General features: G+C 37.4%; 6 protein-coding genes across 6 annotated transcripts; 3 read left to right on the forward strand and 3 right to left on the reverse strand.

Annotated features, from left to right (window-relative positions):
* Positions 1–9,642: 9,642 nt before the first annotated feature.
* Positions 9,643–20,158, forward strand: si:ch211-222f23.6 (uncharacterized protein LOC100141493 homolog). Its single transcript, XM_058785975.1, has 6 exons — positions 9,643–9,775; positions 10,062–10,400; positions 10,940–11,242; positions 11,633–11,738; positions 15,319–15,458; positions 16,093–20,158. The coding sequence occupies exons 1-6, from the start codon at positions 9,646–9,648 to the stop codon at positions 16,212–16,214; spliced, it is 1,140 nt and encodes a 379-aa protein (XP_058641958.1). The 5' UTR covers positions 9,643–9,645; the 3' UTR covers positions 16,215–20,158.
* A 709-nt stretch (positions 20,159–20,867) lies between these two features.
* On the forward strand, positions 20,868–32,537 carry rbm45 (RNA binding motif protein 45). The gene is made up of 10 exons (XM_058788099.1): positions 20,868–21,277; positions 21,381–21,503; positions 22,289–22,415; positions 22,509–22,628; positions 22,742–22,918; positions 24,646–24,775; positions 25,124–25,220; positions 26,045–26,208; positions 27,053–27,269; positions 30,578–32,537. Exons 1-9 carry the CDS (start codon positions 21,008–21,010, stop codon positions 27,243–27,245), a joined length of 1,401 nt encoding a protein of 466 aa, XP_058644082.1. The 5' UTR covers positions 20,868–21,007; the 3' UTR covers positions 27,246–27,269; positions 30,578–32,537.
* A 20,067-nt stretch (positions 32,538–52,604) lies between these two features.
* Positions 52,605–145,925, forward strand: osbpl6 (oxysterol binding protein-like 6). The gene is made up of 23 exons (XM_058787167.1): positions 52,605–52,910; positions 80,366–80,643; positions 89,096–89,218; positions 90,161–90,214; positions 90,777–90,890; positions 91,141–91,311; positions 91,616–91,724; positions 92,025–92,128; positions 92,738–92,830; positions 100,702–100,870; positions 101,165–101,295; positions 102,143–102,250; positions 102,826–102,963; positions 104,085–104,172; positions 106,541–106,794; positions 109,159–109,296; positions 116,468–116,531; positions 116,641–116,719; positions 116,818–116,962; positions 121,020–121,164; positions 122,885–123,011; positions 128,062–128,184; positions 142,510–145,925. The coding sequence occupies exons 2-23, from the start codon at positions 80,497–80,499 to the stop codon at positions 142,616–142,618; spliced, it is 2,733 nt and encodes a 910-aa protein (XP_058643150.1). The 5' UTR covers positions 52,605–52,910; positions 80,366–80,496; the 3' UTR covers positions 142,619–145,925.
* Positions 145,926–146,655: 730 nt separating this feature from the next.
* prkra (protein kinase, interferon-inducible double stranded RNA dependent activator) lies at positions 146,656–155,890 on the reverse strand. Its single transcript, XM_058787332.1, has 8 exons — positions 155,749–155,890; positions 155,264–155,433; positions 155,075–155,156; positions 154,930–154,993; positions 153,246–153,363; positions 153,058–153,152; positions 152,327–152,489; positions 146,656–151,879 (listed from the first exon to the last, which is right to left on the reverse strand). The coding sequence occupies exons 1-8, from the start codon at positions 155,760–155,762 to the stop codon at positions 151,722–151,724; spliced, it is 864 nt and encodes a 287-aa protein (XP_058643315.1). The 5' UTR covers positions 155,763–155,890; the 3' UTR covers positions 146,656–151,721.
* An 803-nt stretch (positions 155,891–156,693) lies between these two features.
* On the reverse strand, positions 156,694–181,709 carry casp10 (caspase 10, apoptosis-related cysteine peptidase). Its single transcript, XM_058787331.1, has 11 exons — positions 181,516–181,709; positions 176,073–176,380; positions 175,091–175,196; positions 174,865–175,006; positions 174,599–174,663; positions 174,086–174,113; positions 172,963–173,028; positions 172,817–172,881; positions 168,916–169,027; positions 161,940–162,438; positions 156,694–158,338 (listed from the first exon to the last, which is right to left on the reverse strand). Exons 1-11 carry the CDS (start codon positions 181,531–181,533, stop codon positions 158,182–158,184), a joined length of 1,566 nt encoding a protein of 521 aa, XP_058643314.1. The 5' UTR covers positions 181,534–181,709; the 3' UTR covers positions 156,694–158,181.
* A 5,334-nt stretch (positions 181,710–187,043) lies between these two features.
* LOC131547300 (disintegrin and metalloproteinase domain-containing protein 23) lies at positions 187,044–243,288 on the reverse strand. Its single transcript, XM_058787782.1, has 26 exons — positions 243,084–243,288; positions 239,740–239,951; positions 238,166–238,242; positions 231,716–231,779; positions 230,017–230,099; positions 229,789–229,852; positions 228,509–228,581; positions 227,168–227,214; positions 225,736–225,801; positions 225,300–225,368; positions 218,500–218,666; positions 218,319–218,403; positions 216,940–217,027; positions 216,756–216,807; positions 215,852–215,951; positions 210,198–210,269; positions 210,004–210,090; positions 209,418–209,498; positions 209,267–209,317; positions 208,779–208,842; positions 206,146–206,251; positions 202,096–202,215; positions 201,824–201,992; positions 201,583–201,694; positions 197,868–197,958; positions 187,044–190,597 (listed from the first exon to the last, which is right to left on the reverse strand). The coding sequence occupies exons 1-26, from the start codon at positions 243,163–243,165 to the stop codon at positions 190,552–190,554; spliced, it is 2,328 nt and encodes a 775-aa protein (XP_058643765.1). The 5' UTR covers positions 243,166–243,288; the 3' UTR covers positions 187,044–190,551.
* Between the last annotated feature and the right edge of the window lie 505 nt (positions 243,289–243,793).

Raw genomic sequence — 243,793 nt, forward strand, 5'->3', positions numbered from 1 at the left:
ATATTTTTAAAAATCCCAAGGATTTACAATGAAAGAAGGACCCAAGCCAAATGCAATCCCTAGAATATGGAGGCTTACAATACAGATACATGAGAACAGTTTTTTGAGGTGGGCGATATGGCAAAAATATCATAACGAATTTATTTTCAGAAATGCCATGATTTTATCACAATTCTTTGTCATGTTGGTTTTAGTATTTTGCAAGTTGTCTGAGCAGTACAGCCAAACTAATTTCCCTATTTTAAAAACAAAGCCTTGCAAGGTAATAAAATAAAAAATAATGGCAGACATTTAGGCCAAACTGGTCAAAGATAAAATTCTTTGTCATTATTTTATCTTTGTTATTAAAAAAAATAAGAACAAAGATGGGCTACATGTTACAAATACACATAATATACAAATAAAACAAACAGTGCTTTATTTTTTCAGGTACAGTATGTATTTAGCCGTAGCATTCAAGAAATTGAATTAACAAAAATAAAACACTATATACACTATATACATAAATTATATATTGACTCTTATTAAAGCAACTGTATTAAAGTTGTTCAGTCAAGAGCAGTGAGTTTCTCTTTGTGTTTTGTTTTATTACCATAACCCAAAAATGACAATTATGTCATCATTTACTCACTCAAGGTTTTTTTAACCCGAATGAGTTTCTTTCTTCTGTTAAACATAAAACTTATTTTGAAGAATGTGGGTAACCAAACAGTTGCTGGTCCCCAGTTACTTCCACAGAATTTCAGAATATCAAAGTCAGTGGGGAAAAGTCACATTCTTCACAATATGTTCTTTTGTGTTCAGCACAAGAAAGAAATTAATACATGTTTGGGATAACGTAAGTGAGTAAATAATGACAGAAATGTAATTTTTGGGTGAACTGTCCCTTTAATGACAATGTTTAGTACTGTTGATTTAAGAGCTGCAAGCATAGGCCTATACTGTACAGGCATTCATCAGTTTTTCTCTCAGCTGTTTACTTTCTCTTTAGACATAACCAACTGTCTTTATATGTAATCCTTGTGTGTTTTTGACAATATTAGCTCAATCAGACGCAAAACATAACTTAGTCCAGTATAGGTGCTGATTGATAGGCTTTTTTCTAGTGTGTGTGCGCTTCAGGTGTACACACTCAGAAAAAGAGCACATCAGAACAACACAGGAATGAAATGTTTAACTGGCAAGGCTTTACAGCAAATATGCAAATATTGCAAATGCAAATAATGCACTTTTGTGACTGCGAATAAGTGCAGTGTCCAGTGAGTGTAATTCTACCGCTGAGATAACATTTGATGTGAATGTATGTCGTGTTGTACAGTATATTTCGATGGCGGCGCACTGTAGCACGATATTATTGTAAGAATCGAAATGGGAAGGTTTAAATAAAATAGCCTTTCGCAAGGTGGTTTGGCGCCACAGCATTTTTGTTTCCAGGTGGAACGTTAAAGAATGCGACACACACATCTCCCGGAAATCCTGTATAATTCAACCAATCCGATGACGACTTCGAAACTCCTGAAGTGTTTCCAGATAAGTGTGTCATATGCATCAGTCGTTTAGCCAACGATCCGTGGGTGTGAGGTATAAGGCGGAGACTAATCCTCGGTAAGCATGGACTTTCCAAGGCCCACCAAAACGGAGTATTACACTGGTTGCAGCGCTGGTTGGCTATTTATCCTTTTGTTTTCTGTATGGACGTTTTCTGCTTGACTCTGCACAACGTAAAATAGCCACATCAACTTGCTGGCACGTTTATATTGATCATAATATTTTATGAGCTATTTTTTTTTTGCAAGTTTGGACTAAGTGCTATTTTTTTTTTTTTTTACTCCTCTCGCCGTTGCTCGCACACGCAATGTCTGTGGATGACAATCATATCGTGGAGCTGCCGCAACCACATAACGCTGTGCCTGCTGTAAATTCACATGTTCCTTTCAGAACTGATCTTCCTTCCCCTTTTTTTCCGGGTGATAACGCTGAACAATTCGGCTCATGGATACAGAGATTTGAAATGGCATTGAATTTCTCTGCCACACCACCTGATGAAGCTACACTTACTACACCACCTGCTAAGCTCACGGGACCCGCATTTGCATAGTGGCAGTCTCTTTCACCTGCTGTTATGGCAGACTATGAGCTGACTAAGGCCAGTTTAAGTGCTGTTTTTGAACATGCAACATTTCTGGCCACATTCCAAACGTATTTAAAGCAGGCCAGTATCAGAGATAGATTCTCAGCACCAGGCTACGTTGGCAGACTGCCTTTGGGAACCGACAGGCAGAGAGTCTCAGGCTGGTAGTGCAGGACTGGAGGGGACACACAGCACAAACACACAACAAGACAGCACTCAAAACCACACAACAGCAACGCTACTCAGCAACACGAGATGAAACAACATGTAATAAACGATAAAAAAATAAGAAAATAAAAAGAAACAAAAAAAACAAAGTAAAAGAAATATCTAAATTTGTACTAATGAAAAAACTAAAGTATAAAATCCAAGAAGTTCAAAACTAGAAACAACACTGAAGATGATATAACTAGTAAAAATAAGCAAGATTACTGAGAAACAAAACCAAAAATCAGAAGACAGAAAATCAAGAGCAAAAACTGCAGCAAGGATACACAATAACAGAGCAAGACTGGAATATAGAGCAGCAAGTCAATAACTGTCTCTATAGCACAAGACAAACCCACAAATACAAGTGGAAAAACAGCACAATATAAAGGGAGGAAAGTACACAAGGGCCAGGTGAGCACAGTTAAGGAAACGAGGACAAGATAAGGGCTAAACAAGAGGGCGTGACCAAGGGAAACAAGGAGGTGGGATCACAGGAACACATGGTAGACACAAACAAAGACAAAGCAACGTGTTAAGACACAATACAAACAATGAAACATTAAACAAAGACAATACAGACAAAGTTGCCAGGGCAGAGCCCTGAGAGTACCCCCTCCCAATGGACGCCTCCTTGCATCCAAACCCGTCCAGGGAGGTGGTGACACAACAGGGAACCAAGGGGGTACCAACTGGGCAGGCCTGAAGGGAGAAGGCATAGCAGAGCCATAGCAGCCATGCAACACAGGAGAGGGGGTGGGGAGGGTGGGAATAAATCTTGTGTTGTAGCCTGTCAGGGCAGAGTGGAAGGCTGCCGGTGGGTTGGGAAAACCGCAAGTGTTTTGTTGCATTGAAGGCAGAGTTGGAGAAACATAAGTGGCGTATCTGGGGGTATTGACTGACTTGTATAATGATGGCTTGAAAATGGTAGAGTAGGGCAGGGTGCTGTCTGCTGTTTGGGGAGCAGGAATGGCCTTAGCATTGGAAACAGGCTCTGGGCTGAGAATGGGTTTAGGAGTCCGAGGCCATAACGCCACTGATAGAAAAGGTGGGGAGTTCTGATGATTTTGGAGCAAGGCAGAGGGCAGCCTCCCTGCCTATGACAAGGCTAACAGAGAGAGTGGAGGATTCTGATGGGTCATGGGTTGGGATTGGTTCTGGAGCAGATTCTGGAGCTAGGACTGTCTCAGGAGCAAACTCTGAGACTGGCCCCTGGACTGGGATTGGCTCTGAAACAGACTCTGGGAGTGGCTCTCTGGCTGCTTCTGGACTGGGACTGGCTCTGGAACAGACTCTGGGACAGGTTCTGGAATGGCTTCTGGCTGTTTCTGGACTGGGACTTGCTCTGTAGTGAACTCTTGAGTAGACTCCGAGATGGACTTGAGTGGCTCCAGGGCTGGGGCTAACTCCAGTGTAAACTCTGGGAGAGGAGCCAAGTCTGGAATTGAAGCACACTCCAGGGCAGACTCCAAGGACTCTGGGACTGGAGCAGAGTCTCAGACTAGAAACAAATCTGGGGTGAATCTTGAGGGTAGAGTTGGGTCTGGGACTGATGCTGACTCAAAGACTGAGTCTAAAGTCTGGAGGATTGGAGCAGATTCTGAGCCTGTGGCAGTGAGAGCTGGCTGCTCAGGAATGGCCTCTGTGTGAAAGACAATAAGAGTGGTCTGCTTGAAATTGTGGATAGGGTCTTTAAAACAGCTCTATTCATTTATACTATATCAGCACATATTGAAGTAGACTCGTCTCTTGTCTCTGAGATAATATGCGCTGTTAATGCAGCATTAGAAAACTCCGTCAGTTTTTTTACTTTCACTTTCTGTATGACTGAAGTTAAGACCTTCACCGGCATAACTATTGCGCAAAGTTTGCACGTTGCTTGTGTGATATCCATTGGCTCGCCTTCTACTGTATAAACTACATGAATACATGAAAGAGGAATCAATTCGGTATGCCGCGTCTCTTGTGCGCGCTTCGGGTGTGTGCGAGTACAGCGCGCAAGTAACGAATTGAGTTCTGTTTCGTTTCTTCTTGTGGTTTTAAATAGATTGAAAGTGTAAATTGGCAAATTAATCTGCGAATCACATGCCGAACGGTGGGGTCTGGACCTGGTCCGTACATCCAGGGCTGTAGCTAGAGGATTGGGGGCCCCCGGAAAAAATATTGATGTGGGCCCCCCCCACACACACATATCATATACTGTACAATATACAAGCATGGGTGGCCCACATATATCCTAATAGGTGTTTCTTACAAAATAACAAAACAGTTAACAAATAAATGCATATAAAGGTTTTTTACTAAACCTAATGCCTAAAGCCTTTGCGCCTGAGTAGTGAGCCAGACTACAACCATCTGACCAAGTTTCAGCTCTCTAACTCTTACGATTTGGGCTCCACGGTCAGTTTTATTCTGACTGCATAGGTTTAGCTTATGAGGCTGTCACGTGATGAACGAACGACTCAAACCCGAAGACTTGTCAGATAGAGGTGAGCTAATAATAGAAGACCCAGGTAAACAATGAATTAATCTTTTCTGTTTCTTATAGCATTAGTTTTGTACTGTTTGTAGTGTGATCAACATTTGCATAAGTAGTAGATGTGTTAGGGAAGTAGCACGTAACATTTTAATTATATTTTGCTAATATTCTTTAGAATTAAACGTTTGTTGGCATTTGGAAGTGTGTAGGCCTTCTTGCATTATTATGCTGTTACATTATGATTATATATTCAGTGACATAAAATGGTCTTTAAAATGACAATAATATCGCTTATCGCAATTATTTCTGGGGCAATATATCGCACAACAAAAAGTTGTTATCGTGACAGGCCTAGGTAGAGGAGCAGATATTAGAAAATTTATTTAACCCAATTGCATGCTTTTTTGTGATTTTCATAATATCTCAGTATATATTCTAATACAAAATATTAGAATTATTCACAGAACATGGGCCTATATAGTATAATTCCTGGATTTTGTGGGGCCCCCTTGTCACCACCTTTCACCCCACTAGCTACGGCCCTGCGTATATCAACTGCGATCCGTTTAAGCCCTATGACAGATCAGAGCAATCTTTTATTTACTAATTTAACCATCGTCAAATTGCTACTCGATATCAATCGCATACAACGAAAATAAAGAGTAATTAGAAAAATCATTTACGCACAATAAATAACAGAGCGTCATATCTATACACATTTTCCCCAGAACTTTCTCGCGACCCGGTAGGAATTCTTCCACGGCCCGGTGGTTGGGGACCTCTGGTGTAAATTACTCTGGAATTACCTCTGTGGTTGTGTCAAGTCTAACAGGAACCGCCTCTTGGACTGGAACCAAGTCTAGAAAAGGCTTCAGTGCCCTCAGAGACAACTGAAATGCCCTCTGGGGCTGCAAGTGTCACGGTGCACACAGCAGGAAGGAACGAGGAACACGGAGATGAGGAGTAACTTCAAAATAATAGTCTTTAATGCAGACAAGGCAGAGCAAGACAAGGCAGAGCAAGACAAGGCAGAGCAAGACAAGGCAGAGCAAGACAAGGCAGAGCAAGACAAGGCAGAGCAAGACACACAGGAACACCGGGGAGTAACGAGTAGACCAGGCGAAAACTAACTGAACAGGCAGGAACTAAATACACAGGATAATTACTGATAATTAGACAAACACAGCTGGACAAGACTTAACTAATAAATCACACTGAACAAGGACAGGAACATGACCAAATAAGGACACAAGAGGCGGGAACACAAGACACACACGACAGAGGACTGACAGCAAGAATAGACTCAGGAGCTGACCCTGGAACGCCCTCGGGGGCAGCAGAAATAACAGTTGACTGTAAAACACGAACCTTGTTCCTCCTCCGCTTACGAGTTAGCTCTGGGATGAGCTATGGGGCTGGGGCTGACATTGGAGCGGACTCAAGGACTGGCGCATACTCTGACATCTCTGCAATGACTGCCTCAAACTCAACTGCTTGTGGGATGACTGTAGCATTCTCAACCGGCTCAGGGATGAGTGGAGTTAATTTGCCCACCTCTGCAGTGACTGCGGTCGACTCAGCTGACACAGTGATGGCTACAGCATTCCGGGCAGGGGCAATTCTAGGATTTTTTTTAATGGGGTGGCACAGGGGGGACCAAGAACCAGTAGGGGGGTCCCATGGGAAGTGGGATGACATAATAATGGCATTGCACAAGTGCCTGGACAACGCATCCATCTTTTTATAAATAAAAACCAACAGACAATAATTGTTATCAACTTCTTTTATTGTCCAAACAGACTGTGTGTGTGTGTGTGTGTGTGTGTGTGTCTTTGTCTTTGTGTATCTCTGTGTGTGTGCCCTTTTCATTTTTCCCCACAAAATTCTGTCTAAAAATAAACAAACCTCTAACTTATTCATCAATATAACACAAATAGTATATTTAATAGCCATGTTCTCATCTGATTAAAGACTAAATCATTTAAATGCTGTTCTTGGACATTGCAAACGAAAATAATACAAGAATACCATGCAAAAATGTTTATTCAATACAAACAGGTGCTTACTATTCTACATCTTAAAATTCCAAGTGTCAGAACGCTAACATTATTAAAACCCCACATTTTAGCGTTTACCACGTTACTACAGACTATTTTGGAAAGTTAGTGTGCTTTTAACCTTTTTATACAACAGGAAGAAACACAACATAATGATTTTTATTTTAATTATTTAATGCCTATAATTATATTTTAATACTTGCAATGAACTGAGACGTGGTCTGCAGCCTGCGAAATCGCGCTTCTCCTGTTTGAGCTGTGAAATTGACAGCACTCTAATCCAATGGTGTGGTAAATATTCAGGAAATAATCGGCAGTGAACCAGACAGTGAGTAGGTGTGTTTTACTTCAAGCGGCGCTATGCTGCTGATTAGCGTATGACAAGAGCGGCAGCGCATGAGATTTTAAATGCAGCCGAATTGCTCCCGCGCCGCATGTTATACTCTGATCAGTCTGCACTGTTGGGGGGCCAAGCATATTTTGGGGGGGCCGGTGCCACCCCTTTAGACATGCCCCTGATTCCGGGCAGCCCTCCTCCTTCTCAGCTGGTGCTTTAATGTGGGAGACAAAAGAGGGACATGATCTTGAGTCGATGAAGGAGGGACGCTGGGGTGGTCAGTGCAGGTGGACTTTTCCAATCTTTGCGATGATGCACATAGTTGGAGAAGTTACAGAAGTCCAAAATCCTCAGTTGTTCCATCTCCCACTGTGGCAGGGGGTCATCCAAACAAAGGTTGAAGGCATCTTTAAGGGCCGCATCATAGTACTCCAAGCCCCTGACCATAGTCCAAAAGAACTGGGCAAAGGACTGCACCTCTTGGAATTGCTGGCGGAGTGATACTAAACCCTGCTAAAGTGCCAGCCTCTCTTGAGCAGTTGCAGGAGGAATCACTTTAATACTCATATTGCTGGGTCCTATGGTGGCGGGTTTGTAATGTCAAGGTCAGCAGGAAGGGACCCAAATGCAGAGTGAGTGAATCAAATATTTATTGAAAGCACAAGTTCAGAGGTGAACAATCTTGAGACAACTCAAACCAGCGGGAAGAGAACTATGCCTCCAGAGGTAGACGATCTGGAGAGCAGTCCCAGTCAGTGGCCAAACCAGGCAGAAGAATGGGGAAAAGGCCAGAGCAGAGAACAGTAGAGCTTGCAATTAGAGTCAAGGGACTTATCAGAGATAGATTCTCAGCACCAGGCTAGGTTGGCAGACTGCCTTGGGGAACCAACAGGCAGGGAGTCTCAGGCTGGTAGAGCAGGACTGGAGGGAACACACAGCACAAACACACAACAAGACCAAACAAGACAGCACTCAAAACCACACAACAACAACACTACACAGCAACACAAGGAGAAATAACATGTAATAAAAGGGAAAAATACCAAGAAAATAAAAAGTAATACAAAATAAAAAAAAGAATGATCTACAACAAAATAGAACGAGTTTTGGTGATAACTAAACGAAGATTTAATTACTATAATACTAATTTCTCGCTAGAAATAACATCAAAAGTACAAAAAGTTCATCAGAAATATACATTTACATACAAATTAACCACCAAACGCAACTTTCAGATGCCATCTTTATTTTTTAGCTCAACCGTCACGGAATGGAACGCACAGGATTGTGGGATATCAAAGGCAGTGAAGGATACAGCTATGCTGCCTTCAAAAATCTATCAGATGAAGGTATTTCATGAGACAGGAAGTGAAGCTAACTTTGGATTTGAACGTGCCTTGAAGCCTTCCTACTTTGCAATGTGTCCTCCAAAGGCAGCATTTTTCAGTTTTCGGATGCAGCCCGCATAAAGGGAGGAAAGTACACGAGGGCCATGTGAGCACAGTTAAGGAAACGAGGACAAGACAATGGCTAAACAAGAGGGCATGACCAAGGGAAGAAAGGAGGTGGGATCAGGAACACATGGTAGACACAAACAAAGACAAAGCAATGTGTTAATGCTGCCTTCGCGTGCTATCAGAAATTTCCTATTTCCCACTTACGACGAGCTTGTCGTATTCAAGTGCTTTAATGTCACAGAAAGAATAAAATGTAGCATCCCATTGGTTGACAATCATATAAACATTCACCGCGCTGTACTGTACATACAGTTTGCTGACAACTCTGGAATTTCTGTCAAATACATGCTTATTTCACTGCTTATAAAACATACAATATGCTTCGATTCATATCTAGCCTATAAATACACTACTTTAGCGACAAGACAAAGGGATGTAGTTGTTGTGAGAACAGCTTTGACTGCAGCAATGGTTGTGCCCTCCACCATGTTTAAAGTTTATGACCCGCCAAAGTTTATAAACTCTGGTATCAAAATTATTTCCGAATTTCCCAGTAGTAAATACGACTTGAGAGGCCGTTCACGTCCAATTTCCGATAGCATGTGAAGGCAGCATAAGACACAAGAAAAACAAGAAACATTAAACAAAGACAACACAGAAAAAGCTGCCAGTGTAGAGCCCTGACACATTTCCTTGTGTGTCGTACACGCTATTGTGCAACTTCACTCAATTACAGACACCAAACGGCTTTATAACACTAACAACACTTTTCACCCACAAACAAATATTTGTGGGTTTTTGTTTATGGTCCTCACTCCTCTTGCTCTCCCCTCCCTTCTGCTCATCCAGTCAACGATCAACGGTCCACAGATTGTTCAGCCTTTTTCAAATCTGAGGTGCAACCCCTCAAAGCAAACTTGTTTTCTAATGTGAGTCAGCAACAGCTGCTTTACATTTAGCAGACTGAAGCGAGAGACATGAGAGTAGTTCAGGAGAAGTGGTTTTTAACAACTTTGGACAACATCCATCTTCTACTTTGGAGAATAAATTTTTTTTACTTATTCTTCGGTCTGTTTTTGATTTATCTCAAATGCAGCAGCATAACAGGTACGTTGCATTTCTTTCTTTATTTACTATATGCTAACTTAACTATGTATGATTTGAGTTTAAGATTTTGGGGTTTAGTGATTTTAGAGTTACTGAGTGATAACCTAATATCATCTTTTCAGTAAATTAAGATTAAATCAAATTAATTTGGGTCATTTCTGTTGTCATGCTAAAAATTTAACAAAGCACTAATCAACATTGATTCAGTTTTGATTCGTGAGCACAGCTCACTTATTTTCCAGAAGATATTATGTTTACTCATTTTTCTTTTTTATGTATTTTGCAGGTGTTAAGATTATTGGTCATGATGCATCAGTCAAAAAAGGAGGAAATATCACTTTGTTTTGTCATCTGACTGAGACGGAGGACAATTTAACTCATATTGTCTGGCAGAAACAGACAAGAGAAAACCCTAAATGGGAAACCTTCTTAATCATTGACAAATATGGTAAAACTGAACACAAAAACGATTTACTGGACAAGGTCAAATTTATTGGGAATATTAAAGAGAAGAATGGATCGGTTCAGCTCCTGGGAATGACACTGCTGGATGATGGGATCTATACTTGTATCTTCATATTTCCTAATGGACAAAATCAGATGAACATCAATGTCACTGTACTTGGTAAGACTGTGAATGTTATTCTCTGATTTAAAGCTGCTTTAAAAGACAAACTTGCTTTGTAAATGCTTAAAGGATGCACCCGAAAAGTACCCATGTTGTTCCAACTCTGTGCAACTAAATTTCTTTCGCTGAACACAGAAGACATTGTCTCAAGCATCAAAATTGAACAGCACATAATGGACAGAATTTTCCATTTTAAATGATTCATCATTTCCTCTTGCAGACATGGTGTGTTTAAAACAAAACTTGTAAAAGAGAAATGGTAGTGCTTGTATGCACAATATCAATAACATAACAATTATTATCTATTTTGTTTTCCAACGGTCAATGTATTTGACATAAAAATTTAAAATTTTATTTAAGTATTAAGTATTTCATTTTTATATACTGCAATTTATCAATAATTAACCATAGCATGAAAAAATTATTAGCTATTTGGTAGAATTTCAAAACTCTACTTTTAGTAAAAATCCAAACCAAAGCTGAACTATTTCGTCATGTTCATGTTGTTGACATAAATCATCTATTGTCATTTGTAGTTCCTCCGGTGGGAAATGTTACAGGGAAGACACATGTTTCAGGTCATCTCAACATTATTTTGGCATCGTGTGTCGCTTTCAATGGCTGGCCTGCAGCCAAGGTGTTTTGGAGATTAGGAGCTCTGAATGACTCACTGAGGGCAGAAACCAGCTACTCAGAGCACACAGATGGAAGCGTCACGGCTGTGTCCCACATACTTGGTGCACCATCTAAAAATTTAAACCAGAAGAAGATCCAGTGTGTGGTAAAACACAGCACACTGACAAAGGAGCTAGAGCTTGACTACGTAATAAACGTCCACTGTAAGTAACAAATGCATTTACACTGTATATGTAAACACTGTCAAAATTCATAAACTAGCTTAGTGCAAAAAGAATAACAACGGCTACTGGTAAAGGCTGAGTGACTATTGCCAGATTTACAGTGACTGTGAGTTGTGCTGGGCCTCTATATCTGGAATCTGTTGGTTGGTGGAGCTAGAATGCAAGGTAATTTTCATTCCTTTAGAAGAAGAAAATTCAGCTTTTCCTGGCCCATATAATGGTTATATCCGTCCAGATGTGAAAGCTGATCAGCACATATTCCCTCCTGTAAATGAGGCATCCCTAGATTCAAAACTACATGAACTATGTGTATGGTAAGTCATATATTATTATTATTAAAGTATTATTATTATATTTTGCAACTCTTAGATCCTCCAGAATTGGTGCTGATATCTCCTGATGATCCAACACAGACTCAAGAATATCTTTGTTCAGTGGACTGTAACCCAACACCAACCAGCTACATCTGGATCAAGTAATGAAATCATGGGTTTTTAGTACTTTAATTGCTACACATTTCAGACACATTTAGAGTTGTATGGCAGAGTTGCTTGTTAATTTTTAGGCATAGCTGTTTTGTTGCTGTAAATATTTAATTTATAATATTATAATACATTTTTTTACTCAGTTTGGATGAAGGAAACCGATATGTGTATGTGTAATATCTGGAAATATTGTATTACTCAAGACTTGGGAACATTTGGATTCAGAAAACAAGAAGTGTGGAATCGGACACGTAAAATAAGTAGGATATAAAATATAAAAATTATAAAATATAATATAAAATAAGATGACTAATTAAATATCATCATTATTCATCGTTGTTATGTGTTATGTTATGCTGTTTAACGTTTTCAAGTTTGTGTTTTGCTTTTACTGTTTTACATTATCACTTGCCACAAAACCAGTCATAAGGGTCACATTTTTTGAAATTGAGATTTATACTCAAAATCTGAAACAAAGCTGAATAAATAAGCTTTCCGTTGATGTTCAGTTTGTTATGATAGGACAATATTTGGCCAAGATACAACTAAGGGAGGAAAATTGCCTTTAAAGTTGTCCAAATGAAGTCCTTAGCAATGCATATTACTAATCAAAAATTACGTTTTTGTCACGGCCCTGCTGGTGTGCCCTGGTTGGCCACCAGATGTCACTGTGTGTGTTAGCACATGGCTTGTTGTTTGTTGTTGGTGCCATGTGCTCTCCTGTCTATTGTCTGACCCCGCCCTCCTTGTTATCTCATTATTATTTCAGTTACTTCACCGGTGTCCTCCTCGTTTGGCTCCCCATATAGTCTCCTGGTGTATGCAGTGCTGTGCTGTTACGTTGTTTAATGTTGGATGTTTCATGTCGTGTGTGGGTTTGTTTACTTGTGCTGTGGTTTTCTGCCTGCCTGTTTTTCCCCTTCGGGGTGGTTTTTGTTCATTTTTTGTTGCGCTTTATTATTAAAAGACCCACTTTCTCCTGCACTTGAGTCCTCGCCTCATCTCTTGACCATCCCGTGACAGAATGTAACAGCCAAATGAGGACTCAGCGGAGAATGGGCTCACACCATCCACCAGCCTCTAACGTCAGCAGCCCCCTCTACCAACGCATCCTCCAGTTCCAGGCCCTGAGCTCCCTCCGTCAGCAGGGCACTGACGTGAGGAAGTTTGCCCTGAGGTTCTGTGGTGCAGCAGAGGGTTTGGGGTACAATGATGCGGCCCTAAAGGACCTTTTCAATAGTGCCCTTGAGGAGCCCCTCAAATGGTGGAGGATGAGGGGGCTGGACCACCTGACGTTTGGGGAATTTGTGGAGTTCCTGGCACGTTCCCCAGCTAGGGTGGCTGGAGTGCCTCAGGCAGTGCTCGCCGAAGCTGCAGCGCCTCCAATGGTGGCCGACAAGGCTGCAGAAGCCGCAGTGCCCCCAGTGGCGGCCGACGAAGCTGCAGTGCCCCCAGCGGCAATCAAAGGGGCGTCAGAGGCCTTGTCTGCCGCACCCAGTCCCAGAGCGTCCCGGGCTGATACAGGCGTGCAGGAACCCCCACTGATGTCATTGCGAGTGGCGTGGTCTGCTCGCGGTCCTCCCAAGACAGCGATTCCCGCTCACAAAGCTCCCGAAGTAGCGGCGCCCGCTCACAAAGCTCCCGAGTCGGCAGAGGCCGCTCACGAGGTTCTTGAAGTGGCGGTGGCCGCTCACGAGGTTCCCGAGGCGGCGGTGCCCGCACACGTTCCTCCCGAGGCGGCGGTGCCCGCACACGTTCCTCCCGAGGCGGCGGTGCCCGCACACGTTCCTCCCGAGGCGGCGGTGCCCGCACACGTTCCTCCCGCGGCGGCGGTGTCCGCACACGTTCCTCCCGCCTCGCACACGTTCCTCCCGAGGCGGCGGTGCCCGCTCACGTTCCTCCCGAGGCGGCAGCTCACGAGGTTCTCGAAGTGGCGGTGGCCGCTCACGATCTTCACGAAACAGCGGTGTCTGCACACAAGGCTCCCAAGGTGGCGGTGTCCGCTCACGATCCTCCCGAATTCCCTGAAGCGGCGCCCACTCAAAGCTCCCGAAGCGGCGGCTTCCGCTCACAAGGTTCCTGAGGCGCCGGTGCCCGCGCACGTTCCTCCCGAGGCTGCGGTGCCGGCTCACGACCCTCCCGAAACGGCGGTGTCCGCTCACAGAGCTCCCGAGGCGGCGGTGTCCGCTCACAGAGCTCCCGAGGCGGCGGTGTCCGCTCACAGAGCTCCAGGCGGTGTCCGCTCACAGAGCTCCAGCGGCGGTGTCCGCTCACAGAAACTCCAGGCGGCGGTGTCCGCTCACAGAGCTCCAGGCGGCGGTGTCCGCTCACAAAGCTCCAGGCGGCGGTGTCCGCTCACAGAGCTCCAGGCGGCGGTGTCCGCTCACGAGTTCCAGGCGGCGGTGCCGCTCACGTTCCTCCCAATTCCCAGGCGGCAGTTCCGCTCACGTTCCTCCCGAATTCCCGAGGCGGCAGTTCCGCTCTCAAAGCTCCCGAGGCGGCGGTGCCGCTCACGTTCCTCCCGGCGGCAGTTCCGCTCACAAAGCTCCCGAGGCGGCAGCTTCCGCTCACAAATCGCCCAAGGCGGCGACGTCCGCTCACGATTTTCCCGAAGCGGCGCCGTTCGCTCACAAGGTTCCCGTTCGCAGTTCTCCCGAGGCAGAGGTGTCCGCTCACAAGTCTCCCGAAACGGCAGAGCCTGTCATTGCCCGTTCCCAGGTGGCAGCTCCACACACACCGCTGTGGTGGCCGCGGGTTCTGCCCTGGGTCCCCATCCCGCCGGCGCTGCCTCAGTCCCCAGGTCCCCCTCTGCCGCTACATGGGCCTGGCCCACCATCTCTCCCCCTGATCCGCCTCCGGCCCACCTCTCTCCTAGACATTTTGATTTCAGTTTTAGTGTGTGGAGCGTCTGGAATCCGCTCCTTAAAGGGGGGGTTGTGTCACGGCCCTGCTGGTGTGCCCTGGTTGGCCACCAGATGTCACTGTGTGTGTTAGCACATGGCTTGTTGTTGGTGCCATGTGCTCTCCTGTCTATTGTCTGACCCCGCCTTCCTTGTTATCTCATTATTATTTCAGTTACTTCACCGGTGTCCTCCTCGTTTGGCTCCCCATATAGTCTCCTGGTGTATGCAGTCCTGTGCTGTTACGTTGTTTAATGTCGGATGTTTCATGTCGTGTGTGGGTTTGTTTACTTGTGCTGTGGTTTTCTGCCTGCCTGCCTGTTTTTCCCCTTCGGGGTGGTTTTTGTTCATTTTTTTGTTGCTCTTTATTATTAAAAGACCCACTTTCTCCTGCACTTGAGTCCTCGCCTCATCTCTTGACCATCCCGTGACAGTTTTGATAAATTTACGGTAGGAAATGTACAAAATATCTTCATGTAACATGATCTTTACTTAATATCCTAATGATTTTTGGCATAAAAGAAAAATCAATTTTGACCTACAATGTATTGTTGGCTATTGCTACAAATAAACCCGTGCAACTTATGACTGGTTTTGTACTCCAGGGTCACATATGTCCATGCATCACATGTCGGATTCACTAGTCTCTCTAATGTGTCTTTATTAACAGAGTGAATGGAAGTACTCCTCGTTCTGACAGCAACAAGCTTTTCGTCCCAAAATCGTCCTCTGATTTTAATGGTGTATACATCTGTACAGCATCAAACCAGTATGGAAGTGCTTCAGGTGTCCTCTATGTGAATAACACTGGTGAGTCGCTTAATCTTTATATTTTAGAATGATTTTCAATAGTTTTTTTATGCAGAGTTTATAGTGGTAAATGTTTGTAAAAGAGGTGTTTCTTAAGCTGCTTCTTTTTTTGCAGCTATGTCTTGTTTTTAAAACATTGCATAGTTGGCATCAGCAACAACACAACAAAAAATGTATTTCAGGTTTTGATGCATTACAGAAAATCTGTACAATCCTATAGATGGGAAACCGTCATTAAGTAAATGTAAAATGTGAGGATTAAGGCCTGCTCAGACAGAGAATAATAGCTATAAAAATAACTTTAAGGATAATGATATTAGCATCCACTCCAACACGCAATAACTTTCTGTTTATTATAAGTGTGTGCTACAGTTATTTCATCTGCTGCTTTAAATACTCAAGCTTTTTAAAGTCAAGTGGATTCGGATTGAATGTTTTCATCGTTTATCAGCTGGAAAAAATCATTCTGATTCCAATGATATTGCTCCTCTGTGTCATTATTACAGTTGTGATGTGATCTTCACTATTTTCATAGAATTAGAATGATTTTTAAAATGAATTGAACTGGCCTTTATTCTTGTTATCATGGAAGATGTAAGCCGACTGCTCTCCACTCTTGTTCTATGTTTTGTAGGATCCACTGATGACTGTTGGCTTCTTCTTGGTTTGGTCTTCAGCTGTGCCGTGCTGTGGATTTCTCTGGCCTACATATTGAGTAGTGGTGGAAAAAACGCCTCATGTTCCACACTCGAGTAAAAGTACAGTAAAAGTAAACACTTTAAATTAGGCATCATCGTATGTAAACTCATGCTAAATGTCAGTCGCAGCCAGACTGCGGTGCCGAGCAGTGCTGGGGAAGTTTACTTTTATATTTATCCATTTAGCAAAGTTTTTATCCCAAAAATATTCTTAGTACACAGTGCCAGGTGTATTAGATAACTATATTAAGAAACCAGCTAGAGAAGAGCAGAGAAGAATGTATTTTTTTGTGAGAGTGAGTAAGTGTCTTCAGCTGCTTCTTGAAGGATGTGATGGTCTTAGCAGTTCAGGTTCTCTTTGGCTGATTGAAGACCAGACATGCTGCCACATTCTGGATCATCTGCAGAGGTTTAGTCACCCTGGTTGGAAGACCTAGACTTGAAATTGCAAAATTACAAGTTGTGCTGCATATTTGTGACCCTAGACCACAAAACCAGTCTTAAGTCGCACAGGTATATTTGTAGCAATAGCCAACAATACATTGTATGGGTCAAAATTATCCATTTTTCTTTTATGCCAAAAATCATTAGGACATTAAGTAAAGATCATGTTCCATGAAGATATTTTGTAAATTTCCTTCTGTAAATATACCAAAACTTAATTTTTAATTAGTAATATGCATTGCTAAGAACTTCATTTGGACAACTTTAAAGGCGATTTTCTCAATATTAAATTTTTTTTTGCACCCTCAGATTCCAGATTTCCAAATAGTTGTATCTCGGCCAAATATTGTCCGATCCTAACAAACCATACAGCAATGGAAAGATTATTTATTCAGCTTCAAAACCTTGACCCTTATGACTGGTGTTGTTGTCCAGGGTCACATTTGTGCTGCAAATGTGAACCTGCACGATCGGGATGTTGTGACGTGGGTAGGAAAGCAGAAGCTAATCATCAAACACTATGCTTAGGTTCTCAGCTGTCCTGGTTGGTGTTGTTATGGTCACAACTGACAGCGATTACCAGAATCTCTTTTTTTTTTTTTTTTTGCATGGTTGGACTTGTAGATGAGCTGTAGAAATATAATTGACTGGAGTTTCAGAATAATTTGCAAGCTGAATATCTATAACCAGTTTAGAATGTTACCAATGAATGGGACGCTACATCTTATTCAAAACCTGTTGGATATTAAGTATCTTGGCTTTAATTAGATTTCCCCAAGAAACAGGCAAGAATGAACTCATGAATGGACCGTCCACCATGATTTCTGTACTGTTTGACAACAAAGCATCCTGGAGTCTGCATAAATGACTTATTGAGCTTCTATTGGTGGAAAGTTCTGTTGTGCTTTATTAAAACACCATGTCTACACAACAAACAAGCATCCAAAACTAGATCAGTTTGATTCATAACAGCGATCCACATTTCTATAATTGCTGATTTATTGAGCAATCGCTTTTCTATAATTGCTGTACACAAGCCTGCTGGAGATATAAGCGATGCACATACACAGGTGCTCTGTGGATACGGCTGTAATTTCTTACATTTTAATTTAAAAACCTGGAAAATACAATCAATTTCAGCACTAGATTGTCAGTTCAAATAGCAATAACTGGAGGGGCTCATTTGAGCGTAATGTTTATTGATTACGGTGATGTTCATGAATCGAAGTCAAGAGTAAATTATGTTTTCTGATTATTTGTTTGGACCATTTGTTATTTGTTTGGTATGTAAAACACCTATCACTGCACATTTTGAACTATATAAATAATCCTGCCCTGTCTTGGTGCAAAAGTACAAAAATGGTTTGATTGATGACCTCCAAAAGAATGACTGACTGTTGTGCTCTGAACTATTTTATTTTCCAGTGTTGTTGAGATCTGACGCTACATTTGCATTGTCTGCTTAAGTCATATCTGTCAACATTTGGGTACCACAATTTAACTACCAAATGTAAATATAGCCTAAGATGAAGAGGAAAAAAAAACTGTAACCTCCCTTTTTTCATTGCATCACACACACACAAACAAAAACAAATCTCTGCTCTACTGTAGATATGCTTATTGAATATACACCAAAGGTTTGGGATAGCTATCATTTCATTTATTTATTTTAAGTAAATTGCTACTTTTATTCACCAAGGATGCATTAAATTCATGTCTAACCTAATTCTGTGTTATATGTGTTCAACTGTCCTGCTGCTGTATCGCAGTGAATTCCATTGTAATGTGAGCAGGGATGCCTGTAAACTTTAAGTGTCTTATGGACTTTTCCACAGATGTATGTACAATAATTGTTCATGATTAATAGAACATGAAAAACATTGTCTAAACCCTTTCCAATTTGGATTTTACAAAATCCTGAATGTAAAAGTAGCCTGAAATTGGTTTACTCCCAAACCCAAAGCATAACAAGTCCTGGAAAAAGTATGTATTTTAGTGAGATGATGCCAAAATGGAAAATAGGTGCTTGGATGTGTGGTAGAAATTCCCCTACAGACCCAAATTAAGTTAAACCGCTTTTATATGATTGGTTCTTCATATTCATTTCATATGCATCCATTATTGCAACACACTTACTAACTCAAGTGTTGGGGACATTTAGTACACAAAAGCATACAAATGTTAGTCATGATTAATCGCTACACTAGGCTAGGTTGGAACTGCAGCCATTTTGGATTCTGCTGTCTTTGTATTTATCTGTGGGCTCTAAGAGTCAGATTTGCATCCCTCAGCCGTCCTTTTCCTCAGCTCTACCCTGGTTTTTCCTCATCCTTCCTCAATGATTGTTGTTCACTTTATAGTGCGAGGCGCCAACAGGGAGGGGAATGTAATACACAGGTTTACACAAGTTTTTCTTGTTACTCACCGTTCGTTTTTCATGTTTTTTTATGTTGCTGCCATATTTTAAACTGCTTTAAATTACTTTTTTTCCACATCAATCAACACTCCATTCACCATATTGACAAATAAAAAACAGAATTGTCACAACTTTGTAAATTTATTAAAAATAAAAAAACTGAAATGAGTGCATTGCATAAGTATCCATACCCTTAACTAAATATTTAGCTGAAGCACCTTTTTTTTTCAGCCTCAAGCCTTTTTTGTTTGATGTGACAAGCTTTTATCATCATCATATGGCAATTATCTGCCATATGATTACTCTGTCAGGTTTGATGGGGGCAGATGCACATTTTCAGGTTTCTCCAGAAATATTTGACTGGGTTCAAGCTCAGGCTGTGGCTGGGTCACTCAAGGACATTCACAGAGTTGTCTATAAGCCACTCTTGCTGTGTGCTTAGGGTCATTGTCCTGTTGAAAGGTAAACCTTCTGCCCAGTCTGAGGTTCTGAATGCTCTGGATATATTTTGATCTCAATATTTTGGTACACTGAGCTTTCCTTCTACTCTGATGAGTCCCTCAGTCCCTGCTGCTGAAAAACAGCCCCACAGCATGAGGCTGCTACCAGCACACTTTACTTTTGGGATGAGCTGTGCCTGGTTTCCTTCAAACATGATGCTTGGAATTGAGGTTCATCCGACCAGAGAATCTTGTTTCTCACAGCCTGAGGGTCCTTTAGGTGCTTTTTTTGCAAATTCCAAGTGTGTTTTCATATGATGAGCTCCCTCTGCTGGCCTCTCTTCCAGCAACACTCCCATCAGCCACTGTAAATGTTACACACTCCTAACTAATTTTTTTTCTGACTTCTGTAAACTCTGTAAAAAATAATAATAAATACAGGATGTGAAATTTGTAATCACCACCATGCTGTCCTTTACAAGTTGTTCTTTATCAATTACAGTGTGCATAAAAGCAGCATCCTGCATGGTCAGTTTGTGTTTTTACCATAGGTTTTTACGGATATTACCAATTTTAAGTTCTTCAATTTTTTGTTTTAAATTAATTTTATTAATTAACAAAAGTGCTTAAATCAAGATAACATGAGATCCATTCAGCTTCAATTCTGTGAGTTTATTATGTCATTAATACATTATTAATGTGCTTAGTAAATTTGTTTTACAATGTTAGGACATCATTTCAAGGAAAGTCTTCATTATTTTCTACATGTGTTTGATTTTTCAGATTAAAAAAAACAGGTTTATATCATTAATGTAAACAAAGGGAATTTATTTATTCATTGTTTATATTGGCCATTGGCCACTTGCTGTAAACATTTGCGTTTAAAAAGTGTGTTTTTAATATCTCTAGGCAAAGGTAGCCTGTACTCAGAAAGTTATTCAATGGGAAAAGGTCTCACCAGAAAAGCTTTTAGAATTTTTGTCAAATTTTGAATTTTATTTATTTATTTAAGTGCTGTAAGAGTTTGGTTAATGCTTGTCATTGTACTTAATCTGTCCTGGGACCTGTTTTATAAAAAAGGTTACCAAATAAACCAGGTTTATTTCAGTTAATCTGACTTATTTTGAACCAAATCAACTGACAATAAATCAGACTAACTGAAATAAACCTGGCTTATTTGGTAAACTTGTTTTATGAAACAGGCTCCTGATGTCCTGGAACGATATGCTATTTATTTACAATTTTACAATACAATTTATAAAAGATATACTTGATTCGAATACATGGAAAGTCTAAAAGACGGCTGTAATGAACAGAAAGAAACTTGTTAATGTTTAATAAAAAAAATAAACCCCGTCATGTGCAACGGCTTCTGCTGTGACTTTTATTATGAAATGCGTTTCTGCGCGTTTATTCGGTTGCTGTGTTGTTCACGTGAGTTGTTGTATAGATATCAATATGGTATTTTGACCATAACGTCAGTTCCATACAGGTGTTAGCTGGTTAAACGCCTAATAATTAATAAAATAAATTTGATCTATTACTGTTACTATGGACGAATCTAACCGAGCTTCTTCTTATCTGGACGAGCCACCAAACAGTCGGCTGTTTCTCGTGACCAGTAAATCCATCACAGAGGAGATTATAAGGGAACATTTCACAGCTTTTGGGGAGATTCAGGACATATGGGTGGTGAAAGACAAGCAGACGAAAGAGTCGAAAGGAGTGTCGTTTGTCAAATTCGCCAAATCCTCGCAAGCCTGTACTGCGATGGAGGAGATGCATGGCAGATGCCTGACTGAAGGAACCAAGCCTATAAAGGTAAAGTAACGTTATTTTAATGCAACGCCTGGCTCATCTTTAATCACAGCATTAGTTCTCAGCTCAGTGCTGGAGGTAACTGAAGCCTTTCTTGCTTGTCTAGGTCTTCATTGCTCAGTCCAGATCTTCTGGCAGTCACAGAGATGTGGAGGACGAGGAGCTCACCAGAATATTTGTCATGATCCCCAAATCCTTCACTGAGGAAGATTTAAAAGAGATATTTAAGGTATTTTCTGATGGAAAAGCATGCGAATATGTAAACGTATAATGTTCCCCTAAAGTTAAAAGGAAATACATTTTGTATAAAGGGGACGAAATGTATTTCTTGGACCAATATATGATGTTTTTCCCCACAATAATATAATGGCTGATATGTGTAAATACAGTTTGGAGGTATTTGAGGCATTTTCCGGTGGACAGTTTGAAAGCATGTCTTAAAAGGCCAAAGAATAAAAACTCGACAAACTTTACTCCAAAATTGAAAGGAAACAAATCAAGAAAATGTAAATGTGCAATAATAACTGTAATATAATATAATGTAATATAAACAAAATAGCTCATTTAGAAGAAAATTTTTTTAATTTTGAGGTAGTGGAGCTCACAGAACTTTCCCAAAATCCTTCACTAAGGAAGATTTTATTTATTTATTTTTAACTTGTAGATATTTTCTGAGAGACAGCTTGAAAACATTTTTTCAGCATATTTCACCCCAAAATCAAAAGGATAGCTAAAGAAGTAATTTTTTAGCACCGATTTTGCATGCATTAACAGTAATAGGTCTATAATGTAATAGAATCAGTAATTGGAGAGACAATTTGATTATGTCATGAAATAAGGCACGGTCCTAAAAACAGGTTAAGTCAGTGTTTCCCAATTCCAGTCCTATTGCTTCCCCCCCCCCACTCCCCTCCCCCGTATGTATCTCTTATCACGTACGTTTGTTCTACTTGAACGTAAGTGTGACCATGATGTTTTTTGACAGGTTCTCTCTCTTTGCTGTCTTTTCCACAGGCATATGGAGATATAGAGTATGCTATTATTATAAGGAATAAGACCACAGGTGAAAGTAAAGGTCTGGGTTACGTCAGATTCCACAAACCTTCGCAAGCCGCCAAAGCCATAGAAAACTGTGACAAAAGTGTGTCATTTTCCTTACTTTATTATTGTTGTTGTGGTTTTCATGTGTATTTATTAGTATTAGTATTAAGTATGAAGTTGTCTGTCTCTGCAGCTTTTAGAGCTATTTTAGCTGAGCCCAGAACCAAAAATGCATCAGCAGACAATGACTATTTCAGCAACCCCAGATCGGAGCACTCTGGTAATGATCCAGGCTCTAACTCGTACACTTTTGGTAAGTGTCAAGCCACTTCAAGTTTGGTTTGCATCCATGCTTTTGTTTGAAAATGACAGTGCAGTTTTTGGATGCCTGAGGGTTTAGCTTGTCCATGGTGTGGTTTCCTGCAGCACACGAGTCCAGCAGCTACGCCACGGGGGACACATGGAGCTCTGACACTATCACCCGGTGCCTGCTGGTGTCGTCACGGGTTGCGGTCACACAGGAGCAGATCTGCGGTCTGTTTGACCTTATCCCGGGGATGGACTTCTGTGAGATGCAGAGAGATCAATACGGCTTCAGCAAAGGTTAAACACCTCTATGCACAACCTTACTAAACTGTTTTAAAGGGTTGTTTTTCCCAAAATTACAATTTTATCATTGTTTATTCACCATAAAAATATCATGCGACATGTGAGTTATACACTACCGTTGAAAAATTTGGGCTCAGTTTTGTTTAAAATAAATGAATATTCATACTCGGTGGGGATGCATTATATTGATAAACGGTAAAGACGTTTGCAATCTTTCAAAATATTACTGGCACAAATAAATGCTTTTTTGCACTTTCTAATCTAAGCAACCCTCTATAGCAGGGGTGTCAAACTCAGTTCCTGGAGGGCCGCAGCCCTGCAGAGTTTAGTTCCAACCCTACTCCAACACATAAACCATTACATAGAATTTAGGATGGATAGTATGCACATTGGGACGCAGGGCATGTAGTTTTCAAATAAGCCTGAAGGATCTTGATTAGCTGGATCAGGTGTGTTTAATTAGGGTTGCATCTAAACTCTGCAGGGCTCCGGCCCTCCAGGAACTGAGTTTGACACCCCTGATCTATACTGACCCACTGGCAAAAGAATTCGCATTAGCTAGTAAATCTTTTTATTTTACTCAACAGCCCTTTTTTCATCTACATGCAAATATATATAGTTATATATTATATTTATTTTTCAATCATATATTGTATGATTGGTAATAATATAGCATAATGAAAGAAGCAATTTTTTGTAGACTAGTCATTTTTGACCAGGAACACCTGAAATAAAAATTTTTGGGGTGGTTTTTATATACCCTGTGTGAGCAAAGTCAGTAGTTTTTAGTCATAACATTAACAAGCATTTTAGAGAAAAAGGATATTGTCTTCATGTCAAAATGACTGGAACACAACATGAGGCTAAAGAACGTATTTTACGTCTTGTTTTACTCCATTTTTCATACTTTCCCCTACTTGCTGCAGCAGGATGCTTTGTTTTCGGCAGGACAGTCACGTCACTGCATACCCTCTATAGAGAAACTCAATCCACGCCCTGATTAATGAACATTCTTTGCTGTCAAGCGCTCATTCAGAGTCTTCCTTCGTAAAAAAAAAAATGCGGTCAGAGGACATAACACGCAGTAAAAATACACCTTGTTTTTCCTTGGCCTCTAACTCAATCACTGGCAGCTGAAATCTAACCATTTATCAGTCAGTGGCTAATGACAGACATTTTGTCACCTGGTGTAACATTTGATCACACATGTGAGTGATTTACTCCCAAAGTAGTGGGTTTAAAAATACTCCTGAAAAAATGTATAAGCATATTAGAATGATTTACGAAGGATCATGTGACACTGAATTCTGGAGTAATGATGCTGAAAATTCAGCTTTGCATCAAGGCAATAAATTCTATTTTAAAATATATTAACTAGAAGTCAGTTATTTTAAATTGTAATAATATTTCACAATATTACTGTTTTTTTTTTACTGTATTTTTTTATCAAATAAATGCAGCCTTGGTGAGCATAAGAGAATTCTTTCAAAATCATTAAAAAATCTTACTGACCCCAAACTGATGTTTATATTATATATATATATATATATATTAGAAGCTAAGTTTGTACCTCAAACAAAGCCATCATATGACTTCAGAATGACTTCAGACAGATGAAAGGGAGTCTTTTTAATGGCATGATCAAAAGCAGTAAATGAGTAAACTTTTAAAATGTTTGCTCAATGGTCTCCTTCAGTTGACAGTATGTGTGTGCTCTACAGGTCAGGTGGTGGTGCGGTATAATAACCTGGGCTCTGCGGTTTATGCTAAAGAGAAGCTGAATGGGTTTGAGTATCCACCTGGTAACCGTCTCTCGGTATCTTACATAGACGATGGGGAGGACAGGACGAGGTAGAGTCTGCTTTACATTCAACTCATTCTGTCTCAAAATTATGTTTGTACTTCTGGAGATGGGAAAGTACATGCTGCTTCATTAAAAAAGAATTTAGCATTCACTTGTTCTAATTATCTTGATGAATTCATCATTCCTTAACCTGCCTCTTCTGTTGCATAAGGGGTTGTGGGGAATATAGCCAAAAACTTTGAAAATCCGGAGGAAATAGTACACCTTCTGAGCACCTTTAGGTTGATGTTTTTAACATACTTTCATTTGGATTGAAGTATTATTTTGTTACGGACTGTTATAGCTCAGAAGTATTAAATACTTCAGATTTTGTGTGTTGTGTTGTCTGTGTTCAGTCCTGTGGGAAAGATGGCGATGCAGCTTGTGGCCGCTCAGATGATGTCTATGGTGTGGAACGGCCCTTCTGGTGCACAGCTAATGAAGACTAGCGCGGTGGGTAATGTTCATTCAATGAGAAATTTCTCAAGATTTCTTAGTCAATTCTGCCATGTCTCTAAATTAGTAATTTGTTCAGAAATTCTACTTTTGTTTTCCATGGAAGACAGAAAGTCATACAGTTTTTGAACAAAGAAGAATTTTCATTGTTGGGTCAACTACATCTGTTTTCAACACTGATAATGAGAAATGTTTCTTGAGCAGCAGATCAGCATATTAGAATTAATTCTGGAGGATCATGTGACACTGAAGACTGGAGTAATGATGCTGAAAACTCAGCTTTGAAATTTTTTATAAACAAATCCAAAAAAATCTTACTAACTCCAAACTTTTGAATGGTGGTGTACAGTTTGCTGCTTATTGCTAAAACATCCTTTTCATTATACAAAGTGATAGTTTCCCCCAAAATGTTGGCATAATTTACTTGTCCTCATCTGTCCATTTTTTCTTCTTCTATGGTATACATTTTTAACATATTTTAGCTATTAATATGGTTATTTTTGTGGGGGGGTTTTGTCCAATAAAATGTTTTAAAATAAGAATGTCCATCAACATAATACCCTGGGACAGTGATGACACCTTTTCCTGCAACATGATAATGTAGTGATACATTAAACAACATTGTTGCTTTACACTCCTTTTGGGTTGATTTTGGTTTGTCATGCATCTTTGTTGTTAAAAAGCACAGTGTCATTGATGTACTATGTGCTTGTCTTCCATTTACATTGGCTTGAGAGACATGATGAAAACATGATGTTGTTGAAGATCAGAAGTCATCAAACTGTTAATTGACAAGTGTTTATTGTATCCTGTTCCTGTAGGGCTATACAGCACCTCCTGTACCTCAGAAAGCACGTGTGCAGACAGATGTAGCTCTGCCTCCTCTAAAGAAACTGGTGGCGTCTGACAGCGTGGTGAAGGAGAGGCTGTTTGTCATCTTCAACCCCTCACCTCTGCCTGTGGATGTGCTAGAGGACGTTTTCTGGTGTGTGTGTGTGTGTCTTCATGATTGATTTACACACAGCCTCTGATAGTGTTGTAGTGTATCGTGTCTGAGTGACTGTCTGACTGAACTACTAACATTAACACATTTTATAGACTGGGTGATGAGATTTTTTATATATATATATATATATATATATATAGCACACGTCAATAGGTTTGGAATAATTAAGATTTTTGAATGTTTCTTATGCTCACCAAGGTTGCATTTATTTGAATAAAAATACAGTAAAATTGTAATATTGCAAAATATTACCATTTAACTGTTTTCTATGTTAATATATTTTAGAATATAATTTATTCCTGTCATCAAAGCTGAATTTTCAGCATCATTACTCCAGTCCTCAGTGTCACATGATCCTTCAGAAATCATTCTAATATGCCGATGATTCTTTCTTTCTTAAATCTTACTTGCCTAAATCTATCGAATCTTAATATATCATGGTTTCCACAAAAATATTAAGCAGCAAAAACTGTTATCAACCTTGACATTGATTAGGAATTATTCCTGTGACACTGAAGATTGGAGTAATGATACTGAAAATTCAGCTTAGATCGCAGGAATAAATTACATTTTACAAGATATTTAAATGGAAAACAGTTTTAAATTGTACTAATTTCAGTATGAATCACAATTCTTCCTTGTCTCAAATCTGCAGTATTTTGTTATTTGTTAAAGAGTTGTTATAAACGCTAAGTTTGATTCATTTCTTGAACCAATTGAAAACAATTAATTTGTGTCATTGCTCACAATGTTTTACAAACAGACTTATTTTCTGTAGTATTTAACTGTGTGTGTGTGTGTGTGTGTGTGTGTGTCCATACAGTCGTTTCGGTTCCCTGATGGAGGTTTACTTGGTTCCCGGCCGGAATGTGGGATATATAAAGTATGCAGACCGGAAACCTGCTCATGACGCCATAGCACTGCTGCACGGTAAAGTGATTAACGGCATCAAGATGAAGGTCATGCTGGCAGACCCGCCCAAAGAGGAATCACACAAACGCCAGAGAACTTACTGACCTTTGACCTTACGACAGGCACAGGTAAGTAAGCTCAGTAGGTAAGACAGACAAACTGTTCACATATTTGTAAATCCACCACAACATTGTTATATCTGCTATGAGTACAAGAATAAAGAAAATCCAAAAACAAGGTGAAAGTCATTCCAGAATCTTTTAGATCATTTGTTGTCGAGTGTGAACTTGCTCCAGAATAAGTTGATGACTTGAGGCGTGATGTAGCATTGACAGCTGAAGTGGCCACTCATATACTGTTTGAGAACCAATCCTTCTTAGAAATGTATCGTTTGGACTAATTGCATGAAAGGATTTGTTTGTCTTTCTATACCAGTCAGACAACATAATTTCACATCAGTCAAACAGAAACAGTCATTCAAGCAAAGCATGCAGTGCTTTTAACGTCCTATCTGTCTTCTATCATTCATTTGAGGACATAAAATTATTCTGTGGCATTTGTAATCATTTTTAATTTCACTCGCACTAGAGGCAGAAAATGGAATTACACTTATTCTTTCAGCAGCCTGACATATTTTTTTTGAAACGTTGATTAAAAGAAGTCTCAGCAAGCCTACACTTATTTAATCAGTAATATGATAAAACAGTATTATTGAGAATTATCATAACAATTTAAAGTAACCGTGTTGTGTTTTAATGTTTTAAAATGTAATTTATTCCTGTGATGGCAAAGCTGATTTTCAGCAGCCATTATTCAGTGATCGTTCAGAAACTATTTAGTCATTTTTCCAACAAAATGAAGAGTACAAGATGCTTGTTAGGAGTGTAATTGATGCTTTATTTGTGTATTTTATCATTCATGTGCTGCCACCGAAAATCATGGGATGTTTGTTTATAGCCGTCATCCCATAAACTGGTTAAATAAATGTTGAAGTTTTGTAGTTAGTCTTCATCAAAAGCATAACAAATTTGTACAAAATAATTTTAAATTACATTTACAATTAAAACAATTATGGTCAATATCAATAGGCTTCTTCCATACGTGAATGCCAAATCATGTACTTGTGCACTATTCTGTGACATTTTGTAGTATAAATAGTGCGAGTAGTGTGTTCAAAATTCCAAAAAGAAAAGTGTGCTTTAAATACCCGGAAAATTTAAAAAAAAGAAAAAAATGAAGTTTGGAATGTTGCCTCTCTGCTGTTACAGCTTTAATTACAGAGCAAAGAGGGAGGGGCTATCATACTCCGATTGTTAATGACAAAACCTTAACACGGTTGAGAACATGAGTACATAAGTGCGTAGTGTATAGTGCGTAATTTGGTTCAAACTCATGAAACAATTTTCACCCAAAAATTGCTAGTAAATTTTAGTTATAGAGTAACACATTACATTTTGAAGTAGCAAGACTAAAATAGTATTATATTGTAAAACATACAGAAGATGGCACACCACTGTGGCATATGTCTTTGTTTTCTCCTCTTTAGAACGCTGCTTTTCATATTTATTACTCTAGTACTTCTGCTTCAGAAAATCTGTGGCATTTTATCTTTTTATTGTATATTATTTATATTTATTGTCTTTTTTTTTGTCTGCTCCGCTTCTGTCCCGTTTTTCTTGTAAGGAGATAAAAGATTTCATTGCACCTAGTACATCTGTCAATAAAGAATCAAATAGTAAACCTAGCTATGTTTACCATTTGTTGCAGTGGGGGAGTGTTTGGAAACATTGTCTGATATATTTTTGTAATTCCATTTGGTGCTACTAGTGGTGCAGAAATTACATGCTTCAATTTTAAAGTTGGCATGAACTCAAAATAGAAAACAATGGAAGCCTGTTTCCGCCACCGAATAAAAAAGGTAATTGCAACTCTCTCACAACTGTTTTATTTTTCAATAGCGTAATACAAACAATTCTGACCTTTTTTCTCAGAATCGTCATAAAGTCCAATTTTGAGGGGGAAAAAGACTGACATGTTATCAGAGTTTACATCTCACAATTCTGACTTAATATCTCACAATTGCGTGTTATAAAGTCAGAATCGCAACAAAATATATATATGATATAGTGTCGCAATTCTGAGAAAAAGAATAGTTTATATCTTGCAATTCTGACTTTATTTAATCAGATTTGCGAGTTTATATCTTGCAATTCTGACTTTATTTAATCAGATTTGCGAGTTTAAATCTTGCAATACTGACTTTATAACTCGAAACTGCAAGCTTATCTAAATTTGCAATTGTGAGAGAAAGTCGAAATGACCTTTTTTATTTTTTATTCAGTGGTGGAAACGGGCTTCCATAGAAAACTGAAACTTCTATTTTCCTAATGCATAATAACTAACTGTGAAGGGTTCAGTCTGAATCTATTTTATTATTTATATTTTTGACATCCTAATCTTTTATAAACATCTCATCTTATAAACTCACTTGACGTTTATTCTTCAGTTAAGTTGCATTCAGATGAAAAATATTGGAAAAAAGTCCCATACTTTCTATCGCAAATAGCCGTTTTAAGGTGTGGTCACATTTACTGTTATACAGGGAAATTTAACAGGCAAAATTGAGTCATTTCAATAGGAATCCACTAGGGGTGTAACGATAAATCGATTAATGGATCGATTCTGTGATTTTCCTAATGCATCGCGATTCTCTCTTGAATCGATTCTGAACTTAGTTTTTAAAAGCAGATGCCGCTCTAGGCTAGTTTTTAACTGCACACTCAAATGCTCACGAAGAAAACCGCTTGTGCGTTCAACTGAGTGGTTAAATGTACTTGCACCTCTGCTTTTATGACACAAGATTAATGTAAACACAACCCACTGTGAACACTCTTGTAATTCGCTTCAACCTTTTTGAACTTTATGAATGATTATTTTAAGTTCAAGTGGTGTGTGTGTAAGGAACTGAAAGCAAGCCGTTTCTAAAGCATGCAGTGTCATCTGCTGTTAAAACTAAGCTCAGAATCGATTTCAGAGAGAATTGCGATGCATTAGATGAATCGATTTATCGTTATACCCCTAGAATCCACACAAGGCACATCTGAGTCAAACAATTTAATATCAGATTCAGCACGTTTAGCAATATAAAGCTGCTGAGTTTGTGACCTGTCAGTAAGTGCTGCTTCATGCCACTGTTGACAGTGGACAATGAAACAATTGTTTAAACTTTTTAAAATTTTGTCAAAGTTTCACTAATGTAGCTCCACCATTATTCTGAAACATGATAGAATACTGTAGTTAAGTTGCTCGCAAATTCCTTTTTGTACAAATTTTTGGTTGTGAGACCTAAATGGACCCGTCAATCAAAATAATTTTCAGCAGTTTCTCCAGATTGTGGACTTAAATAACTGTGACTATGCTGTGTTTGTTCTTACAGAGGTTTAGATGACATGACGCATGACCCCGACATGACGGCTATTTATGATGACACGACCTCATAGCGACGGACACTGACTGCCAGACTGCTGTTTCAGTTCTTTAATAACAGAGAAAGTGTTTTTACTTTCTTTTCTTGTTTTCTGTTAGACAACTGCCCGCAATTGAGACACTTGAACACTTAATATTTTCATCTTATATAATTCTGTTGACACATTGTACAGACTTCTTTTGTGTTCCGCATAGTCATACAGGTTTGGAACAACAAAAGGTTGAGTAAATGATGACAGAATTGTTACATGTGAACTATCCCAGTTAACAAAGGTGACAGACAAAGCTTCAGAAGAGTTTGAGCTCATGCATGGCCTCTGTATGTATCTGATGTGTATGGAATTAGCAAATAAAAAGAGTTTGACAAATGAAGCCTGTTTATTTCTTATTGATAGTAAATTACTGGTGCTCTGTCAGCGTTTTAAGTGAGAGGGGATAGTTTAAACATGGAGTGTATTTATGTGTAATATCTTATACAGGTAGGGTTGGGTACCGAACTCGGTACTTTTAAGGGTACGGACCGAATTGCGTCGGTACTACCGAGTATCGATTCTCATTAAATCATTCGGTACCAAATTTCGGTACCTGATAACGCATTTGGGCGCATACGAGAGAGAGAGAGAGACCCTGTGACTTGTCACACCTGCAACTCTTTAAAACACAACACACAGGGCAAACCGAAATGTTCTGAAGTGTGCTTACATTTCTAGGGTCATATGACGCGGAGTCCATTCATATAAACGGAATTTACTCTATAGCGCGGAATGCCACGGAATTCATAATTTTTGGATGAATAAAAGAATGTCTGTCACTTAATTCGAATCGCGATATGAACTAGTGTATGTGAATATTAAAACGCAAAAAAACGGTTTAAATATGAATCCTGCATGTTGCGTTAGCCTCGGTATGTATGAACGGCGGAGACGCGGTTTTGTTTACTACACAAATACTGAAGCACACGTGAACTCGCGGTGATTTTCGGACTCTGCATCTCACAACATGAACTTATAGGCTGTGAGTCACTTCATGAGAATTTTACCGTTTCATTTGAGAAAACCAGCATCATATCATACTGTATACACAGAAACTTCACGGCAACCTGTCAAAATAAAAGTGCGGTGTAACAGAAATATATTACTCTTGTATTACTTTTGTACAGTATAATGTACGTCTTTATACATTCCATTTACTGACAAATTTAAATAAAACAATTAAATGATAAAAATAATTGGTAACACTTTAGAATAGGGAACACTTATTCACTATTAACTATGACTTTTCCCTCAATAAATTCCTAATTGGCTGCTTATTAATAGTCAGTAAGGTAGTTGTTAAGTTTAGTTATTGGGTAGGATTAGGGATGTAGAATAAGGTCATGTAGAATAAGACATTAATATGTGCTTAATTAGTACTAATAAATGGCTAATATTGTAGTAATATGCATGCTAATAAGCAACTAGCTAAGAGTCCCTAAAATAAAGTGTTACCAAATAATTATTACAACCACATTAACCACTTAATTGTAGAAAAAATACAATTATTATTAACTTTTTTAAAGGAATATTCACACAATTTTTCTACCATGTATTAATATTAACAGTAAACCTCTGTTTGTTTGCCAAAAAATAAAAGGGTTTAATTTTCATTTGATTAAAAATAAATGTTTCATGCCTTCATTTGATTATCAGAAAAAATAAAACAAGAATTTCTGGAAGAAATTGTAGGGCCTTATTGTTCAAAATGTTGAAATTGAGAGTTTTGGACTTATTTTTTCACTGAAATAAATGTTTTTGTTATTACACAGAGAGTAAAGTACCGAAAAAAGGTACCGTTGGGTACCGGTACCGAATTTCAGGTACCGATACCGGCACCGTACCGGTTCAAATGTGAACGGTACCCAACCCTATATACAGGTACCTGCTCTTTCCATGCTTTCCTGTAGCTCAAATAGTAGAGCATGGCGCTAGCAACGCCAAGATCATGGGTTCGATTCCCAGGGAAAGCAAGAGCTGATAAAATGTAAAAACTGTAACTTGAATGCAATGTAAGTCGCTTTGGATAAAAGCGTCTGCTAAATGCATAAATGTAAATGCTCTCCTCCTCAGACAGGCTGTGTTTGCCTGGGCTGCCTAATTTAGAGAAGTGGGACCCACTTTCCTCTTCCGGTTCTGAAGTCATCAGGGATGTCAACAACATCATCATCAGAAAGTTGCTCGATGTGCACAGCGCTGGACACGAGGCTGGGTCAAGGAGACCAATGTGGTGTCTGAAGTCACATTAGAGGAGGGCACTTTGGAAAGTGTGTCTAATTTGGACTCAAATTCAGACACAAGGGGGGAAAAAATGACTATTAGTACCACTGATAAATGGATGCTTACTGAAAGAAACTCTTTAAGCTCAGTTTATTTTAATACAATGTTCAAAAAAATTCATTTTGCGTAAAATGAGGTATCAACATGTCTTAAAAGTTCTGAATTTATATTCATATTGATATTGTTGATCAGGCTTGTTGAAAAACATAGGAGTAGGAAATCCTATTAAACAATCTGCTATACTGCTCAATAGTATGGGGTCAGCACATTTAAAAAAAAATAATAATAATAATACTTTCATTCAGCAAGGACACTAAGTTAATCCAAAGTGATAGTAAATACATTTATAATTATACAAAAGATTTTTTTTTTTTTTGTTAAATAAATGCTGTTCTCTTAAACTTTATATTCTAAGAATCCTGAAAAGAATTCTAGTTTTCAAAAAAATGTTAAGCACAACTGTTTTTAACATTGATAATTTATTCTTTATATACTATTATTAATTGTTATTTATCACTAAAACAAGAAGTGATAGTTTTGTCAGATTCAGTCAAATCAGTCAAGTCATAATGGTATATCCAACAGGAAGTCATTTTATTGTCATGTGACAGAAAGGCCATAATTCTAGACCCACAATAAGTCTCTTAAAATATATATTATCAAAAATATCATACAGTATATCATACCATGCAAAATTAGTTCAGGTTGTCAACTTTTCAGTGGTATGACCCCAAAAATTAAGAACAAATGAAGAGGTGGCAATATAACTTAAGATCTAAAGAAAATATATATTATTTCTAAAAACATAATTAAATGAACAATCCAATAAATAATTTTTGAATTTAGATTTTAAAAATACACCCTTGAATGTCTATATTTATAATTATTTTCTTATTTAAGTAAAAGGTATCTACTACTACTAGCTGTTTTAGTGTCATGCTGGTAAATGGACCTCACATCATATATAAATACTAAAGAACTTGCATTTCTAATTTTGTTAGATAATGAATGTATCCAGGCTGAACCACCACCATATGCAATACAAGCAGAGAAGACTTATAGGGTTATTCCACCTCATCCTTAAAAACAAAAAATATTATGCTTTACAAATGACAAAATTGAGGCGAGTTATAATACTGTAAATTTTATTTAAGTCCAAACAGAAAGAAAATTGAAATGCAAGAATAATTGCTAAAGACTGAATATTGCAAGACATACACTACATAACTTCGAGAGCCTACTTTTTAGCCTCAAGTTTCAAAAACTGGGCATTAACTGTCTTACACAACCTTACTATTAAGTCTTTGTTTAGCCTGAGAAGCAGCTGATTTTCAAAGTTCTTGGAATCCACACGTGCTCTTTTGAACAAATTTCGGAAAATATATTTATAAACTTGTGTTTATGTAAAAATTCGTTGACATTAAATGTAGTATCTGAACATATTTTCCCACTCCTTTGCAAATTTGAAGTTAAATGTTATATTATACTTCTATCATTAAAGCAGAAACGTTTGACATTTGAATTTGATTCTTCATTCGCATTTTGTGAACATAATGGAAACTTGTCATTGACATTTTTGAGCTCGGCAATATCAAATTGGGGTTTCTTTGCAGATTAGCAAAAAAAATTTTATTGAGATGCAGGGCTGTGTAACATCCCTTTCTCTCTGAGGTCATAATTTGACTATTTTTCGCCTGACAGGTGTTTTTTGCTTCAAGTCTTCGATGTAAACGCCTCTTCACGTGTGGAATGAGAAACGGGTTTCTGCCCGCTTCAGTGCAGTTTTGTTTTTTTGGTGTAAAAATCAGTCCTGTACGGTGGCTGAGAAGTGCAAAACAAATCACAATTCTGAAATCAAAATAAATTACAAACGCAAATCTAAAAAAAACAAAATAACAAATCAGAAAACACAACAGTTCCGAAAACATAAGTCAGAAAATACAGACAAATCCGAATACAAAATAATATTTTTATTTTGTTTTCAGAATTATGATTTGTTTTGCACTTCTCGGCAAAGGTGTAAAAAACCTGGAGGAAATTTCAATCTGCTGAAGCTTTCTCTTTTGAAGGGTAACTGTAGGCAGGGTTTAAATTTGTTGACAGTATAAGGTTGCGCTGCTGAGGCGAGGTTCATGCAGCCTCTCGAGGAGAAATCAAAACGCGTAACACTAAGAAACTCAGCATACTGAGGTAAAAATTCAAAATGGAAAGTTTTTATATTTAAAATACAGTTAGTTAGGCAACATCACTCAACGTTTTCACCATTACGACTGTTTACTAGTTCTATAAACAGTTCAATGAGCAAATACTATAATATTAGGTCACTTACATTTTACCACAGCGCATCTCAAAGCAACCATCCGATTCATTGCTGAATGATTCAGTGTTTTGAACGAATCGGTTGAGTCAAAGTTTCATTAGCTCATGTATAAATATCTGATGAATCTGCCGTATGAACGTCAATGACTATGACTCACTCATTAAACGCTCACTACTGGCACCTACTGGCGTTCAATTTCGTTGAAAAGTATAATTTCCACCATCATTTCGTTTGTATATTCAAAACAATTTTTTTAAAAAGAATCTCATAATTTAATGTAGTTGTATTTTTCAGTGTAAATGATTTAATTTGATAACGTATAGATAATAACAATCACATTGTTATAATTGAATTTATAGAATGTAAGAATTTGAAATGAAAGTTAATGAGATTAGTGGGAAAATGCCTTCCAAGGTAAAAAAAAAAAAAGCCCTTGGATAAAATATAAAAAACAGGCAGATTTCACAGCTGATAGAAAACCGATGAGAATATTGCATTAGAATAAATCATCTTTGCAAAAAAAACAACACACACACACACACATAATACATATATATTTATATTGTCCTCATTTGTAAGTCGCTTTGGATAAAAGGGTCTGCTAACTTACTAAATGTAAATCCTAACCCTGAATATATAGTAAGTACATGTAGTTAATTAATGTTAAGCAGTACTTAAATGTATAATTACACTGCAACAAGGACACCTTAAAATAAAGTGTAACCAAAAATATACATACACACATATATATATATATATATATATACATATAAGCTCGATACCATAGAGCCCCCCCACATAACAAATCCCAATTTAACCCCTGACTGTAGGTAATGTGTACATTGGTCTCTCCTTGAAAAACATCAAGTGCTTTTGCAAATGGGCTCATTGACTTTGCATATTCTTCCAGAAATGCAATCTCAGCATAAGTGAACCTGTCAAAAAAATAAATAAATAAAAGACTTGTCATGTGTTGTTGCAAGTGAGAACAAATGACAGATTTTGTTTTGTAATGTTAATGAGTAGTACTGTATCATTTATAATGTGTGAATGTGAGCAACAGATTAATGATTAATATATTTCATATATAAACTTTTCATACACAGTAGAAATGTAATATTATATTGTTTATTATTTTAGAAATTAATTTAACTTTGTCATTCTTGTTCAACTTGTTTTTTAACCTCGAGAGCTGGAGTTTGCAGTTTTCTTTGATTATCTCAGCAGCTGTTGTGGATCTTGCACTTTTGTTCCACAGACTTGAGCACTTGGAAAAGTTTTGCTTGTAAGCTGAATTGAATTGTGAATTTCATTCAAGGAACCTGTGCGTGCAAAAAAAGAATGTGTGCCTTTTAGTTGTTTACATGCTAAGGCAGTATAACATCTCTGTAGAGTTTCAGGATCTATCCAGTGTGCCGTGACACCTATGAAGCTCCATCGATGTGCTGTCCAGCAGTCAGTGGTGGTCGCTCTTCGTTTTCTGTTGCCTTTTCAACTCTGTTTTTTAGAGTACCATGAGACATTACCACAACACTTGGTTGAAGGGGATGCACAAGGGTTTTAAAACCTTCCTGTTCAACAACACTTAGCGGTTGTAGACATGAATGACAAAGTTAACAATAGCTTCATCTACGCTGTGCTGTGAGAGACCCTCTTGGGGCCTTCATCTGATGATCTTCTTTTCAGTGCAGTTGAAGTGAGCTGGGTACATCTCTCCATATTTCTCTAGAAGTGACAAGTACCTTCAAGAAACAGACAGACGCACGACATAGAAAAGTATATCAACTACCAGAATTATGTTACGGTTCCTTAAAAATAAACATTATGCACCCAGAGGTGATTTAGATTATGGTCTTCTGATGGGCATTTAACTGTTCATAAGGTGGATTTCCTGGGGGAAGAACTGTTCTTGTGCCTGGCTGTCCTGGTAATTGGGGCTCTGTAGTGCCGGCCATATGGCAAAAGTTCAAAAAAGGGATGACTTGGATGTGAGGAATCCAGAGTGATTTTCTGAGCCCTTTTCCTCACTCTGGATGTATACAGTTCTTGAAGGGTGGGCAGGGGGGCACCGATAATCCGTTCAGCAGTCCGAACCGTTCTCTGTAGTCTTCTGATCCCTGATTTTGTAGCTGAGCCAAACCAGACACTTATTGAAGTGCACAGGACAGACTCAATGACGGCTGAGTAGAACTGTTTCAGCAGCTCCTGTGGCAGGTTAAACTTCCTCAGCTGGCGAAGGAAGTACAACCTTTGTTGGGCTTTTTTTTACAATGGAGTTGATTTGAGTGTCCCAATTCAGGTCCTGAGAGATGATGGATCCCAGGAACTTGAATGTCTCCACTGCAGTCACAGTGCTGTTCATGATGGTGAGTGGGGGGAGTGCAGGGGGGTTTCTCCTGAAATCCACGATCATCTCCACAGTTTTGAACGTGTTGAGCTCCAGGTTGTTTAGACTGCACCAGACAGCCAGCTCTTTAACCTCCTGTCTGTAAGCAGACTCATCATCGTCCTGAATGAGGCCGATGAGTGTGGTGTTGTCTGCAAACTTCAGGAGCTTGACAGAGGGGTCTTTAGAGGTGCAGTCGTTGGTGTACAGGGAGAAGAGCAGTGGGGAGAGAACACATCCCTGAGGGGCACCAGTGTTGGTGGAGCGGCTGTTTGACATGAATTTCCCCAGTCTCACTAGCTGCTACCTATCTGTCAGAAAGCTGGTGATCCGCTGACAGATAGAGCTAGGGACAATAATTAATAAATAATTAATAAAGTTTTCATCTCTTCAAGAGTGAGTGCTGCACCTTTTTCAATTGATAAAAGTAAAAAGTTGTCAGAAAAATAAATAGTGAATTAAAGTACTGATAGTATTTGTACTTCGTTACTTCCCAACTCTGATTTTCATATAGTAATGTGGGAATGGGCTAAAGTCTTACCTTATTTTTGAAGTACTGCCTAGCATAGCCCTTCACGATGCCGATTAGTTTGGCAATCTTTGTCCACCTGCGGTCAAACTGCGCCTAGAAAAAAAAACAAAATACAATTTAATACCTTTTATGGTAGAGAGAGCACTGTTTCCTTTGTCTTCAGAAATCTTTCTCCTCTTCAACCCAATGAGTTTGTGCTCCAGAACCCTTCACCCAAAGTCCTGAATTACTGTACTGGATATATATATACAGTCATGGCCAAAAATATCGGCACCCTTGGTAAATATGATCAAAGAAGGTTGTGAAAATTAATCAGCATTGTTAATCCTTTTGATCTTTTATTAAAAAAATTTACAAAAATCTAACCTTTCATTGGATAATAAGAATTTAAAATGGGGGGAAATATCATTATGAAATAAATGTTTTTTCTCAAATACACGTTGGACACAACGGATTATTGGCACCCCCAGAAATTCTTATGAGTAAAATATCTCTGAAGTATATTCCCATTCGTATTCACAGTTTTGAGCACTCCAGGGTGATTAAGAACATGAAATTATCCAGCCATGGCTTCCTGTTTCACAGAAATATAAATAGGAGGAAAAACAAAGCCCAAATTCCCTTAATCATCCATCACAATGAGAAAAACCAAAGAATATATTTCTGATGTGCAGCAACAGATAATTGAGCTTCACAAATTAGTGAAGTGGCTTTAAGAAAAGAGCTAGAGCTTCCACCATCAGGACAATAATTAAGAATTTCCATTCAACATAAAATGTTACGAAACTGCCTGGAAGAGGACATGTGTCTATATCGTCCTAATGCACGGTGAGAAGGAGAGTTTGAGTGGCTAAAGACTCTCCAAGGACCACAGCTGGAGAATTGCAGAAAATAGTTGAGTCTCGGGGTCCAGGGTTTCTGCAGGATTTTTAAGCTCAAATTTAAGACTTTTTAAGACCTTTTTTAAGACCTGCACAAATAAAATTAATACCATATGAGCAGGGTAGGGCAATGTCTATGGTAAACTATTAAACTGTAAAATGACTGTAAAAAGCATGATTTACAGTTCAGATACAAGTTTTCAGAAAAACAAAAAGTTTTATAAAATTATACACTTTACATTTGAGTCAAAAATATTAATTACATTAATTTAAACAATTATCATCAATAAATTATTATATTAATTAAATTACATACAGACACATTTTACTGTTTAGATTTTTATAATGAATTATCTTCTTATTGACCCACCAGTTCACATTTACAGCTCTGCGTGTTAAAACATGGTAAAAGCAAGGTAAAAACATGGGTTGATTTTCACATTGGTCTGAACAAAAAAACCTAATGTTCCTGCAATACCAGAGGCTGCAGTTCTAGGACCCTATTTTTTGGGACAACGCTATCTACTCCAACAGAGGAGACCTAATTCAAACATTAAACAAACAGATGCAAAGACTAGATCCTTGGAAACTATTAATTTTTTCCCTCTTATTTTTAATGTAAGAGCTAGCGTGAACTGTTTGAGGGGGAGTCAGCAATCTCCATTTAGCCTTTTTAGCTGTGCAAAACAGTTCATTGTGATGCTGGCTGTTGTAAATTAGTATTTGTATTCAAATTATTTTACATTTATTGAAGTACTAATAATCACACCAATTTGTACCGCAAGTGTTTTACCATTTACTGCACTTTAAGTTTGTCACACATCAGACGTGAAGCGCTGCGGCTATTGAAATGAAGTCTGTCACAGACACAAGTCTTTCTTTCCAAGAAAACTGAATTTAAAACCAGAATATATAGAATATATTGAAATAAATTAGGTTAAATATTTCAAGAGGGTTACCAACGGGTATGTTTAGGGTTAGGAGTTGGTTAGGACAATAATTAAGTGTATACAATTAAACTACATAATTCCTTAAAAAATAATAATATACAGAATTGAATAGCAAGTGCTATAAAATAGTATGAGCCACTAATATTTGGTCATTTAGCAGATGCTTTTATCCAAAGCGACTTACAAATGAGGACAATGGAAGCAATCAAAATCAACAAAAGAGCAATGATATGCAAGTGCTATAACAAGTCTCAGTTACCTTAATGCAGTACACATAGCAAGGTTTTTTTTTTTTTTTTAAAGAATAGAATTAGAATAGAGAGTGCTAGAGTTAGAGGGTCAAATAAAGATGGAAGAGATGTGTTTTTAGCCGATTCTTGAAGATGGCTAAGGACTCAGCTGCTGGGATTGAGTCTAATTTGAGATTAATTTAGGTAAAGTGGTGCAGAGCCAGTGGTCGTAGCTATTGGTAGCCAGTGCAAATTGATAAACAGAGGTGTGATGTTCTTCATTCTTTCTTACATTATTTTTGGCTCATTAAAAATTAATCTTGCTGCACGTTCTGGATTAATTGTAAAGGTTTGATAGAACTGGCTGGAAGACCTGACATAATAAATACATACAAAAAATAAATAAATAAAATAATAAAAAAAACAAAAACTATAGGGTCCTAGAAATCCGGTTCTGAAACTACAGCCTCCGGTATTGCATGAATACACTACTCACAACAGCCTTATTGAACATGCACATTCATTCTCTGCCAGCAGGAGGCGCTTTCGAACGGTTTCCGCGGTAACAGCAGAACACAAAGCAGCTTTGCTGACTTTGAAACGTGCTGCGCTCATATTTAATCGTCACATTAAGCTGCATCGTGATTCTGGTCTGTACCCAAATTAAATGCATTAAATGCTAGAATGAGACGGTCTAGTAAGTGCAGGGGCACCATAATGGGCGGAAAGTTTGGACGATTCCAAGGGCCCAGCGAGGGAAAAGGTGCCCGGAACGCGATTTTTACAGAGGGGGGCACCTCTATGCCTACTAAGTATCCTTCACATTGAGACGTTCTTTGATGGAGCTTGATGACATGGCAGCTTAAAACTACAGCCTTATAAGGAAGCATCCTTTCATTTTGGAAGCACCCATTGTCTGGTCACCCTTATGGAACCTCTCCTTGTACCTGTAAATGATCCTCAAGTGATTTTACCTTCATCAAAATCTTACCTGTTCCATTCCAAGTCTCCAACAATCTCTTAAGCCGCTTTTCCACCATCGCGCTGAACGGTTCTCTTTGCATAACCGTGCCGATCCGACCCGGCCAGTACAGTTATGGTTTCGTTTTCCACTGTGGGGCTGATTACAGATCTCTTTGGAATGCAATTCAAATGCGTCAGTCATTGCCATGTTAACACAAGTGTTTACATATGATATGAGGTGTAAATAGCCACCGTGTTATGGAGGATGATCAGAAATTTCGGTAACACTTTACTTGAAGGGGTGTGCATAAGACTGACATGACACATGTCATGAATATGAAGGTTTTATGCATGTTTATGACAACTGTCATTAAGTGTCATTCGCTCAGTTATGTCATTTTTAATGCAAAGATGACATTATTTGACCTAACCCTACCTCTAACCCATAAAGACATCTCAAACAATGTCATCTTTGCATTAACTGAGCGAATGACACTTAATGACAGTTGTCATAAACATGCATAAAAACCCTTCATATTCATGAAGTGTCATGTCATGATTATGAAGGTGTCATGTCAGTCTTAAGCCCAATTTATACTTCTGCGTCGAACCTACGCCGTAGCCTACGCAGAGATGCACAGGCCTGCACCGTAACCTCCTATACTCACCTCTGAGTCTCCAGTGATCTCCTATACTTTCCTTCAAGTCTCCACCGATCTCATACACTCTCCTTCAAGTCTCCACCGATCTCATACACTCTCCTTCAAGTCTCCACCGATCTCATACACTCCCCTTCAAGTCTCCACCGATCTCATACACTCCCCTTCAAGTCTCCACCGATCTCATACACTCTCCTTCAAGTCTCCAGCGATCTCCTATACTCCCCCTCAAGTCTCCAGCGATCTCCTATACTCTCCTTTAAGTCTCCAGCGATCTCCTATACTCAACTCTGAGTCTTCAGCAATCTTCTGTACTCACCGCTGAGTCTCCAGCGATCTCCTGTACTCACTGCTGAGTCTCCAGCGATCTCCTGTACTCACTGCTGAGTCTCCAGCGATCTCCTGTACTCACTGCTGAGTCTCCAGCGATCTCCTATACTCAATGCTGAGTCTCCAGCGATCTCCTGTACTCTCCTTTAATTCTCCAGCGATCTCCTATACTCACCACTGAATCTCCAGCGATCTCCTGTACTCACTGCTGAGTCTCCAGCGATCTCCTATACTCAGCTGAGTCTCCAGTGATCTCTATACTCACCTCTGAGTCTCCAGCGATCTCCTGTACTCACCTGCTGAGTCTCCAGCGATCTCCTGTACTCACTGCTGAGTCTCCAGCGATCTCCTGTACTCTCCTTTAATTCTCCAGCGATCTCCTATACTCACCTCTGAGTCTCCAGCGATCTCATATACTCACCTCTGAGTCTTCAGTGATCTCCTATACTCAGCGCTGAGTCTCCAGCAACCTCCTATACTCACCTCTGAGTCTCCAGCGATCTCCTATACTCACCTCTGAGTCTCCAGCGATCTCCTATACTCACCGCTGAGTCTTCAGTGATCTCCTATACTCAGTGCTGAGTCTCCAGCAACCTCCTATACTCACCTCTGAGTCTCCAGCGATCTCCTATACTCACCGCTGAGTCTCCAGTGATCTCCTATACTTTCCTTCAAGTCTCCACCGATCTCCTACACTCCCCTTCAAGTCTCCAGCGATCTCCTATACTCACTGCTGAGTCTCCAGCGATCTCCTATACTCTCCTTTAAGTTTCCAGCAATCTCCTATACTCTCCTTTAAGTCTCCAGCGACCTCCTATACTCACCTCTGAGTCTCCAGCGATCTCCTGTACTCACCGCTAAGTCTCCAGTGATCTCCTATACTCACCTCTGAGTCTCCAGCGATCTCCTGTACTCACCGCTGAGTCTCCAGCGATCTTCTACACTCCCCTTCAAGTCTCCAGTGATCTCTTATACTCACCGCTAAGTCTCCAGCGATCTCTTATACTCACTGCTGAGTCTCCAGCGATCTCTGTCTCTTCTGCTCACTACTGCACTGAACTGTTTATTTGAGCACTTCACAGTCACACTTCACAAAGGTTTGTGCATGTTAATATTAATTATATTTTAATATTACTATTTTTTTTATTATTATTATACATATAATTATATAACTTTATTAGGTAATTATTATTATTTACATGTTGTCAGGGACAGCAGAAAGGGACACAATAGATGCTATTTACACTAAGTGAAAATAGCAGTATTTTTTAGAGATATGCTATTTACACTATGTTGAAATAGCAGGATTTTCTGCTATTTATACTACTTATTGCAAATAGTGGCAATTATCTGCACCTCAGTATTGTAATACATTATAAAACAGTATGCAGTAATAACTTATTGAGTGTAAATTTTTATTTTAATTCAAATTATTAAATGGATGCCACCTTATTGGGACAAAAGCCCTCCCTACACCTACCCTAACCCTACCCGATACTTTATTTTCAACTTTTTGATTATTTCCTTCATTTTTATTAAAAATTAATGCTTTTCTAATGTAATTTCAAATTTGAAAAGGGGAAAAAAAAGTTTGCCAAAAGGTGGATTTGAAACCCGGTCGATCGCGTCAAAAGGAGTATGACACACACTTTTCCATCTGCGCCAGCTGACGACTGACAACCGTCTTTTTTAATGTTGACTAGCCCAATCACACATTGGTGGGCGGAGTTAGTATAAATAGCCTCTGCCAACAAGGCGGGCTATTTGCACTTAATGTAAATAGACACTCCGTTTTTTCTACACAGAGTCTTATTTTTGCTGTGCTGCATGTGCTGAATTAAAGTGACAGTGCACTGTTTGCGGTAAAAATGAACATGGCTTGACACGGAAGTGTTGTAACTTCACAATGAATATATATAATTAAAGTCTACTGTGTTTCACAGTCAACACGTGGCTTTTTGGCTAGGTTTAAAACAAGGAAAAGTGCATTTTAGATAAACAAGGCAACATAATAGATGCACTTGTGGAGGTAGAAAAACTAAGTTCTTTGAGACACGCAGAATTGCTTGAAATAAAGATTTAAATGTAAAGGAAATGCATGAGAGCCATCCGTTTCTGTCAGTTGTAATTAAAATATTTGTGATAGCCTACTTTTAACGTAAGAAAAGTAGGCTATATGCTGTTTATAAATGTGTTGCCACTTGCTTCAGCAACTTAATATCTAAAGCAACACAAATCTAAAGTCAAATGCATTGAATAATACATTGTTTATTTTTATTGAGTTTAAACGTGAATATGTCTATGAAAGATTGTATTACTGTACTGTGATAAAAGAGGATCAAAATGCTGAAAAAGTATTTTCAGTAACAACTTTTGGATTTGAAATCAAAATAGATAAATGTTGTTTGTGTGAAAGCAAAATGAGTCTGTGCTGCTTCTGCACCGCATACGTAACGCACATGGACTGCAGACGCACTGCAAATGGCGTATGTGTGAAACAAGCGTCAGGCTGATACAGCAGAACTGGAGGGAACACACAGCACAAACACACAACAAGACACCACTCAAAACAACACTACTCAGCACAACACAAGGAGAAACAACATGATGTAATAAAACGGAAAAAAACGTAAGAAAAAGAAAAACTAAATTTAAACAAACAAGTAAAGGAAATATCTAAGTCTAAATAACAGCATCAAATCCAAGCAATAACGACAATACAAGACTAGAAACGAGACTGATGAACAACTAAAGAAATCATTACAAATAGAAGCAAGATAACTGAAGATCAAACCAAAAAAACAAAAGAGAGAAATCAAGAGCAAAAACTACAAGCAAGGACACACAATCACAGCAAATAACAGAGCAAGCCTGGAATACAGAGCAGCAAGTCAGTAACTGTCTCTATGGCACAAGACGAACCAGCCAACACAAGAGGAAAAAACAGCACAAAATAAAAGGAGGAAAGTACAGGAAGGCCAGGTGAGCACAATTTATGAAACGAGGACAAGACAAGGGTTAAACAAGAGGGCGTGACCAAGGGAAGAAAGGAGGTGGGACCAAAGGAACACATGGCAGACACAAACAAAGACAAAGCAATGTGTTAAAGACACAAGACAAACAAGGAAACATTGAACAAAGACAACACAGACAAAGCTGCCAGAACAGAACCCTGACACATCTACTATTTACTACTACTAGGGCTGTGCGATATGACGATATATATCGGATGGACGAAATAAAAAGTCTATCGTTTCATATTATGTTCTATCGTTTATTTCGTGGTGTTGCAAAATACATTGTTTACGGTAATACTTTTTAATCATTTGGATGACTGAGATCTGTACAGGCCACCCACGGAGCGTGAAGGGGAGACAGAACCAGGTGGAGAACGCCCAGAACAAAACGAGGAGCTCGTTCCTAAATGAGGGACTACACCTGTAGCATGGACACGCGTTTTTAAGCACTGCAGTTTTAAAACAACCGATTTTAAGCCGTTGAAACACAAACAACAGAGCTATATGCGTGCACCGTCTCTGTTTCTGTGTGAGAGGACCGCGCATTTTTTTTTTTTTTTGCCGCTTTATTGACTTTGAACGATTACATAAACACACTTACATGATTCAGAATCCCCGTCTTGGCAAGTATCCTCATAAAGACAGCGATTTAGGTCTTAAGAGAGAGGAAACAGCAAAAAGAGAAAACTTATGTAACAGTATATTGGATCCGGACTTCGGTCTTAAAGGGGAAGCTGTCCAATATTCGTTCTGTCTGCCATTCATATTAATCATAGCACATTGCTAGAAAATCTCTCACTGCTCTTGACTAAATCACTTTTGTAACTTTAATAAGAAATAATAATAAAAAAATAATGATATATTTATATATATATGTATAGAATCTATACATAATACACATGTTAATTATATCTATCATAGATAGATAGATACAATTAACACAGTGAAGACTAATTAATTTACACAATGTATGTAGCGTTTCTTATTTATTGTAGTTTTTTGTCCTATTGCTTGCAATTAGTTTCTTATACTTATTTAATCACTGACTGTTTATTTATTTTCAGTGAGCTTGAGTTTTTTTTTTTTTTTGTCTTTTTAGGCTTGTATTAGTTTGATATTGACATTGGTGAAAAGGATTATGAAAATTCTATGGTATCAAAGATTTTAATATCATAAAAACCTTTTTAAAAGAAAAAAAATTACTATACCGTGATATATATATATATCATTATCGTGATATAAAATTTGTCATATCGTGATATAAGATTCTGGTCATATCGCCCACCCCTAACTACTACTACTATTAAATTATTCATAATTTTTTTTAGTTTTCTCTATTCTTATTCTTTATTAGCTCTTGGCGGACCACTTTCTTTTCACCCATTGGTAGTCACTGCATCACAGTTTATTTGCAAATATATTATTATTGTTGTTGTTATTTCTCATTTCTCAGCACAACACCTAACAAACTTGTGTCAGTCTCCCGCGAGAAGCTGAACTGGACCCTAACCGTCACCCACTGAGCGAGGCATCAGTATTGATCTTCACTGTCAGTGAGTGATATAAAGCAGGGATTCGCTATGGTAAGAGTGACTCAGCTGAGCAAGGGTGAGTGAGAGCGTCACACCACCTGACGCCCCGATTCCTTCCCATTCATATGGTGTGGAGGGACACCACTCAACATCACCATCCAAGACAGCGATCCGGCGGGAAACTGAACACAGAGGCCCATCGGTCACCCACTGAGGCGCTTCATTAAGCTCTTTGATGAGTGAAGCTGTGATACACAGACTACCAATTCTCTGAGATGTTGGCTTCTGATAGGACGTCCTGCTTTTGTATGATTATAAATTTTCCTATTAATAAGTCACCGAAGACTATTGAGTCTGGAGTATTTCTACTAGGGCTGTCAATTGTAAATTTTTTTTACCTAATTAATTACACAGCGTGGCAATTAATTAATGTAATTAATCACATATCAACCAAATTTGGCTGAGAAATTACCCACAAAAAATTATTTAAAGCCATTATTGTGTTAAAGAAAAACATGAAATCGATATTACAAAAATGTGAAAATATTTTAAAAATTTTTGGATGAATTATCCCTTTAATTAGTTTTTATTAATATATATATATATATATATATATATATATATATATATAATATATTAGTATGTCAATATGATTTTTAAAATGAATTTATACTCTAAAAAAGAAACTAAAACCGCCAGTAGGTGGCATTAAAATGTCTTAATGAATAAGTCATTTATTCATTCATTCCATTCGTTCAAACGGCTGATTCATTCAGGAATGAAGTAAATCCTTCAGAAATCTTGTGTTTTTGTGTGCTTGGAGACGCACAACACTTGTGATGTGATGTGGTTTTAATAGGTAATATTTTCTTTGGCAAACTGAGCAAAAACAGACAATATTGAGTTTAAAATATAACACAATATTAAATTAACTTCTGTATGTGAAATCACTTTTGTTATTGGGAACAAAAACTGCACTCGTGTAATATGATATAAATATGAGACAAAAATTCACACAGTGTCATTTTTTTGGCCTAATATCTTGAATTTTGGGGGGCACATCGGACTAACCTTACATAGTTGTCCTGCATTACCTTTGTCAACATGTAATATAAGATGACATACAGGTCTAGGGGCGGGGCGATGCGGTGCCTTAACATATTTTAATCGTTATTTTTCCATAACTAATTAATTAAATTAAGGTTGTTACAGTTCTTGCTGTGATCAGCCTAGACATACAGAGGATTTAGAAGGCGTCAAAAGCTTCTCATTTAATATTCTAAAATGGTCTGCCTCTCTTGCAATGATGATTGGTTGATGAGAATCGCATCTTTTAAACTGCCATGACTCCGATTTATTTTTAATAGCTTACATTCCTTGTGGTTCACTTTGAGGTTAACAAAACAATCATGATTATTTTCAACCTTCATCTGACCCTCTGTCAGAAATGATCAGTTTTTAAGATGTGGCTCCAGTAAAAGGCCACTTTTATAATTGTCTAACGTCATCCGAAAGGAAAAAGTATCATCCACTATATAAATGTAATATGAGCTCTCTGGTAGATCAGTTGTACCAAAGCCCCTTGATGTGTAAAACCGTCATTTACAGACAAAGCATAATGAAATTGTTTACTTACAGGTTTGCGATGGCTGCTGTCAGATTCAATACAGTGCTTCATCTTTCACTCTCCATTACACTGTACCTGTTTACAAAACAATCTGCAGTCAAATGACCCGAACAAATTCATGATGCTAACCGAGATAGCCCGAGGCAATTAAAACTAAACCATCCATTGTTTCCCGATACTGGAATCCTTCCGAAGTCTGTACAGAAACCCAAATGAGATGTAGCTACTATGCAAGAGTAACGTGACTAAACGCAAGTGGGCGTGGCCTATGGTGGGACAATGTGATAAAAGGTGTGTTCGACTTCATGCGGCGCCATGAAAACCGATCGGCGGCTGACTTGAAGAAGTGCATGCCGGTTAGAAAATTTGTCTGACTTGAACCGGCGCCGATGCCACGTCACTGTCACGTGTGGCATCAAAGTACCGCGAGAGCGTTTCGAGAGCAGCCGGCTGACCAGAGCTACTGCAGGAGTGCTGATGACCACACAGCTGTTTCACGATTGGCCAAATTCACCACGTGACAACAATGACGTGTGTTTCTAACATCTTCAATTCCAATACAGCTCACACATATTATTTTACTATGAAAAAAATATATTTCTCGCCGATAGGTCTGTGCGGCGCTGCATGAAGTCGAACACACCTAATATGATTGGTCATGCCTTGTCATGCCCAAGTCAAGTAGTGGCTAATGATGGTGATGCCCTCGGTTAGTTTTATAATTTTGTTTCAATTTTAAGTTAACAGATAGACGCTACTTAATTGTTCTAATTGGCCTATTGACCAAACACTGGGTGAGATGACATAAAACAAGCAATAGCATATATATTAATATAAGAAGGACTCTTCATATTTAATGATATTTAATTATTTGTATATTTCATTCAATAGGTTACACTTTCTATAAAACTTTTGTTTTATAATAGTTGTTATAATAACCATATTGGAGAATATTATAACCCGCGCTTTGACTGTGTTTACGTTGCATCTAAGCAGTTTTGACCAGCGGGTGTCGCCATTGTTTCAAGCGCTTTGAAAGAGTGAATCATTTTGTGAAGCAATTGGTTCAATTGATTCGGACTTCCGAAGCTTCATCACTATTCAGATCAGCTTGACATGATCTTGATATGATGATTGTTTTGTTTGGTAGGGTTGAATGATGCTGCAACCAATTGTAGAAGGGTTATAATAGTTTTTCTTTTATAAAAGCACAGTAATATAGGATGTTTTCCATCTTCATGTGACCCTCTAACTCGAGCACTCTCTATTCTAATTCTATTGAATCTATTTGTTTTTTTATTTGTTTTATATAAAAAACACTTGACCCTCTAACACTTGCACTCTCTTTAAAAAAAAAGCCTAACACTAGTTTTCTCTATTCTTTTTCTATACTATATTCTTGTTTTCTTTTAATGTGTGTGTGTGTGTATATATATATATATATATATATATATATAAACCTTTCTACATGTACTGCGTTCGGCTAACCGAGACTTGTCATTGCTTATTATTGTTCTTTTGTTGGTTTTGATTGCTTCTATATTGTCCTCATTTGCAAGTCACTTTGGATAAAAGCATCTGCTAAATGACTAAATCTAAATGTTTGGCTAATGAGTTTTAGTATGTACAAACTTGAATACAACTAGCATAACACTAGCTGTACAAAGGTAGACTGCAATAAACACTAAATAGACAACTTATATATTTTATATTTACACATAAACCTGGTCACAGCAGTTAGGCCGTTTTCTGTGCTTTCCTCCACTTCCATTTCAAACATCCATAAGGTGACATGAACTACGCATCTTTCAGTAATAATAAAGATGCCAAACATTTTGAATCATTGATATTTTATTATGTTTCTCCTCAGAGGGTCAGTCAGGTATCTGAGCCTGTCTCTTAAAGGAATGAGAAATGTTTTTCTTTAATATCTTTTCTCTCACACATCTACCCACAGCACATACACACCTTAGTAAACCGGTAATGTGATGTGTATATACGCCTTGTGCGACAGTTACACTTGATTATGGTGATCACATGAACATCTAGTGTGTTTTTTTTAAAGTTACAGTTAGTGTGGCATAGACATCACAATTAGTTTGGCATGGCAGCAGGATTTGAGCAGGCAGGAACCTGTGCGCTCTCTCTCTCTCCAAGCAGATTAGCAAGCACTCGTGACATTCACAACAACTGCAAAACAGCCACAAGTTACAGGCAATATCAGACAGTGGAAGTCTCAGGTCAGATGTGTGAGAGATACGCTGACATTGTTTACCTGCTCTGTCTCACTGGCAGAATTTGATCTCGGCGTCCACACAGTCGAAGAACAGATCCCTGAGCTCCTGGCCCTGCATTTCCCCCCTAAGCATGACCTCGATCTCCTCAAGACACTGAGACTCCAGGTATCTCATAGTCTCCTGTAGAGACTCCAGCATCCTGACACACACAGACACACAGGGTTGTTAAAGGAATATTGAAGATTCAGTGTAAATTAAGCCCAGTGAGAGCACTTGTGGCATAATATTTGATAACTACAAAAATAATTTCCAATTGTTCCCCCTTTTTAACATCAGTTGTGTTTTATTCACGATAAAGCACAGCTATGACCGCTTCATTGAGGCTCTTATACAGAGCCATAAAGCAACAGATCTGAGTAGAAGTACAGGGTACATGTCCCTTGTGGGTGCAAAACTGAAAGTCAACCTGTTTATTTCATAATGTGATTTATGTCAGTGGGAGATGCGACATTCAAACAAGCAAGGGGAAAATGTGCAGTGGGACTTTATGGAGGTAACAAAAAGTTGACCCAAAAAATAAAGTCATTGCAGCAGCATCTGCATTTTGTAAATCCTGCAGTCATCTTCACTATCCAGCAGGTGGAGGCATTCTGATGGTTTGATTAAAGCTTCAATAATTAGCCTTCAGGTAATTTTGAAAAAAGAAAATCAGATCAAATGTGCTGTATTGTTGTTGTAATGTATTGTCGTGTATTGTTATTACCATTTTGCATTAAAATTTAATAATGATATTAGATTATAAATCATAAAATGATTATGCAATTCATTTGAGTTTCCATTTATTTACTTTTTGGCTATTTGGTTGGACTGCCGAAAATTAACATGTTATTACACAAAATATAAAAAGAAAACATGGTATTTATTTCTGAAACTATAGCCGAGGGGTCATGTGACCACAATGCACACTGTTGTTTGAAACTTAATCATTGAATATTGCATCCTGTTTCATATATATTACTATTTTCTTTTTAAATGTTGCATCGCACTGCAACGAATGCAGGAAAATAATATTCAGCTCAAGATGGCCACACATATTTATTTTAATAATTTATTAGGTTCAAATAGGCTATTCAAGTTTCAGGTCTTATTAGATGTTTATAATAAATAAGTTTATAACGCTTTGTTAACAATATTCTTTATAATGTATTAAAACATAAAAAAAAAAAAAACTTTTTAACTTTAAAAAAAAAAAATAGGCTAGACCCATTTAATCTCACTGGTCACAATAGTGACTGTAAAGTGGTTTTCATTTATAAAGCTCTAAAAATGTTACTGACTGGTGTTTTAGTGCATTTTCTGAAAATATGGAAAAAATAAATGGTCTCAATTAAATATGTGCAGTTTCACATGTTTAGTGCAATTTGTCACATGACCAGAGTAGTTTACATCCTGTTTGCATCATGAGATGATGATGGCTGCAGCAAAGCTCCAAAACAAAAGGCTAGTAATGTATGTTAACAAAGATATGACAAAGATTTTTGATACACATTATCTTTGAGGTGTCTGGTATTAATATATGAATTCACAATTATTTAGTTTTGTTAAGTGTGGACATGAGTAAACATGTTTATGGCAACAATATTGACCGGTGGGATTTTTTTTTTTTTTTTTGTATCTTAGTATACCTATTCAGTTTTGTATAATGGTTTTTAGTAACCATAGAATGTGATGAAACAGTTTAAAATGGGTTAATAACTGGGCTGAGATATGTAAGAATTTATACACATTACCCCACAGTATAGGCTATAGGCCTACTCATTATCCCATCGGTCACTATTGTGACCAACCATACAACACACTTTTCCATAAAACTTAAAAAAAAAAAAAAATTATTATTATTTTTTTATTATTATTCAAGGGGTTACTAAAGGGGTTCTAAATAGTTTATTCCTAAACACATAAGAAACTCATACGGGATCCATCACAGAGTCCAGGCTCCTTGTTTTGCGTCTCACCAGCTTCAAGTTTTTCGGGAAGAGATCCAGTCCGGATTTTACCGCAGACCTCAGTCACCGTTACCGCAGCATCCGTCTGAACTGCCTTCAAATCCAGCCGTACACAGCACTTTTCCTCAGTTTCTTCACCTAATACACCAAACCTTGACATTCACCTGCTATATATCAGTAATTATCTGCGGGGACCGACCGCTGACCGAGCGGGATAAAACCCTTTAACCGCGACTAACAGCTTCGCTAATCTCAGCATCGGGTTTCTGCGCCAAGAAATGATGTGGACACCGAACCGCTGGTACGTACCGCTTCCGTTTCGTGGTTTTTACATTTTATTTTTCACCCTCCAACGGCTAATTTCCTTCGTTAACGAGAGATCTCGTCGCCGGTGTCCTTTGGATATTGATAAGCTGATTAAAATGGATGAATGGCAGCCACGCATCTTTGCAGATGGGAAAGTCTCCTCTAGAGTTATTCCACAGCTTATTACTGTGTAACACTCATATATACGAAGCCTGTAGGTATTATGATATATTTTGAGCCTCATATGCTGTGTTTCCTCTAGAACCGGAGCTCATCGATCCGAAACACAAAACCCTTGTTTATCTGTTCGTGCTGTACTGAAATGCTGTTCTGCTGCTCGTGATAAACACCTGTCTGCTTGAGTTTCAATGATCAGGCTTTAGTACGGGAGAACAGCGGCTGGTAATGATACCTGATTAGGTGGGATGATGATGGGCGTCTGGCCCGGTGAACGTCCGCGGGAAACCGGACCCTGGTGACTTTTTTTGGGATCAGAAAACCAAGGTCAGGCGGTGACATTGCGGTGTGTCTTATGGAGGAACTAGTATTTCCTTAAATTAATTTGTTGTGATAAAACTGACTATTTTGAGCAGTTGCTAAGTTATTTCTAAGATGGCTAGTTTGACTTTATAGTCAGTATGGTTTGGTGAGTCCTCTAGTTTAACTCTCTGTGATCCACAGTACAGCCAAAACTCAACACACCTGCTCTTTTAACAGAGTCTCTGTTTGTTTATTCGGTAATTAGTACTTGTGTCCTGATATTTAAAAACTGTAATCATACACTCAACCTCATGGATTTCCAAACCAGGATGTTTCTTCTGTGCAACACAAAAGAAGACATTTATTATAATGTCCAGGCTGCTCTGCACATAAATGGGGGCTCCAAAAATATCATAAAAGCACAATTAAAAATTAGTCATGCACAGCTTCAGTGGGACCACAGTTAACGTTAAACAGTATTTCCAGTCTTCGCTTTCTTGTATTTTACATGCAGTGGCATTTTATTATTTATACACTATTGTATTACTCATATTTTAAATTAGCTCTTATTTTTATATTTTCATTTTAAATTTTGTATTTTGATGTGCTTATTTTTTCATATTTCTATTTAGCTTAAATTCTAATTTGACTTCAGTTTTAGTTAATTAATTTGAGTACTTATTTTGTTTTATTATTTATTTTTAGTACTTATGTTAGTTACCAAGTTTATAATTTTCATTTCAGTTTAATTTTTTTTTTTTCATATTTATATTTTATTTTAGCTTTATTTCAGTTACCGAAAATTATTTTTATATAATAGTTCATCTCAGTTTGATAACAAGGCAGTGGTGTAAAACAGTAAAACCTGTGGTCAGGTTACATTGCAAGTTGTTACAATATTGTTAGTTGATTAGTTTACTTTCTGCAAATATTTTATTTCATAAGTGCATTATGTTAATATAATTATGTGCTTAAGACTCATTTTGGACCTCACAGCTCAGTCATCTGCACTAGTAGAGATGTGTCGACGTTGTGCTGCTAGACAATTAAAAGACCCTCTAACGGTTGTAAACTGACCCAGTGGCTGATTCTGCCAATTACAGACTCCTTTAATTATGCAGGATGCTGGAAAGGAATGTTATCGTCATGGACACAGTCTGTGTTGCCAGTCACTACAAGAGTTTATAGGGTCAGCACCTGTAATGATGACGGTGCAAAGTGTGGAGAGTTGTAATTCTAATCTTTTGGAGAAGTAAACGCACATCACATGATTTCAGGAATCATTTATGTATCAATCAGTGCAGGATAAATTATGCACCAAAGATGCCATTCAGTGACTTGCTTCTTCCTTATGTTTTCATAGTTGCTCATAGTTTTATATTCTTGCTTCTCATTTTCATAACTTTCCCTCTGTTACTATATCTAATATATTTTAATATTGTACCTGGTATAGTTTTATATTTTTGATTCTCATGTTCATAATTTTCTCTCTGTTACTTTCTCATCTAACCTTACAGTGTTTATCTTATAAATCCATGGTATTTGGCAATAAATGTGATTCTGATTCTGGAATACAAAAGAGGATATTTAGAAAAATGTGTGTATAATGAAAGTCAAAGGGGTCCAAAACAAAATTAGAACACACTGACTTAAAAAAGAAAAAGAAAAAAATAACACTTTTTAGAAATATTTTCTTCTGGGTTCCACAATATTTTGAAACACCTCTTTATTTGAATTTTAGTGTAAGTTTTAGTATTTTATGTGCTTCTGTCTTTTTTAGTTTTAATTAATTTTTACATAAGTGTTAGTTGTAGTAATTCTAGTACTTCAACTTAAACTTTGAATTTAAGTTAGGACAAGAGAGTAAACTTGCGGTCACATTTAGCATTTGTCTGCAAATTTTCATGGGTGAAATTTTGTTTGTGTCAAGTTGGTCACACCAGATCACTAGACTGTTTAACAGAAAGTTGCTTCGGTTTGAAAGTTCCTTCTGTGCGATCTGGGCTTCATTATGCTGTTGACAACAGACAGTGGCCCTTTTTTTTTCTATGAATTTCAATAAAATTTCAGAATTGTAATTTTTGGCTAATGTAACTATTCATTCAGGGATCGAACAAAAATGTACATTTTTGGGTGAACTTTGCCTTTAATACTTATGGTTAGGGGGGTTCGACACTCCCCTACACGTATATTAGCAATAAGAACAGAAACTGTTGTCTTAGCAAACAGCACTAATTAGTGTGCTGTGTCGTGCGTGTTTTCGAGCTGAGCAGCAGTGGTTTTCGTAAGTGGGCTACAGTATTACTCTGGCCATCCCACACTCAATGTTGAGGTGGGGGTGTTCCACTTATAAGAACAAAAGCTATATCCTGATCAATAAAAGTAATGAGTATTATCTCCAGTGCGCTGTGTGCTCGTCTGAGTGTGTGTGTGTCATGTGCTGCCTCGCTCTAATCCAGAGTTTTCATAGAAGTGCTTGATTCTTCCTGTATCTTGGCTGGTGTCTTTCACGGGACATTATCCTGCTTTACAGAGGGCTGGACTGAGCCGGGTTCAGCAGGTTGATTAGTGTGTCCATCTGTTCACTGTCTGCCTTTGTGTTTACTGGAGTTTTTACGTGCTCTGCTGTGAATTCCTCAGGCAGGTTAAAGCAGTACGATAAGAAAAGCTCTGTACTCTCTGCCCACTTGTTGTTTATTGGGGAAAATATGGAAAGCAAAAAAAAGAAAGAAGAAGCAAATGCTGTTTGTTACTCTCATTTTAGTTTCTACTTCTAGTTCTTACAATAGTTACAATATTTGGGACAATTTTGTTGCTACTGTCTGACAGTACTGTCTGTCTCACTGTAAAAGTTTTTGCAATTTGAGAGGCCCTGAAAAGATGCTATTATTCTAGTATCCAGTATCATATTTTGAGAAGTAGGTATGAAAGGTGAAACATGAAAGATGGATTTCATAATGCGGGTTACATTGTCTGTGGTGCTTAAAATAAAAACTCCCAAAAGAACTGATGCTCTGCATGTAATTACAATTCTTTCTTTTTCTTTTTTTTTGTCAAATGGGGTTAGTAGGAATGGATCTGTTGACCTCTATTGTTCCTAATAACCCCGCTAAACTCAGAACCCAGTGAACCTCATATAAAACAGCATTAACTTCATTGTGCTCAGAACACAATTTTTATGAATGAACGTCAACCACTTTTTATTGGGCATGTAAACTGGGCATGCTGAGCAAATAAAAAATAAAATAAAAATTATGCAGTACAACAGACTATTGTATAGGTCTAAAAAGTCTCACTGGCTTGCTGCTTTGACATAAACATTTTTTACCAACTTTTTTTTCCCTTTCTATTGTTTTTTAACCAACTTTTAATGTTTTTTTTTTTTGTCGACTTACAACCTCATAATTTAGTTTTTCAAAATAATTTTCCATTGCCATCCAGAAATCACAGCACTTTGCTGCACTTAAGGTGCGCTCACATTTACAGTTGTTCTGTGAATTGACCGTTCGCAAAGACACCTTTGTTACTGTTGCTACATCTGTTAAGCCATGCCGCTCTCACGCCACACATCATGTTCTCACGCAGTGAAAAATAAGCTACGTCGTGGAGCAAAGAGGAAGCTGACATCATGCTGACAGACAAGACAGCGCATACTTTATGCATCAGCTTTAAAATGTCATTTTATAAGAAATTCCAACAATAAATACTATTTTGTGGCTTTTTAATGAGTGGTGACAGATCACTAGCGCCTCATTTCAAGCGGCACATTAACCGATCATCTCTTCCTCTGTACTAGTTATAGCATGAAATAAACATTAGTTTATTAAACATTAATCAGATTCTAGTCAAATTGTTTCTGCAGCTCAGTGTTATTTGTGGACTTTGGAGTATGTTTTGTTTTCTTAAAGTTACAGTATGTTTAACTGAATGATAAAAGCAAATTCATGATATCAGGAATGCATTATTTTTAATCTAATTTGGTGACCTTCTCCGGGTGGCACCTCATACATCATCCATGGTATGTTGCTCCTTCCTGTTTAATCTATTTCTCTTTGTTAATCTGCTTCTCAAGAGAACAACATCTAAACATCAGGTATAAAATGCCATCTGAAGCGTTTCCTAATCTGTCCCTGCCATGAGATTCAGTAGGCAACCTGATAAAGGGCACAACTGTTTCATTGCTAGCAGATGAAGCAGCAGGAGATCGGTGGCCCTGCTGCACCTCTGGTGGTGGAGATTTTACACGCCTCTCATGGGAACTTACCTCCCAAATCTTTGTGTAACAAACCGGATAAAAACCTGCTACTGATCAAAACAAGCAAGAACCTTTCCATTTCTTCTATCCTCATTTTCACAGAGGCTTAGTTGTGTGAAACAGATCCTAACAGTGTGCACCAATTTCACAGGGTTAACTAGATTTTTATATTTTTAAATATTTTTAAAATGTCTTTTATTTTGGTTAGTATCTTCATTCTGCCTGAAGCGTGTGTGGGAGAGGCTTGCTGAGAAGATAATCAGTGAATCCAAAGGCCTCCCAACTCATAATTATGGGAGATCGGAAGAAAGTGAAAGCAATAATGTTCCACTAGAGAAGACAAAACGTAGACTGCATATATTCTCATGCATCCTTGTGGGACCCCACTGGGCCAGAGCATTTAATCTCATTCAAACATACAGAAATGAACATGTACCACATCAGTACAAAAAACCTGCTACCACTTCACAGACTGATGTCATGCGTTTTTGAGAGAACAGCTGCATTCCCAAAAGAGAACCAGGTTGGATACAACATGATGAATCTTTCGTCTGGCCTGGGACGAACACTCTTGAGCTTCAGGAATGACAAATGTATCTTAAAGGAGAAGTTCACTTCCAGAATGAAAATTTCCTCACCCCCACGTCATCCAAGATGTTCATGTCTTTCTTTCTTCAGTCGCAAAGGAGTTAAGGTTTTTGAGGAAAATATTCCAGGATTTTTCTCCATTGTGGACTTTTAACAGGGACCAGTGGGTTGAAGGTCCAAATTGCAGTTTTAATGCAGCTTCAAAGGGCTCTACGCAATCCCAAACGAGGAATAAGGGTCTTATAGCCAAATGATTTATAGCCCAGTCATTTTCTAAAAAAAAAAAAAAAAAAAATTAATTTTATCTACTTTTTGACCACAAATGCTCATCTTACACTAGCTCTGCAATGCGTGCCCACGACCTCACGCGTCGTGACGTAGTCAGTACCGACTTGGTGTTTACAAAGCAAATGTGCAAAGAAAGTCGAACGGCCTTACAAAAAAAAGGTAAAACAATGATGTCGGATGATTTTGAAGTTGCAGGAGAAAATGAGAGGGAGTTTTTTGCCTTTCCCTACCTTTTCAAACCAGAGCACACAGTCGAAAAACTATCTGTGCGTGATCTTTCCAGTGTGACTGAGTGAAGTCGCGGACGCACATGGCAGAGCTAGTGCAAGATGATCATTTGTGGTTAAAAAGTATATTTATTTTTTAGAAAATGGCCGAAGTCCCTTATTCCTCGGCTGGGATCGTGTGGATGCCTTTGAAGCTGCACTGAAACTAATTTGGACCTTCAACCCGTTGAACCCCACTAAAGTCCACTGTATGGAGAAAAAACCTGGAATGTTTTCCTCAAAAAACTTAATTTCTTTGCAGCTGAAGAAAGAAAGACATGAACATCTTGGATGACATGGAGGTAAGTAAATAATCAGGAAAGGGAGGGAGATTGCTATACAGAGTGCTGCAGGCATTACATATTTTTGTAGGCCAAAAACATTAGCATTTTAGATCTTATTGGGTTTTTGGTGAGGAAACCAGGGTGATGTGAATTTACGCATTGGCCTACAAAAATATGTCACTGCAGCACTCTATTCCAAGTGTTCTTAAAGTCCCCATGAAATCAAAATTGAAGTTTTTTGGCTTTTAGTATGAATATGTTAGCCTTAAGGTTATCTATTAGCAAGTGTGCTCCAAAACAATTACAAAATTCACATTTAGAAGATATAGGCATTTAAAATGTACAGTCTATGACTTCTGCCAGTGTGAATGAGCGATTTTGATGACATCACCTATGGCACTTCTCATCAGCGTTTCATAAGATTTTCTGTCCAATCAAATGCTTTCTAAAATATGAAGTGTCCCACCCCACTCTGAAGCTGCGGCTGAAATCGGTCACTTGTTCACAGAAACATTGTTCACAAAACATATCAGACCCATTTTAACCGATGCCATTCACCAGTATATTACACACTTTTCAAACTACACATCCTCAGCAAAATGATGCTCACTGTTTTGCTTTAGTAAGTTTCATATTGAATCTAGTAGACTGTGGCTGTCATAAGCTATCGAATGCGGCTTTACCGAGCTCAATGGCTCGGCCTGAGCTGATATAAATGAAATGCTATTTAAGAAAGGGGACGCAGCTGCTCGATATGTCCTGCGCTGTCTTCCTGTTTCATTTTAAAATTAGGGTAAACGTACCTATTAAGCTCACCAAAATCTACATTGAGTCATTTTTAGAAGTTATGTTAAAATAAAATATTAATCTCTCACACAAAAATATTTAATTTTATTTTAAATGACAAAAGCATTTCAATTAAGATGTACATCATTAAGTGCAAAAAGTCTGGCTGTGCTTAATGGGTACATTTTTGTACCCTTTAAGCACACCCCTGTTCCCATTAAGCTCAAATCATGTTTTATTTAAAATGATTGTTTATTTTAAACAGCCTTTTTAAAGAATGTTTGAAAAAATGTTTTATTTGAAGGTACAAAGTCAGTCACAAAAAAACAAAATCAAGCAACAAGGCACTCAATTTGATCAGTTATATATTCATAATGAAGTGTCATTTAAGTACATTGCAACATCTAGACTAGTCCACGTTCAGCGAAGTAACACATATTAAAAAAAACGAACTATTTACAAAGTCGGTACGTGTATGAAGCCTAGTGTTTTAAAAATCTGTTCACATTTTAAAAGTCGTGTAGCATATTCCAATCTTTAGTTGCTTTTTTCCTGGACAGATACGACAGGTTTCTGTTGGCTACTTATTTGAATGGACGACATGCCTCTTTCATCTTTGGGCATAAACTATAATTTTATCTCGATTTTGTCATCTTAAAGCTGTTAAAATAAGTTATTAATCATTTTATAAAGATTAACTTAAAGTGATGACTGGTAGTTAATATTTGAAGTCTGTTTATGAAGTATTTACATAGACGTTCAATGAGCACACTGAGCTTAATTGGAGAAGTAACCGTTTTTAATAAATTTCATGTAATATTTATTAAAACGAAAAGATTTTGCTAAATAAATAATCTAGGTCATGTATTAAGTTCACACATATTTTAATATGAACAACTATTATTAACAATAACAATGAAATTATACTTTTTCTTATTGATGTCACACTGAAGCTGTGTGATTTTCATAGTAGTGCACCCTTTAAGCTCACCTTAAAATAATATGAAGTCTTTAAAAATAACAGTAGTGTAAAACCACGGACCAACAATAAAATGTCAATTTATAATATTGTGGATTAAAAAGTACAAGCCAGTAATGCCTGTGAAGTAATATATTAGCGTAGCACACAATCTTATACAGCTAGTCAGCTAACTGTGTTCTGTAGCATCTGCGCTATGTTGCTAAAACTATCTTTTGGATCTAACTGTAATTAAAAACATCCCACATCTAAGTTCCATGTTATAATATGCAAAAGTCTGAACATTAATCTCTTAATTTTACAGTAAGTAGTGAAACTTACTGAAAATAAAGGCTTAAACATCTAAAAAAATGCACATTTAAGGGGCTCCTCTTTTGGTGAAAGTTTTTAGGCAGCTTTTAAAATGGCCACCAGACAGTGTGAACACATGGAGACCCATATCTCAGTGTGCAATGATCTGATTGACTTGAAATTACAGGAGGTATGTAGTAACAAACATGTCAATTGGTTAAGACATCAAGTAGGATAATAAATTATTTTTTCTTTTTATAATCTGAGTTAATATGGAAGTTTGCTTAATGGGTACGTGTGCCTAATAGGTACGTTTACCCTACGTCACCACATAGAATAAAGCTGTGCGTTTCAAGACACTTCAGTGGACCTTAAGTCAAATGACAGCTATTTGTGTGAAACAGAATGAAATTTCTGTCAGATTCTCATGCAGAGCTATCTTTGTTATGAAGTTTTATGGGCCTCTTTTATGACACTATTTTTCATATTTGGAGCTTGTGTAGGTGACTATATGAAGACAGAATTTTCATTTTAGGGTGAACTAACCCTTTAAACAATTCTGGAGGACTCCTAGCTTCTCAAGCAGTCAGCTAAGTACAAACTGAAGATGGGAATCATAGCCATTTTCAGCTAATAACCCTTAGAGGACCACAGAGCTCTCTACTGCTTGAGAACAGACTTCCTAACTGACAGGAAACCGCGTGAGGCTGAGATGGCACACGACATAAATGACTGCACCTCGGTTGACCCCTCTGTAAAGCTTGTGAAGTTTGCAGATGACACAATGCTGATTGGCCTCATAAACTACGGTGACTAATCTGCTTGCAGACAGGAGGTGGAACAGCTGGTGAGCTAAAGCAAACATAACAGCCTGGAACTGATCAAAATATGGTGGAGATAATAGACTTTAGAAGGCGCTTAAACCCACATCTCCCTTCAACATCATCAACTTCAGTGGAACATTTCTTAGGAACACAAGTGGAAGGGGACAATTAAGATATAATTGATCAAAAATGAAAATGTACTCACCCGCATGTCATTGCAATGACTTTGTATTAGGGGTGGCTCGCTACCACTTTTTCAGAACCGATCCCGATCCGATACCAAAAATTCTGAGTATCTGCCGATACCGATATTGATCCGATACCAGGGCAGTTTTTTTTTTTAAATCAGTGTTGAATTTTTATACCTCAATGTGTGTTGACCAGATCATGACTTTTGTGTTACACACAATCTACTAAATATAGACAACTTTATTGTAAAGAAAAACAACAAATGAATGCATATATAATTATAATCTATAACAAAAATACTATTATAAACAAGGTTAGTGGATAATTCAGTAGCAAAATTTCCCTGCTGTAAAAAAACAATAGAACAATCACAGAAAATTCTAATGGTTTCCACTACAAATACCCTTACAAACATTACAAACCATCGACTTTTAACCATTAAAACCATTACAAATGGTTTTCCGTTGTGGGACATATTCCATTAGGATTTATTGGTTTTAACAAGCCACCAATAGAAGGTGACCGATTACCAGTAGAGACCCACATGGTTCAATACAGTTTCCATTAAAACCAATACAAGACCCATTATAACCAGTAAATCCATTACAAATGTTGTGGTGGTGTCTATTGTTTTTTTCAGCAGGAAAGTGAACAATAGACTCAGTTACTGTGCTCGTTAAGAACATAGTGTTCTCTAGTCCAGTGTTGTGATCTAACAGACACCCGGTAGAAAGTAACACGATTTTAAAAACAGCACGAAGATAAAGTCCTGCAAGATAAAGTCCTTTCATGCAAAACCATTGTCTTCATTTACAGATCAAGTGTAATATTAGGAACATTTAATAATCTTGCAGAGAGTTTTATCGTCTTGACTCGTAACCGAACACAACACGCAGTTTGAATGTTGAATGGAGGATGACAGACAGACGCAGCGGAGAGAAGAGTTTACATCAACTTGACTTAAATATTCATCTGTACCAGTATTATATATAGAATGCCAGTATTGAAACGATACCAATACTGAATATCGGATCGGCGCGCCCCTACTTTGTATGATATTCTTTCATCTGGGGAACACAAAAGAAGATGTTTAGCAGAATTATCACACTGTTGTTTCCCATATGGTGAAAAGTACAAAGTGACCTCAAACTGACAGACTCCAGAAAGTACAAGAAAGCACAATGAAAGAATTATATAAGTGGTCCATAAATTGTGCACTATATTTAAAGCTGTAAAGTCTGATGAACAGAATGATGTTTGGTTGTTATTCACTGAAAATGTTCACATTCGTGCTTCCATATACTGAAAACCTTGAGCCGGAACGGCTTCCTCATACGACAGATAGCGGAAGTGATAGAAAAGTGTTTATTACATTTGAAATATGGATATTTTTCTTACAAAAACGCATGGATTCGCTACAGGTGGTCTTTATTCACCCCTGGAGCTGTATGAGGCACGTTTTATTATGGATGCGTGCGCTTTATTTGACGTGTTTTGGACTGTTAAACAGTAACACCCACCCACTGTAATGATAGAGCTTAGAAGTGCAAGGACAATTTTTAATATAACTCAGATTGGATTCGTCTGAAAGAAGAAAGTCATATACAACTAGGATGGCTTGAGGGTGAGTAAATAACAGGCTAATTTAAATTTTTGAGTGAACTAACCCTTTAAGGAAAAATATAGGAACAGCTGAAAGCACACGTATGCAAAAATCACACTCTGGCCGGTCTTAATAATCTATATGATCTATATATAAACTATATATATAATGTATGTTTCATTATACACATTATATATGTTAATGTATGTATGTACGCGGCGAGTCATTTAGAATACTCCAAATTCACTAGCATTAGGATGAGGTTAAGAACAAATTCATGTGCATACGCACGTGTTGTGAATTAGGCGGAAAGTTTTCATGAGAAGTTCAAATGTGCGTATAAATACGAATAATCTACGCAATTATTAGTGAATGAGACCCAAAGTCTTCTTAATGAGCAAGACATCTATTTTCTTTCAAGGAAAAAAGTCATACAGGTGACATTAGGAAATGATGTAGAGATTTTTTGTGTGTATGTGTACCTTTCCTTCAACAAGCTTTATTATTTGTTGAAAAGGAAACAGTCATTGGCTGCAGTCTATGGTTTTCCAGGTCTTCACCCTGCAAGAAGCAATTTAGAACAGTAAAAAAAGAGGCAGGCACAAAAACAGATTTGTCCCCAGGCAGTGGCCCCTGTGAACCACTGAACTACATATCTGCTTAAGAACAACTTTAATCATTAGAAATATGCTGTTGACATTCAGCATCTGAAACAAATGCCACTCAGTGTAGGCTAATTATTTTAATGATTTAAAATATTGGGGAATACAGTCACAACTGACGGAGTACAGGTGGAAAAATACCATTTATATATTTATTTATTTATTTATTATGGGGACATGAGACATTTTTGTACAATACTTTATACAAGCCACATGTGACTTAATCTTTAAAAGACTGACTTTAATACTCAAAGTACCAACGAACTACACTATCCATAATCCTGAGGAGAAATTCACCAATCATTGATTCTATTGAAATGAAAACCGAAACATTCCCTACCTGTGAATCCATTAAAATAAATGGGGTCACACTTTAGTTTAGGGACCAGTTCTCACTATTGACTAACTATTAACTACAGTGTTTGCCTCAATAAACTCAGAACTTGCTGCTTATTAATAGTTAGTAAGGTAGTTGTTAAGTTTAGGTATATCGTCAAAGAATAGCCTATGGTCATGCAGAATAAGGCATTAATATGTGCATTATGAGTACTAATAAACAACCAATATGCTAGGAATATGCATGCTAACAAGCAACTTGTTAGTGAGATTTGGTTACCAAATATATTATTTTCATTCGGTAAGTAGTTGCTTATTAGCATGCATATTACTAGCATAATGGTTGTTTATTAGTATTTATAAAGCACATATTAATGCCTAATTCTGCATAACCATTTTCTAGATCGCTTAAGCTACCCAATACCTCAACTTAACAACTACAACAACTACCTTACTATCAGTACGCAGCAAATTAGGAGTTTATTGATGGAAAACTCTTGTGAATATATGTTCCCTAATCTAAAGTGTTACCCAAATTTTGTTATCATTAACTATAAAATATCAGTAGTTTAAGTAAATAGTTTTGCATTGCACCATTGTTTTTGAATCTATTCCGTCAAATCAAGTTTTTCAGTCTGCACACAATCAATACATTTGCATAATAGTCGTTGCATCTTTACCTTTTTATATAATGTTGAAATAATGTTGTGATTCATCTTGGAGCTATTGGTTTTGATTTATGGCGTAGAATATTGATTCTGTTTTTATTTATTTTATTCCATTGAACTGGAAATAGAAGCTTGCGACTGGCATGCGTATTGAGTCCTGTACTGTTGATTGTCGCCAGCGCTGACTCACAGTAACATTTATGAGGTCTTAAATGACTGGAACTTGCAGTGAAGCTGATCTGTGAACAGTATGGGGGCACGTGGGCCCCTCACAGACCTCACACCAAATGTGACCTAGTCATTGTGTGGAGGTTTGCTCAGTACAATAATCTAGCAGACACGGTTGAGTACAACAACATTCTCTAAAAGTCTTCATCAGTCTCCGTTGTTGCTGAGGGATAGTTTACAGAAAACCCATAGGCTAACATGTGAGATGAATGCAAGAATGAACCCATTTCCGTTAGCAGTGTCAGTCAGATGGGGGAAGGTTTTCCCGTTATTCCAAGCTGGGAGGATTGTGCTGAGTCAAGGGAAATCTATATCAGATGCTCTGAAAAACTTTATAGCTAAATGTTACCAATGCATTGAATGAAAAAGGGAATATTAAGACATTTTCATTTTTGGAATGGGTTGGAGATTGAGTAATTCTAGTAATTATACCAATCAAAAATTGATACCAATACATTTTTTTTCAACATAAAATGTGTTTCATATCCATAAAGTAGGTGTATCATTAGATGTCACCCTTAAAAATGTGATTGCTGGACAAAAGGGATCTAATTTTACTTTAATGGCTCAGGATATGTTCTCCATGTGGTTAAGTGACTATAATATATTTATAAGCTAAACTTTATTTTATTTTAATTAAATAAGTAGCATATATAGTCTGACACTTCTGCTTCTTTCAGAGACAATTGCAGTAAATTCACAGTAAACACCGTAAATGCAACAAACACAGCTCGGGTATGCATTATTTTCGAAGAATGCAACGGCCGTCGTCAATTATTCCTTACTTATCTTTTTTGAAAACCCAGATATATTTTTTATTTTGAATGCTTTGGACTCTCAAGATGTATTTTTGTTTGTTTTTTGCAAAGTTAGTGACACACTCGATATTGTCAGCTCGCAACTCATTAAAACAACATAAAAGATAAATATCACACATCCATACTCCCTGCAGTTTCCCACCAAAATAAAACCTTGGTTTAACCTTTGCAAGTGAAGAAATTAAGTCACAAGTATTGCAATTTTACTACTATAAAGTAAAATAATAATACACTTCAGTGTTTCCCATACGTTGACTTATTATGAAATGAAATAACCTTTTTATTTTATGCGCAGTTGTATAACAATGTTAATATGACTCTGTCTTATAATAATTTAAAATAATTTTTCTTATTATTATTTAATCCCACTCACAACTGTCAGGACCAAGGAATCCCGAGCAGCAGGGATGTTGGGGAAATTCGTTCCTGTGGGAATGAAAATGACAACAGCATTCATGACACTTCCAGTTCAAAGTTACCACTTGTTTTTACATGCTTAAATGTATTCAGAACTAGTTCCAGTCCGATTCGCAAATTAATGTCATGTGAGCTGATTCATTTTAGCAGATCAGTCCAAACCACTCAATCTCAAAGTCTCAGACTCATCAGTTACAAATGGCTCACAGTCGGAGCTCTCATTGAATTAACATCTGACTCCCTCAGTAAACTGTCATTACCTTCGATCATATCCGATCTGAAACCAAGAGCCATTACTGTGTAATGTTGTAAAGGATTGTGAAATTTAAATCCATCTTATTACAGACTGAGAAACAAGTGGAAATGAAACGCTTCTGAATGGCGTACCTGATAAAAACCAAACTCACGAAGCAGCTCCTGAGGAGTGACCGAAGATGAAATACTTCTGGAGTGCTTGGTGAGAGAAGCTCCTGAGGAGGATTTCATTTCAAAAGGCCCTGAAAATAATCATTACTGCAGAACCTGGTTGGGACGCAGGAATACTAACAGCGAATCTCACAGGATACGTTCCTGAATTACACCATGCCTAATTCACAGGACAGTCCTGTATTAATATTTAACGTTTACTGATAATCCAGTGTGAGCTACTAGCTACCTGTGCTACTCTCGGTAACTTATATTTAGATAAGACACCAAATATTGAGGGTTTATCTTGGGTTAATTTCATAAAGACATGTTATAGACTATCAAGGGCTTCTGTTTAGTGGGTAATTACCACTTATGTTGCACTGTTGCATTAATTATAGGTTAGATGGCTGTCTTCTTGTGGAGAGGGGCTGTATCAGATGTAATTGAATACTTGTATTTTTAAGAAGGAGCTTTGTGTTGGATCAGTTTGATGGACAGGTCAATTAGGCCTGTTTCTCACAAATACTATGTAAATGCCACAATCCTCTTCCTAAAAAGTACATGTAGAGGGCTGAGAGATCTTTTCCCCTTTTTGTAAATGTAAATGCGTGTGCAGTCAGTGTTGTGAATGGGCGGTGGGATCTGTGTGGTGGTGCTGAGCTCAGTTACAGTAGGGTCTGATAGGCTTGACTGTTCTGTCCCGGGCCTCAGGTAACCACACCATGCATTGCAATGAGACACTATCACCTAAACACTTTCAAGCATTTATTTTAAACATTCATGAATAAAATACATGGAGCTCAGTCATATGGAAGCAGATAACCGCAATATTCACTTCTGTAAGTTGTGTTGAATTTGGTGCTTAAATATGAATTAATGAGTTTGCTTAGTGGTAATTTTAGACTTAGGGCCAGTTTTACTAAACAGGGCAAATTAGCGCGAGAACGCAATTCCAAAAGAGTGCCGATGGGCGTGGAAATTTCTGCGGGTGATTTACTAACAACACGCAAATTAAAGAACACAGCTGCGACATCTCATTTACATATCGACCAACGCAATCTACCACGCGCAGCGCAAATTAATGTGGTCGCAAATAAAGAATAAACAAATGAAGAAGCCACAGTATGTTGAAAAGAACCGTAGGCCAAAAAATTAAGGTTTGCTAGAAGTTTTGATAGACCTGGTATTGCGTGACTCCTAGTTGTCTTTTATTTCCTGAAGCAAATTAAAAATAGCATGGCTTGGCAAACGATATGTTTGGACAATGTGTTCTTCTTAATAAATTAATACATGTGGAAAAAATCCTCTCCCTTCTACCACACGCTCTCTGTTCCCTGTGGTGCCTCCTCCTAGCAACAATTACAGTCATTTCAAGAGCAAAATAGTTTAAGACATGCTTTATTTGGGCGTTAAAAAATGGCGCAAATACAAGTATTTTGACGAGCGCAAACTTTAGTAAAACGCGTTGCGTGATTCATTTTAATACTCTCCTACCATAAATTTTGCATCTGAAAGTGAAACTCCTACAATGCATGTTCAATAAGGTCAGGCGCAAAAATAACTGTGTCCACTCCTTTTCAGTGCTGATTCTTCACTGCGCGTCTTTAGTAAAACATGATAGTACTATTTTAATGCCAAAAGACGGTTTGCGCTGGCGCAAGCTGTTAGTAAAACTGGCCCTTAATCTCTAAAAAAATGTAAATTAATTTATTTTAAAGTGCATATCACATTATATTATCAAAGTTAAAATCATCAAAACATTGTCAAAAAGTTGATGTACAAATGGCAGAAATGTACAGTAAAAATCAGTTAATGACATAATCAAACAGACAATGAACACTATTAACAGTAATGATTACATGTTGCAATCAAACTTATACAGACTTATACTTAACTTTAGGGTTGGGAATCGAAATTGCAATTCCAAAATCGGATACTTGTAGTCAGATTAAAATTTTGATTCCGCCTATCGATTCCTATGCGCTTTATTTCTTCATCTGTGAGGACCCTACCTAGAGATCTGCCAGGACCTTGCTCGGTAATCTAAGCACTCCAAAGTTTGGCTACATTTGCGATCAGAAGCCAAAAAAGCTAAGTATAATATCTGTGATAGCTAAACATGTTGCAAGAGAGGTGTCACCACCAACATGACAAAGCATTTTAATTTAATAGATCTTTAAAAATCGTGAACACGATTCAAACACCAACGTGATTCTATTCCTAAATTACAATGATTCGTCTGTTTCATTCCTCAACCTTTGACGTGTGTGATCACAATGTTGTGATCACTTGGTTCGTCCATGCAGCGTACTATCACACCAGTGTGATTTGAACATTTAAATCTGCGTTCATGCTGCCGCTGACCTAAAGAGAGCAGCTGTCATGTGTCATGAATGAAACAGCTTCAGTCTTTTCAACCACACAGTACCATTATTTCTGTGTTACAAACATTCAAATCACAGAAGAACTGGGATAAAAGTTTATAGTTCAGATATAAACTCTGATGTGGACGGTAGCAATTAAAATAGAGTAAATCACCTTTTGAAAGTAATTTGACACTTCAAATGAAGGTTTATCGATTACATTGTTAAGCCAGTAGGTGGCAAAAAGGGGCTGTTAAAATGTATTTGTCTTTGAATCATACAAGAGATTCGTTCAAGAACGCCGATTCATCCAGTAATGAAACAAGTACATCTTGTCCATGAGTCATTGAATCATTCATTCATAAATTACGTGATTTTGTTTAGTTGTCTAATGTTTTATCTTCAGAATCATTAGAGAACCACAAATTCCATTGGGGAAAAACCCCCCCCAAAAAAACTCAATTTATCCAGAATCATGCAGTTCTATTTTGCACACAAACAGCTCATAAAGAGTCCAGTTTTTATGTAGCCTGTTGATTTTTGTTCATGGTATTCAGCTGCAACTAAATGGTTTGAAAAAAAGAGACACAGGATAAATGTTTGATATCATTATGTAATCACATTGGAATCGAAACTGGGAATCAAAAAGAATCGGAATCGATAAGCAGAATCGGAATCGAAATTGATAAAATTCAAACGATACCCAACTTAACTTATACAAACAAAATACAGTCATAAAAATGTAGTTAACGTGGTGACACAATGTCTGATAAAATAAAACATTTCATATGGCCCTGTTATTGTAAAAATGATTACATTGTTACATTTTTAAAAATTGAATTGATTGAACATGCTTTTTGATCATTTAAAATTTTAATTAAACCATTAAAATGGAATCCAAAAAATTTTTTTAATTAAAAACAGAAATTTGGGGAGAAAAAAAGATTTCATAAGTCACCAAAATTTTTATTTTTGTTTAACTTTTAATAAATTATTGTTAAATTGTGTCAAGTTTCGTGATTTTGATTATAATTGTTTAGAAATGCCTTTTCATTACTAAAATTTGATAAAAACCATTAACCGGAAAAATTATACCGATTATACAGCCGATAAAGCAATGTGGGTGAGAGAAGGGCGACGCTATTGGTTTTAGTTAGAATAGTTTGCAAGAGAGCGATTATAAACTCAACAAGGCTGTGAAAGTGACAAAGTAATTAGATGAGTTCCCTATCGAACGGTCTCTCCTGTTGAGTCACTGACTGTATAGGGTAAACCCGTTTACTCTAACACTGAAGCCTGATCTGATAACATTTGTGTAGCTGCACAAACCAATGGCACTTTCGCCTGCCAAAAGGGGAGGAGCAGATGGCTATATAAGCCGGCTCAGAGCGTCATATCATCAGAATCATCATTCGCGTGCAACTTATAGCATGGCAATCTACGCAACACTCGTTCCTTTATCTCAGGGAACCAAGGTTACATTAGTAACCGGAGTGTTCCCTATCAAACAGTCTCTCCTGTTGCGTCGCTGACGCTATGGGGAACGCATCCAACATCGCCATGCTGTACGCAGATGCAGAATAAAGCCTTCTTGCAAAAGCGGGGACATCCAAATTGTAAAATCAACTAAAAGTGAACAGCGATGACCAGCCAGCGGCTGCACAAGTCTCACCAATAGCAATCCCACTGGACCACGCCCAGGAGGAGGCCATTCCTCTGGTGGAATGGGCCCTCACACCAAAGACTATAGAAATACAAAGACTGTTCACTCCTATACTGATGAATGGGAGAAACTGCAGCGCGCAATATGCCAAAATAGTCCCGCCTTCTAAATGAAAGAGCCAATCGCTGATTGGTAAAGTCATTGCGTCACTGCAGCGGCCATTAGAATCTCCGGTTACCACAGAAACCTGAGGCTAGAACATCCAAGCACACGCACACCTATGGGACAACGTAAGCCAGCCACAGCATAAGCCAGGGCGATAGCATCTACTATCCAGGGAGTCTCTGCTTCTTCTGCTTTTGAGCAGCCTCCAAAGCATACAAAGAGCTGCTCTGACTGTCTGAACAGATCAGTGCACTCAACGTACACCCTGAGTGACCTAACGAGGGCACAGTAGGTTGGGACCCTGTTCACCATCCGTCATGGGGAGTGCTAACAGGGTAATGACCTGGGCTCTGAACGGAGTTGAGAGCTCCTTAGGTACATAACCACATCTCGTTTTGAGTACGACTTTACAGTCATTGGGCCCAAACTCCAGACATGCTAACAGAGAGTGCTTGCAAGTCACCAACCTGTTTGACCGATGCTAAGGCCAACAAGAGGGCGGTCTTGAGTGACATGGGCCGTAGGTCAGCCGTTTGAAGCGGTTAGGTTAGTAACCAGAGTGTTTACCTGTTCAGTGTGATGTGATGTTTAATGTCCTCAACAACATCTGTAGTCCCATTTCACTTGCCTTTTTCAAGACAAGTGAAATGTTTAAAAAAATCATAAGTGAGTATTACTGAGGTATTTTATGTTGTAGAATAAAACATGAAAATATCTTGAGCTCATGTTAAACACATACCTTATTTCAGGCATTTCAGGCACCAAAAGGATGTTAAAGACTTAAGGATGTTGGAGCCAGAAGTGTTAAAATGCTTACTCATTTCCAGGTTTTGGCCTGTAAAATATCCTTACATAGGACCCTATGAAATCCGTTTTATTTTTTCCCAAATTCCATTTTTTTCCATTTTAATTTTTCTGGACTCCTTTTTAAAGGGTTAGTTCACCCAAAAATGTTTTACTCACCCTTAAAGCATTCTGGGTGTATATGACTTTCTTCTTTCATATGAATTCAATCTGAGTTTTATTAAAAATTTTCCTTGCTCTTCCAAGCGCTAGAATGGGAGTAGGTGGGTGTTTTTGATCAACAGTCCAAAAGTAGTAAAATAAAGTGCACGCATCCATAATAAAACGTGCCTCACACGGCTCTGGGGTGAATAAAGGCCTCCTCCTGTAGCGAATCAATGTGTTTTTGTAAGAAAAATATCCATATTTAAAATGTTATAAATACTTTTTTCTCACTTTTGCTGACTGTCATACGAGCAAACCATTCCAGGTGGATGACGTAGGATGTATGCGTCGCACGCGCCTCTGAGATATGCTAGTCTTGTGAGTTTGTTTACAGGAGCAAAGGAAGCAAAGTTTCCTTATTTTACCAAAGGAAAACCAGTCTCCTCTCTGCTTATATCGAAATCCTCCAACATTGTTCTTTACAAATCCTTGTTTTGTGCTTCTAATTCGTGACTGCTGTTTTGTTTTGCTGTCTCTCCTCCGTGCTTCCATGTTCATCACTAATCACCACCGTGTATGCGACGAGTACGTCCTACGTCAGGGGTGTCAAACTCAGTTCCTGGAGGGCTGCAGTCCTGCAGAGTTTTGTTCCAACCCTACTCCAACACACATACTATACAGTTTTCAATTAAGCCTGAAGGACTTGATTAGTTGGATCAGGTGTGTTTAATTAGGGTTGCATGATCTAAACTCTACAGGGCTTCCAGGAATTGAGTTTGACACCCCTGTCCTACGTCATCCGCCTGGAGCGGCTTGCACGTATATGACAGTCAGTGGAAGTGAGAAAAAAGTACTGTGTTGTTTATTTACATTTTTCTGGTTATCAAATGAAGACATGAAAATGAAAAAAATATATATATATTTTGGGGCAATAAATGGGATTTTCTAGTCAAATTAAAACATGGAAGAAATATTGTGTGATTATTCCTTAAAAATAAAGTTTTGTTAATTTTTCAACAGTAGTAGTAGCCCAGCTGTATTACTTGCATTCTACTGAATGATAGTAATATATTTCTGCCACAATGTCTTCAAGCTAAATCGAACCTCTATTTTGACGGGTTACCGTACATACACATGACACTAGTTTTACTCAAATGAAAGGGTAAAATGCTCATGGATTGACTCTCAGCGCAGTTCTGGGGATGTTGTTCATGTATTTATGATCTCATTTAGTGAGAAGGCAGACACTGAAATCACCGCGAGCGTCATGCACACTTCAGTATGTGTGTAGTAAACAGTATCTGCGCCATTCTTCCACACAGAGACATGCAGAAAATGAACGATGCATATTTAAAAGGCTTTTTTATTTTTTATTTCAGGGTGTAAGACGCCTAGCCAATAGAAAACATTCAGGAAACCTGTTTGCAAACAGTCATTGTTTTTGCAATTCATGGTTACGATAGTGGTGAATTACACACTACAAATGTTTATTTCTGTAAGTGTACCAGATACCGACTAATTTTAAATATAAATGGACCACTTCTCTTTTTTCTCTTCCACTTTCCATACTACTGCCTACAGTACTCATCTCCGTTTCTTCCTCTTTGTGTTTTTGTGTGGCTTTATCAGGAGCCCCTGTGAAGAGGATCTAAGTATTTTGTGCTGTGCTAATGTACAGTGACAGAGCTGGAGCTTTGTATGAGTGACTTCTTCATTTGTCATCGGCTGCTGGAAAGATGACATTGTTCTGGGCTAATGTGCATTGTGTCCTTGTTTAGCATAATCTACTTCATAAAAAACATTCCTGCTGGCCTCCATCGCTCACTTCTCTTCTGATTCACAGTGGAATATTCCAGTGGTACAGGCTGGTCCTCTCTGAGATAATGGAGCATTCTGGCCTTAGATCTAGTGTTTGCTGCTTTGACCTGCTTGACCTGCATATGCTACTCAGATCCAGAGCAACTAAATAGCACCAAAGTGTCAAATACTTGCTTTTTTTGATTATCCATTTTATAAAAAATGAAGATAAAAAATGATAGTTCATTATATTGACAGTTTTTTTTTATTGGAATTGAAGTTTGTACAGATGTGTGGTTAATCTAAAGTCTTGATGTTTCACATTTTAAATGGAGATAGTTGTTTACATTTTAATAGTTCAAATAATAGTTTTGCACTGTAATGATGAATAAACAAGCAAAACTGACACGACTGTGCTTTGAGTGAAAGAGACTTTGATATTATTTTGCTGGTTATTTAAAAAAAATTGAAAATTGTGAATAGCATTATGATTTTATTGCCTTTTTTATTTGTTCATAAAGTTCCCTGAACACCATGCCTGTAGGCCAGTTCAGAGCATCTCCGATTTAAAGACATTTATTCATTCAGTTCTTTCAAGCTATCCATTTCAGTGAAACAGTTTAAAGCAAAGATCCATTTGCTTCATCTTTTATAAATATTCATAAGAAATGCTGTGTAGCATTTTTCTTTAAAACGTTTTACTAAAATATATATAGGTAACAGTTTTATTCTTTATATTTAATGTTTTTTTTGTTTTGTTTTTTAAATAATTTTTAAAATAATAATTTAGTGAAAACAGCATTGAAATTGATTTTCACTGTAAAAAACATTTAAAAAAACATATTTGGTTGAAAAGATGGTTCCAGTATTTAACTAAAACATGTGGACAAAGAAATAAAACATTGCTGTGATTAAGTAAGTCATTAGGGAACAAATTAGGGTTAAAAAATAAGTACAAATAATTATTATCTCTATCTAATTTTCCTTGCATGCAAAGTAGTGATGGACCAAGATATCAGCAACTTAAAATTTTGAATAGATTTTTTAGGGCCGAACTCATTGACCAAGTGATGTTTAATTTTGTGATGTTCAGTGTCATTGTTTCTCCGATGGTGCATTTTGATTGTGCCACTGTCTATTTTGTGCTGACAACGTGGATAAACGTGACATGACGGCTCATTCAGTTCAGGCAGCACATGAACTGATCATCTTTTTGATCCTAGTTACAGCTCAACATAAACATGAATGAACATCAGAAGGCATATTAAAAGAAACAGAAACTTATTGAAATGAATCATGTCTTATGTAATCTCTCAATCGATGTCAAGACAAAGACATCAATATAATAGCATGTAAACAATATGTCACATAATGTTGCATTTCATAATGTCCATAAACTCGTTAGTCAGCTAAAAAAGCAGTATTTTAAATAATTTTACACTATTTGACATATTTTATGTATTTTTACTTAATGTGTCTTCATTATTTAATGTAGCCTATGTTTGAATAAAAACAAGTGAATAGTTCATTTGCAAAAACAGATCACTCAATCATTCAAAAATGATGTTTTTTTTTGTTTGTTTGTTTTTTAAATCCAGCATTCCAATTAATATCAATCAAACTGCAGTTGGGTTGTTTTGTAAATACAGCTGACTAACACAATAAAAAAACATGATTTATGAAAATGAATAAAAACAGAGTTATCTGTTTTTGCAAATAAACTCCAGTATTTCCCCTACCATTATTTTAGGGGGGCGGCACCCCCCACCCCCCTTGAAAGTCAAGTTAATTTTATTTTCTCTATAGCGCCAGACCACAAAAGAAGTCATTCAATGTTACCTTCCCTATAGAACAGGTCTATACCTTGTTGTTTTATTAAACAAGCTAAATAGCCTTATGTTATTTATCTTATTTACACAACAGTATGTCATTTCTGTCTCTACGTTACATGGTCGCGCTCTCTGCACAGCGGAGTTCCGCCCCGGTTCGCGCGCACACACGTAAGCGCACACACAAGTGAGCACACTCTCACTCCTATTTGTAAATATTAAGCCGCAAAACAACTATTTAAATATGACTTCTGCCTGTCTCTGTGTTAATGTATGGCGCAGACGTGCGGGTTTGTTCACTACTCATACAGAAGCCCGCGTGACGCTTGTGGCGATATTAACGTCTGCCGCCTCACTAAATGAGGACATAAATACATGAACAACATCTCCAGAACTGCTCTGAGAGTCACTTCATGAGCGTTTGACCATTTCATTTGAGAAAAACTATCCTCATCATATACACACAGAAATGTAAAGGTATTCATGGCAACCCGTAAAAATAAAAGTTCGGTTTCACTTGAAGACATTGGGCAGAACGCAATAGACTACTACTACTAAAACTATTAAAACCTTATCTTTAAGGAATAATCATACAATGTCTTCAATGTTATTATCAATATTAGATCCCCTTTATTTTCCAAAGAATAAGATTTGTTTAATTTTTATTCATTAAAACAATAAATTAAAGGAATGTTTTTATGTCGGGGAAAAAACGCCATTCATTATATTCATATTTACATATTCATTTGTATGCCAAGTGTTTGTCATGTTTTGACTATAAAGAATAGTTTAAAACCACAGTTAACTGGCTGGTTTCTACAGCTTTTACTCAGGAGCAAAAATCTGCCTTTAAACTTAATAAATAAAGATTATGACATTTATCATGATAATTATCAATGTTGACTGAACAATTCTATTGTGATCATTCCCAGCCTTAGAACAAATTCTTAATTTGTGGTCACAATATATATTTTGTTTTCTGCATGTCATGCGTGGGACCTTGTGTATTTGAGAACAAATAGATATCAATATTGATGCATTGTTTGTACATCATAAATATAACTTTTTCACCTTCACTCTCAATCTTGGATTGATATGTATATTGTATGTGATTTTCAGGGCTGATGCTGATACCGATTATTATAGATCAAGTAGACCGATAACCGATATTTTGAACCAGTATATACTTCTGGTGTAAAAATGTCATTAATAATGTAATTAATGTCAAAATTAAGAATAACAAGGGCTCTGACAAAAACTTTCTTTAAATGCTTTTAAATTATTTTATCTGCAAATCGGTTTTGAAAATGACTCAATCATAAAAATGCTTAATATCGTTGCGGATAATCGGCCAGGCCGATAACAGTTGACCCCTATAGAGGTGTTAGAGCTGAGAAGGTGAGTAAGGGTAAAAATAAACACTGAGACCTGCTTCATTAACTGCAGACAACCTTACTGGACCGTCTCCAGAGAGTCTGCTGCTGCTATTATATCAGCTGTGTTTCACACGTTCACACTGACTGTGTGTGTGTGTCGCTGATGGAGAATTTTCTTCTCACTTGTGTAAACTGTGACAAGACCTAAAAGCAGAGAGAAAAACAGATCAATAAACGAGTTTTGCTTTCAATTCGGTATATCAGTCAACTCATTGAGATGTTATTTGAGCTCAGTGCAGGTTTCATTTATCAGAGTATGAAGCTGTTGTGGAGGGAAAATGGCGAATAAATTGCTGATGGAAACATTAACACTTCACGTGGCGATTCAAGCTTCTGATGCGTGTTTCCCCATGTCTCCCCCGGGCTCCCACTGCTTGGTTAATGTGCTGGAGGAAGGGTGGAAGCCCTTCAATTATAGATGTGTGTGTTCATGCAGTGTTTGTGTTTTCCCCAGAGTGCTTGCTAAGCATGTTTGTGTTGGGAAGGCCGGTACAGATGTATCCTGTTATCTCGCTTGTTACTGTGCCCACTCTTGAAGCAGCTTTTCTTAAACTGTCTCATACAACTGTAGCGCTGGACCATCAGGATGTGTGTGTGTGTGTGTGTGTGTGTGTGTGTGTGTGTGTGTGTGTGTTCCTTTGGGTCTAATTAAGCTGGTCAGAGTCTCTCCATAATGCATGACTAATCAATACTGCTGCAGGAAGACACATGCACAGACTGTAACGCATACAGTAGGACACACATTCACACTTATGGTTACTCATAACTCACTGTACTCACAGGATGTCCAAAACAACATACATTATACTTCCCTCCTCAAAAGAAAAACACTTGCACATTTGAACAGTGCATTTCATGTATAGCACACACAAGCTTAGGGTTGCCAGTTCCAATTATAACAACTGAAACACTTCTTCCAGGAGCACTTGACTAACTATCCTTGTAACAAGTATGCTTCATTGTATGTACACTTGTTGTGTACTTCAAATTCTAAATACATATTTAAATAAAAAAAACTGTACTTAGATAATATCAATGAAATAAAAGGCCACCGAAGTGTACTTAAAGAAAGCACACTTTCATGACTGTTTCTTAAAATATTTAAGTAAACTTTTAAGTAATAATGTGAAATTAAAAGTTTTACTTGAAATTAAGTGCTAAATCGATGTATTTTCATAATTTTTGTTGTGCTTTAAGGTACACTTATTTTTGATGTGTTGACTAACATACTAAAGCACATGTAAAGTACTTGATTATAATTTTAATTATAGTGTGTTATTCAGAATGAAATGTAAAGTTACGGTAATTTACTTTAATTGCACTAAACTGCAACTTCATCATTACAAATGTGTAATTAATTACATTTAAATACATGACATACAAGTTTCAGTAGAAATTACATCAAGGTATATTTTAGTTTACCGTAAATGTTTGTCAGTACATTTGGCAGCACACTTTAACCAAAAGTGTGTCAACAACAACAAATCTCAAACTGCATTTATAGATTTTAACATTTCATTTCATTTTAACATTCAGTTAAGTGTCCAAAAGCATTACATTCAGTATGTTCTTAAAGTGTGTTATTTCTCTAATGGGTATAATTAATGTTCAGAAAAAATGTTTTGCACTTATATTCTGTCATTGGAATTTGGTCTGTTAAGAACACTCATATTTTTATTTATAAGTCAATTTGGACTACAGTATCTGCTAAAATATTATTTCTGGCATATATTATTGCTTTTTAGTGATGACGCTATACTTTTGTATTATGTTGCATCTTGATATTGCGTTTTACAGTTTGTCAGTTAAATAAAAAAACGTATAAATCTGTCTGGAGTTATTTGTTTATATATGCCACAATTTGTGTTTCGTGAGATTTAAATGAGTGTAAACTGTTTTTTTCATGTGGATGTGTCAGTTAAAGATACATATTGAAACAAAGTTGTAATTTTTTTTAAAAAGGGGAAAAAAAATAAATAACATTCTACTAAAATATCATTTTTTGTTTTGTTTAGTATGTAGATTGGGGCACAGGTCTGTTAAAACTATCGTTAATGAAATCATTAAGCTGAAGTGGAATCAAAACCTGAATCATTAAATTTCTTGTGATCCCCAATCCTAGTGAAGACTGTAACTCAAGAACTGTCATATGGCCCATAGAGCATTGCTTAATGACACTGACAGGGTGAAAAACATAATGAGCCTTGTTCAATGCTCATTGGACAGTTTCACTGATCAATGCCCATCCAATTTCCAACCTCTAGTGTCATTCATAACCCGTGCATTTTATTGCTGTGGCCGTATGAACTGGCATTGAGGAGACAAGATGCGCTGCTTGATTTGTCAATAAAAAGACAGAAAAGGCCAATAAGCTGGAAGGAAAAAAGCATACATAAGAAAAAATGGCTTATTCATATACAGATTGCATTTTTAAATAGTCTATAGCTGGAAATATCAACATGAAATGAAAATGAACATTAGTTATTTGATATTCAAGGAGTAACATTTGAAAAAAAACATTTGGCTTTACAAATGATTTATCAGGGTGAAGTTTTTTTAAATATAATTTACAGGTAATAAAAGTAATTGATATCACCAAGGCCTGTTAAATGTATTTCATTTTAAATACATTTTACGATTACATATTATAATTGTAGCTAAATAGACTGAATGTGTTACATTAAATGTTTTCAATGTTTATCTCATATTTCGTAATCGTTGCATCAGTGATTGCGACATGAAGTCATTAGTGAACTGAAACGGTGACCACAGAGCCAGTATGCAAACTTAACTGTGAGAAATTTGAAATCTTTACACTGCTAATGAACTCTATGACCTCTGTGTCAGCATGTTTCTAATTCTCACAATTTGTGTTTCAGGTGAAAGTGCTCAATAGTTCGGCTGCACAAGGATTCACTGGTCATGCTTTGCTTTGGAGGGACAAGAAGAGACGCTAAATAAGAAAGGACGAGAGAGTCGAGAGAGGAGAAGTTAGACAGCAGCCGTGATCATGTCTCGCCATCAAAGCCGAGCCACCAGCCTGGAGGAGAAGGGAGCCACGCCCATCCACAAGAGCTCCACCCCCTCACACAGGATGTCCACCCCCACTCACAAGAGCGCATCCTCTTCCTCTTCATCTCAGAGAGACAGTCGACAGGTAAGACCTGACAGAGTTTGTGCTACAGTGACTGCGCACATTTCAAGAAATAATTTTCAGATTATTTTTGTCCATGTGGATTAACCAAAAAAAAAAAAAAGAAGCTCATAACAAAGAGTTATAAGCTGTGAAATCAAACCAACCAGTTCCAAGATGAATCAAGACATAAGCACTTTCAAGTGAGAGTTAACTATTCATCTAAGCACTGAAAATAGTTTGGTTCACATTGTTTTATACTACAGTGATTAATAATAAAATAAAATTCATGGAAAACAAATCAGTATATATACAGGTGCTGGTCATATAATTAGAATATCATCAAAAAGTTGATTTATTTCACTAATTCCATTCAAAAGTGAAACTTGTATATTATATTCATTCATTACACACAGACTGATATATTTCAAATGTTTATTTCTTTTAATTTTGATTATTATAACTGACAACTAAGGAAAATCTCAAATTCAGTATCTCAGAAAATTAGAATATTGTGAAAAGGTTCAATATTGAAGACACCTGGTGCCACACTCTAATCAGCTAATTAACTCAAAACACCTGCAAAGGCCTTTAAATGGTCTCTCAGTCTAGTTCTGTAGGCTACACAATCATGGGGAAGACTGCTGACTTGACAGTTGTCCAAAAGACGACCATTGACACGTTGTACAAGGAGGGCAAGACACAAAAGGTCATTGCAAAAGAGACTGGCTGTTTACAGAGCTCTGTGTCCAAGCACATTAATAGAGAAGCGAAGGGAAGGAAAAGATGTGGTAGAAAAAAAGTGTACAAGCAATAGTGATAACCGCACCCTGGAGAGGATTGTGAAACAAAAGCCATTCAAAAATGTGGGGGAGATTCACAAAGAGTGGACTGCAGCTGGAGTCAGTGCTTCAAGAACCACTACGCACAGACATATGCAAGACATGGGTTTCAGCTGTCGCATTCCTTGTGTCAAGCCACTCTTGAACAACAGACAGCGTCAGAAGCGTCTCGCCTGGGCTAAAGACAAAAAGGACTGGACTGCTGCTGAGCGGTCCAAAGTTATGTTCTCTGATGAAAGTAAATTTTGCATTTCCTTTGGAAATCAGGGTCCCAGAGTCTGGAGGAAGAGAGGAGAGGCACACAATCCACGTTGCTTGAGGTCCAGTGTAAAGTTTCCACAGTCAGTGATGGTTTGGGGTGCCATGTCATCTGCTGGTGTTGGTCCACTGTGTTTTCTGAAGTCCACAGTCAACGCAGCCGTATACCAGGAAGTTTTAGAGCACTTCATGCTTCCTGCTGCTGACCAACTTTATGGAGATGCAGATTTCATTTTCCAACAGGACTTGGCACCTGCACACAGTGCCAAAGCAACCAGTATTTGGTTTAAGGACCATGGTATCCCTGTTCTTAATTGGCCAGCAAACTCGCCTGACCTTAACCCCATAGAAAATCTATGGGGTACTGTGAAGAGGAAGATGCGATATGCCAGACCCAACAATGCAGAAGAGCTGAAGGCCACTATCAGAGCAACCTGGGCTCTCATAACACCTGAGCAGTGCCACAGACTGATCGACTCCATGCCACGCTGCATTGCTGCAGTAATTCAGGCAAAAGGAGCCCCAACTAAGTATTGAGTGCTGTACATGCTCATACTTTTCATGTTCATACTTTTCAGTTGGCCAAGATTTCTAAAAATCCTTTTTTGTATTGGTCTTAAGCCCGGCTCACACTGTGCGATTTTGGCCACGATTTGGTCGTCTGGGACAAATTTTGAAAATCCTAAAAGATTCCTATAATCCTAAACTAAAATCCGTAGTCTTTGATCGCTGGTTTGACATGTTCACCGACAGCCGATTAATGGCTGTTGCGATCATATTTCACATCCGACGAAATTCTGGCAGTGTCAGAAGATTTGGCGCACAGTCCTGCAGTGTTACTACCCCTATGACAAATATCAAACTGTCTCCGTTTTTCAAGGCAAGCTATGAGCAGAATTAATGCTAGAGAATTATTCTATCAGCCATAAATTCCGGCCCTCCCGTCCTCCGCTCACAGAATTCATCTGATATGTTTTTTGTTTTTTTTATATAAACACTGGTTGCGCCGCTGTTTTCATGTGGGTGTGTATGAATACATACACTATTCTTCTTAAACACGCCGGTATTGCCGCCGTTCATATACTTTTCATGACAGCTGACATTTCGGTCCCGTGTGTATTTCAGCTCGCGGTCACTGGACGTGTATGGGTTGATAATGTAAAACTCCGCTTTCAGTTAAAACATATATTATGTTGCTTCTCTAATTTAACATGCAAGTATAGCCAAAATCACAGCACAGCTATTATATTTATTTTATGTGTAGCCTATTTGATTTTATCAGATGATGGCTGGATTATAAATCAGGATTTTTGTGCAGATTAACATCTTGGTAGGGCGAGCTATGTAGTCTTAATGGGTTGCGTTTCAGTCACTATTTCATATTCATTCCGTTGTCTGACAACAGAAACAGTAAAATATATCAACAAAAAATTTAGGTGCATCAAAATACAGTATGTGGGCACAGAGAGGCAAACAAATGTAATAATAAATAATAAATGTACATTTTGCATGTTCAGAGGAAGTGGTGTGAAAATGTAAACTGGTTTGTGTAAGTAAATTGCTCAGTGCAAAGAAAGAGAAGTAATGGGAACCTGGTATTTCTGTTCTTTTTTCATGTGTCTAATAGACATGAACAAGTTCTTTGAAAAACATATGATGTTTGAAACATGTCTAGTCTTCATGCTCTGTTAACTATGGTTTGACTAATAATAAACATATATTGCATATTTGTCATTGCCCATGTTGATTAGAGTATTAAAAACTTGAAAAGTATTAATTTAAGGTACATTTAGAACAGATACAAATGTGTGATTAAGTTGCGATTAATCGTGAGTTAACTCATGACAATCATGCGATTAATTGCTATTAAACATTTTAATCGATTGACAGCCCTAATATATATATACTGTATTTCAGGGGTGTAACGATTCATCGATATGGATCGATACATCGATGCCACGCGTAAAATATCGATATCCACATTTTCACATAATGTCCGTCTATGCATTACCGCCAACGCGTGCATTCTCATTCAAAGTCACGTATCAGGAATCAATAGAAGGACTGCCCGAAGGTACGACGAGCATAAAAGACGCTCGGGATTGTTGGCAGAACAGTCGAGTACTGTTTGAAAAGTTTTCTGCGCACACATCTGAAGCGCACGCACACAGACTGCTGCGTCTACACCGCGCAAATACTAAATTGAGCTCTCTTCCGCTTTTTTGTGCATGGATGAGTAAATACAGACAAAATTACATCAAAATGTGCGTTTTGGCGAATATCCTAGTAAACACAGTTGATTAGGCATATGTCTTAACATAAACAGTTGAAAAAAAAAAACGCATGTGTATTAGTATATTAAATCCATGCTTTCTTTCTTAAAGTGAAATCAAACTAATAATAAATCTAATGCTGTCAAAGAAAAATACAAGTGCTCACTGCTCCTGACTAAATAACCTTTGTAACATCAAAAATGATTAATCTATATTTAATTTATACAGTGAAGACTATGCAGTTATTTTACATTTGATTATTACATTTCTGTAGCGTACCTGAAAATTTATTTTAGACTGAGCTGAAAAACTTGAAAAGCACTGTTTATTGAACTTGTGTCTTTGTTCTATTGTATTTATTTTCTGCTATTGCTTATAATTTGCTTATCTGTAGAAAATACTTTTAGCACTGAGCCCATAGTAGCAGCCAGAATAGTTTTTCCAATTGTTTATATTCTTTATTATTTAAGTGTATAGCCTATTATTTTGTTGTGAATGTCCCAATTGAGGTACAGGATGTGAAAATTTCAGATAAATTTTCATGTTATATATTTTGGTTGCATTTGTGAATTAATAAAAATGTAGATTGTTGTTTAAAATAGGTATATAATATCATAATATCGAAATATCGATCGATATACTCCTGTATCGAATCGTAATCGTATCGTAGAATTTTTTGAGGTATCGGCAAATATCGTATCGCTGGGCCTGAGAATCGATATCGTATCGTGACAAACCATCCGATTTACACCCCTAATATATATATATACATATATATATATACATATATATATATATGTATATATATTAGGGTTGTCACGATACCATAAAAATGTCTTACGATACTATGCCAACTGACGTATCACGATACCAAGTAGTATCACATTACCATGCAGTATTGTGTTAATTTAAAATTCAATTCTACAAAATGAATCAAAATTTTATAAATAAATCAATGTAAGTGAAAACAGACAATATTATTCTCTGAAAACTTAATTAATGTGAATGAATGACTGGCTATTGTTATCCATGAAATGATCTATACAAAACTCATCTTAGCACTGCACAGAAGCTGCATGAAGTGACATTTAGATGTGGCATTTATACATTTAGACTGTATTTATAATTGCATAAATAATGTTATGAGATTAATGTTTTAAATACTAAATTCTGAATATAGAAATATGTTGGAAAATAATGTAATATGCCTACTTTTAGATGGGAAACTTAAAACCGCCAGCAGGTGGCAGAAGTTTGTGATTGAATCACTGAGTCATTCAAACGATTCTTTCAAAACAGCTGAATCCTTCAGGAGCGAATCAAATGACTGTTTTTATGAATGGCTCAGTGAATCAGTGATTCGCCCAAATCAACGCGGATTTGGATTCGAACACAGAAACGAAACAAAACAAAAACAGCACTCTTGCTCGTGTCGTATTGCCGAACTGTCAGGAGCATTTTTTGCTCGCATATCTTGAAATGTTCAAGTTAGCAGCATGTATATTAAAACATAACATTATAAATGAATAAAAAAAAAATATATAATGATTGATAAGAACCAAGTGCAAAGCTGCTATGCTAATGAATGGATTTGCATTCGTGATCGCAAAGATGCTTCCAGAAACGAACTATTACACCTGTTCTAGAAGTGGTCAAATGAATAAAACTGCGAGAATACTTTCTTGTAAGATATGTTGAATAAGGGATGCTTGAGCTGCTGTTTTTTAAAATGACATCAGATGGTCTGAATCAGACCCTTTCTTCTGATAAACTGCAGCATGAACAACGACAGGCAAGTGCAATTTCTCATTGCAAACTGAACTGAAGCGTCGGGAAACACTCAATACCATATAACGCGTATACACAGAGCACAGCAGAAAGACATTTGGCAATCGACTTGTAATGTTTCTGCTGGCATGCATGTTCAAATTAACGTTTTAGACAGTGTTCTTGCCGTGCATACAACATATCTTATTTGTATTTGGTGTGTACTGTGCAGTATGCTGTAAGCAGTAGGTTAATACTCCATTCAGTTTCAGGACCATGTGATGGTGCAGAGACAGAGAGATGGTCACATTCCTCTCAACTGACCTGGTTGATCAAAGCAAGGCATAATAATAAAGTCTGATCCACAGCCAATTACAGCTAAGAACTGTTCACTTAGGCAGGAATGGACTGCTGGACATGTGCAACAGCCACCCACAGTTGTTACGGGACGACTAAATCAATAAAATTACTGTAATAGATTGATGTTCAACAAAGTGGGAGCTTATTCAAATGATGACACCGCACTCTCCATAAACATTACAAGCGATACTGAAGAAATTAATACATATTTTTGTATAGACTTTGTGGTTTCCGCCAATATTTTACCGCCAATGAAGTGGTGTATACATACATTTTATATACACCTTGTATACATATACATTGTTTTTAATTAAAAGTTTTAGCCCTAAAGAAATGAAATGTACTGATATGTTTATGATGATGATGGTGATGATGTCATGTTAGCAGCCTAATAAGAGCTAGCCAGCATCTTGAAATTACATAACTAGCTGAATAATACACAATTTATTCTATCTTACTCCCCTTATACCCAGTATTTTCACTAACAGAATAAAGTATTTAATATTTTGTTTTGCATTAAATAAAACGAGTGGTGGCTACAAAATATAACACAGCTAATGTGAGAGCGGTTTACTCGCACTGACCGATCAATACAGATGAATACTGATTAATACACTTCAGCAAGAGGGCAAATTAACCTCACCTCTCTGTCAGCTGTTACCATGGTGACAGTGCCAGCAGAATGTTAGCTGTCATTAATGTAAAATAATTAGCGATGTTTGCTAAGGCAGCTGTCACCATTCTGATTCATACTTCAAGTTCATTTTATTAAGTAAACTCAAGTAATGTTCAAGCATATTTTAATACATATAAAGTGTACTTTATATTAATAAAAATCTGTATAAATCAAGTGTACAAAATCAGTGTACTTTCAATACTTCTTGAGACTAAATTGGCCCACTTTTTAGTTTATAAACTAAAGTGTACTTCAGGTGTAATGGTATTAAATTATATTTTTCAGCTATTTTTGTTTAGTATTGCAAGTATACTGTGAACTATACTACAAGTGAACTTACAGGTAGACTATCTACTTCATACCCACTTTTTAGATTATGAATGTAGAGTTGAAGTATAATCTCAGTAAACTATTAGTTCAATAGTTTTTATACAGCAAGTATACTTGTAAATTCGGCACACATAGGGTTCACTGATTAGTTGCAAAGATTAGCCATCATGGAGAGAAAGTGTATCATTTGCATATGTTTCTAAGTCTCTTTCACATTTCCTTGCGCTTGAATGTAGACGTACAGAAAAATTATCACAAAATATTGTTTTGACAAGTATTCTTGTAAATACAGTTGCTTAAGTGAACAGAAAGATACTTTTTTATGTGTATCATTATATTGGATTCAAAAGCATCTTAAAATCCATAATATGATCTGAACCATGAGTTTTGTGATCCGCTGGACCACTAGCCTGCATTTTGCAATTCACTGTTCTTTTGAATGTCATTGTTGAGGACATAAAAGATAATTGTTTAGTTGATTAAATAACTGCAGAGTAAAGCCTAATCAATAGTAAGAAGGCAGAAATTCCTTTGTTTATTCTAAAATGCTGATTATATGTATTGTTCAGTCATGAAACTCTAGATGGCACAGGCTGATGGGTATTAACGTAACTGTTGATATTCACAGCAATAAATGACTTGGCATTTCTATGCCAAGTTTATTATGAAAGTCGTGTTTACTGATAGTTTAAAGATAATGATTCATGAATTTGTTTAAAATATATAAAGACAGTACTACTAGTAATAAATCAGTTCAGATTAGTAGCCCATACATTGCAGCATAATAATAGGGCACTTTAAACTGCAATGTACTTGTTTATTCAGCTGGGCTTACAGTAATTCTAGTACTTTCATGGAGTGTAGCAGCAGTATCCATAGAAATTCAGATGAATTAATAGCAGTATGCATAGCAATTAAATTATGTTTTTGGTAGCAGCGGCAGTAGATAGACTGTAGATCTCTTCAGCGAAATATGCATTATTTGATTGCGTTTGCTTGTTTAATAAGAGGTTTATTAGCAATTCTTAGTAATTTATGCAGCTGTAGCAGTAGTATGCATAGCTATTCAGATCGCATTGTTAGTGAATTTTAATAGCAGCAGAATGCTAGCAAATTATATTGCTAATTTAGCAGCGGCAGTAGGAAGTACTTTAGTTGCATGAAATTTCAGTGATAAGGTAACACAGGGGTGGTAAGCGAACTCTTTAGGTGAATAGGCATTCTATTACTTTTGCTTATTTAACAGGGCTTACAGCAGATGGCAATATAGCAATAATTTTTACAGAATAGTAGCATGCAGGCAGACACCGCATTAAAATACGAACACGCAAACACGTGGTCTCATGGCTCTCTGGAGAAGCAGCAGTACATATGTCTTGGCAATAGATCTGCTTGTTCTGGGGGGTTTTATCTTTTCATCTGTCTTCTGTCTTAAAGGTATGATTTCAAGCATTTTATTATATAGCAGCGGTATGCTTTCATGCTTAAAGCAGCATACATATTTTAGTTGTTTTGTTTATCTTCTTGTCCAGCTTTGTTGAGGGATTATTTTATATGCTATTTGTGCAGCAGCAGTATGTCTTAAATACTCACAGCACTGTATCACCGTATGCATTGGCAGTAGCAAGTTCCCGTATTTGCTTGCAGCAGCAGCAATAATCTACAACTACAACAATAACCAGCAGCTGCAGCAATTCAGCAGCAGCAGCGTAGCAGATCTATTCCGCCAAGACCAAATACATTTTCATAACCATTACCATGCTAAAATCTTTCTAATGAGTTTGGCATTTTGATCAGTTGGTGAAATTAGCCATAAACAATTTCAAACTAAAATCTTTTTTTTTTTTTACTGTGATGTTTTTTTCCCTCCACAAACTAATGTAGCTGCTACAACACTTAACTGTGTATATTCATTCATTCATATTCATACTAACACTCCCACTGTTTTCATCTTGTTTTTCCCTTTGTAGGAGACGGATAGTTGGGAAATCATCGAGGGGCTAAGGATTGGTCAAACTCATATCCAGAGGCCAGAGAAACATGAAGGTTTTATGCTGAAGAAGAGGAAATGGCCTCTGAAGGGCTGGCACAAGGTTGGAAATGACTACCACCGGTTTCCACTGGTCAGGGGTGCGTTTCCCAAAAGCATAGTTAGCCAAGTATAGCCACAAGTTCCATTGTTACCAACATAGTTCAACAATTCGGTGTTTCCCGAAACCATAGTTCAAACGAACATTCGCAAACAGCGTCGCAAACTTACGTGGTTGTAACTACAGCTCTCGACCTGTGGTTAGAAGCATAGTTTCTTGTTAGTAAGACATATAGGCTAAAATAAATTATGTTCTTGGGTGCAATAAGCAAGCTAACATGCAGAACAATCTATATATTCCATTCTGTCTAAATATAAATGCATTTTAATCAGTGTATTTTAGCGTGTCCTTAATAAGCGCCATTTTTGAAGAGTGCACATGTGCACAAATGCCTAAGGAACCCGGAGTATGGTGTAAGAGGGAACCCACGATAAATCTGGCTAAGATTTATCTGACTTATTACATAAATAAATTATTAAATAAGATTTATTAATCTGGCTCAACCTGGCTAAGACAGAACTGGTTGTGGTTTCAACAAACCCATCACTTCATCACAATTTCACCTTCCAGTTAAGCTCATCAACCATAACTCCTTCAAAAACGGACAGAAACCTTGTAGTTGCAATTGATGATAAGCTGAATTTCTCAAACCACATTGCTAAAACTGCCTGGTCCTGCAGATTTGCGTCGTGACTAGCTAGTTCGTTTCCACAGCAATGCATTGTACTATGTTGATTAATCAGCGAGTTATGTCGTTGTGTGGGAAATGTACCCCAGGCTGGTTAAACCAGCTTTGCCAGGCTAGGAGACCAGCTTAAACCACTTATGTTTATTCTGGGTGTTGATTAACAATGTTTTACTTATATTTCATAACTTTATTCATTACAATTGGTATTTACAGTAAATATTAATTAGATACTGTTTTTTCTCTTGTCTTCTACACAGCGATTTTTCGTTTTAGATAATGGGATCCTGAAGTACTCCAAATCTCCTGTAGATGTGAGTTTCTTTTAAATGGCTTCCTGTCGAGTGCTTGCAGTGCTGCTCTGTGAATAATAATGATGAGTTGTGTAGGTTGGTCAGAGAGAGACGGTGAGCCGTGATTGGCTGCCTGCTTTCGCTGTAGCGTGACTCAGATGAGCTCAGACTCAGCAGCAGAAACATCACTAAGCACTGACGCAACAAGGACAGAGTGAATGTGTGTGTGGAGACCTTTTACTTTGAAATGCGCTTTAAAGGGATAGTTCACCCAAAAATGAACATTATGTCATCATTTACCCTCAAGTTGTTCCAAACCTGTATGAGTTTTTTTTTTTTCTGTTGAGCATTTTTTTTTCCTTTCTGTTATTTTGAGGAATGTTGGTAACCAAACTGGTCTGGTCCCCATTGACCTCAATAGTATTATGTTCCATGCCATGGAAATCAGTGAGGACCAACTGTTTGTTTCACAACATTCTTCAAAATATCTTCTTTTGTTCTCAACAGAAGAAAAAAAAACTCATACAGGTTTGGAACAACTTGAGCAGGACATGAGTATTAAATGAGTGTGTGTTTGTTTCAGATTCAGAAAGGAAAGCTTCATGGCAGTATAGATGTTGGTCTGTCTGTGATGTCCATCAAGAAAAGAGCTCGCCGCATAGATCTGGACACAGAAGAGCACATTTACCATCTGAAGGTCTGTGATTTGCTTGGTCTGTATGTGCATTCAATGAAATATTGTGGAGAGAAGCAGCGTTTCTTCAGCTTCAGGCACTTTTATGTCTTTGGGGTTTATTTTTATTTCTTTTTAATCTTTTCTTCTCTTTTTGTTATGTAAAGGTCACATTAAATCTGTCTTGGAAACTGTTTTCATGTCTCAATCATTTATTCTTGATGCTGTAAACTGGCTGTCTCCTAACTCTGTCTCTGTCTCTTTCTCCTTGAAGGTGAAGTCTCCAGATGTTTTCGACATCTGGGTGTGCAAGCTGCGTCACCATCGCTTGTTCCGTCAGAATGAGATTGTTCGCTCTCCTCGTGATGCTACGTTACGGACCTTCCCTCCGTCTGCCAGCGCAGAGTCACCCCAGAACACCCCTTCTAGCACACACCAAAACAAGGTCATTCTTGTCTTCTGTTTGTGTGTTTATGTTTTTGTTTGTAGTAATTATAAATTAAAGTTAACTTGAAATCAAATTTGACTCTGTTTATTTTTATGCTTTTTAAAATTTATTTTCCTCTCTTCATATTGCGCACATTTTATTTACATTCAGTTCTAGCTTCATTTTTCTTCCTCCAGTTCCCAATGGAAGCATTATGGGTCACAAATGTAGTTTCATGTTGACTATAACAACAACATAAATCAAAGTTGAGTTTCATTCAGACAGCTGTGTAAACATGTGTGTGTATGTACCCTTTCAGCAGAGTAAACCCAGTAGTCTGCCCTGGCAGCTGCCGCCATCCTGTAGTAATGGACAGAGTAAAGTGGCAGCCTGGTTACAGGAGTCAGAGGAGATGGACAAGTGTGCAGAAGGTAACACACAATTCAGTAATTAAGATTTTATTTTATAGTTCACAAAACCCGTCAAGAAGATATCAGTGCCACGTGTTACCACAAAGAAACCGTGTGTGTGTGTGTGTGTGTGTGTGTAGGCATAACAAAATAGAAAAAAAATAATAACTGTTATTATTATTATATTATTTTGGACAATAATTTAGACATCATGGTAGTACTTGTACTGTCGGTAAAGGATAATCTCTGTCGTATTTTTAAAAAACTACATTTGAGTCTCACACAAACCTGCAGAAGACAACATGTGTGTTTATATTTCAGAACTTGCCTACTGCCAGTCTAGTCTTTTAGAATTGAGTCAACTGCTACAAAGTCTGGAGATCTTACAAAGGACACAGTCAGCTCCAAACTTCACCGACATGCAGGTATATCCACACACACACACACACACACACACACACACGCACACACACAGCTTCTAGGTGTCTAGTATATTTGTACAGATTGTGTTGCAGACAGATTGTGTTTCTCTTTGGCTGCGCTTACACTGCAAACCTATTCACAGGTTCCGACACCAACAGTATCTGATGTTTCGTCCCATCTGTTTACATTCGCTTAACACACACATGTGTATGTGTGTGTGTGTGTGTGTGTGTGTGTATATATATATATATATATATATATAAACTGTGTTTATATTAATACTCAGCCATTTCATTGGGTTGTACAAGTAAAAGAAATCACTTGAATTGGGAATTGGTTGAGAGTGTAATGCAGCTCAATGATATATACAGCAGCTTTACATAATTCAGATATCTCTAACCCTCAAACTAATTTCAACCCCTCCAACACAACAGCATAATTCTTCCTTCAGTATTTTCACTTATGTCATTCTCATCACCTCTTCATAAAATCTCATCACACATTTACAACATCTTCTTTTGTCACTGCCAATGGCTTCAGTGCTTCAGTTTTCTACTATTAACCCTCTCACCCCTTTGCTTTGCGTGTGTGTATGTGTCCATGTAATTTAGAGTAACTGTGTAGATTTGACAAAGAAAGAAAAGCGAGTCAGCAGAAGATGGAGGACTAAAAGTGTCAGCAAAGATGCAAAATTGCAACAGCAGGTACATCTTCACAACACCCACAATCAACACTGAGAGGAATTTAGCTATAAATTATTTATTGCACTGTCTGCATCATTTTAGCATCCGATTCACTGAAATGATGCAAATAAGGTAACAGTGCAAACATTGCTGAATGCAGTTTGCATTCTGCAATTACTGGTTCATAGACTACCACAATCTGGCATACTTTACTGAGACTGTACAGCATTGTTCCAACATTGCAATTCAGGCATCTGCATCAGTTTAAAATGTCAAAAGTGTGACTGCATGCACAAGTGACTCAATTGTTTAGTGCAGCAGGGACTGCAGCTGAGAGAGTTTAGTGTGTGTCAGTTTCCTTAACCTTCACGCACACACGCATGACCACTTACCCTCTGAACAACCTCATTATTGCAGTCCTTAACCTCTGCCAAAGCATCAGAAGACACCGCCTGCTGCGGTCTAACACTCTGAAGGCCTGACATTTGACTCAGTGGATCCATTATATACCATTTAAACTCTTTCTGAACCTTTAACAGCATATCCATGGTTTAAAGGACTTTTTCCATTTATAATGGATCGCTACAGACAAAAGAGTGTGAGCGAATGGGAATGGCCATTTCTGTTTTATTTTCTCATAAATGTTTTGTTGTCATTTATTTGGATCATTAATTAAGAATGAAAAGACACAGCTGAGCACAACTCAGGAAACATATGAAGGTTATATATGAGATACAAGACATTTGATACTAAAGTTGCATGTGTAAAATTATGTTGTTTTTAAAGAATGTCTGCCCTATAGACTTTCATCGTAAATGCATTACTGTAAAACCAACCTAGTGAAAAATAAATATGCTAAAATGTAATTGAAATGCATTTATTTCATGCTAAGTATACTACAAATACATTCACATATTTATGTACTAAATAAAAATACCCTGCAGTTGTACTGTTGGTATACTAAACTGGTATACTTAAAGTCTGCTAAATTGGAACAACTAATTTTGTGCTTAATGCACTTTAATTGTGTGGAAGTAGCGCTGAAGTCCAACTAAAGATGAACTGAAGTATATTTATGTCGTGACAACTCTCGGAGGGATTGGCATGGTAATGTACATGACAATGTTAATGAATTTGGTCTTGGCGGAATAGATCAGCTACGCTGCTGATGCTGCTGCTGTGCTCCCGAGACTTGCTACTGCCAATACATCCACAACATGCTGCTGTGAGCATGTAAGAAATACTGCTGCTGCAAATATAACAAACATGAAATAACCCCCCCATAGCATACACGAATCACCTCGTAGCAGATCTATACAAGTGGAGCTGGGGAAGGAGGAGGGTTTCTGAAGCACGCTGCAAACTGCTACAGCAAGCACTAGTCACATATTTGAATGTTGAGCAGAGAGCTCATTGGCTACCGATACAGGACAGAACCAATCAGCTGTGCCATGTGATAATGATGTTATTAGATCAGATTGAGTTAGACCTATCGGACTGCGCCATCTAGAGTTTCATGCCAGAACTCTGTATTTGATCGAGAGATTTGGAACTATTGCATTTAAAGACCGATCAAAGATCATATAATCCTCATCAATAGTGACATTAAAACACATTTTAGGCTTTATATAAAGAAATGAACATTGTACACAAGTAGTCCTCCAATTACAGTTTAATTATCATTTTTATATCAGTAAGTCTCAAGCAATATGTCAGTAAATATGTTAATAGATTTGAACTATACTTAGCATGAAATAAATGTATTTTAAATATATTACTTTTTTACTTGGACAATGTTTGCTTGTTTTTAAACTGAGTGACAAAACAAAATAATTTTCTGTACTGGACAGATCCACATATGCTGTTGGTAGACCTTATTGTTTTCATTCCCTAATAAGGTCATGTGTAATAAATTGGGAAGGTTTTCTTTGATGTTGACAATAATAGGATGTGTGTATGAGTAACTCTTGAGGTGTGTTTGGTTAAATATGTATCTGGCTCTTGTGTTCACCCCCAGGTCCAGTCACTTCCACAGTCACACAGTGCTAAAGTAAGCAGAACCTTCACTGTGATGTTATCTTGGTGTTACACCATGACATCACCATGCTGTAGTCTCTCAATCCCTTGCATGCAGTGCTGCTTTACATTCTTGCTGCAAAACATTATGTCAGTGTGACCTTTTTAGAAATAGCTTTAGGTTACTGTTATAACCCAAGTTCTCTGAGGGAGATGAGAGTGATATGGGGCTATGTAGACTCTCATTGTACACACATCTGTTTTGCAGTCCTTAAATCTCTATACCATCACACGTTCAGGCTCTTCCTTAGTAAACTGGGGTTACAATAACCAGTAGTTCTCTTATAGTCCACTTGCTTGACATCTCATTGTCGGATATGGCAAACATTTGTAAAGATCTTAAAATAAGGCCACCTGCAAATGTCCAACCCCCAAAAAGGTATTCAGTTTTGGAACAACAAGAGGGTGAGTAAATGGCGAAAAAAAGCATTTCTCTTTTGACTGAACTATTCCTTCCCTTCAAGACCCTGCTTTTAGCATCGCATTGGCTTTAATGAGTTCTAGGCTATAAAATTTCACCAAAATGTAAATGGGAAGCCCAAACTACCAGTAAACAGGTCTTCTGTTGAGATGCCTCTAAACAGGACTCAGGAGGTAGTCATTCCCCCAGTAGAATGAACTCTAACTCCTGGAGGCCTTTTAATAAATAATGCATCTCGATGGCATCTTGATAGCTTCCCTTAACCAGTGAGACAAGTGTTTTAGATTGCTGTACCTCTTGCTGGATTTGCAAAACAAACAAATGACTGCTCACCGTCCAACAGATATAAACAGTACATCTCTTCTCCTCCCCACACCTGAATGGGGTTGGATGAAAAGCTGGGATTTGAAATTCCAAACTAGAAAAACCCAGTTTGACGCAGTAGGGACAAATGCCAGATTGGGTGTAAAGTGATCTCAGATAAGATGTGAACCTGAGGCATGCAGGATTAATAGAAACACTATTCAGCTCACTGACATGCATCACTGTGGCGAATGTCGCTAGTAATCTTATATCAGACAGCCTTGATATCCACCCTATTAAAATTCCATGATGGAATCATCTGCTTAGTAGCCAGACAGGAATGCTACACTCCTGATTTACCTTTAAAACCTGAATGTTATGCTGATCCAGCGCCTTTGATCCAGGAATGTCTAATAGAGCATAGAAACAGAATTATCTGCTTTTCTTATACATGTGGTCTACACCGGGCATAACCGCTTGAAGCTGTCTACACTGAAAGCATCAAAGCGGAAATACCGAAATTCATTTGGAGTATGCCAGAAATAGAACTGGGCATCAGTTTTCTGTCAGTGCCTCATCATGTCTGCCATCAAGGCTTTACACTTTAAGTCAAGTAACAACCTAATGGAATTAGCTCAAGGCCTTAGAATTACGTCAGTGACATTCAGAAACATGCCAGTTTAACTTGGACTGGAAACCTTAAATGGTCATAAAACCCCCTGTTTCAGCACCGGTTAGTTTTCACTAGGGATGTGCCCAATAGGATGGGTCTGATACTGAGCTCCTGTACTTGTACTTGTACTTGTACTTGTACTCGTTAAAATGCCCCAATACCAAACCAATAAGTGCCGTATTCAGACAAAGAAACACCGACAACAGAACAACAGACAGCAGAATGGAGTTATTATTAGAAATTAAAGATGTCTACGGAGTATATCTATGCAGTTAATATAATGTTAAACATTCATTATTAACGTCTGTATAACTGATGTGTGCGAGCTGATAAGCAAAGCATGCTGAGTGGATTGAGCACGTGGCGGCGCACATGCGCGACCTTGTCGAGTTAATATCCTTCTCACAGACATCACTGGAAAGTTTGTAGTTCAGTCGGATATGTCAAAAACAAGGAAGTAAAACAATGCAAGTTACTTAACCTTTAAAGGGTCATGAAACCCCAGACTACTTTTTCAGAGATTTTTGTGTTGCACATCATAGAAGACCATGTTAGCATCCGTTAATTTTAATTGTTGGAGAAAACTGGTTAAATTGAAGCTTTTTTGTGCTATTTTCATCTTCCGGGTTTGAAATCTACATCGTGTTGACGTAACAATTTGTGACGCGGCAAAGGACTATAGTACATCGATGACACGTCGGTGTCTATTAAATTATTCATGAGACTGCGTGTTCTTATCCTATGAGAAGACCCTTCGCTTAATTATTCACAACAGCAAAACGCGATTCATTCACTAGTGAGTGTAACCGTTTTTACAGCTCCGTGACACAACACAACGGCAAAAGGCTTATATAAACGCTGCAGAATAAGCCTTAAAAGTTATCAGAGGTGCAACAGCGCATTCATATATATGTTTTCGATGCAGAGTGCAAATGGCTGTGCATTTATCTGTGTTTTTAACTCGATGGGAGCGAAATGAAACTGTCTGAAACTGAAGCTGTGTGTGTTGTCTGTCTCCCCTCTTCCCCCTCTGCTCCGCAACACACCACGCCCACTTTTTTAGCGTTTTTTAAAACTGTGGTGAGAACTAACCAGTGCTGAAACAGGGGGTTTCATGACCGTTTAACACAAATATTTGGATTCCCTGGTCATAGTGGGGCCAGCGTCACCACTCTCCTCCAGCTCAGTCTGATAGGGCTGACAGGTAGAAATGCATAAGCAGACTGTCAGGATACAGCTGTGCTGGTGTGTCTATGCCTAGCATGTCTGGTACACAGTAAAATGGACAGCAGACACTTATGAGGTGAACATATCTACATATACTGTATCTTTTCCATATTTATACTGCTACGTCAAAGTCTTCACTCCTTCAGGTGTGGGTTTTAGCCAAAAATCTATGCCTGTGCCTTTGACAGACCCAGAAACATGCATCTCTCTCTGGAAGAGCATTCAACCATTGGAGAAGCTCAACAAACATTGTTGATATGCACACTTCAGTGAGAAAGATGCCATGTCCTATTCACTGCCTGATCTTTAATCACAAATCCCCAGTCATGCATATATGTGTCTGTCATGGTGAACCTTGTGGTTCATCCTGTCATTGAATCACCCTCCCAGAGACTATTGTTCCTCCAAATGTACAGTGCTCCAGTCATCGAGCTGACACTCATACTTATCTGCATAAATGACTGGAGGGAGTCAGCTTCAAAGAAAGTACTCAAAAGTAGTCCTAACAGTACCACTGCTATGGCCAATGGTTAACAGACTCAGACAAAGACAAAAGGACACCAGTGTCCTCAGACTGAACTGGTTCAGGCTATTCTGAAATCGTTTCCTCTTCTGTTACAACATGAATGCTTGATCCTTGAAATGAACACAAATTTTGTTGAAGGTAACTTTTTTTGTAGGATTATGATCAACCTTAGTGCTTGTAAGTATAAATTGATGTAGATGTGTTTTGTGTCAGAGATGTATGAGGATGTGTAAATATGCATCCTTGAGATCTGTAGAGGTAAACCATTTTTTTTTCTATGTACAGTATTCAGAGATTCAGAATATTGATACACAAATATGTGATTTGAATTCTGAGATAACTGTTGAAAGCTTCAGATCCTTCTTGATAGAGTTGCCACTCTGCCTAGAACAAACTTCGAATAGAGGACATTAGTGGGCCTTGCATCCCAGACAATATTCCCCCCAACAATGACCCTGAATATTGGTCCTCAGACAAGGTGAACCCAGTCCTCTAAAGGAGTGAAGACCTCACTGACCATCAATGCGGGCAACCCTCCCCCTGTAAGGTGTTTTGCTGGAAATCCTGCTTAAATATTGCTGTTCTGCGAAGCACCCTTGTAGAGAATTTGTTGTAATTAGAGCAACAATTGACAGCAGGGCCTAAGCACACTGGACAGATGGTGAGATCCTGTTTGGAGATTCCTTCTTTATGGAAGCCATGAATGTTTGGCTGGTCAGTGAAATAAAATCTTCCCTCTGTTCAGTGTTTTATCAAGACAGCACATTGTGGGTGGGCAACTCTGGTTCTTGAAGTCCTCTGTCCTGCAGAGTTTAGCTCCAACCCTGATCAAATTGACCTATGTATAACTTTATAGTGATCCTGAAGACCTTGGTTAGGTTATTCAGGTGTGTTTGATTAGGGGTGAAGCTAAACTCTGTAAGACAATGGACCTCAAGGGCCCAGAGTTGCCCGCCCTTGTCTATGAGGTACACAGAACTTTGTAAACCTTGTTTCTTAAAGCCGTAGAAAAAAATCAACAAAAAGGTACATACAGTTGTTCAACTTGATGGCCAAATATATGGTAACTTTTCATTTTTTCTTTTTGAATGGTTGAACAAAGTGGGAAAAATGTTAAAGGGATAGTTCATCCAAAAATGAAAATTCTTTCATTAATTACTCACCCTCATGTTGTTCCAAATCTGTAAGACCTTCGTTCATCTTCTGAACACAAATAAAGATATGTTTGATGAAATCTGAGAGCTTTGTTACCCTGCATAGAGAGCAGGGAGCATAGAGAGTCAGAAAGCTCTCAGATTTCAGGAAAAATATCTTAATTTGTGTTCTTACAGATTTGGAACAACATGAGGGTGAGTAATTAATGACAGAATTTTTATTTTTGGGTGAACAAACCCTTTAAATTAAATGCTGAGCCTGTGCAGTTTGTCATGTACAGAAGGGGAAGGGCTTCCCTAGTGCAGAGGCTCCCAACCCTGGTCCTGGAGTACCCCCAGTGGGACTTATTTTGGATGACTTCCTAATGCACTGATGAGTTGATTCAGGTGCGCTTGACTAGGTAACCATACAAAATGCCATTAAAAAAACCATACAGCGTTTTGGGTACTCCAGGACCAGGGGTTGAAACTGATGCCCTAGTGCACTGACCAGTGGCCTAAAGTTGTGGTAGTGTAAGGCTTCATGAATGACTACACAGTTGCATGTACTGTACCACAATGAGATGTTGAGTGAGTCGACCAAACGAGAGTGGACTCTGATCTCATCTGCATCCTTAAATTCAAAGCATACAGTTGGTGCAGTAAAAAAGGGTTTGAACAATGTTTTAAAATAAACTGGATGTCAGCAGCTCTGAATGATAGGGTTTTGTTCTGACTCAGACTAACTCTACTTACAACTAAGTGCTGTAAACACACAGCCTGTGTTGACTTTGTATGATTACGTGATTGTTGTTTTGATTATTTGAGCTCATGATAACACATTAATGCATGCTGGTGGTTAACATGTCGTCATGTGCTAATGTATGAAGTAACTTCATTTCACTGTTGATCTGTGAGCTTAACTTTACATTGCTTGGCCTGATGTGTGTTTTTGTTTTTGTGTCTGTGAACTCTTGGTCACACTTTATATTAGGTGGCCTTAACTGCTATGTACTTACATCAAAAAATAAGTACAATGTACTTATTGTGTTCATATTGTATTGCAAAACACTTTTGCTGCTATTGAGGTGGGATATGGGTAAGGTTAGGGACAGGTTTGGTGGTATGGGTAGGTTTAAGGGTGGGTTAAGGTGTAAGGGTTGGGTCAACAATGTAATTATAAATTTAATTGCAGAAATTAATTACAGATGCAATTACATATATGTATTTTTAAAAATATAAGTACAATGTAAAAACATGTACGTACACAATAAGTGCATTGAATCAAATGATTAATTTAAATGTAAGTAGTTAAGGCCACCTAATATAAAGTGGGACCGAACTCTTTACTGAAATCTAACTAAACTATACTCATCCAATCTAGACTTCAGATGTCCCCAGTTGGGTTTTTTCCTCAGTCAATGGAATCACTCAACTCGGAGAGGGCTGTGTTCAGAGGCCCATGTTGCTGGTTATCCCTGGACTGTGTCTGGGATCACTTCTATCTCACTGTAATTTGTGTGTGTGTTTCAGGTTCCCCTGAGTGCAAGTATGTCTCAAGTGCGTCTCCACTCCTCTAATCCTAACCTATGTGTGGAGTTGGCTGATTTTCAAACCCCTGTCACACGTCTGACTGACAGTATCGACTGCGCCAGTGACTACATCAAACTGCAGGAAGATTTCTGCATAATTGCGCAAAAAGGTGAACAAAGCATTCATGCCAATGTCACTGGATCTACATAGCAAGAGAAATTTTGTGTTTTTAATTTGAGATTTTGAAAAAGTGAAAAAAAAATTGTAAGTTTGTAAGATTTTTTTTTTTTTTCGAAGATTCACTGGATATGTTGGAAACACTGCTTTAGGCAGTCAGTTACACTGAAAAACAAAAGGTGCACCGCTGTTCTTGAGTGATAGCAGGCGACAGGTCCAGGTCACAGGTTCTGACCCGGAGACACAGTCTGTACTCAGCATGAACCTGTGTGTGTGTCTGTTTCAGTGCACTCTCTTCTGAAATCTGCCTTCAACACTGTGGCCATAGAGAAGGAGAAGATTAAACAGGTGTTGTTGGAACAGGAGCAGACGGGCCAATCAAATCAGATTATAACCCTCCACCGCTCCCTATCACAGGTCAGCTCCGCCCACCACATGCTGTTACTGTTATAATCAACAAAAATAGAGTTCACCTTTTATTTGTGTGGATTGAGATGTAACTTAATATAACAATGTAATACAACAATATTGTAGTTACATCTTTTCATATGAATAAACAGTAAAAAAACAAACAAACAAAAAAACTGCACAGGTTATTTTAAATAGTAACACAAGTTATTCCAGATAGTAATACAATAGGAAGGAGACGTTGAAAATACAAAACATGCATAGAAGGCAAGAAATTATATTTGATACAGCCTTCCAGGTTTTCCCATTGTAATTTAACTATATTTTATTTTGGACAAACACCTTTTTTTAATATCTCTCTTGTAGAAATATATATTTTTCTTAATTGACATGTGGTCACCCTCCAGAATTAGGATGTTCTTGGACATCTGAATGACAAATATAAAAATAAAAATAATGTGTAATAATATATTTAAAAGAATCCTAGTGAAAAGAGGGACTAAAATGCTGCTCATATATGTGAAAACTATCACATAGTTCTAATTAAACTATAGTATCTAGTAACGCTTGTGTCAGTAACAGGGTTGACAAAAATACCAAAACATGAGGTAGAACAACAGTCATTAAATAATAAATTACATAGCCTGAGATGGCACAATATAATTTCTTGTCATTTTAAGGTGTCTTCATTTCATGGATATTTAAAAAATGTTGATTTAAATTTGTATTTTATTTTTTTAAGTGGAAAAGGCACCGATTTCATGGAATGACCCATTCATTGAATGTCTCTAGATCCTGATTTTTTCTGACCCTTCAAACACTCATCTGCTCACTTGTTCTGGATGGTGTTGTCTAGGCCTTGTCCCAGAATGCTGAGCTCAAGACCCGTCTGAACCGGATCCACTCTGAGTCGGTTCTGTCTGACCAGGTCGTCAGTGTCAACATCATCAGCAGTCCTGACGAGGTCTGATATTCTGATATAACAATGAAACATGTTGGATGTGGATGACACTTGGGCTTTGAAATTATTTGGAAAATAGGCTGGTCAGGATATGTGGATCTAATTGTCCCTTTTTATGATTGAGAAGAGCATAAAACCACCTGGAGCTACAGGGTTAATCAACCATTTTCTTGATCATAAAGACAGTCACTGTTTAAGCTTGAAATCTCTTACGTTTGCTCTTGTTTGGGTCTTTAAAGGATGAATCAGATAGAAAGTGACACTCAGTACTCTGGCCTCATACACTTTGGCTGCAATGCAACCAAACAGAGCAATCATTAGACATAATGAGTCCCACGAGATGGCTGCTCGTGCTGATCAACCATGTGTTTAACTATTGGCAACAGACATTGTGTTTCAAGGCTTTCACTTTCTACAAGACTTAAATCCTTCAGGCTTTTGTGCTCCTCACATCAGGTTGTATATCTTTGTGTGATGGCCTTTAGTGTAAGTGGCTGCCTGTGATAAATTTTAGCTCTACAAACACAAATCTGCAGCTGACACACTGAAGTAACTCTGTATGTTTGTGTGTTTTGTAGGCTGGCGATCCGCTCCATGTGGGCATCCCTCTCTCTCAGCAGGTGTCCAATGAGAGCAGACTCTCCATGTCAGAGTCAGTGTCTGAGTTCTTCGATGCTCAAGAGGTGCTTCTGTCCGCCAGTTCATCAGAGAATGAGGTGAGAATTCTGTGTGTGTGTGTTAACGTTAAAGTTATATATACTGAATTTATTTTATGAAAATACAGTAAAAACAGTAAAATTGTGAAATATTACCATTTAAAACAGCTGTTTTCTATTGTTGTGAAGTTATCAACGCAATTTCGGGAGGAGTACGCCCATCTAATCTTCCAATCAATATCCAAGTATAAAAGAGAGCCTCTTACCACTTCCGTCATTAGCTCTTTCGGCATCCCTCCTCCTCCCCATCTCCTCCTTTATGCATATTTATTTCATTTATCCTTCTGTCTATAGGGGGGCTATCGGCGCTCGAGTAGAATAGTCTCTCTGAGCCCTCCATTGTGGACATCGAGCCAAATCTGTTTACCACTAATGCTAAGATTATATGGACACACAAACTCGCAAAACAAATTTAAAATATAATTTATTCCTGTGATCAAAGTTGAATTTTCAGCATTATTACTCCAGTCTTCAGTGTCTCATGATCCTTCAGAAATCGTTCTAATATACTGATTTGCTGCTCAAGAAACATGTCTTATTATCAATGTTGAAAACAGTTGTGCTACTTAATATTTTTGTGGAAACCATCACACCACGTTTTTTTAGGGATTCTTTGATCATTAGATAGATCAAACTCAACTTAATTTATTTAAAATATAATTTTTTCTACAATAGAAATTAGACTATTTATGTTTTTTTTTAATAGAAATAAGTGCAAACTTTGAAACCAGCATTTCTCAATGATATCAGAGCAACTTAAATATGAAGTTCGGTACATAATTCCCATATTTCCACGAGTGACTTGTAATAATAATAATAATTATTATTATTATTATTATAAAGAATGACTAGATGTGTCCAGACTTTTACATATTCAAGCTCAAGTGAATCATTGCAATTACCAGTGAGGATTTATTAACTGTCAGTGTCATCTGTGTAAGTATGATCTGTTTGTTTAAGTGTGTTTATTTGTATACTTGCACACTGCACTGCAGTAGGTCATTACACACACACACACACACACACACACACACATATTTTACACTTAGTCAGCACTGCGCAAAATGAAAGACAGTGAGTAACATCATCTCTCTCTCTCTCTCTCTCTCTCTCTCTCTCAGGCCTCTGATGACGAGTCTTACGTCAGCGATGTGAGCGATAACATTTCAGAGGACAACGCCAGCGTCACAGATAACGTTTCCAGACAGAGTAAGATCGCTCTCCTCCTCTTCATTTTGTTCCGTTCATTAGAGCAGGACGCCGTCCTGATGGGACACATGACCTTTGCATTACACACACACACACACATGCTCTCTCCTCCAATAGATCCAAACACACACACACACACACACACACACATGCTCTCTCCTCCAATAGATCCAAACACACACACACATGCACACACATGAACTAAAAAGACAAATGCTCTCTCAAACGCATACAGTATATAATATATTATCTACAGAGTGTAATGTAAATCAAGTAAAATTATGACTATTGTAATGTGTATATCAAAATATAAAATGCAAAGGGATTAATATCACAGGATCTGTCAAAAGCATGTTGGGATCATATTTCACCCCAAAACCAAAAGAAAAGACAAATACACATTTTTATATTAAGTGTTTTGTTTTTGTTTACATTTTGCATTTTGATTTTATTTTCAGGAAAATTAATCACATTTATATATATTCACATTAAAATAGTTACATTTAATTTAATTTATGTAATACAGTATACTGTAGAATTATGGGTGTTATGAAAATAGTGCCATCATTACTTATTTTTTTTTATTATTATTTCCCTTTGATGTTGGGAAGACATGCAACTTAGTTTTGAATTAATGAGAGTATCACTATCATTATATTGCAGACATTGTCACTGTAGAATTATTGAGATGCTAATATAGTTTGTATTAATATTTTTATTTTCTTTTATTTTTATATTTTCCATTTTTAGTTTAGTTTTAGCAGTTTTGTTGTGTGTTTTCGTTTTAATGTATATGGAGGTTTTTTTATTTTTTATGTCAGTTTTAGTTATTTTTAGTACATGAAGTTTTCAGAGTAAATGAAAATGAGAAATGTTGCCTTGTCAATCTGCTGAAATAAAATAAGTAATTGTTTTAATATTTTTATAAAGAATGACTAGATGTGTCCAGACTTTTACATATTCAAGCTCAAGTGAATCATTGCAATTACCAGTGAGGATTTATTAACTGTCAGTGTCATCTGTGTAAGTATGATCTGTTTGTTTAAGTGTGTTTATTTGTATACTTGCACACTGCACTGCAGTAGGTCATTACACACACACACACACACACACACACACATATTTTACACTTAGTCAGCACTGCGCAAAATGAAAGACAGTGAGTAACATCATCTCTCTCTCTCTCTCTCTCTCTCAGGCCTCTGATGACGAGTCTTACGTCAGCGATGTGAGCGATAACATTTCAGAGGACAACGCCAGCGTCACAGATAACGTTTCCAGACAGAGTAAGATCGCTCTCCCTCCTCTTCATTTTGTTCCGTTCATTAGAGCAGGACGCCGTCCTGATGGGACACATGACCTTTGCATTACACACACACACACACACATGCTCTCTCCCTCCAATAGATCCAAACACACACACACACACACATGCTCTCTCCCTCCAATAGATCCAAACACACACACACACATGCACACACATGAACTAAAAAAGACAAATGCTCTCTCAAACGCATACAGTATATAATATATTATCTACAGAGTGTAATGTAAATCAAGTAAAATTATGACTATTGTAATGTGTATATCAAAATATAAAATGCAAAGGGATTAATATCACAGGATCTGTCAAAAGCATGTTGGGATCATATTTCACCCCAAAACCAAAAGAAAAGACAAATACACATTTTTGTATTAAGTGTTTTGTTTTTGTTTACATTTTGCATTTTGATTTTATTTTCAGGAAAATTAATCACATTTATATATATTCACATTAAAATAGTTACATTTAATTTAATTTATGTAATACAGTATACTGTAGAATTATGGGTGTTATGAAAATAGTGCCATCATTACTTATCTTTTTTTTTTATTATTTCCTTTGATGTTGGGAAGACATGCAACTTAGTTTTGAATTAATGAGAGTATCACTATCATTATATTGCAGACATTGTCACTGTAGAATTATTGAGATGCTAATATAGTTTGTATTAATATTTTTATTTTCTTTTATTTTTATATTTTCCATTTTTAGTTTAGTTTTAGCAGTTTTGTTGTGTGTTTTCGTTTTAATGTATATGGAGGTTTTTTTATTTTTTATGTCAGTTTTAGTTATTTTTAGTACATGAAGTTTTCAGAGTAAATGAAAATGAGAAATGTTGCCTTGTCAATCTGCTGAAATAAAATAAGTAATTGTTTTAATATTTTATTTCAGTTAATGTTTATTTTATTTCAAGTAATGAAAATGTTTTTATGGTTTTAGTTTGTTTTAGTTTTTTTCCAGTTAACTATAAAATCCCTGATTGTTGATACTCAATATATCCTGCAACCCTGGTATCCCATGAGTAACCTTGTGTTTCTCCCTCAGTGCCTAATGGTGATCTGGCCAGTGGTGCGTTTCGTAACGGTAGACGTACGTGTCTCCCTGCTCCCGCCCCTGACACTTCCAACATTAACCTGTGGAATATCCTAAAGAACAACATCGGGAAAGACCTGTCTAAAGTGTCCATGCCAGTGGAGCTGAATGAGCCCCTGAACACACTGCAGCACATGTGTGAGGAGCTGGAGTACACAGAACTGCTGGATAAAGCAGCTCAAACCGAAGACCCCTATGAACGCATGGTACGCTCCAGCTCTTAAAGGGACAGTTCACCCTAAAATACAAATTCTGTCATCAGTAGCTCACTTTCATGACGTTCCAAACCCATTAGACTTTTGTTTAAAACACAGATAAACCTGCAAACTATCCATCCCTCCATTAAAAAACCAATTCCGCCAAAATCATAAAGACATCATAATCCATATGAGCCAAGCGGTTTAATCCATGTCTTCTGAAGAGACACAATCACTTTATATGATGAACAGATTTAAGCTTTTATTCACATGTAAACATTTATCAACGTACATAGAGCACATCAGTTATGGTCAGCGGAAGGTGAAATGTGCCTGCTTGATGCGCAAGAGCGAACCTCATCCATATGGATTACTTTTACAATGTCTTTACGAACTTTTTACACTTACGAAGCATCAAAGTTTTAGTTACATGGACTCTCAAATGTAGGGACTGGAATCTGAAAATTTCCTTCATTTTGAGTTTTGAAGTTGAACGAAAGTGGGTGGAACGACATAAAGTTGATTAAATGAAGACAGAATTTCCATTATTAGGTGAGCTGTCCCTTTAAGAGAGTTAATGGATCTGAATTTTCAAAAGACATACACCTAACAAGCATTTGTAACAGTTTTTTTTATTGGCGTCAGTGTTTCCATGAAGAATCTTTAACATCTATGGGATCTTTCCACAAAACACACTAAAACACACTAAGGTTCTTTCGAGAACTGATCACTGAAAGGTTTGAAAGGTTTATTTGGTTCTTCTGTGGCATCACTGCAAAAATACCCTTTTGAGACCTTTTTTAAGAGTGTAGGTATAGTTGCTGGTCTAGTTGTTCTTAACAAGCTTAACCATAATGTTCCACCAGTCAGTAGTCTAGCTTATCAACCATCAAGACCAGACCTGAATAACCAGCGTAGACTAGCAAAGTAAAACCAGCTACATGTAGTTTTATCTTGATTTTCCAGCAGGGAAAGGTAGTCCAGAGTGTCCAAGGACAGACTTGCGCTCACACAGAAACGTGCCCACACACGAATGTTCACACACTCACCTTCATACGTAGCGATATAACAGGAGCTGTTAGGTGGCTGGTGGAAGGGTGAACCGGGCCTGAAGCAGGAACACATGTCCCTTGTGGACAGGCAGGTGGGCATTTACCTCTGGCCTCATTAAGTCCCTTTACTGTAGCCTAGTTTTAGTGTCCATACACAGTGACGCACACTCTGACACTTTCGGTCGCTCGTTCTCCACACTGCAGCGCTACTGATACCGTAGTAATGATGCTGCAGTGTAGGCGGCTGACTGCTGGACTGCTTTAGACTTAGTGCTGCACATTTACTGTTGCAGACTTTGAATAATTCTCAAGAAAATGATGTTTCTCTCCACAAAACAAACAAAAAATAGAAATAAGAAATTATATTTAAATATAAGATGCTGAATGATCTTAAGTGCCTTTTGACAGTTTTTTACAGTAGTTTTTTTTTTTTACAGTACAATACAGTTAAGAACCCCAATTTCCATTACTGTAAAGAATTTTAAGTTTACGTTTGTGTATCTAATTTTAATTAGATTTTCCTTACTGTAATACTATTTTTCTTCAATAATTAATGTTTTAATCAGCATAAACAGCAAATACCATCATGATTTACTTTGCAGTTTAAATAAGATTTTTTATTATTATTAATAATAATAATTCTTATCTGTCATGAAAATATAAATATTATTATTATCATTATCATTAATGATTACAGTAATGAGATTTATTCAGGGTAATATGATTTATCCATTTCCATAAAAAAGTTAAAAAACATTCTATAAAATCTAATGTTTTTATCAGCTCTAACAGCAAATGCTGTCATGATGTATAACTGTTTTGCAATTTAAATAATATTTAATATTAGTAATAATTCTTAGCTGTCATGAAAATAATGTCACAAAACAAACAAAAAATTAAGTATTATTATATATGGTTACAATAATGAGATTTTTCAGGGTAATGTGATTTATTTTCCAGGAAAAAAAAAATTGTTATAACTATTAATTTTTTTAATCAGGATAAACAACAAATACTACAATGACACATACTGTAAGGACTTTGCCATTTAAATAAGATGTTTTAATAATCACGATCATCATAAAACTATTTTTATTATTATGAAAATAGTGTCACAATGCACGCACAACACAGATTTAGTTTTGACCTGAAACCTTGCAGAGTGTGTTTGTGTGGATGTAATGCTCTCTTAACACATTTATCCCATTATCTTGTTTCAGTGAGCACTGCTCTGTCTGTATAAAGAGCACACAGTCTATCTGGACTCCATGTTTTCAGTAGTAATGAGTGTATTGACAGGTTGCTTTGTTTGTGTGTGCAGGCAATCGTTGCAGCGTTTGCAGTTTCAGGATATTCCTCCACCTATTATAGAGCGGGCAGTAAACCCTTTAACCCCCTTCTGGGGGAAACGTATGAATGTATCCGTGAAGACAAAGGATTCTGCTTCTTTTCTGAACAGGTACAAATTAATGTATCTCACACACACACACTATAGCTGCAGTACCTGTTCCAGGTGAGTTCCTGTCCTTCACTGTAGCACTGCACCACTTCCACTGTGTGTGTGTGTGTGTGTGTGTTTGCTGGAGGCAAGGCCATCAATAGTCCTCTGGCGAAGGTTCTTCCTGCATGACTTGAAAAGGGTCTTTGTCAGCAGTGAACTTTCCCACACGCTGTGTGTGCCTAACATAATACAGTGTGTTCATAGAGGGACATGATGAGAGAGAAACACTTGCACAGGTTCATCTTGCTTTATCTCACATGCACATACTCTGGAATAAACTGACCGACATGTATCTCTCTCCACTTGGAGTCTGTTGATCTGTGAGAATGAAACCGATTCCCAGCCCTTCATTTTACCATTCAAACTTTTGTTATTTTCAAACTGAATCAGCTGAACAATTACATTTTAATTTACTATTGGCCTTTACAAAGGAAAGCAATCGTTCCAGAGGAACATTTTATAGGCAGATTTTATGACTCAAGGAGGGATCGTTCACCCAAAAATGAAAATTGTCTGTTAATTTACTCACCCTCAGGCCATCCAAGATGATTTTCTTTCTTGAGTAGAACAATAAAGAAGATTTTTAGCTGAAAATGTCACTGGCTACCGTTACTCCGAGTGGCAACACAAAATCAATATCCGTGGCTTGTGATGATATATTGAGGTCTTATGATGCGAAACAATTGGTCTGTGCAAGAAAATAATTTTATTTAAAACATTATTACTAGTGCTGTCAAACGATTAATTGCATTCAAAATAAAAGTTTTTGTTTACATAATATATGTGTGTGTGCTGTGTATATTTATTATGTATATATAAATAAACACACATGCATGTGTATATATTTAAGAAAATATGTTATATTTGTATAACAGGTTGTTTAATTTATAAATACATGTAAATATTTTCAAAATATATACTGTATTTGTGTGTATTTATATATATGAAATAAATATACAAGTGCACACATATATATGTGACCCTGGACCACAAAACCAGTCATAAGGGTAAATTTTTCAAATTTATACATCATCTGAAGGCTGAATAAATAAGCTTTCCATTGATATATGGTTTGTTATGATAAGACAATATCTGGCCGAGATACAATTATTTGAAAATCTGGAATCTGAGGGTGCAAAAATCAAAATATTGAGAAAATCACCTTTAAAGTTGTCCAAATGAAGTTCTTAGCAATGCATATCACTAATCAAAATAAGTTTTGATATATTTGCAGTAAGAAATTTATAAAATATCTTCATGGAACATGATCTTTACTTAATATCCTAATGATTTTTGGCATAAAAGAAAAATCAATAATTTTGACCCATACGCTGTATTTTTTGCTATTGCTACAAATATACCCCAGCGACTTAAGACTGGTTTTGTGGTCCAGGCTCACATATTACATAAACAAAAACTTTATTTATTTTGGATGCGATTAATCACAATTAATCGTTTGACAGCTCTAATTATTACCTGTAAACCATATCCTCAGCCCTCAAACAGTCGCAATTGAATCATTCTTTATCATTTTCTTTTTGGTGAACGAGTTGAACCAGTTCACCAAATTGGACTGAACCATCTGAAGCAGTTTCCTCAAACAGTCACTGAATGGAGGAAACAGTTCCAACTTGAATGAAGGGGTAAAATGAAAGTTTTTATGGTTTCTCATGGTTTATCATGTGAAAAGGTGAGTTGATTAAGTAGTTATATGCTGATTAAGTAATGGTTTATATGCTTTAGACATGTAAAACATCTATGTTTCACATCATTATTTGGTGCTTTAATAATATCATTCCGTATATGTGACATCATTGTGTGATACAGCTGCAAATAAGTATTTGAACACCTGAGAAAATCAATGTTAATATTTGGTACAGTAGCCTTTGTTTGCAATTACAGAGGTCAAACGTTTCCTGTAGTTTTCACCAGGTTTGCACACACTGCAGGAGGGATTTTGGCCCACCTCCACACAGATCTTCTCTAGATCAGTCAGGTTTCTGGCCTGTCGCTGAGAAACACGGAGTTTGAGCTCCCTCAAAGATTCTCTATTGGGTTTAGGTCTGGAGACTGGCTCGGCCACGCCAGAACCTTGATATGCTTCTTACAGAGCCACTCCTTGGTTATCCTGGCTGTGTGCTTGGTCATTGTCATGTTGGAAGACCCAGCCTCGACCCATCTTCAATGCTCTAACTGAGGGAAGGAGGTTGTTCCCCAAAATCTCGCAATACATGGCCCCGGTCATCCTCTCCTTAATACAGTGCAGTCGCCCTGTCCCATGTGCAGAAAAACACCCCCAAAGCATGATGCTACCACCCCATGCTTCACAGTAGGGATGGTGTTCTTGGGATGGTACTCATCATTCTTCTTCCTCCAAACACGTTTAGTGGAATTATGACCAAAAGTTCTATTTTGGTCTCATCTGACCACATGACTTTCTCCCATGACTCCTCTGGATCATCCAAATGGTCATTGGCAAACTTAAGTCGGGCCTGGACATGTGCTGGTTTAAGCAGGGGAACCTTCCGTGCCATGCATGATTTCAAACCATGACGTCTTAGTGTATTACCAACAGTAACCTTGGAAGCGGTGGTCCCAGCTCTTTTCAGGTCATTGACCAGCTCCTCCCGTGTAGTTCTGGGCTGATTTCTCACCTTTCTTAGGATCATTGAGACCCCACGGTGAGATCTTGCATGGAGCCCCAGTCCGAGGGAGATTGACAGTCATGTTTAGCTTCTTCCATTTTCTAATGATTGCTCAACAGTGGACCTTTTTCACCAAGCTGCTTGGCAATTTCCCGTAGCCCTTTCCAGCCTTGTGGAGGTGTACAATTTTGTCTCTAGTGTCTTTGGACAGCTCTTTGGTCTTAGCCATGTTAGTAGTTGGATTCTTACTGATTGTATGGGGTGGACAGGTGTCTTTATGCAGCTAACGACCTCAAACAGGTGCATCTAATTTAGGATAATAAATGGAGTGGAGATGGACATTTTAAAGGCAGTTTGAGGGTCAGAATTCTAGCTGATAGACAGGTGTTCAAATACTTATTTGCAGCTGTATCATACAAATAAATAGTTAAAAATCATACATTGTGATTTCTGGATTTTTTTTAGATTATGTCTCTCACAGTGGACATGCACCTCGATGACAATTTCAGACCCTCCATGATTTCTAAGTGGGAGAACTTGCAAAATAGCAGGGTGTTCAAATACTTATTTTCCTCACTGTATATAAATAAACACACATGCATGTGTATATATTTAAGAAAATATGTTATATTTGTATAACAGGTTGTTTAATTTATAAATACATGTAAATATTTTCAAAATATATACTGTATTTGTGTGTATTTATATATATGAAATAAATATACAAGTGCACACATATATATGTGACCCTGGACCACAAAACCAGTCATAAGGGTAAATTTTTCAAATTTATACATCATCTGAAGGCTGAATAAATAAGCTTTCCATTGATATATGGTTTGTTATGATAAGACAATATCTGGCCGAGATACAATTATTTGAAAATCTGGAATCTGAGGGTGCAAAAAAATCAAAATATTGAGAAAATCACCTTTAAAGTTGTCCAAATGAAGTTCTTAGCAATGCATATCACTAATCAAAAATAAGTTTTAATATATTTGCAGTAAGAAATTTATAAAATATCTTCATGGAACACGATCTTTACTTAATATCCTAATGATTTTTGGCATAAAAGAAAAATCAATAATTTTGACCCATACGCTGTATTTTTTGCTATTGCTACAAATATACCCCAGCGACTTAAGACTGGTTTTGTGGTCCAGGCTCACATATTACATAAACAAAAACTTTATTTATTTTGGATGCGATTAATCACAATTAATCGTTTGACAGCTCTAATTATTACCTGTAAACCATATCCTCAGCCCTCAAACAGTCGCAATTGAATCATTCTTTATCATTTTCTTTTTGGTGAACGAGTTGAACCAGTTCACCAAATTGGACTGAACCATCTGAAGCAGTTTCCTCAAACAGTCACTGAATGGAGGAAACAGTTCCAACTTGAATGAAGGGGTAAAATGAAAGTTTTTATGGTTTCTCATGGTTTATCATGTGAAAAGGTGAGTTGATTAAGTAGTTATATGCTGATTAAGTAATGGTTTATATGCTTTAGACATGTAAAACATCTATGTTTCACATCATTATTTGGTGCTTTAATAATATCATTCCGTATATGTGACATCATTGTGTGATTACGTAAACAAACTGATGAATCAGTTATTTGAACCAGTTCATTGAAGCAGTTCGCAGAAAAGAGTAAATTTTCCCGTTTGCCTATGGCTCTGAATTACAGGTAATAATGTTGTAAATAATGTTCAGTTTCTTGCATAGACTGATTGTTTTGCATCATAAGACCTCAATATATCATCAGGAGCCACGGGTATTCATTTTGTGTTTGACTTTTTCTTTACTTTTTTACTTAAGATAAAAGGCTGAGGTTGAGTAAATTAAGAGCAAATGTTCATTTTGGGGTGAACTATCCCTTTAATTGAGTTTTTGATGAATGAATTGATGTTTCTTTTAAATACCAGCTTTTTCTTAAATGTTTCTCTTAAAACAGGGGTGTCAAATTCAGTTTCTGGAGGGCCTCTGTCCTGCAGAGTTCAGCTCCAACCCTAATTAAACACCTGAACCAGTTAATCAAGGTCTTAAGGCTCACTAAAAATTTCTATGCAAGTGTTTTGGAACAGGTTGAAGCTAAAATCTGCAGAACAGTGGCCCCGGAGTTTGGCACGTCTTAAAAAAATAATAAAAACAAATGAGAAATACTGTATGAAATGAATGTGAGAGCAGCTCAGATCATTAAGTTTTGGATAATTTGAAGGGAAATCTTTGACTTTTGGTGTTTGGCAAATCTGAGCACAGTTTGAGACACTATTGGGATTTCATGAGGAGTTACTCATAAAGCACAAAGTATGCTACAGTTTTGACACGAAAGCATAGCGTATGCATAGAGCCAAATGCACAGGTGCTTAAAACATGCGCCCTAGTAAGTTTCGTTCCTTTCCACAGGGTGTCTGCACCATTTTCCTAAATGTTATGAGTGATAAAAATGTATCTGTATTTGTTTAAACTACAGTTGTGAAAATCTCTTAATGTGCATGTCTATTGTTGTTCAGTCTCCAGTAGTTTGTTATTCTTTCTTACCGGTTTTATTCTCAGCTGTGAAATTACTAGTGTTACTACCTTGTGGAAAAACTAATTTAAGGCACATGTGTGAACTGAGCGTACAGAGTATGCGTAACTAGAAAAATCTGGCTGTGCTCAAAGTGCAAATCCAAAGTTCTGGCATGAAACTCTAGATGGCGCAGTCCGGTAGGTAGGGATGGGTATTGTTAAGGTTTTAACGGTATTACTAATCTTACCAATAAAATAAATATCTTTAAATTAAGTTAATATAAAATATCAGTTTGTAAATGCACCAGTGTGCAGGCATTTCTAGTGTTTTATATACAAAAGATAAGATACAGTAAGAACGTGAACAAAGAAACAAAGTAAAACAAACTGACAAATACAATAAAACAAAGATACAAATGAAATAAACAGTGCTTTCATTTTTTTTTCATGGAGGTCTTCTAACATTTTTGTTCAGGTAAGTAATATAGCCTACAAAAGAAATCTAATAAAATAACCAAATGTAAAATAACACTGCATTGTTTTCAGTGTATAATTTGATAGATTAATGCTTAATAAAGCTAACGTTATTCAGATTTAGAGCTGTGAGTGATTTTCTCTTTGCATTTTGTTGTTTAATTAACATTAATGGCTCAATTGTCAGAAGGTGACTGCATATATATTGACACGCATCGGATTTTCTTCCAGCTGTTCATGTCCACTCAAGACATAAACTGTTTAAGTAAATACTCTCCAAGCCGGCCATTTTGACATATTTTTGTGTGTATTTGATCATTTGGACACACACTCAAAGGCCAAAGTGTAATTTGCGTATCCATTTTGGAGCACACACACACAATTTAGCCTAGGGAACAGTGTCTCTTGCATGGATGCTTTCACGTGCTTTCAACATTTTATCATACATGTCCCCAATTTAGCAACCGTAAAGACTGCATTTTCACCGATTGTGCTGATCCTGACGTGAACGAATGTGCATGAAGGGAAAGAAGTTTTGAAAGAACGAAACGTGGCTGGTTTTTAATAGTTTTACCTCATATTTTCTTTTTTTATGATCCTTGGAAGCCAACATCGAAATCAACAATACAATTGGCTTAATATCACAGCCACAGGCCTAAAGTGTAAGCAGACTGCAGAATGTGTAGTTCTGTCCTCTATCATCACAATTAAACTGGGCTTTCATGTTGTGCGCTCTGTAGCTCCTCCACGTTAGCGCGATCTCTCTTCTGAATTGCGAATAGCAAAAATACATCATAGACAAATGTCCTAATATTATTGCATATAAAAACAGCTGGCGACTCTGGCAAAAAAGAATTTGCAAGGTAATATCCATATATCAATAATAAATGCATGTGTATTTTCTTAATTTCTCCAGTACCGACAGCAGAAATGTTAACGTCAGAGCTTATTGATACTCCGGTCTTTCATAATTTAGCCCCGGGGCTCATTTAATACCAGGTTACCGTACCCATCCCTACCAATAATGTCTCAATCTAACATAATGGCATCTTTATTACATGGCGCAGCTGATTGGTTCTTTTTGTATCAGCAGCTAATGAGCGCTGCTCAACATTTCAGAAACCCTCCACCTTCCCCAGCTCCACCTGTATAGATCTGCTACGGGGTGATTCATGTATGCTAAATGGGGGTTATTCATATACAGTATATGCGCAGCAGCAGTATTTCTTACATGCTTACAGCAGCATGTTGTGGATGTGTTGGCAGTAACAAATCTCGATACTTGATCTGCTGCAGTAGCAGCGTAGCAGATCTATTCCGCCAAGACTAAACACATTAACATTGTCATGTATATTACCATGCCAAACCCTCTGAGTTGTCATTGCATAAATCTAGTTAATATTAATTTATTAATTATTTGCTGTAGAAATGCTTCTTGCTGTGCTTTATTAATATACTTGTGCGGGTGATTACATCTTTCTGTCTGTGTACAGGTGAGCCATCATCCGCCCATCTCCGCTTGTCACTGTGAGTCACAGAACTTCACCTTCTGGCAAGGTAAGACTGAAACCACTCCTATATTTAACACTCATAGACTTTTTATTATCACACTCAAGTGTGTGTGTGTGTGTGTGTGTGTGTGTATGTGTTTGTGTTTGTGTGTCAGACGTCAGATGGAAGAATAAGTTTTGGGGAAAGTCTATGGAGATTCTTCCCATCGGAACAGTGAATGTCATGCTACCCAGGTACAGTCCTGTCTGTTTCTTTGCACCATTTATTCACCCTGCATCTGTCTCTTCGTCTGCCTGACTCTCAGTGTCATGTTTTTTGCATTTGTCGGCAGTTATGGTGATCACTATGAGTGGAACAAGGTGACGACATGCATCCACAACATTCTGAGCGGGAGGCGATGGATCGAACATTATGGCGAGGTCACGATCAGAAACACCCGCAACACTACCTGCATCTGCAAACTCACCTTTGTTAAGGTACATGCTCATCTGCAACAGCATATATATATCACAAATGGGTAAATCCGTGGTTCTCAACCACTAGGGGGCCACTAGTCTTACATTTTTTTTTTTGTTATATTAAAATTATTTTAATTAAAATTATTAAAAAAACACCAAAAATAAAGATGTACATTATGACATTATACTGACATCATATTTTTGAGTTTATTTTTAATGAAAAGACAAGTACAGGGCAAAATAAAAGTTTTTGTTTACATAATGTATGTATGTGTATTGTTTATATTTATTATGTATATATAAATACACACACATACAGCATTTATTTAGAAAATATTTACATGTATTTACATGTATATATTTATTTTCATATAATTTATATCATATATAAATATATTTAATATATAAACGTTACGTATTTTTCTTAAAGGGGTCATATGATGCGATTTCAAGTTTTCCTTTCTCTTTGGAGTGTTACAAGCTGTTTGTGCATAGATAAGATCCCTGAAGTTGCAAAGACTAAAGTCTCAAAACCAAAGAGATATTCTTTATAAAAGTTAAGACTCGACCACGCCCCCCTAAAACGGCTCATTCAAACACGCCCCCACATGTCTACGTCACGGTGTGGGAAGATTTGCAAAACACCGCCCAAGCGTATACTGCCCAATGAAAGAAGGCCAGACTTTTATTCTCGTTGTAGTGTTGTTGCTGCCGCCGGCGCCATGTCCTGGAGACGCTGTGTTTCATTGTGAAAGCGAAACTACTTTGTTTGGGCTTCCAAAAGAGGATACAACTAGAAATCAGTGGTTAAGTTGTATTTACAACACTGTTCTAGAACAGTTCAACCCAAATATTAGAGTGTCTGCAGCACATTTTACAGAGGACTGTTTCCTGAACCTGGGAGTAGCCTGCCAGCTATGCTCAAAGGCTGTTTCTATAAAGTGGGGCAATTCCAACTTTGCAAGGTCAGTCTGGCGCTTCTGACTCACAGCCTGTAAGTATGTTTTCATATTTAAAGAATTTGCCACTGACTATTCAAACGCGAGTAGTGCTTGTTGTTTGTCATTTCTATGATCACAAATGCAGACATGGTAATGTCGCGTTGCATCGTGCCGCGTTAAAAAGACACTATAAGTCATTATAATCAGTAATTATGTCCCCACTGGATGCAACAAATGCCTCGTTTGTAATGGGTTTTATTGTTTTTGTGTCGTCGCACCGGGACACGGTATCAAAATACGGTAAGGGGCATAACATTTCCGTCTCACGCTTGAGTTATTCGGTATTGTAAAAATCTGTGCTTTTCAGAAAGGCATAGGAGGGCATAGAGGAGCAACAATAATATACAGTATGTGGAAAATAATGTGTTTTTTTTAACCTTAAACCGCATAAACACATTGCATTACACCGAATACACAAAATAATGTTATTTTTAACAACGTCATATGACCCCTTTACATATATACATGCATGTGTGTGTATTTATTTATACATAATAAATATACACAGTACACACATATATTATGTAAACAAAAACTTTTATTTTGGATGTGATTAATCGCAATTAAACGTTTGACAGCACTAATTTCCATTATTTTTTTAATATGTTAGCCTGGGCAGTTTTTCTTTTTGTTTTATGTAGCAGTATTATTCAGTTCAATTTAGTTCAGCTCATTAATCATCTGAATGCTGTTTAGTAGCTTTTTAGGTTCATAGTTGTAGTAATAACAGATTTGCTTATGCCCACAACGAATATGTGAATAGTCCACTAGCTGGGGATACTTTGTGTTACGTCATTATTTCCCGTTTCATTACTTCAGACACCCTGTATAGTGCTGCGCTGGCGCCGGCTCTGCAGAAGCTTAGATAAGAGGGCCTTTGAATCGATTGAGAACCAGTGGATTAGATGGTGGTGTTTATGCAAACTAACATACACTAGTCAAGTTTTCAGATAAGTTAAACAGCCAAAAAGGATGAGCAGTCTTTATTTTACATTGTTGGTATGGTAAGATGTGTAATCTCACACTGTGGATGCTCAAGTGAACAGAGCAATGTTTTGAAAGCAGTCTGAAAGTTTTGGGCTTCATGTGGTGAATAAATATACAAATGACGAACTTATAGTTGTCTTTCCACACATCACATTTAAAGAAAACAACCAACCAGTGTAATGAACTCTACACTAAATTAGTGATCGACCGATATTGATTTTTTTATAACCGATACAAATTATTTGCATGTTTTATTTGTACAAATTAATTGTTTATGTGCCCGATAACCGATATGCGGAACTGATATTTATTTACTGTTATAAAGTAAATAAATGACTGAAAGGAGGAAAAACCAAAGTGAAGTATGGACTTACTTCACTCAGTTATTTATAAAAAAAAAAAAAAAAAAAAGTTGAAAATGAACAGTCTTTTATGTTAAATTTAATCTTAATATTTGTCGTAAATTTAATCATATTACAACAATAAAAACATTTCAGCGGCAACACTGATTTTAACAATAAGCAAAATAAATGTAGAATGTCTCATTTTCAAATGGTGAAAATAAAATAAAGGACAGGAATCATAACTACAGTTTTAGGTTTATAAGCTGTTTAATAGGCTAAAGAGTGAAGAATAATTCACTGGATAATGTTAATTCACTGGATAATATTCTCTGGAATATTGAAATATAACAAACAAAACATTGTGTTTTATTGCATTTCTCAACTGGTATGTTATATCAGAATTATTCATATGTTTTTGTCATTTTAGATTATGAAATGCCTGCTGACAGTGGTTTTCTATGCATTTACACAAAACTATAGGCTACTCAAATTGCGATCATTCGCGGAGATAATAAATAATTAATTTCCATAGCGATGTATTTATTTAGATGTTTATTAACGAAATAATGGTTATATAGTAAATGTTAATATAATTTAGACTGTTTTAAACAAGTGAATCTTGTTAAAAGTTACATGCGGTGCCGTGCTGGAGCATTTCCTGAGCATCAACTGCTGAGTGAACAGCAATATGAAAGCGGCTTCACGAGACTAATGATGAGCATATACAACAGAGAGAGAATTAAATTCAGCACTTTTATTTCCAACATGCGCTCATTCATGGCTGTATTATTTAATTCATGCAAAGTTACATCTTTATTTGGAGAGGACTTGAGATTAGCCTACGTGACTCCGACTTCACAAGACTAATGATGAGCATAGACAACAGAGAGAGAATTAAATTCAGCATTTTTATTTCCAACATGCGCTCATTCATGGCTACATATTTAATTCAGGCAAAAGTCTTTATTGGGACAGACTGACGGATTATCTTACGTGACTCCGTGAGTTCATCTCTATTTCTTAGAGCCAAGCTGTGTAAACTGCATATCAGGCATTTATGTAATACATCTAATTTGATGGCTGTTATGTTAAATAAAGTTTACTAACTATAGCAAATCAAGTAAGCTACCTGTGCACACCGTTGTTGTCTCGTCTCCCCTCAGACACGCTGCAATGACGATCCTGCATGCAGTTCTCAAAACACCCACAAGACGCGGCGTATATCGGTGAATCCGATATTACAAAACCAATATCCAATTATGTTAAAATGGTTAAATATCGGGAACATATCGGCAAATCGATATATCGGTTGATCTCTACACTAAATGTAACTAAATGGAACATTAATACAATTTAAAAGAACTGTTTTTGCTTTGAATATATTTTAAAATTAAATTTATTCCTGTGATGGAATTACAAATCATTTAAAATGATTTAGGAATTATGAAATGCTTTTTGTGATTATCAGTGTTCAAAACAGTTGTCATGTTTCATGTTTTTGTGGAAACCATGATACTTTTTTCCAGATCCTTTAGTGAATAAAAAGTTCAAAAGAACACATTTACTTAAAATGTCTTTACTGTCACTTTTGCATAAGTAAAATCATATCCGCTGATCCGCTCTATATTTGCAACAGAAGGCAATGCAGATTGTTTCATAATCGTATCATGAATCAGAATCTAAATGTGGGGTGTCTAGAGATTCCCAGCCCTAATCTGTGTGTGTGTGTGTGTTTGGGTCCAGGGAAACTACTGGAGCTCGAATGTGAATGAGGTGCAAGGATCAGTGATGGACCAGGAGGGAAAAGTCATTCACAGACTGTTTGGGAAATGGCATGAGGGTCTGTACTGTGGAGTCCCACCTTCAGCCAAATGCATCTGGAGACCAGGTATATACACTCACAGGGAATGACTGTGAATGCAGAATGAACACCCGCAATGTGCCAATTGCAAGTAGAAAGTGGACTGGCACAATATAAATGTATGTAATATAAAAGGTTATAAAATGTACCTAAAGTAATACCCCCACTTAAAGGGGTCATGAACTGCCTCAGTTTTCTATTTTGTACTGTTCTCTGAGGTCCACTTATAATGTTATCAAGATTTTTATGTCAACAATCATAATTTAGAAGTAATAAGCTATTTTCTATCCTGTTTTTAAGCCCCCTCATCAGAACGCTCTGTTTGAATAGACGTGGCGGGTTGTAGACTCGGAAGTAAACACCCACTGCTACGATTGACTAATAGTTGTGTATCTTTGACAGCCTACATCCTTCATAGATGGACACTGATGTGATTTAGGTTTAAAATGCATAAATACTCAATACATATCAAACGATCTGTTTAACAGACAAAGCAATAGTGACCACGTAATAACAACAGTTACTCACACTTGTGTGTTGCAACATTACTGCGGGATTCAATATATTCAGCACAGCATCATCTTTCAGTTTCACTCTTTCTGAAAATCCTGTGTCGAATTGTGCCTTGTTTGTAAACGAATCCGCGGTAAAATGAAGTGAACAAAGGACCAAGTTCTTACTCGTGCGGTGTGGATCTTCATTAAAAATAAAGTTCATCCACTCTTTCCTAACGTTGGGATCAGAAGGAAGGCAAAGCAAATACAGTTTTTTCCACAACTTGGCACTGCACAGCGTATTGTTGTCTTCGCAGCATCTTTATCGTTTGGTTTCTGCATAGATCTGCGCATTTGCCTCTCTTGTAAACACTACATGCGTGAATCGGTGGGCATGGGCTAAACAGGCAGCGATTTTGGTTTCTCAGTTCATGACCCCTTTAAGTGAGGTGAGTGGATCAAACCAAAGAGATCCTAAGCAGTCTACTAATGAAAAGATCAGTATCTTTTGTGTTTTTGGACCTATATCTCGTCACTTACCAACAGTTTTTAGCAAAAGTTTTTGTTTTTTTTAATTAATTTTTAAATTTTATTCAGAAAGGAGATGTTAAGTTTATCAAAAGTGACAGTAAAGACTACACTATTACTATTTCTATTTTAAATGAATGCTGTTCTTTTGAACGTTCTATTCATCAAAGATATACAAGTATTAAGCGGAACAACTGTTTTCAACATTGATAATATTAAGAAATGTTTATTGAGAAGCAATATCAGCGTATCAGAATGATTTCTGAAGGATCATGTGACACTGAAGACTGGAGTAATGATGCTGACAATACAGCCATTTTATATTCCAATGTTATTTCACTTAATTACTATTTTACTGTAAAAAAAAAAACAAACAAAAAAAAAACTTAGTGACCCCAAACCTTTGAATTGTAATGTATGATTTTTGTCTGGTGAAGACGAAAAAGTAAGTGGCCGACTTGGGTCAACAAGCAACTACTCAAACACTGTAGTAGAACTGTAGAAAGTACATGGGTAAATTTAATAAAGCACACTATAATGGCCAGTAGGAAATATCCATGATAATAAATGCTCTCAATATAGCAGTTATTTGCAGTTATGACCCTACACAACACAACAGAGGGCAGATCTAATGTTGTGTAGGCAGTCAGATGTTTGAGAGTGATGCTAATTCTAATTCTAATGTTCCTCATACATTGATGATTCTCTTGTGTTTGTGTGTTCAGGGTCTATGCCTACAGATTATGAGCTGTACTACGGCTTCAGCAGGTTTGCTATAGAGCTCAATGAGCTCTGCCCTGAGCTGAAGGAGCTGCTGCCACCAACAGATGCTCGATTCAGGCCAGACCAAAGGTACATGCAGTTTCCTCATCTCATATTACACTCTTGCTGTAAAAACATACTGTAGTTTAGTGGCAGAGGAGAGTGATCCACAGCCTCACAAGAAAAATCACTCTAGAAATGATTTCAACCTTGTTTTGAAGGTTTCCGTAAAGCTTTGCTTATCTTTGAAAGGCTTTGACAGCTGTGGCTTTTCATGTGTTTGTGTTGTAGGAAAATGTCAGCTTATAAAGACTCAATGAAATGGTGTGACACATGCAGTATTTACTAGTGAAACCGCAAAGTAAAAGTAACATAGATGAAATAGATGAGAACAATGAAGACGTTCATGAAAAGGAGTTCCAGTCAGTTCCTTTGTAACAAACTGATCAGAAAACCACTTGCTATTAAGACTATAAGAATATTTGCTATTACTAGTGGCTGGAAGGTGGTTTTAGGTAAAGGGAAATTGTGATTTTAGAGTGCATTGTTTAGACGGACATTTCTATGCACCATTTTGTTTCAATATTTTAGGCCTATTTTTCCAGAGGAAAATTTTAAATGTTACCTGTTAAAAGTTTAATATGTGAATTAAAATTTTGCATACCAGAACAGGCAAAAATTGTTGTTTAAAGGTGCAGTATGTAATATTGACAGCTAGTGGTTGAAATGGGTACTGCAGTCCAGTGTCAAGATATTGGAGGGAGTCATTTCTCCGAGTAGCTCCAGAGTGCACCATGGACGATGGGGCGGGGCGACACATTAAGGTGGGGTGACACGTGTCGCTCCGCCCACCTTCAATTTCATTGGTTTATAATACAGCAGAGCTTATTGGTGTATAGACATTTGCGCATGAGCATTCTTTTATATACGTTTTTATGAATGATCTATGCTGTTTGGCTGTACTACAGAAATATTAAGTGCTAAAAACAGCGATTTTAGTTGGAATCAATTAGCAAATGTGTTTTTATTTTTATTTTTTTATGACGAATTAGTTAGATTAAGTCCCTTTTAAACGCTTGGTGGCGGCATCTCCGAGTACTTCGGGCAGAACAGAGCTGTGTAATATGAGCGGCTCACGAATTCAGTCTGGGGAACAAATTCTTAATTCGTGGCCATGATATAGTCCTACCTATGCTACAAATAGCCTCACCTATGAGAAATATTAATTATGTTTCTGTGTGATGAACGTAAATAGTGGTCTTTAGTCTCAACAGGTGGGTTGCACGTTAAATGAAGTCATATTATTGCACTTTTCACTGTACACGAAGCAGACATACTTAAACATTGAGCAGTTTTAGCTGGGCGATTTTGATAAAAATTATCCACTGTTTGAGATTTAGTTGTTTTGTATAATGTAGGCTATATTTATATGTATATATTTATTCTAGGATCGGTGGATAAGCAGTAACTTAGGATATGATGATAATTCACTGTAGTTCAGTAAGACATAGGACAAACCCGCAAATGGTTTTATTTTAAAGAACAACTGCGGTGACAAATAAGGCAATAATACCAAATAGTCCATCTGCGTGAACTGGGGTTTTATGTGTGGATAATGGGAATAAAAACCTTCCTGAAAGAAACCCCTTTCTTTTTTTTTCTTTTTTTTTTTTTGCATATAGGCCTATTTTAAATGTTTTTGTTTACTAAAACAGATGTTATTAAATCTGACCTACAGCAAATATTATTATTAATGTGCTTTAGTGCGTATTTAAGCAATAAATGTAAATTTTCTCTGCAACATTTTTATTTATACTTTTATATAGGCTATATGTACAAATTAAATTACTGGTTTTGTTGCTCAATCCTTTAAAAAGAACCAGGAATCACTGTACTACATTAGGCATACTGATTTTAGATAGTTATTATAGTCTTTAATAAATAAAAAAATTATAATCACAGAGAAGGTCTCTTTTATTAGTGCTCACATATTGCACAGATTTACAGCTCTGAGTGATTTAATATTCAATAGTTATGCAGATCTATATGGCAACAATGATCGAGTGTAATAACTGAATATAAATTCATCCCGTACACAGATTAGAGCATGCACACAATGAGGGTGTGGATACAAATTGGATATAAATTGGATTTTTAATATCTGATGTCACGGACACTTATTTACTATAAGATAGTACCTTTAAAAACTGTAAAAGAATCAATATAGATTCAAATATTTTATTAAGATATAAACAAGGAAACATTGAGCTTGCCATGAAAACATTTTATTACTTTTAACCTACAAAGCAACGTAGGCTATAACTCATCTCTTTTTAAACAACAAAAAACGGTTGTGCTTTAAAACGTAAAATCAGCTGCTTATGTTCGTGTTTGTCCATCTCTAAAATACAGTAAATTATCATCATTTGCGTATAAAATCCCAATTTAGTGCTGATCCGCGGCCTGCCGATCCTCAAGAAAATATGAATGAAGTGCTGCAGCCTGAAGAACCCGGAGGTGCCGTCAAGAGTTTATTTGTAAACGACTTCATATGACTAAAATTACCAGGGTTACTAAACAGATAGTAATTAAGATAGGCCTATGATTCTATAGTTAGCACATACTATTTCTGTAATATGGCCAAATCAATTACAAAATCGTACACAAAGGAATGCGCATGCTTTGGTCTACACCAATAAGATTTGTCATGTTATAAACCAATGGAATTGGGGGCCCCGCCCCATCGTCCAGATTGCACTCTGGAGTACTTGATTTCTCCTGCCACCACCACCTCACACTCAGCACTCATAGGGTTGCCAGATTGATGACATACAGCAAGAATGAACGCAATTGTCAATGGAAGGGGATGAGCCTTACACTGTAAGCTGATGAGTTGATTTATCCACGTTTTAATATCCTTCTGGTCATAGAGCTTTTTAGATTGATGCAGAGGCGTTTTATGTGGGGTAGAATCTGTGATCTCTGACCCAGTTTGTTTGCTGGCTTCCATGGCTACATTATGCTGAGTTTTCCACAATCTGGCAACCAATGTGGGTGTTGAAATACTATTGGGTAAACTGGCAGTGGGCGGAGTCACACAGAGCAAAACAAAAACAGACATTCCGACATGGAACGTACATTTCAATGTAGAATAACTGGCTGCTGCTTTTTTTTCCTCAAAGAAATAAGTATGTGAACTTTAGCATGTTTTCTACATATCTGCAAACATATCATGATATTTTTATTAAATACCGTACAATAAATACTTTTTTATAGTTTTAGTCATAATTATTTAGTAATAATACCAGTAAATGAGACTTTAAAGGTGCTGTATGTAATTTTTTGACTGCTATAAATTACATACAACACCTTTAAAATTTCTTTTAGTGTTATTATTACTAAATTATTATAAGTAAAACTATAAAAAAAACTTCAGCTTCCAAAACTTGAAAATTAGATGAGAAAAGTTGCCTTTGAGGTGAAGTACTAAAATTACTAAAATTAAAACTAAAATAAAAATATAGGGGGGAAAAACTAATAAAACTGACTATTATTGAAAATTATATAAAAAAAAAAAAAAAAAATATATATATATATATATATATTAATACTATAATAGTATGTAAATAATCCTGGTTTCAGGGATATTAAGTGATAATATGATGTTATAATTTCAACAAAATTAACTGGAACGTGTGTTAACGTTCTTTCAATCATACAGTATGTGATTAATTTTAAGTGGAGAGTAGCCATTTCAACACTAATCAGGTAAAACTGTGCTGTACATCTCTTAAGAATCAGAGCCTGTTTTTACTTGATATCATCACTTCTCTCTCTTGCGGGGGGCCACAAGGCTCTATTCTCGGGCCCATTTTATTTTCACTTTATATGCTGCCTCTTGGGTCCATTATAGCCAGGCATAATATAGCTCTTCACTGCTATGCTGATGATTTGCAAATTTATTTGCCTATGACACCAAAAAATGCTGATGCAGCAGCTGGGTCGCTAATTAATTGCATTAATGACATTAAATTATGGTTAGAGCAAAATTTCCTTTGCCTAAATAAAGAAAAAAACTGAATATATTTTATTTGGAGAGTCTGTAACTTCTGACTTTGATGCGCTGACTTCCAAGCTTAGACCAGCTGTCAGAAATCTCGGTGTGACTTTTGATAGTAGCCTGAAATTTGATAAACAGATTGACAGCATTGGTTAAAGCTATTTTTTTCAGCTACGTCTTTTGGCCAAGGTCAAACCTTTTTTGAATCGCTCTGACCTTGAGAAAGCTACTCATGCTTTTATCAGTTCAAGATTAGATTACTGTAATGCACTTTATGTTGGTGTCTCACAGTCATCCCTCAATTGCCTTCAGCTGGTGCAGAATGCTGTGGCCCGTCTTTTAACTAACACGTAAACGTTAGCACATCACCCCAATTCTTTATTCACTCCACTGGCTTCCAGTTTCTTTTAGAGTTGATTTTAAAATTGTATTGTTTGTTTTTAAAGCTCTCAATGGCCTTGCTCCACTGTATGTAACTGAGATGCTGGCTTTTCGTCAGCTAAGGGTTCTTAGGTCAACAAATCAACTTTTGCTGGAAGTCCCGATGTCACGGTACAAACACTGGAATGATCGGGCTTTTTCTGTAGCTGGGCCCAGACTCTGAAACAAGCTTCCCCCCGATATGCGCACCATTACTGACCTGGGCCTTTTTAAAGCTAAGCTTAAAACTTATTTATTTAGACTGGCTTTTAATATCTAGCAATGTTGTGACATTTTTATGTATTTTATGTCATTTTTTGTTGTTGGCTTATATTTTGTTTTTATTTTTGTTTTTATTGCTCTCTTTTTATTAGAAAGCACTTTGGTTCACCTTGAGTTTTGTAAAGGGCTGTATAAATAAATGTTGATCGATTTGATTGATATTTTGAGTAAAAATACTTAAATGAACTAATGAAATGCTTAGTCTCTCATGTCACTTTGTAATTAAACTCCATTTTAAAGTGTATCACATGTATTTTCCTGCACCCTGAGAGAGTTTTTTGCTTAGTTCAGCTCTTTCAGCACTCCTAGAAACCAGTGGAACAAAGTTTGCGCTGAGTAATCATCTGTGGTGAAGCTCTGGTTTAATGTGTCTCACAGGTATCTGGAGGAAGGAAATGTCCAGATGGCATCAGCTGAGAAACAAAGAATCGAAGAGCAGCAGAGAAACAGGAGGAAGTGGCTTGAGGAGAACAACATCAAATACCAGCCGCGATTCTTTAAGTGAGTGCACTTCATCTGCCTGCCTCTTCTTCTTCTGCTATTGAACTCCTGTCATGTAGACGGGACCTTCTCTCTGTATTGATCTCTTCCTGCTCTCTGGTTTTAATGAGGATTCACCCGTTTCACACCGGTATTTGCTAATTAACACTGTTGGGCATTGTTGGGTATTCTTTCAGTGACCCATAACATTCAACTGCAAATAATGTATTTTTGAGTCTAACAGGAATGAATGTCTGTTGTGCAAAGCCAGGGTATACCTATAAACATGCAAATTGCAAACTTACTGTGACAGGGTTGAAATTATGTAATGCTTTCTTCAGTGAATGATGAGGAGAATTATTGGAATTAGGGGCCTGAGGTGAGAAAAATGTTTTAAAGTGGTCAGTGGATGCCCATTCTCCACAAATTGATATGATTCTTTAGGGTCTTAATGAAAAGTCTATAACATACTTTGGTTAAAATTTCTCAATGGTAGTGTAAAACAACACCCTTTTTACCAACCTGTTCTGTTGCATGTTGCTTTAAATGCTAATGAGCTCTGCTCACCCCGCCCCTCTCTTCTGTGGGGTGACAAGAGACTGTTTACTTTTAACCGCGAAACTTGCTAACTAGCACGTTATTAGGAAAGGTGATTGCAAAGATTCATAAAAAACACCTTATACTCACTTCTGCTGTAAGTGAAGCTGGATCACGAATGATTCGTGTGAACATAGACACATTTAACTTAGGTAGATCGGGGGGTGCATTCCCTTAACAAGCAAAAGTAATCCACTGCGTCTTCAGAAGCTCAGATGTCGGGAATAAATGACGACTGCTATGTTCATTATTACATCCAACAACAAAACACCTCAATCGCTATGGAGCCATTCTTGTCTACTCCTGTTCCGGCGTCGAAACAATGGCGGTCAGATCACAGCTCACTCAGGACGGGTCTAAAGTAAAACGCTAGTGTCAATCAACAATCATGGGAGGGGCCTTCGTCCGTGTGACGTCACACAGACAAGAAGCTGAGAACGTCCTGATTTAAAAAAGGGGATATTATTTTTAGGGATTAAATAAAAACCACTGGGTGGACTTTTATCAGTATAGGGTAGATGTGTACACACACTGCCAACACACATTTATGTTCAAACAACATGTAAAAGTGAATTTAGCATCCGATGACCCCTTTCAATATTTTTTTTCCTGACCTGGCACTGGTTTCAGATTTCTTAAGAATGTTCTGGGGTTTTTTGTTTTTTTGTTTGTTCTTAAGATTATTCTAAAGATAAAACTTACTGCTGTCAAGATAGGCTTTAAAAATTGGCTGTCTATGCAGTAGAAATGTGGATTTTTTTTTGATTTTTTATTTGTGCTAGAGAAAACAGAAATAGGGCTGTGGTGTTCACTTTTGACAAAAACACGAGAAAAAGCAGATTGTTCATTGACATACTACCGACATTACAACAAAATCTGGTTTAAAATCGATTAAGGTACTCTTCCTATGTGCATTCCTTCTTAATAATCTTCGTAAATAAGCTCTTGAAGTTAGGATAGCATCCAATTTGTCTTACATTGATTAAGCTATTCTTAAATCAGTTTAAGTTGTTTCAAATATTAGACATTACAATGTAAAAGTAACCAGATATAATACATAGCAATATTACTCAGGATATAGACAAGTGTTGTTCGTCTTGATAGCACTTGATGGCACTGCATAGACCTATCGGCGAAGATAGTGATGACGTGTTTCAGTTATATTCTGACTCATTTGGTTTTGCTAATGCTTACAAATGTGTTTTTATTATGACAAAAACTCTTTTCATGTAATCTAATGTTACATTGTGTCATGTTTATCAAAATAATAGTGTTCGTATTGTAGCGTTTGGACCAATCAGACACACATTTAGTCATTATACTTAATGAATAATCCAGGAAACCCTCTCATTCCACAAACAAACTGTGAGGGTCTATGGACCTTTCTCCTGAAAGAGCACCCTAAAGGGCTCAGCTACCAGGGAAACCATCTGATAAGACTGTTTTATTGCTCAAAAGTATGTGAGATGCGAAGTGCAGTAAGAACAGACCCTTCTGAAACCCACTCAATGCTCATAAAAACAGAACTTTCCTCCTTTTCATTTATAGACAAACCTTTCTACGAATGAACATGCATCCCAGGACATTGTGTGTATGATTTTAACTGTCTTGTATGGTGTCTCTTGCATTGTATTTTGTTGTATGCATGCTTTATGAGTGAAGTATTAGTTAATGTAACCCCACCTATATCGTGTCTCCTACCAAATTAATGCTCATTTGATGACGGACACTTTGGTGTACATCACCTCCTCATAGAATGCCATGTGTGTTTGTAATTTAATCAAAGTATAGGCTGCCAGAGCCATTCGAACCATGCTCTCAGACAAAGGGTCATAAAACCCCCAATATTTCCAGCCTCCCTCTTGGAAATTCAGCCTTTCTCATTGGTCAAGCCCATCCTGAAAGGTGTGACTCTTCCCTGACTTTAAAGGGCTCACGCACAGGTCCGCCCTTCTCTTCTGCAAAATGTTCCGACTGCTGCCCGTGTGGTTGGACTCACGGAGCGCCTAAGCTGGTGTGGGTGCGCCCGGCAGGCCCCAACATATAGAGCCGCGTGCGATCCCCCCAAGCCTGGGGAGATGGCTCTTGACCACAAAGAGTCAGACTAATACCACTGGAGTTCATCTTCAATTAACCCTGGAATTCGCCATCATGGAAATGCCCTCGCTCAGACATTTCTCTCTCTCCGATACCGGCAGTCTCTGCATCTTCATCTCTGGCCTGCAGTTCCACTGCCCCATTTTACACCCAGCCATGTGCTTACTTAGGAGAGAGGACTCTCTCAACCCCAACAGAGTCAAGAACAACCTCGGAGTTTCAAGAGATTGCAACTTTGGCCATCGAATGGAACCATTCAGACCCTCTTCAGAGGCTTCACGAGACTCTCGTTCCACAGCCAAGTCAAATGCAAGTTTTGTTCCTTTCACCACACAGAGGCTTGTTGTAAGCTATTGTATACTGTGCTTTGAATTAGAGACTGATGGTTCTTTCAGATGGTCAACTCAGCTTCATTTCCCCTGTTTCTGTCCAGTTTCATTCATCCAGTCTCACTTACCCTTCCCATGTACCATGTATGTGTGATTTGTGTGTGTGTGTGTGTGTGTGTGTGTGTATGTATATATATATATATATATATATATATATATATGTGTGTGTGTGTGTGTGTTTGTTTAGACTAGTTATGTGTTTGTGATTTAGTTAATAAAACTTTGTGCACAATACATATGAGTATTCATTTCTGATTCCCTGCTTGCAACAAAATCAATTTAACGATTTTGATCTTGTTACATGCTCTGAGTAGTACTGTACCTTAAAAAGGGTATTTCTCTTACCCTGGAAATTAAGATTTCTTTGAATTAATAAATAATCAATACTGAGCTTTCGCTAGACGACCTGGTCAACTGATTGAACCGTAAATTCTGCTTTATCAAGCTAATTCTATTTACTTAACCAAATATTATAATTAATTATAAAGAGTTATGATTAATTATGAATATTTCCCCCTTGTGCTAATTTGCTACATAAATGGTGGAGAACCTTGGCATCGTTTTAAACATTGTTGCAAGCAGACTCAGCAATCAATCTTGTGTGTTTGTCTCATAAGTTTTATTAACTTCTTATATGTGCACGTACCAGTTTCTGATCAAGATCAGATAAAACTATAGCTTGAATGCACGTCTCCAAACAGTACAGAAGTTATTCAATGCTATAATGCATGTTCAAATCGTACAATAAGAAACTAACCTGATATTAGCGAAGCAATCCTAATTTCTGTTGTTAGTAGAGCATAAGCCTTCTCTGACGAAGAAATCTCAGACTAGCAGCCCATATAAATGATATCAGAATAAATCGGTCTGACCTTGGGCGAAGAAATCCCCACTTTCGGCACTGTTGTAGGTGATCTGTGCGATGCTCCGCATTTCACTGATTTAAGGCCTTATTATGTGTTACGTACCGTTGTATTCATATTGATCCGCTCATGTGAAACATTTACGTCAAATTAATGGTGTTACTCTAGTGTAGCTAACTAATTCACCATTGCCTGTGAAGTGAACATGCTGTTTTGATTTGTGAATGAGTTGCATGTGACGTCATGACTGAGCACACCTCATCTGACCACATGTGAGTGTCCAGTGCATGGTTACAGCGCGGATCAATCGCTGCTCCGCTTGGGCTGTGTTGTGAGCTTGCATTGGTCTCCTAACAATACGTGACCCCGGAAGTGTGAGCAGACTCTTCCGGGTTAATCTAATAACAGCAACCACTTCACAGACCTTTGTGTAAACAAACAACTGTGTGTAGCCAAAGCTAGCTCTCCAGCAGCCCTAAACGCATACAAGCTAAAGCCCTCTACCTCAGCCAACACTTAGACACATGCGTGTGTAGAGTGTAACTTTTAAACCAAAGACTACAGACTTTGGGACCTTTTGGACTAAGGGACTTTGATTTGAACTAGAGATGGGAGAGACAAAGCTTCTCAAGGCTTTGAATCAAATGAATCAATTGTGCCACAAATGATTCACTGTTTCGAAGCACTCTGTGCTGGTAACCCCTGCTGGTCAGAACAGTGTAAGTGCAGTGAAAACTCAATTCAATGAAACACCTTACCAAACCAATAGCCAATGTGTTATTGAAGGTGTAATCAATTAAAGGAAATCAACGATCCCTAATACCCTTAAATATTAAGGGTCTTTTAGTACATTATATTCCAGTAAACTAATAGGAGACATTTAGATATGCCTCCACCCTTTATTAAACGCATCACTAAATGTGTACGAATTTATAAAATTGATATGAGATCACCTACAAATCATAGACACTGATTCATGAGACCTAGCATTGAGCCATTAAAATTTCAAATAAATTTGAAACAGCTATGATGTGTAAAGAAGCCTTGTTTACTGAAATCACATGACTTAAGCATTTTGATGCATGCCCCGAATCATGGATTCGAAAAAAATAAATCAAAGTTGACAGCGGTTCTGAAGCTCCACAAAGCATGTCAAAGACCCCCATCACTAGTTTAAACAATTTCTTTCTCTCTCTCTACCCCTCACTCTTAGTTTCACTCTCCGTCAAAACCCATATAATTGGGTTTTATCTGTGATGGCTAGAATTCAATTTTAGTCAATCTCTATTTTATCTAATTTCACTTATATGTGTTTATTTAGCCTGAATATCCCTATTCAGCCACATGGAATTTAATTAAATTTGATATTTAATTGAATCAATGTGCTTATATAACTTTTGTTTTAGTTTCCTATAGCTATAAGGACACTCTACATTTACTCTTCATTTTGACTTTATTCCTCTATTCTATTTTATCTAATTTATTTACCTTTGTTTGAGACTGAATATCTCTATTCAGCTAAGCTGAATTTAATTACATTTGAAATTTAATTAAGTCTGTTTATTTACCTTTCCTTTAGTCTTCTAGAGCTATAAGGGAATTCTACCTTGACTTTTACCTTATTTTACTTTACCATCACCATCTTCCCTATTTGTATAGGATGACAGTAGTTCTAGCAACTGTTGCTTCCTTAATGAGTTATACAGGTTATTAGTAGCCTAATCCCTGTTTCCTCTCTACCCCTCCTCACTCGTCAGTGCCAGGCCTAGTACATTGAAGTGCAGTTACTGTTCAACACAATGTAGGCCCCAGAAGAAACACTTCCCATTGTTTCTTTTTCTTTTGACCTCGAGGTATTTGGTATGTCCCTGCTAGCTTAGCTAACAGTCTAACCCTAGGTTTATGAGTCTATTGCAGCATCACCCACAAGTGACATCTGCTTAGCCATATCTCCTAGCAAAAATTAAATAGGTAAAATCCTCCTTCTTCCTTTTCCTTTTTGATTTCATCTTATTGTTTTATTTCAGTTTTGTTTTATTTGTTACTCTCGTAGTGACATTTGAGAAGAACCATCAGTGTTTTGAGTAATAGTTTGACGACATGTAAAGGCCCAGTCGTCAGTCTACGCTGCTTGCAGCCGACAACAAAGATACTCAGAGTCCTTAGTTCTGTTCACCAACCCTAAATGGTAGCACCCTGCCTTACTAGCTGCCCCACATCAGCTATTCCCACCTTACACGGCCTACGGAGCCGTGCCCTATACAGATAGCTTACCACACTCTGTACATGCTTGCATTTGCCTTTTGCCTCTCTCTCTCATGTTCCCCCAAGTGAGCCAGCATGTCTCAGACATCCGGCCCTTGGAGACCCGTCAGAGCCCTGTGATGGACATCCTTCAACCCAAAGCTGCCAATGACCTGCAACAGCAGAGAACGGAACAGCGAGACTGCGACACTAGTGGACACCTGACACCTAGCCTGGACAATCAGCATTTGACCAGCATCATCTCCTCCTTGGCCCACAATCTCAAGCCCCTCAGACCCACTCAGCGAGAGACGGCACAGAACAGGTGCAAGGAACCTGACAGGGTGGAGTAACAGAAGGAAATTACCAGTCTTCAGGAGGCTCTAACAGCTGCTGAACACCAAGAGCAGCTGGAAAAAGTCACCAGACAGGACTTGGAAAGAGAATTGTTTCACAAAAGGACACTGTTAAAAACAGCGTATGTGGAATTTAATGAGAAGAGACACTAGAGCTAAGGCCTTGGAAGGCCATCTACGTGCAGCCAGAGCTGAAGTCCAAACCCTGACTCAGCAGTTCTGCAACATTAAAGAGGAGCATAACATGGTCCAAGTCCAGAAAGAACTGAGGCAGTCCTACTGCGCACGGACTCAAGTAAAAGACACCCTTCTGCATGTCACACAGCCAGCAGTGCAAACCCCCTCATCCCTGTACATAGATACAAAGGGGGGAGCCAAAGCCTCTGCTTGACACTTCACAAGTCAACTTCCTGAGAACCTCTGCAGCTGCAGAAGGAAAGGGATTAATTCAGGCAAGCCCTGAAACAGCACATTACGTAACACTCAAAGACCGAAAGGCCAGAAACATCCCTGCATTCACACCAGAAGGCACCCAGCATTGCCACAGCGCAAAACCCTCCTACAAAAAGACTCACAGTCAGCATAAGACATAGAGTATTTAAAGTAGATGAAAACACGTGCTTAAAGAGAAGCAAGAGTATGCATTAGCAAATTTAGGATTTTGCTGATTAAAAGGAAATCTTGAATGGAAGTGTAAGCTCCACATGTCAACAGACTATGCACGGCTATTTTGAAACCTACAGACATTTGCTACACACTGTTTGAATTGGCACTGCTGCGCATTGGTTGCCATGACAATGACTTGTCACAGGAAACACCACCTCCAGATAGCACATACATCATGAGTGCAACCTGGTCTCACAGAATTCCGTGTTATGACCACGGACCCTTAACTCCGAATCTGTGGTGGCATCACGGAATCGCCGAAAATTCTGTGATGGGCTCACAGAAGTGATACTAATGTAAGTGTCACCGACACGTTCTCACTCCCAACTCGTCACATATTGAAGCTTGGTCAGGACCCCTTTGGCATCGCTTTTTGACATTCAAGGTACAACTTTAGCGTAATTTTTCGACTTGCAGGGTCCTCCGTTGCTTTAAATAGGAAACCCTTATCGTCAATATGCCGATGCGATACTGGGAATTTTATCGTCATAATTAAATTATATATTGGGTAACAACATTGCCATTATTGCATATATGTTGGGTGTGATTTTTCAATGTAAACAGCCACAACAGTTTTATTTATATTACATTACACATTTATGAGCAAGTAACCCACCCCCTGCCCCTAAACCTACCATTTGTCAATAAAACAGAAGATATAACAGACAGACACAACTACTGTCATAATTTATTCAAAAAGTATTAATGTTCCAAGTCTTTCCAGGCAAAACGATTGATTTGTGAGAGGAATAGACGCGATCGCCATCTCTGTCGGCCGTAAAGCTCTTCCTATGTGCTGCAGTCTCTGTGCGTAAATTCAAAAAATGCCGCCAGAAGAAGCTTTGGTTGTGAAATGCCATTGGCTCTTACATGTCTCGTGATTGATTGCGTCATGCTGTTGTGACAGGCAATTGGCTCTTGTATGTCTCATGACCGATTGCGTCATGGTTACGGGACGGGAGTATCTTTTTGATTGAGATGTGAGCACGTTAACGGAGTGGGATCATTTTCAGCGATTAAAACCTTGTATTTTACTCTCTTCTTCGCAAAAAGACTTTGTATGGCTTCAGAAGACTTGGAATGCAACATGACTTGTTTGTAATGCTTTTATACTGCTTGTTTATGGTCAGCTTTTGCAATAAATACCTGTGACTGCACTTATATTTGCCTGTGTGTCTTTTATATTGTTCATAAGTGGGTAGGTTTAGGGTAGGGGTGGGTTAGGTACTCCAGTGAAAGTATAAATTTATATACAAATATAACTGCATTGGAGTCACTCTTTTTACCACACACGTCAATTGAGGCAGCGCTGGTGTTGAACCAGTGGATCCGTGTGTGGACCACGGCTGATGCCTGTCACTGACTTACATTGGTATCACTTCTGTGAGCCCATCACGGAATTTTCTGCGATTCCGTGATGCCACCACAGATTCGGAGTTAAGGGTCCGTGGTCATTACACGGAATTCTGTGAGACCAGGTTGCACCAGACTGTAAGCAAACCACCTGAGCCAGTTAAGCTAACACAACCTAGTGGCCCTTCAGCTTAGTCTAAGCTAACTAATAACTTCAGCAGTTAGCATCATTCACTTGAAGCCTTTAACTACAGCTTGTGGGTATGCAGTGTAAAGTGATCTAACCCATTTTCATTTTACCATATTTCTGGTTCCTGATTTCTCACTTTTGCTTTCCTTACCTTTAAGTCTTCTCAGCTAGTTTCACCTTCACTATTTTAGGTGTATCCCCTCTTGAGGGCTGTTCAACTAAATTTGCATTTACTTAATTAAATCTAAATTTAATTACATGTAAACTGTTCAGTTAGAGAAGAATTGTTCTTATAGATATTGGGAATTGTTCAATAGCACATTGACTAAACCTTATGGAAGGACACGCCCATGGTGTGTCTTGAACATGCACCAGCCATGACCAACTATGGAGTGATGATCAAAGCAAACCTAATGGTTAGTTAAGAGTGCGATTGAGTATTCCCAATTTCAGGTCACTCTGCTGTTTTAATCACTTATTTAAGTTTTCTTGTTTTTGTTTTTTTATCCTAATAATAGCAGTCAGCTATTCACTTATTTATACTTGAATCTATTTGATTTATTTACATTCACCCCTCTTGGTCTAGTGTGGTTTCGTTTCCTCATAGAGCCAGAAGGAACCAGACACACTTTTCATTGGGGGTTCTGTTTATTCTCAACGAGTGCACTAAGTTCTATGACCTTGCTACACAAGTAATCTCAATGATTACAAGGGCATAACTATAGCCATGCGCACTGGTAACCAGCATAATCCGAATAGGAAAGCTGTCCTCTTTCCCTTTCCTTTTCTTCATTTATTTTTATTATTATTATTTTTATTTTTATTTTTTCCTCTCCTTCACTTCTTAAGAGATCTAGCCTGTTGCGAGCCATCAGGAGATTCTGAGGAATAATTTGATCATAACAACCATCTTAAGTGATTTATTAAATCTTGGCTTACGCCCTCCAAGAAATATTCTCAGAACCACACAAATCTTAGCATCCTAGCATCCACAGCTAAGATATTAATCATAGAAGACACACTTCACTAGCAAGCTATGCCCGAAACAACAAGCTGTATGTTATATCCCTTGCTGGCCCATTAAAATTTAAGCTTTGAACTCTTTAGGGTGGTGCCTTAGTCTCTCACCTTTACTCTCACCACGAGTGTGCCAAAATGTTGCAGATGCTCAGCTTATCCTCCCAGGTGGGAGACATGAAGAACTGACTAGCCATTGCGAGGAACACCGTTCCACCCAGGGGTGCTGACAACCTACAACACCAGAGCCGAATGTAACTGGAAAATGAAGAGGACCAATGACACATGACCCAAGCCAGAGTTACAGCCATGCTGGGCCGACCAAGGTTATCATCACCTTAGCCCATCTCATGTATCTGAAACAAACGGTAAAAACAACCTCACTCAACAGATCACAGAGGCCCGCAAGGAGCAGACATGTGCTCAAAGCCTCACAGACCATCTAGATACTGAGAATCAAGCCAGAATCAAAAGACTTCAAAAGGCTCAGATAACTGCTGAACAAGGATAGCAGTTGGAAAAAGCAACACAAGACCAGCACAGAATTGTCACCGTGGCAACAGCCCAGGTACCAGACCAGCCACTTGGAGGGGCCATGGAAAAGTACATTCTCATCCTGCGAAAACCATGATATGTCCCAACAGCAGTCCACCACAACATCCTCCTTCATAGGTGCCAAACGGAGGCTGCACAAGGACTGCTGGACACGCCTACTGCTGAGTTACTGGAGCTGCTGACACTAGCAAAAGAGCTCCTTGAACAGAACTCAACTGAGAAGCACTGGGAAGGACAAACTTCTGACTCCTTGCCCGACGCAACTCAGCGTCAGACCCCTCCAAGGGAGGAGCATCCTGTAAAACTAGCAACACCCTAGAAGCAGCCAGACAACGTTGGATAGAGCAATGGGCCCACATGCCCAACAGCGAAACCTCTACCAACACAACTCAGGCAAGCTCAAGTCGGTGCCGGCACAAGAGCAAAGCACACCACAAACATTGGATTTCTGGTGACGTTCAAGCAGAATAGAGGGCTAACAACCACCTGCTGCCCTCCTGCCACCATCACTAGGTCAGTCTGAAACACTTTTCACACTGCAAAATCTCCATAACCATTCCCTGCAATCCCTGGAACCACCTGCTCTCTCATAAGCGAGAGTTCAACCCAGCGGTTCCAAACCGCAGGTTACCACAGATAGCCTATGGGCTAACAACACCTAAAACAACCATCTGACCTTGACCAACTCTCTTCAAGATGACAGGTGACACAGCCTCGACACCTGCTGCTCAAGCTCGAGGACTCACACCTTGCTACAGCCTACATCACCACAGCACACCACCTGACAACATCCACAACCACTCCTGCAGGCACTAACAGCCAGAGAGCCACCACGTCCTTCAAGCCTCGCGTGCCAGAGGCGTGTCTGATTTTCCTACTAATTTTCCATCGTTCCCCATTGTCTACAAGAAACAACAACACTCGAAAGCGGGGATTTATGTAGCGTTTGGACCAATCAGACACACATTTAGTCATTATACTTAATGAATAATCCCGAAAACCCTCTCATTCCACAAACAAACTGTGAGGGTCTATGGACCTTTCTCCTGAAAGAGCACCCTAAAGGGCTCAGCTACCAGGGAAACCATCTGATAAGACTGTTTTATTGCTCAAAAGTATGTGAGATGCGAAGTGCAGTAAGAACAGACCCTTCTGAAACCCACTCAATGCTCATAAAAACAGAACTTTCCTCCTTTTCATTTATAGACAAACCTTTCTACGAATGAACATGCATCCCAGGACATTGTGTGTATGATATTTAACTGTCTTGTATGGTGTCTCTTGCATTGTATTTTGTTGTATGCATGCTTTATGAGTGAAGTATTAGTTAATGTAACCCCACCTATATCGTGTCTCCTACCAAAGTAATGCTCATTTGATGACGGACACTTTGGTGTACATCACCTCCTCATAGAATGCCATGTGTGTTTGTAATTTAATCAAAGTATAGACTGCCAGAGCCATTCGAACCATGCTCTCAGACAAAGGGTCATAAAACCCCCCAATATTTCCAGCCTCCCTCTTGGAAATTCAGCCTTTCTCATTGGTCAAGCCCACCCTGACTTTTAAAGGGCTCACGCACAGGTCCTCCCCTCTCTTCTGCAAAATGTTCCGACTGCTGCCCGTGTGGTTGGACTCACGGAGCGCCTAAGCTGGTGTGGGTGCGCCCGGCAGGCCCCAACATATAGAGCCGCGTGCGATCCCCCCAAGCCTGGGGGGATGGCTCTTGACCACAAAGAGTCAGACTAATACCACTGGAGTTCATCTTCAATCAACCCTTGAATTCGCCATCATGGAAATGCCCTCGCTCAGACATTTCTCTCTCTCCGATACCGGCAGTCTCTGCATCTTTATCTCTGGATTGCGGCTTGCAGTTCCACTGCGGCCCACAGGGCTAGCAGGCCCCATTTTACACCCAGCCATGTGCTTACTTAGGAGAGAGGACTCTCTCAACCCCAACAGAGTCAAGAACAACCTCGGAGTTTCAAGAGATTGCAACTTCGGCCATCGAATGGAACCATTCAGACCCTCTTCAGAGGCTTCACGAGACTCTCGTTCCACAGCCAAGTCGAATGCAAGTTTCGTTCCTTTCACCACACAGAGGCTTGTTGTAAGCTATCGTATACTGTGCTTTGAATTAGAGACTGATGGTTCTTTCAGATGGTCAACTCAGCTTCATTTCCCCTGTTTCTGTCCAGTTTCATTCATCCAGTTCACTTACCCTTCCCATGTACCATGTATTTGTGTGTGTGTGTGTGTGTGTGTGTGTGTGTGTGTGTATATATATATATATATATATATGTTTGTATTTGTTTGGACTAGTTATGTGTTTGTGATTTAGTTAATAAAACTTTGTACACAATACATACGAGTATTCATTTCTGATTCCCTGCTTGCATCAAAGTCAATTTAACGATTTTGTTACATGCTCTGAGTAGTACTGTACCTTAAAAAGGGTATTTCTCTTACCCTGGAAATTAAGATTTCTTTGAATTAATAAATAATCAATACTGAGCTTTCGCTAGACGACCTGGTCAATTGATTGTACCGTAAATTCTGCTTTATCAAGCTAATTCTATTTACTTAACTCTTTATAATTAATTATAATATTTGGTTATGATTAATTATTAATATTTCCCCCTTGAGCTAATTTGCTACAATATGTTCATCTTCATTCTTTTCCATACAGGCACTATATTAAACAGTGCATAATGTTTTTCTGTTTCTATACATGAAAACCTCTGTGTATTTGACGAATGTTGCCTCTAATCCACTTCATCTGTGATAAAGTTTTTTCAACTCCCCCGACTGCAAGTGGGAAATCTCGCTGATTGGTTAAATCCAGCCGCAGCGAAGTTGAACACACCAGACTTTGAAGTGTTTGTCATTGAGTTGATCACAAATCTTTTGTAAGAACTGCCTTACAGTTTGATAACACCAAAGCCTGTAATTCTCTGTCAAAGAAAAAAAAGATGCTTTCAACCCTCATGTTGTGTTCCGGTCATTTTGAAAGGATTTTATTTTTCCTGAAATCGCTTGTAATGGTTATCGCATTAGACTAAAACCTACTGTCTGTGCTCACACAGGGTATAATGCTTGTGGTATCAAAAATGGCCAGACTACAAAAATTAGCTTATAAATGTCTTGTTACACTATATTATTACCAAATATTGGATTCAAACTTTTTTTATCGACTTTTCTTAAAAGTTATCAAATTATCAAAGATTTTTTATTTCTTTTTATAACCAATTTATTGTAGGCCTCATTCATGTGAGCTAATTCACCTCATTTTTTGAGTGAAAATTTACAAAATTATCCACCAGTAATGCTTTTTTTTCTCAAAAACAGGTGCATGAGTTCAGATCAGCGAGGCCTACAATTAATAAGTTCCAAAAAGAAAAACAAACCCTGTGCTAATTGAAAGAAAACAAGTTGACAAAAAGATTGAATCCAAAGTGATAATATAGCATAATGAGAGATTTACAAGCTGTTTTTAAAAGTCCAGGAACACCAAATTAAGTGAAGTGTTTTCAGGACAGCACAAGGGTTAAGAACATATTTGTGACTCTGTACCACAAAACCAGTCATAAGTATATTTGTAGCAGTAGCCAACAATAGATTGTATGGGTCAAAATTATTAATTTTTGTTTTGTCAAAAATCATTAGGATATTAAGTAAAGATCATGTTCCTTGAAGATATTTTGTAAATTTCCTACTGTAAATTTATATAAACACGATTTTTGATTAGTAATATGCGTCTCTAAGGACTTTGTTTGGACAACTTTAAAGGGGATTTTCTCAATATTTAGATTTTTTTGCACCTTCAGATTGCAGATTTTCAAATATTGTCCTATCCTAACAAACCATACATCAATGGAAATCTTATTTATGCAGCTTTCAGGTGATGTATAAATCTCAATTAAAAAAAAAAATTACCCTTATGACTGGTTTTGTGATCCAGGGTCACATTTGATACTTAACCAAATGTGAGTTTAACCTGTGCTTCCTCTGTGTAACAGGAAGGTTATGGACAGTAACCAGAGGGAGAGATGGGTGTCTAACAACACGTACTGGGAACTGCGCAAGGACCCTGGCTTCCTCAAACTAGAAAACCCTCAGCTGTGGTAGATCCAGATACCTGTGCTGATGACGCCTTCACTGCTGACTGCAGATGCTTACTATGCAGAACAGGAGCAGCCTGGGACTTCCCTCTAGATTTGGATTTTATCTCCAGAAACGGACTGAAAAACAAAAAACAAACACTCTCTCCTCATCACTTCGGCAGGCTCCGCCTCCATATTCTCCCTCTCCATAGTAACAGAGAGACAGTGCTGTTGTCAGGGCAAAAGTGAGAGCTGTAGAGCTGTCCACATGAAGCCGGTTGTGCTTCCTGTTAAGTCCTTGCCTTAAGAAGTCGCATCTCAACAACAACGTTTTACGCTTTTAGTGAAATTCCCTTAACTTCTTGGTTTAGATGGACTGAATTTGCTCTTGGTGACATTCTGCATGTGTAGATGGCAGCTTTCATCGGCAATATGCTACACGAACTCATCAAAACTACATTTAGACAATTTTAGTGGTATTTTTGTAAACGACCAAAAGAAGGGAATTGCTTTGGCAGTTAAAGCTGTGCCGTGACTCAATCTGTCCCTCCTCATATTTGACGGCAGCCATCAGAGGGGCGGCTCAGTGTGCTGAACATGTGATGGTTTTATAATTGTGCGCCTCCACCTTTCAAACCCTTTCAAAGAATCAAGGCTAAAAGAGAGTTCCTGGACCCAACCTGCAACACTGTGCAGAAAGACCACAAAAGACACCCCAGGACTCACTGACTCCTGTATTTCTGTAGCTGCAACTGTACATTAGCGCTCTTAATTTAAAGCAGAAGTGTGACATTTATGCACCTCTAATTGCACCAAATCAAATTCAAGAAATTATATTTTCCAAACAGGTTTTACAAGCACTCGCCACCTTCGGAAACACTAGTCAGTGCCCTGCGAAACAGATTATTACAGGTAGTTTTCGCCCTGAAGTCACACCATTGGTTGAGCCAGAAGTCAGACGCACGCTGCATTTAAAGGGATAGTTTACCCAAAATTAAAAACCTGTTATTTTCTTCCCTCATCATTCTCAACCCATAAGACTTTTCGTTTCGTTTGAAACACAGTATTTTTAATAAACCTGAGTGGTGTGTGTCCTTCCATTGACAATTTCAGGTAACCAAAGTCATTGTAAAACAAGCTTCCACGTTTACCATATTTGATGTGCTCTATGTATGTGTCGATCACTGTTTAGGTGTAAATAAAAGTAAAAAAATAAATCAGTTCATCATATCAAGTGGCCATATCTCTTCAGAAGATTTAGATTAAAATGCTTGATAGCTTTATAACGCCTTTTTTTTGGATCTTTTAAGTTTTGGTTACCTTGACTTTCAATGTAAGGAAGAAAACCTCTCAGATTTCATTAAAAATACCTTCATTTGTGTTTCAAAAATTAACCAAAGTCTTACAGGTTTGGAACAAGCAGACATGTACACTGCGAACGTGTACACTGAGTGTTTCATCGACTCGTTGTTCTGAACATGAGCTTCACAACAAGAGTGGTGAAGTGCTGCTGCATACTACATACTTCAGTGCCCCACATCTTGCTTACAACATACTGTTTAGGAGACGGATGTCAGCAAAGACCTGAGAAGTGTGTGGAATGGAAAGCTATCGTATTGCATACTACACAGTATGCTGTAACATTTCATGCAGTGTACTACATTTTCACATGACTTCACCATGCGTTTAATTCAGCAAAGTCCAGATTTCATCTAGGATATAAATAGTTAAAAAACTGTTTTTAAAAATTTGACTTTTGGAAGTCTGAGTAAATGCTAATTCAAAAAGATGTTTAAAAATCTGTCACGGAAATGGACGGTGAAGTCAAACATGATGCATTGTGGGATACATCATTTGGCATACTCAGGTTGTATACTGCATTGCAAATTTGGAACCGCACCCTGCCATACTATTCTTACAATTTCTAGCACATATAGATATAAAGTAATAAAAGTAGTATTCTAGTATGCGGTTCCGAGTTCAAAACTCCGAATGAATCGTCCAGATATCTAGTGCATACTGAAAACTTCTATGTGCAAACTACAGAAATATGTTGCTGAAGTATGCTAGTATGCTAAATAGCATACTACCAAATACTGATTCTGGGTAACTGGATATGACTTCTTGAATTAAACATGCTGAGATAAATCATGTGACAACAATGTAGCAGAATACATTTGAATAATGCATGCTGTTTTCCATACTATTTTTAAAACAAGCAGTATCCAACATAGTATGCAGTATGTAGTACACTAGTATTCTAGTGCAAACGGATATCTAGTTTCTAACATTTGACCTAGACCTCATTCATCAAACACAAAATCATTCGTAAAATCATTATTGTGTATTTTGTTGAATTCGATTCGCCTGTGCAGATCTGAATGTTTTATTTTCTTTAAATGTAGTTTTTTAGATCATTTTAAAGATTTTTATTTTATGTGAGTAGATTATAAAAGAAACAGTAGAATGTCAGTAGATGTTAAAAAAAAAGAAAAAGCCAAAAACAGTGTAGTCACAGTGACAGAGATGATCTCTGCCATTAGTGGACCCGTACGTCACTGTTTGAGTCCTTCACTGTGCCTTAACGCATATGAAACCATATCAACACACTCTACTGAGCACAGTCCATCCCCAGCACCTCATCTTCTGCACACTGACGCACTTTCCTCCGGTAAGACCCTGCAGAGCCCAACCACACTATAAAACACAGGCTGCTGGATATGAACGGCAGCGGAAACAAACAAGGAGGCCTGAAACTCCGTCTTCACACAGGTGTGCATCTACTAAACTACGTATTGAGTTCTTATATTGCAGATACTTTGTGATCGTTGTTTTTTTTTTCTGTTAAGTTTGACGTTGAGATGCTTCTTGAAACCGTCTTTATCCACACATCAAGAGCTGATCCGACTGAATGTTTCTGAAGCTTATAGAGAAGATTATTTTAGATTTATCTAGCCTAAGATGAGAAGAAATACTGTCGAGTTCCTCGTAGGAAAGGCGTTGTAGTGAGTGCATCTGCTGTTAGTTTCTCACCATTGCATGAAAACATGTCACGGCCTGCCAATGATCTCTGATGCCTTATTAAAATGTCCGTTTAATTTCTATCTCGCTAGATCCTCACTGAGACGTCCTGCACTGTGTGTGGGGGTTTTATTCGTGTGTTCAGCTTTCCTCTGAAGAAGTGCAATTGTACGATGACATCTCTCTTTGTTCGCAGCTGCTCCAGTGCTCTACTGCTGTACAACTCCTGGTGTGTCATTAGGACACTCTCCAGACCCGCTGTTTCACATTTAAATTCATAGTAAGAAATACATATTTATGTTCCAAGTCATTATCTGTATCCTGTGTCTGTTGTTTATTATCAGTCTCATTATTCAACTAGAATTCAGAACCTCATTTTAAAGAGATGAGGAGATTAATCTAGAGTTTTAAGATTTATTCATTATTGACAATGCCAATTCTTTATTATTATTTTGAAGTGTAATATCCTTCAGTCTCAGTATCTAAAAATACTTACAGAACTCATTCTACATTTAAAAATTATTATTATTATTATTATTTTGCTCTGGAAAGCTTAGAAATGTGGAATGATACATGGTTCTTTATCTGAGCTTTAAAGGAACACTCCACTTTTTTTGGAAATAGGCTCATTCTCCAACTCCCCCAGAGTTAATAAGTTGAGTTTTACCGTTTTTGAATCCATTCAGCTGATCTCTGGATCTGGCGATAGCACTTTTAGCATAGCTTAGCATAGATCATTGAATCCGATTAGACCAGTAGCATTGCGTTCAAAAATGACCAAAGAGTTTCGATATTTGTCCTATTTAAAATTTGACTCTTCTGTAGTTATATCGTGTACTAAGACCGGCGGAAAATGAAAAGTTGCGATTTTCTAGGCGGATATGATTAGGAACTATACTCTCATTCCGGCGTAATAATCAAGGAATTTTGCTGCCGTACCATGGCCGCAGCAGGCGCAGTGATATTACGCAGAGCCTGAAAGTAGTCCCCAGCTAGGTAACTAGTTATAACTTTTCATTTTCCGCCGGTCTTACTACACGATATAACTACAGAAGAGTCAAGTTTTAAATAGGACAAATATCGAAACTCTTTGGTCATTTTTGAACGCGATGCTACTGGTCTAATCGGATTCAATGATCTATGCTAAGCTATGCTAAAAGTGCTATCGCCAGATCCAGAGATCAGCTGAATGGATTCAAAAACGGTAAAACTCAACTTATTAACTCTGGGGGAGTTGGAGAATGAGCCTATTTCCAAAAAAAGTGGAGTGTTCCTTTAAATTCACTCAAAAATAATAGGCATTAAAAAGTTAATTCATAACTTCTATGGCGATGGGGGTATCAGTGTTGGGTGTAACGCGTTACAAGAAATGTGAGTTACGTAATCAGATTACTTTTTTTCAAGTAACTTTTTTATTTTACAAGAACATATACAAGTTGCTTTTTCAAATAAGTAACTCCAGTTACTTTGTTTCCCATGTCTTGACTGACAGCTCTCGTGTTGCCATGTTGAGAGAAATCGGGAGTGAGTGCAGAGCCGCTGTTTGCGCTGTGTGAACGTGTTACCGTAGTTCTAGACTGAAAATGAACATTTACTTATCTCGCCTGCACAAAAACAGATTCAGTATTCCTCGAAATGAATAAAAACAATCAAATGCAAACTCAGAACATGACACAAACCTGCAGTAATTAAATACGTTAAATAACACAAATATCCTCTATGTATTTAATCCCATTTTATTCCTATTTTACTGCTGACCTTCGTCTATTCTCCATGCAATCCAGAATGGCAGCACAGCTGAAAGGTTTGTTTGAGTTGCGCCCTCTACTGTAGAGATGTGAATTTACATTTCCTTCAGCCTGACACTTATTCATTTCACTTTTGCATTTGCCAAAAATAGAACTTTTTGTATTAAAAACAAACAAGCCCAGGTGAGAAAAACTAACGCAAAAGTAACTTAACACATTACTTTTCATGAAAAGTAACTATTAGTTACTTTTTTAGGGATTAATGAAATAGTGGAACAAGAAACATCTGATCCATGGGGAGAAAAATCATGTTCATTTTCTAAAATAGAAATAAAACTGAACACCTCAATATTGCAATCAGTGCAACAGGGTCTTAAACATATGCAAACAATGAAGTCTCAGTTAAATCAATATCCCTCAAATAGTTCTCTAATATAACGGATGAATAAAATAATATTCAGTAAAATTAATAGTCAAAGTCTACTTGCACTGGATGTGTTGGTTTTGGTCTCATCACTTCCTGCAGCCATGTCAATCAATTATGAACACTTAATATTAAGTGGCTTACATTTTAGACACAATATTTTAAGGGGCTTCAGTTCTGGTTACTGCTCAGAGGTTGCACTACTATTTTAGGATAGTTTCACTTCAGCTTTTTCACATGTAGCATATGCTTGTTTGGAGGCGATAAGAGCAGAAGGCAAGGTGTGCAAATAAAAGATTGAGATGTGCCATCAAAGCAGTTGATTATCGTACAGGTAAGTGCCATTTATGCAATTTTGAATCCAAATGAATTTCCAGCTCCCTTCAGCATATGTAGTTCAATGCTTTTTATTCATTTTCTATAACTGCTGTGAGCAAACAAAAGGGTGAAATGAAATTTGTTACCGATAAATAAAAATGACACAATGATATATGGTTTCTCAAGGATATTGAACTCATGATGCATTATAGTTCAATGTGTCAAAAAAGTAAATGTCAAGAAAAATTGGTTTGTGACATAACCCCTCGACACTGCAACTGGTCAATCAACAGAAAAATAATTTGATTATTTAGTAAGACCTTTTTACAGTATATGTGACCCTGGACCACAAAACCAGTCATAAGTAGCTTGGGTATATTTGTAGTAATAGCCAATAATACATTGTATGGGTCAAAATGATCAAAAATCATTAGGATGTTAAGTAAAGACTACGTTCCTTGAAGACATTTTGTAAATTTCCTACCGTAAATATATTAAAACAATTTTTGATTAGTAATATGGATTGCTAAGGACTTCATTTGAACAACTTTAAAGGCGATTTTCTCAATGTTTAGATTTTTTGGCACCCTCAGATTTCCAAATAGTTGTAGCCTATCTCGGACAAATATTGTCCGATCCTAACAAACCATACATCAATGGAAAGCTTATTTATTCAGCTTTCAGGTGAAATCTAAAAAAAATTGAGCCTCATGACTGGTTTTGTGGTCCAAGATCACATATGTAGTCTTTGCCGTGACACACGTGATGAATTATTTTGAAACTGTTTTAAAGATTATGTAGTTTAAGATTAAGAAATTTCATTTAAATCAAATGTCGGATGATGTTGGAGATGCAGGCTATTCATGCAAGAAAACAAGCAAATGTGGAAAATAAGGATTACGTGTTACAATGTTTTCCTTTGGCTTCAGTGTCTTTAACGTTTAACCAGCCCAGGGACTGCAGATGAAAATGATCGATATTGGCTTGAAGTGGCACGTTTATATATTACCAATGTTAACAGATGTGTGTAGGCCTACTTGATAAATAAATACAGTTTATTTTCACTATTTACTATTCATACATTCATATAAAACATTAATGAACACAATACAAATATTAAATATTTACAAATATTCCATTAAACATATGACTATACTACATAAATGTTTTAAGCTGCCTGGTCCCAAATGTTGGTCTCTGATTTTGTTGCCCATGTACTCCGTTTTGCACTCCTTCTCAGATACATCGTTGAAGACCAGGGATGAGATGTGGTCCATCTTTTCAGTATAGGCAGGCACAGGTGCTCCCTTTTGGGACCTGGGAGGCATGTTGATGTTCGATTTGATGGTAAAAATGATCAAAAGAAGTAAACAATACTGTTTTGTTTTTTTGTAATCTATCCATAAAACACTGACACAAAGAGAGAGGGAAGATAAACTGAGCAAACATTTAAGAGCCTATAGCTAGTTGTGCATAACTCGGATGCTTATAATGTAAAATTATATAGGCCTACCTACATGTAATCACTGTAAGAGGTAACTACTAAAGCTTTCAGTATCAGCTTTCATAATGTATTATAATAAAGAAGTGTTGGATTGAATTCTTCAGATAGACACGGGGCGGAAAAGGCTGACAGAGTGCACAAGGCCCGAGGTTGACAGGCGCCTACTACGTTGCACTGCGTGTAGTGAATCACAAGCATTATATCAGAGTTTGATTGTTTTTTGTGGGTTTTTTTTGCAAAAAGTACTTAATCTATGACATGCGAAGTTTGGTTCACTGGTTCACCCTGAAAACCTCATAACTGCTACTGCATCACGGATTTCTTTGTTTTTCTCCAATATGTTAAGCCCAAATGAACTTTGCGTATGAAAAATAGTTATAGGCAAAGCAATAAAATAAGTTAAATAATCACTTCTGCAATTTCAAAATGAATAAAATAAAATGAATCAGTTTCTGAACCAAATGTGAAACCAGCGAGTGTAACGGTGTGTTGTGTGCTATAGCTACATTGTGGTGACCACTAGATGGCCACCCCGTACACCGCACTGAAAAGCTTTGAGTATCCCTGCTGAAAAAAAACAGCTAAAACCAGCCTAAACTGGTTGGCTGGTTTTAGAGGGGTTTTGGCCACTTCCTTAGCTGATCAGGCTGGGAGACCAGCTGGAACAACCAGCTTGACCAGGTTAGGAGACCAGCTAAAACCAGCTACTTCCAGCTTAAACCAGCCAACTTTGTGATAGTTAAGAAGAAAAGCCTCGATGCTTCACAAAGCTTCGTTTATCCTTCACAGTTACCAACAGTTTAAAGCTTTTCACTGCACTCTTGAGCAGATTTTTTAAGCATTGAGAACAAACTGTAAACCTTACAGGTTATTTTTTATTTTATTTTATTTTTTTTTTGCCTTGAGAAGGCACTGTAAACCTGACAGCTTATTCAGTTTTTGCTTACACATAATTTCTGAAACTATAAGCTGTTTTTTTTCCAAACTATACACACAAAACATGCAAAACATTGAGCATATCTCGTAAAATCAAACACTTCTCTCAAAACTTTCCACTCTTAAAAAATGGTGTTTTTGCATAGTAACTCTTTTAGTAAAGGTACTATCTTGCGTCTTTTGCTTGTTCAATGTGCATTGGAGTTAGTATGTGACTGTGAAAAATGAATGTGAAAAATACACTGTATATACAGTGTGTGCGCAATTGATGAACGTCAGTTATTGAACTGACTTGGTCTGTATAACAACTGGCTTGTTAGAGCTGCTTTACTGCTGAATTTGAATTTGTTAATACTGCTTTGAAACAATCTGCACTGTATGAAGTGTTATGGAAATAAAGGTGACTTGCTTGACTTCTATGCATATTCAGAATATATTGACAAAGTACTGTAATACTGGAACTTATTAAATGTAAACTGTAATTTTATGTTTTGAGAAATTAAGTGATCGAATTAAGTATATTTATAATATTTACACTATGAAAAGAAATGCAAGCAGGTAAAAATAATTTACTTATTCAAATCATTGAGTTTTGATTTCTAAGTGAACAAATTGTGTATAAATGTTTTCAAACATGATCAATGGGTGTAAGTGATCAGTAAATAAGTGTAGCATTTTAAAGGCAGTGTTTCCCAAATGAAACACGAGCTGTTAGTTTTGAATAACGTATCTACTGTAGATTTCTTCAGCGATTTACAAAAGTTTGTTTAACAATTACAAACTGAGTGAAAAGCAGATAACGTGCTTGCGGTTAAATATTCGGTATAAGAGTGAATGGTTTCAGTGAGTGTGCCTCGAGTACAACTTTTAGTATGTTAGCAATTTAAAAAAAAACTATGAATATGATGTTTACAATGGATTTATGAAGCAAAAAAAGACACTGACAAACACAAAAACATCTGACTGAATCCACTTAAGAGGTTCACTGTAAAAATGGATGTAAATATAGCACTTTGCAACATCCAAGAATAAACTCAGTGTCGTAACCCAGAAATTGATTTATTTTCTGCATAGAGTCGGGTCTCTTACAGCAGAATGTGTCCATTGGTTGCAGTGCTGGTGTGGGAACAGGACGTGCAGGTCAGAATTCATGCGCACACTGATCCCAGACCTGCTGTTAGTGTTTACTAGCGACCATCTTGATATACTGCAGGGCGTTATGTGCTGCGGTGTTGTGGGCGTTACTGCTGGTCATCCCTGTACCGTGGCACACCGTCACCGGCCGGGTGGACAGTTCCACCAAACACTGGTACTGACCGTTCACTGTCAGCTCATCTGTAAAACACACACACACACACACATGTGACCTTGGACCACAAAACCAGTCATAAGGGTCAATTTTTGGAAATTGAGATTTATACATCATCTGAAAGCTGAATAAATTGATGTGTCTTAACAAACCATACAACTATTTGAAAATCTAGAATCTGAGAGTGCAAAAAAATGTATATTGAGACAATCGGCTTTAAAGTTGTCCAAATGATCTATTTATGATAGGAAATTGACAAAATATCTTCATGGAACATGATCTTTACACAATAGCCTACTGATTTTTGGCATAAAAGAAAAATCGATCATTTTGAACCATACAATGTATTGTTGGCTATTACTAAAAATTTACACGTGCGACTTGAGACTGGTTTTGTGCTCCAGCGTCACATACATCAAACATATCCAGCTCTGATAACACAAAATGCCACAAAGTGAGAAACGAGAACCAACCGATGTCTATGTATGTGACCTGAAAGCCCAGCTCCAGTGAGATCTCCAGCAGCATCTGAATGTAGTCTGTGTTTGGGATGCTGAGCGGCGTCCTCCTCAGGAGGGAAATCTTCTCCCCCGTGGACTGCCGTAAGCTTTCCACATACACACGAGACGGTGGGCTCTGGGGACCACAGGGGACAAGGGGGTTAAAATATGAGCACATCTGATCCCATTTAAATCCTGACTCTGCTGCTCAGTATAATTAAGTTATTATAATACTTTTAATGCTCTGTAATTGTTAATAAATAATATATAACACCAATCTGGTATTATACTGTAATGTTGCATGGCTATAACTACTCATATTATTCACAAAAATACATTTAATAAAGGCACTAGTATCAGTGATATTATAGACTACTATAAACGCCATAATATACATAAAATATTGTCTTTATGTTGTTCCCACATTCATTTGGAGATACAATGTGAAATTATATTTATGATTACAAGCTTTAATGTTAGGTGCGATTCATAATCAATTGAAAACTGTTAACCCCTAATAATAGTTTCTTATTTATTTTTTGTTTAAATAAAGAGTTTACGACGCCGAAACACTGTCTAGCTGTTTCTATCGATGTCTAGCTGTGCATGGAAGATAAACTTCTAATTATGAACTTTTATGGATCGATCCAGAATATTTAGTGAAAGAATCCCAGTGCACGAGTGAACAGATGAGTGTCACTAACCCACGTGATCTCGGGAGATCCGGACAGACTCTGCAGTTTCCCCAGCATGCGTTCGGCTGCTGCGCGTCTGGCCAGCTTTTTAGAGCTGCCGGAGCCTGAGGAGCAAAAGCACATCACAAAACATCAGTAGCTGAGCACTCAAGAGTGCAGCGAGACGTCACGGTACGAGAGAGAGCAGCTAACGGCACCTGACTCCTCCAGTCCTTCCAGGCGGCAGGTAACGGTGAACTCCTTCATGTGATCAGGTCCTGTCTCCATACACACCACATACTCCGGCAGACACCACACCCTCTGCATGGCCAGCTCCTGACACAACACACGCGCAGGCTCTCAGACAGACCCACATATTGTTCGGTGGTTGCTAGGGTATTCTGGGCAGTTTCCAAATACTTTAGATATACTAAGATGGTGCACTTATATGTGACCCTGGACCATAAAACCAGTTATAGGCATCATGGGTATATTCGTAGCAATAGCCAACAATACATTGTATGGGTCAAAATGATCGATTTTTCTTTTATGATATTAAGTAAAGATCATGTTCCATGAAGATATTTTATAAATTTCCTACCTTAAATATATCAAAATGCATTGCTAAGAACTTAATTTGGACAAATTTAAAGGCGATTTTCTCAATATTTCATTTTTTTTGCACCCTCATATTCCAGATTTTCAAATAGTTGTATCTCAGCCAGATATTGTCCTATCCTAACAAACCATGCATACATCAATGGAAAGCTTATTTATTCAGCTTTCAGATGTATAAATATAAATTTTAAAAAACTGACCCTTATGACTGGTTTTGTGGTCCAGGGTCACAAATGTATTGCAGATACAGATAAAGGGATTGCTGATGGAACAGGCAATATGGAAGTAGTAGATCATCTGTACTTGTCACCTATTGTTTTTCAAATACTATAGCTGTGTCCCAAATGACACGCTATATATGACCCTGGACCACAAGACCAGTCTTAAGTCGCTGGGGTATATCTGTAGCAATAGCCAAAAATACAGTGTATGGGTCAAAATTATAGATTTTTCTTTTATGCCAAAAATCATTAGGATATTAAGTAAAGATCATATTCCATGAAGATATTTTGTAAATTTACTACTGTAAATATATCAAAACATCGTTTTTGATTAGTAATATGCATTGCTAAGAATTCATTCATCAACTTTAAAGGCGATTTTCTCAATATTTAGATTTTTTTGCACCCTCAGATTCCAGATTTTCAAATAGTTGTATCTCAGCCAAATATTGTCATATCATAGCAAACCATACATCAATTGAAAGTTTATTTATTCAGCTTTCATATGATGTATAAATCTCAATTTTGAAAAACTGACACTTAAGACTGGTTTTGTGGTCCAGGGTCACATATACACTACACTACCAGTCAAAAGATTTTGAACAGTAAGATTTTTAAAGAATTCTCTTCTGCTCACCAAGCCTGCATTTATTTGATCCAAAGTACAGCAAAAACAGTATAATTTTGAAATATTTTTACTATTTAAAATATGTTTTCTATTTTAATCAATTTTAAATGTACTCAACTGTGTGCTGTATGAATTTTATCAGGTTATTTTGTCATTCATCATCAGAGTTTGACAACCCACCCCCTCCACGATGTTTTTAAAGTTGCGACAGCTGAGTGCATGAAGTGTCCAACATTCATTTTTTTTTTTTTTTAAGTATGCACCATGAATTCGGACACACTACTCTTTTGGCGTACTATTTTTCACATACACAGCGTCAGGTTTCTGCGCTTAGGACTGCAAATGCGCATTGGCTGGTCTAGCCTGAAAAATAAGCTTTTTAACACTATTTGTGCAAAAGAAAGAAAATGATTGGGTCAGTTGTTTGTCAGATACCTGCAGTACTCCTACAGGATTGGATGTGTCACCGGCTTCAGGAGAAAGACCATCTCTCTGATCACTGCAAAAAATTCAGAAAACATGAATAACTGTAGTAAATGATCTATAATAATTCATATCACATCTACAGTGTGGATTTTACTTTAGCTGGGTGTCTCGCTTCAATAATTTCAAAGCGGCTTCTGCAGCTTCATGTTTAGCAGCCTTTTTAGTGGATCCTTGACCTTTAAGAACAAAATATCATCTATTAGAATACTAGTGTGCACTATGTATTATTTATACTCTTACTAGGTGTTATTTAAATAAATCAATATGTATGTAAATATCAGACCATTGCATGTGATGTCTCCTATAGTAACACTGAACATGAAGGAAGGCTGGTGCGTGTCTCCATCAGCCTGTATGAGCTCGTACACAGGCGCGCTGCCGATTTTAATGCCATATTCGTGCAGGATCTGGATGGGTGTTTTATCCTGACAGCGTTGATGAGCCATAGTGACTCTGAGACGAGAACAATATGTTAAAACCTGGTCAGAATAATGATGGAACATAATACAAACATGCTAGATAAGAGCGAACTACAGAAACTACAGCCCAAAACACATCAAAATATATAAGAGGCACTCCATTATAACAATACAGCCTTCCTGTCTGCAAGTGTATATTCAATAAACATCCACCTCAGTCGGAACCGCTGCAGATGTTACATCAAACAGACACGCACGTGTTTAGATACAACAATTATTAAATGTGTGTGTGTGTGTTTGTAAAAGTAACAAGAAGAGCTTGTATGTCAAAATATAAATAACCACTTACTGAGAATCGGCCATTATTGCTGGAGTATGCCGCTTCTGCGTGGATTGGCAAGAGCACTGGCCAATAGTATTCCAGTATACTGACTATAAGCCCCGCCTTCCAAACAGTACCGCGCCAGAGCCCCTCCTACAGGGGAAACCCTCTGTAATGTGTAACGTTGCGGAATCCCGAGGAGGAGATTATAATGTGTTTTTCTTGAATGAAAGTCAATAAAGGAGACACTTCAGCACGCGGAATAGACTGCTTTTGTGTTGGTTTTTGGCACGACGTATTGATTTTAGATTGTAGAAGTCAGGGATGATATTGCGACATATGTGGTTCATTTTACGGCACAGCCCATTCGTATATCTGTGGTGTTGACAACCATTGACACCCAGTTTTTTCGCCAAGTGTGCCGTCTCTTTCAATAAGACGATCTCTGGCTCCACCATTCGTGCGCTTTTGGGATTGGTTATACAGTCTATGGTTGTACCCCTTTTTTTTTTTTTAACAGTGTATGGTTGCAACCAATCGGATTCAGATTTAAGCTTTATTTTGGCAAAATAAAAGGAAGATTCACTTTGCACTAGTAGGCTAACATCATACAGACTGTCACACCTAAACATTAAATTAAACAAAATATACCACAAATGGTCTTTGGTCAGTTTGTCTTTGAGTGGTCGCTGGCTAATGTCTTTGTAGTAAATATCCTGCGTAACGTTAGTGTAGTAAATGGTAAAACAAAAAAAACAAAAAACACGTAAAATTAGTAACGTAATCCACACATACTACTTTATGATTTTAGATTACTTTTGACCTAACTCGTTTATCAAATTTAAGTAGGACAATCTTGTATCATATTGATATAAAAATTCAAAGAGTAAGAAAATACATTCTAATTAACAACATGAAGTGCATTAAACATGATATTACATAATCAAGGTTTCACAAACAGAAGTTCGTAAATGAACTGCAAGGGGAGTTTAATTCAAATTTAATTAAATCATAAAAATGTAAAACTAAAATAAAGCATTTTAAAATAACAACAATGAAAATAAAACACTTACTAAAAAATTTGAAATATTTTATGTTACCTACTTGTAATGTGATCATTAACCAACGTCAGAGAACAGTGAACACGCAAATATGATAATTATTACAATAATTATTTTTAAAATATCAGGGTAGGCTACTTTCAAGCATATTAGGTGAAAGAATTGCAATGACATGGATGGACTTTCTGAATGGTCATGAAGCCTCTGATGTGTTTATCAGTTTGATGCAATGTTGAAACACTTCTTAAACCTGAAATTATTTTTTTGTCAAATCCAAAAGGTCAAATGCTGTGTAGCCACCTAGTGACTGGTCTTAGTAATGTCGACAAAACTGGAAGACTTTCTGAGTGTATATAAATGGTAGGTTATTTTAGAAAGGAACATTTAAAAGATGAAAATGAGGAATCAGGAAGAATCACTAAATGATGAATAATATGTAATCAATAAAAAAGTCTGATTATGATTAAATGTAATTTAATCAGATTACAAGTAGCCTACTCATTTTTTGGAATCTGATTATTTAATCTTGATTGCATGTAATCAGTTACTACCCAGCTCTGGTCACTCAAATTAAATATCTCATGAATTTTAAGTAGGCCTAGGTCACCATACAATTTTGATTTCATTTATTTAGAGAGCAGAGGGCAATAAACAGCAGCAGCAGGCTTTCCCTGTACCTTAAAATGTTGCCTTGTGTGGAAACTATCAGCGCAACAAACAAAAGTGCTTTATCATCAAATATAAGAGCACTGTGCCTCTTGGACAGATACACACAAGTGAAATCATAGTCTTTTCCCCAGCAGAAACATAAACAGCATTGTTTTGGGGGCGAATTTGAAAATTGAATGTTCTATTTACACTTCATGATTGTGCAGGACTGTGCTGTATTAAACAACAAGACTTCAGACTTCTGTATTCACTGTATCATCTCTCTGTGACCAGTAACACGTTACTGAAAACTTGTAAACAGTTCCTTATGAAAGAAAGTCAACAAAAACAAGACATTTATCCGACATTTGTATGTACAGTAGCTGGCAGATCTATTGAATACATCCCCATGTGTGCAATATGTGCTCATGTCCTGCCTGAGGATGGCATGAAAAATCCATTCAAGTTTCATGTAAATTGCATAGATTGTATTGTGCTCATCTGAGGCTTGTGCACACTGTGTATTATTGTCACTGCGATTTTAAAACAACTACATCTTAGTTGATTACATAAAATATCTCAAATATCCCATTTGTTTTCTTAGGAAGTGGAAATTACCGTATGTGAACATCGCATTCAGTATTTCATCACATTTATAATCCACACACTTAGATCATGTAAACATCACTGATGAACATCTGTGTATCTGTGCATGCTGATGTGTTTGAGAGGTATCACGGACTGCAGGACATTATGGATGGGGCGGGGGAGTCTTGGGTGGAGGGAAAACCACTCTCTTGGTGAGGGTGAACTCTGGCTGTGGCATCTGCTTCTTCAAACCGCTTTTGTCTGTCTTTTCGCTCACATCGCTATTCACCTGCGTCAGAATGGAGAGTAGATCGACACCCCTACATGCACATAAGACAGAGAGAGACACACAATCAGCGATCCAACCAACGTCTAGAGTCAAATCAGGACACACAGTTGCAGACAGTGAAGAAACCCCATCTACCCAGTCCCTCATCAATTAGAGTCATTCATTCGAAAATATATGGCATCAGAAATTATAAGAGTAGTATGCTAGTGTGCCAAATTCAGCCAATGAGTCAAGAAATAAATAAAAAAATGTGTTCATAAATGTGGCTGATAATAATTTCAGTTCACCTATCCAACTGGAAGGTCTAGTTGAGTGCCCTGCAGAGTCCACACAGTGCTTTTTGGCAAATTTAGTAGAGTATTTCATCATCAATATGAAGAGATTCATTTTGCAGAGAGCGCCAAAACTCGTAGTGCCCTGAAATCATGGACCGTCCGCTTCAGTGATGGGGAACAGTCTTTGCTTGCTTTCTGTATAAATTTATTTCCAGTTTATTTTTAATTCTACTAAAATAATTATAAAACAATCAATATGAAGTCTTGATTTTTTAATGTGTAAACATCATAAACAGTTCTCTGTTGAGTAGTATGGTGCACTTTCCCTAAACACAGTACAGTGTGTTCAATGGATTGTACTGTTGTTTAACAACATACCAATTGCTCAGCTGACAAAACGCCTTTCTGAAAAAACTTTTACAGGGCTGCATTATGATGCAGTGGTGCCCTGGGCAAGGACCGAACTCTATAAAACAGCTGTTAGTGGATCTAGGTTGTTTAGAGCCACTTTAGACTGTAAGGGGCCTTTCACACAGAATGCCTTTGTCCATTCCAATGTGCTACTTTCACATTGTTTGCTATGTAAACATGCCGTAGCCGTATATATCTTTTGTAGAATTTTACACATTATTAGCGCCATGTTTTTGATGCCGCGTCAAGTTAAAAGAATTTAAACTTTTACAAACAGCGCCACTCATCAATGTCAGTTCCAAAACAGTGGACCAATCAGAAGACCTCAGAGGCGGGGCAAGTGTTGCAATCTTTTGTTTACAGTAGCAAGTTGGCATGCAAACTGTTTTTGAGGGCAACATGACGGAGGAGGCACTCATAGTGGCTGTGTCTGGATACCCTGAATTATATAACATTTCTTCAAGCAATTATCACTGTTTCTTAAAATATCAATTTCCATTATTGCATCATGACTCAAAAGCGCGTCTCGAGACCCTTGCATTCTGCACTGCACTTTTTTAAAAACCATTCCTGAGCGCTTAGTGTAAAAACTAGGGCTGCCCTCGACTAAAGATTTTTCTGATCGACTAATAGTCATTCATTTGAAGCGATTAGTCGACTAATTGCACATTAATAAATAAACCATATAATTCATAATAATCAGACTTTAATTGCCTATAGCATATCAGCACTAAAGCACACTCATAAAGCTTGCCACAGCGCACCGGCAGGATGATTATGAATGCTCCAGGGAAAAAAAACAGCAAGACTGCCTTAACATTAGAGGTCGACCGATAGTGGATTTTACCGATACCGATAGCTAGGTTGGACCACACTGGCCGATACCGATTAATCACCGATAGTTTTCAAAATGGATACTGAAAGAAAGCTAGTGCTTTACTATTTAAAAAAAAAAAAGCAGTAACAGTACTGAACCATACTTTGTAAATGAATAGAAATATTAATATTATTTACTATATTGATCATTAAAGTTATTTCATAGTTTGCTAATGTTAAAAGAAGAAACTTTAAAATTTAAAAATGTAGCCTATTAGTAGCTAATAGTGAATGTTGAAATGAACAAACTCTAACAAGGAACAATACTTCTACAGTTTTCATTAATGCTACGAATGGACTCTTATTGTTAAGTGTTACCATTTAATTTCAACAGTCATGCTTAAAGATGGCCATCTTTAAATATCTACACAAAGCCATAGCATTAAAATTACATACATATGGATATTGTATGTGTACTCGCACACTTTATTTGGTTCTATTTTTAACACTTGATAATTATCAAAAAAAAAAAAAAAAAAAAGTCACCGCGCAAAAGCGCAGCGCTGAGTCTAGGAGAACTCAGAGGTATCACACACACACCAGGCGCTTTGCGTTCAAATCAAGTGGCGGTCTAAAACAATTTATTTAAAATCACCAAACGGACATAAGTTTGCTTCAAGAATGAACAATGTGGCATAAATGAGTTTGAAGTTCGGTATTTAAAAAAACAGAGCAAGCAAAGAGAACGCGCGATCTGTACTACTCTCTATATGAAGCATTCAGACTTTATTAGAGCCACAGAAAGACAAACATTTTACTGAAAAATGCACAATACATAATTTATAGCCTAAGGTGAAGTCGTTATGTACACTCACAACAATTTGGGACAAATATAATGTAATTTAATAGAAAACTATGTGAATGGCGCTCTGTTCCGCGGCAGGATTTTCTGTCGGCTGTATTTAAATGCCAGTCTGGAGTTTCCCGCTCTGTGCAACTCGCAGTATCACGTGTCAAAATAAACAACACGTGCTGTCAGTGATTTCCGCCTCTAGAGGCCGCTCTCGTACTGTATAATGCCAGCGGACCCTTTTCAGCCACTCCAGCAACGGTTGCAAACCGGAAAACTATCGGCATGGATTTTTGCCGATAATAGTTGCAGCAATCAACTATCGGTGCCGATCAACTATCGGCAAAACCGATGAATCGGTCGACCTCTACTTAACATCATAATAATTCATTGATAAACTAGTGTTTTCTGTATTTTCAGCTGCAGTGACAAAGTCGATGACACTGACTCATCATCTCTACAGTGCACCTGCACATTACATAATCTGAAAATTTGTTTTCCATTTGAATTGGTTCATTTAAAAGTAGGCATTTTGCTTACTATATATATATTTTTCATGTCTGTGAGGCAAGCACAGAGTCTCGGTTCATTTTTAAAAAACGTTTTGACACGCTCAAGTTCACAGAGACCTAGACGGCAGAAAGTGCACCCTGTTGGTTTTCATTATTTTACAAAAGCACAACATTTTGTTGTTATTGTGAGTGCACACAAATTAAAGTAAACCTTTTAAGATTCAAAAGATGTATTACTCTTATCTTTATGACCAAAAAGACCAGAGTATTTTAAGTTAAATGCAAATGATCGCACCGGCGCCTCCAAGTTAACTGTCATACAAAGCGCGCACTACTGTTCAGCTTCCAGCTTCCACGCTCCACACAAACACTTCAATAGCGCACATTTTTCTAGGTTAATGTTAGAGCGAGCGGCCATCTAATGATGCTACTACTTACATGTTTCAGATGATAAGCCACATTTGAGGTCGATGAACGAAACGAACGTTTGCATGTCCTGACTGATGTACTGTAATTACCACACAGACCAACTGTTAATAATCTGTCAATCACAGACTACGTAACTTCGACACTTCCTGTGGACTTCTTTCCTCCAATTAAGCATCCAATAAAATTTTGACCGACTAAGCCTCTTCTCATCGACTAACAGTTAGTCGACTATTAGGGGGCAGCCCTAGTAAAAATGCAAGACATGTTCTGTGTGAACAGCCCCTCAAAGTCTCATTTTCACCCCCCAGTGAGGACAACCTGATAGAGAGACTTGCTCACCCTGGCACCAGCAGTTTCAAGTTGTGGCAGAGGGATTGCATAAACCAGGATCCATTGTCTTTTTCCCTGTACGAGACGTAGTGTGGCACAGTGGACATAGCTAACAGGTAGTCTGCCATCTCAGGTATGGAGTCTCTGGGTGCAGCTGCATCACTGACTGGCATGACTTCATCATCTGGGAAAATTTGAGGAAATACTGCTGGCTGCTCGTCGGTACCCCTGCAGGCCTGGATGAAGAACAGTTTGGGTTTTTTGAAGAGAGAGGGACACTGACTTGGACTCAGGGTCTCTATAAACTCCTTATAGGTGACAATCTGTCCATCAACCCCGACAATGCCTTTTATTTGTCCGTGGCTCAGCACGCAGCACACCACGCAATCCGTTGACGTGTGGTCACGAGCGACCAGGTCCCTCAGCACCTGCAGAATCTGATGGCGATCACAGTTCTGTTTGGTCAGGACCTCAAAGCCCAACCACTGGAACACAGCCTCCAGACTTTCTGTGTGGACAAAAATGGACACAAGTGTTATTTAACAGCAACAGCTTTGTGCACATGACCAAAAGCATGACTCTGGTTGGGCAGATTTCTCTGCAGCGCAAAAGAGTAAATTTTTTCTCCTCACTGAGGTGGTTTTGGATGTGTTTTTTCCATTAATTTTCCCAATTATTTTCCCAATATTAAATTTTATATATACTGTATATATGTATATACACAGTGGTGTGAAAAGGTGTTGGCCCCCTTCCTGATTTTTTATTTTTTTGCATGTTTGTCACACTTTAATGTTTCAGATCATCAAACAAATTTAAATATTAATCAAAGACAACACAAGTAAACACAACATGCAGTTTTTAAATGAAGTTTTTTTATTATGAAGGAAAAACAAAATCCAAACCCACATGGCCCTGTGTGAAAAAGTGCTTGCCCCCTAAATCTAATAACTGGTCGGGCCACCCTTTGCAGCAACAACTGCAATCAAGCGTTTGAGATAACTGGCAATGAGTCTTTCACATTGCTGTGGAGGAATTTTGGCCCACTCTCCTTTGCAGAATTGTTGTAATTCAGCCACATTGGGCATTGAGGGTTTGAGCATGAACCGCCTTTTTAAGGTCATGCCACAGCATCTCAATAGGATTCAGGTCAGGACTTTGACTAGGCCACTCCAAAGTCTTCATTTTGTTTTTCTTCAGCCATTCAGAGGTGGACTTGCTGCTGTGTTTTGGATCATTGTCCTGCTGCAGAAACCAAGTTCGCTTCAGCTTGAGGTCACGAACAGATGGCCGGACATTCTCCTTCAGGATTTTCTGATAGAGTGCAGAATTCATGGTTCCATCAATTATGGCAAGTCATCCAGGTTCTGAAGCTGCAAAGCAGCCTCAGACCATCACACTACCACCACCATGTTTGACTGTTGGTATGATGTTCTTTTTATGAAATGCTGTGTTGGTTTTACGCCAGATGTAAAAAGACACACACCTTTCAAAACTTTTCAACTATTTCAACTTTTGTCGCATCAGTCCACAGAATATTTTCCCAAAAGTCTTGGGGATAATCAAGATATTTTTTGGCAAATGTGAGATGAGCCTTTGTGTTCTTTTTGGTCAGCAATGGCTTTTGCCTTGGAAATCTCCCATGGATGCTTTTTTTGCCCAGTCTCTTTCTTATTGTTGAATCATGAACACTGACCTTAACTGAGGCAAGTGAGGCCTGCAGTTCTTTAGATGTTGTTCTGGGTTCTTTTATGACCTCCTGGATGAGTCGTCTTTGTGCTCTTGGAGTAATTTTGGTAGGCCGACCACTCCTGGGAAGGTTCACCACTGTTCCAAGTTTTCTCCATTTGTGGATAATGGCTCTGACCATGGTTTGCCGGAGTCCCAAAGCCTTAGAAATGGCTTTATAACCCTTTCCAGACTGATACATGTAAATTATTTAGTTTCTCATCCGTTTATGAATTTCTTAAGATCGCGGAATGATGTGTTGCTCTTTAAACATGCTTCACTTTGTCAGACAGGTTCTTTTTAAGTGATTTCTTGATTCAACAGGTCAGGCAGTAATCAGGCCTGGGTTTGGCTAGTGAAATTTAACTCAGCTTTCTAAAATAATGTGGTTAATCACAGTTCTTTCATGATTTAATAGGAGGGGGCAATTAATTTTTGACATAGTGCCAGGTAGGTTTGGACAGCATTTTTCCCTTAATAAGTGAAATCATCATTTAAAAACTGCATTTTGTATTTACTTGCATTATCTTTGTGTAATATTAAAATTTGTTTGATGATCTGAATCTGTGTGACAAATATGCAAAAAAAAAATTAAAATCAGGAAGGGAGCAAACACTTTTTCACACCACTGTATATATATATATATATATATATATATATATATATATATATATATATATATATATATATATATATATATATATATATATATATATATATATATATATATATATATATATATATATATATATATATAGTGGTGTGAAAAAGTATATACAGTGGGGCAAAAAAGTATTTAGTCAGCCACCAATTGTGCAAGTTCTCCCACTTAAAAAGATGAGAGAGGCCTGTAATTTTCATCATAGGTATACCTCAACTATGAGAGCCAAAATGAGGGGAAAAAAATCCAGAAAATCACATTGTAGGATTTTTAAAGAATTTATTTGCAAATTATGGTGGAAAATAAGTATTTGGTCAATAACAAAATTTCATCTCAATACTTTGTTATATACCCTTTGTTGGCAATGACAGAGGTCAAACGTTTTCTGTAAGTCTTCACAAGGTTTTCACACACTGTTGCTGGTATTTTGGCCCATTCCTCCATGCAGATCTCCTCTAGAGCAGTAATGTTTTGGGGCTGTCGCTGGGCAACACGGACTCCAAAGATTTTCGATGGGGTTGAGATCTGGAGACTGGCTAGGCCACTCCAGGACCTTGAAATGCTTCTTACGAAGCCACTCCTTCGTTGCCCGGGCGGTGTGTTTGGGATCATTGTCATGCTGAAAGACCCAGCCACGTTTCATCTTCAATGCCCTTGCTGATGGAAGGAGGTTTTCACTCAAAGCATGATGTTTCCACCCCCATGCTTCACAGTAGGTATGGTGTTCTTTGGATGCAACTCAGCATTCTTTCTCCTCCAAACAAATCATCCAAATGCTCTCTAGCAAACTTCAGACGGGCTCGGACATGTACTGGCTTAAGCAGGGGGACACGTCTGGCACTGCAGGATTTGAGTCCCTGGCGGCGCAGTGTGTTACTGATGGTAGCCTTTGTTACTTTGGTCCCAGCTCTCTGCAGGTCATTCACTAGGTCCCCCGTGTGGTTCTGGGATTTTTGCTCACAGTTCTTGTGATCATTTTGACCCCACGGGGTGAGATCTTGCGTGGAGCCCCAGATCGAGGGAGATTATCAGTGGTCTTGTATGTCTTCCATTTTCTAATAATTGCTCCCACAGTTGATTTCTTCACACCAAGCTGCTTACCTATTGCAGATTCAGTCTTCCCAGCCTGGTGCAGGTCTACAATTTTGTTTCTGGTGTCCTTTGACAGCTCTTTGGTCTTGGCCATGGTGGAGTTTGGAGTTGGACTGTTTGAGGTTGTGGACAGGTGTCTTTTATACTGATAACAAGTTCAAACAGATGCCATTAATACAGGTAACGAGTGGAGGACAGAGGTGCCTCTTAAAGAAGAAGTTACAGGTCTGTGAGAGCCAGAAATCTTGCTTGTTTGTAGGTGACCAAATACTTATTTTACCGAGGAATTTACCAATTAATTCTTTAAAAATCCTACAATGTGATTTTCTGGATTTATTTTCTCATTTTGGCTCTCATAGTTGAGGTATACCTATGATGAAAATTACAGGCCTCTCTCATCTTTTTAAGTGGGAGAACTTGCACAATTGGTGGCTGACTAAATACTGTTTTGCCCCACTGTATATATAAGGGGTGGAATGGTACACAGATATCATGGTTCGGTACGTACCTCGGTTCAGGGGTCACGGTTCGATACGATTTCGGTACAACAGAAAAAAATAAAAAATAAATAAATAAAAAATAATCTACTATGCTCGGTTTCTTTTCATTTATTTTGAACAGACAATAGTACAAATAATAAATAAATAAATAAATAAATAAATATATATATATATATATAATAAAATCTGCAGTATATTATATATATATATATATATATATATATATATATATATATTAGAGCTGCACAATTCTGGATAAATTGAGAATCACGATTTTTTTTGTCTCAAATTGAGATCACGATTCTCCCACGATTCTGAACTAAACAAAATAGTGTGTGACAAAATATTATTGCTGCAGTCTATTTAAAAGTGTTTAATTAATTTGAATGAATTACTAAACATGTTAATATATATATCTTCAACATATATTTAAATACACCAATTTTTAATATTAAAATTGTGAAAAAAAATGGTTTGAATGAATGATTGACTCACTCATAAATACTTCACTTGTTTTATTTATTAATGGATTAATCAGCGTTTTTGAACAAATCTCTTGAATGAAAGATTCAATGACAAATATATCTTAACAGCCACTAGGTGGCAAAACAATGCAATCGACACATTATTTGAAGTGCCAGTTACTTTCAAAAAGGGATTTACTCCATTTACTACATTTACATGCGCACGAATAATGTAAGGACTTAATCGCATTATGATGTTTACATGTCAAGAGCAAAGCTCTTCACTCCCATTTACATGCAATTTCCATTATTCTTATTAGGCCTATTCACGAGTTTTTTTTTTACTGCCTCACCTACCCCGCTGCACAGCACAAACGATGGACTCAGAAAGAGCAGGTGTGTTACTGGCCGCGGTTTTAATTTATTTAAGTCTAATGCAAAACACTTTTATATGCTTGTATTCCATGCTTTGGCGCCATAGAAATGTGACGGCAATTCGTTTGCTTACGCTGCCGTCACGTTCTGCTCGCCGTTTCTGGATGAGGGTAAGGAACAGAGACTGGTGGCAGCGAGTTGTGTTTTCCCGAGAAATGCGATGCTTTCTTCCCCGCCATCGTTTCTAATCTGCGTATTATTACAGGTGTCGCGTCATTCATGTCACGAGCGCGTGCGCACTTTGGTCAGAGCGGCAATAGGCTAGTACGAGGTGTTTACATGCCTGTATATTTCTATTAAAATCAGCGTACGCCACCTATGTTAATACGATTATGCTTGCTCCGATTATGAGCTTAATCGCATTATTTAAATCGAAGTATTGAGTTTACATGAGATAAAGTTTAAATCGCAATATTGCCAAAATCTCATCGCATTAAGAGGGTGCATGTAAACGCTGTTTATCTGAACTGCAAACTTTCATCCCAGTATTTCTGTGATGATATGAATGACTATATAAGACAGAAATAATACTGTGCAGTTGAAAAGACTGTTTGTGAAGCTGTTTCTCACCCAAACATGTTAAATGTCTGCTCTCTGTGTCAGTGGCAGCGCGAACGCAGATTTGAACGTTGTATGATATTTTTTTTTCAAAGGTTTAATAGACACGGGCGAATTGTTGTCATTTAAAAATGAGATTGTGTGGGTGTTTGAATCGAGCTCGCGATCTTTTAACGATTAATCGTGCAGCTCTAATATATTATATATATATATATATATACACATACACACATACAAGGAATACATTCTTGAAATATATTTGATTTAGTTTACAGATAAACAAGGGAAAAAACAGTGCGACGCGTAACGTAGGCTATCATTTCCTTATTTTGCAAAAGCACGTTTTGTTTTCATTGTGAGTGTACACAAATGAAAGCAGACCTTTATACAGTGATGCATTATTGATAAGACAATAAGTGTTTAAAGTTGATTCTGCTGGTATAAGGAAACAGTTGAAGTGATCGCGCCGGAGCCAAATATGACCCTTTCATAACCCATAATTTGCACTTTAAAAAATTGTTCCCCTATGGAGAACATTTATGGGATTTTTACTTCTGAAACCTCACTGTTGCACTCTGTGGAAGACAGATTAGAACACCACCCAATAAAAAAATTCAGTCTCACTGACGAAATGAGAATGTTCGTGTCTGAACAGATGCACTAACAGCTGTTCATTCAAATTAAAATGTTTATCGCACAAAATATTTGCACTGTCTTGGTGTAAACAGGCCCCCTGGCAGTATTAACCCTTAAATGCATACCTCAGGTCTTTAGCAACCCGGGACATCATTCACTACCCTCTACCTCCTTCATTTTTTAAAGTTAGACATCAACTTTCTTACAATTCCTCAATCTATTTGTTATAAACAATATAACAAGAAAAAAATAAATATAGAAGAATTTCTGTTTCTCTACTAGGTATGTAAATGTATATATTTTTCTTGCATAACCATATTTACATATCTGATGACTCAAATGTGCAATGCATCTTTATTCCTCGAGGTGACACTGTTTGATACACAATAATGAAGTTATGTTTCACTCATAATTACAGCAGGCATAAAACAAAAGAATATCATCAGCAAAAAACTGGTTTGGAATGGCTTTACTGTAGAGCAATTACTATACACAATGAAATATAAATGTCACTGTCATTTGATGGTGGATGTGGTGAATAAGCTGCCAATGATCAAAACATTGAATATTAATATGATTGAAATCGTGAATATGAGCCAGATGCTGGAAGTGCGCTCTGAGATGACAGTGATGGCAACATCATCTGCTCAAACTGAACCCTTTTAAGTTTCAAAAGGTAACTAAATATGCTTTATTTAATTCTTCTGTAATTGTTCTTAAAATATCAAGAGAGTTTTTTTTGCTATTGCAGCAGTTAGAGATCCATCCATGCTGGACATATAGATCCGGGTCGCTGAAGACCCAAATATGTAATAATGAATGGCGAAACATTCATTAAGGGTTATGGTTATCGGCCTACTGGCTTGTGTATGTGCTTGGTGAATGGTTTGTTCTAGCGTGTTATTTACACTAACTTTTGTCAATGTCTGTTCCGTCTCTGTTCCGTAGTCCACAGTCTTTGAAGTCACAGTTGTTGATGATCAGACAGACTCCTCTCTTGTCCCCCTTCATCTCATACTGCTGGATCTACCACACAAAATACACAAGTGTCTAAGCAGTGGTGCTAGCAACAACAGAGTCCAGTATAACATAATATAGTATACATACAAAAATATAGTTTGCTACACAGATCATGACCAAATAGAGCAAAATTAACTACTAAACAATTCACAAGCCCCTCAATAGGTTTTCCAGTATCTGAGTGCACGTATAACACTGGTCTTGTCGATCCATTCAGCACCAGCTGTGTTTTCAACCCACCCATCTTCATTTCCTCTCTGATGATAGTATCCTGTAGCAGGAAGTCCTTTTTCTGCAGCAGCAGCAGTAGCCCATGTATTCTGTGATTGCTTTCACTCTCCACACTGTTCTTCTATTCTCTCGTTGCAGTGGCTCAGTCTTCTTCTTTCCAATCAAGCATTACTAAACACACATACCAAAACATTATGACCACCACCTGTCTAATATGCTGTTGGTCCTCTTTGTGCTGCCAAAACAGCGCTGACCTGCCGAGTCATGGACTGAAGGTGTCCTGTGTTATTTTGCACAAAGACATTAGCAGAAGATCCTTCATGTCCTTAAGTTGTGAGGTTTAGCCACCATAGATTGGAATGGTTGGTCCAGCATTGACATTGACATCTGAAGATCAGGACATCTTGAACTCTTCATTATGTTCCTCAAATCATTCCTAAACAGTGTGCAGTGAAGATCCAGCTGAAAGAGGCCACTGCCTTTAGGGAATACCATTACCAGGAAGACGTTCCCTGGTCTGCAATGAAGTTTAGGTACGTGGCATGTGTCAGATTGATGTCCACATGAATGGGGCTTCCCAGCAGATCACAGTCCCTCGACCAGCTTGTCAACTTCCTGCAGTGTATTCTGGTGCCATTACATGCCCAAGCAAACTCATTAGACCAGATGACCTTCTTCCACTTCCACTACGTTGCTCATGCGCACATTCTAGGGGCTTTTGGCTGTGGACAGCGGTCAATTATTTAAACTCTGGCCAGTCTGCACCTACACAGGCCCATATGCATCAGGGTGCTATGCAATATGTGTGTCATGAGCATTGATCCATTAGCCATAATTAAAATTCTCACCACATAGACTTACTATTGTATACTGTAAATTACCCAGACCTTCACATGTGGCCTTGTTAGATGATTAACAATATTCATTTTACCTATGAGTAATCATAATGTTTTGCCTCATCAGTGTATTACATCATGCATTCTCTTTGTACATCCATATGATAAGCTTCCTATTTAATACATTTTGCTTCCTATTTTATATATGGTCATGACATCTTAATACATTATCTACTACCTAACCTTAACATGGAAACTGCCTTTATATTTTTCACAACTATAGACTTTTGGTAACACTTTACAGTGTAGATAAAAGTTCATTAACAACAGCTAGTGGATTGGGTACCCTGCAGAGTTAACAACAACACGTTAATTTATAAATATAATATTGTGCATTCTTAATTCCATTTTGTTCATAATACAAGTAATGTTAATATATACAACATGAAATTTTTCAAATGTTCATATTAACATAATCAAGATTAATAATTGCAGCTCTGTTCACTGTGATATTAACTAATGCATTAACTAGCGAATACTACCTCATTGTTAAGTGTTTTATTGTACCAAGCTTTTTAATGTGGCACACACGGAGCATATGCAGTATTTATACAAAAATCAGTCAAAGGAATTGTGTCACAAACACAAAGTTATTATTAAGATAAACAAAAACAATAATTAATTCTGTTGCCCATTTGTTAAAATCAAACAAATAATTCTGGCGTTTTTCCATGGGCACCCTAATTGTTGAATAGGAATGTCAAAATGTTTTAAGTTATTATCTATGTAGACCTGAATTTAAAAAAAAATTATAATAATGTGTCTGCATTTTTAGCTGATCGTAATTTAAAGCTTAGCATACATAATATTTTTCTTAGAAGTTTTCAGTAAGTTTTGTATGATTTTTGTCCGCTTATATATAATTATTCAATATAATTATTCATTCTATTTTTGCTAATTATTACGTGAAAATGTTACGTTTATGTCATTATTTGTTCATGTATAGATGAATGTAAAAAAATGAAAAGGTGTATGTGTTTATAACCAAATCAAAGGTGAACATGCTGAGCATGCATAATATTTTTATTTAACATGTCAGTAAGAACTTGGTCCATTGTTCATTTCATTTTACCGCGGATTCATTTACAAACAAGGCACAATTAAACTGAGGATTTTCAGAAAGATTGAAACTAAAAGAAGATGATGTGCCAGCTATATTGGTCCGACAGTAATATCGCAACACATAAGTGTGAGTAAGTGTGAGTTTTTATTACGTGATCACTATTGCTTTGTCTGTTATTATAGATCGCTTGATATGTACTATTTATGCATCCATCTGTGAAGGCTGTATGCTGTCAAACATACACAACTATTAGCCAATCATAGCAGTGGGCGTTTACTTCCCAGTCTACAATCCGCCACCACGCCCATTCAAACAGAGCGTTCTGATGAGGGGGGGTCAAAACAGGACAGAATATAGCCTATTGCTCCTAAATTATGATGTTTTTTATGTAAAAATCTTGATAAAAATATAAGTGGACATCAGAGAACAGTACAAAATAAATAAAAAAACAAAGGCAGTTCATGACCCCTTTAAGGGGGAGGTGGTGGAGGGGGTTGTTCGGTGTGCTGATCACCCACCGGCGGAAAATTAAATCGCTGCCTACGCAGTCAACCTTTAAAGGATGTAAGGAAATATGAGAGTGCTCACCATTTACTTACAATACAGAAGGATCTTTGTGCATTTTCCACTGACAAGAAAGAAATTATGGCTTTTTAATAACCAAGCTTGAGACATTCTTATCACCATTTGTGGGTCTGTGTTATTAAAGGCAGGGGATTGTAACCAAGCTCTTGATCATCATGGATGAACTTCTCATTGCAGCATTATGAGAAGGTTATCCAAACAGGTTTATGCAAAATATTTGTTATTTAAATGTTCTGTTCATACATTATATTTATTACTGTAATATTTATTTTACATTTAGAATACATTATTATATTGTCAAATATACTTTGTATTAAATTATAACAATATTGTTGTAATTTATTTATTACACATACAATTCATGCTTAATATGCAAAATGCTAAAACCACTGCTCAGAGAAACCATTTTCGATTTATACATAATCTGTAAGAGTACAGAAGGTTTAATACATTTCATTTAGGCGCTTCTCCAGGTAATTTACAAATCATGAAAAACTCAACAGTACATTTTGCAGCAATACCACAGAAATACACTGTTTTTTAATGAAGATGTTAATGCTTGTGCTAACACTTGTGGTCGGTTACTGGCTACATTTATACATTTACAATTATATACATTTAAAAGCTCATATAATATAGCACATACTGCAGAAATATCAAAATAATTATTACTGCTTATTTGAAACTTGAAATGTTGGCCACATTTTTAATGCAGAAGGCTTCTTATATTCTGAAAAGAATATTCTGAAAAGAAAACCATTATAAAGAGAGAACCTAATGTGGCTTAATGTAATAAAGACAGTGGCACCGAAAGGCCAAAATATGTTTGCACCTTATTCAGAACAAGCACTATATAGACAAGCTAATGAGCGCAGAATCTAAACGCAACGTCACTTTTCTCCCTCACAGAAAATGTTGAGGTAGGAAGTGTGTACATTTACCATGAAAACAATCCTCAAGTGAACACAGAAACTGTACAACATTTGAACTCATTCTGAAAGTTTGCTTAAGTTGGCTTACCTCTGGCTTTTCAGTCACAGACATGTGTAAGCTCTCGTTTTTAATCACTGAGTGCAGGCTCTGATCTAAGACACAGAGATAAGACCTTTTTAGTTTATCTTGAAAACAGACATCAAACATGTAGTATTGGAGATTTACTGCAGTACCTCCACTAACCGCAGCAGCACCTTCAGTCAGACTTAGTCTGTCCACATGCTCCTCCATTACATCAACTGTCAGAAAGAGCAATGGCAAACAAATACATTTTTGTATTTAAGACATTATTTGTTTGTATATTTCAATATGCAAAATCTCCCTTTCCTTTGTGAATAATGTTAAAGGAGTCATTTCCAGATTGTTTCACTAGCCAATATGCCAGTGGTTCGAGTCTTTTTTGACACCTGTATCTAGGCCTGTCACGATAACAACTTTTTGTTGTGCGATATATTGCCCCAGAAATAATTGCGATAAGCGATATTATTGTAATTTTAAAGACCATTTTATGTCACTGAATATATAATCATAATGTAACAGCATAATAATGCAAGAAGGCCTACACACTTCCAAACGCCAACAAACATTTAATTCTAAAGAATATTTAGATCATGGAAATTAAGTATCAAAATATTTGATGCCTTTAAAAACTTGAATAAATATTGAATAAACATTTAACAAAAAGTGCAAAGTAACAAGTAGAATAAAAGAAAAATGCACAAATAACTTGTATGGAGATTTTTCCATCTACAGATTTTTTCCCTGACCTTCTTTTCTCTTTAAATTAAGGGTGCACACTATTGCTGAAAAACACAATCACTACTTAGCTATCAGATGTCTGTATGCACAAAGGCACAGACTTCTAAACGAGGCCATATCTGCAGATGAAACTTTTTTTGTAGAAGCAGTTTTTAAATTTGAACTAGCAACACATGACTACACCACGTTATGTACGAGAAGCTGCAAAAGACACAGGTGCAAGTGGAATGTACAAAACATGGTGACATTAATTTTTAAGTAAATATAATGGGCGATATATTGCGTCACCAAAAATTATTGAGGTCATGTACATATATTGCGCGATAAGTCGATATATTGATTATTGCGACAGGCCTACCTGTATCTGTTTATAAATACAGATAAAGTGAATCACACGCATATTTTTTTTCTCATTCCAGCTGTACAGCATGACATAAGATACAGTACAGAACTGACTTCTGATTTTATGACTGGTCATTGTTTTACATGGAGTTTCTTATAACATTACTTCCTGCAAAGCATGCAAAATAAACTCACCCGATGTAAGTGATGTCAGCAATGAGGGCTGTATAAAAGAGAGAAAGATTGTCACAGGGTTTCCACAAAATTATTAGTCAGCGCAACTGTTTTTAACAGTGATAATTACGTTGTAAAATAAATGTTTCTTGAGCAGTAAATCTGCCTATTAGAATGATTTCTGAAGGATAATGTGACACTGAAGACTGGAGTAATGATGCTGGAAACTCAGCTTTGCATTACAGGAATAATTGACATTTTACAAGATACTCAAAGAGAATAACAGTTATTTTAAAATATAATAATATTTCACAATATTACTGTTTTACTGTACTTTTGATCAGATAAATGTGTAGATAAATATTTCAATAAAAAGCTGAAAATCTTAAAACTCATTCATGCATAAACATGGAAATGAGCATAATATAAAACATTTTTTCCTCTTGAGTTCCACAGAAGAAATATGACATAGGGAAGAGTAAAACATCCACAAAAATATGTACATTAATGCAAATTAGGCAAATGAAGTTATACCAGAGCAGGTGAGTACAACGCAGGAGTAATATCCCCGGTCTCCTGAGCAATAACCATTCCACCTGCTGCAATAAGACAGAAAAAAAAATAAAAATGCAAATATCAGTACAAATACGAATTAATGTTTCATTCTATGATTTAACACTTCACACTGTAGCTTATGCATAAAATCCATTTGCCTCCTAGCAGTTTTGATTGATAGCTTATTTTAAATATACCAGAGGCAAATTAACATCATATCATGAAATAATAAAACAGCCACTCACTCTCACAACTCTCCGTTTTGTATTGAATGATTCTTTTTTCTAAACTGGGATTGATATCTGCAATAATTTTCTGTAGAACATCCAAATTATTTTCATCCAAAAGGTCCTCCTTCTCCAAATCCAAAAACAACTGCAACAGAGTCTAAAAGACATGATTGTTTATAGGTAGTTTAGTCAATCATCACAGTCTGGTCACATGCAGAGATGTGGTGTCCGTGTCTCTCACCGTGTCCTTCTCCAGTTTTTTACGCGGTAGTGTTTTTAACAGTAGGAATTTGATGTTTTTCAGGTCCTGCTCACAGATGGACTCTGACAGCTCATACAACAACTGTCTGAAATACATAAAAACAAATACTGATGATTATCACAAAGCAACTATAAAGACTTTTTGAGGTTCCTTGTAAAATACAGTCACCCCAAAAAGACACAAATGCTACTGCATAAAAAAAAACAACAACAACAACAACAACATCAACAGAGTGTCTATATATAAACTATGTGCAAATATCCCGCCCTTTGTTGGCAGTTTCTATTCACACTAAATGCACCCACCAATGTGTGATTGGGGTAGTCAACACTACAAAAGAACATCACATCTGTCAAACATCAGCTCCACTGGCATAGATGGTAAATCATGTACTGTAGTCTTTTTGACACAACCCGAGTTCGAATCCGCCTTTTGCCAAACTTTTTTCCCTCCCTTTTCAAATGTCATATCACATCGGAAAGGCATTTATTTTCAATAGAATTTAAGAAAATAATCAAAAGTTTAAATTAAAGTATCTGGCAGGGTTAGGTGTAGAGCTTTATTGTCCCAATAAACTGGCATCCATTTAATAATCTGAATTAAAATTATAATTTACACTCACTTCGTTGTTATTGCATACTGTTTTTTAATGTACTACAATACGGAGGTGCAGATAATTGCCACTATTTGCATTTAGTACAAATAGCAGAAAACCCTGCTATTTTAACAGTGTAAATAGAATATATCGCTATTTTCACTTAGTGTAAATAGAATCCATTGCTACTTGCATTTAGTGTAAATATAATCTATCGCTAAGAAAATATGCTGTTTACATAGTGCAAATAGCCGCTGCCAAAAACATAAAATAAAATTAAAAATTCCTTGGTAGTACATATTTTCTTAGCTTTCTGGCCTTTGACCTGATCAAACACATTTCTATTACTAGCAGCTGCATCCTCACCTGTATGGGGAGATATGTTGACTATATGTTGTGCCGTTGGTTAGCATAAAATCCTCTGAGGTCAGATTGCGGATCAGGCTGTTCCGTTTCAGGATCCTGAGCAGCTCTAGAAGCAGAGACGGATCCTCCCATGACAGCAGGCCCCTGTTCTCCAGAAGACTGAACAGCTGTCTGGCTGAGGTCACGGTGCTGAGGTCTTTCAGACTCAGCAGATCAGAGCAGAGGAACATCAGGTCCTGCACCTCATCGACAGTGAGAAACGTCTGCACCTTTAACAGCACCCGCTGAAACTCCAAATCCATCTGCATCTATAACACATGCATAACACTGTTGCAATAAAATTCAGATTTATTTTACATACTGTTTACTAAATTTAAATTTACCACAGTCAACCCCGTAGTGAATACAGATAAAGATGAAGCCTTAAGGCCCATCTGTGATGTACAATCCAGTTTTTGACCCACAATGCCATATCACGGAGATAGATTGAAAACAAACATTTTTGGTTTTATTTTTGCACTGTAATGTAGAGAATATAAGTGAATTTTATTTATTTATTTATTTATTTTTTTTAATTTATATTTTAACACAATATATTTATTATATTATATTATATATATAAAAAATGCAGCATTTAGTTTTGGTTTATTACAGACTATTGACCCTTTGTAGTAAAAAACGAGTTGGTTGTGTAACCAATTTTTAATTTTTGTATTATTACCTAGTATTGCAAAAAAAAAAAACATTTTTTATTTTACTTGGTTATTTTTTTGTCATGCCCCACAACAAATTTTGGGTTATACAGACATTTACGGAAACCTTGATATGTCAGCTCAGCATCCTTCTAGCTCCTTTAAACAAGAAACAGTCCCTAGAGCACATTTCTATGCACATAAATAAACATTTTGCACATTCTTTTTGCCTAGACTTGGAACTTGTCCAAATGTAGCTAATGACCAATATTGCTCAGGGTTCCACTTTTAAGGTCAGAGGTCACCAAGGTAAGTATAGTGTACACTCAGAATATTTCAGGTTTGAGACTGCATATGAGTTACATCATAGCGTGATTACATAAATAGAATGATGAATGAAATGTCCAAAAGAACGAGTTTGCAGAAAAGAATCAGATTTCCCTGTAGCCTGAGGCTATGGATTACAGGTAATAATGTTGTAAATAACGGTCAATTTCTTTCTCAGATTCAATGTTCCACTTCATAAGACCTCAATATGTTGTCAGGAGCCATGCATGGGTATTAATTTTGTAATCCTTGATATGCTTTTTTAAAACCGGAGGCTGTTAACTTACATTTTATGAATCACCAAGAACCAAGGTTTCAGTTAAAAATCTTTACTGTTCTAATCTACTCGAGAAAAAAAAAAACCTACATCATGGGTGACTAATGAAACTTGGCCTCACCCACACTGACCTCATGCACAAAGGTTTTATTGGGGCTGGGGTTTCATTATATGGCAGGTAGAAACAGTGATTTGGACAGTTTAACCGTGTTATTAGTACTTTGTCTTTATTATGCCTATTCTCTGTTCAAGTTTCTAGATTTATGACGTGTACAAAGCATAATAATATTAATTTCTTTCATTGTATGTTTCATTGTAACATTTTTTAGTGTGTTCATGTACAGTACAATACTGCCAAACTAATCAAATTAGAGCATAAATGCTATAATATTATAACTGATTGGGAAACAGCAAAATAAAATCAAATGCAGTGTTGTCTGACCCCAAAAAGACAATACAACACCATGGCAGTCTACACAGTGAAAGATAAAATACACCTGAAAACAAAATACAAACTTAGCAGACACAACCTTACCACAGAAACCAGCACACACAGGAAAATGTGGCTGTTGCAGGACGAAAGCCCTTCTTATTATGTGAACACAAGAACTGCAGCAGTCAGTGTCTGTTTCCACCACATTTTACTTTGTCTCACTCTATTTTTTTTTTTTTAATTGTAGTATTTTAATTTTTATTTTAGGTGTAACTTCTTCCTTATTTAGTGGTATATACAGTGAGGAAAATAAGTATTTGAACACCCTGCTATTTTGCAAGTTCTCCCACTTAGAAATCATGGAGGGGTCTGAAATTGTCATCGTAGGTGCATGTCCACTGTGAGAGACATAATCTAAAAAAAAATCCAGAAATCACAATGTATGATTTTTTAACTATTTATTTGTATGATACAGCTGCAAATAAGTATTTGAACACCTGAGAAAATCAATGTTAATATTTGGTACAGTAGCCTTTGTTTGCAATTACAGAGGTCAAACGTTTCCTGTAGTTTTCACCAGGTTTGCACACACTGCAGGAGGGATTTTGGCCCACCTCCACACAGATCTTCTCTAGATCAGTCAGGTTTCTGGCCTGTCGCTGAGAAACACGGAGTTTGAGCTCCTCCAAAGATTCTCTATTGGGTTTAGGTCTGGAGACTGGCTAGGCCACGCCAGAACCTTGATATGCTTCTTACAGAGCCACTCCTTGGTTATCCTGGCTGTGTGCTTGGTCATTGTCATGTTGGAAGACCCAGCCTCGACCCATCTTCAATGCTCTAACTGAGGGAAGGAGGTTGTTCCCCAAAATCTCGCAATACATGGCCCCGGTCATCCTCTCCTTAATACAGTGCAGTCGCCCTGTCCCATGTGCAGAAAAACACCCCAAAGCATGATGCTACCACCCCATGCTTCACAGTAGGGATGGTGTTCTTGGATGGTACTCATCATTCTTCTTCCTCCAAACACGTTTAGTGGAATTATGACCAAAAGTTATATTTTGGTCTCATCTGACCACATGACTTTCTCCCATGACTCCTCTGGATCATCCAAATGGTCATTGGCAAACTTAAGTCGGGCCTGGACATGTGCTGGTTTAAGCAGGGGAACCTTCCGTGCCATGCATGATTTCAAACCATGACGCCTTAGTGTATTACCAACAGTAACCTTGGAAACGGTGGTCCCAGCTCTTTTCAGGTCATTGACCAGCTCCTCCCGTGTAGTTCTGGGCTGATTTCTCACCTTTCTTAGGATCATTGAGACCCCACGGTGAGATCTTGCATGGAGCCCCAGTCCGAGGAGATTGACAGTCATGTTTAGCTTCTTCCATTTTCTAATGATTGCTCCAACAGTGGACCTTTTTCACCAAGCTGCTTGGCAATTTCCCGTAGCCCTTTCCAGCCTTGTGGAGGTGTACAATTTTGTCTCTAGTGTCTTTGGACAGCTCTTTGGTCTTAGCCATGTTAGTAGTTGGATTCTTACTGATTGTATGGGGTGGACAGGTGTCTTTATGCAGCTAACGACCTCAAACAGGTGCATCTAATACTAACAGGTCTTTGAGGGTCAGAATTCTAGCTGATAGACAGGTGTTCAAATACTTATTTGCAGCTGTATCATACAAATAAATAGTTAAAAATCATACATTGTGATTTCTGGATTTTTTTTTTAGATTATGTCTCTCACAGTGGACATGCACCTCGATGACAATTTCAGACCCTCCATGATTTCTAAGTGGGAGAACTTGCAAAATAGCAGGGTGTTCAAATACTTATTTTCCTCACTGTATATATATATATATATATATATATATATATATATATATATATATTTTTTTTTTTTTTTGCCAATTTTTGTTCTGTACATTTTCTTTTCATTTCATTCTCATAGTTCAAATTATGTACATTGTTTAGCACTGTTATTGTCATGCTCTGTTCTGCAGGTATCTGTATGCAGCTCATCTGTAAAGCTTTGGCAATATGAATAAATATTTCTTCATATATTTTTACAAACACACAGCCATGACATCCTCACCTTCTCTTATGCTGCCTTCACAGGCAATCGATTTTTTATTTATTTATTTTTTTGTAAATATGAGTTTTCTAGTTGGAATTTGTACATGATTGCCTTTGTCATATTTTCTACTGGGAAACCCTGAGATAATTTTTATACCCAAGTTTCTGAGTTGTGCAGGCCATAAAAAACAGTGGAGGGGAAAACAGTTTCTGCTGGGACAGGTTTTTTTGTTTTGTTTTGTTTTTTTCTCCACAAAAGCAAGATCACCTTGTTTTAATGTTAAAATCATGCACACCATAGTGCAATAACCATTTCAAGCATTTTGTGTGTTTTGTACACAGCAAAACAGCATGTATTTGACTGAAAATTCAGAATCATCAACAAGCTAACTATATAGATAGCTCTGTGAATGTTTATATGGTTGTCAACGAATGGGGTGCTACATTTTATTCAAAATTAAATACCTTAAATATCTACAATTTTGGTTTTAATAAGATTTTCCCAGGAAACCTGGCGTCCTCCATGATTCCTGTTCTTTCCAACAGCACTTGAATGCGACAAGCTTGTAATAAGACTTCTGAAAACATGCTTACCCAATTCTAGATGGCCTCATACAGCTGCAGCTCGCATGCATGAAAGTGGCATGTCTGAACTAGTCAGTCTAATAAAGAGGTTGATTGGCAAAAAGTATTTTATGTATTTTGAAAATACAAAAATACTAAGATTAAATGTAGTCTATTTAAATACAAAATACATTTGATTTTTTTTTCAATGGTATTTAAAATACTGCCCATCCCTGGGTTTTAGTCACTCTTAGTGACTCAGACATAGGCTACAGTATAGCCTGAACTTTTTGCAGGCATTGCCATCTAAATTAAGCTAAAGATATAGTAGATAAAGTAGCCTAAATAAAGTTTTAAACATATGTCAAGCATAGAATTTTATATTAAATCTAGCTCAAGATTGATCATCCCAGTGCAATAATTCGCCTTTACTCAGTCAGACACTGTTTTAACACGCATAGGTCGAGATGGGGAATGAGACAAGTGAGTCGTTCGTTTATTTCGCCATCTCATACAGAAGAATTCAATGACTCATAACACAAAAAGAGACGTACTGGGACTACTACTGGAACAACGACTGTACCCTAGAAAGGAGTTGAAGAAATCAACTGAATCAGTCTTTTTGGTAAAGGCATCACTGCGACGAAAAAAAAAACCCAACCGATTTCTTATAGGCTAGGCTACACGATCCAAATCCGCTCCTAGTGGAACAGAACCGTGTTTTGCACAAACAGGGATTCACAACCGTATTCTACATCTGTGTGAACGCCGTTAATCTAGTTCGTGGCACCTGCAGCCAATTTATGAATTGGCAGCACCCACAAACAAGCTGTTCAATGAAGCTTCAATGAAACGTCGCTCTAAATTTACTTAGATTTAAATAACAAATAAAAATAACAATGAATTAGCCCACAAATTAATTCTTTACTTTTTGATGTGCTTTTATCATTGAAAACTAAACAACAACAACAAAAAGCGTATCATTTTAGTCTTGACGCGGTGTAAAAAAACACTATTTTTCTGTGGGCTACAGTTGACGAGATAGACTGGTGTCACAAGTCAAGGTCCATTCAATCTTACCTCTGTGAGTGAAGTCATCAGACAGCAGCCTAGCTCTTCTCAATGTGAAGATGTCAGGGCTTATCTCGAGTATTTAAGCTATTTTCTACATTATATTTCTACTCTACATATCGAAAGTAGTGGACACGCCTCCTCTAGGCTACTACTTCCTTAATGAACTGGTGAAGTTAGTTTCGTTTTCAAAGGCAACACACGCGCGTTCACGCCATCCCGTAATTACCGTAATTCCGAGATGACAACACGTGACGTTCAACTCGGTACTGTTCACGTCCTCGGACAGTCAACCAAATGAACCCGCGACCGCGTAAAAAATGTTATTGGCAGCTGTAAAACACATAACATTACATTTGTATGCTACTGCTAAATATTGCAGAACACAGAAACCGTATCAGGCAAAAAATAATTACAAACCGTGTGTTTATTGTTTGTTTATTATCCTCACCTCACCAGGAAACAAACAACAACAAAATAATAACAGTATGAACACTTACATAATGATTTTATATTATAGTACATTATAGTAGCCTATCTATATGTATCTATTTTCCCCTTTTTTAGAGCAGTATAGACGGTTTCATCGGGCGCACGCGCCTGGACCGAAGTTAACTTCCGGTCTGTGTTTGTTTATAGGTCTTGTTAGTGGCGCCGGCTACAAACGCAGTTAAAGTTAAAGTGATGAGTAATGAAGTTGGGCTCAGGTTGTTGTGCTGTGGGATGTGTTTCACATACATTTATTTATGTGTGGCGACCTGCCACGATTTCAAAACCGACCAATTTTCCAAATGGCTTCGTTGAATAAACATGAGCACGTAATGCACGTTTAAAAATCAAAACGCGGGTGTTTTTATATCACTGTATTTCTGAAGGACAACTGTCTTTAGAAAATGTTCGATGTCATTTTCATTTAATCTAGTTATATGCCTGATAAAGCAGCGTTTGTAAGCTCAGCGCTGCTTTGTGTAACGTACAGCCCAACAGCCGTTTCCGGAGAAACCTCTAGTTCTCCGCTTTAAAGCGTCTCCTGCTGGCAGAGAATGAATTTGCATTTTTAATAAGTCCGTCCAAGTAGTTATCGCTGCATCTCAGTCCGTCTGATTTACGCAGCAAAAATATTTTGCTTGTTATCAAAACATAATCTACTCTAGAGGGACTTAGTTGTTGTTACTGATTGTATTTGGATGTCTACCGGAAGTTAAGTTAGGGCCACAAAAGCGCGCATGCGCAGTGATGTTTGTTTATGTTGTTGCCGTTGAAACAGTGCTTAAAGTTCCACAACAGGAGTGCCAGGGAAAGATGCTGCGGGGCAACAGGGCCCAAAGCCCACCCATCCCCGGCCACTACCTACATGCCACATTTACCTTATATGTCTATTTTTTATTTATCTATCTGTTTTTAATGTGTAGATGTTTCGACTCTCAGCTAGTTTGTGATGCATTAAAAGTGAGACGTGTAGTGCGGCCCAGGTCAGGGACCTGGCCCACCCACATGGCACACCTACCCTGTGTATGTGTGTTGTTGTTTTTTGTGTGTGTTGTGTATATGTCTCAGCTACTTTGTGATGCATTAAAACATTGAGACGTGTAGTGCAGCCCAGGCCAGAGACCCAGTCCATCCACATGGCACACTTACCCTGTGTATGTTTTTTTTTTTGTCTTCTCTTCTCCTTCTCCTTCACCTCCTTTATAATATATATATATATATACACACACACACACACACACACAATATAATAGGTGTGTATGTATTTCAGCTAATATGTGATGCATTCAAAAATCGAGACATGCAAGCCAGAACCAGCCAGGGCAAGAGGTCTTGGAAGAAATAGTTTAGGGAGACGGCGGGGAGACACAAGCCCTAAGGCCCACCTTACATTACAACTCTACCACACCAGATACAGACCTGGATGTCACAGCCTACTGAGGACTAGGGATGTAACGATATGAACATTCTTATCACGATTATAGTGACCAAAATGATCAAGGTTATCAGTATTATCACGGTATTGTTAAAATGTGCTGGAAATGTACTGACACATAAATCACTTCACCAAGTTTTATATTTAAAATCAACAAACAACAAATAAAATGACTTTTTGTTTGCATAATCACTAAAACAATAACAATTACCAATGATGTCCGGATTTTAAATGACAACATGATTGACAACAGTTTATCTAATAGGGCCTAGCATGTTCAAATATCTAATGTAAATGTTCAAATAAAGCTTTAAAAAAGTTTCATAAAAAGGTAAATCTCACATTTCATCCTTTAAAGAAAAGGGTAAAATCAAAATGATAATTGATTAATAAATGAGTAGGCCTATCTACGTATTTTATCTGCCCCATTAATAATTCTAGATAACTTATCTGAATTAGGCTATTAGTGCAGAATCCACATAAGCTTGTTTTTCCTCAACCGGCATACAAATTCGGTCCGTTTTTTGGACAGACAAAAACTGCTGCACACAAGCTGAATGTAAATGTAATTCTCTGTAAATCCACTCTCTGACACTAGGTGGCGCTTATTGAAAAGCTGAATTACAGCTGTTTTCCCGTAACCTCCGTGGACAAAGCAGCGTTGTGATTAAGAACACTTCTTTAGGTATTATATGGAGCATGGGCGTAACCACCATATACTTTGGTGACGTGTTCCCCCCAATTTTGGAAACATACCAATCTGTCCCCCCCAATAATAGGCCTATTATATTGTAATATGTGACATATGATATGCCCTCCTTTTATGAACCCTGGTTGTAGCCTAGTGGATCTGTTGTTATTTCCGATTTACTTTCAATTTAGGAAAAACAAGGGAAACAAAACTGTGACCACCCCCCCTCGATTGTACACTTGGTTGAGCCCGTAAACGCCGGCTTGCGGCATCGTTTGAAAAAACCGCTCAGTCCTTAAATGAAGGTAGGAGCTAAAAGAAAGAAGCAGGACGAACAGGCTGACATTCGCCGGTAATTGTCAGACGGTAAGCAAGTAGACACCTAAAAAGTAGTGCCATGGTCAAAAATACCGTGGCAATTTTTGAATAAATGTGAAAGAATATCACGTTTAAATGGCTCAGTATTATAGCTAGGTAGCTAGCATGATACCCTGAAAATAGGCTGAATAATGAACTGCTGGAGTCACAGACCAAGGAGTTCCCGCACTTCCCACTCCATTGATAAGCCTCTATTCATTCGTTGATGGCCTGGCCTGTTTGTTTTTACGATCTGATCCGCGACTGAACGGATTTAAGTTGACACATTGATTTGAATGGAAACCTATCTGATCCGGTGCCGTGGATTCGAAAGCTTAATTCTGGTGGGGGAAAAACTTTTAAAAGGGGTCCATTTACTCTGTAATAGTGTGTGTAGTTCTTTTTTTCCATCCCCCCCCGTGTGTCATGAGTGTGTGTGTGTGTGTGAGAGAGATGTTGACTGATGTTTTTAAAATTCACTTGGCACTTAACAGGCTTGGTAAAGTCAAAGCAAATAACACTCGCACCAATAAAAACAGAATATTCAATGCATCAAATTAAAATGATCATTAGGGTCAGTCATTGTTCTTCTAGTACAATAGTATCTCAAAACTATGTTCTAGATGAGCAAATCTTTATCAATATATGAAAATTGTGAATTGTGGGAAATGCACTTAAAAAAAAATATCTGGGGAAGGGCTCACATTTGGACCCCAATATCTATACCATGGTTACGCCCTTGATATGGAGCGTGTGTGTGTGTGTGTGTGTGAGAGAAAATGTGTGCGTTTTTGTATTAAATCCTGCGGGACTGTCTTCTTAATGTCACTCCCGCTGAATTTCTGACCATCACCGCCTGCTCCCGAAAACATTCTAATATCGAATATAATTTTCGCGAATCAGGGAGCCGCTATCAATCACATTGCAGGGGCGGACTGGCCATCGGGAGCACCGGGAGAATTCACTGCAGTCACTCCATCAGCGCGGTCACGCCATCTACGCCGAAAATTTTGTTGCGCGTCTACATGGCGTTGCGTGGTAGTGATGGCCGTGAAGCTTCCAAACTTTTGCAAATCTTTTTTTTTTTTTTTTAAAGAGTGGGTCGGATCACCTATCAAACTGAAGCCCAGTCTGGATAATAAGCTGATTAAAAACACATTATACAGGCACTTCTTATTTAATGGTAAAGTCATGGCAAATGCTATTTACATTGCTATATAGACATATTTTAAAAATTCATAAAAATATAAAATCAAATTGTTTTCTGCAAACTCCACCAGATTCTTGTTCTGCATCTCCTCAAGTACCACTGTGATGATTGTCATGTTGTTTTACTGTATCATTTTTTAATAATTGCATACCAAAGTCATGACAAATGTAATTTACATTGCTGTATGGACATATTTAAAAAAATTCATGAAGAAATAAAATCAAATTGTTTTCTGCAAACTCCACCAGATTCTTGTTCTGCATCTCCTCAAGTACCACTGTGATGATTTTATGTTGTTTTACTGTATCATTTTTTTAATAACTATATACACTATATAGTTCACCATGGTATTTGTAGTAAAACTCTGGTTATACAATTGGTAATCAGTCTGCAAAAAAAAAAAAAAACATGGTTACTTTTACCATAGGCCAATACCATGGTTAATTTTCCTTATAGCACAAAACATGACTCATGATAATGCAAAAACATGTTCAGTGTTAAGATTGTTTTTCTATAAAGAGATATTCAGGATGTAGCTATTATTGTACCAATTTTGACATTTAGGTAAGATAAAACAATAACATATTATTAATGTAATACTTAATTTTTCTAAAATAAAAGTATACTATGTGCAAACAAATTCTAATGATGTGGTTGTTTTGCAACAAGGAGATGTTGATGAAAAAAGTAAACATACACATAAGAGAGAGAGATGTCAGGGAAAATGAAGAGACTAAAAAGAAAAATGGAAGTTCAAGTGATAACCTTGAATTATTTTGGACGGCCTCAGCCTAGGGATTTAAACTTGATGATGATGGTCATACAAAAATATTGTCTGTGGTTTCAAATTTTGTTATGGGTTTATGGGATGGCCTGGATGAGTGTGAGATTTCTCGGCCTGAAATTTTGTCCCAGTCTGCCCCTGATTAGAGTTAACTATACAACAGTAACAATCACCCAATCTGAGTACAGCCACATCAGATTAACCTATTTTACACATGAATGAGGGAGTCATACAACACACTTAAAACCACCATCACAAAAAGTCTTGAAGAGAAAAATCCTCATTCACACCTTTTGGAAACAGATTTTTCAAATAAAAGATCCAAAAAGCTTCCTGCTTCTTTCTTATACATGTAATATCTTACCACATCTTATACTCTGTACTTTGAGAATTATTCAACTAACCTCAGTCTCCATTATTTGTAATCACCATCTTTAACCAAACATATTTACTGTTTTACTGAATCGATACATCTTATACAGCTATTCCTGTGTCAATAATTAACAATGATGAACTATTAAACCACCATGCAAAACATCCCAGGTTAAAAAAACATGAGAAACTACAGACAGAGGTGTAAAATAGTGTTGGTTTTATTGTTTACTTCGATGACTTTCGTACAGTTCAGAGTAACAGCAGCAGGTAAATGGAGGAACATTTAGGCTAATAAACAGTGCTGATGAAAAACAGAGAAAATATAAAAGGCGAGTGTCCAAAATTTTACCTGAAACTTTAAATGTGAAAGTAACCTGGGAATTATTGTAATTCTGCAAAATGAGTTGCTTTTTTACCAGAAGATAATACATTCAGTCCTTTTTATTAAAGGATAATAAGCAACAAAATGTTATTTTCCTGAAGCTCAGCATAACTATCATATCATGGCTAAAAAACAGGGTCAACTGTGATACATCAGTGTGGTATTTTACTGTTTTAACCCTTCGCTTTGTGCAACAAATTTGTTTGCATAGTAAATAAAAGTTTTGTAGCTGACATGCACAAACAGCACAGCACAGTCTCTGTAATATACATATTCCTATGGGGTCGGGCACTCATACTTCATACAGAGTAATAAGCCCACTATAGTAAATTCATGCAGCAAAGCAATCATTTCCAGTAGGGTTAGCAGCCTTGACAGCTGAGGGAGATGGATGATGAGAAAGGCCATATAATAAGGTCTGAATAATATGCCTCGAAAATCTAACCATCTGTACAATTACAATTGAGTGGTAAAGTTAAACAGATGAAACAAGGTAGGACTGATCAGGTTATTGCATGTGTTTCAGGTGATCAGTTATGATAACACTACCTCACCTCATCAGGGGAAACAATATCACAGTAAAGTGCTGTATATAACATCCCAAACTTACATTTTTACTTTAGATCTTTGGCTTAGAGTCACCGTCTCATTCAACGTGGGTGTTGAGGTACAGCTTCTATAGATGTGTTCACTCGTTGCCCCATGTCAGAGCAAAAGACCGATAAAATAACAGACAAATCAATGCACAGTATGCCAGATAGACACACACTATTAAACATACAGCATTTATATGAAATAAACATTGTTATATTAACATATTTTGAATAAACGTTTGCTAAAAATTCAAGTTTGGTCACAAACATTTGTAAAAATGGGCACTAAATGCGCTCCGTAAAAAAAACAAAGTACTAAGTATTTAATTAGAAAGAGTAAAATTATGTTATAAATTATATTAGAATTCACCTTAAAGAGGCAATTCACCCAAAAATGAAAATTTTGTCATCATTTACCCTTTTGACTTCTTCTAAAATTTTGTATGGTGTCCTGCACTTGACATATGGAAACACAAATTAAGAATTTGTTACCACAACATTAATTCACTCTCTTCTGACCACGACTGAACTAAATTAAAATGAGGGAACCAATTAATAAAATACGGCCACAAACTAATAAGTTTCCACAATATCTCATTTTGATTCCACATGTCAGGTGTGGTGCACCATCATTTTGCCAATATACACAGGACAGGTTATTAGGAAGACTGCAGTTATACCTCGAACCGTCAGCGCAGAGCCAAAGAACAATTAACGTGACTACCAATCCTCCTCATGCATGTAACATGCATTTTTACGCTTCAGCCTCTAGAGGGCCAAAACTTATTTAGTCTCAACCTCAGACGTCATCTAATATTGAATTGCACACTGGTCTGTTATTGTAGGGACACTGACTTTACATTTTCACGCCCCTACACATGACACTAAACAAAATGCACTGTGATCGTTTGCTTTACATGTCAATCAGACAATCTCTTTGGTGGTGCTTGGCCAATGAAAGCTGCTATGGAGTTCCGACCTTCTGCCGTCAATCTGAAGGTCATACTATTTGAGACAAAGGTTAGCCTACATTATTGCTGCGTTCCAAACTTCCAAATCAGCTTCTGAACAGTACTTTGGAGTGAGAACATTCATGGCCACCATATTGAAGGATCGTTCCAAACTGAAGTGCTCAAAACTGGCCACTTCAAAGGGCCCTTTGGAATGAAGGACACTTATGGACACTTGCTCCCATGATTCTTTACGCAGGTCTAATTGTGCAATGACAGCACCTCCTTAATTGGCAGGAAAAACACACCCCTGGAGGGTAAACCCTTCGAAAGGATTTGATCATAAGAATGAGCCCTTCAGTATGGAACTGTGTCTCATTTTGAAGCCTGCAACCTCTGGACACAACACTAAGTCCTAATGCTGTGACACGCAATAAAAAGTGTCCTTTCCATGTTAGTGTTTTTGTTCTAGCCAGCCATGACAGCAATACGTGACAGATTCTACTAACGTTTTTTTTATTTTTTATTTCTGTGACATTGCGGCTGGAGCAACAGCATACAAACTATGGCAAGGATAATCTCAGGTACTGATTATGTGCTTTAGTTACTTTTAAAAGTATTTAATGTTTGTTTAAATTAATGATGTCCGATTCTTGAACAATCATTCATTATTAACCATTTGAAATGATGCACAATATCAAAACGAATCAAACTTTAGTTCCAGGTTGAAGTAGCACACAAGAACCGTATGAGCCAGTTCAACTAAATGTTTTCTTTTTAATCAGTTCATTGAAATGAACTTTCCAAAAGAACTGGTTTGCTGAAATGATTTGGTTTTTCATTTAGTGTGAACTTTAATACTAAAAGAGACAGGATATTTTGCCTCTAATCTTGAAAATAAAAGGAAAATAAATCTATGTATTCTATTCAAACAAGCGCATTTTATAAAAAGATTGTACCAATCACTCATTATATATTTGGAATAATGGTAAATCAGTTTAATATTAGTTTAAAATAGATGTCATGTAGTGACATGTCATGTAGCCGTGTCGTGTCTGATGTATATACTATGGTAGTTTCGCTCTGCTTTTATTTAATTAATTTTTTTGGACATTACTAGACCTTGTCGTTATTCACATTCAGAGTATGGTGTAGAGTTGCCAAAATATTCTGCTTGACATCTTTAGTGTTCCACTGAAGAAAGAAAGTCACACCGTATTGGAAAAACATGAAAGTAGAAACTAATGACAGAATTTTCATTTTTGTATGAGCTATTCCAATAGATGTATCTGGTCATTTACAGTATATGTAGAATTAAATCTATCCCATAAATTCAACTCAACATGTCTCTCTAAGGCTAAGCCATGCAGCTATCAATTACTTCCGTCAAATAAGCAATCAAGAAATGAAGGGGATTGTGTGGGTAATATTTATGCTCTTCATAGTTTTTTATGCTGTATTCTGCTGAATATGGGCATTAGCCATGCAAAACCTTCAAACAGGTGCCAAGGCCAGGCTGTTGTGATGTCATGCTTCTGTAATGTAAGAATGATCTGATTGGCTGCTACGGTAGAGGGAGATATGTCAATAAAGATGGCTCAGTGAGAGACGGTGGAGTTTATAAAAGGGGGTGGAGCTACATAACTAAGGTATTGTTGGTTGAATTCTTTACTATTATGTGTGACATTTTCAAGTATAACTAATGCCAGAAAAGAGCAGCAAAGACAGCAGCCCAGCTGAATACAGAAGCTCTGGAGATCGGAGCGTTCCTTCTGTCCACTAGATGGCAGAAGCATTTGGATCGTATCCTCGCCGTTTGACGTTTCTTGTTGTTTGGAAGAAGAGGAAAGAGAAAAGTTATTGGGAAACAAAACACAAATCATCATAACTGAGACTCTGTTTCAGCTCCACGGCATTCAAATAAGAGAAATTAAATTCTACAATCTAACATATTATCTACACATGCTCTGCAATGGCTATAATGGGTTGCTTATGTACTGAAGTTGTTTACACATTGTGGAACTGAAGCAGAGCGATCTTCACTACAAAGAACAGCTCTGTCGCCATGCCTTACATCAGCGGACAAGGACAAGGGCAATTGACTGGCAATGGGCTATTTCAATGGAAATGGACTGCTTCAAAAAGAACAGACCAAACTCAGTGAACATCTATTGATGGGGTGTAGGTCTTAAGGGCATTCACACTGACAGCAATTTAAGCTGTTGAGCAATTTAATTCATGAGACTTGAAAATTTTAAGAGGCATGAGTAATGATATAACAAGTGTCCAAGATAAAGAAAAGACACCACACCAATGCAACATCACTCGCCAAGATGGCACAACTATAACTATATACAGTGGTGTGAAAAAGTATTGGCCCCCTTCCTGATCTTTTATTTTTTTGCATGTTTGACACACTTTAATGTTTCAGATCATCAAACTAATTTAAATATTAATCAAAGATAACACAAGTAAACACAACATGTAGTTTTTAAATGATGTTTTTTATTATGAAGGGAAAACTAAATCCAAACCCACATGACCCTGTGTGAAAAAGTGCTTGCCCCCTAAACCTAATGCCACAGCATCTCAATAGGATTCAGGTCAGGACTTTGACTAGGCCACTCCAAAGTCTTCATTTTGTTTTTCTTCAGCCATTCAGAGGTGGACTTGCTGCTGTGTTTTGGACCATTGTCCTGCTGCAGAAACCAAGTTCGCTTCAGCTTGAGGTCACGAACAGATGGCCGGACATTCTCCTTCAGGATTTTCTGATAGAGTGCAGAATTCATGGTTCCATCAATTATGGCAAGTCATCCAGGTTCTGAAGCTGCAAAGCAGCCTCAGACCATCACACTACCACCACCATGTTTGACTGTTGGTATGATGTTCTTTTTATGAAATGCTGTGTTGGTTTTACACCAGATGTAACGAGACACACACCTTCCAAAAAGTTCAACTTTTGTCGCATCAGTCCACAGAATATTTTCCCAAAAGTCTTGGGGATAATCAAGATATTTTTTGGCAAATGTGAGATGAGCCTTTGTGTTCTTTTTGGTCAGCAATGGCTTTTGCCTTGGAAATCTCCCATGGATGCTTTTTTTGCCCAGTCTCTTTCTTATTGTTGAATCATGAACACTGACCTTAATTGAGGCAAGTGAGGCCTGCAGTTCTTTGGATGTTGTTCTGGGTTCTTTTATGACCTCCTGGATGAGTCGTCTTTGTGCTCTTGGAGTAATTTTGGTAGGCCGGCCACTCCTGGGAAGGTTCACCACTGTTCCAAGTTTTCTCCATTTGTGGATAATGGCTCTGACCATGGTTTGCTGGAGTCCCAAAGCCTTAGAAATGGCTTTATAACCCTTTCCAGACTGATACATGTAAACTATTTTGTTTCTCATCTGTTTATGAATTTCTTAAGATTGCGGAATGACGTGTTGCTCTTTAAACATGCTTCACTTCGTCAGACAGGTTCTTTTTAAGTGATTTCTTGATTCAACAGGTCTGGCAGTAATCAGGCCTGGGTTTGGCTAGTGAAATTTAACTCAGCTTTCTAAAATAATGTGGTTAATCACAGTTCTTTCATGATTTAATAGGAGGGGGCAATTTTTCACGTAGGGCCAGGAAGGTTTGGACAGCTTTTTTCCCTTAATAAATGAAATCATCATTTAAAAACTGCATTTTGTATTTACTTGCATTATCTTTGTGTAAAATTAAAATTAGTTTGATGATCTGAATCTTTTAAGTGTGACAAATATGCAAAAAATTAAAAAATCAGGAAAGGGGCCAACACTTTTTCATACCACTGTAGGTTATATGTTTGGATACCTGTCTTATGTGTATATGCCAATGTTTGTTTAAATATGTTTGTGTAGCACCTTGGTACTTTGAGGTATGACAGTTCGTTCCTTTTGTGACGGTAAGGAACTACGATACCCAAAATGCAACGTGTTAATTTTGGGAGGAGTCAGTTAAACAGTTACGCTGAGTGAAATGGAGATAAAATTGAACACAGGTGTGTGGAAGGAGAGAGGAGAGTGCCCTTGTTTGCTGTACAGATCTTTACGTTGAAAGTGAGTTTTCGTTATTAAGAGTAAGAAGTTGGAGTTTGTAGATGTTAATGAAGTGTAAAATGAAACGAAATAATTGAAGATTCTGAGAGATGAAAGTTGCATTGCTACGTTGAAGAGGAGTTCTGGATTCAATGTTCCTGCAAGCTGCTCCTTTCTCCAAGCGGAATCTTCTGAAATAAAGCCGAAATCGAGGAAACTACCAGATTCAAAATCATCGTGTTCAAAAAGGTTGCTGTTGTTGGCTGCACAGAGGACGAGTTCGGAGGTTGCTGCACCACTCGTTAATTGGCTGTGTGAAACGGCACTGGATCGGAATGCGGTACTGTGAGTTTGGAGTATCTTGGTTGGAAAACAACCTCATTGACTATGCTTGGTCTTCAGGTAGGCCTTGATCCATTCATTCAGCTAACTCAACGAAGATAATTACTCATCAGTAACTTTCAGAAAAGATGGGCTTAGTGGAACTTTCAAAACAAACTCTCCTACACGCTCTCAAACAAGCTCTCATACACGCTTTTGTACATGAACTGAACTCATACTCATTTACACATTTATTTCTTTTTGAACCTTACATGTAAGAGAATTTCCATCACCATCATGTTTGGTTTTGATGAATCGATGCATGAATTACTGTGTCTAAAGCTTTGACTTTAAAGTTGAGATCTAAGTTTGTATTGATACTTTGCATTGTTTATGATATGCTGAATGATTCATGAGATGACCTAAATTCAGTGGTTTAATTGTGATTGTTGGTATGTTTTGAATAAGTCAAGTACCTTAAAGTTCAAGTCCCATTATTAGATTAAAACGAAAAGAAAAGACAGTTGAAATTGTAAGAGTGTGTTGTGTTTTGTGACTGAGTAACAGGGGAGGGCTGGTCTCACTACGTCACACTTTGTATGTCTCCACATATGGCGGAATAACAACAAAATTCACTGGACTTGATTTTAATTTAGTTTTAAATTTAGTGACTCCAAAATATTACGTGCTGTAATTATCAAGTAAAAACTGTTGGTGTATTGCTTATTGTTATTTAATATCACTTATATTAATGCTTTAACATTAACTAATGGAAATTTAAGTGATTAAACATTTTCCTCACACTTTGAATACTGTCAGGAATATGGACCTGTTTTGTGTTTTCTCCCATGGGTTACACTTTATTTTGATAGTCTACTTTAGACATTCTACTAACTATAAGTAACTTTGTAACTACATGTCAACTACATGTCAACTAATTCTCATTAATTTGCAACTACGTGTCTACTAACTCTCAGAGTAGACTTTTAGGGTATGTTTAGGGTTTGTAGAGTAAGTTGACATATACTTGCAAAGTTTCTGATAGTCAGTATGTTGTATGTTGTGGACCCATCAAAATAATGTGTTAGAAGATATTAAACAGACAGCCTACTAATACTGTAATAACTGCTAGTTTACATGTAGTTACGTACTGTTAGTAGAATGTCTAAAGTGGACTATCGAAATAAATTGTTACCCTCCCATGTGCGTTGCCCAGTTTTTCCCTCTCGTTGATTAGTCATATAATAATAATAATAATAATAATAATAATAACTCCCATTTATATAGCGCTTTTCTAAGCACTCAAAGCGCTTTACATTGTCAGGGGGTATCTCCTCATCCACCACCAGTGTGCAGCATCCACTTGGATGATGCAACGGCAGCCATAGTGCGCCAGAACGCCCACCACACACCAGCTTACTGGTGGAGAGGAGACAGAGTGATGAAGCCAATCAGCAGATATGGGGATGGTTAGGAGGCCATGATGGTCAGAGGCCAATAGGCGAATTTGGCCAGGATGCCGAGGTCACACCTCTACTCTTTTCGAAAGACATCCTTGGATTTTTAATGACCACAGAGAGTCAGGACCTCGGTTTAACGTCTCATCCGAAGGACGGTGCTTTTTACAGTACAGTGTCCCCATCACTATACTGGGGCGCTAGGACCAACACAGAACACAGGGTGAGCACCCCCTGCTGGTCTCACTAGTACCTCTTCCAGCAGCAACCTAGTTTTCTCAGGAGGTCTCCCATCCTGGTACTGACCAGGCTCAACCCTGCTTAGCTTCAGTGGGTAACCAGTCTTGGGCTACAGGGTGACATGGCTGCCGGTTATGATTCACCTGTGTCCCGTTAATTACCCTCATTACCCCATACATTTAAGTTCCAGTCTGTGCAATCTGTCTTTGTCAGGTATTGTTCGTCTCCAGATGGTGTCTCCTGCCTGCCCTGTGTTTATTAAAGACTTTTATTCCTGCAACTACTACGTCTCCGTGTTCCTCGCTTCCTCTCAGGACCACAGTGACAAATACATGTGAGTGCACACATTGCAATAACCATTATGCTGTTTTTAAATATAGGTTTTTAAGTGTTTTTTTTTTTTTTTTTGGTTGCACCGCATTACATTTTACAACATGAGCTATCCTTGCCTTGTCATAAAAAAGGATAAATGATCTGATATTTTACCAGACTTACTGACACCGAACAGTCATGAGAGTCTGCAAGGGTCCTCGCTGATATCATTTCCTATTTATTTATTTATTTTTCCCTGCATGTAGGTTTTACTGTTATGATGGGGTAGATAATTAAGTTGTTTTTTTTGTTTGTTTGTTTTTTTATAACAGAACAGTTGCTGGCTTTTTTCTTTTTTTTTTTACTCATGCCAAAAATTAGAATTAAAAACATGCTCATCATAGAAATGTCTATTTAAGTCAATGTATGTATGAATTGCATTCATGGTATTTTTGAATATATTTGCAGATCTGGACAAACAAATGAGCCCATGTCATAGACCCAACTATCAAAGGGAGTAAATCGAACATGATCCACCTCTGATACAGTCAACGCAGAAACATCTATAAGCTTTACTGCAAATTGACAACCTCCAGTGAACAGTGAACCGCTGTCAGTGTGAACGACCCTTCAGATGACATCATTGATTATGAAATGATGCATTTCCTGCACACCCCCATGCAGATGGGATAACTGTGTGAGAGAGTGAAATGCCAGCATTTCTGGACGTGGTCATGCAGACCAGTGCCAGTGAGAGCTGTCTGTACCAGGTGTGTTTGCCAGCCAGCACCTCCGCAAGGAAACAGGAAGTGAAGAGCACATGTCATGTCACAAAGGCCTCTTGACTTTACACAGGACTGAAAGAGATCGGAAGGGTTATGATGGTGTCTCGCCACACTCCTCTGTTACTTACGCCAACACATTTACTCGCTTAAAGAAATGGTGCACTCAAAAAAGAAAATTCAGTCATAATTTACTCATCCTACAAACCTGGATAACTTTCTTTTTGCAAGTCAAGCAATAATGATCCAAAACTCAAATTCTGAAACTGCAAATATTAAGTCTGATTTAGAATTTTGTCAACATAGTGCAAACTGTCCCTCCAGTTACTTTCACGTCTGACAGCTATTTGAATCCGGTCTGACTGAAATGTGACCCAATGTCACATTGGATGCATCTCAATCATAAGGTAAAGGATTGTAATCAAATCACTAAACGGTTCTACACAATTTTCACTGCGTAAGAGCATTCTGGCATTCTGCTAGACATCTGCTTGTGCTTCACAGATGAAAAAGTTTGGAACAACAAGAGGGTGAGTAAATGCTGACAGGATTTTCATTTTGGGGTGACAAAGCCCTTTAAAACAGTTAATCTATATTAGATACCGCATTAGACTGTTCCAGACACCTCCAAGCGTCCACTGTCTTGAAACGGTCAACATTTCAGATGCTGTTCATCAGTCACATAAAAAAGCAATTTTCGAAAATGGCACAGGATCCCTTGTGAAAAAGTCCATATATTTGTATTGAATGTGCACTTTAGTGTACTTCAAATCCTAAAAATATATTTGTAAAATACTGTATTTGCAGATAATATAATATTCATGAAATAAAAGGCCTATTTCTCTATAATCTTTTAAAAAATGCAGTCAAATTAAAAGTACATTTTAAATAATTGTTTTAATAATATTTTGTCATGCTTTAAAGTACACTTGTTTTAATGCCTGTTATAAACATAATTTAATCATTACATCAAAAGTAAATTTTAAATGTACTAATCATTACAAATGTGTAATTACAATACGCGTTTAAATTCTTTACATAGAAGTTTCAATAGAAATTACATCAAAGTACATTTTAGTTTACCATAAATTATTATCAGTATATTCAGCAGTACTTTAACTATATATATATTACACGATAACAGAAGTAATAATGTACTCAAGTGGGTGAAAAAAGGTAAAGCTAATTGTATTTAATATGAATTAAAACTTTTTAAATTAATTTAATTGCAATTAACATGCTATTAAGTGTCGGTAAACACTGCATTTGCAGTAAAGTGTAATTTTATAGTATATTTATTTTCATATATTCTTATATTTATTTCAGTTGTTATGCATATGATTAATTCAGTAATTACTAGGTTGCAGACTCACAAGTTTAAACACTGGCTTTGACTGTACCAATGTGGAGGATGCTTATGTATAGCAGCCTATACGAACAGCTGCTAATGCGGAATATAGTTGTATGACTGATTGTGTAAAATGAGTTGTTGTTATGTTTAAGTCCATAAATTACTGCAGTAGAATACTGTGGCTGAAATTACCAGTACATTTAATTGCACAGACCATTGAATACAATTCACTAAACTATTGTCTGAACGTTTTAAAGCTGTTAGCTTCAGTTGATTCTAAACTATCTATTCCCAAACATTTTCTGCACCATGTAGATTCAGCCTCTCTGGCTTATGTCTGTGAGGCTTGCGGCTGGTGAATGACAACTGAGGTTGTGTGTGTCATTTTGACATGCAGGTCAGGATTTCAGCTGGGCCCTTTAAGCTGGTTTGAGGTTCTGCTGCAGTGACTCTTGCAGACCAGTATTGTAGAGCGTTTCTGCGCTGGTACAGTGTCTGCAGCAGAAACCCAGACCGTGGCGAGTGTAAGCTGCAGGTAAAGTGTTGCCTGTAGTTAAAGCGAAGAGACATGCAGACCGGTGCTTACTTAAACCCCCAGCCTGTCCCACCCAGGACTATAGCTGCCACCAGGATGGCCCCTGCGATCGACCCTATGATGAGATTGGTAGCACTAGGACCTGTTTGGGCAAGTGTGGGAAAATGGGACATGAGCTTTGATTCACTAGAACTCAAAATTTCTGTTCCAGCAAAGCCAATAGTGTCTTTACAAGATCTAGCATTTTTATGCCACCTTTAAAAGTTTGAAATTACCATACTGGCATTCAGCCTGCATGTGAAAACAAAGTAATAAACTTTGATTGATCACTTCACATGCTGGCCAAAAAATCTCATCCTGTCTAAGCCAATATGAGATGGAAAAAGTTACCCGAAATGAGTTCTGGATTGCACCAAATTGTTAAAGAAGTTATAAAAGTTCAATACAGAGATTAAGGCAAAAAAAAATAAAAAAATAATTATAATAATAATCTACAATGATATACTCACGTTTTCATCCTCCCTTTGTGATTTTAGGAACTGTGTATTAACTATTATATTTGAAATAAAGTTTCACTGCAGTGGACAAAAAACAGCTAAAATTAACAATTATATTAATAAGTTGTTTTTTGTTTGTTTGTTTTTTTAAAGAAATTAATACTTTATTCAGGAATGCTGCTTTAAATTGATCAAATGTGACAGTAAAGACATTGTTCACACCAAAGATAATAACTAGAACTAGAAAATTGTAATAATCGATTAGAATACTAAACTAATAATTCGATTAGAATACTAAAGTCCACACATTTCCATGATAAAACAATATTGCTGAAATCAATTTAAACGAGCTCAAGCTCTTGAGCATTTAAAACAAAACTGCAGCACACTCTTATAATAAACAGAGCATTGTCATCCATTGCGCACGCTAATATTGTTATCATTATAGTTAGTGTTCTTGGTGCGACTGGGCCTTTACAAAAGATTTCAATTTCAAATAAATGCTTCTTCTATTGAGCTGTCTATTCATCAGAAAATCATGAAAAATGTATCATGGTTTACAAAAAAAGAAATAAATTAAGTAGGACAACTGCTTCCAACATTGATCTGAAATGTTTCATGAGCAGCAAATCAGCATACCTGGTCTCATGATGAAAATGTACCTCTTGGTAATTTTTCGCAAAACGCGAAATACGTACTGCCATGTACGTTTCTTAACATATTTGATGTGAAACGTCCACTGGGTGCCGGTAAAAAGGAGTGTTCAGTTTTTTCCCTGGAACAGATGAACATGCAGTGGGGAAAAAAATTATTTGATCCCCTGCTGATTTTGTACATTTGCCCACTGACAAAGAAATGATTAATGGTAGGTTTATTTGAACAGTGAGAGACAGAAGAACAACAAAAATCCAGAAAATGCATTTAAAAGAAGTTATAAATTGATTTGCATTTTAATGAGTCAAATAATTATTTGATCCCCTATCAATGAGTAAGATTTCTGGCTCCCAGCTGTCTTTTAAACAGGTAAGGAGCTGAGATTAGGAGCACTCTCTTAAAGAGAGTGCTCCTAATCTCAGTTTGTTACCTGTATAAAAGACACCTGTCCACAGAAGCAATCAATCAATCAGATTCCAAACTCTCCACCATGGCCAAGACCAAAGAGCTGTCCAAGGATGTCAGGGACAAGACTGTAGACCTACACAAGGCTGGAATGGGCTACAAGACCATCGCCAAACAGCTTGGTGAGAAGGTGACCACAGTTGGTGCGATTATTCGCAAATGGAAGAAACGCATAATAACTGTCAATCTCCCTCGGTCTGGGGCTCCATGCAAGATCTCACCTCGTGGAGTTTCAATGATCATGAGAACGGTGAGGAATCAGCCCAGAACTTCACGGGAGGATCTTGTCAATGATCTCAAGGCAGATGGGACCATAGTCACCAAGAAAACAATTGGTAACACACTACGCCGTGAAGGACTGAAATCCTGCAGCGCTCGCAAGGTCCCCCTGCTCAAGAAAGCACATGTACAGCCCGTCTGAAGTTTGCCAATGATTCAGAGGAGAACTGGGTGAAAGTGTTGTGGTCAGATGAGACCAAAATCGAACTCTTTGGCATCAACTCAACTCGCCGTGTTTGAAGGAGGAGGAATGCTGCCTGACCCCAAGAACACCATCCCCACTGTCAAACATAGAGGTGGAAATATTATGCTTTGGGGGTGTTTTTCTGCTAAGAGGACAGGACAACTGCACCGCATCAAAGGGACGATGGATGGGGCCATGTACCGCCAGGGCATTAAAGCCAGCCAGGGTCGTGGATTGGTATTCCAGCATGACAATCACCCAAAACACACAGCCAAGGCAACAAAGGAGTGACTCAAGAAGAAGCACATTAAAGTCCTGGAGTGGCCTAGCCAGTCTCCAGACCTTAATCCCATAGAAAATCTGTGGAGGGAGACTGTTCGACTTGCCAAACGTCGGCCTCGAAACCTTAATGACTTGGAGAGGATCTGAAAAGAGGAGTGGGACAAAATCCCTCCTGAGATTTGTGCAAACCTGGAGGCCAACTACAAGAAACGTCTGACCTCTGTGATTGCCAACAAAGGTTTTGCCACCAAGTACTAAGTCATGTTTTGCAAAGGGGTCAAATACTTATTTGACTCATTAAAATGTAATCCAATTTATAACTTTTTTGAAATGCGTTTTTCTGGATTTTTGTTGTTGTTATTCTGTCTCTCACTGTTCAAATAAACCTACCATTAAAATTATAGACCGATCATTTCTTTGTCACTGGGCAAACGTACAAAATTAGCAGGGGATCAAATAATTTCCCCCACTGTACCTATGGTACATTTTATGTGACATGGTTTTGTATGCGTCACCTCAGTTCTGAGTTGAAATGTCCACTGAGTGGCGCTATAAGTCTAATGCTCTGTGACGTTTTAAAATAGTGTGCCATTTGCACTATACCAAAACCTACCCAATAGTATGAACAAAAGCAAGTGTGACGTAAAAACGCAATTGCAAGCATGCCGGTTTGTTTTTCGAGCTGTCATCTTTCAGCTCTTTCATCGTGAGTCATGTTTGTGTTTGTACCCAAGGATTCCGCATCCTAAGTCCAATTCCGTGCCGGCTGAGCTACAGAGCAAGCTTGTTATGTCCAGAAAATGAAACACATGGAGCTGTAATCATAACTGTGCACAAAAACGATTAAAAAAGCTCGCTGTTTTACTGCCTCTAGTGTTCATTTCTGTTGGAAACTGCAGTGATATGTAGGCTACTTATTGATACGTATTTTGTGTGTTGCGAAAAAGTACCCAGAGGTATGTTTTTGTTATGAGACCAGGTTGCAACCAGCATATTAGAATGATTTCTGAAGGATCATGTGACCCTGAAGACGGGAGTAATGCTGCTGAAAATCCAGCTTTGATCACAGGAACAAATTGCATTTTAAATTATATTCAAATAGAAAACATTAATTTTAAATTATATTAGTTTTTACTTTATTTTGACCAATTACACGCAGCCTTGGTGAGCATAAGAGACTTCTTTCAAAAGATAAAAATCCTACCACCCCAAACTTCTGAACGTCTGAGCCTCATTCATGAAGCGTGTATATAATGAATGTGTGTGTAAGTCATTCACAAAAATCCATTCCAAATATCAAGAGATTTCACCATGATTTAAACTGAAATCTCTTCTGGTGTTTTATGAAGAAGCTCCACTCTGTATGTGTTTGTATCTGCGTTAGTGTCAGAGCAAAGCCACAAACCCTTGGGTCCCTCATCTTCAGCAGGGGGCGGTACTTTTGGAGGGTCAGGCATACTGCAATCTGTCCCCGCCCACGTTGTGTCACATGTACATGTTGCCTCATTACTGCACACCTGTTTAAATTTAAAATGGCCAAAAAATACTTATCATAATAGTATAATGAGAAATAGATGCTCATACAGAATAAGCGAGTAAACTTCGATATGGCATGTATTCAGTGTGTGCAGTCAGGTTTGTCTCACCCCGTGACTGGAACAGACGTGTCCGTTGGGTCCGGTGGGACAGGAGCTCAGGTTCAGATACTGAATAGGGAGACACTTCCTGTCCAGACACATCATAGACGGACCACATGGAGTTCCATCCTCGACATACCCGAGATCAGTCTGATCATCCAGCAAGACGTGACCACCGCTGAGAAAACAGTGTGGGTGTGTGTTCAGATCGGAGCCATGTGATACTGCCAGCATATCATACATGATAATCAGCATTATAAATTTGTCTCTGTGTGTCTCACCTGCAGTCGATCAGTCTGCCTTGATGGTTGAAATTTGTAGGAGTGACTTCTCCTTTTATAGTTCCAATCCGTGGGATTCTGCCAGTGTTAGTGCACAGCAGATATCCACAAAACACATCACTGCAATAGAGACAGCACAAAAATCACAGTGACTCCAGAACATCCCCAGCGGCCACAAGAGCGTGCTACAGGGTCTGTGAAAAATTAGATTTAAGAATGAAATTTTAGTTCACCCAAAAATAAAAATTAGCCTGTGATGTACTCACCCTCGAGGCATCCTAGATGTATATGACTTTCTTCTTTCAGACAAATCCAATCAGAGTTATATTAAAAATTGCCCTGGCCCCTCCAAGCCTTACAATGGGGGTAAGTGGGTGCTTTTTGTCAACAGTCCGGAAGACGTGAAATAAAGTGGGTGCATCCGTAATAAAACATGCCTCATACGGCTCCGGGGGTGAATAAAGGCCTCCTGTAGTGAATCCATGCGTTTTTGTAAAAAAAAAAACATCCATATTTCAAACATAATAAACACTTTTTTCTCACTTCTACTGACTGTCGTACGCGGAAGCCGTGCAGGCGGATGTCAACAGTCCAGAAGACGTGAAATAAAGTGCGCGCATCCATAATAAAACATGCCTCATATGGCTCCGGGGGGTGAATAAAGGCCTCCTGTACCGTGTAAATCCATGCATTTTTGTAAGTAGATTTCAAACGTAATAAACACTTTTTTTCTCACTTCTGCTGACTGCAGTGTTGGGCACGTTACTTTAAAAAAGTAATTAGTTATAGTTACTAGTTACTTCTCACAAATAGTAACTGAGTTAGTAACTGAGTTACATCATTATAAAAGTAACTAATTACCAGGGAAAGTAACTATTGTGTTACTTTTTAAAAAAATGTCAAATGTCAAATTTGGGTGCCCCTAATATTAAATATGTTACATTAATGAAATGGACACTAAAATGAATAAATTATTATTATAAAACATTGTACATTAATCTACACTATGTATCTACTGACACTTAGTATCAGTCAGTCAAGCATTATAATATAATATTATGATAATTTAATATTATATGATGATAGAATTTTAGTAATTAGAATAACCAAGTATGAATGCATATTTGTCATCAGTATAAAACGCCCAAAGGATTAATGAGCCGCTGGGTTCATGAATATTAATCACGTTGTCTGCATTCGCTCAAAATGATTTGTTGAAATCAAAACAGGGACGATAATAGGTGAGCGCCAGCCAATGAGATCGTTTGCGCATTAGCTCCGCCCACTACCAGAGAACCCGGCAGTTCTTAAAAGCTGAAGAATTCCAAAGGAACTCCGTTATTTTGACAGGAAAATACAACAAAGAATATCGTTTACATGTAGTGCGTCACTTCTGCATGTTATGAAAGACTCTCTTGCTCTGTATCCTTGTTTGTGTTCGTGTCCGTGAGAGAGAGCGACGGCGAGCCGTGCGCCTTCACACTAGAGTTTATGGTACGTCAAATACAGCTACACTGCGCATCCATTCAGATGAACTGAAAAATTTAATTCTAATAATATAATATAGTAACGCCACATTTTATTGTCAGTAACGGTAACGGCGTTGTAATGGGGGAAACAGTAATTTGTTTGATTACTCGTTACTGAAAAAAATAACGCCGTTAGTAACGCCGTTTATTTATAACGCTGTTATTCCCATCACTGGCTGACTGTCATATGTAAAAGCCGTTCTGGGGGATGACATAGGACGTATGCGTCGTGCGCACCTCTGACATATGCTAGACTCGCAAGTTTGTTTACAGGAGCAAAGGAAGCAAAGTTTCCTTACTTTAGTAAAGGAAAACTAGTCTCCTCTTGGCTTATATCGAAATCCTCTGACATTTTTCTTTACAAATCCTCGTTTTGTGCTTCTAATTCGTGACCGGCGTTTTGTTTTGTTTTCTCTCTGCGACCGTCACTAATCACGCAATGCTGACGTCCTACGTCATCCGCCCGCAATGGCTTCTGCATAAGACAGTCAGTGGAAGTGAGAAAAAAGTGTTTATTACATTCAAAATATGGATATTTTTCTTACAAAAACGCATGGATTCGCTACAGGAGGCCTTTATTTACCCCCTGGAGCTGTGTGAGGCACGTTTTATTATGGATGCGCAAGCTTTATTTCACGTCTTCTGGATTGTTGACAAAAAGCACCCGCTTAACCTCATTGTAAGGCTTGGAGGGGCCAGGACAATTTTTAATATAACTCCGATTGGATTCGTCTGAAAGAATAAAGTCATATACACCTAGGATGCTTTGAGGGTGAGTAAAACACAGGCTAATTTTCATTTTTGGGTGAACTAACCCTTTAACACAATAATTTTAACACATTCACAATATTTGATAATACTGTTTGATTCTGCTTCCTAAAGACTGTCTAACCTGAACAACACATCAGTTGATTTTATTATAATGACAATGCTAGCTTTTACCAGAAAGAAAGAAATATGCATATAATAGTGTTAACAAATACAAAAAAGATGTTTGTGTTTCCATAAAAATAGATATTACCAATCATGTTATCCATACTTGGTTTCAGTTTTCTATAGCACAAATAAATCAATTTAAAATACAAAGTAGATATTTTTAGTAACATAATATCTTCCCCTTTTTCAAAAGTAAAGTGTAACAACAAACATCTTAAATTATGCATGAAACCTGTCAAGAATGAATGTTAAAACATTTTACGATGATCATAAAATATTTAAGCTGTTTGTCTTTCTTCTGCACGAGAAGTGCTCATCAGTTCAACACAAAATATATGAAATGTACAAACAGAAAGAATGATTGTCATTTAAAGGGATCGTTCAACCAAAAATGAAAATTCTGTCATTAATTACTCACCCTCATGTCATTCCAAACCTGTAAGACCTTCGTTCATCTTCAGAACACAAATTAAGAAAGCTGAGAAAGAAAGTTAGTAAGGACATAATTAAAATAGTCCATGTGACATCAATGGTTCAACTATAATGTTATGAAGCTTTGTTGAATAAAGTTATTTTTGTTTTCTTTGCGCACAAAAAGTATTCTAGTAGCTTAGTTTTAATGATGTCCTTACTAACTTTCCGGGCCTTGAACGTGGTAGTTTGTCTATGCAGGATCAGAAAGCTCTCGGATTTCATCAAAAATATCTTAATTTGTGTTCCAAAGATGAAGATGAATGAAGGTCTTCATGAGGGTGAGTAATTAATGACAGAATTTTCATTTTTGGGTGAACTATCCCTTTAAAATGAAAGTGAATAAATATGCACCGTGATCTGTAGAGTTTTGTAGCATTAGCATCTGATAGCATCACTTCAAAGTCTAAGTCCCATTTTATTACTAGTTGTACTTAGCAGTACACTGTACACATGTCTGTCTGTTTTGTGTTTCCATTGTGTTTTGCTTTGCTCTCTGTGACCTAGTTTGCCTGAGTTCTGATTAGTTCATTTGGTTCCAACTGTGTTGTTAATTATCTCATTGGTTCCTTTGTTTGGTCCCTGCTTATAAGTCCTCAGTTTTCCCTCTGTGTTTGTCGGTTCTTGTTTATGGTAAAGTGTGTGTTATTCCCTGCATGTGAGTTCTTTTGTTATTAAATCTTGCTCTTACGTTCATCTGCATCTTCATGAGCTTATTCCTACACACACCCATGACATTCACAGATTCCAAATGGAAATGTAGCACGTGTTACAAAGCTAAAGTTTTAAAAAGGTCTCAGGCATTGGTTTAAGCTCTAATTTGTATTTGCTGCCATTTCAACCAGTAACCATAAGTAATACAATTTTCGTCTGTTTGTGCTGCAGAAATGAACTATACTTCATTGCAGCTCGAGGAGAGATGTGCCATTACTTGTCAAAGCAATCAGATGATTCTTTTCCTGGTAAAAAAGGGTGAAAAATCCACTAGAACATGATACATATCTAGATCAGAATATCATAGTGACTGGTGGGATCATTTTGACTTGGGCCTGTAAGCAACCGCCCACAGTGCCCTAGCATTATAGTGTTGAGTTTTGCATGCTTTGTAACTCACTGCTTACTGCACTGGATCCATTTGTCTCCGTCTTGGCCACAGTTGCCCTTCTCTGAGCCCTCTGTGTTCAGCTTCTCATAACAGAACTTCTCCGAACTCGCAGCGTCTGAATGAAAACAGACAAAAAGACTGAAAGTGGGAATCAAAGGTGAGACCTAAGGATATATACATTAGCTTAACTACTGGTAGTTTACAGTATTCACTTCATTTTTAATATGAGAGTGGGTGTGGTCATTTGTAACTTGAATGTGTGAGGCTTCAGGTGTCAATCGCTTCCAGTTATGTTAGCTGTACGGAAATAGTCCTTTATGCCATTTGATGCTGCAAAGTGGTATTTGTTACATTAATTCATTATCAAACTCATAAACATACTGGTTTGTAGTGCAAATAGTTTTACTGCACTGTTATTCTTCTTCTAGTCATCAACCTGTAGCGGCTAATGAAACTGAAATGGTGATGAAACAAAAATTAGATGGAGAACAAAGTTTATTTAAACTAAATATTCCCTTACGGTTTAATAGTAATGACTTTATGAATTTCTTCACTGATAAAATAGATAGCATCAGAAATACAATAACAAATATAGGATCTACTGTACATAGTCTTGTAATACAGTTTCATGGTTCATCACACCCAAAGAAAAACTGCAGTGCTTTGCAACTATAGGACAAGAAGAGCTAAATAAACTAAGCCACATGTTTATATAACATATTTATTAGATCCTGTACCAACTAAATTACTGAAAGTGTTGTTACCTGTAGCAGAAGTACCACTTCTCAATATTATTAACTTGTCGTTATCTCTAGGTCACGCCCCAAAACCATTCAAGCTGGTGGTTATTAAGCCTCTTATTAAGAAACCACAACTAGATCCTAGTGAACTGGCAAATTACAGACCCATTTCAAATCTTCCGTTTATGTCTAAAATTTTTGAAAAAGTTGTGTCTGCTCAATTACACCCCTTCCTGCAAAAAAAAAAGATATCTATGAAGAATTTCCGTCAGGTTTCAGGCCCCATCATAGGACAGAAACGGCACTTGTTAAAGTTACAAATGACTTGCTTCTTGCGTCAGACCAAGGCTGCATATCATCGCTAGTTTTACTTGATCTTAGTTCTGCATTTGACACTATAGGTCATGACATACTCATAGATTGAATGCAAAACTATACAGGCATTCAAGGGCGGGCTTTAAGATGGTTTAGATCAGTGATGGGCAAACTTAGCCCTTCCAGGCCACTTTCCTGCAGAGATTTGACCCAACCCTGATAAAACTCACCGGCAGTAGCCTTCTAGTAGTCTTGAAGACAATGATTAGCTGGTTCAGGTGTGTTTGATTAGGGTTGGAGCTAAACTCAGAAGGAAAGTGGCCTGGAAGGACCGAGTTTGCCCACCCCTGGTTTAGATCCTACCTGTCCGATCGTTATCACTTTGTCTATTTAAATGGGGAATCATCTCAATTATTGGCAGTGAAGTATGGAGTGCTGCAAGGATCTGTCCTAGGCTCTCTGCTATTTTCAATATATATGTTGGCCCTTGGTAATATTATTGGAAAATACGGGATTAGTTTCCATTGTTATGCTGATGATCCGTGTGAGGCATGTTTTATTACGGATGCACCCACTTTATTTCACGTCTTCTGGACTGTTGACAAGAAGCACCCGCTTACCCCATTGTAAGGCTTGGAGGGGCCAGGGCAATTTTTAACTTAACTCCGATTGGACTTGTCTGAAAGAAGAAAGTCATATTCACCTAGAATGCTTTGAGGGTGAGTAAAACACAGGCTAATTTTTATTTTTGGGTGAACTAACCCTTTAAGTTCCGCATCAGTTACAAAATATTACTACTTACTTATAAGGCCCTTAATGGTCTAGCTCCTGTGTACCTAACTAGTCTCCTATCACGCTATAATCCATCATGCTCCCTAAGGTCGCACAACTCTGGACTCTTTGTAGTACCTAGGATAGCAAAGTCAACTAAAGGAGGTAGAGCTTTTTTGCATTTGGCTCCCAAACTCTGGAATTGCCTTCCTAAAAACTTTCGGGGATCAGACACACATGTTGTGTTCAAGACACATCTTTTTAGCGAAGCATTCACATAATCTATGCTATGTACTTCAGTTATATCTGATCAAATGTACATTATTATTCTTTTGCTTGGTTTGAACACATTATCTTTGCTTGGTTGGAACAGCAGCTACGTTAATTTAGTCTCTATTTGCTTCTCTGTTTCTGCCACGGGACATGCATCCTGAGGCAACAAAAAATTACACAAGCTTCAGTCTGGATTGGATCGTGAAAAGCGCTATACAAATAAACTTGAATTGAATTGAATAAATGCTTTTTAATTCTCTTGCAAAAGCTCCCCCAATAATCTTTGCTTTCTTCCCTAAAACATTTGCAATCCCCTGAGAAACTTTACATTTCATGGGGATGAATGCAAAAGTTTTATGAGAATATGAGAAAATGCAAAGCACTTAAATATAATTTTCCTTATATTTTTTTGCCATAATTTTTTCCCATAGGTGCTCTGTAGAAAATTCTTCACATCTGTGTTGCAAAATAAGGTGAATACGCAGGTCATAGCGGAGCAGACTGCTGATTGGCTGTTAATGATGACAGGAAATGGTCACTCACTTGGACCCCACACATATTTACACTGACTGTCTCTCGTCTTGCACTCTCCAGCATAGCAGCGACCCTGAAAAGACAACACAATCTCACTAATTAGTAGTGAAAAAGATATTGACATATCAATCAGGCAGATTAATCAGCCAATTACTGGCCTTTTTAAGATAATCAATACTATATCAATACTAATAACAGTGCCTGCTTGACCAGCTTTTATATCAGAAAGGCTTTGAGATCACGAGAGGACTGGCTATCACTCACCCTGCTTTCTGCTGTAGATACTGTACTGTCCTTGGCCATTTACAAAAATCCTTATTGGTCGACCATTAATAAATAATATGATCATCATCATGTTTAGGTGGACTAGCAGCTTTAATAGCTTCTATTATAATCAGTCTATGAATAATGAATTGATAGCTTGTAGATATGCATTAAATATGGCATTTTTCAGAGTAATCTGGCACTGTAGCGGTTATGTTTTTACATGTGTGTACCTGGTCGAGGGAGCAGAAGTGACCGTCTTGCTTGTGCAGATTGGGAGGGCACTGCAAACACACACACACATATAAAGAAAGATTCAATAAAAACATGGATAATCAAGACAAATATGTGTTTGAAGTAGTGCTGATATTGCATGTCACTGACCAGCCCTGAGTCTCCTGAGCACGTCTCTGAAATATCACAGTCATTTACTGCATAGCGGCACGAGTAACCTCGAGGATAGAACTGAGACAGAGAGAGAAAGAGAGACGGCTCTCACATACACCTTTTGAAAAATAAGTCTGCTTAATTGTATTCAGTGTGCAACCACAACAAACTAGTGCTGTCTCGCGATTAATCGCATCCAAAATAAAAGTTTTTGTTTACATAATATATGTGTGTGTACTGTATATATTTATTATTCATATATAAATACACACACATACAGTATATATTTTGAAAATATTTACATGTATTTAACATGTATATATTTATACTCATATAATTTATATTATATATAAATATATTTAATATATAAACAAATTTTTCTTAAATATATATGCATGTGTGTGTATTTATATATATACATAAAAAAATATACACAGTACACACACATATATTATGTAAACAAAAACTTTTTATTTTGGATGCGATTAATTGCGATTAATCATTTGACAGCACTACAACAAACATATTAAAAAATACATTATCAATAAATTAATATACATTTAAAAAACTGTATGACTCTCACCAGACATGTGTTATTGCAGCAGGGTCCGTCGCTGCAGTGAGCACCGTTAGACAAAGAACACTTTTTACAGCACTCTTTAATGCACTCCTATAACACACACACACACACACAGCTGAATACTGTAGGCGTGTATAATATTGATGTGAAAAATACAGAGGTTATTTGAGTGCTGTCTAGGTATCACGTGAACTCACTTCTCTTGGTCCACAGTCACACTCTTCTCCCACTTCCACGTATCCATTTCCACACTCTGTGTCTTCAAACAGCTGCAGGACACGCATGCAAAAACAGGCATCACAATCTTTATGAAGAGATTTGCAAACAGCTGAGCCAAACAGATGTGATATGAACTGTCCTGAGGTTCAGCAGATGAACTCAATTACAGGCGTTTGGAAGGATGGAGTCACATAAAGACATTATCTATTAACTAAATATGATTTCACGATATATAGATATGGTGAAAAAAAAGGTACAAGAATGTTCAAATATTAATTAAAATTTGGTCATATTTGGATTAGGCATGTAGACACATTAACCTGTTTGTCATAACTGGATTGAGCCAATATTATAGTTTAAAACAACTAAGAGTAACATGCATGTCTACTCTTGTGAAAAAGAAATGCACTTAAATGTGCACTTGTGTCACAGTGCACACAGCAGGGAGGAACGAGGAGACGAGGATAACTCAAAATACAGTCTGTAATGAATCCAAACAAGGCAAGGCAAGACAAGGCAAGGTTGACACAGACAGGAACACCGGGGAGTAACGAGTAGACCAGACGAAAACTAACTGAACAGGCATGAACTAAATACACATGATAATTACTGATAACAAGACAAACACAGCTGGACAAGACTTAACTAATAATCACACTGAACAAGGACAGGAACATGACCAAATAAGGAAACAAGAGGCGGGAACACATGACACACGACAGAGGACTGACATGACTCCCCCCTCCCGGAAGGCGCGTCCTGCGCCGTAACAGTACCACTGGGCAGGGGGGGGTGGGGACTCTGGAGGCCCCTCACGACAGACATGGACAGGACGGGGACCTACAGAGCGGAACAGACATATCGGAGGCCATGGTGGAGCTGGGAGCTCTGCCGGCCATGGCGGTGCAGGGAGCTCAGGAGGCCATGGCGGTGCAAGGAGCACAGGGGGCCATGGCAGGATCTTCTTCGGGGCCTTGGCCTCGGTCCCCTCAGCCCGATTCCTACAGCTGGAATCCCCATGGGGTAGCTAGGTATCAGGAGCCTCCGGGCCAAACAGACAGGACAGCACAGGACAGGATAGCCCTCCAGGCTAAACACACAGGAACTAGACAGTCCACAGGACTAAACACACAGGAACAGGACAGCCCACAGGAACAGGAAGCCCTCCTGGGCTAGCTTGGAAGCTGAGGCATCTTCTGGGCATGACAAGGAGTCAGGGGCCCTCACAGGGTCCCTCAACGACCGCCTCCACTTCCACCACAGGAGGGCCCTTGACGAGTCTCCATGGACAAGACAAGACATGGCTGGGAAACTGGATCCATGGCACCCAGGAACGGCACTCCTGGCCGAAACTGGGGAACTGGATCCACGGGAACGGCACTCCTGGCCAAAACTGGGGAACTGGATCCATGGCACCGTGCTCTGCGGCGGCCGGCGGGCTTGCCACATGCACTCCAGGCGGGCTTGCCACAGGACCTGCAGGCAGGCTTGGGTGAGCAGCGGACGGTGGCCGACTGGAGGGGCTCGCGGCCAACAGACTCGCAACGATCCCGCCGAACTCCCATGCCGAATATGAGCTGGCTAAGGTGAGATGACGAGTGGCGACTTCCTTGCCGCGGGACAGACAGGCAGGGAAACACAAATAAAATCTTTCCAAAACGAAAAACAAAACGAGGTGAAGGGGCATCGCTTATGGTTTATGTCTGGTCTTCTGTCATGGTGCAGGGAGGAACGAGGAGACGAGGATAACTAATAATCACACTGAACAAGGACAGGAACATGACCAAATAAGGAAACAAGAGGTGGGAACACATGATACACACGACAAATCTTAAAAGAAAAAAATAAACTGTATTTGTAGATAATATATTATTAATTAAATAAAATGTCACTTAAGTGTCCTTAAAGAGAGACACTTTCATGACTGTTTCTTAACACACTTAAGTACACTTAGTAAAAATGTCAAATTAAAAGTTTAACTAGTATATTTTAAATCAGTATGTTTTAACAATTTTTTGTCATGCTGTTAAGCAAACTTATTTTCATGTGTTGACATACTAACATAGTAAAGCACATGTAAAGTACTGGATTATAATTTTAACTGTATTATTCAATATAACATTTTAAATGTACTAAATTGCAGCTTTATCATTACAAATGTGTAATTACAAATACATTTAAAAACATGACAAGTTTCAATAGAAATGACATTAAAATATATTTTAGTTTTTTAATACAGTATATGATTGTCAGTACAATCTGCAGTGCACTTTAAACATATTTCAAAGACAACAGAAGTAATTATGAAATTACATACTGTATAAAGATGTACATCCTACTTAAGTGGGTTAAAAACACTCTAAAATTCAAGTTATTGCATTTAAAATCAATTTCCACGATAATATATTTTCATTTTCTTTCAAGTGTCTGAAACATTACAGGTGCATCTCAAAAAATTTTAATATTGTGAATATCTTTTTTTTTGTAACTTGTAGATATGTGAAAAAGTGAAACTAGTCAAAAATCCAGTTTCTTAAAATATTAGAATATTTACATTTGAGTTTCATTAAATGACCATCCCTATATAAATTCCTGGTATCTCTTGTTCTTTGAAACCACAATAATGGGGAAGACTGCTGACTTGGCAATGGTCCAGAGGACAATCATTGACACCCTCCACATTCAGAAGGTCATTACTGAAAGGGGTGGCTGTTCACAGAGTGCTGTATCAAAGCATATTAAATGCAAAGTTGACTTGAAGGAAGAAATTGGGGAGGAAAAGGTGCACAAGCAACTGGGATGACTGTAAGCTTTCAAGCAAAGCCGATTCAAACACTTGGGAGAGCTTCACAAGGAGCAGACTGAAGCTAGAGTCAGTGCATCAAGAGTCACCACACTCAGACGTCTTCAGGAAAAGGGCTACCAAGCCACTTCTGAACCAGAGACAACGTCAGAAGCATCTTACCTGGACTAAGGAGAAAAAGAACTGGACTGTTGCTCAGTGGTCCAAAGTCCTCTTTTTAGATAAAAGTACATTTTGCATTTCATTTGGAAATCAAGGTCTGGAGTCTGAAGGAAGACTGGAGAGGCACAGAATCCAAGCTGCTTGAAGTCCAGTATGAAGTTTCCGAAGTCAGTGATGATTTGGGGGTGCCGTGACGTCTGCTGGTGTTGGTCCATTGTGTTTTATCAAGTCCTCACTGATGCTGGAGTTTGTGCTAAAGGAGCCCCGACCAAGTATTGAGTGCATAAATGAACATACTTTAAAGAACTTGAACTTTTCTGTTTTGCAAATACTTTTTTTGATTGATCTAGGAAATATTCGAATATTTTGAGATACTGGATTTTTGACTTTCATGAGCTGTAAGCTCTAATCATCAAAATTAAAACAAAAATTTTTTGAAATGTTTTACTTTACATGTAATGAATCTAGAATATATGAAAGTTTCACTTTTTGAAATAAGTTACAAAAAAAATAACTTTTTCACAATATTAAAATTTTTGAGATGCACCTGAATATTCATTATATTCCATTTGCACTCAAGTATATTCTTTTAGAGTATGTTATTTGCTTTTTTTTTTTTTTAAGTATGTACTCTTTTTTTTTTACGTGAAGTGTACTTATTTTCCTCAAGGGCAAAAAAATAGATACAGACAGTTCATCAATGGAAGAAACAAATTTTTCGAGAGAGGAAGGGACTCCTGTCATGGACGTGTAAATATGGCAAACTTTGATAATAAGCACAGGGAAACCAGAAAAAAAAAACCTTATAGTTTCTCATTCTGAATCTTGTTACTTTTGAATAAATGTGAACCTGGACCACAAAACCAGTCTTAAGTGTCAATTTTTCGAAATTGAGATTTATACATCATCTGAAGGCTGAATAAATAAGCTTTGCATTGTTGTATGGTTTATTAGGATAGGACAATATTTGGTCGAGATACAACTATTTGAAAATCTGGAATCTGAGGGTGGCAAAAAAATCAAAATATTGAGAAAATCGCCTTTAAAGTTGTCCAAATGAATTCTTAGCAATGCATATTACTAATCAAAAATGACGTTTTGATATATTTACAGTAGTAAATTTACAAAATATCTTAATGGAATATGATCTTTACTTAAAGGGGTGGTTTACTGCTTTTTTTCTTTGCTTGATTGCGTTTATGGGATGCAATATAACATGTCTTCATGTTTCGTTTGTTAAAAAACGCCTTATTTTTCATATATTTCACCTTTATTGTAAGCCGCTTTCTCCTCTGTCATTTGAACGACCGGTTGACTTCCTGATTCTCTGAAACCACTCCCTCAGAAACGGGCAATGGGCTCAGATTGGTTAGTTAGGGTGTTGTGATTGGCTAAACTGCGTACTGCACATTGTCCGGAAACTTCACGCCCATCACCTTCACGGGCGACAGTCGCATGTGCTCCGGTCAAATGTAAATAATCAGACCCAGAAAGCGGTAATGAAGCTCTCAAGCAGAACTTCCGCAAGCACGGCTCTTACAAAACGTTTCTGAATGGAAGTTTGCTGTAGTGATTACATATAATTTTTTAAAGTTTGTTCACGTTTGTCTTATACACACAAAATAGCATCGAACTAACTGGCTACTATAACCAAACAGCGTTGGCTTGTGTTTCTTGATCAAATCGAAAAATTACGTCATAAAGTATACATGGAAAATACATTTACAAAATTAGTACATAATTACAAATTCGGGTCCAAAATGTTTGTACGAGTTTGGCATAGACACACGAAATAGCATTTAACTAACTGGCTACTAAAGCCAGCGTTGGCATTTGTTTACGTCCTTGATAAAACTAAAACATTACGTCTGAAATTATACATGCAAATACATTTAAAATGATTAAATCTTACTTACAGGTTGTGGCCCAACAACTGCTGCCTCTGGTTTTAAAGTCGGAACTGCTCCATGTTTAAGTAATAGTTTCTGTGTGAATCCGGCATTGAACTCGTGTAGATTTTGGAAGCTGTCTTCCGTAAAATGCACAGCACAGAGAGCTAAATTAGGATTGTAATTGTCAGGAACATAATCAAACATAGATTTTAACCATTGTTGACGACCTACAGCGTCCGTAGGAAGCCCGAACACAGAAGACCTGACAGCTGGGTGAAAATAACACCGTTTCGACAGCATGGCTACAACTCTCCACTATAACTCTTCCTCTTCGACACAGCCGCAGAACATGGCCTTGCCCCCTCTTTGGCATGTTCCGGAGGGAGGGGTTGATGCAAATTTATGGGTTTTTTACGTATGCAACCCGGGAAGTATCTCGTTGTAGTCCCATGAGTCGTTTTTGTAGGCATTAAACTTCCTGATTTTTAAAAGACGATATCTCCGCTTACGTTGAACTTTCAGCGCAGCAACTTTGCAGATACTGTTCATGCACCAACAGCAACATTACACACTATTTAAAATGAAAAAAGTGAAATCGCAGTAAACCACCCCTTTAATATACTAATGATTTTTGGCATAAAAGAAAAATCAATAATTTTAACCCATACGGTGTATTTTTGGCTATTGCTACAAATATACCCCAGCGACTCAAGACTGGTTTTGTGGTCCAGGGTCACAAATACTGATGAAGGTGATGTTAATGGTGATGTCTGACCTTGCTGGGTTTGTTAAAGAGGCAGGATCCTCCTCCCTTCAACAGGAACTCTTTAAAATCGGTGATACTGCACTTAGAGAAAGTCCGTGGGTGCTGGACCCTGAGAAGAGAGACAAATGCAGGGGAGAAAGCTTTCATAGCTGACGTAAAGAAGCCAAAGTTCACACTTTGAGGGATTGTTTGTCTCTATTTCTGTTCTGTCATGCAAATTACATGCATTCCACTGACAGACCCACTGAGATGCATAATATTTAAAATACTCATTATATTAATAAGAAATAACAACACTGTGTACATTCGATGATAATTTGATTTCACACACACGCACACAATTTATAAAACACACAGGGTGTATCAGCAGGTAAGCTGATGTTAAAGGTGCAATAGGTGATTGTCTTCAGAAACATTTTTTGTTATGCTGGTTGAAAGTCTGTTCACATCCCGATAGCAATCATTAATCAAGTGGTCTAAATTTATTTATCTGTATTTATATATTCTGTGGAAGGCGTAGGACCAAGAAATGTTCGTCCAATCAAAACGCTCGGTCCGAACATTTTCATTGGTAAATGTTGTCTCTGGTATTCTGGTCTGTGAGCGTATATGCGTTCAGGGGGCGTGGCTTTGGACGGCTATTGCAGGGAGGGTGGGATGTTCGCTTTCAGTGCTATCAGGTTAAAGTTAGCATTTTCCAAGATTTCCCATTGCACCTTTAATTCATTCTTAAATTCTATTGTATGTTTTGATGGTGTTGTTTGTGTGTAGTAACTGAACGGACACACGCACACACACACACACACACACACATACACACACACACACACAGGAGTCATAATGATACTATATTGTATCATTGTCATTGTTGATCCCAATATATATCACAAAATGTATGTGTGGATCATCTTACCCAGTTTCCTCCATGATACAGCCCAGCCAGGAATTCATGCACCCACAATCCTCTGAGAATAACAGAACACACACACACACACACACACACACACATCCATCCAATCAATCAGTCATTTCTTAATATTTTATGTATGTCAGTATCAAAGTAGTTACATAAGCAAGACTTTTAAATGAGTGTGTACTTCTCTTTGATGCTGAATCCCATTGAATACCAAGATTCTGAGCCAAACTCTGGGCCAGCAGTGGTGCCATCGTCCACGTAGAGCCAAACTGCACAGACATCACACACACACACAGACACACACACACACACACACACACACACACACACACACACACACACACACACACAGACACAGACACACACACACACACACACACACACACACACGGGACTAAAGCAACCATGAAAGAATACACTTCATTTGAGTTTAAAGTTTGCATTAAAATTGGAAGTTGCAATTGCTCTTTTTCTCTATTGTGATGTATATGACTGAAACAGCTTTTTTCTGGAATTCAGAATTTTCTGGATTTTGGGAATTGATTGAATCATTGAATCATTGTTGTTGCACGGGAGGGAATTTTATGTTTGTTTGTTTTTTAATTAAAGATTACAAGGGCAGATTAATTGTCAAAATAATTATGTGCAAGGATAAATAATTTGCAATATTCCAAAAAAAAATTAATTAATAAATCAATTAAAAAATAAGAATGGTCAATTTAGATTTCAAGGATATACAGTATATGATGTGATTTGAGTCATAATTTTCATAATGTACATTCAAGATGATTAAATGCAATGGTAAAAAGTTGAAAATTGTTATTGTTATATTGTATATTATAGCCTTACATTCAGTAATTTAATGCACTACCATTAAATAGTTTAGGGTCAGTAAGATTTTCTTTCTTTTTGTTGAATAAAATCAATACTTTTATTCAGCAATGACATTTCAAACTGACCAAAAGTGACAGTAAGACATTTATAATTTTACAAACAGATTTATATTTTAAATAAATACTGTTCTTTTGAATTTTCTATTTAGTATAGAATTCTGAAAAAAGTATCATGATTTCCACAAAAACATGAAGCAGCACAACTGTTTTCAATATTATTAATAATAAGAAGAAATGTTTCTTGAGCAGCAAATCAGTATATTGGAATGATTTCTGAATGATCATGTGACACTGAAGACTGGAGTAATGATGATGAAAATTCAGCTTTGCATCACAGGCGTAAATTACATTTAAAAAAAGATTTAAATAGAAAACAATTATTTTAAATTATAATATTTCACAATATTGCAATTCTTACTGTACAAGTTCAGTCTTGGTGAGCATAAGAGACATTTAAAATTCAAAAACATTTAAAAATCTTATCTACCCCAAACGTTTGAATATTAACGTAATTTTTGTAGACATATTATGTGATTTTGGTACACTGAGGGTAGGGTGACTTTGTAAAACAAGCTGTAGTGTTCACTCCTATATAGAAAATATCCTTTTGATATTATTTGACAAGTTGGACGTTTGCTGTCAGTCAATCTACATGTGATTCACTCACCTCAATGATGCCAACCCCATGACTGACAGAACACACCCCTCCAAAATACGCTAGGCTGCTCCGAGCATAGTGAAACGTCACATTACTGCAGACACACAAGGAGGGTCCATTATGCACACTTCACTTCCACACATGTGAGTGTGTGTGTGTGAGCAGTTAATATGAACAAATACGAACTCACGAGAACAGATGCACTGCATCTGCGTGCTGCCTGATGTGCTGCTGTCGGTATTTGGAAAAGTTTCGCAGCATTTCGAATGGAATCACGCTAACGGGAATGTGATCCTTGTCCGTCCAGATCTCCACAGCGACCAGCACCACACGTGTGTTCAGGTGTTCTTTAAAGATCTTCCATCAGACAGACAGAAAGAGCGGAGTTAGTTTATTACAATCCCCTCATTCTTCCTCACTTCCTGTCTACCCATAAATAAAATTAAAGGTGAACTGTCCCATAATTCCCATTCATTGATACATACATCAATAAATATGTTAATGGTTTGAGGTATACTTGGTATAAAATAAATGTATTTTAAATCAGTTACGACATAGGATTTTTTTCATTTTTTTTTTTACCAGGGGTTAATTTTATGAACCACCAGTTGCAACAAATTGAACTCCAAAAATAATGATTATTTCAAACAGGTTTCCTGAACACTTTTCCAACACTTTCCCATCTGCCATATATATATATATACTAATTGTTACAGTTGTATACATTATTTTATCTATACACTGTAAAAAATAAGTATATTTTTAACTGTAAAATCTTGTAAAAACGCTACTGAAAAAAAACTGTTAATAGGTTAACAGTGAGTTCCTGTACTATATACAGGGGAAAACTGTAAAAGATCTAACCAGACATTTCATGTAATTTTACAGTAAAATGCTGTTAATTGTACTGTTTTTAGAAGTAAAAATAACAAATCAATGTATAATTTACAGTCAAAAACTGTAAACTGATATTCCCAGAATTCCTGCGTGACACCACATTTGAAAGTATTTTGTTTAAATAATCATGTTTTTTAATAGTTTTTGTTAGCAGTTATGTACATTTGGGCTTTATGTTACATCATCTGTTGTTTAATGAAAGTTTATTGCATTATTTAAGTATCATGTGTGTTACCATGATGGTGTTTTGTGTTTGCATGAATGACTCTGTGCACCTTCTATATATTAGTATATACTTCTGCTTGTGGCGAAGCTACCTGATTCGGCTTTCTCTTTTACCACCTGTATTATTATGGTGGTTGGCAGTATGTTAAAGGTACAAAACAGATTTTAATAGCAGTGTGTGTTGTTTAATTTAGTGGTTTACATTAAAATTTCCCTGTTTGTAAATTACAGTTTTATACTGTAAATTTTACAGTTTTGTTCTGTAAATGTGTTTACAGTTTTTTCTGTATTTTTTACAAAATTATTCTGGCAACCACAGCTGCCAGAATTATTTTGTAAAAACTATGGAATTTTTTTTACAGTGTAGCCTACTTTTGTGTTTAATCTAATTTGAAATTTAGTCCAGGTGATATGTGCAAAATTTGAGGTGATATGTTCACTTTTTCATAAAAGCATGAAACAATTGTACAGGTTAGGGCCCTGAATATTTTCAGAAATGGAGCCAACGCAAAAACGTCTCATGGTCGCCATGGCGACTATTTTACTTTCCGCCATAACCAAATTATGTATTTTGTGTCATATCTCCTGAACCAAACATGATAACACAGAAACGGTGACAGAGTTAATGGTGAAATCAGCAATGTGAGAAGGAAATCTGAGAATCACAGTATCACAGCATTTACAATAGTCCATATTATGGCTATTATTTTTTTCTTTCTTTGATAATTAACTAATATTTTATTCAATAGTACAATAAAAATTTTTTATTTAATTAATTATTAATTCGTTACATTTATGTAGTGCTTTTCTGAATACTCAAAGAGCTTTACATGGAAGGGGGAATCTCCTCAACCACCACCAATGTGCAGCATCCACCTGGATAACAGCAGCCATATTGCACCCACCACACACCAGCTTAACTAATATTTTATTCAGTAGCACAATAAAAGATTGTTTTCAAGAATACAATCATATATTTCCGAGATATAAAAAAAATATATAATCTCAAGTAAGTGTATTTTTCCTTACCTCTCAGGCAGAGTCAGGTAGGCGGTAGTATGTTTCCAATACTTTCTTGTTCTCTCTCAACAATGCTCAAACATCACACAAAGATGGCAATGCAATCTTTCTAAACTGTGTCCTATCTGCACCTCTGTCATTTTCTGTCGGTCTCTGGAATTGTCAGTCAGCTGTCAACAAACTTCATTCTGGTCATTACTTCTCAGTCTACTCCTAGTATCTCAGTCAAGCGACTGAGACCTGGATTCATCCAGAAGACTCTGCAACTCCTGCTGTTCTCTCTAACAACTTCCCTTTCTCTCACACACACCCCTCGTCAGGTTGGAAGGGTACTGGTCTTCTCATTTCTAATAATTGGAAATACTCAACCCACTCTTCCCTATGCAATAAAAATTATTTTGAGTTTCATGCTATTATGGTAACCGCTCCTGTTAAACTCCATATTGTAATGATTTATCGCCTTCCTGATCAACTGGGCAACTTTATAGAGAAGCTGTATGGGCTGCTGTCCTCATTCTCTGTGGATGGCAGTCCATTTGTATAGTCTTTGGTGACTTCAAAATCCATCTGGAGAAGCCTTACACTGCAGACTTCCACTTCCACTCCAAGCTTCATTCAATCTCAATTAGCTTACCACCACAAGCACTAACAAATCAGGCAACCAGCTTGACTTAATTTACACATGCAATTGTATCACAGGCAACATTTGGTAAAACTTCTAGACATCTCTGATAATTTCTTTATTGCATTTAACCTACATATTACTACCTGTGTGAAACCAATTCCTCTACCAGTTACTGGCGAAACTTTCACCCTTCCATCTTTCCTCTGTAGTGTCATCTTCTCTTCCCTCACCCACCCATTTCTCATCTCTGGATGTAAATACAGCAACTGACACTTTATGATCCACTTTACATTACATTTACATTTATGCATTTAGCAGACGCTAAAAGCGACTTACATTGCATTTAAGTTACAGTTTTTACATTTTATCAGCTCTTGCTTTCCCTGGGAATCGAACCCATGATCTTGGCGTTGCTAGCGCCATGCTCTACTATTTGAGCTACAGGAAAGCCTTTAACTTCTTGTCAAGACAATATCTGTCTAGACAGGCCTGAGCATACTACCCTTCTAACCTAAAAAGTTGCCTCATCATATTTACTGTATATTTGCGAGCAGTCTTTTGGGTGGCTCACCAATGTACTAGATTTCTCTAATACAAAGAATTAAGGCTTGAACAAAATTTTTGTGGGGACAATTTATTGAAGATGGTAGTGTAGCAGTTCTTCAATAGCAATATTAGCATGTCTTCCTTCAAACAATCCCTTGTGAATCCTAGCTTCTCCCAAAGTTCTGTCTGTGGGATAGAATTTTATACCTGAAGACAAAAGGGCTAGAAACAATACTGTTTGGACCTTCCTGCTGGAGATCCTGCAATCTACAAGACGTTCCTGAGGAATACTGTTCCTTTGTTATTCTAATGGCATGGACCATTTGGTTCACACCTTTATAGACACAGTTACATTATTTATTTCACAGAATGACCAACTGAACATTAACCAATCAGGTTTCAGAAGCGGCCATTCAACTGCTTTACTGTAGGTCACTATAGCCCTGCAGATTGCGACAGCTGATTCCAAATCATCAGTTCTTATTAGGGATGCGTAGTATACCGGTACTGGAAAAATACCGGTATATATTATGTTTCAAACAGTACGATATCATAATTTTGCTCAATTCGGTATTTCATACGCTGCTGTCGCGAAAAGCACCTGTAGGTGGCAGTGCTTCCCAAATTGCTGCACAACTGGTAAATGTGACAACAGAACAACGTGATCGATCAAACACATGAAACTCTATCAACCCACCCGAAATTAATAAACAAAGAGAACAGTAGAAGTGAAATATGGCATTACTTTGCATTCAAAACAGATGACAAAGGTGAACAAACTGACCTTACTGCACCTGTATGCAAGCGTATGCAATCACCTACCCCTGTGGCAACAAATCAAACCTTTTTAAGCATTTGTCGCTTGCTCATCCTGATGTTTTCAGAGAATTAAGAGATCGACAGGTGAGTACATCATTCATAAATTCAGATTTAATTTGAAATTGTATTTACGACTGATCAACGCACATACATATGTGATACAGTAAGCGCAAATGTGCGTGTGTGACATGCTAGAACCAGTGAAGTTTTGGTCACGTAATATATGCACTTGCATTTCATACAATCGAATATTAATTGAATTTGAATTAAGCAAGAGTTTTACTATATTAATTTTAGTATCAATAATATGAAGGCTGCGCTGTCGACCGCTAATATGAAGCAGCCCGAGAGAATGAGATTTATATTTAATGCTTTTTCTTTGGCTATCTGAGGCTGAAATCTGAAAACAATCTGAGAGATAGAGAGAAATAATAATGTGATTTCGAATATTACTTTAACTGTTAGAAAAACACTTTACAATAAAGCAACATTTGTTGCATTAATTGCGTTACTTCAGTTGTATTTATTTATTTATTTTTCTTCAAACTCAGTCAAAATGTAATCTATATTCCCGGTAGGTTTTTGTTACATTTTGAGACATTTTGTTTGCACTATGTGTTTGAACTAAAAAGATAAGAAGATTTGAATATATTTTCATTTTATTACTTCAGTTATATATATATTTTTCCCTCCAACATCTAAATGTAACATATGTTCCCTGTAGGTTTTTTTTGTTACAGTTTGATGTTAAAGGTATTACGATATGAATCTGTTTTTATTATTATTATTTTAATAAAATTGTTTTCAATTCACTTATCTTTTGAGGCTGGATATTTGTCACCTATGGTATCGATTTAGTATCGATACCGAGGTATTACATTCTGATATCGTACCGAAGCCAACATTATGGTATCGAGCCATCCCTAGTTCTTATTCTGCTGGATCTATGTGCCACTTTTGACACTGTGAATCATCCGATTCTCTCGTCTACCATCACAGGATCTGCACTCCACTGGTTTGAATCTTATCTCACAGGTAGGTTTCCTTTCAGGGTTTCCAGGGGAGGAGAGGTATACAAAGAACATCAACTGGCCACAGGGTTTCTCGGCATGGATGAAGGAACATCTCCTGCAGCTCAACCTGGCAAAGACTGAGCTTCTCGTTTTCCCTGCCACTCCGACTCTACAGCATGATTTCAACATCCTGCTTGGTTCATCAAAAATTCTTTGGTGAAAAGCTGAGCTTCAAGTACCATAAAGACAGCTCGATCATGCTGCAATCGCACAACATCAGGAGGATCAGGCCCTTCCAAACAGAGCATGCTGGCAATTGTCATTTCTAGGCTGGACTATTGCAATGTTTTTCTGGCTGAACTTCCATCATGTGCAATCAAACCTCAACAAATGATTCAGAATGCAGCGGCACGACTGGTCTTCAACGAGCCCAAAAGGGCCCACTTCACTTCTCTCTTTATCTCCCTGCACTGGCTACCGGTTGCGGCTCGCATCAAGTTCAAGACACTGATGTTTGCATATAGAACAGCCACAGGCTCAGCACCCTCCTACTTCCTCCTCACTATTACGAATATACATCCCCTCCAGAAGCCTGAGATCTGTAAGTAAGTGATGCCTCGTGGTAACATCACAGAGAGGCATTTTCATTCACCTTTCCTGGCTGGTGAAATGATCTTCCCACAATCGCGGTTATTAACAGAACACCCGACACGTTATCTGACAGAAACACCAATTTAATCCCAATCCCGACCCATTTGACATAAAAACTGGGACCCGAATCGCACCTGCATTAAATCTCCTATGTGAGGTAGACAAAACTCATTTATTAAAAATTTTATTCAAATTGTGAATAGATTAAATACAGAATAAGAGTCGAAATAGTCTTGGTTAATGGACCCGCAACCCGCCCGTGCTTGTCACCATCCGACCTGCACCCGCACCACACCCTACACATAAATATTATTCCACCCGTTACATTAAATATTAGCAATTCACCTGCATGTACCTGCCCGCATGCAGGACCCTGGCTTCCCCCTTGTGGACAACATAATAGACAACTCTGGCCCTAGAGAATGATTGTAAAATAAGTTTACATGAAATATGTTTGAAATTTCATTCTGCATCTTCTGAGATTTCATTGTAATCCTTCTCATGAAGTCACTGAATTAAGCATTAACTGTTCACCTGATAGCATTGCCGTCACACTACCGCCTACCTGTCTATGCCTGAGAAGTAAGGAAAAATACACTTACCTGAGATAATTTTCTCTGAAATACATGATAGTATTCTTGAAAAAAAAAATCTTTTAATGTATTATTGAATACAATATTAGTTAATTATCAAAGAAAGAAAAAAATAATAGCCATAATATGGACTTTTGTAAATGCTGTGATTCTGTGATGCTCAATGCTGATTTCACCATTACTCTTCATCTGAACAGTTTATGTTGTTGTATATGGTATCATTGTAATCATTGACCATCAAAACATAGGGGTAGACATCACCTTTTCTGTGTTATCATGTTTGGGTCAGGAGATATGACACAAAATACATAATTAGGTTATGGCGGAAAGTAAAATGGTCGCCATGGCAACCATGAGGTGTTTTTGCAATGGCTCCAAACTTTACAAGTGTACCAAGTTTCATGCTTTTATGAAAAAGCGAACATTATTTTCACATATCAACTGGACTAATTGCCATTTCTATCACACTCTCTCTTCTTTAAAGGTCCACAAACCACTAGAGGTTTCTGAAACCCAGCTCTATATTGTTAAATTAATTATTAACACAAACTGTTCACTGTAAACTGATCAGTAAGGTTGTTTTAATAACACTGAAACTCACAGCATCCACCAAGTTGACCACAGATTTGGCATGGTTGCGTGTTTGTTGCTTGGTCCTCACTCTCTTAAACTGTAAGGAGAATATTCACATAGTTACAATTATATAAACATTAAACCAAAAGATCAAACAAACACTCAAACTTAGCACACTTAAATCCACATTTACTAAAGTCATCCATCACTTGCAACATTAATACTGGATTCACTGCTAAAGAATCAATCAGAGAACACACAGCGTAAGAGAAGCAGATGCAAATAAGTGTCCGAAAACATTACAGTGCACTTGCAAGTGAATTCTAACTAAGTACGTTATTTATTTTCATTATAAGTACTAAAAGTTTAAAATATGCAAAAGTGTACTTGTTTTTCACAAAGGTAATCAGAAGCCCAATGATACTTTCACAGTGCTATTATTGTCAAACAGCATTTAAACACACCATGCTGTGGTCAATGACAATCATCAGTTCAAAGTACTTCATCTCCTCAAACACGTTCCTCGGCATCTGGAAGAGAAACAGGCCAATACACAGAAAACATGGCTCAGCTTATTTCCCATCTTACAAATGCTGTATGAATGCTCCTCACAAACAGATAAAGTGTCCTGCACTTTCAGACATAACAAACCCTCATAATGGGTGCTGTGACTTTCGTGGGATGAAAGAATGTGTATTGTTCTGGATCAAAATTCTTGGCTGGATCCCAATTTACAAACTTCTGCAACATACTAATTTAATTTATGAGCTTTAATTTAATGAATGGCCTCAAGACTGGCTGCTTCCTGCTCACTGGAAGCATGCAGTTTTCACAGAGATGGAAAAGGGCAGAAACTACTTTTCAAAAGTTTGTGGTCAACAAGATTTTTTTATTTTTTGGAAAGTTTCTTATGTTCACCAAGGCTACATTTATTTAATAAGAAACATAGCAAAACAGTAATACTATGAATTAGTATTACAATTTTAAATAACTGTTTGTATTTTAATATATTTTAAAATGTAATGTGTTCTGGTCTTTTGTGTCACATGATCCTTCAGAAATCATTCTAATATGTTGATTTGAAACACCTCTTATTATTATCAATGATGAAAACAGTTGTGCTGTTTAATTTTGTGTGTGTGTGTGTGTAAACTGTGACACAATTTCAGGATTCTGTGATGAATATGAAGTTTGTTTATTTGAAATAGATTTTTTTTGTACTGTAAAATTATAATGTCTTTACTATGTCTTTTGATCAACTTAATGTGTCCTTTCTGACTACAAATATTAATTTATTTATTTAAAAATGGCCATGACAAATAAAACTGATCCATAATAGCAACAGAAGCATCAATTTTTTCAAAATCGTAAAAATGTCTATGTGAATCCAAACCTTTTGCACACCATTATTAGTAAATATTACTAGTTCATGAAACTAAATCAAATAATTAATGAATGTAACAAATAATTAATTGATGTTTTACGTTCATGCATTTAAAACTACTCTGGCAGCTTTGACCTTTTGTCTGCATTTTTTGAACACTGAAAAGTTGAATCACGAACTCCTCCTCCTCAGCAATGCCACGGCTTTTGTGCAACATTAACCCAAAAACCATGAACGGATGCATATTGCTGAAATCCATCACGCTGTTTTTAATTTACTAAAATCTAGAATATATGAATAAAGTCTAGTATAGATAGTATGCAATTTGGGATGCAATCTTTGTGTAGCAGAAGTGCCAGTATACTATTGCTGCTGCTGAGTCAATCTGTCTGATATTATGGGATGTGTGCTGGTTTGCATAGAGTGTCATTGACAGTGTTCTTGCTCTGCTCTGCAGTGGATCACTCTGTGGCCTGTATCCAGCATCAGCTGCATCCCACTCAAACCCTTACAGCTCGCTTTTTCCTCCGTCGAAGCCAAGACAAATCCTCCTCCATGCCTGTGCACACACAAACAAGTGTTTGTTTGTCAGCTTTTCCTACATTTTTCGTTGGACTCTTCAGGGATTCAAGTTCCTAGAGTCCCTTCCCAAAGAGAATTTTAATCTCTAACAAAAGTGAAACACTGTGTTCAGTGAATAAATTAGCATATTCTCTATTCTCCGACCAACATGCAGATCATTTTACTGCCAAAAAAAGGGCATCCAGTGCTCCTGGCGGTATAATGAACTCAGCTAAAAGTTATGTGCTGTGAAATCTTTTAAATTGGTAAAGGAATCTCAAAATAACTTGTACTTTTCACTGACTCACTGATTTTTTTTCTTTGTTTGTAGTCGTGGCAGTAGAGACTTTTAATTGCTCTTAAAGCAGTCAGCAGACTCATACAGACATTTGTTAAAATATACTTGAAACTTCAGCCCAAAATGACTGTATTATATAGAACACTACTATTTTGAACTGTATTATTTTAAAAGTGAATAATGATGTTAATTGTAGTCTGTCTCATAAAAAGCTATAGAAATATACAAAAAAGTACACAAATCATATTAGCAAGAACGCTTTTTAAAACATCTGATTTTGTGTTCTACAGAAGAATAGTCACACTGTAAACCCCTTGTGAAAAGAAGTACACTTTGGCATACTTTAAAAAGAGTACTTATATACTTTCAAATAACATACTTTGAACTGAATGTAATGTTTTTGGACACATAATTACATTTTAATAGCAATTAAATTAAATTAAAACAAATAGTTGAATTTAGGCGTTCTTGTTTTGAGCCACTTAATAGGATTAAGCACATCTATATATAAAATTTCACAATTACTTCTATTGAAATATGGTTAAAATGTATTCTGAATGACAATATTGCTACTGAAACTTGTATGTCATATATATATACATTCGTGTACTTTACTTTACATGTGCTTTAATACAGAATGTCAGTTAATATTAAAATGAACCATATTAAAAATAAAGTGTAAAACACGGCAATGTCAGTCCTGTGTTCCTGTGTTTATCTCCCCATGTGCATTCGTACCTAAGTGTGTTTAAAAGCAGTCATGAATGTGTCTCTCTTTAAATGCACTTAAGTGGCCTTTTATTTCATTATTATAATATTATCCACCACTACAGATTTTAATATAATTTTAAGATTTGAAGTAAGCCAACACTACAAGTGCACATACAATTAAGTGTACTTCTTTTACACAAGGATGCTAGTATTTTCATTTTTATGAGAATATCTTCCTTTATCTGATGTTGTGGGAGTTGAGTGAGAGCTGTGCTGTATGTACCTTCCTCTCCCGCAGGTGTGGTTTGCTGCAGGATAGTCGTCCTGCGTAACACATGTGGTCTCGCTGTTCCCTCCTAATGAAAAACACAGAGCATGAGCGGCCAGATCTTACCAAGTTCATCCAAAGTGACTTCAGCTGAGCATGTCAAATTATATGCACACATGCTATGGTGCTTTAAAAGGTCTTGTGCTTTTGATTAGTGTTTATAATGAATTATGCTGTTTGGTTTTTGACTAGGTTTTTTTTAGAAGAGGTTTTGTTAGTTTCAAATTAAAGTTCAGAGATTTAGTTAAGAGTGTGTAAAGCCAGTGTGTGTAGGGAGAGAATGAATGGAGTTCATTAAAGTGTTTACAGTTGCAGTTAATGTGTAGAGGAAATGGCTACACTAGAGCTAGTAACATTAGCAGAGCCATTCACAAAACAGCAGATTTGTATATGTTCTGTCCCATATCTCATATTCTCACTGCAGGCTTCATATGCCCAAATTAAAGAGACAGTTCACCCAAAATTGAAAATTCTGTCATTAACTACTCACCCTCAGGTCGTTCCAAACCCGTAAGACCTTCGTTCATCTTCAGAACACAAATTAAGATATTTTAGATGAATATCTGGGAGCTCTCTGACCTTGCAACATTCAAATGACTATTTTAACAATGCTGTTACTACCTTTCTGGGTCTTGAATGTGGTAATTGCGTTGCTGTCTATGCAGGGTCAGAAAGCTCTTGGATTTCATTAAAAATATCTTCATCTGTGTTCTGAAGATGAACGAAGGTCTTATGAGTTTGGAACGACATGAGGGTGAGTTATTAATGAAAGAATTTTCATTTTTGTGTGAACTATACCTTCAATGTTGTGCAAGCAAGTAAAGTAATGGAAAATTGTGCTTTTTGTATGCCTATAGGACATAAACACATATTCAACATTCTCATGAGATTTCCCAAACATACACTACCATTATGTTCAGAGAGACTGCATTTTTTATGATCAAAAATACAGAAAAACAGTAATATTGTGAAAGATTATTGAATAATTCTTTTAGATTATTCTCTGATGAATGGAAAGTTGACTAAGATAATTTTTTTAAAATGTATTGTAACATAATAAATGTATCACGTATAAATCTATAAGAATTTTGGTAAATCTGTACGATTCACTTAAAAATAATAGTAAAATAATTAGATGTTCAGTCATCAATGTGTTTAAGTTTTATGACTTGTACAGAAATGTTTTAGAGTTAGTCTGTGGAGCTGGTTGAAATGTGTATGACATTAAGACTAACCATAGAGTGATTCTGTTTAAGTGGCTCAATTGTGTACACATGGACTCCATCATCAAACATACCACTGAAAACCAGAGAGAGACAAACAGTTTATTTAACTGCTTTTATCCAAAGCAACTTACAAATGCGAAAAAAAATAAAAATAAAATACAGACACAGCTGAATAAGTCAGTATATAGTATAGAAAGCTTTTAGGCATTAAGTGGATGAATTCGCTCCTATACTCACTGTAAACCGTTACAGGTGGACAGAGCGGCACGAGAGTTGTCATTCCCTCTGATCTGGCCGTGGTAATAACAGTGCTCTCCACCCTGACAACACACACACAGTCTGGCATTTGTGGTTTATGGCGACTCTCCATAGGCGTAATGGTTTTTATACTGTACAAACTGTATGTGCTATTGCCCTACACCAACCCTACACCTAAACCTACCCCTTATAGAAAACTACTGGCAATTTTTGAATTTCATAAAACACCGTTTTGTATGTTTTTTAAGCCTTTTGTTTTACGGGGACACAGGAAGTGTCCTCCTAAACCATGCTTACATTGTAGTACCCATGTTATTATACACATTTGTGTCCTCATAAACCATATATACCAGTACACACACACACACACACACACATGTTCAGTTTTGTATTGTTCCCCATAATGCATTTGTTGCCACAACAGATGGACTGTGCAGAACCAGTGATGTTTTAAACTGACTGTATAGTGGACGTTTTTGTATATAAAGGTGTGCATTCAATAAACAGTCTAATGTTTCAATATTATATGTATTGAAGAGATTCGGCATGGAGTGTCAGTCTCTTTCTGCATTGCTACTGCAGAGTAGCGTCTGCTGGTCATGTGAGCTGATCTGCAGGTGAACTGAGCCACGCTGATTCAGCAGTGAAGTCACAGACTCTTCCTGATTTAACACCTATCAGCATCTCTCTCTCTCTCTCTCTCTCTCTCTCTCTCCCTCTGTTCATGCTCTTTTCTCTGTGTCTCTCCCTCTCTCTCATAATCCTCATGTCACATCTGTCATCTTCCAGAGACATCTGATCTCTATCGTCATACAGCACGGTTACACTCGAAAAACAAATGTTTTGGCTTTTTGAGGTATGACAGCTTCTAATAATATTATATTCAACCAAAACATGACACTAAGTTAGAGGAGATAATCACTGGTAACAAACACATTTGACTATTTTCTTGTAAAATGTACTCCTGTAGTCTTTGTTTTATTTACAACACAGGACCACAGGAACCAGACGAGTCCTTTGCACAATCTGACTCTGCTTTAGCCTAGATTTAAACTGATTTTGTCTGGCCAGAGGAGAATGACACTATTTCGACAAACTATTTCCCCGTCTAAATACTGTAAAGCTAATATATAATGCCACCCAGCTTCATATCAAGCTGATGTAAAGCTGCTTTGACACAATTTGCATTGTTAAAAGCGCTATACAAATAATAGTGACTTGGCTTAACTTGAACTTTGAAAAATCCTTTTTTTTTTTTTTCAGTGAAACCAGAAACCTACCCTTGAATTTAGACTAAAATCTTATAGTGTAATTATGAGTTTATACTGTACTTCTGGCACAGAAACCATTTTCCATTTGTGTCCCAAAGATTTTTTATTGATATCATTAACAGGAAGGATAAAAAAGAATTTATTGCAAGGAAAACTGAAAAAAAAAAAGAAGACTCTACCATAATTTACACAGTATAATAAGTATGAAAGCAACTGTACTGTTTTGGTTCCTCAATTAAAGCAACAATCTTGGTGAGTGAGGTATTGTACAGCAGTTTTCAAATGAAATGATACTGTAGTTATTATTAATGCAATGATTAAAATAGCTACTATATATGACTACCTATTCTCTAAAGTACACACAATCCATAGTGAAATGACAGAAAATTAATTGTTTTGGTTCATACCTTCCAAAGGATGGGCTTCCCATTCTCATAGTGTATCTCCACATAGTCTGAGGACAGCAGGTCACTGGAACACACAAACACACACAAATATGAACTGGCACAAACGCATGATCATCTGTTGATTCTGGATATATTCTGGCTCAAGTTAACACATAGCGACCGCTTTCTGAGCCATATCCTTGGCTGAAGACTATTTGCTTTGAAAGGAAAGTATCTGAGACCAATTTTGTTGGACTGGACTCTATAATTCAGGCCAAGTGTCACTGCACTCAGTTTAACATATGTGCAACACATGTTTTCTGCATATTTTCAGCACTTCTGTTGCATACCCTAAATGCAAGTATATTAGTATGCTTATTTTAAACCAAAAATAAGAGAGTAAATTTAGTAGATATGAATGTACAGTTGATCCAGAATATTTAATCATTCCTGTGGTAATTCACTCAATGAAAGCGGCAGAACAATGTCATGTGTTTCAGTTCCTGTTTTGCCTTATTTTGTCACCTTCCTGTCCCTGTTTAGTTTGATCATTAGTTGATTCCCCGCACCTGTCTGTCCCTCATTATCTTGTGTTTGTAAGCCCCAGTTTGCTCAGTTTGTTTTTGTCGGGTCTACTTGATTACTACGTGTGTTGCACAAGCTCCTGTTGTGATTATTCTCAGTGTTTCCTTGATTAAAGACTGTTAAACGTTTCCTCGACTCCTGCGTTCTCCCTGCAGCAGCATAACGTGACACCTACCCAATACCTAAACTTAACAACTACCTTATTAACTATTAATAAGCAGCAAATTAGGAGTTTATTGAGGCAAAAGGCATAGTTAATGGTTTGTTAATAGCGAGAATTGGACCTTCAAATAAAATTGTGACCAAAATATGAAATAAATTCTTGAGAATGTAGACCAGTGAAACTGTATAGGCATTTCTGTATATTCTACAAAAGCATTTCCTGGCAGCCCTAATCATGGAGCAGGACAGCAGTGATTTTGTGTGCACCCCAGAATGACTGTCCCATCTGCACTGCGGGGATAACATACTGTAGCTGTATGTCTGATGCGTTCTGTCAAAAGAAAACAATCTAAGAGGTGTTTTAGACTGAGACTGACATCTTCACATCTGTCGGTGTGAGTATTTATGTAAAATAGAGGGTAGGCAGTGTTCAGTGTGTGTCAGGAGGTGACACTGATTCACCTTCAGCGTCCTTTAATCATCACAAGCCTCGACTTGAGTCAGCGAGGCAGAACACACAAATATGCACTCTAGCTGACAAACCGCTAGCTCTCTCATTCATAGCTGACTGCTCACTTCAACAGAGGCTACTTTCTGCCAGAACGGCATTTTCCTGTAACCTTGTGGAAATGACTCAAGCACACAGTGCAGGTTAACTCGGGAGCAAACAGGGTTGCGGCTGCGCCTGAAGGCTGGGATCAGAATATTAGACTACTTTTAGCATTAGTGGAGGTGTGGGAGCGGGTTAGGCTAGTGTGAGGGAATAACAGGACACAATGCGATATTAAGATCTGTAGGTACTACATCCTTCTCTCTCTGTGTTTGGCCTTGATTTAACAATGCTATTGACAGTGTGACCCAGTTTTCCACACTAATCCATCATGAACTGGTAAAGTAACCCCAGAGCTCTCTGAGTATTCCTACAATAGCACCTTGTATTCCAATGGCAACGCTTTCAATCAACAGCTATTTGCTATTATTGACTTAACCTTTCTCACACTAACATTAAATTTAAGAGGGTCAAATCAACATTTCTGTGCGGCCTTGGTGAATGTAGCAACAAAGAGGAAGTTATTAGACTTTCATTAAAAATAACAAAGCTGACCTTAAAGTCCCACAGCACATAGCGGTTTATGATTTCAGCTTGTAGGGAAAAACTGAAGGACTACAGCCGCTTTCCGATTCACTAAGCGTGTAAACTCACATCCTTGCTGTAGTTGTGATTTACACTACCGTTCAAAGGTTTAGGGTCAGCACGATTTTCTAAAAGAAGTCCCAGAATTTGCATTGTTCTGGATCAGAGTTTTGGTTGGATCCTAATTTACATACTTCTACAACATGTTAATTTAATATGTGCTTTCATTTAATTAATGGCTCTTAAGACTGACTACTTCAAGTGCAAAAAATAATGTTCAAACGTTTTGGAAATAAGTTTCTTATGCTCACCAAGGCTGCATTTATTTAATAGAAAAGAGTAAAAAAACAGTAATATGGTGAAATATTATTACAATTTAACATTACTGTTTTCTATTTGAATATATATTAAAATGTAATTTATTTCTCTGATGCAAAGTTGAATTTTCAGCATCATTACTCCAGTCTTCAGTGTCACATGCATGATCCTTCAGAAATCATTCTAAAATGCTGATTTGCTGCTCAAGAAGCAACTGAAAACAGTTGTGCTGGTTAGTATTTTTAATTAAAACTGTGATCATTTATTTATTTTTTAATTTTTCAGGATTCTTTCAGTATTCTTTTCAGGATTATGAATAGAAAGTTTAAAATCATTTATTGGAAATTTTGAAATTAATATGAAAGTCTACTGTTACTTTAGATTAATTTAAGGTGTTTATAAAAGTATTAATTTCTTTCAAAAACAACAACAAAAAAAATCTTACTCAAACCAAACTTTTAAAGTGTCCCTATTATGGATTTTTGAAAATTACCTTTAATGCGTAACACAGCTCTAAGTGAATGAAAACATCCTGCAAAGTTTTAAATCTGAAAGTGCACCATGTATAAAGTTATTGTCTCTCAAAAGAAAGAGTCGACTCTGAATCATTGAAATGAGTCGTTTCTAAAACGAATCCCAAGCTGTTTCATGTTGACGTCAACATGAAACATTAGCATATTGCCAGCCCACTTGTAGCGCAGTAGCGTAGCATGTCACCTCAATGAATCTAATCTGATACAGGAAGTGTTGAAGCGTTCCGCAGCTGCCGGGGGTGAGGAGGACAAGGGAGCAGGGCGAGGAATGGAGGGATGTGATGAGTGATGTTTTGCAGGTGCAGCCGGAGCAGGATTCTCTGAGCTACAGTCGCTCGGCTGCATGCTGTGGGACGGCTATATTTAGATCAAGACTGTCGCACAACCACAACACCGGCCACACACACACGCGCACACACACACACACACACACACACATGTTGGTATTTGTGGTTTACGGGGACTCTCCCTAGGCGTAATGGTTTTTATACTGTACAAACTGTATGTGCTATTTCCCTACACCTAAACCTACCCCTATACAGGAAACTTTGTGCATTTTTAGATTTTCAAAAAAACACCATTTAGTATGGTTTTCAAGCCTTTTGAATTACGGGGACATAGGCAGTGTCCTCATAAACCACCTTCAAATTGTAATACCTCTGTCATACCCATGTCATTAAACAAATTTGTGTCCCCGTATACCACAAATACCAACCCACACACACACACACATTCACACAGAGGCATAGCGAGAGAGAGAGAGAGAGAGAGAGAGAGTCTGGGAGGTAAACCACATATCAATCAAAGCGGTCTGACAGACAGACACCACTTCTCTTTGACAATTACAGTATTTTTAGTCTCGCAGGACTTAACAATGACTTTAGCCAGGATTTTTTTTTTTTTTACTTGGGTCACTTATTTAATGACTTCTTCTGATTTATCATAGCAAAAGTAAAATTCAAAGATCAAATTGCTCAGAAAAGTAATAGCACTTGATTTGCAACATCATCAATGTCCTCAACACAAATTAACCTTATACTAATAAATCACATTTTTTTTCTAATTGGAAGTATAATTTCCAGAGAAATCATTGGTGCAAAAGCACACTTACTTTTAAAGGGGTCATCGGATGTAAAATTCACTTTGAACTGAAAGGTGCGTTGGCAATGTGTGTACACATCCACCCTATAATGATAAAAATCCACCCAGTGCTTTTTTTATATATAAATCCCCATAAATAATAAGCTCTTTCTCAGATCAAGTGGTTCACAGATTCTTGGCTGTGTGACGTAGCTTTGCCCAGGCCCCTCCCACGATTATTGAGTGACACAGCCATTTTAGCACAGACCCGCCCTGAGTGAGCTGTAGACAGTCTGCCATTGTCTCGATGCCGGAGCAGAAAAAGACAAGAATAGCTACAAGTGATTGAGGTGTTTTGTTGTTGGATGTAATTATGAACATAGCAGTTGACATTTACTCCCGACATCTGAGCCACTGAAGACGCAGTGGATTACTTTTGTTTTTGAAGGGAAAGCACCCCCCAATCTACCTAAATGCGTCTGGATTAGTGATCCAGCTTCACCTACAGAAGAAGTGAGTATAAGGTTTTTTATTAATCTTTGCACACCGCCTTTCCTAATAATGTGATAGTTAGCAAGTTCCACGACAAATACGACTAAAGTTTACAGTCTCAGAGAATGGCTCGTTAACCCACGGAAGAGAAGGGTGGGATGAGCAGAGCTCATTAGCATTTAAAGGGACATGCACTGAAACGGCTTGTTGTGAACAGAGCTGTTTTTGACAGGGTAAAAAGGGTGTTGTTTTACACTACCAGTGAGAAATTTTAACAAAAGTATGTTATAGACTTTTCATTAAGACCCTAAAGAATCGTATCAACCTGTGGAAAATGGGCATCCGATGACCCCGTTAAAAAGAGTACTTACTATACAAAAAATATACTGTTAATGTCAGGGTTCTGTCACTTCAGTCTTCTTCATTCTTTGTTTGGTGACAGAGCCCTGACACTCCTATCGTCTTGTGTTTTTGTGAGTATGCAGCTTTGAGTTGGCTTGGGCCCAGGGTTGCCAGGTCTTCAAAAAAAAGAAAAAAAAAAGAATTGTTATTAAAAACTAGCCCAATCACATTTTTTCCATGGTTTTCCCCTTTGTCGGAATTGTGTTCTGGGGGGGTCGGTAAAATCTGTGGTAAAAATATTTTCTTTCATTTATGCTATCTGCACAGTTTTAAAAAAAAATACACTTTTAAGATCATAAATGTACACCACAAGCGCACATTACGGGGCCGTTCACACAGAACTTCTCTAAAAACGCACAGAGCTCAGGAATGATTTTTTTTAAAAGTGCAGCACAGGATGCAGGGGTCTCGAGACGCCCTTTTGTGATGCAATAATGGAAATAACAGAAAATAACCAAACAGCAAAATAGATAGAGAATATCAGGCTCTTTTATAAAGGAACAAGTTGTGATAATCGCTTGAAATTTTTTTATATGCATGAATGCCACCACAAAGTCGTTATTACGAGTGGGAAACTCGAAATTTTCTTTAAGCCCCGAGTTTCCGAGTTGGCTAAAGATATGCAGCGTCGGTAAAGTTGTTGAAATGAATAAAATTATTTTTTGTTGTTGTAATGTACAATAAAACTATATAAGTTACATATACACAATATTGTATTATTGTATAATTATAATAGAATATATAATTATTCAGTTTACATCACCTTCATAAATTAAATAAAAACAGAAAAAAGAAAAAACACACTGATGCACATTTTTCATTCAATATTTTGTAATCTAGAGTTTAAAAAAATCGTTGAATTTTATGTAGAAAAGTTAAATCGCCATCTTTTTCCGACCAAAGTGACTTGAACACACCCGACGTCGTGATAACGACTTGTCAACTCGTAAGTACGAACGTCCCAGGAGAACTTGAACGCAGCATATGAATGCTTGCTCTGCTATGTTGCTGTCACAAAACTGTAAACAAAAGCTCTCAATGCTTGCCCTACCTTCAGGGACTTCTGATTGGTCCACTGTTTTGGAACAGTCATTGATGGGCGGCACTGCGTGTGAAAGTTAAAATTATTTTAACTTTACATGGCATGTCAAAAACACGGCGCTCATGTGTGAGATGCTGCAAAAGACACTAGCGCAACAGTCATACATGTCTGGCTAGTACGGATGGAAAGCAATGGAAAAGTAGCACTTTGGAATGGAAAAACGCATTCTGTGTGAACACCCCATAATCTGACTTCTTTCTCACACAGGATTCTGTGTGCGTGAGTGTGTTTTAACCACACATAAACACATTCCCTCCAGATGAATGTCTGGCTTCGGAGCTTCTAGATTATTGAAGGGTGTAGTTACACTATATAGTGTTTTGGTTTCAAAACCTGCAATAACCATTCAGGCGGCCAACTCCACTTGATACTGAATACAAAAAAAAAAGTGAAAGAAAGAAAGAAAGAAAAAAAGATATGGTGTTATTTACAGTGTAATTCCATGAAGCTGAATGGAAATGGATCCCTGCGCAGAAACTTTGCTTCCAGTAACACAGAAGAGAGGCTCTGTATTCCCATAAGTGCATGTGTTAGATTGACAGAGACACAACACATCAATAGTCTGGCACAGCAACAGTCATGAGAGGCAAACGCGTGTCATGAGTGTGTGAGGCCTGTGAGAGTCTGAACATATAGTGAAACAGCAATTTAGCAATACTCACTTGTTTAATGTGAGGTCCAGAATGAATTGTGATCCAAAGGCCTGAAGTTGAAATGAAGCCTGAGCGAGATGGACCTCCTATTGAAGGAAGGAAAAAACATCAAGATTTAGCGTCAGACCAGATGCTAGAATGACCGACCGTCACTGTTTACAGATCAGTTCCCTTGAGCTATCATCGGAAATGTGGCTATTTTTACTGTGCGCTCAAAACAATGTGAAGCAATTCCACAGCAATGTCTGCCTAATGTTACCATAGTCATGGCATTTGAAGCTGCAATAATCACAAACATGATTAATCTTATCACGATAAGGCACGGCCCTGGCTGAAACATGGCTCCCGCAGTCAGATTTTGTATGTCTGTTTTCATCTCAAATGGTACATAATGTGAAGTTGTTTTGAACTTATTTTTTGGCTTGCTTCCATTAAGTTAATAAATAAAAGAGAGCTCACAGGATGAATTATCTTTCATATGTAGTATTTAAATCATTTAAAGTATCAAAACAAAAATAAATCAATCAATCAATAAATAGGTTTTATCAAATGGTGCTGTAATATATAAAATGTTTGGGTTGAATTTCTAGCTTCATTAATAAAATTATTATTATAAAATTAAGAGTGTGCCATAATTTTTAGACACACTCCTAATTTTTAAAGATTTTGAAATGTACATCTTGGGAGTTTGGTCACAACTGACAGCACTGTCTGCGAGATCAATCATGTCATTGTCATTCATTAAAAACAAGTGCCTGTAGTCTATCATGGATACATGAAGGAGGCCATTTTTGTTTCTTAAAGGAATAGTTCACCCAAAAATTTTAATTTCTATGAAATCACTAATCCAAAAGTAATCCACACAACACCAGACCATCAATTATTATCCTGTGAAGTGGAAAGCTTTGTGTTTTTAATGAACAAATCTATCATTAAGACGTTTTAAGTCCATAATCCATAATAACGCTTCCTCCAGTGATAAAGTCCATCCATGTTGTCCTCTCACATCAAAATCCACCGTAATATTTGTATAGAGATGTTTTAGAACATTTTTTTCTTGTAAACAGTGCTTGATCTGTGCGTATTTCTCTCCTGATTCAGACAAGATGACTTCTTGACAGGAGAAAACATGTATATATACACATGTATGTATGTAAAAATGTATATATGGACTCAAAATACAGTTAATAACGTCTTAATGATGGATTGTTTCTTACAAGCATGCAGCTTTTCACTTCACAAGATGTTAATTGATGGACTGGAGTGGTGTGGATTGCTTGTGATGTTTTTAGCAGCTGTTTGGACTCTCATTCTGACGGCACCCATTCACTGCAGAGCATCCACTGGTAAGTAATGATGTAATGCTACATTTCTCCAAATCTGATGAAGAAACAAACTCATCTATATCTTGGATGGCCTGAGGATTAGTACACCATCAGCAAAATTGTAATGTTTGGGTAAACATTTCAATTAATACCATCTCATATCCTGCCTCAGCTGTGCTGTATTTAGATTTAGGGTTTCTATGATATAAACTGAGGCATCATGTTCTGTAACAGATCCTGGCTTGAATCTGCTCTCACCTGTCCATGTGGGTCAGGAATCTTAGCGCGAGTGTTCAGGTCATGGTAGGTGCTCTCCGAAGCTTCGTTCCGGTAGTAGATGAGGCGAGATGGGTATGTAAGTGTGCGCTCTGACTCCTGCGGCCCACTGGCATTGTGCGTCTGTCCGGTTGCAGTATCATCCCTCTGTAGCAGCAATGACACTGCCTCCCCGGGGATCTCAGCCTCCAACACTGACAACACACATGCACACACACTCGCTTGATGAACACTCCTCACGTTAACACCATCTAAACTAGGCCAACTGACACTGAACCACAGAGAAACCTCAAATTAAACTTTGCTATCAGGTGTACTGTATGCAGACTACAGAATGTGCGTCACAAGCTACAAACAATCGGTATAAGCTTGAAATATTTCAACTATGAATAATATCATTGAAATGATAACAATGCCGTGCTTTCTCTCTTGCCTCGGGCCCTATGAGTAAATTATACCATTGAGGGATTTTAATGGGATCTCTCTCTACAAGATAACATTACTGGTTGTCAACATTCCCTGAAGAGAAATAAACCAGACTCAAATTAAATAGAGTTGTAAAATTATGGTAACACTTTAGGAATTTAGGGAACACTTCACTATAAATTAGCTGCTTATTAGCATGTATATTACTAGCAAATTGACTGTTTATCAGTACTTATAAAGTACATATTCTGCATAACCATATTTTAGATTTCTTATCCCTACCAATACCTAAACTTAACTACTATAACCTTACCTACTATCAATAAGCAGCAAATTAAGAGTTTCTTGAGAGAACTCTCATAGTTAAAAGTTCCCTAATCTAAAGTGTTACCAAAACGCATCTGCTAAATTAGTCATTTCGCAGATGCTTTTATCCAAAGTGATTTACAAATGAGGGCAATAGAAGCAATCATAACCAACAAAAGAGCAACAATATAAAGTGCTGCGACAAGTCGCAGTTAGCCTAACACAGTTCACGTAGCAAGGATTTTTAAAATAATGAATAAAAAGAAAACAAGTAGATAGAATAGAAAACAAATAGAGAACGCTAGTATTAGATGTTTTATTTTTAAATAAATAAATAAAAAGTCGAAAGAATAGAAAAAGAATAGAGAATGCTAGTGTTAAAGGGTAATTTTTTTGTAATAAATGAAAAGAAAACAAGTACGTAGAATAGAAAAAGGAATAGAGAATGTGTTAGAGGGTCAATAGAGTTAGAAAAAGAGTTAGGATAAGAAAATAGAATAAAGAGTATATAGTAATATAATAGTAGGCTATATATTAATATATAGTTTATTATTTATAATAATTCCATTTGAGAAATAAAACCAGATTAGGGCTGTCAGTTGATTAAACCTTTTAATCTAATTAATTACATGATGTGTCGATTATTAATCTAATTAATCGCAAAATAAATTTGACTGTGAAAATATCCACAAAAGATTATTTAAAGCTATTTTTGTGTTTAATGAGAATGTATCAAGTAGACATTACAAATTGTAGCTTTAGAAAGAAATATTTTATTTTATTCAACATACAATTTATTACACATAAACATCTAGAACATAACCTAACATAAACTATCGAACATAAAAGAAGATAATTTGAGAAACATCTCAGTATTTTTTGTTGATGCAATCAAAGTCATTGGTAACCAAAACAGCTTTGTTACCAGCAGCCTTCTAAATAACTTCTTTTAATGTTCCACAAAAGAAAGGTTTGAAACAAAATGGGGGTGAGTAAATGATGACAGAATTTTAATTGTTTTGGGTGAACTATTAATGTTATAATTATTATTATTCATGAAATGATACTCTATATAAGAAACTTAATCTGCCAGAAGGTGGCTGTAAATGTCTTCATTCGATTCGTTCAAACGGCTGATTCATTTAGGAATGAAGTAAACGGCTCTCTTTATGAATGGGACTTTGAGTCATTGGTTCACACGATTCGTTAAAAACGCGGATTCATTCAGAATCTAAACACGCACAATTCTGCTATGGCTTTAAAGGTAATAGCCTATGATCTCTGCAAAATTGTGCAAAACACATAATATTGTGTTTAAAATATAACACAATATCAACTTCTTATTTACTGTATATCACATTTAAACTTGTGATATTTGGGACAAAAGGCTAATACATGCTCCTTGCTCGTGTGATATGGTATATATATGAGACAAAAACTCATTTTTTGATGATGTAAAGATGTAAGATGATGTACAGGTCTGAGGGCGGGGCCAGTGCGTTAACTGCTTTAAAATATTTTAATCGCATTATTTTTTCCTAACTAATTAATTAAGTTAGCGCTAAATTGACAGCCCTAATATATATGAACAGTTCAGATGCAAAAGCCTCTAAGTGCCTTTTGAATTTTTCTTCTAAAATTAGGAGTTTTATCAGGCTGCTATGTTTTTGTTTTGTTGTATGTTATATATATAATGCGATATAAATGCAATACTATTGATTTTAAAATGTTCATACCTATGAAGAGTTCAGATGCAAATATGAAGAGTTTTTTTAAAATCAGTAGTATTGCATTTATATATATAATGCGATATAAATGCAATACTATTGATTTAAAAATGTTCATACCTATAACTTTAGGCCTATCATTTTATTTTATATTATATTAATAATATTACTACCCAGATAGCAAAATTTGTCTGGGCCACAACCTTGCTTAACTTCTGGCCCAGTTCTGGCTGGGTCCCCGGCCCAAAACTGGCCCACACACTGAAAACCGACTCAACCGATTTCCTCTGGCCCAGAGATAAGAATCTGATGAGAAATGTTTAGCTTATATTAAAATGTCTTTTCTTGAGCACAGTTAGAGGGTTTTTTGGGATCTTTTCTAAAACTCTAAAGGAGACTCATGAGAGATTACTAAAGTCAGTTTCTCAAAATAACAAGCATGACACTGCAATCTCCATGCAATAGTCTCATTTTGCTCTCCATTTAACCTAACTCTTGTCGAAACAAAAGATCATTTGTGATGGGCTATAGACTGAATATTTAAATTGTATAAAATAAAACGAAACAGACGCATTAGAACATCTGCAGTGCTCCCCTCTGTGAGCTCAGACCATATCAAGTAGCAGAGCCACAGCAAAGCAGCATTTGCATGCATGTGTCTCTGTCGCTCTCAGGACACTGCTGCTGTCCTCCGCATGCTCGCACAGGATGTCCTTGCAGAAGCACAACTCACAGAAGGCATCCCGAACCGGACACTCAAAAAAGCACATCGCATTCCTTTATAAAGAACACCGCAACAATCAGATTCCGCGCTGGAGGAAAGAACAAGTTCAATGCAAAGTGATTGAGTTAAGGTTAAGTACCTACCGGCTGACGCTGACGCCACGGAAGGCTGGAGACAGGAAGCGAGGATGCAAGCGAGCAGATTTGAAAGTACTATCACATACATGATTCATAGCTGGTCTTTGGAATAGCGTGAGATTAACGCATGGATGCGGTGACTCGCTCGGGGCTCATTGTCCTTGATGGTCCTGATGCTGCGGCGAGTGAAGGCGGTGGCCAGCCCCAGATCTCCGCGAGCACGCTCCAGATAATGATGCGCCCGCGCAGGTGCCGTGCATCTGCCCACTATACCAGCTGATCCAGTCTGCACTTATTACCATAAAATACATAGAATTAAAATATTTGCATACTATGTATGCAAGAACTACAGCGATTGCACAGATTAAGATTAGGCGTGTATTTTTTTCATATATATAAACATATATCTTCGAATAATGCAGTTCTATACTCTCTCTCTCTCTCTCTCTCTCTCTCTCTTCATACTACTTCAAGAATCCTACTTTCTGTAGAATTTCTGTTCGGCAGTATAAGATGCATGATCTATGTATAATTTCATGTATAAGTATGTATAGCTACCATGGGTTACTGTCATGAAGACCCTGAGATTCCAACACTGAAGGTCTGAACTGAAGTTGTTACGCCACTGTCTTTGTAATATACATGTTTGTTCTAAATATCTGCTGGGCTATGATTCAGCCACAGGAAATTACAATCATGCTGAAAAGACAAACAGA

This window comes from Onychostoma macrolepis, chromosome 09, assembly GCF_012432095.1.
Source record: "Onychostoma macrolepis isolate SWU-2019 chromosome 09, ASM1243209v1, whole genome shotgun sequence".
Classification (NCBI taxonomy): Eukaryota; Metazoa; Chordata; class Actinopteri; order Cypriniformes; family Cyprinidae; genus Onychostoma; species Onychostoma macrolepis.

Bases quoted from the DNA above. Each gene is read 5' to 3' on its own strand.
- si:ch211-222f23.6 (XM_058785975.1), top strand. From the start codon at position 9,646: ATGAGAGTAGTTCAGGAGAAGTGGTTTTTAACAACTTTGGACAACATC. The intron at 10,401-10,939 runs GTAAGACTGTGA...TGTCATTTGTAG, and splicing joins CATCAATGTCACTGTACTTG to TTCCTCCGGTGGGAAATGTT. The intron at 11,243-11,632 runs GTAAGTAACAAA...TGCAACTCTTAG, and splicing joins CTACGTAATAAACGTCCACT to ATCCTCCAGAATTGGTGCTG.
- rbm45 (XM_058788099.1), top strand. From the start codon at position 21,008: ATGGACGAATCTAACCGAGCTTCTTCTTATCTGGACGAGCCACCAAAC. The intron at 22,416-22,508 runs GTGTGTCATTTT...CTGTCTCTGCAG, and splicing joins CATAGAAAACTGTGACAAAA to CTTTTAGAGCTATTTTAGCT. The intron at 22,919-24,645 runs GTTAAACACCTC...TGTGCTCTACAG, and splicing joins TCAATACGGCTTCAGCAAAG to GTCAGGTGGTGGTGCGGTAT.
- osbpl6 (XM_058787167.1), top strand. From the start codon at position 80,497: ATGTCTCGCCATCAAAGCCGAGCCACCAGCCTGGAGGAGAAGGGAGCC. The intron at 90,891-91,140 runs GTCTGTGATTTG...TTCTCCTTGAAG, and splicing joins AGCACATTTACCATCTGAAG to GTGAAGTCTCCAGATGTTTT. The intron at 123,012-128,061 runs GTACATGCAGTT...TGTGTCTCACAG, and splicing joins CGATTCAGGCCAGACCAAAG to GTATCTGGAGGAAGGAAATG.
- prkra (XM_058787332.1), bottom strand. The intron at 154,994-155,074 runs GTAAAATCCACA...AATTTTTTGCAG, and splicing joins AAGCGAGACACCCAGCTAAA to TGATCAGAGAGATGGTCTTT. The intron at 152,490-153,057 runs GTTAGTGACACT...TGTGGTCCCCAG, and splicing joins GATCTCCCGAGATCACGTGG to AGCCCACCGTCTCGTGTGTA.
- casp10 (XM_058787331.1), bottom strand. The intron at 174,664-174,864 runs GTGAGTGGCTGT...GTCTTATTGCAG, and splicing joins CAAAACGGAGAGTTGTGAGA to CAGGTGGAATGGTTATTGCT. The intron at 173,029-174,085 runs GTGAGTTTATTT...TCTTTCTGACAG, and splicing joins GCTGACATCACTTACATCGG to TTGATGTAATGGAGGAGCAT.
- LOC131547300 (XM_058787782.1), bottom strand. From the start codon at position 243,165: ATGTATGTGATAGTACTTTCAAATCTGCTCGCTTGCATCCTCGCTTCC. The intron at 210,091-210,197 runs GTGAGTTCACGT...TGTGTGTTATAG, and splicing joins GTGACTGTGGACCAAGAGAA to GAGTGCATTAAAGAGTGCTG. The intron at 201,695-201,823 runs GTGAGACAAACC...AAATTTAAACAG, and splicing joins ACGTCTGTTCCAGTCACGGG to GTGTGCAGTAATGAGGCAAC.